The 227,831-nt window shown below is 45.8% G+C and overlaps 3 protein-coding genes across 6 annotated transcripts; 2 read left to right on the top strand and 1 right to left on the bottom strand.

Annotated features, from left to right (window-relative positions):
• Positions 1 to 2,286: 2,286 nt before the first annotated feature.
• LOC121551867 (coronin-7-like) lies at positions 2,287 to 216,260 on the bottom strand. The gene is made up of 27 exons (XM_045221050.1): positions 215,886 to 216,260; positions 212,352 to 212,448; positions 211,824 to 211,904; positions 210,354 to 210,424; positions 205,120 to 205,306; positions 202,472 to 202,548; positions 191,727 to 191,777; positions 137,419 to 137,505; positions 137,152 to 137,234; positions 17,635 to 17,689; positions 17,456 to 17,513; positions 17,178 to 17,323; positions 16,850 to 16,945; positions 14,060 to 14,167; positions 13,195 to 13,351; positions 11,754 to 11,929; positions 11,192 to 11,387; positions 10,575 to 10,717; positions 8,618 to 8,722; positions 8,426 to 8,511; positions 7,984 to 8,125; positions 7,565 to 7,654; positions 7,195 to 7,311; positions 6,828 to 6,963; positions 5,994 to 6,085; positions 4,583 to 4,672; positions 2,287 to 4,450 (listed from the first exon to the last, which is right to left on the bottom strand). Exons 1-27 carry the CDS (start codon positions 215,943 to 215,945, stop codon positions 4,442 to 4,444), a joined length of 2,796 nt encoding a protein of 931 aa, XP_045076985.1. The 5' UTR covers positions 215,946 to 216,260; the 3' UTR covers positions 2,287 to 4,441.
• LOC121568734 (vasorin-like) lies at positions 56,263 to 96,503 on the top strand. 2 transcript variants are annotated; one of them, XM_045221051.1, is made up of 4 exons: positions 56,263 to 56,384; positions 56,482 to 56,566; positions 70,322 to 70,390; positions 91,742 to 96,503. In XM_045221051.1, exon 4 carries the CDS (start codon positions 91,777 to 91,779, stop codon positions 93,853 to 93,855), a length of 2,079 nt encoding a protein of 692 aa, XP_045076986.1. In that variant the 5' UTR covers positions 56,263 to 56,384; positions 56,482 to 56,566; positions 70,322 to 70,390; positions 91,742 to 91,776; the 3' UTR covers positions 93,856 to 96,503. The 2 variants fall into 2 exon arrangements, with proteins under 2 accessions (XP_045076986.1, XP_041735070.2); XM_041879136.2 differs by having other exon boundaries at positions 56,263 to 56,566.
• A 133-nt stretch (positions 216,261 to 216,393) lies between the features above and the next one.
• On the top strand, positions 216,394 to 226,785 carry LOC121551538 (dnaJ homolog subfamily A member 3, mitochondrial-like). Of its 3 annotated transcripts, none has more exons than XM_041864234.2 (10): positions 216,394 to 216,615; positions 217,274 to 217,416; positions 217,514 to 217,597; positions 217,883 to 218,095; positions 218,378 to 218,530; positions 218,611 to 218,758; positions 219,958 to 220,151; positions 223,837 to 223,952; positions 224,085 to 224,182; positions 226,028 to 226,785. In XM_041864234.2, exons 1-10 carry the CDS (start codon positions 216,408 to 216,410, stop codon positions 226,048 to 226,050), a joined length of 1,380 nt encoding a protein of 459 aa, XP_041720168.1. In that variant the 5' UTR covers positions 216,394 to 216,407; the 3' UTR covers positions 226,051 to 226,785. The 3 variants fall into 3 exon arrangements, with proteins under 3 accessions (XP_041720168.1, XP_041720169.1, XP_041720167.1); XM_041864235.2 differs by having other exon boundaries at positions 226,024 to 226,785; XM_041864233.2 differs by lacking the exon at positions 226,028 to 226,785 and adding an exon at positions 224,353 to 224,623.
• Positions 226,786 to 227,831: the final 1,046 nt, after the last annotated feature.

Here is a 227,831-nt window from a genome sequence, read left to right as displayed (position 1 = left end):
GGGGGAGCTTGTTCCACCATTGGGGTGCCAGAGCAGCGAATAGTTTTGAGTGGGCTGAGCGGGAACTGTGCTTCCGTAGAGGTAGGGGGGCTATCAGGCCAGAGGTGGATGAACGTAGTGCCCTCGTTTGGGTGTAGGGTCTGATCAGAGCCTGAAGGTAAGGAGGTGCCGTTCCCCTCACAGCTCCGTAGGCAAGCACCATGGTTTTGTAGCAGAAGTTAGCTTCAACTGGAAGCCAGTGGAGTGTGCGGAGGAGCGGGGTGACATGAGAGAACTTGGGAAGGTTGAACACCAGACGGGCTGCAGCGTTCATAATGTCTTTACATTTACATTTAAGTCATTTAGCAGACGCTCTTACCCAGAGCGACTTACAAATTGGTGCATGTCTTGCCAGCAGATCTGACTAGCTTCCTTACAACTAGCTGCACTAGGGTCGGACAGCATGACCTCAATCCAGGGATGAGAAATGTGTTGTACTACGAATTGTCCCATTGTTACACCGGGAAGATTTTCCAGAAAGCTGCCCTTTTCGTCCTCATGCTAGGTAGAAAGTGTTTTGAACAACAAAGGATAGTCAGCCAATCAGGCTCCCGTGCGGGCTATGTCGTTGCACTGTGGAAATGTCAGTGACAAATTCATAACATTGCCTGTTTTTGCAGTAAGCAGGTCTCCTGTACCTGCGCCCATGAGGGGAGTAGGTAGGTAGGGCGGCAGGTAGCTTAGTGGTTAAGAGCGTTGTGCCAGTAACCGAAAGGTCGCTGGTTCTAATCCCCGAGCCGACTAGGTGGAAAATCTGTCGATGTGCCCTTGAGCAAGGCACTTAACCCTAATTGCTCCTGTAAGTCGCTCTGGATAAGAGCGTCTGCTAAAATGACTAAAATGTAAATGTAAAATGAGTAGGTTAAGTCAAGGTGCCGGGGGTGAGCTTTGCTGAGGGCCCTAAAGTGATTAGAAGTGATTTTAGTTGAGATTTCCTATTTAAATACGCCATACCTCGTATCCTCCAAGGATATGTTTTATTTTCTCATGTGCAAGAGATTATTACTATGTTACTTTGTTTCAAAAAGTACCTGGTATCCTCCAAGGAGATGTTTGATTTAAACCATTAGCTTCTGAGTTAAACAATAAGCTTTTGAGTACTCAGAAGGCAGTAATGTGTCACTAATCACAGTGGGTGCAGTCCACCGTACTATGCCATCAACCTACATACCACCAGGCTTGCCATCCGCCATGCAGTCATTCATCAGTCCTGTTTGGCAATAGGTGAACATAATGTAATTCACATTATTGTTCCTTTCCCATTGTTTTCATTCAAGTTTTCATTTCTCCAGATACCCCTATTACAAGTGTTGACGTTATATTCTAAAATGGTACCTACCACCAGTGGAACATCTATTATTGCTCTGTACATGATTTTCATGAATTAAGCCTATACGTGAAAGTGTTTTTCTCTTGTCTCTGTGAAAGCAGTAGGATTAATAATTGCTATATTAGCTTACATTAGAATTCACTCTGGAACTAGTGGGTGGGAATTCTAATGCCACTGAATAATTTTGAATGAATATGGGGGCCTTTGCTGAGGATAGGGCCCTCAGCAAAGCTCATCCCCGGCACCTTGACTTGAACTACTCCCCTCATGGGTGCAGGTACAGGGGACCTGCTTACTTCCCAAACAGGATTCAGTCTGGTCTTCATACTGTACTGTATAGCAATGTTATGAATTTGTCATTGTGAATTAATTTGCTATTGTATGTACTGTTTTTGTCCCTAGAAATGCCTTTTAAACATGAATGACGTTATTGATTGGGATTCAACATATTTGCTAAGACAGTGTCCAGCAGTTATGTTTTTGAAGCTCGAACAATAAATAAACTATTCAAAGACAACAACAACGTTCTAGTGTGTGGCTGTTTATTGCCTTTGTTAATGCACCCTTGACAACAATGACATGCATTACCAATTAATTATTGTACTTCAGACGAGCATCCATAGATTAGGGAGAGTTTGACATATACTAAGCCATTCCCCACACATGACTTTTATTTGGACATTTCCACAGCGTAGTCCGCACACAGCCTGTTCAACACAAGTTCTAGTGCCATGCTGTCAGACCCCAGTGGAGCTCAGTGTAAACAAGCGTAACAGTAGGGTCGGAATCTTCTGGCAACATCATGACATAAGTAGATTTACTAATTTAGCCCTTTTTATTTGAGATTAGCATATGTTTTCCCCTTTAAACATACTTTTGTTTTAAGCAACAAATTGAATGACAAAGAATGGCATGTGTACAAGGTTGAAAAAGTTGTTTATTGCAAGGCAACATGAACATTCCCACAAAACCGTTATTCATAAGATGGACAGAGAAATAATGCATTATTCAAAGTATAAAAAAAAGAACAGATTTTTATTTTTGTTAATATCCCAAAGAACAATGTAAGACATTTGAGAGATTGCAGGCACAAAACACATGACACACACAGTCACTGACACCAACAATATCTAGGCCCTACAGTCAATGCATGGATGTGTGTTCACTTTTCAAGTACTACACAATGGCTGCGTTTACACAGGCAGCCCAATTCTGTTATTTTGCCCAAGTATTGGCAAAAAGCTCTGATCTGATTGGTTTAAAGACCAATTAGTGGCAAAATAATCATAATTGGACTGCCTGTGTAAACTCAGTGAGTCTGACTACCATTCAAGGTTGGTTGGTTGGTTCCAGTCTTTCTGTCATTGTAAACAACATGATTGGTTCGATCAGACTTGGATTAGCCTATTACAATTATTGCCTTGTGCTGTACTAGCCTTGATCATGGCTGCTGTGATTGCATCATATAGTATTAATACTGTAAGTTTTCAAGAAAAATAAACAGAATGATTGTTTACTACAGTATAATAAAAGAATGAGCTCCTTTAGCGAGGAATACTTAAATAACAGTCTTAAGACCAAGTGTTAACATATGAGGTACAGGAATTCCAGTTATATAGTCTATCGATCTAGAAAGAAACGTACAGATACATACTGCTCTCCACCATATTACAACCTCAGAGATGCACAGACACACTCCTGTAGAACTCCCACAGAAGGTGTTTTGGCTTTTCAATACATGACACCCACATGTAAGAACGTCACATACATTTAAGAGTCCCCCAAAACAGAGCACAGCCCCAATGCTATACACTATCTCCCAAGATCAGCTGGCGGAACTAAGATATGCACCTGGGTCGCATTCATTAGGGGAAGCAATGGAAAACGTTTTGAAACGCTTTGCAACGGAAAACGAAAATAAGCGTTTCTTATTGGACAAGTCCAAGTAATCCCTCCCTGTTTGAGGTTGTTTTCTTCCGTTTGGTGACTAATGAACACGACCCTGGAGTGGTACTGGACTGCTAGTAGTTCTTTATCACTGGCCAGAGAATGAAGCTACCTAAACAACAAAATAATATTATATTTCTATCAATAGAAATCAAAGTCATGCTTTAACCTGAAGCCTATTTACCCTGTTGTACCCTGTCTGTGTTTTTTTGCTGTGTGCTTGTTGAGACTGTATGGGGATATCACTGACCATCTAACATCCACGGACTACAGGAGCTGGAGGTGCAGATGGGATATCCAGGTGCAGAGGTGGAGAGTGAGTGAGTGAGTGTGAGTCTATGTGTGTGTGTGTGTTTGTGTCTGTCAATATATAGTGATGCATAGGTGGTGGTAAATCCGGAAGACCATAGATACTGTATTCAAGAGCATGCGTTTGAGTTTTTCTATAGTTACTGTGTTTCAAAGATTATGGAGTTCGGTTCATATTGTCCCAAAAAAGCAAGCAGTGGTCTAGTCATTATTATTATTATTATTATGACACAGGTGTAAGGTTAGGAGTGGTAACATACAGACAGACACACAGGTGTCCATCCAGTGTGGAGGTAAGGGCTGGGTTGTAAGGAAGTGTTGGGAGTCATTTAACTATCTAGCCTAGTAGGAATGTTAGCTATTTACAGTACAAGGCAGCTGCAAGTCAAAGGTCGAATTGAGGTAAGGTTGCCTTTAACCACAGATCTAGGATCAGATTCCAAACCTCCAATCCTAACTTAACCATTATGGAGAGGAAAACATATCTGATCCTAGATCAGCCAATGGTTAAAGGCAACGTCTACTTATTCAGAGTATTAGAGGATGATATGGGGATATGGGCGGTAGGGTTGCACAAGTCTGGTAACATTCCCCAAAAGTCCCAGGAAAATAAGCAGGAAATCCACACACACAATTCTCCAACTGGGATTTCTGGAAGGTTTAATGTTAGGTGTTTGGGAGATGTTTTATTATTATTATTATTATTATTATTTTTGACATAGGATGCATCAGTGGCACGCAGGAATGGCAAGTTTCAGTCCAGCAGGCCCCTTGGTTACTGCTGGCACCGCAAGCAGGTCCGCAAGGCAACACACACTAGTCACCCTGAAAGACACAAGAGCATGGTTAAATGTGAGTGTGTACATCTGTGTACATCTGTGTCTGTGTGTGTGTGTGTGTGTGTGTGTGTGTGTGTGTGTGTGTGTGTGTGTGTGTGTGTGTGTGTTTGTCACTCACCCACTCATCGTCTTCTACTCCCTGGAAGGACTCCTGTGGTAAAGGGTTGTCATCCATGTTCCCTAGCTTGCCTATCATGGCACTCAACAGCTGTAGCACAGGCACATGATTAACACACTATAGTCACACTACTAACTAGTGGTGTTTCTATACTACCCATTACCCATCTCATATGTATATACTCTATTCTATACTACCCATTACCCATCTCATATGTATATACTCTATTCTATACTATCTATTTACATTTTAGTCATTTAGCAGACACTCTTATCCAGAGCGACTTACAGTTAGTGAGTGCATACATGAAATATATATATATATATTTTTTTCATACTGGCCCCCAGTGGGAATCGAACCCACAACCCTGGCGTTGCAAACGCCATGCTCTACCAACTGAGCTACATCCCTGCCGGCCATTCCCTCCCCTACCCTGGACGACGCTGGGCCAATTGTGCGCCACCCCATGGGTCTCCCGGTCGCAGCCGGCTACGACTGGATTCGAACCAGGATCTCTAGTGGCACAGAGATGCAGTGCCTTAGACTACTGCGCCACTCGGGAGGTTACAATGACATTGCTCATCCATATATTTATATATTCTTATTCAATTCCTTTACTTAGATTTACTTAGTGTGTATTAGGTATTTGTTGTGGAACTGTTAGATATTACTTGCTAGATATTGCTGCACTGTCGGAACTAGAAGCACAAGCATTTTGCTACACTCGCAATAACATCTTCTAACTATGTGTATGTGACCAATACATTTTATTTTATTTGATTTTGATTTGGTGGGTACCAATATCCATCATTTAACATGATTTCGATATTGTTTGATATCGATATGAGCAAGACATATTGTGATATCGGTTTATCATTGCTATTAACCTACACTATTAGGTAAAAGAGCATTCATGAGTCTTGCAGGCACAAAACCCTCTCACAGGCTCTTAATTTAGCAAAGTTAACTGCCTGCTGATGGGCCATCAACTGGCTTCCCATTGTATTCAAACTGGTTAGGTAGGTAGGCCTATATGCTACCAGAATATTCACGTCTGGCCCAATAGAAAATCCGCAAGCAGTTGTCTGGACTTCACAAAGCCGTGGAAATGAACAGAAAATGAAACATTCATACATGATATTGGTTAAAACGGATATCAAAATAGATTTTTCCATCCCTACTAATAACTATTCATACTATTACTGTGACAAAACATGACAAATAACAAAACAGTCACCAAGCTTCCATATAGCTAGCTGCACTCAAAGAGAAATACTCACTAAGATAAGATGCTTTACATTCAGATAGTAGCAACACACACATACATATACGCACACAGACACACACAAACAGGTGCACACAGACAGACAGACACACAGGTGCACACAGACAGACAGGCAGACAGACAGACCTCATCTTTCTTCTGCTCGTCAGTCTTCTCCTCCAGGTAGTGAGAGGATGGCAGGTACTTTCTCACTTGGACCTCCTTGGGTGCCTCACTCACTGAGAGGACAGACGGACAGACAGACAGACAGAAACAGTGAAAGTGAGACAAGAGAGTTGGGAGAGGTTTGTATCAGAATGGCGGTGGACCACTGTATATATACTGTGTGTTCTAAAGACAGCAGCCCTAACCTAACCGCTAGACCACAGCAGGCCACCTGCAGAGACACTGAGCAAGTCTTCTCTGGCTTGATCGGTCTCAATCAGTCAGGTCTGGAAGGACATGGATCTTCACACATGCTAATCAAAATCAAATCACATTTTATTGTTCACATACATGTGTTTAGCAGATGTTATTGCGGGTGTAGTGAAATGCTTGTGCTTCTAGCTCCGACAGTGCAGTAATATCTAACGTTTGCACTTCTTAGCATGTAGGGGGTATGTCTCAGACTGGACACACTGGGAGTCCAGATCTTTAGTCACCACTGAGTGTTAACATTATTAAACAGTCACCAGATAACGCTCCTTTGGAGTCAACACAGATAAAAGATCTTAGATCCTCTGTGTGGCACCTCTTCAGTGTATGAATAACTAGGAGTATAAATGTAGGGCATTTGGTGCAGTGAGAGCATTTCAGGGAATTCTGCTATAGGTTGGCCCTTATAAACTGTACATGCTTTGCTTCTCATCTGAAATTCAAAATGCTGATCTAACAGTAATGCTGTAATGCTGTTGACTTCAGTCCACTGTTTGTACTATATGTGCCCGGGCCGAGCAGAGCAGAGCTGAGGTTAGCCCCTACCTGGGGTCATGTCTTTGGGCTTGAGGCTGATGGAGCGATGCTTCCCATCAGAACCAGCCAGCCAGGCTGAGGCTGTCAGAGAGGACTCCCACCACACTGCTGTGTCTGGGTACACATCGTCCTGGAAGAACTCTTTCTGTGGACGGACGGAGAGAAGGAGGGAGGGAGACGAGACATGACAGGGTTAGTTCAGAACTCACAACTCAAACTCAAAGTCCATAGACAAAGAACAAACAGGGGTTCACATACTAAACCCTTTTTACTGCTAGTCCTTTGAGGCCATGGTCTGAAAAGTCATCAAATAACTGCAGGTTTTTCCTATTTCCCCCAAATATACACTAGATGGAGGTGTTCAGCCATGACTCACTCTGACGCGGGGGACTCTGAAGGCCACTGGCTCTATGGAGGTCTTACTGAGCCTCAGACCCCTGGCCACCTCCACCTCTTGCACCACACACTCAGTCTTCGGCAGGAAGGCCAAGCCCTAAACACAGGAAACAGGAAGTTCATGCAGAGAGATTCTACAGGTCTACAGCAGCCAGCGTAATTGATTGACTGATCGTCAATTAGTCAGTCAGTCAATCAATTCACAGACATTTTATACAAGTCACAAATTCAGGGAAATGTTTTCATCCATTGACTACAAAACATGTAATAAAAAGGAGAGGGATATATGAAAAGGAGAAAAGAAAGAGTGAAAAGGAGGAATGTAAATGCAGTAAACATAAAGACTATACCTTGTGGGGCTCTGAGGAGTTGAAGCTGGCACATTCCAGGAAATAGGGAGCCTCTGGCACTATCTCAAAGATGTACACTCGCGTGTCACCCTGGTAAACAACAACAACAACAAACAATGGCTGTATAGGTTTACTCGTGTCAAAGTCTGGGTATGGGGAGTCAGTATGAATCTACCAATCCACCAATGGCCGACATTTGCCAGGTCCCAGATCGTTTTTTGTTGTCTACTACTGAAATGCCATAGGAGTTGGCAAGACAGCACAAACAGATCTGGAACCAGGCTAGGCAGACATTATTATCATTAAGCACAAGAGTCTGTAACAGACTTTCAACACAACATCAAGTCAATATGGCTCCTATTTTCATCCATTCAAAATAAATGCTCTGTTTGTTTATTAGTTTGTTTGCTGTTGTTTACCTTTCCGGTGAGGATGACGACGCTGGTGTCGGGGTCGTAGAAGGGAATGAGGGTGGAGGGCGAGACATCGGTGGGGGCGCTGGCGATGGCCCCGGAGGACAGGGACTCAGCGGAGTGCAGGTACAGGGTTCTCTCACTGCGACTGCAGAAGGGGAAAACACATCAGGGGTCAAAGGTGAGGTGAACTGTGGTGACATCATCAATGAGGTCTAGGGTCAGAAAGGTTGTATTCCTCTTCACTAGGACCATAAAGTAATTGGTCTCCAACAAAGGTGAACAGTTTTTTTAATGTGAACCAAGATTATGGGTGAACTACATGTCAGACTGTCTGAATGGTCATAGACAGACAATGAACTGAATGAATGAATGAAATTAAGGTAAATTGATTGTTATGCACAAATTGAAGCTCAACTACCAAACAGAAATACAGAGAAATATTCACCTGTCGAAACCCGACACCATCAGGTATTTGCCGTCACACACCCACACCACACGAGCCCCCCTGTGGCCCTCAGGACCTGCACCCTCCTGCAGAGAGAGAGAGAGAAGGAGAAGGAGAGAAAGAGAGCGATTTGTAAATACTCTGTTTCCACACAAAAAGGTTCAAAACTCCTCAGGTCTCCCGTACACACACCTGTACTGGGTCAGCAGACTTGCGAGGGTCGTAGATGCGCAATTTCCCATCCTTACACACCGTGGCCAGGAGTTTACCATCTGGACTCCACGCCATCCCAAATATCTACATACACACCAGGAAGGAGAGAGGGAACAGAGAAAGGAAAAAGTTGAAATGAAGCGAAGGAGACACATGCACATTCCTTCTACAGTGAGGGAAAAAATTATTTGATCCCCTGCTGATTTTGTACGTTTGCCCAATGACAAAGAAATGATCAGTCTATAATTTTAATGGGAGGTTTATTTGAACAGTGAGAGACAGAATAACAACAAAGAAATCTAGAAAAAACGCATGTCAAAAATGTTATTAATTGATTTGCATTTTAATGAGGGAAATAAGTATTTGACCCCTCTGCAAAACACGACTTAGTACTTGGTGGCAAAACCCTTGTTGGCAATCACAGAGGTCAGACGTGTCTTGTAGTTGGCCACCAGGTTTGCACACATCTCAGGAGGGATTTTGTCCCACTCCTCTTTGAAGATCTTCTCCAGGTCATTAAGGTTTCGAGGCTGACGTTTGGCAACTCGAACCTTCAGCTCCCTCCACAGATTTTCTATGGGATTAAGGTCTGGAGACTGGCTAGGCCACTCCAGGACCTTAATGTGCTTCTTCTTGAGCCACTCCTTTGTTGCCTTGGCCGTGTGTTTTGGGTCATTGTTATGCTGGAATACCCATCCACGACCAATTTTCAATGCTCTGGCTGAGGGAAGGAGGTTCTCACCCAAGATTTGACGGTACATGGCCCCATCCATCGTCCCTTTGATGCGGTGAAGTTGTCCTGTCCCCTTAGCAGAAAAACACCCCCAAAGCATAATGTTTCCACCTCCATGTTTGACGGTGGGGATGGATTCTTGGGGTCATAGGCATCATTCCTCCTCCAAACACGGCGAGTTGAGTTGATGCCAAAGAGCTCCATTTTGGTCTCATCTGACCACAACACTTTCACCCAGTTCTCCTCTGAATCATTCAGATGTTCATTGGCAAACTTCAGACGGGCATGTATATGTGCTTTCTTGAGCAGGGGGACCTTGCGGGCACTGCAGTATTTCAGTCCTTCACGGCGTTGTGTGTTACCAATTGTTTTCTTGGTGACTATGGTCCCAGCTGCCTTGAGATCATTGACAAGATCCTCCCATGTAGTTCTGGGCTGATTCCTCACCGTTTTCATGATCATTGCAACTCCAAGAGGTGAGATCTTGCATGGAGCCCCAGGCCGAGGGAGATTGACAGTTATTTTGTGTTTCTTCCATTTGCGAATAATCGCACCAACTGTTGTCACCTTCTCACCAAGCTGCTTGGCGATGGTCTTGTAGCCCATTCCAGCCTTGTGTAGGTCTACAATCTTGTCCCTGACATCCTTGGAGAGCTTTTTGGTCTTGGCCATGGTGGAGAGTTTGGAATCTGATTGATTGCTTCTGTGGACAGGTGTATTTTATACAGGTAACAAGCTGAGTTTAGAAGCACTCCCTTTAAGAGTGTGCTCCTAATCTCAGCTCTTTACCTGTATAAAATACACCTGGGAGCCAGAAATCTTTCTGATTGAGAGGGGGTCAAATACTTATTTCCCACATTAAAATGCAAATCAATTTATAACATTTTTGACATGCGTTTTTCTGGATTTTTTTGTTGTTATTCTGTCTCTCACTGTTCAAATAAACCTACCATTAAAATTATAGACGGATCATTTCTTTGTCAGTGGGCAAACGTACAAAATCAGCAGGGGATCAAATACTTTTTTCCCTCACTGTACATACTGTAGGTAGTCTCAATCAATCAATATCCATCCATCCATCTATCATTATTATTATCCCAGATCAATTCTACCACGCCCTATTCTCTAACAAAACCAGTGGTTCCGCCCTCTGCCAATGCCACATTCCTTATGTCCCGCCTCCTTTCCCTCCTCCCCCGTCACCTGATCCTGGTGTCCCCGGAGCACTTTGACCTCGTCCCCAGACTCCAGGACCCACAGGCGCACAGTCTGGTCGTAGGAGGAGGATGCCAGCAGGCCCGACGCCAGGGGGTGGAACTTGACTGAGTAGATCTTCTCAGTGTGGCCTGTGATTGGTCAAAACCCCTGTCACTCACTCACATTCTATCAATCGATCAATATATTATTTATTTCTATTGATCATGTTATGATCTACTCAGTAAATCACACAGTATAAGGCTATATAAGGATAATATGAGACACTGTAGCAAATTGCATACCGGTATCCTGTACATTTAGTTTCTGTCACTCATTGAATGAAGGATAGTGCACTGATATGTGACTACATTCACTCACACATCTAAATGTTCACATATTTCACATTGGACCCATCTAAATGTTCACATATTTCATATTGGACCCATCTAAATGTTCACATATTTCACATTGGACCCATCTAAATGTTCATATATTTCACATTGGACCCATCTAAATGTTCATATATTTCACATTGGACCCCAAAAGCCCCTGCTCTGAGTCCAATTTAATTCAACTTTAACTGAACTTAATTGGGCTCAAGTTCCCTGCGGAGTGTGTCTTACCCTGCAGGATGGCCTCTGGCTCGGTCAGGGTCTCTGTCAGACCCCCCTCAGGCACCTGCCACACACGGATCTTAGCATCGTCGCCCGCCACCACCAGCCTGTGACTGTTGAAGGGGTCCCAGGAGAAGTCAGCCACGTTGACAGAGTTCTGGATGGTGGGCAGGCCTGTGTCCGCTAGCTTCCCAGCCTGAGACAACTGAGGAGGGGAGCAGGGGGGCAATGAAATACATCCCTCTTTCTTCAGTGTGTGAACCAATAAAGCCACATCTTTGTTCTATATGGTGGCACCTGCAGAGATCCTATTAAATTACTATTTACACTATTAATTATTACATTCTACAGTATATGTAATTCTGTAGCGGCCGCTTATTTCATGTTGGTTGAAGCGCTGTCTACTCCCCTCCAACTAATAAGATGACACAGCCATAAAACACCCTAATTTTTTCTTGGCCAGGGCTCACTTAAAAAAGATCAATATAAGGACAAATAAAAATAACTAAAAGAATACTACAACATTTCGAATAAAGAAATATTATCTTCCATTTCCTTAGTATGGAAGTACCTCAAATATGGCGATCTGACCCCCGGCGGTGGCGAGGGGCACGGCCACGCGATGGAGGTTGGCACAGAAGCCATCACACTCCCCGGGTGTGGTGAGGTTGAGCCCCTTCAGGTTGGTGAAGTGGGTGTCTCTGTGGAGCACCACACCCTGCAGGTGACGGAACTTACTGCTGGGACCTGGGGGAGGAAGTGAGGGAGGAGGAGAGGGAGGGAGGGAGGAGAGGAGAGGAGAGGAGAGGAGAGGAGAGGAGAGGAGAGGAGAGGAGAGGAGAGGAGAGGAGAGGAGAGGAGAGGAGAGGAGAGGGAGAGGAGAGGGAGAGGAGAGGAGAGGAGAGAGAGGAGAGGGAGAGGGAGGGAGGGAGGGAGGGAGGAGAGGAGAGGGAGGGGGAGGGGAGGGAGGGAGGAGGAGGAGAGGGAGGGGAGGGAGGGAGGGAGGAGGAGGGGAGGAGAGGGAGGGAGGGAGGAGGAGGGGAAGAGGAGGAGAGGGAGGGGGAGGGAGGAGGAGGAGAGGGAGGGGAGGGAGGAGGGAGGAGGAGGAGAGGGAGGGGGAGGGAGGGAGGAGAGGGAGGGGGAGGGAGGGAGGGAGGGAGGAGGAGGAGAGGGAGGGGAGGGAGGGAGGGAGGAGGAGGAGAGGGAGGGGGAGGGAGGGAGGGAGGGAGGGAGGAGGAGAGCAGGGTGATTTTAGACCTTAGCTACATTATTTGTAACCTGGGTCTTGTTCATTAAGCACCAAACTGAAGAAATTAAACAGGGAGGGAGTGCCTGGACTTACAATGATGTACCTGGTCCAATAAGAAACGCTTGTTTTAGTTTTCCGTTGCAAAACGTTTCGTTACGGAGTGCCCAATGAACACAACCCAGGTACATCATTAGTAACCTAGTCCCATACTATATGTGCTGTGGGAAACTCTTCTATGGTTAACAAACGAGTTGGTTACAGCACATTCAGAATGGTACCAGGCTACATCAGACAGGGGATACTGGCAGTGCGCCTGGTCCCAGATCTTGATATGCTAGCAGTGTGTAGGATTGGATCATCAAACAGATTCAGATTAAAAAACAAGGTTCTCTCCAGTCTAGTGCAAACCACCAACTCTCTCTCTCTCACAGTTCAGTTCTAAATACAGCTCAAACCAATAGTCAGCATGACATTATAATAAGATAATGACAAGATAAGGTAATGAGAGGAGAGGAGATGAGAGAGAGAAATTTTACATAACACACTTCCTAATGACATAACCGGATATGTAACACATAGCATTATGGGTAATGTAGTACCACTACAGTTTCCCAAAACTGCCTTACCCAGCATGTTGCTGATGGGTAAGGATATGTGTGTGTGTGTTGTGTGTCTGTGTTTGATTGTGTGTGTGTGTGTGTGTGTGTGTGTGTGTGTGAGAGAGAGAGATGTAGTACTGCTACAGTTTCCAAAACAGCCTTACCCAACATACTGCTGATGGCTTTGGCACTCTGGCTGGGGCTGGGGAGGAATCCTGAGGAGAGGCCAGAGGTGGAGGAGGGGGAGCGGGACAGGGCAGCACTGCTGCTGGGGGAGCTCAGGGGACTGCTGGAGGTAGAGCAGCCTCGCACTGGAGCCTCCTGGAGAGGAAGAACAATACAGTAATACATATACAATATATAATCATATAATTACACAATAAGGCACGAGGCGGTGTGGTATATGGCCAATATACCACTGCTAAGGGCTGTTCTTAAGCACGACGCAACGTGGAGTGCCTGGATACAGCCCTTAGCGGTGGTATATTGGCAATATACTACAAACCCCCGAGGTGCCTTATTGCTATTATAAACTGGTTACCAAGGTACTGTAATTAGAGCAGTAAAAATATATGTTTTGTCATACCCCGTGGTATATGGTCTGATATACCACAGCTTTCAGCCAATCAGCATTCAGGGCTCGAACCACCCAGTTTATAATATTAAATATACTGTATATGGTCTGATTAATATAAACAAACTTTCTAGAGAGGAGGAATAATAACAATATGGTCACTAAACAGACGTCTTTATCCAAAGCTACTCACAGCTTTTATGGATTACTTTTATCTACAGATTTGAGATACTCACAGGTTTATCCAAGATATTCAATCAATACTGTATGTGTAGCCCAATGCAGTAATTTAACAACAATTTGTGAGAAAATAAACAAAATCCAAATTCCATTTGTCTTAAAAATGAAATAAAACGTAGTTGCTAGCAGAGGGAATGTAGGGAACGGAGGGAACCAAAAGAGAAATGAAAGCGACCCATAGAGGACGAGGAGAATGGATGATGCTGGACTCTCACCTCTTTGCTCCTCCCACTGGGCAGCTCTTTCTTAGCAGGCGTCTGATTGGCTGGCTTAGCGTTGTTAGGCTTCCGACGATTGGCTGGGTTGACACTGACCTTCTCAACCTGAGAAGACACACATGATTGGATGTTTAAGAGAACAGCAGGCTGTTGATTGAAGTACAAACCGCGTCAAAAACCAAGCACTTCTATTGGTACTGTATGCACATTGTATCCAAGTTAGAATACAAAGGATAGTTATATTGTGTAGAGTGGTGGTGGTACATTAATCGTACTACACGGGCTCTGACGCTCGTCGGATGTGGCAGGGCTTGAAAACTATTACAGACTACAAAGGGAAGCACAGCCGCGAGCTGCCCAGTGACACAAGCCTACCAGACGAGCTAAATCACTTCTATGCTCGCCAAGAGGCAAGCAACAATGAAGCATGCATGAGAGCACCAGCTGTTCCGGATGACTATGTGATCACGCTCTCCGTAGCCGATGTGAGTAAGACTTTTAAGCAGGTCAACATTCACAAGGCCGCAGGGCCAGACGGATTACCAGGACGTGTACTCCGAGCATGTGCTGACCAACTGGCAAGTGTCTTCACTGACATTTTCAACATGTCCCTGACTGAGTCTGTAATACCAACATGTTTCAAGCAGACCACCATAGTCCCTGTGCCCAAGGACACTAAGATAACCTGCCTAAATGACTACCGACCCGTAGCACTCACGTCTGTAGCCATCAAGTGCTTTGAAAGGCTGGTCATGGCTCACATCAACACCATTATCACAGAAACCCTAGACCCCACTCCAATTTGCATACCGCCCCAACAGATCCACAGATGATGCAATCTCTATTGCACTCCACACTGCCCTTTCCCACCTGGACAAGAGGAACACCTACGTGAGAATGCTATTCATTGACTACAGCTCAGCGTTCAACACCATAGTGCCCTCAAAGCTCATCACTAAGCTAAGGATCCTGGGACTAAACACCTCCCTCTGCAACTGGATCCTGGACTTCCTGACGGGCCGCCCCCAGGTGGTAAGAGTAGGTAACAACACATCTGCCACGCTGATCCTCAACACGGGGGCCCCTCAGGGGTGCGTGCTCAGTCCCCTCCTGTACTCCCTGTTCACCCATGACTGCATGGCCAGGCACGACTCCAACACCTTCATTAAGTTTGCAGACGACACAACAGTGGTAGGCCTGATCACCGACAACGATGAGACAGCCTATAGGGAGGAGGTCCGAGACCTGGCCATGTGATGCCAGGATAACAACCTCTCAAAAACGTGATCAAGACAAAGGAGATGATTGTGGACTACAGGAAAAAAAAATAGGACTGAGCACGCCCCCATTCTCATCGACGGGGCTGTAGTGGAACAGGTTGAGAGCTTCAAGTTCCTTGGTGTCCACATCACCAACAAACTATCATGGTCCAAACACACCAAGATAGTCGTGAAGAGGGCACGACAAAGCCTATTTCCCCTCAGGAGTCTGAAAAGATTTGGCATGGGTCCTCAGATCCTCAAAAAGTTATACAGCTGCACCATTGAGAGCATCCTGACTGGTTGCATCACCGCCTGGTATGGCAACTGCTCGGCCTCCGACCGCAAGGCACTACAGAGAGTAGTGCGTACGGCCCAGTACATCACTGGGGACAAGCTTCCTGCCATCCAGGACCTCTATACCAGGCGGTGTCAGAGGAAGGCCCTCAAAATTGTCAAAGACTCCAGCCACCCTAGTCATAGACTGTTCTCTCTGCTACCGCACGGCAAGCGGTACCGGAGCGCCAAGTCTAGGTCCAAAAGGCTTCTCAACAGCTTCTACCCCCAAGCCATAAGACTCCTGAACAGCTAATCATGGCTAACCGGACTATTTGCATTGCCCCCCCACCCCCACCCCACCCCCAACCCCCTCTTTTACTCTGCTGCTACTCTGTTTATTATTTATGCATAGTCACTTTAACTCTACCCACATGTACATATTACCTCAATTACCGACTAGCCGGTGCCCCCGCACATTGACTCTGCACCGGTACCCCCCTGTATATAGCCTCCCTACGGTTATTTAATTTTACTGCTGCCTTTTAGTTATTTGCTTAAATTTTTTTGCTTAACACTTTTTTTATTTGTTTTACTTTGCATTGTTGGTTAAGGGCTTGTAAGTAAGCATTTCACTGTAATGTCTACACCTGTTGTATTCGGCGCATGTGTCAAATAAAATTTGATTTGAAGTTACAATACAGAGGACAGTTATATTGTGTAGAGTGGTGGTGGTACATCCAAGTTAGAATACAGAGGATAGTTATATTGTGTAGAGTGGTGGTGGTACATCCAAGTTAGAATACAGAGGATAGTTATATTGTGTAGAGTGGTGGTGGTACATCCAAGTTAGAATACAGAGGATAGTTATATTGTGTAGAGTGATGGTGGTACATCCAAGTTAGAATACAGAGGATAGTTATATTGTGTAGAGTGATGGTGGTACATCCAAGTTAGAATACAGAAGATAGTTATATTATGTAGAGTGATGGTGGTACATCCAAGTTAGAATACAGAAGATAGTTATATTATGTAGAGTGATGGTGGTACATCCAAGTTAGAATACAGAGGATAGTTATATTGTGTTGAGTGATGGTGGTACATCCAAGTTAGAATACAGATTTTAGTTATATTGTGTAGTGATGGTGGTACATCCAAGTTAGAATACATATTTTAGTTATATTGTGTAGTGATGGTGGTACATCCAAGTTAGAATACATATTTTAGTTATATTGTGTAGTGATGGTGGTACCTGTTTCTCGCCACCTTTCCACCACTCCTCAGCTGACATGGCTGCCGTCCGGCCCAAGGTGTCTGGGTACAGGTCTGCATGGAACTCCTGTCCTGACTGAATTAGATACACACAAAAACACAAACATACTCTAAAATGGAAGCCATAAAGGCTTGCTGCCTGTTGAGTGGTTGCTCATTCCATAACTTTATTTTCCTCAGTGACTACAAAATACACTATTGCCAAGTCCCCCCCATCAGTTTAGAAAAAAGTACAGGGGAAGAACTGTTGCCATGGCATCAAAATGACAGATCGATCTGCTGTTACAGTAGCATGAGAGATATTGGACCTTGCGGGGCACGTGGTAGTTGATTGGCACGATGAAGCTGTCTGTCAGCTGCAGGACCCGCATGACCTCACAGGACAGGACGTCCAACGCCAGCTTGGGTACCATGGCAACACCTCGCGTTGGGGCGTCCGTCAGACAGTGGCTTACTGGAGAGAAAGACAGGAGGGAGTAGAGGACAGGCGTGGTGTGTGAGTGAGGGAGTGGGAAAGGTAGGAGGACAGTATTGGAAAATGTGTTTTATTTTGGAAAATGAACAACCACTGATGATCTGTCCTTACCTTGGGAAAGGAATGGTTCACTGGCAGACACCTCGAAGCAGTCAATGACACTGTCTCCCTATGGAAGAGAGAAAGAAGCAGACAGGAGTGTATTTACTGAGGAAGATAATAGTAAAAGATTAAATGAGGCTAGCTGCCTTCATCCTCTCTGTTAAGGGAGACAACAAACTACGTCTTACCATCCCTGATACTATGAGGAGACCTGAGTCAGGGTCAAACAAAGGCATCAGAGTCCTGAGAATGGAGAAGAGTTGGGGGAAGAGGGAGGAGAGAGAGGAGAGGGAGAGAGAGAGTAGAGGGAAGAGAGAGAGAGTAGAGGGGAGAGAGAGTAGAGAGATGAGAGAGAGAGGAGAGAGAGAGTAGAGGGAGGAGAGAGAGGAAAGAGGAGAGAGAAGGAGGAGAGAGAGGAGGGTTAACTTGCACTACAGATATCCTACCTCAGCAATATTTTACTACATAATGAGAATACATTTGGCTATTTAGCTGGTCATTATAAAGAATAACAACATATCAATCAAAGCGAGCACAAAAACATTTCTGCCACTAAATTACAAATTGATCCCAAAAATTAAACGCACACATTCTTCAGCTGTATTGTAGACTAACAGAAATAGTTAGGAGAGATTCAAATAGATAGGGGAAAGTCCATGACAGTCAGACCACAGGGCTCTGGAGCCACAGTGTTACCACAACATACTACTATAACACAGGCCAGACTAAAGGAGAACCAGGGCCCAGCCTCCCCAGCTCCCCAGCCCCAGAACACAGGCCCAAATGAGGCTATGGTCACCTGCCTCCTCCCTCCCCTGGCATACTCTAAGCAGATTCATGGATAAAGGAGTTGTAGGAGCTTTCAGCTCAAAAGGGGAAAACATGCTGTAGTGTACAAACAAACAGGAAATTATGGCCTAAATGTGCGTGCACGCACACACACACACACACACACACACACACACACACACACACACACACACACACACACACACACACACACACACACACACACACACACACACACATCAACCAGAGTGAGTGGTGATGTCATGTCAGGATCTATAAATATGGATATAATGACAGACTGGAGTAGACTGACTGTCCTCCCTGCTACCGCTGACTCTATAGGGACACGGAACTGTGTGTGTGTCTCTATGTGTGTGTGTGTGTGTGTGTGTGTGTAACCCAAAGCACACAGCAAATAGACAGCCAGTGTTGAACTCTGAGAAGCTGAATAAGAACAAGGACATGCTGTACAGACTGACTTCTGGAAAAGTGTTGTGATTGGTCCTTTGTTTAAAAACCAAGGTGTTTTGGTCAGGTTGTTTCTGATGTAAGTGGAACTGACTAGGGCCCCGCAACCCCTTATTTCCCTCTCCCTCTCTCTCCCACCCTCCCTCTCACACTCACCTCTCTTTCTCTCACACTCTTGCAGATTGGACTGAACCCCTCCATCCCTCTTTCCCTCCCTCTACCCACCCCTCCACCTCAGCCCTGTGAAGTCAGTGAGGGGCGGCCACGCTTCGTTAGTGTCACTGTGTTCCCATGTCCAAGTTAGTCCACAGGGAGCCCCTCCATTCCCACACCCCCTTGTTCCTTCCAATCCTCCTCCTCTCTCTCTCTCTTTCATTCCCTCAACTTCTCTCTCCCCTTTCTTTCTCTCCCTTTATTCCTCATTTCTCTTCCTCTCCTCTTCTCTCTCTCTACTTCCCTCTAAACTATCACTACCTTACCCTCCTCTATGTCTCTGATAGGTCTAATACCAGTTATGTCCCCAAATGGCCCTTTCTCTCATTCCCTTATCTCTGTATGATTATCTTGTGTTTTCTCACACTATCCCAAAGGAGAAACGTTCACCAATCAAACAGCCAAATAATGGAGTTCTGGCTTTATCACAGATCATGGATTGTGTTTACTACAGTGGTCACGCTCCATAGCACCGGGACTGGAGTGCATTTTCCCACACAACTAAGCACACAGACGCACACACACACACACACCAACACACACACACACACACACACACACACACACACACACACACACACACACACACACACACACACACACACACACACACACACACACACACACACACACACACACACACACACACACACACACACACACACACACGTCCACCAAGACCAATGACTGTATATATGAATGAACAAAGCCATCGATCATGTGACACCATTCATATATAAATAGGAATAAAGCTACTAGGCAACAGGATAGTTCATAAACAGTCACAGCAGTGTATGTGATGAGTCAAAAGGGTCAATGCAGATAGTCCGGGTAGCTATTTAACAGTCTTATGGCTTGTGGGTAGAAGCTGTTCAGGGTCCTTTTGGTTCCAGACTTGGTGCATCGCAACTGCTTGCCATGTGGTAGCAGACAGAACAGTCTGTGTCTGTGTGTGTGTGTGTGTGTGTCTGTCTGTGTGTGTGTGTGTCTGTGTGTGTGTGTGTGAGAGAGAGAGAGAGAGAGAGAGAGAGAGTATATGCATGTGTGTTTGACTACACACCGTGTGTGTGCATGTGTGTGTGCATGGTACTCCTGTGGTGGAGCGCGGCGCGGTACTGCCACCCCAGATCAGACCTAAGACAGTAATCCAGAGGTAAGCCCCTTCTCAGCCTAACGTGGGGGGAGACACTTCAGCAGGGTAGCATGCTGCCAACACACACACACACACACACACCATTACAAAATACAAATCACTCGTCTTTTTCATACTATTTGAACTGGATGAACTTTGAGACATGGCATACTTCAACCTAACTGGATGTTGTGTTCATGTTGTGTTCACAGTGCTTTGAGACATGGCATACTTCAACCTAACTGGATGTTGTGTTCATGTTGTGTTCACAGTGCTTTGAGACATGGCATACTTCAACATTACATTCAAACATTAGGGAGAAAACTATGATTCACAAATGGATCCGTGATTCCAACTCAACGGCCAAAGAATTCCCCCACAGGAAAGTATGAGAGGGCTCACCAAGACAAATAAAGAAAGAGAGAGAGAGATATGGTTTAGCAGGTGCTGGGCAATGAGCCACAGAGCACATTTTCACCACAACAGAAAGACCAATTCTGAGGCAAAAGGCATCTGCTTCCATCATGGGCCTAATGTTTATCTTTCTGTACTACAATCACACACGCTCACAATCCCCCCCACCCCCTCCCAAACACACACCACACACTCCCCCCTCACACAAACACACAATCCCCCCCACCCCCTCCCAAACACACACCACACACTCCCCCTCACACAAACACACGCTCACAATCCCCCCCACCACCTCCCAAACACACACTACACACTCCCCCCTCACACAAACACACACCACACACTCCCCCCTCCCCCCTCACACACTAGTTCAACAGATTCACTGGTGTTAGAGAGAAATCCCCATGGCTTCAGTCTGTCAGCACTGCTTCCAGTTTATCAGAGATGACAGAAAACAGAGGAAGAAAGGAGGAGAAAACCCTCTTCAGCTCATCAATCCTCCTGAGAGCTGGAACAACCTTACTACAGCCCTTCAAATGACCTTCCACACATGACAGGAAACTTCAGCACCACTAGATAGGACTACGTTATGTGTGGAGAGAGAGAGAGTTTGTGTGAGTGTGTGTGTGTGTGTGTGTGTGTGTGTGTGTGTGTGTGTGTGTGTGTGTGTGTGTGTGTGTGTGTGTGTGTTGGTACTGCAAATATGTGTGTGTTCATACTGCCAGTGAGTGTGTTTAGTCTCAGCCCAGATAGATAGTGACATGATGTCTGCACTCTGATAGTACAGTAGATAGAGTCTGAATGAGGATAGTACAGTAGACAGTCTGAATGAGGATAGTACAGTAGATAGAGTCTGAATGAGGATAGTACAGTAGACAGTCTGAATGAGGATAGTACAGTAGATAGAGTCTGCACTCTGATAGTACAGTAGATAGAGTCTGAATGAGGATAGTACAGTAGACAGTCTGAATGATGATAGTACAGTAGACAGTCTGAATGAGGATAGTACAGTAGATAGTCTGAATGAGGATAGTACAGTAGACAGTCTGAATGAGGATAGTACAGTAGATATAGTCTGAATGAGGATAGCACAGTAGATATTGTCTGAATGAGGATAGTACAGTAGTTATTGTCTGAATGAGGATAGTACAGTAGATAGTCTGAATGAGGATAGTACAGTAGATAGTCTGAATGAGGATAGTACAGTAGATAGTTTGAATGAGGATAGTACAGTAGACAGTCTGAATGAGGATATTACAGTAGACAGTCTGAATGAGGATAGTACAGTAGATAGTCTGAATGAGGATAGTACAGTAGATATAGTCTGAATGAGGATAGTATAGTAGATAGAGTCTGAATGAGGATAGTACAGTAGACAGTCTGAATGAGGATAGTACAGTAGACAGTCTGAATGAGGATAGTACAGTATATAGTCTGAATGAGGATAGTACAGTAGACAGTCTGAATGAGGATAGTACAATAGATAGTCTGAATGGGGATAGTACAGTAGATAGAGTCTGAATGGGGATAGTACAGTAGATAGAGTCTGCACTCTGATAGTACAGTATATATAGTCTGAATGAGGATAGTACAGTAGATAGTCTGAATGAGGATAGTACAGTAGACAGTCTGAATGAGGATAGTACAGTAGATAGAGTCTGAATGAGGATAGTACAGTAGATAGAGTCTGAATGGGGATAGTACAGTAGATAGAGTCTGAATGAGGATAGTACAGTAGATACGAGTCTGAATGAGGATAGTACAGTAGATAGTCTGAATGAGGATAGTACAGTAGACAGTCTGAATGAGGATAGTACAGTAGACAGTCTGAATGAGGATAGTACAGTAGATATAGTGTGAATGAGGATAGTACAGTAGATAGAGTCTGAATGAGGATAGTACAGTAGATAAGAGTCTGAATGAGGATAGTACAGTAGACAGTCTGAATGAGGATAGTACAGTAGACAGTCTGAATGAGGATAGTACAGTAGATAGAGGTGAGGGCCATCAGCAGCTGTGATCTGAGGCAGATTTGGAGGGGAAAAAGAGACCATCTGAAAATGAACAGAAACTGGAGCGGACCCAACCGAAAGGAGGCAGTCATGAACACACACAGCTATACAATAAACACACACACACACACACACACACACACACACATACCCTGACATTTAGGCAAAAAATTATCAGGTGTTTATTTAAGCTGAGAGGTGAGGTACACTGTGTGTGTGTGTGTGTGTGTGTGTGTGTGTGTGTGTGTGTGTGTGTGTGTGTGTGTGTGTGTGTGTGTGTGTGTGTGTGTGTGTGTAGTGTGTAGTGTGTAGTGTGTAGTGAGTAGTGAGTAGTGAGTAGTGAGTAGTGTGTAGTGTGTAGTGAGTAGTGTGTAGTGTGTAGTGAGTAGTGTGTAGTGGGTAGTGAGTAGTGAGTAGTGTGTAGTGTGTAGTGAGTAGTGTGTAGTGTGTACTCAGTTGGCCTGTCCAATGGAACATACAGTACAGGAGTGGTCCAGAGGACACACTAGTCATTCAGTACACAAAGTACCAGTGAATATACATAGGCCATATACAAAGGTCATACAGGTCAGTCATAGAGTCATACAGAAAGTCAAGCCCTATGAGCTGTCTACACTGAACACAAATATACATACAACGATTTTACTAAGTTATAGTTCATATAAGGAAATCAGTCAATTGAAATAAATTCATTAGGCCCTAATCTATGGATTTCACATCACTGGGCAGGGGCGCAGCCATGGGTGGACCTGGGAGGGCATAGGCCCACCCACTGGGGAGCCAGGCCCAGCCAATCAGAATGAGTTTTTCCTCACAAAAGGGCTTTATTACAGACAGAAATACTCCTCAGTTTCATCAGCTGTCTGTCCGGGTGGCTGGTCTCAGACGATCCCGCAGGTGAAGAAGCTGGATGTGGAGGTCCTGGGCTGGCATGGTTACACGTGGTCTGCGGTTGTGAGGACGGTTGGACGCACTGCCAAATTCTCTAAAACGACGTTGGCGGCGGCTTAAGGTAGAGAGGTAGAGAGGTTAAGGTGAACATTCAATTCTCTGGCAACAGCTCTGGTGCACATTTCTGCAGTCAGCATGCCAACTGCACACTCCCTCAAAACTTGAGACATCTGTGCACATTTTAGAGTGGCCTTTTATTGTCCCCAGCACAAGGTGCACCAGTGTAATCTGCTTCTTGATAATCCATCCACCTGACAGGTGTGGCATATCTTGGCAAAGGAGCAATGCTCACTAACAGGGATGTAAACAAATTTGTGCACCAAATTTGAGAAAAATAAGCTTTTTGTGCGTATGGAACATTTCTGGGATCTTTTATTTCAGCTCATGAAACATGGGACCAACACTTTACAGGTTACGTTTATATTTTTGTTCAGTATATAAGGCTGGATCAAAGGTCATTCCTATTGTTCTATGTTCATAGTGTGGGATAAAAACACATCATCTCTATTCATCACTCAGCCTTCTAGCATCTTGTGATGTACCTTATCTGACCCTTTCACTCACTCATACAGCTTTTGCCTCTGTTTCTCTCTGTGCCCTCATGTATCTTCCTGTACCCCTCTCTTTCTCTCTCTTCTCTCTGTGCCTCCCTGGTCTCTCTCGCTCTCCCTGTCCACCTCCCTCCCTCTCTTTCAGGGTATCGGGTTCCAGTCTATACCCAGTCTATCTCGGTGACTGGGTGAGGGTGAGGTATAGGAGTGCAATCGGTGAGGTGAAGAGACCTCTGAACTGTGACCTCTACAAACCACTTTATCACTTCATCTCCCCTCTGCTATCAACAGGCTCCAAATCTCACAGGACCCTTCTGTGTCTGCGTCTCTAATCACCCCCTATTCACCATGTAGTCAAAGCAGTGCTACTAGTGCAGTACATAAGGAATAGATAGGGTGCCATTTGAGATTTGTCCAGTGGGTCACAAAGACAATGTGGGGCCCACTGCAATAGGGTTAGGGTTGTGGGGGCCCACTGCAATAGGGTTAGGGTTGTGGGAGCCAATACGGGGAAAAGTGTGAGAATCAGTGTTAAGGTCAACTATGACTGGAGTAAACCAAAGTAATCCAGCCATATCAAACTTCCCTCTCTAATAGGAGCATGATAGGAGTATGATAGGTGGAGGACTATGGTCAGGTGGATGATGGCTTTATGTGGACATTGAGGATACTAAGACAGTCAGGTTGGCTTTATGAGGCCATTGAGGATACAAAGACAGTCAGGTTGGCTTTATGAGGACATTGAGGATACAAAGACAGTCAGGTTAGCTTTATGAGGACATTGAGGATACTAAAACAGTCAGGTTGGCTTTATGAGGACATTGATACAAAGACAGTCAGGTTGGCTTTATGAGGACATTGATACAAAGACAGTCAGGTTGGATTTATGAGGACATTGAGGATACTAAGACAGTCAGGTTGACTTTATGAGGATATTGAGGATACTAAGACAGTCAGGTTGGCTTTATGAGGACATTGAGGATACTAAGCCAGTCAGGTTGGCTTTATGAGGACATTGAGGATACAAAGACAGTCAGGTTGGCTTTATGAGGACATTGAGGATACTAAGTCAGGTTGGCTTTATGAGGACATTGAGGACACTAAAACAGTCAGGTTGGCTTTATGAGGACATTGAGGATACTAAGACAGTCAGGTTGACTTTATGAGGATATTGAGGATACTAAGACAGTCAGGTTGGCTTTATGAGGACATTGAGGATACTAAGCCAGTCAGGTTGGCTTTATGAGGACATTGAGGATAGAAAGACAGTCAGGTTGGCTTTATGAGGACATTGAGGATCCTAAGTCAGGTTGGCTTTATGAGGACATTGAGGACACTAAAACAGTCAGGTTGGCTTTTATGAGGACATTGAGGATACTAAGACAGTCAGGTTGACTTTATGAGGATATTGAGGATACTAAGACAGTCAGGTTGGCTTTATGAGGACATTGAGGACACTAAAACAGTCAGGTTGGCTTTATGAGGACATTGAGGATACTAAAACAGTCAGGTTAGCTTTATGAGGACATTGAGGATACTAAGACAGTCAGGTTGGCTTTATGAGGACATTGAGGATACTAAGACAGTCAGGTTGGCTTTATGAGGACATTGAGGATAAAGACAGTCAGGTTGGCTTTATGAGGACATTGAGGATACTAAGTCAGGTTGGCTTTATGAGGACATTGAGGACACTAAAACAGTCAGGTTGGCTTTATGAGGACATTGAGGATACTAAAACAGTCAGGTTGGCTTTATGAGGACATTGAGGATACTAAGACAGTCAGGTTGGCTTTATGAGGACATTGAGGATACAAAGACAGTCAGGTTGGCTTTATGAGGACATTGAGGATACTAAGTCAGGTTGGCTTTATGAGGACATTGAGGACACTAAAACAGTCAGGTTGGCTTTATGAGGACATTGAGGATACTAAAACAGTCAGGTTGGCTTTATGAGGACATTGAGGATACTAAAACAGTCAGGTTGGCTTTATGAGGACATTGAGGATAAAGACAGTCAGGTTGGCTTTATGAGGACATTGAGGATACTAAGTCAGGTTGGCTTTATGAGGACATTGAGGACACTAAAACAGTCAGGTTGGCTTTATGAGGACATTGAGGATACTAAGACAGTCAGGTTGGCTTTATGAGGACATTGAGGATACAAAGACAGTCAGGTTGGCTTTATGAGGACATTGAGGATACTAAGTCAGGTTGGCTTTATGAGGACATTGAGGACACTAAAACAGTCAGGTTGGCTTTATGAGGACATTGAGGATAAAAAGACAGTCAGGTTGGCTTTATGAGGACATTGAGGATACTAAGTCAGGTTGGCTTTATGAGGACATTGAGGACACTAAAACAGTCAGGTTGGCTTTATGAGGACATTGAGGATACTAAGACAGTCAGGTTGGCTTTATGAGGACATTGAGGATACAAAGACAGTCAGGTTGGCTTTATGAGGACATTGAGGATACTAAGTCAGGTTGGCTTTATGAGGACATTGAGGACACTAAAACAGTCAGGTTGGCTTTATGAGGACATTGAGGATAAAAAGACAGTCAGGTTGGCTTTATGAGGACATTGAGGATACTAAAACAGTCAGGTTGGCTTTATGAGGACATTGAGGATACTAAGACAGTCAGGTTGGCTTTATGAGGACATTGAGGATACTAAGTCAGGTTGGCTTTATGAGGACATTGAGGATACAAAGACAGTCAGGTTAGCTTTATGAGGACATTGAGGATACTAAAACAGTCAGGTTGGCTTTATGAGGACATTGATACAAAGACAGTCAGGTTGGCTTTATGAGGACATTGATACAAAGACAGTCAGGTTGGATTTATGAGGACATTGAGGATACTAAGACAGTCAGGTTGACTTTATGAGGATATTGAGGATACTAAGACAGTCAGGTTGGCTTTATGAGGACATTGAGGATACTAAGCCAGTCAGGTTGGCTTTATGAGGACATTGAGGATACAAAGACAGTCAGGTTGGCTTTATGAGGACATTGAGGATACTAAGTCAGGTTGGCTTTATGAGGACATTGAGGACACTAAAACAGTCAGGTTGGCTTTATGAGGACATTGAGGATACTAAGACAGTCAGGTTGACTTTATGAGGACATTGAGGATACTAAGACAGTCAGGTTGGCTTTATGAGGACATTGAGGATACTAAGCCAGTCAGGTTGGCTTTATGAGGACATTGAGGATAGAAAGACAGTCAGGTTGGCTTTATGAGGACATTGAGGATCCTAAGTCAGGTTGGCTTTATGAGGACATTGAGGACACTAAAACAGTCAGGTTGGCTTTATGAGGACATTGAGGATACTAAGACAGTCAGGTTGACTTTATGAGGATATTGAGGATACTAAGACAGTCAGGTTGGCTTTATGAGGACATTGAGGACACTAAAACAGTCAGGTTGGCTTTATGAGGACATTGAGGATACTAAAACAGTCAGGTTAGCTTTATGAGGACATTGAGGATACTAAGACAGTCAGGTTGGCTTTATGAGGACATTGAGGATACTAAGACAGTCAGGTTGGCTTTATGAGGACATTGAGGATAAAGACAGTCAGGTTGGCTTTATGAGGACATTGAGGATACTAAGTCAGGTTGGCTTTATGAGGACATTGAGGACACTAAAACAGTCAGGTTGGCTTTATGAGGACATTGAGGATACTAAAACAGTCAGGTTGGCTTTATGAGGACATTGAGGATACTAAGACAGTCAGGTTGGCTTTATGAGGACATTGAGGATACAAAGACAGTCAGGTTGGCTTTATGAGGACATTGAGGATACTAACGTCAGGTTGGCTTTATGAGGACATTGAGGATACTAAAACAGTCAGGTTGGCTTTATGAGGACATTGAGGATACTAAAACAGTCAGGTTGGCTTTATGAGGACATTGAGGATAAAGACAGTCAGGTTGGCTTTATGAGGACATTGAGGATACTAAGTCAGGTTGGCTTTATGAGGACATTGAGGACACTAAAACAGTCAGGTTGGCTTTATGAGGACATTGAGGATACTAAGACAGTCAGGTTGGCTTTATGAGGACATTGAGGATACAAAGACAGTCAGGTTGGCTTTATGAGGACATTGAGGATACTAAGTCAGGTTGGCTTTATGAGGACATTGAGGACACTAAAACAGTCAGGTTGGCTTTATGAGGACATTGAGGATAAAAAGACAGTCAGGTTGGCTTTATGAGGACATTGAGGATACTAAGTCAGGTTGGCTTTATGAGGACATTGAGGACACTAAAACAGTCAGGTTGGCTTTATGAGGACATTGAGGATACTAAGACAGTCAGGTTGGCTTTATGAGGACATTGAGGATACAAAGACAGTCAGGTTGGCTTTATGAGGACATTGAGGATACTAAGTCAGGTTGGCTTTATGAGGACATTGAGGACACTAAAACAGTCAGGTTGGCTTTATGAGGACATTGAGGATAAAAAGACAGTCAGGTTGGCTTTATGAGGACATTGAGGATACTAAAACAGTCAGGTTGGCTTTATGAGGACATTGAGGATACTAAGACAGTCAGGTTGGCTTTATGAGGACATTGAGGATACTAAGTCAGGTTGGCTTTATGAGGACATTGAGGACACTAAAACAGTCAGGTTGGCTTTATGAGGACATTGAGGATACTAAAACAGTCAGGTTGGCTTTATGAGGACATTGAGGATACTAAGACAGTCAGGTTGGCTTTATGACATTGAGGATACTAAGACAGTCAGGTTGGCTTTATGAGGACATTGAGGATACTAAGACAGTCAGGTTGGCTTTATGAGGACATTGAGGATACAAAGACAGTCAGGTTGGCTTTATGAGGACATTGAGGATACTAAGTCAGGTTGGCTTTATGAGGACATTGAGGACACTAAAACAGTCAGGTTGGCTTTATGAGGACATTGAGGATACTAAAACAGTCAGGTTGGCTTTATGAGGACATTGAGGATACTAAAACAGTCAGGTTGGCTTTATGAGTGAGTGTGTCAGAGATGCCCATGTCTGTGTGTGGCCCTGGTCGATAGTGGTAATCACAAAACAGACACGTACATGATGAATAGTGACACTATGAACACATCATTCCTATTATAAGTATGTTACTTCCATAAATGTGTTTATGGATGGGCAGATATGGACTTCCCTCGGTCTGAATTAGGACCAGCTTTATCCCATGGCCCACCATATTAACCAGTTTTCTCCAGTCCCACGGACGGGCTATCAGGGCTATGACAGGTTATCTATTATCTGTTTTGGCTTGCCACCACAATGGAGGGATTTGAGGGAGAAATAATCCACAAGTGATTGATCAGGATTTTAGAATATTAAAACGGAACAGCGACGGACCTGGCAACCCCACTCGGTTCCGGAATCTCAGTGTATGGCTTCCATTGTTCTGTGGTTACGGTTAAATTCTGCTCAAGTTCTGCTCCACGGAGTAGGACCGAGTGAAATACAGTTTAATACACTGGCAGCCATTTAGAAAAAAGCCCACACTCCGTGGTGTGATGAGGATTTATGTTATAAGTGCTTCTAATTAGCCTATACGATGATGTCATGAAGCCAAACATTCTAAACAGTTCTTCTTTGGGTTTGGCAGTGTTGGAGAGTTATGGTTCAACAGATGTGAAAACATGAATGAGATTGGTCTGGAATGTAAAAAAGAGCTGTGAAAACATGAACCAGAATGGTCTGGAATGTTAAAAAGAGCTGTGAACACATGAACCAGAATGGTCTGGAATGTTAAAAAGAGCTGTGAACACATGAACCAGAATAGTCTGGAATGTTAAAAAGAGTTGAAAAAACAGGAACCAGACTAGTCTAGAATGTTATAAATGTTATATAATATTGAGCTACTTCTTCCACCATTCTGAACGGGTTGTGGGCTTGTCCCTTAGGCTGTGGGGCGGCACGGACCCAGGGTCGTGTTCATGTTAAAAAGAGCTGTGAAAACATGAACGTGCCCCCCCTTTTTTGTTTCCTGTTGCAAAACAACAACAAAAAATATTGTTGCGTGCCCTAATGAACACAGCCTAGTTCTCATGGTTGTTGTTGTGAGAGTAATACAGCTCTCTTCAAACACATCCATTCAGGGGCTCGTTAACGTGTCAGTGGTGGGGGTGTAATATCGACATGCTGTTTCCTTACATTCCACCACAAAGCCCTAAACCCTGGGTCACACACAGGCTAGCCAGGGCCTGACACCAAGGACAACGCTATCAACACTATCCCAACGCAGTATCCCAACCCAACAACTTCAACTAACACCAGTCTGGAGTTAACTAACGCTATTTTCACAAGGCAACAATGTAGTTCTCTAATACAGAAACAGTCAGGTGCCAAGGCTAGTATATCAGTACTAGCATATCCTGGCTTTGTGGAGCTGAGGTAGCTGCCTAGCTGGATAGGAATACTCAGCCCTGCTAAAATCCCAGTGAAGTGTGTGTGTGTGTGTGTGATAAGTCTGCCGCTACTCTCCTTCTACTCTGTAGCCAGTTCATTAGAAGGGAATTAGCAGTGATGCGTCACGTTCCTAAGCAGGGGGAAAAAGAGCAGGATTGTTGGCCTGGTGGAGGTGGAGAGGCCAGCTGTGGCAGCGTCTGAGTCCGGCTGACGAGGCCCTCAGATGGGGTGCCAAGCGGCCTGTCTCCCCCTCTCTTCTCCATGCTCCACCAGGCCCTGTTGGCCCTGTCGTCTGGCTCCTCAGACAGCAGCAGCACACGCAGGCTTTAATTAGACTGAGCACACATTCCCATGTCAACAGGTTGGTGTGTGATGCGGCCCCTGTGCAGACACACACACCAATGACACACACAGACACGGATGCACACACACACACACACACAGACGACGCACACATAGGCGCACACACACACTCACAGAACCGATGGCGCACACACTCGCCAACTGATATACACAACCACTGATGGACACAGACAGAGGCATGCCAGCACACACACACCATAACCTCAGGTACAGATGCCAACACAGACCCAGTGTACTGTCCTATTTAACATGTTTCTCCCTCTCCTTTTTATGATGTTTTCCTCAGAACTGGCTCCTCCATGTAAACCTGTCATCACTACCCCTTCCTTCAGACTGACACCATCACACCACATTCTACTACAAACCCCTCTCACTGACGTCTATTACACAGAGAAGCTGTGTACGCCACATATCAACTGTCACCACAACGCCAAACATGCATAAAACATTATTCTTTATAGTATAATACGAGCTCAACCTTGTGAAAGCTCTATAATATCACAACACTTCTCAGTACAACCCAGCACACTCCTCCTACCTCTGCCCGGCGGAGTGGCCGCATCAGATGACAAAGGGTCTGGTTTAAACAACGTTGACCGCATCAGATGACAAAGGGTCTGGTTTAAACAACGTTGACCGCATCAGATGACAAAGGGTCTGGTTTAAACAACGTTGACCGCATCAAATGACAAAGGGCCTGGTTTAAACAACGTTGACTGCATCAGATGACAAAGGGTCTGGTTTAAACAACGTTGACCGCATCAGATGACAAAGGGTCTGGTTTAAACAACGTTGACCGCATCAGATGACAAAGGGCCTGGTTTAAACAACGTTGACCGCATCAGATGACAAAGGGTCTGGTTTAAACAACGTTGACCGCATCAAATGACAAAGGGCCTGGTTTAAACAACGTTGACCGCATCAAATGACAAAGGGCCTGGTTTAAACAAAACTGACCATTCTTTCCCCTCTTTGTATCGCTTTTTATCCCCTCCCTTTTATCTCCCTGTCCTTCCCTCTTCCCTACCTCACCCTGTTAGTCTCTCTCTCCCTCCCTCAATCCCCTAGGCCTCTCTCCCAGACACACTCACACAGAGGGCAGACCTATAAACGTCTGGTTATCTGTGCCAGACTGCCTCCTAATCGTAAAGCCATAAAGCCATTTCACTGGCCATTAACAAGCAGGGAGGATTCTCCTCTCCCCCTCAGCACTGAGCTGGCCTACAGTAGGGTAGGATGGACTGGGGAGGGCCAGGGCTGGGAGGGCCTAAAGTAGGGTAGGGTGGACTGGGGAGCACCAGGTCTGGGAGGGCATGGGGTAGGGTAGGGTGGACTGGGGAGCACCAGGGCTGGGAGGGCCTGAAGTAGGGTAGGGTGGACAGGGGAGCACCAGGTCTGGGAGGGCATGGGGTAGGGTAGGGTGGACTGGGGAGCACCAGGGCTGGGAGGGCCTGAAGTAGGGTAGGGTGGACAGGGGAGCACCAGGTCTGGGAGGGCATGGGAGGTTCTGTGGGCGGATGGAAGAGATCATATCTAGCAGAGAGGAAAAGGCAGAGAAAGTTGAGCATCTCACAGATCACAGATGGGATCGTTTTTTACATGAGGGCACGTGAAGTTGTGTCTCTTGCATGTGTGTTTGTTTGTCATCAATGTGTGTGTGTGTCTGTTAGTGTGTCTGTGTGTATGTTTCAGTGTGTGTGTTGATGGTGGTGTTGTTTAGAGGGCAGCTCATGACCCCCAAAGGTCTCGGAAGAGAGGTGTTTCATGTTAACCCCCAGACAAGCGGATCCAGCCAGCATCAATGTGTGTGTGTGTTTCTGTGAGTGTTTGTTCGGTTGTGTGTCTGTACCTGTGTGTGTGTGTGTGTGTGTGTGTGTGTGTGTGTGTGTGTGTGTGTCTGTGAGTATCGTGGTGGCAATGGGTGTCGTTTAGAAATAAGTTAATGACCTCTGCGAGCCCCGGAAGAGAGGTGTTTCATGTTAACCCCTAAACTACCCCAAACTGCAGCATCAAGGGTTAAAACAGACAGCATCAGGGGGCTGCAGCAGACATGACTGACAGGAGTTAAAGGACCTGTCACCAGAGCCTGGGAACCGCCAGACGGACAGACCAGAGAGGAGGAGAGAAAAGAGAGAGAGGGATGGATGGAGGGGAGGAGAGGAGAGAGTGAGGGTCGAGACCGGAACGACCCCCTCCGCTGACAGGTCACGGGAGGTCACAGAGAGCTGACCTCTCGTCATGGCTACAAACACATGTACACATACACATACGCACCCAGACACACACACACACACACACACACACACACACAAATGCACCATACTTACTTAATGATTCAGACTATACTGGAGTTGGTAGTGCGGTTGATGAACCAGTGAACTTCCAGTGAAATGTATTTGCCTTGGGTTGGTGAGCTTCCAGTGAAATCCTCCCGTGTGTGTGTGTATGTATGTGTGTGTTTTAGGAACAATTTACAGAGGTGAAGTCACTAAGTCTAAGCTAAGATTTAAAACTCCGGAAAAACCATCCATACAAGCTACTGGCTTGGTCAGCTTTGCCAGTTTTCGCCCAATAAAATCCACCTTCACAAAATTCCACCAATAACAAAGATGATAAATGATTAATTAATTACCGTCCTAATAAATCACGGTCCAGCTAGCTAAACCGAGCATAGTCGCCTTCTAAACCGAGCGTGGTCGCCTCCTGACACTATTCAGTTTCAGACCACTGACTAGACTGACGCCTGGAGCGATGACATCAGATGACCTGTGCCGGAACATTCCCGTAACATTCTGTGAATGCTCCGTAAATGTTTCTAGAACCTTCCCGCTCTCTAGCTAGCATGGAGGCTTGCATTATATGTTCTGCCAGTGTTCCTGGAACATTGCTGCTCCCTACCTGGCATTGAGGACAGGGTTTTCAAGAGGTCCAGGCCAAATGGTAAAAAAAAGAGGTCAACCCAGTGTGTATTTGTCTAGAGACTTTCCTGAATGGGGAGCCAAGGGAAGGCTCTCTGGAAAAGGCTTGAGCCGTAAAAGTGAGGATTTTAATGAGACAAAACATTACCGTTTAGTGTTTGTTTTCCCTATAACTCTGAGTCTGTGTGTGTGTGTTTGGAGTGTCTGTGTGTGACAAATGAGAAAAGCGGATAGGGAAAGATATATAAATAAAGAGAGAAACCTAAAACCTTCATCCAACCTGACATTTCTTTATTTAATTTTTTACGGTTATGCTGTAAAAACAACAGTTATTGGGGAACTCAACAGAGCATCATTGTGCTGTGAGTAAGTGTTTCTCAGATGACTGATAGCACAATTTAGACACCACGGTATCATCTCTATCTTTAATCAGAGAGTTACCGATGACACTATACCACTATATCACTCTCTGTCTGTCTGTCTGTGGCCGTCTCTCCTAGCACAGTGTGTGTGGCTCTGCACGCGCTGCCACACGTCTCAGAGGGCCAAGGAATGTAGCATCTGATGAAAGACAGACCCCCCCCCCCCCACGAACCATCCTAAATCCACACACATACATACTTCCTTCCCCAGCTGGGACCTCTCAACCTCTACCACCATGTCTGTGCTCGTCCTCTCTAAAACAGTATCAGGTTCATGTCTCCCTCTACCTCACACATACATACACACACACACACACACACACACACACACCACACACACACACACACAAACACAAACACACACACACACACACACACACACACACACACACACACACGACAACACTGAATAACACAGCACACTCCAAAAAGTCATAAAACTACAAGTTCTCAGTCTCTCGACCCAGTGAAGAAATTCATGTTCATGTCATATCAATATCAATATGCTACCCTCACCCTTGTCCTCTCCCCAGCCCCAGGACTACCTCTAACCCCAGCCCCAGCCCCAGTACTACCTCTAACCCCAGCCCCAGTACTACCTCTAACCCCAGCCCCAGTACTACCTCTAACCCCAGCCCCAGTACTACCTCTAACCCCAGCCCCAGTACTACCTCTAACCCCAGCCCCAGCCCCAGTACTACCTCTAACCACAGTCCCAGTACTACCTCTAACCCCAGCCCCAGTACTACCTCTAACCCCAGCCCCAGTACTACCTCTAACCCCAGCCCCAGTACTACCTCTAACCCCAGCCCCAGTACTACCTCTAACTCAGCCCCAGCCCCAGTACTACCTCTAACCCCAGCCCCAGTACTACCTCTAACCCCAGCCCCAGTACTACCTCTAACCCCAGCCCCAGTACTACTACTGGGGCTGGGGTTAGAGGTAGTACTGGGGCTGGGGCTGAGTTAGAGGTAGTACTGGGGCTAGAGTTAGAGGTAGTACTGGGGCTGGGCTGGGGTTAGAGGTAGTACTGGGGCTGGGGTTAGAGGTAGTACTGGGGCTGGGGCTGGGGTTAGAGGTAGTACTGGGGCTGGGGCTAGAGTTAGAGGTAGTACTGGGGCTGGGGCTAGGGTTAGAGGTAGTACTGGGGCTTGGGTTAGAGGTAGTACTGGGGCTGGGGTTAGAGGTAGTACTGGGGCTGGGGTTAGAGGTAGTACTGGGGCTGGGGTTAGAGGTAGTACTGGGGCTGGGGCTGGGGTTAGAGGTAGTACTGGGGCTGGGGTTAGAGGTAGTACTGGGGCTGGGGTTAGAGGTAGTACTGGGGCTGGGGTTAGAGGTAGTACTGGGGCTGGGGTTAGAGGTAGTACTGGGGCTGGGGTTAGAGGTAGTACTGGGGCTGGGGCTGGGGTTAGAGGTAGTACTGGGGCTGGGGTTAGAGGTAGTACAGGGACTGGGGTTAGAGGTAGTACTGGGGCTGGGGTTAGAGGTAGTACTGGGGCTGGGGTTAGAGGTAGTACTGGGGCTGGGGTTAGAGGTAGTACTGGGGCTGGGGTTAGAGGTAGTACTGGGGCTGGGGTTAGAGGTAGTACTGGGGCTGGGGTTAGAGGTAGTACTGGGGCTGGGGCTGGGGCTGGGGTTGGAGGTAGTACTGGGGCTGGGGTTAGAGGTAGTACAGGGGCTGGGGCTGGGGTTAGAGGTAGTACTGGGGCTTGGGTTAGAGGTAGTACTGGGGCTGGGGTTAGAGGTAGTACTGGGGCTGGGGTTAGAGGTAGTACTGGGGCTGGGGTTAGAGGTAGTACAGGGGCTGGGGCTGGGGTTAGAGGTAGTACTGGGGCTGGGGTTAGAGGTAGTACTGGGGCTGGGGTTAGAGGTAGTACTGGGGCTGGGGTTAGAGGTAGTACTGGGGCTGGGGTTAGAGGTAGTACTGGGGCTGGGGTTACAGGAAGAGGGAAGATAAAAGAGAGAGTCAGGAGTGGAGGAGTGTGGCAGCTCTTAACAGATGAAACTCATCAGACAGACAGACACAGTGAGTCCACCACAGCCTTGACTCATGGAATGAGCTGGAACTGGCAATAGGAGATATACCAGTTACTGACAGTACTGTCCAGCCCCCGCATGCACGCTCACACACACACACACATTCACGCATCCCCACATGCACGCAAGCACACACACACTCCTCCATTTTGTTCTCATTTCCCCAGTGCAGGGTAGGAGGAGAGACCACTGTTGACCACTGACCCCCCATATAGGGAAGGAGTGAAAGGGGAAGAGAGAAGGAAAGAGAGCGAGTGATAGAGTGAGGGGACTTGACGAGTGTGGGTTCTTGTCAGCCATCATATTCTACTGTTCCCACTAGCATGTAGCCTCCAGTCCAGTTTAGCATCAGTGGTCTTGGATTATTACAGACCGAGAGAGAGAGAGAAAGGAGGGTGAAAGAGAGAGCAGCACTTCACTGCCAGAGAGAGATAAAGTGAGAGAGCGAGAGAGAGAGACAGAGAGAACAGAAGAGAGAGAAAGAGAGAGAGGGGGGGGCAGCGCTACACTGCCAGAGAGCAAGGCGGTGAACCACCACCTCTTACAAATGAACAGCCTGACCAGACTCTCCAACCCCACATCACATCCAGCCACAGGCTTCAATGGCTGCAGGAATCCAGCTTTCAGCAATTTGTTATGGCAGCAGATGTGAGTCTGTAGCCTTAATAACGTTCAAACACCGGGTTTTACTCGTAACTTGCATGACAAACGTTGTTGGTAGAGCGTTGACTATTAAACAGAGAATTAAAACGGAAAATTACAACCATAATAAAGTATAAAAAAACAATAACAACAATATTACGTTTTTTTTCTCCAGTTCTTAACCATTCTTTCCCCTCTTTGTATAGCTTTTATCTCTCTCTCTCTCTCTCTCATTTCAATTTAGGGGCTTTATTGGCATGGGAAACGTATGTTAACATTGCCAAAGCAAGTGAAGTAGATAGTAAACAAAAGTGAAATAAACAATAAATATTAACAGTAAACATTACACTCAGAAGTTCCAAAAGAATAAAGACATTTCAAATGTCATATTATGTATATATACAGTGTTGTCACAATGTGCAGATAGGAAACAAGTACAAATGGGAAAATAAATAAACAAAGGGTAGAAAGGGAGGGAGGAGGGTATGAATAAAGGGGGGGGGAGTTTAAGCAAGAATGACTGTGACTGAGGGTTGTATGAGTGTGGGGGGATAAGGTGGCCAGTAGCTAGGGGTGGAGTGGGGTGTATGAGTGTACAGGGTGGGATCGAGGATAGGCGACAGGCGGCTGAAGGGAAGAGGGCTTTTATTTGGGTGTCCGTGCAGCGCGGCACACTCCAATCTCCACCACATGACCGGCTAAATGATAACACGTACTCTACTCTCTCTCTATCTATCTCTCTCTCTCTCCTCTACTCTCTGGCCTGCTGGCTGTTGTGTGCTGTGTGGGGCTTGGGTTAGAGGTAGTACTGGGGCTGGGGTTAGAGGTAGTACTGGGGCTGGGGCTAGAGGTAGTACTGGGGCTGGGGCTAGAGGTAGTACTGGGGCTGGGGTTAGAGGTAGTACTGGGGCTGGGGTTAGAGGTAGTACTGGGGCTGGGGCTAGAGGTAGTACTGGGGCTGGGGTTAGAGGTAGTACTGGGGCTGGGGTTAGAGGTAGTACTGGGGCTGGGGTTAGAGGTAGTACTGGGGCTGGGGTTAGAGGTAGTACTGGGGCTGGGGTTAGAGGTAGTACTGGGGCTGGGGTTAGAGGTAGTACTGGGGCTGGGGTTAGAGGTAGTACTGGGGCTGGGGTTAGAGGTAGTACTGGGGCTGGGGCTAGAGGTAGTACTGGGGCTGGGGCTAGAGGTAGTACTGGGGCTGGGGTTAGAGGTAGTCCTGGGGCTGGGGTTAGAGGTAGTACTGGGGCTGGGGCTGGGGTTAGAGGTAGTACTGGGGCTGGGGTTAGAGGTAGTACTGGGACTGGGGTTAGAGGTAATACTGGGGCTGGGGTTAGAGGTAGTACTGGGGCTGGGGCTAGAGGTAGTACTGGGGCTGGGGTTAGAGGTAGTACTGGGGCTGGGGTTAGAGGTAGTCCTGGGGCTGGGGTTAGAGGTAGTACTGGGGCTGGGGCTAGGGTTAGAGGTAGTACTGGGGCGGCTGGGGTTAGAGGTAGTACTGGGGCTGGGGTTAGAGGTAGTACTGGGGCTGGGGTTAGAGGTAGTACTGGGGCTGGGGTTAGAGGTAATACTGGGGCTGGGGTTAGAGGTAGTACTGGGGCTGGGGTTAGAGGTAATACTGGGGCTGGGGTTAGAGGTAGTACTGGGGCTGGGGTTAGAGGTAGTACTGGGGCGGCTGGGGTTAGAGGTAGTACTGGGGCGGCTGGGGTTAGAGGTAGTACTGGGGCGGCTGGGGTTAGAGGTAATACTGGGGCTGGGGTTAGAGGTAGTACTGGGGCTGGGGTTAGAGGTAATACTGGGGCTGGGGTTAGAGGTAGTACTGGGGCTGGGGTTAGAGGTAGTACTGGGGCGGCTGGGGTTAGAGGTAGTACTGGGGCGGCTGGGGTTAGAGGTAATACTGGGGCTGGGGTTAGAGGTAATACTGGGGCTGGGGTTAGAGGTAGTACTGGGGCGGCTGGGGTTAGAGGTAGTACTGGGGCTGGGGTTAGAGGTAATAATGGGGCTGGGGTTAGAGGTAGTACTGGGGCTGGGGTTAGAGGTAGTACTGGGGCTGGGGTTAGAGGTAGTACTGGGGCGGCTGGGGTTAGAGGTAGTACTGGGGCGGCTGGGGTTAGAGGTAGTACTGGGGCTGGGGCTGGGGTTAGAGGTAGTACTGGGGCTGGGGTTAGAGGTAGTACTGGGGCTGGGGTTAGAGGTAGTACTGGGGCGGCTGGGGTTAGAGGTAGTACTGGGGCGGCTGGGGTTAGAGGTAGTACTGGGGCTGGGGATAGAGGTAGTACTGGGGCTGGGGTTAGAGGTAGTACTGGGGCTGGGGTTAGAGGTAGTACTGGGGCTGGGGTTAGAGGTAGTACTGGGGCTGGGGTTAGAGGTAGTACTGGGGCTGGGGTTAGAGGTAATACTGGGGCTGGGGTTAGAGGTAGTACTGGGGCTGGGGTTAGAGGTAGTACTGGGGCTGGGGTTAGAGGTAGTACTGGGGCTGGGGTTAGAGGTAATACTGGGGCTGGGGTTAGAGGTAATACTGGGGCTGGGGTTAGAGGTAGTACTGGGGCTGGGGTTAGAGGTAATACTGGGGCTGGGGTTAGAGGTAGTACTGGGGCTGGGGTTAGAGGTAGTACTGGGGCGGCTGGGGTTAGAGGTAGTACTGGGGCGGCTGGGGTTAGAGGTAATACTGGGGCTGGGGTTAGAGGTAATACTGGGGCTGGGGTTAGAGGTAGTACTGGGGCGGCTGGGGTTAGAGGTAGTACTGGGGCTGGGGTTAGAGGTAATACTGGGGCTGGGGTTAGAGGTAGTACTGGGGCTGGGGTTAGAGGTAGTACTGGGGCGGCTGGGGTTAGAGGTAGTACTGGGGCGGCTGGGGTTAGAGGTAGTACTGGGGCTGGGGATAGAGGTAGTACTGGGGCTGGGGTTAGAGGTAGTACTGGGGCTGGGGTTAGAGGTAGTACTGGGGCTGGGGTTAGAGGTAGTACTGGGGCTGGGGTTAGAGGTAGTACTGGGGCTGGGGTTAGAGGTAGTACTGGGGCTGGGGTTAGAGGTAGTACTGGGGCTGGGGTTAGAGGTAGTACTGGGGCTGGGGTTAGAGGTAGTACTGGGGCTGGGGCTGGGGTTAGAGGTAGTACTGGGGCTGGGGTTAGAGGTAGTACTGGGGCTGGGGGTAGAGGTAGTACTGGGGCTGGGGTTAGAGGTAGTACTGGGGCTGGGGCTGGGGTTAGAGGTAGTACTGGGGCTGGGGTTAGAGGTAGTACTGGGGCTGGGGTTAGAGGTAATACTGGGGCTGGGGTTAGAGGTAGTACTGGGGCTGGGGTTAGAGGTAGTACTGGGGCTGGGGTTAGAGGTAGTACTGGGACTGGGGTTAGAGGTAGTACTGGGGCTGGGGCTGGGGTTAGAGGTAGTACTGGGGCTGGGGTTGGAGGTAGTACTGGGGCTGGGGTTAGAGGTAGTACTGGGACTGGGGTTAGAGGTAGTACTGGGGCGGCTGGGGTTAGAGGTAGTACTGGGGCTGGGGTTAGAGGTAGTACTGGGGCTGGGGCTGGGGTTAGAGGTAGTACTGGGGCTGGGGTTAGAGGTAGTACTGGGGCTGGGGTTAGAGGTAGTACTGGGGCTGGGGCTGGGGTTAGAGGTAGTACTGGGGCTGGGGTTAGAGGTAGTACTGGGGCTGGGGCTGGGGTTAGAGGTAGTACTGGGGCTGGGGTTAGAGGTAGTACTGGGGCTGGGGTTAGAGGTAGTACTGGGACTGGGGTTAGAGGTAGTACTGGGGCTGGGGCTGGGGTTAGAGGTAGTACTGGGACTGGGGTTAGAGGTAGTACTGGGACTGGGGTTAGAGGTAGTACTGGGGCTGGGGTTAGAGGTAGTCCTGGGGCTGGGGTTAGAGGTAGTACTGGGGCTGGGGTTAGAGGTAGTACTGGGGCTGGGGTTAGAGGTAATACTGGGGCTGGGGTTAGAGGGGCTTTCCTGGACATCCAGACAGGGTGGGAAACGGAGGGAGGGAGAGGAAGAGAGTAATGCTTCTCTCTGTCTGTGTGTGTCTGTGTGTGTCTGTGTGTGTGTGTGTGTGTCTGTGTGTGTGAGAGAGAGAGAGAGAGACAGTGAGATGAGAGGAGAGGTAACAACACATACAGGTGTTTGAGATTTCAGATGACCTCTTGTGAGGTCTTGCATTACTTTTATAAGGATAACACTCTAAAAACATTCCAGGCTTCAATCTTGACAGACGGTAGCGTGACTACGGGACAGTTAGTAATTAACCAGGGGTGGTGTCATAAATAAAATGCACCCCCCTCACCAACGTTACAAATATTTTCACATGACCCTCCCCTTGTACTGTAAAATAAATTACACAACCTCCCCCTCATAGAATTCATTCAAAATAATGTTTATGACCACAAATAATAATAACTGCAGTGACCCTGTGTTTATAAACGTGGATATTGACTTTGCCACTTCAGCATGCTTTTGTGGCACAGTCGATGCCACGCAGGACTACGGCCAAAAGGATGAGGGTTCGCTGACCACCATGGACAAGCTCACTCTCCCTGCGTGTTTCACTAGGCCTACACTACGATCAAAGCCGGCTGCAGATCAGCTAGGGGGAAATCAGATTTTCTACATTTTGATGCCATATTTCTAAATCTATCAAATATATGCAACAAATTTTCCACCAACAGGTTTCTGTGCCAATGCACCACACAACCAATAAACAAAGCATACCAACTTCAGGTGCTTCAATATCATGGTTTCCGTTTTCAACACCATAATAAATAGACTATGTCAATCTCTACAAAAAGGAAGTACATCCCTCCCTACCCAGTATCAAAGGCTTGGCTTGACAATCTCTGAATGTCATTAAACTTTTTGTGTTTTGTAACAGATGTCTCTTTCCATTCATCAAATGGCTGCTGCACAGTTTGAATTGATAGATTTTATTTGTCAGTAAAAAAAATACATATAGTGCCTTCAGAAAGTATTCATACCCCTTGACTTATTCCACATGTTGTTGTGTTACAGCCTGAATTCAAAAATGGATTAAATAGATTTATTGAACATTCACACCCCTTTGCTATGACATTCCAATTTGAGCTCAGGTGCATCCAATTTCCTTTGATCATCCTTGAGATGTCACTACAACTTGATTGGAGTCCACCTGTGGTCAAATCAATTGTTTGGACATGATTTAGCTAAAAACACACCTGTCTATATAAGGTCCCACAGTTGACAGCGCATGTCAGAGCAGAGTTGCAATTCAACAGCTCAGACACGAGACGTATGTGGCAGGGACTCCAGACAATCACGGATTACAAAGGGAAAACCAGCCATGTCACGGATACCGACGTCTTGCTCCCGGACAAGCTAAACCTCTTCTTCGCCCGCTTTGAGGATAACACAGTGCCACCAACACGGGCCGCTCCCGAGGACTGTGGGCTCTCTTTCTCCGTGGCCAATATGAATTAAGACATTTAAGCGTGTTAACCCTCGCAAGGCTGCCGGCCCAGACGGCCATCCCTAGCCGCTCCCTAGTGCTATGAGAGGCTAGTTAAGGGTCATATCACCTCCACCTTACCTGACACCCTAGACCCACTTCAATTTGCATACCGCCCCAATACATCCACAGACGATGCAATCGCCATCACACTTCACACTGCCCAAGCCCATCTGGACAAGAGGAATACCTATGTAAGAAGGCTGTTCATTGACTACAGCTCAGCCTTCAACACCATAGTACCCTCCAAGCTCATCATTAAGCTCGGGGCCCTGGGTCTGAACACCGCCCTGTGCAACTGGGTCCTGGACTTCCTGACAGGCTGCCCCCAGGTCGTGAAGGTAGGCAACAACACCTCCACTACGCTGATCCTCAACACAGGGGCCCCACAAGGCTGCGTGCTCAGCCCCCTCCTGTACTCCCTGTTCACCCATGACTGCGTGGCCACGCATGCTTCCAACTCAATCATCAAGTTTGCAGACAACACAACAGTAGTAGGCCTGATTACCAACAATGACGGGACAGCCTACAGTGAGGTGGTGAGGGCCCAGACGGAGTGGTGCCAGGAAAATAACCTCTCCCTCAATGACAACAAAACGAAGAAGCTGATCGTAGACTTCAGGAGACAGCAGAGGGAGCACTCCCCTATCCACATTGACGGGGCTGCAGTGGAGAAGGTGAAAAGCTTCAAGTTCCTCTGCATACTCATCACTGACAATCTGAAATGGTCCACCCACATACACAATGTGGTGAAGAAGGCGCAACAGCGCCTCTTCAACCTCAGGAGGCTGAAGAAATGTTGCTTGGCCCCTAAGACCCTCACAAACTTTTACAGATGCACCATTGAGAGCATCCTGTCGGGCTGTATCACCGCCTGGTACGGCAACTGCACCGCCCACAGCTGCAAGGCTCTCCAGAGGGTGGTGCGGTCTCCCCAACGCATCACCAGGGGCACACTGCCTGCCCTCCCGGACACCTACAGCACCCGATGTCACAGGAAGGCCAAAAAGATCATCAAGGACATCAACCACCGGAGCCACGGCCTGTTCACCCCGCTATCATCCAGAAGGGGAGGTCAGTACAGGTGCATCAAAGCTGGGACCGAGAGAATGAAAAACAGCTTCTATCTCAAGGCCATCAGACTGTTAAATAGCCATCACTAGCCGGCCTCCACCCAGTACCCTGCCCTGAACTTAGTCACTGTCACTAGCCGGCTACCACCCGGTTACTCAACCCTGCACCTTAGAGGCTGCAGCCCTATGTACATAGACATGGAATCACTGGTCACTTTAACAATGTTTACATAATGTTTTACTCATTTCATATGTATATACTGTATTGTAGGGAATGCCTTCCTATTCAACTATTGCTGTATATATACACTATTCTATCCTACGTATTCTAAAGATATACTAAATATCCTATCCACATACTGTCCATCATGTCTATACATCCCATCACATACAGTGGGGAGAACAAGTATTTGATACACTGCCGATTTTGCAGGTTTTCCTACTTACAAAGCATGTAGAGGTCTGTAATTTTTATCATAGGTACACTTCAACTGTGAGAGACGGAATCTAAAACAAAAATCCAGAAAATCACATTGTATGATTTTTAAGTAATTAATTTGCATTTTATTGCATGACATAAGTATTTGATCACCTACCAACCAGTAAGCATTCCGTCTCTCACAGACCTGTTAGTTTTCTTTAAGAAGCCCTCCTGTTCTCCACTCATTACCTGTATTAACTGCACCTGTTTGAACTCGTTACCTGTATAAAAGACACCTGTCCACACACTCAATCAAACAGACTCCAACCTCTCCACAATGGCCAAGACCAGAGAGCTGTGTAAGGACATCAGGGATAAAATTGTAGACCTGCACAAGGCTGGGATGGGCTACAGGACAATAGGCAAGCAGCTTGGTGAGAAGGCAACAACTGTTGGCGCAATTATTAGAAAATGGAAGAAGTTCAAGATGACGGTCAATCACCCTCGGTCTGGGGCTCCATGCAAGATCTCACCTCGTGGGGCATCAATGATCATGAGGAAGGTGAGGGATCAGCCCAGAACTACACGGCAGGACCTGGTCAATGACCTGAAGAGAGCTGGGACCACAGTCTCAAAGAAAACCATTAGTAACGCACTACGCCGTCATGGATTAAAATCCTGCAGCGCACGCAAGGTCCCCCTGCTCAAGCCAGCGCATGTCCAGGCCCGTCTGAAGTTTGCCAATGACCATCTGGATGATCCAGAGGAGGAATGGGAGAAGGTCATGTGGTCTGATGAGACAAAAATAGAGCTTTTTGGTCTAAACTCCACTCGCCGTGTTTGGAGGCAGAAGAAGGTTGAGTACAACCCCAAGAACACCATCCCAACCGTGAAGCATGGAGGTGGAAACATCATTCTTTGGGGATGCTTTTCTGCAAAGGGGACAGGACGACTGCACCGTATTGAGGGGAGGATGGATGGGGCCATGTATCACGAGATCTTGGCCAACAACCTCCTTCCCTCAGTAAGAGCATTGAAGATGGGTCGTGGCTGGGTCTTCCAGCATGACAACGACCCGAAACACACAGCCAGGGCAACTAAGGAGTGGCTCCGTAAGAAGCATCTCAAGGTCCTGGAGTGGCCTAGCCAGTCTCCAGACCTGAACCCAATAGAAAATCTTTGGAGGGAGCTGAAAGTCCGTATTTCCCAGCGACAGCCCCGAAACCTGAAGGATCTGGAGAAGGTCTGTATGGAGGAGTGGGCCAAAATCCCTGCTGCAGTGTGTTCAAACCTGGTCAAGACCTACAGGAAACGTATGATATCTGTAATTGCAAACAAAGGTTTCTGTACCAAATATTAAGTTCTGCTTTTCTGATGTATCAAATACTTATGTCATGCAATAAAATGCAAATTAATTACTTAAAAATCATACAATGTGATTTTCTGGATTTTTGTTTTAGATTCCGGAGAAAGCCAGGCACAACTCATCACCCGTCTAACACCATCCCTACCGTGAAGCATGGTGGTGGAAGCATCAATCTATGAGGATGCTTTTCAGCGGCAGGGACTGGGAGACTGGTAAGGATAGAGGGAACAATGAATGGTACCAAATAAAAAGGCAAATCCTTGATGAGAACCTACTTCAGAGTGCAAACGCCCTTAGACTGGGGCGAAGGTTTACGTTCCAACAGGACAATGACCACAAGCATACAGCCAAAGCAATAATCGAATGGCTTCAGAACAAGATTGTGAAAGTCCTTGAGTGGCCCAGCCAAAGCACAGACTTAAGTCCCTATGAAAATCTGTGGAAAGAATCTGCAAGGAAGAATGGGAGAAAAGCCCCAAATCCAGATGTGCAAAGCTGATACAGACATAGCGCCAAAGGTGCTTCTACAAAGTATTGACTCAGGGGGTGAATACTTATGTAAATTAGATATTTTTGTATTTAATTTTCAATAAATGTGCAAACATTCCAAAAAACAAATGTTCACTTTGTCATTATGAAGAATTGTGTAGAGGGTGAGAATTTTTTTTTGTGGAGTCATGGGGTATGAATACTTTCTGAAGGCACAGTACAAAGACTTTTTAAAGTGACCGGGGACGTATTTCCATTGCGGTCCCTATTGTTTGTGTAAATAGATATACAATATAGACAGATATACAACCTCCCGAGTGGCGCAGTGGTCTAAGGCACTAGCTGTGCCACTAGAGATCCTGGTTCGAATCCAGGCTCTGTCGTAGCCGGCCGCGACCGGGAGACCCATGGGGCGGCGCACAATTGGCCCAGCATCGTCCAGGGTTGGGGAGGGAATGGCCGGCAGGGATGTAGCTCAGTTGGTAGAGCATGGCGTTTGCAACGCCAGGGTTGTGGGTTCGATTCCCACGGGGGGCCAGTATGAAAAAATTAAAAATAATGTATGCACTAACTGTAAGTCGCTCTGGATAAGATTGTCTGCTAAATGACGTAAATGTAAATGTACAATTACAGAGATACAGACACATTACAGAGATACAGACACATTACATAGATACAGACACATTACAGAGATACAGACACATTACATAGATACAGACACATTACAGAGATACAGACACATTACATAGATACAGACACATTACATAGATACAGACAAAAAAAAGGATCTACTGTTCACACATTAGCCAGCTTTTGACATTCTTTTAAAAAGTGTTTATGGTTAGTATGGCTTTGAGTTACTGTGGTAGTTTGTTCCACTCAACAGCGCCGGTATATAGAAATGTGTTCTTACCAGATAGACTTATATTTAAAAAAGTGAATATAAGAGTCTCTGGCTCTGGTCTTATGCTGGTGGACATCTTTAATAAATGAAAAATAGTTGGATAGGTACCTGAGGACTGAGTCCGTGATAATTCTGTGGGCCAGAACAAGTTGAATTAATATTAGACACTGAGATCCATCTGACATATTATGCCAATTACCCCCCTTATTAAACCACAGGCATTCTGCTTAATACCTGACATACCATACCACACACACAATAGACAGACACACACACATACAATTTAAGACACAGGAGAGAGAGAGAGAGAGAGAGAGAGAGAGAGAGAGAGAGAGAGAGAGAGAGAGAGAGGAGAAACAGTAGAGACATAGAGAGCGAGCAGCAGAGAAAGAGAGAAAGAGAGAGACAGAGAAAAGAGAGAAAGAGAGATAGAGCAACATGACACCACTATCTTTCATCTCAGTCACTCATTCATGCTGTGCATGTATGCTCCTTGTGCATCATGGGAAACATCCACTTCTGGCTGACCTCCAGAGTGACCCCTAGTGGCCCCCACCCCTCCTCTCCTCCTCCTCCCCCTCTCCATACTCTTCCCTCTGTTTTTATCAGTGCCAGAGTGATAAGGAAAATCCCTCTCTTACAGACAGAGAGAGTAGAGATAGCAAGCTCTCACTGCTGCTCGGACTGTGTGCTTCCATAACTAATGCCTAGGCTTCAGCTCAGTGGGCTAACACATCGTCGGGTCTCAGGCATAGTCATGTGAATCACCTCAGATACACTAAGGCTGGGTTTCTGACTGGGTCCTCTCTTCTTTTAACTAGTCTCTTTAAAAAAAACATTATTAACTGTCTTTGGGTCTTTGAAAAGCACTATATAAATCCCACGTTTTATTATTATTATTATTAAATAATTCTGATTGAAAACATCATTTTGACATACGTCTATTGCTGAGCAGATGTCATCACTGAAATCATTCTGAATGATTTGAGTTCCCATGAAGTTTGTTCATGGGGTTTGTACCACATCAACCAATAGAGAGCAGTGTGTTTGTCCCACTCAGAAGCATCGCTTCAGCTCAGCTGTGGTGTTTCTCTCATAAACAAGGGCTGCATGGAGTCAACATGGAGTCAACAGACTAGTAAACCTCTGAGTGCACTCATGCTTGACCTCTCCCTCTCTTTTTCTTTCTCTTGTCACTTTCTCTCGCTTCTCTCTCACTCTTTGACTTTGCCCCCCCCTTTTCTTTTTCTAGTTCTCTCTTGTTCTTTCTCTTTCTCACTCTTCCCCCTCTCTCTGACTGTTTCCCCCTCTCTACCCTTTCTCTCCCTCTATTTGCTCCCTTCATCTTTCTTACAAACACAAACACAAACACAGCACCAAAACAACCATTCTTCCTAAATGTTCATTGTTTCAATGAAAATATTTCTGAGGTCTGAATCTGGGCCTAATTTCTTTTGCTCATTGACACGAATCTTAAGGCACAGCACGCATCTCTCCCCGACACTGTGACCGTAGTGCTGCACTCAACAGTGGCTGTCATGGAAAGTGGCGGATACTTTATCTAGAGTTCATCAGCACCAACATGACAGAAAATCGGAATCTCTCTCTTGCACACTGGCTCACATGCACACGTAAAAGAGGACCTGTAAATCACAAGCCTTAATGGTGTATCCCAGAACGTCTATTTCCATTCTTATAACAACAACAACAACAGATTAAAATAAGGCAACAAAGAGGAAGAAGAGAAGATAACATATTTGGAGAAGTCCTATCTTGGACTCCAAGGTTAGGTTCAATAACCTCCTCCATAGCTAACCCATGACAGACTGATGGTGAGAAAGGGCAAAAGGAGATGGTCAGGGGGAGCAACCAGACCTTTCCACTTTAACTCTGGCTTAGTTCCCACTCTCAGAGGGTCATAGGGCCCTGGCCACCTCTCTCTCAATTAACACATATAAAACCCTAAACAATCCTTAAATAAACATCCACTTATATTAATAACACCATACAAACATATAATCAACGCATATAAAACCTTAAACTAACCTTCCAAAAACGTCTATACAAACCCATCATTAACACATAAAACCCTAAATAAAGCTTAAATAGAATGTCCATTTATAACACCATTATAACATTATACAAACACACAGAGAACCGTGGGTCCTGGTCCTGCTAGGTTTCCACAGGAGAGAGAGACAGCTTTATCACTGTGTAAGTGTGATTTAATGGGCCAGTGTCAACCACCACAACAGGTGGGAAGAGTCAATATTGGAGGCCAATGTTTAGCGTCACACAGGCCTTTATCTAATGCTTTATTTTCACACCAATGGCCAGTACTTCCTACTTTTGCTTTAGTCACCTCAGCTGCTATCCTAGCATCTATTTACTCTGTATAATTTTTTTATACAATACAAATCATTCTATATAACTTTATTGTCCCCCGTGTCCTCCTTCATAGTGACTGCTTTAACTCACTTCAGCTTCAACCCCAGGAACCACATATATTTTCTATATATTTTTTAATTCAATATGATTCAATTCCCCTATGGTATGTTGCTCCTTTAACTCGATTGCGATTGTTACCGTTCAGCCACCCAGGAACCATATTTCCTTTCTTACATTTTTCAAGTAAATTTAACACAGTACAGTTCAATTGAATACAACTTTATTGTCCCCTATAGGGTATCCTACTTCTTACTTCCCAAACTACTACCGTATTATTCCTATCTATCACTTTCAGTGTTCCCAAAACATCCCCCAGAGAACCCTCTCCCTCTCCTTCTCTCCCTCCCTCCCTCCTCTCTCTCCCTCCCCTTCTCTCCCTCCCTCCTTCCCTCCCCTTCTCTCTCACCCTCCCCTTCTCTCCCTCCCTCCCTCCCCTTCTCTCCCTCCCTCCCCTTCTCTCCCTCCCTCCCTCCCTCCCTCCCCTTCTCTCTCTCTCCCCCTCTCTCTCTCTCCCTCCCTCTCTCTCCCTCCCCTTCTCTCCCTCCCTCCCTTCCCTCTCACCCTCCCCTTCTCTCCCTCCCTCCCTCCCTCCCCTCCCTCTTCTCTCCCTCCCTCCCTCCCCTTCTCTCTCTCTCTCCCTCCCCTTCTCTCCCTCCCTGTGACTTCCCAGAGTGCCAAGGACCAGGTCTCTCCCACTCTCCTCTCGGCTGCTTCCCACGGACACATAGCGGCTACTGGGCTGGAGAAGGACTGTGGGAAGGCAGGGAGCCAAGGAAGGCAGGGAGTAGTCACGTCTGTCAAGAACCCACAAACACATATGTGCATGGACAAAATGTGCGCACAAACGCAAACTCCCGTGCACATGTGCAGATGCTCTGTGTGGGTGCTCACGAGTGCAGCCCTCTGCACCGCTCTATTCTAAAATATATTTCATGCTGTTCATGGTCACGTCATAGAGCTCAGTTTAAGGTAAGGATTGGGGGTAGGGTAATCTGATCCTAGATCTGCGGTTAGGGACAACATCTACCTCGAGAGAATGAGGAGGGGTTTTACAGTGTTGTGAGTCTATCAGAAAATAACCATGTTGCTAGTTCCCAGGCTGTCCCTATGGGAGGGGGGATAGGGTTCCCAGAACCACCCCCACTCAACCTCATTCATTATTATATTACTATCTACCTATCTGTATGTGTGTGTGTGTGTGTGTGTCTGTTTCTCTCTCTCTATGTGTATGTGTGTGTGTGTGTGTGTTAATGTCTCCCTCTCTCTTCTCTCTCTGTGTATGTGTGAGTGTGAGTGTCTCTCTCTCTCATTCAGGAGCCATGGAGATTCAAGTCTTCCTCGGTTGAGGCCCAGGTGGAAAGTCCATTATCTGAGCAGGTTCTATAAATAGCAACTCAGTGAGTCCAGTGAGAGACTGGGGGAGAGCAGACACTGGACCACTAACACTGTCCACAACTAACATGACGTCATGTTTATTATGGAATTATAGGTATTATATCCTCTTCTGGATCATCCAAATGCACTCTAGCAAACTTCAGACGGGCCTGGACATGTACTGGCTTAAGCAGGGGGACACGTCTGGCACTGCAGGATTTGAGTCCCTGGCGGCATAGTGTGTTACTGATGGTAGGCTTTGTTACTTTGGTCCCAGCTCTCTGCAGGTCATTCACTAGGTCCCCCCGTGTGGTTCTGGGATTTTTGCTCACCGTTCTTGTGATCATTTTGACCCCACGGGGTGAGATCTTGCGTGGAGCCCCAGATCGAGGGAGATTATCAGTGGTCTTGTATGTCTTCCATTTCCTAATAATTGCTCCCACAGTTGATTTCTTCAAACCAAGCTGCTTACCTATTGCAGAATCAGTCTTCCCAGCCTGGTGCAGGTCTACAATTTTGTTTCTGGTGTCCTTTGACAGCTCTTTGGTCTTGGCCATAGTGGAGTTTGGAGTGTGACTGTTTGAGGTTGTGGACAGGTGTCTTTTATACTGATAACAAGTTCAAACAGGTGCCATTAATACAGGTAACGAGTGGAGGACAGAGGAGCCTCTTAAAGAAGAAGTTACAGGTCTGTGAGAGCCAGAAATATTGCTTGTTTGTAGGTGACCAAATACTTATTTTCCACCATAATTTGCAAATAAATTCATTAAAAATCCTACAATGTGATTTTCTGGATTTTTTTCTCTCAATATGTCTGTCATAGTTGACGTGTACCTGTGATGAAAATGACAGGCCTCTCTCATCTTTTTAAGTGGGAGAACTTGCACAATTGGTGGCTGACTAAATACTTTTTTCCCCCACTGTATGTAATGTATGCTTTATGGACATACAGTCAATGTAAATTGATAGCCACTGGTCTTTATCACAGAGGTCCTAAACTACCCTAAACACAGTACCAACCCAACTTCTACAAGACCTCAGCTCTTCCATTGAGCTGTGACATATGGTGGACCACTGGGCTAGCCAGTCCTGATCATACGATTCTGACTCAATGTTCTATATCCGATAAGAATGGGCTGACTCTAATAGAATGAGGGCAGGTGAGTAGGCCTACAATGTAAAAAATAAAGAGGAACAAGAAAGAGAGAGAGAAATAGAAAGAGAGAGAGAAATAGAAAGAGAGAGAATGGTAGAGCACGGCGCTTGTAACACCAAGGTAGTGGGTTCGATCCCCGGGACCACCCATACACAAAAAGAATGTATGCACGCATGACTGTAAGTCGCTTTGGATAAAAGCGTCTGCTAAATGGCATATTATTATTATTATTATAGAAATGGAAAGAGAGAGAGAAATAAAAAGAGAGAGTACAGAAGACTGAGAAAGAGAAGGGAAGGAGTTCAGAACCAGAGAGGAAAAACAGAGGAAAAGTAAGAGAAGAAATCATAAAAACTCAGGATAATAAAATAAATAAGAATACAAGATATCAGAAAGGGGGGGGATGAAAGGGTAGAGGGAAAGAAAAAGCAGAAAATAAGAGAAAGAAGAACAGCTAAGCAGCGAAAAGGTAAAAAAGCCAAATAATTTGAGAGGAAGTACATAAGAGAGAGAAAAGAGAGAAAAAGCATGGAAAGGAGGATGTTGCTGTGTGGATAAGTAGTGCTTCAGTCTGGAGCCTTTAGCTGGCAGGGCCAGGGCTCCTGGACCGACCCCAACCAGCTCACTGTTGTACTGGTTCCCCTGGGCAACATTACAGTGGTCCGGATTCCGCGTCGCCATCTTTAACTGGGCCATAATGATTAGGGAGCTCAACGCACTGACGGCACCGGGCTCATGTTATTACAGCAACCCTGATTTACACTACACCACCACCACCACCACTCATAATGCATATGGTCCAGACCTTTCAACATCACTGCATGCATAGCACACCATAGTCCACTGTCTAAATATATATGGTTTGTGTGCTAAAGGAAAAATAACTGGATGGACAAAAAAAGTTTTAATCCTTTTCTATTCTATTATTTTCTATTTTATGGGTGATGGTGAGGAGGACTATGCTTCCATCTAAGGGACTGAAAAACTAAGGAAAATAAATGTCCCTGCTACAGTGAGGGAAAAAGTATTTGATCCCTTTCTGATTTTGTATGTTTGCCCATTGACAAAGACATGATCAGTCTATAATTTTAATGGTAGGTTTATTTGAACAGTGAGAGACAGAATAACAACAAAAATAATCAAGAAAAACACATGTCAAAAATGTTATAAATTGATTTGCATTTTAATGAGGGAAATAAGTATTTGACCCCTCTGCAAAACATGACTTAGTACTTGGTGGCAAAACCCTTGTTGGCAATCACAGAGGTCAGACGTTTCTTGTAGTTGGCCACCAGGTTTGCACACATCTTAGGAGGGATTTTGTCCCACTCCTCTTTGCAGATCTTCTCCAAGTCATTAAGGTTTTGAGGCTGACGTTTGGCAACTCCAACCTTCAGCTCCCTCCACAGATTTTCTATGGGATTAAGGTCTGGAGACTGGCTAGGCCACTCCAGGACCTTAATGTGCCTCTTCTTGAGCCACTCCTTTGTTGCCTTGGCCGTGTGTTTTGGGTCATTGTCATGCTGGAATACCCATCCACGACCCATTTTCAATGCCCTGGCTGAGGGAAGGAGGTTCTCACCCAAGATTTGATGGTACATGGCCCCGTCCATCGTCCCTTTGATGCGGTGAAGTTGTCCTGTCTCCTTAGCAGAAAAACACCCCCAAAGCATAATGTTTCCACCTCCATGTTTGACGGTGGGGATGGTGTTCTTGGGGTCATAGGCAGCATTCCTCCTCCTCCAAACACGGCGAGTTGAGTTGATGCCAAAGAGCTCCATTTTGGTCTCATCTGACCACAACACTTTCACCCAGTTCTCCTCTGAATCATTCAGATGTTAATTGGCAAACTTCAGACGGGCCTGTATATGTGCTTTCTGAGCAGGGGGACCTTGCGGGCGCTGCAGGATTTCAGTTCTTCACGGCGTAGTGTGTTACCAATTGTTTTCTTGGTGACTATGGTCCCAGCTGCCTTGAGATCATTGACAAGATCCTCCCGTGTAGTTCTGGGCTGATTCCTCACCGTTCTCATGATCATTGCAACTCCACGATGTGAGATCTTGCATGGAGCCCCAGGCCGAGGGAGATTGACAGTTATTTTGTGTTTCTTCCATTTGCGAATAATTGCACCAACTGTTGTCACCTTCTCACCAAGCTGCTTGGCGATGGTCTTGTAGCCCATTCCAGCCTTGTGTAGGTCTATAATCTTGTCCCTGACATCCTTGGAGAGCTCTTTGGTCTTGGCCATGGTGGAGAGTTTGGAATCTGATTGATTGATTGCTTCTGTGGACAGGTGTCTTTTATACAGGTAACAAGCTGAGATTAGGAGCACTCCCTTTAAGAGTGTGCTCCTAATCTCAGCTCGTTACCTGTATAAAAGACACCTGGGAGCCAGAAATCTTTCTGATTGAGAGGGGGTCAAATACTTATTTCCCTCATTAAAATTCAAATCAATTTATAACATTTTTGACATGCGTTTTTCTGGATTTTTTTGTTGTTATTCTGTCTCTCACTGTTCAAATAAACCTACCATTAAAATTATAGACTGATCATTTTTTGTCAGCGGGCAAACGTACAAAATCAGCAGGGGATCAAATACTTTTTTCCCTCACTGTATCTCATGCCATCTGGGAGTTTAGTCATCCAATTAGATTCTACTGATGATTACTGGAGGTAAACAGAACAGAGCAGGGGTAGTCTGGGTGGTGTGTGTCTGTGCATGTATGTGTGTGTGTGTGTGTGTGTGTGTGCGCGCGCACGTTTGTGTGTGCATGCCTGTGTGACGCCATTGGAGGTGAATGGTGTGTGTGTGTGTGTGTGTGTGTGTGTGTGTGTTAAGTTCCTTGGCTCTGGAGACTGTGGTCTTACCACTGCTTCCAAGATACACAGCACTGATGACTATGATAAATAACTAACGTAGCCTGTACCTGTATGACCTTAGCACAGTCATCAGTTCAACTCTGGGACTAAGAGAGCGAGAGAGAGAGCGAGAGAGAGAGCGAGAGAGAGAGCGAAAGAGAGAGAAGAGTGGGGGGGAGTTAGAGATACGGGTGGAGGAAGAAGGGAGGTAGGGAAACAGCAGGGAGAAATAGTGAGAAAGAGAGAGAGAAAGAGAGATATCGAGAAAGAGAGAGAGACCCAGTAGAGGCAGAAAGAGGCACTGCTGTGTGATTTGTATGTGTGAATCACTGTGGTTGTGATAAACTGCTACAGAGAATTCAGGATTGATGTTCTTTGAAAACATAAAACTCAGCTGCAGCATGGACTATATGGGACTAGTGGTGAACATGCATGAAATCGTCTGTCTATTCCTGCAATTTACAGTAATGTGTTACAGATGTGTGTGTGTGTGTGTGTGTGTGTGTGTGTTATATGGATCATAACTGTGGGTGAACTATGGAACTATGGAAGAAGTGGAAGAAGAACGAGCCACAGTGGCATAAATTAGGAATGACAGTTACAGTTTAACATCCTCTAAATAGAGCATGGTTCACCCATTCTGAAGAATGGAACAAAAGCGTTCCTTATTCCACACAGAATAGGGTCCAGAACATTTCCAGAGACACACGCTTGCACCGGCCCAGGAGCCAAAGCCCTGTGGTGTGTTTGTTGAATCTTGCCCTTGATAGGGGGCCGGACCTAGCCAGGGTACACCTACAGAGCCGGGGGAGTGACGCCACCCACATATATGCAGGAGGCGAGTTGACCTCGGCCCAATTATTTTCACAGTCTTGTGTCAACAAGCATAGTCATAGAATCGCCCTATGGCTGCGCTGCTATGGATGCCCAAATCGAGTCATTAACACATCATAAGAGAGAGCTCTGTGTAAATTGTATTATTTTAACATTTTTGAGTTATCCTTTATAGGCCTTGATTGAGATTCCTGTAGATATAAAAATATTATATAAGGAATTAGGCTACTTACAACAAACAGAATTGCATGCAATATTTTGAAATGAATAGCTCCTTGTGGTTCACTCCTGTCCTGTTTCCTACTATATTATGGACAATTCTGAGACATAATATGTTTCTAAAAGTATATATCTGAGTATGTGACATGGTTACACCATTACTGATAGATATCCCGTTACTTCACCTCGTTGGAAACCGATTCCAAGACACTTTAAAATAGGGTGCCAGCTGCGATTGGGCTGTGAGGCTACTCAGCAGTCGGAAGTATTCAATGCCTACAAATCTCCCAGCTTAACGGTGCAACAACATTCATGAATTAAGCCACCATATGTGCGAATGAGATATTTGACACTTGACTTGTGCTTTTCTCAAATGTCAAGTGATTGACAGTCAAAATACAAGGCTGCTTGCTTTTCCATTTCATACACCAAGCCCATTTGAACAAATATCCAAGAATAAAAAATATAGACTAATAGGCTAAAATGCTAAGAAATCAAAATGGGCCTAATTGTAGATGTTGAAACTGGTTCACTGTCGTTTGAGTGCAAACCATTCCATATTCAAAATGTGCTTTAAAAAATGTCAACACAGAATTGCACAAAATAAGTTTGCAAGTAAATCATTCTCATAAGCGTCTTAATGAAACAGGTCCTGCAGGTTTACATTGTGAAACTAAAAGAAAAATGTGGCAACTTTTTTTGCGTTGCCCCAACTTTATCTGTCAAGGAGGAGAGCGCGCAGCATATGAGCGCTGCTTTCCAACCCCCTGCAGCCGAGAGTAGTGTGGAGCTTTGAGCGCTCTGGTTTGCGTTCTAGCTCGCCTCGAGTCGCCCCTCCCATTCTCGTTAAAACTCTCCGTTCCATTCGCCAATAAAGCGCTTTTGTCTATTGGTCGGGAAGCTTGTGGGCTCTCGCCGGACACTTGAAGCGCATTCCTCGACGTGGAGCTTTCAACCACTCGCTAGACACCGGTGGCTGAAGAGTTTTTATGTATTTTAATAACTTTATGCTGTTTCACAGTTTCGGGGCCTTTTGACAGAGTGCACCACGGACGACTAAATGATTTTGAACTGTTTACTTGTTCTAGGTGGGTCCTCTTGGATAAAAATATTAGGTAGCACACATTTCTGAGTGCGCCCGCAACTCAACCTTTACCGCAGGGAACAGAACCGGTAAGCTTGAATGATTTTATGAATAAACTGCAACGTTTCCATTACATTGTCTGTGAGATATGCAAAGTTGTGTGACACAGATTGATCATTGAGCAGGAGACATGTTGCAGAATGCGTAAAGTAGTGCAGTTTGGGAAAACAAGCCCTATAGCTGAGAAATATTTGGGGCTATGATTTTGGATAACGCTTGTGTTTATCAACTCTGCATGAATAACTTAAGGAATGATTTGAAAAGGAATAACATCATTAAATTGAAAATTAATTTTTATTATTTATATATATTTTTCTCATAAAGGGATATTCGTTTTTAAGAAACATATATGCCTACTGGTACACACCACCCTTCTACAGACTCCACACTCCCACCCCATGATATGCTATGTTTGAACGTTCTATGACAGGAGTTGGCTAGAGGTGAAACGTTCACCCATTCCAGACACAGGCACAGCTTCTCACCGCACCGAATGAGAGCCCTACTACGTCTACAACATTCTGTAAACAACAGGTTGTCAGCTTCGAATTTGTACCATGCAAACCGAGGGTAATTTATGCCGAAACATACAAAATCACTTAAAAACATTCAATAATTTACACATAATTTACAAATATTAAAAATCACTCATATAGCCTAAAGAGCGATAACACATGAGTCTAGGAAAGTCAAACGCCGCAGCATTGCTCTAATCTGTGCGTAACAACAGCTGGAAACACTTCAATCGTAACTTTATCACTAACTAGTAGGCTGCTAAAGTGTTTGACCACAGGACGCTGTGCAGGGCAGAGCTGGCGTCTAGACCGCGCCGGTCCTTTTTTACCACCGGGAGAAGCTGTTTTCTACGTGCGGCTGGTGCGGATACCGGCCCACATGAGAACACACACGGCATAGGTTATAGGATAGGGACGTTCAACAAACAAATGGTTTCAAAAAACAAAAACTAAGCGTCTCATTTTCTCTGCTCGCCACGAGTTCAAAGGTAGGCTAATAGTATAGGCTTGTATAGTTTTGGAGGCAAATATGTTTGGTCACACCGGGTAAAACGAGCTGAACTGTTTTTATCCATGGGTTTGCTGTGAATTTGCAGCAGAACAGCCAGCAAGGACCTCAAATTGATTTGTATAACCTACAGTCCCATGACAAAATAACCAATAATTTAAATGTAAAGATAAAGTGTTCGAATGAGTCGCCAGTTTTGGTTCCGTATTAGCGCAATCGAATTAGGCTATGTTTATTTCAACATGAGAGGAGCCATACATTGTCTTGCTTCGGCATGGTGTGTATGTCCCTCTGGATAAGAGCGTCTGCTAAATGACTAAAATGTAAATGTAAATGTTATTGCAGCGCGGCATTACAAATTGTATCTACCTCCCCACCTGTAGGGTAGGTACTCAGTTATTAACGTGTCCATTACCACCTGGAACATCTGGAAAACACTTGTTCTTGTTTCAAACAGCTATTGATCTTCAGCCTAATGATTAATGTGCGTCGGAGTTTCCTAAAGGCATCACTAAAGGCATCAATAAAATCATGCGAGTCGCCTTTCAACTTACTCAGACACTGAATAATGTCGGAGAAAACTCTAGGAAAACAGTTGTTAAAACGAATGTAGGGTAATTATATAAATAAATCACCAACAGCTATCCTCTCATTACTACAAGCCTACATCCCATGCGTAATTGAAATGCTTAACAGACATACGCATGATACTTTACTAAAATCTATAGGTTATATCTCACAATTCCTCCCAATAAACTACATGGACATAAACCTGAGGCTATCATAAACCATGTAATAAATCATGAATAGGCCTATTATTTTTGCCAACAAACTTGAATTAACAGTGATCATCATAAACGTATCCAGTCCAACCTTCCCAAACAACATCCAGATGAGCGCATAGTAGGCTGTTCATGTTATCTCGCCAAGGAGAACCGCTACATCGCATACGCTATCTTTGCATCTTCGCCACTGAGGCCAATTTTCCAACCCTTGGAATATTGAGGATGTAGCAACAGTCTTCTTTCTGAGCGAGATCCATCCGCGGGCTCTGCACGCCCGCACACAGGCACGGAAAATCGCTTAATCTTTCCCTGCGGGCCCAACAGATGGCTGGGTAAACTACTCCAAAAGCCCTCTGTTAACCCTTCTAGCTAAAATCATCTTCACGGGGGGACTATTTCCGCCCCATGTGTTTTGAAAGGAGAGATGAAGCTGTTATTACACAGTCAAGTACTGTATGTAGCCTATAGCTGCGGACCTCTCACCCAGTCTACATATTAGACAGACAGACTGACATTGGCTTGAACAGAAGTGTGGCTATTCATAAATAATTAACATGTGTATGTGCTATACAGTACACACATTTTAATGTTTAATTTTGACCACCAAGATCCATATATACAAAACGTTGTCCCTGGCATGGATAGGTAATGAGAAGTCAGGGGAAAGTGTGTCACTATAACAACAGACACATTAACTGAGACACAGTTCAGACAGGACCCTTATGGTCTGTCTCCTTCCTATCTGTGTTTCATGGGTACCACAGGTGGCTGGTGGCACATTATTTGGGGAGGACGGGCTCATAGTAATGGCTGCAATGGAATAAATGGAATGCTATCAAATACATCAAACGCATAGTTTCCATGTGTTTGATACCATTTCCATTCACTACTTCACTTCATTCCAGCCATTATTATGAGCCATCCTCCCCTCAGCAGCCTCCTGTGGTGGGTTCTACTATCTCCGCTGCTGTGTGTCTCAGTATTTGAGCACCGACTTCTTGGCACAGGAGAACACCCTGTCACTTCTCAGTGCTAAGAGACAGGCTTTCTGGAGGGGACAGAGACGGTGGCTGGGAGATTGAAATAATTCTCAGGCGATGAACAGCGGATGAGAAAGGAAAGTAGAGAGCGAGAAAGGGAGAGAGAGAGAGAGAGATGGAGACGTGGAAAGAGAGAAAAACAAGGGATAAGCAAACATTCCTTTGTCTAGTATAGTGTGATACTTGACTGAGATCACATAGAAGAAGGAATCACTGGGATTGTCTAACCTCAGCAACTGCCAAGACCCTAGATTTAGACTAGGAGCACGTGTGTATAGATGTGTGTGTGTCTGTATGCACGTGTGTATAGATGTGTGTGTGTCTGTATGCACGTGTGTATAGATGTGTGTGTGTGTGTGTCTATGTGTGCAAGCTTGTGTCCGTGTGTCTGTGTGTGTTGAGGGTATTAATGTAAAACACATACACACACTGACTGGGTGGATAATCCGGTGGCCCTTGGACCCCTCTTGTGACTGGGACCTCGTGGAGGTGAGGCCTGGTCAGGGTCAGTGGGGATCGGCTGTTTAACACCATTCAAATAATTAAAACACAGGCCTCCTGTCAGAGAGAGAGGCAGGCCCCCTCCTCTCCTGCTCAGACTCACACACATTATGTGCATACTCACGCAAGCACGCACACAACCAAGCATGTTCGCAAACAAGCACACGCACGCACACACACATACACACACAAATCTAAAAACTTGACCCACCAAAAATGTATCAATGATCATCATAAAAAACTCAAAATGAATGAAGACCATGTCCCGGTTGCAAATATGAATACATCTCACTACTAAGATTATATTTAACAATAAGACAGGTGTGAGAGATTACTACACACATTACCCCTGGAGGGACAGACAGACAGCCACACACATTACCCCTGGAGGGACAGACAGACAGCCACACACATTACCCCTGGAGGGACAGACAGACAGCCACACACATTACCCCTGGAGGGACAGACAGACAGCCACACACATTACCCCTGGAGGGACAGACAGACAGCCACACACATTACCCCTGGAGGGACAGACATACAGCCACACACATTACCCCTGGAGGGACAGACAGATAGCCACACACATTACCCCTGGAGGGACAGACAGACAGTCACACGCATTACCCCTGGAGGGACAGGCAGACAGCCACACACATTACCCCTGGAAGGACAGACAGATAGCCACACACATTACCCCTGGAGGGACAGACAGATAGCCACACACATTACCCCTGGAGGGACAGACAGACAGCCCCTCTTGGCATTTGTTTCAGACATGTGACCACACCAGGGTTTAATCTCTGCTTCGGGGTCATTCTAAAACTGCCATTCATCTTTTTGGGAGAAGTGTGCATGTAGGAGACTGTGTGATGACAAGTCCCAGTCTACCAGTGTCAGAATAACATAATAACATCCCACCAGCATTTTCCTGCTGCACTGTCCAAACTCACACGTGTACACCTCTCTCTCTTACACACACACACACACACACAGACACACACAGGTCTACCCCGTGTCCCCCTATCCTGCCAAGGCAAACACAGCCAGCCTAGTGCCACTGGCCTGCAGTCCTCCCTCCACAGACTCACCAAGCACCCAGCATTACAGCCCATTTCTCCCCTTAACTGACACCTAAAGACCAGTCTAACGTCCCAACCCCTCACGTCCCTGAACACAACGTCTGCGTCCCAAATGGCACCCTATTCCCTATATTGCGCACCATTTTCTACCGGGGCCCACAGGGCTCTGGTCAAAAGCAGCGCACTATGTAGAGAACAGGGTGCCATTTGGGACGCAGCATTAAAACAGGCAGTGTCACCCTTCTATTCTCTGAACTCTGTCTGGAGGGTCTTGTCTTCTGTTTGGTTTGGCATTGACAAGAGTACAACACAGACGTTCCATGTTGAAACCGACCGTGCTGCCCATTTGGGATTAGCCTGGTTAAACCAGACTGAATGATGCGCTCACCACTGCTTCCATTTGAAACGTAGCAAAATCAACTATGGGTGCCAGGCTAGTTTGGGATACCAAAAGCCATATCCAATGTGGCAGGAGTTATTCTGAGAAGTCATGTTCATTATGTGTGTCAGAGGTTTGAGTCAGAGAGAGAGAGAGAGAGAGAGAGAGAGAGAGAGAGAGAGAGAGAGAGAGAGAGAGAGAGAGAGCGAGAGAGAGGGAGAGAAAGAGATAGAGAGGGAGAGATAGAAAGAGCGAGATAGAAAGATAGAGAGGGAGAGAGAGAGAGAGAGAAAGAGTGAGCGAGAGGGAGAGAAAGAGAGAGAGAGATAGAAAGATAGAGAGAGAGAGAGAGAGAGAGAGAGAGAGGGAGAGAAAGAGATAGAGAGGGAGAGATAGAAAGAGAGAGATAGAAAGATAGAGAGGGAGAGAGAGAGAGAGAGGAGTGTGCTACTTTTGTCAGATTTAAAAGAACATATGACACTCTGCTAACATTACACTGAGCACAGCACGGTACAGTAAGGCTCTTCAGACGTGGTCATATATCTGAAACTAACTGTACATGCCTTAGCACCAATCATTGTCATGGAACAGGACTGAACATTCAGAGTTCAACTGTCCTCTGCCATCTAACTGTATCTAATGAACTTGAATTAGGACTACGTGCATATTTATGGCACCACAACGCTTGTCAGAAAGAGGTATTAAAATCACACACACACACACACACACACACACACACACACACACACACACACACACACGGACCAGGCTACTGCTCTGCTCCTCTCGTCTCTAAGAGCAAAGATGTTCATATCCCACAGTGTACTCCAGCCAGTAGCCCCCCTTTTATACCCAGTTAGGAGTGGTCGTCTGAGGCCCTCCACCCTCTGCAACGAGGGATTAGGTTGAGGCCCTCCACCCTCTACAACGAGGGATTATGGTTAAAAGTCAGGTGGCGAGGCGAGGAGGCCTTGGGAGGAGGGGGGACGGGGAGGGGGGAGGGGGGAGAGGGGAGGGAGCAGGGCATTCACACAGCAGGCAGGGAGATGGAGCTGGCAAGGCAGAAGAAACCTGTGTGTGTTTTGTATTAGCGAAACCACATGAAAGCGAGCGTACATCCCAATTAGCAAGGGGGTGTGTGTCAGAATGTATGTGTTACAATCAGCGTGTTTGGAGTATGTTTGTGCCTACACACACATTTGTTTGTGTGTGTTTATTTGGGTCTTAGCTACAGTCACAGTGTCATCATGAGTTGAACGTAGGCCTCCATCCCACCACCACCAGAATCAGGTATTCCACAATCCACAGGGCATGCCACTGTTTACGTCCCAGAGTCAGAGCAGCTTTCCTGGGCAGAGCGCTAAAAGAAAGCCCCTGGCTTCAATCACTTCAAAAGGCCTCGCACATCAATGCTGACCCGGCGGTATGCGAAAAGCAAACCGATCCCCTCACGGTGTTTGCCTGCCAAGCCAAATTGAAAAGACTCAAGCAGTTCGAGCCAAATGATGCGTTCCAAAGAACCACTTCAAAACCTCTGCATAAATATACACGTGCACGCAAAGGCTACAAGTGGAGCCCGGCTTGAGCCGAACGCCAACCACAAATAACTCCTGTCTCGCACACTCCCTCTCGCCAACGTTCAGAACCCCACATTTGAAGAAGAGAGATGGGCCTCCGAGACAGACGTTCCCCCTGAAAGACTGATGTACGGTTGGAAAGACAGACGTTCAGATTCAGAAACTGCCCTCTCAGCCTTTTGACTGGAATCAACCTATTTTTTTCTCCATGGAAAATGCCAAAAATCTGTAAAATGGCAAAACGGCCACTAACCAAAAGGGAAAGCTGGGGCCAGAGAGAAAAGAAGCGAGAGAGAGAGAGAGAGAGAGAGAGAGAGAGAGAGAGAGAGAGAGAGAGAGCACATCCCAGAGAGCCACCGCAAATTGCAGTGTTTCAGTGAGGCCGTAAAAAAAGATAAACGACTCTTAATCTAAGGTTGTAATTACCTTGGGCCAACACTGTCATTAGGAAATGAGCCTTGAACCAGAGAGATGGGAAGAGAGAGAGAGAGAGATGGAGAGGGGGGGGTGAGGGGGGTAGAGGTAGGAGAGAGAGAGTCAGAACGATTTGGATGGTCAAAGAGCGAAGGAGAGTAGTAGCCTTGTCCCAGATCTTTTTGTGCTATCATTCTAACTCCTTGTCATGTTTGGCATGATGACACAAACATCTGGTACCCACCCAGGCTAGAATGGTAGTGGCTGGAGAAACTTAAAGGTGGGGGAATTCAGGGAGAGAGGGAAGGATAGAGAGGGGGAGACAGGAGGGGGGGAGAGAGAGAGAGAGAGAGAGAGAGAGAGAGAGAGAGAGAGAGAGAGAGAAGGAACTGCAACGGTCATTGTAAACAGTGGCTGGGCCCGCACACGCAAAGAACCTAAACACTCATACTTAGTTTTGTTTGACCACAGCCTTGAACCCTGGGTCAGATATTTAACCATTTGCTATTAATGACTAATGGAAATTAAACTAAAGAAACAAATGCTCAGATGAACACTAACTCTTAACGTTTACCCACATATAGATTTAATGATCAGTCAACAGAGTTTCTAGATAGGGTAATGGTTAGCTGATGTGCTGCTGCTACTGTGTGTGAGTGTCTGCCTTAGGGTCAGTAGGCCCAACTGAAATCACAGCAAGTGCTGATGAGTACGCTCGCTCGAGTACACACACACACAAACACTCTGACGTAGGCATGTTTACCATACACACATACAGTGGGGAGAACAAGTATTTGATACACTGCCGATTTTGCAGGTTTTCCTACTTACAAAGCATGTAGAGGTCTGTAATTTTTGGTCTGATGAGACAAAAATATAGCTTTTTGGTCTAAACTCCACTCGCCGTGTTTGGAGGAAGAAGAAGGATGAGTACAACCCCAAGAACACCATCCCAACCGTGAAGCATGGAGGTGGAAACATCATTCTTTGTGGATGCTTTTCTGCAAAGGGGACAGGACGACTGCACCGTATTGAGGGGAGGATGGATGGGGCCATGTATCGCGAGATCTTGGCCAACAACCTCCTTCCCTCAGTAAGAGCATTGAAGATGGGTCGTGGCTGGGTCTTCCAGCATGACAACGACCCGAAACACACAGCCAGGGCAACTAAGGAGTGGCTCCGTAAGAAGCATCTCAAGGTCCTGGAGTGGCCTAGCCAGTCTCCAGACCTGAACCCAATAGAAAATCTTTGGAGGGAGCTGAAAGTCCGTATTGCCCAGCGACAGCCCCGAAACCTGAAGCATCTGGAGGTCTGTATGGAGGAGTGGGCCAAAATTCCTGCTGCAGTGTGTGCAAACCTGGTCAAGACCTACAGGAAACGTATGATCTCTGTAATTGCAAAAAAAGGTTTCTATACCAAATATTAAGTTCTGCTTTTCTGATGTATCAAATACTTATGTCATGCAATAAAATGCAAATTAATTACTTAAAAATCATACAATGTGATTTTCTGGATTTTTGTTTTAGATTCCGTCTCTCACAGTTGAAGTGTACCTATGATAAAAATTACAGACCTCTACATGCTTTGTAAGTAGGAAAACCTGCAAAATCGGCAGTGTATCAAATACTTGTTCTCCCCACTGTACATGTACACACACACACTCTGACGTATGCATGTTTACCACACACACACACACACACACACACACACACGTATACTACCAGTCAAAAGTTTGGACACACCTACTCATTCAAGGGTTTTTCTTTATTTTTACTATTTTTTACATTGTAGAATAATAGTGAAGACATCAAAACTATGAAATAACACATATGGAATCATGTAGTAATCAAAAAAGTGTTAAACAAATCAAAACATATTTTATATTTGAGATTCTTCAAATAGCCACCCTTTGCCTTGATGACAGCTTTGCACACTCTTGGCATTCTCTCAACCAGCTTCATGAGGTAGTCACCTGGAATGCATTTCAATTAACAGGTGTGCCTTCTAAAAAGTTAATTTGGGGAATTTCTTTCCTTCTTAATGCGTTTGAGCCAATATGTTGCGTTGTGACAGAAGATGGTCTTTTACCAAATATGGCTAAGTCCATATTATGGCAAGAACACTTCAAATAAGCAAATAAAAACGACAGTCCATCCTTACTTTAAGACATGAAGGTCAGTCAATACGGAAAATGTCAAGAACTTTGAACGTTTCTTCAAGTGCAGTCGCAAAAACCATTAAGCGCTATGATGAAACTGGCTCTCATGAGGACCGTCACAGCAATGGAAGACCCAGAGTTACCTCTGCTGCAGAGGATAAGTTCATTAGAGTTACCAGCCTCAGAAATTGCAGACCAAATAAATGCTTCAGAGTTCAAGTCACAGACACATCTCAACATCAACTGTTCAGAGGGGACTGTGTGAATCAGGCCTTCATGGTCAAATTGCTGAAAAGAAACCATTACTAAAGGACACCAATAAGAAGAAGAGACCTGCTTGGGTCAAGAAACACAAGCAATGCACATTAGACCGGTAGAAATGTGTCCTTTGGTCTGGAGTCCAAATTTGAGATTTTTGGTTCCAACCGCCGTGTCTTTGTGAGACACGGTGTGGTGAACGGATGATCTTTGCATGTGTAGTTCCCACCGTAAAGCATGGAGGAGGAGTTGTTATGGTGTGGGTGTGCTTTGCTGGTGACACTGTCTGTGATTTATTTAGAATTCAAGGCACACTTAACCAGCATGGCTACCACAGCATTCTGCAGCGATACACCATACCATCTGGTTTGGGCTTAGTTGGACTATAATTTGCTTTCAACAGGACAATGACCCAACACACCTCCAGGCTGTGTAAGGGCTATTTTACCAAGAAGGAGAGTGATGGAGTGCTGCATCAGATGACCTGGCCTCCACATTCCCCCTACCTCAACCCAATTGAGATGGTTTGGGATGAGTCGGACGGCGAAGGAAAAGCAGCCAACAAGTGCTCAGCATATGTGGGAACTCCTTCAAGACTGTTGGAAAAGCATTCCAGGTGAAGCTGGTTGAGAGAATGCCAAGAGTGTGCAAAGCTGTTATCAAGGCAAAGGGAGGCTATTTGAAGAATCTCAAATATAAAATATATTTTGATTTGTTTAACACTTTGTTGGTTACTACATGATTCCATATGTGTTATTTCATAGTTCTGATGTCTTCACTATTATTCTACAATATAGAAAATAGTAAAAAATAAAGAAAAACCCTTGAATGAGTAGGTGTGTCCAAACTTTTGACTGGTACTGTACACACACACCAGCTCCGGTTGAGTCACTGTATGTTTGAGGTCCTTGGCCCCTCCGTTTCTCCCCTGGGTCTATTTCAGTCACCACTAATAGTACTGTTATCGGCTACCATACGAGCTGCCATACGCACAGAGAAGTGGTTGTGTGTGTGTGTGTGTGTGTGTGCGCGTGCGTGCAAATCCAAACTTCAACCTTATTACACGATCAACGTTAGTAAAACCGTGATCGTATTCACATGGTACGAAACCAAATAAAAAACTGGGAAGTTCTATGTGAGCTTGTCCATTAAGAAACACTTGTTTCCGTTCTCCATTACAAAACATTTGACTATGCTATGCCCTAACGAACATGACCCAGTTGTGATTGTGATACAAGTCAGGACTAGTCAGGTTACCTATTAAATCAGCAGAAGACTCTTTCCAAGAATCTTAGAAGCCCCAAAGGCGACTTAAAAAGTCAACCGTCAACATCGGAAAACATCTAGCGTTTCCTCAATTTTTCTCCCTCCCTCCATGTATCCCACACAGGCCATCTTCAATATCGGCTGGTTTATAGTGATCTTGCTATTTCTAATATGGACATGTTGTAAACAGATGAGTGGCTGCCACTACAAAGTGAGGCTGTGGTTCAACCATTAACACCACACTGCTTTGCTCTCAACAGCCTGGGGAGGACTGAAGTCATAAGTCACACAGACTGGAAGAGAGAACTGGGACAGTCGACAGTCAGAGAGGGAGAGATGGAGCGAGAGAGACAGAGAGAGGGAGAGATGGAGAGAGGAGAGATGGAGAGAGAGATAGTGGTGGAGGACTAAGGAGAGAGAAACAGAGAGAGAAAGACAGAGAGGGAGTAGGAGGAAATGGGAGATCCGACAGTCGAGAGATGGAGAGAAAAAGAGATGGGAGAGAGAGGGAGTGATGGGGAGATAGTGGTGGAGGACTAAGGAGACAGAATCAGAGAGAACATTAGAGAACGAGAAAGAGGATATAGAGGTGAACAGGACCCGTTTGTGAAAGAATGAAGGGATGAAGTGGTGATGGGGTAGAGATGGACAGAAAGAGTGAAGTGGTGATGGGTTAGAGATGGACAGAAAGAGTGAAGTGGTGATGGGTTAGAGATGGACAGAAAGAGTGAAGTGGTGATGGGTTAGAGATGGACAGAAAGAGTGAAGTGGTGATGGGTTAGAGATGGACAGAAAGAGTGAAGTGGTGATGGGTTAGAGATGGACAGAAAGAGTGAAGTGGTGATGGGTTAGAGATGGACAGAAAGAGTGAAGTGGAGACCCCATGTTCAATGACCCTGCGCCTGCCGACCCTCCGTCCAGAAATAAGTTCTGGCCACACACACACAGATGCAGGAAAGGACACACACACACTCAAACACACAGGGATGGACAGATGCGCGCGCACACACACACAGCTGAATCTCCATTGCCTCAGTCAGTCCCATAGATAAATAAACACATGCACATAGCCATGTCTGAAGAGGCCCACTAACACCAAGCCAAAGAGCCAAACCCTGCGACCGGAGGACTATTTTCAGATGCAAACTGTGTGTTCTCCACCATGTTTGTGAGTGTGTATTTATCTGTGTGACTGTCAGCCAGAGGATGAGTCAGTGTTGGTGTATACAGTCTAGTCTCTGGTGTTGCTGAACTGTTCTCTGGTTAGACTGTGTGCTTTTGGAGACATCTTATTCTTTCACACCTTTATGAACGCTTGGCTGAATGACAAGGTTTCTGAATGACAAGGTTTCTGAATGACAAGGTTTCTACATGACAAGGTTTCTGAATGATAAGGTTTCTACATGACAAGCTTTCTGAATGACAAGGTTTCTACATGACAAGGTTTCTGGATGACACGATTTCTGGGTGACAAGGTTTCTGGGTGACTGTGATGCAAGGATACTGGAGAAAAACAACTTTTAGAGTGGAAAGATAAGAGATTTGTCTGTGTGTAGGTATGCCTATGTGGGTGGGTTGAAAGGTGCGTGTAAATGCTAGTATCTGTGTTTGTTTGTTCTGTGTGTACGCGTTTGTGCAAAAATATACTTATTTCTCTCTCTGTGTGTGCCCAAATGTGTGTGTGTGTGAATGTATGCATACATATGTTTGTATGGTTAGGTTTAATCAAGTGGAGGAAAACAGTGACTCAGACATAGAGTTTGTCTCTAGGCAATTACGTTAGAACTCAACATGAAAGACTTAGACACACACAAACACAGTGCCTTTCCATCAGTGCTGTGTCGCCTGAGGCGCATAATGATTCAAATGTGTTATCATCTCCTCTTGATGCTGTCTGCAATGTTGTTGTCAGCAGTCTAGAGAGGTTACATTCTCTGGTGTCACACACACATACACACACACACACACACACACACACAGACAGACAGACAGACAGACACACACACACACCAGCTGAGACTGTAAAGTGTGTTACCTGTGAGTGAAACACAGGTACACTCATAAATTGCACAAACCGGTTTATAGCGTCTTTCTGTCAAAGTGTCACTTTACCTGTTTGACTTTGGAAGAGTATCAAAACATCTGTTTGTATGAAATAGAGTTACACTGTTTACTTTGAGAGGGCTCAAGCAGGGGGCCAAATCTACTGTTACTCAAAGTCACTCATCAGTAAAGTCACACATCAGCAGAGTCACTGCACAACCATCTAAATACATAAGCCATGGGTTATCACCTGGTACACACAGAGCCCTGTAAAGAACACACACACATTGAACCACAGACAGACACAGCTCTGTTAACACACACACACACACACCTGTAGCACTTCCTTAACCTTGGTCTTCTGATGCTACAGGTGCAGTATGTGATTAGAGAGCCTAAGTACTGTAGCCATGTTAAACTCCTGTCCTGCTATGATACCATGCCTTCACTCACTAAGTACTGTAGTGATGTTAAACTCCTGTCCTGCTATGATACCCTGCCTTCTCTCACTAAGTACTGTAGTGATGTTAAACTACTGTCATGCTATGATACCCTACCACTCATAAACACAGCACCACACTCATATACATACACTTTAATGCCGGCTTAGGCACCCGTCACCTCTTCGAGAGAGAGAGAGAGAGAGAGAGAGAGAGAGAGAGAGAGAGAGAGAGAGAGAGAGAGAGAGAGAGAGAGAGAGAGAGAGAGAGAGAGAGAGAGACACACACACACGGCCCAATAAGATGGCCAGCAGTTCAGGGAGCTGACAGCCTGCATTCTTACTCTCCTTTTCCTCCCTCCCTCCATCCCTCGCTTTCTCTGTCATTCTATAATTCTCTGGTTCTGTCGTTCATTCTCTCGCCCCCCCGTGCCAGAACGCCTCCTACGCCACACGACCTGCTGCTGCTCAGCACGCTCCCTCCCTCCCTCCTCGCCACCCTCCCACACGCCGCTGGAATGCACCACGTTAAAACAACACCACTTCCTGCTCAGCGTGTGGGGTAATGGGGAGAGCAGGGTTGGACTGGAGCTGGGAGGGCAGGAGATGGGGGTTGTTGTGGGTTGATGGGAAGAGAAAAGGCCTGGTCAACCATAACTAAAACAATCCCCAAAACAGAGTTGAGTTAAAACTACTGTAACAACCCTAACTACAAGTGCTAGTCTGTGTGTGCTGACCACACCTCAACAGTCAAGATGATCTGTCAATCACAAATACAATGTGTGTGTTAATGTGTTTCTCCTGTTGTGTTGTCTACAGATAGAGGGGACACCACCACCGGCCCCAGTCAAAGTGAAGTGAAACAGGAGGAGACATCTTGTTTAGTGGGTAAGTTAAGGGTTAATTGTTTGACTGTCCATTTCACTCCTCTTCAATGTTTATATGACAGAGTAGTTAATTTGCTATACTACAAAAAATAATTAACAACTACTAGTACTTTATCCATATGAAACAAGATGATACAAGATTATTGTCAACAGACACGTTTTAGTTCACTTCAGAAGTAGCATAGGGTTACATTTTTGGCACATTTCTGAATGAGGAAACAGTCCTGTTGAATGATTGCGTTCAGAGTTTCCAGAAAGCACACTTGGCTATTGACAGTGTTAACCTCAACACATTCCTTCCTCATGAGTCCCCTTCACATTTGACTGAGTCCCTCAATGACAAGTTGTCTACCTACCTACAACATGGGTCAGACTGAGAGCACACACACACATGCTATTTACTGAGCGGAGAGAGCTGTTGAAGAAGTATGGAGGGGGTGTGTTGGGGGCGGGAACACGGCTGGCTGGTTTGGAAGTTATAAAGTCTAAGAGCAGTGGTAGTAAGGCAACAGGATGGTGTGTGTGTGTGTGTATATCAGTATGTGTGTGATGGTCTATAAAACTGCAGGCAGGCTTATTCAATCACTGGTGATAATTGCCCCTCTCCACGCCCCTGGGCCGGTCCATTATAGATGGAGGGGGGTGTCTGGTCCTGCTGGGATGGTCCATTATCTGAGGGAGGCGGAGTGTGTCTGGGTCAAGCTGTGGTCTGGTCCAGCAGTCAGGCCCTGGGGCAGCAGGGGCGCTCTGTCCGCCCACCTGACCCCCTCCGCCCTCCATCCCTATTGTCCTCCCCTGTTGTTGAGGTCTGACAGGGACTGTGCAGGCTTGTAAAGTCTGCTTTTCTCACCCCCTCCTCTCCTTTCTGACCCAGAACACAGCCCACTGCTCAAGGCCTGTGGAGTCTGGAACCATTACTACACTCACTGATTGCCTTACAACCGCCTCCACCTTTCCCACCACCCCACTCCTCAGACCTCAGAGAGAGAGCTCTGTGAGGCATGCAGTAAGTTCCTCTCTGGGGCAGACTGCACACAGACACACACACAGACAGAGAGAGAGGCTGTATCTGTGTGTGTCTCCTAACCATAGTGTGTGAAAACAGCTCTGAAGTGCAGTTAAAGTATGGGGCTATGACAGGGTTGAGCTCATAGGGACTAGGGAGGGTCTGTCTTTTCCATTACTGAGGATATATATCTGCTCCTGGATGGGTCTGATAAGAGGCCCTCTCTATAGGCTGTACAACAGAGTGACAACCAACATGAACACAGTGTTTGGAAGGCTACGTTCATAAACACCTTGACACTGTGTGAAGGGACGTGGAGTTCTCCTCTCTCTGTGGGTTTTATATTTCAATATAAAGCAAACAAATACAGGAATGAGCAAATAAGGATGTACCATGGTCGGTCTGTCTGTCTGTCTGTCTTTCTCCCTACCTTCTTCCCCATCTCTCTCTCTCTCTCTCTCTCTCTCTCTCTCTCTCTCTCTCTCTCTCTCTCTCTCTCTCTCTCTCTCTCTCTCTCTCTCTCTCTCTCTCTCTCTCTCTCTCTCTCTCTCTCTCTCTCTCTCTCTCTCTCTCTCTCTCTCTCTCTCTCTCTCTCTCTCTCTCTCTCTCTCTCTCTCTCTCTCTCTCTCTCTCTCTCTCTCTCTCTCTCTCTCTCTCTCTCTCTCTCTCTCTCTCTCTCTCTCTCTCTCTCTCTCTCTCTCACACACATATCTCTAAAACCGAGCGCACGGCACACCTGTTGCACGTTCATTGCAGTGTTCCAGGGTCACAGTGATATAACCTTGCTGACAGATCTCTCAGCCTCAGAGTAGGAGGCAGCAGAAGCAGATAGCAGTGAGCTCAGGAGGCAGTCAAGGTTGTGCATGGTTGGTTGTGCTATGAGGCCCTGGCAAGTGACCAATACAGCGAGATGTGTTCTCACAATGCATTCTTTTGTGACATTTTAATCAGCCAAAGAGATCTTCTTGTCATATTTATCAGTGTGTGTGTATGCGTTTTATGGGATAAAGCCCCTAGGCTAGAATGACTTGAAAAATCACAAACAGTCATTTCTACAGTACAGTAAACTACAGACCTGTAAAACAGGTAGGTCGGTCTGTGAACACAGGCCTATTGTCAAAGAATGAGGAAAGAAAAGTGTAAATCTGTATTTGTGAGTAAACACTACACTGTTCTCTACTGACCCAATGGCACAGACACTACTGGCTACAACCCAAAGCCCTCTCTGACCCTCCAGATCAGTCTACATACAGCATGGGACTTCATGACTACCTAGGTCCTAGACAGACGTGGAGAGAGATAATTAGGTTACGATGACTGATGTAGTCAATGCCACCACCTAGACCTACACAAATCAAATCAGAGTTTATTGGTCGCGTACACACATTTGCATCTACTCCACAGATTGATAAGTAAGACACTGTGACAATTAAGTTAGCAACAACAACCAATTAAATTATCAATAGCCACACCCAAAGGTGTGGTTACCCTAACACTAACACACTTGGTTCAACGAATCATCTCATCATCAAGGCTTTTATTACTAGCACGAACACACTTGATTCAACTAATCATCTCATCATCAAGGCTTTCATTACTTGAATCAGGTGTGTTAGTGCTAGGGCAAAAACTAAAGAGTGCCCCCCCTATGGGTCCCCAGGGCCAGGATAGGAAAACACTGACCTAGATAAACTCCACAGATTGATATAAATTGGAAACAGTGACGATGAGTCTAACAAATGATATTGTCAATCGCCAGGTCCACAGCCAAGTGACTAAACAATTTACTCCTCCTCTCATCGACACTGTCCCCATTGTGTCCCTAGTGTCACACATTGTCCCATTGCCGGCATCTCTGACATTCTTTACTGTCACGGTGACCTTTCCGTTCAAACACCTTCAAGACAAGAACAAGAACTACATCATCTAAAGCTGATTGACACAAATCCCTTCACTGTTCTAAGAAGAGGTCATCTGTGACATTTATCCTTTCAAGTCAATTTAAACATCATTGTCCAATTTGTAAGTCGCTCTGGATAAGAGCGTCTGCTAAATGACGTAAATGTAAAATGTAAATGTCCCCTGGAGGGAAATCCAGTGTAATTGTGCAACCAGGAGTACATAAGATGCAATACATACTTTTAAGTCTTTGGCTTTCTGTCCCTCCCTCCCTCCCTCCCTCCCTCCCTCCCTCCGTAACTGCTACTACACGGCTCATTGGTAGAGAGAGACATGTACGTGTGTGTCTGTGTGTGTGAGAGCGAGAGTTGGTTCTCTTCCTACGTGGATGTTTTTAAGTCGTTCCATCCCTTGTCTATACCTCTACAACCACCCTGACAGCTACTAGAGATAGATGGAGGAGAGGTTACTGGTGTCCTGAAGAAGACCTTTAGAAAATAGGGGAAGAGGGGATGATCAGGTGTGAGAACAGATGTGCTATGAGGCTGATGATGCCCCCGAGTTCAACAGCTTCAGACATTTGTGTCTCAGGATATGTTGATGGGGTATGTGTGACTGTGTATTTCTTCAGAATAGCCTTTCCAGGTTACTCAGGACATCTTGCCATGTCCACTAAGTTTCACATTAGTCAAGTTGTAGTGCCAAGTATCACATCCGCTGGTACGTATAGAGTCCATCATCTGATCATTATCAGCTCACTGGAAATCCTGATTTCTCCACAGCCTGTATATTTGTTAACATTCCTCCTGTACTCGCCCTCCACATGAACAGACCTGATGAGGGGATGGGAGGAGAGGAGGAGGAAAGAAGGAGGTGGAGAGGTGATGGGCGAGGTGAATTTACAGATGTATTTTACAGACATATTTTGTGATGTCGTGGTGAAAGAATGCTACTGCTTGTTAGTTACCTGCCTGCTCCTTGATTAACTGCAGGTTAATTGCGAGACGGCTGTGTGTGTGTGTGTATGTGCTGCGGTGACATCAGTGCTATGACAGAAATGTAGTTGGCACATTCTGCAGGGTATTGGCTAAACCCCCTCTGGAGACATGGGGTGCCAGAGGTATTTGGTAGGAGGTGACATGATAGGGCAGGGGGACAGTGGCGCGTGTAGCCAGAGGGAAGGACAGCCAGACAGAGGGACACTGTGACAGAATCACTCCGAGAGTGTGTGTTTGTTTATCCTCAGTGATGTGTGTGTATTTCCCCCAGACAGACATCAGTCTGTCCGGCCACGGACTGCATGTGTCATAAACACTTCAATTTTGTTGATTTTACCTTTGAACTTTGTTGCAACAGTAGAAGTTCAGGGTTCAGAGGGAGAAAGGTCAAACTGAATGTGACCATACATATTCAGTTATAGGTACCTACAATCTACATTTGACTGTTGAACAGAGGGACTAGGGTAGGACTGAATGTGAACATACATGTACATATTCAGTATCTGAATATGCTCTGATTCTTAAAAAATAAACAAGCCTCTATTTGACCAGGAGATAAATCTTGAGGTTCAGACCCTCTTTTTCAAGAAACACCAGGCAAGAGGGCCCCAAATAATAAATACAATTCTCTGCTAAGAGAGAGAAAGCAGAATTGTGAGTCAGGTAAATCACTGATCAAAACAATGTTTGATCTCCTGGATAGCCTTTAAAGTTAAAAATAAGTTGAACTTATGTCAAGATAAATAGTTAATCATACCAGTAATATCAGGTGGTGATGATGAATCAGTGTTCCATTCAAAGACATGTAGCAATAAAACAGAGGTAAATACAGGATGATGAAAACAAGGTATGGAGAGAGAGAGAGAGAGAGAGAGAGAGAGAGAGAGAGAGAGAGAGAGAGAGAGAGAGAGAGAGAGAGAGAGAGAGAGAGAGAGAGAGAGAGAGAGAGAGAGAGAGAGAGAGAGAGAGAGAGAGAGAGAGAGAGAGAGAGAGAGAGAGAGAGAGAGAGAGAGAGAGAGAGAGAGAGAGAGAGAGAGAGAGAGAGAGAGAGAGAGAGAGAGAGAGAGAGAGAGAGAGAGAGAGAGAGAGACTGGAGTGTGCATATCACACCTGCCTTGTGTGTCAGCACACGGCTACGGAACAGGTCGAGCCGCCTCTAAACACTCCCTGACACACACAATCACTCACACACACACACACACACACACACAAACACGTGCGTGTCTCCAATACTTAAACGCACACATCATGAAGACAAGTACACACCGTCCTCTGATACTCACACCCAGCAAACACACACACGCACAAAACACATACTCACTCACGCCACAAGAATGTACACCTTCTTGATTGAGTTATTGAAAACCGACAACTGACACAAGTCACGCGCTACTGTTTTCCCTGTACCCATTCACTTACATCATATTCATTAGATAGTTATTAGTTAGTTATATTATATGATTAAATCAAATAAAAGTGTATTGGTCGCGTACACAGTTTAACAGATGTTATAGCGAATGTAGGGAAATGCTTTTGTTACTAGCTCCTAACAATACAGTAAAATGTAGTAAGATGTCAACAAGTACGCAAATGATCCCCAAAAAATATTTAACAAATCTTGAAACGTCAGAACGAATCTAATTAACCCACATAGCATAATCCAAATGCAATCTATACGTATCTACACCGGATGAATATACACAAGATATACTAAGAATGATATTGTCACGCCCTGGCTCTGGGACTCTGTTATGTTGAGCCAGGGTGGGTTGTTTCTATGCTCTATGCTCCCCGCACCAAGCCAGTGGTGCACGTCGTCAGCCCGTTTTGGTCCGTTCCTGCTCCCCGCACCAAGCCAGTGGTGCGCTTCGTCAGCCCGGTTCGGCCCGTCCCTGCTCCCCGCACCAAGCCTGTGGTGCGCGTCGTCAGCCCGGTTCGGCCCGTCCCTGCTCCCCGCACCAAGCCAATGGTGCGCGTCGTCAGCCCGGTCCGGCCTGTTCCTGCTCCCCGCACCAAGCCTGTGGTGCGCGTCGTCAGTCCGGCACAGCCCGTGCCTGGGTCACCGGTGCCTGGTCAGGTACCGGTTAGCTGCTCCACATCGGAGCCTGAGCGATCCGCTCCACCGATGTCCAGTCCAGATCCAGCCAGCAGGGCCAGACCGGACCAGGGGCGCTATGGGGGGTTTGTTGGAGGGTGGGGGTCAAGCCCGGAGCTGGAACCGCCTCCGAGGAGGAATGCCCACCCGGCCCTCCCCTGTTCGGTTTATGTTTGTGTTTTGTGTGCTAGGTTGTTTATCTAGTTCATTTGTTTCTATGTTGGCCGGTGTGGTTCTCAATCAGAGGCAACGTGAATCAGCTGTTGCTTGTTGTCTCTGATTGGGAACCATACTTAGGTAGCCTGTTTTGCCACAGTGTTTGTGGGATCTTGTTCCGTGTATGGTTTGTGTAACCGTAGGACTTCACGTTTCGTATCGTTTGTTGTTTTGTTCGTTGTGTTGTACATTCAATAAATATTATGTACGCATATCACGCTGTGCCTTGGCCCGCTTCTTCTCAGGACGATCATGACAGATATGTACAGCAGTAGATATATTAGAGTGAGCTATTTCAAGAATCCAGTATATAAATAAATATGCGGTGTGTATAAACAGTGTAACTAAAATTCAATGTACAATAGTAGAAATATTAGAAAGAGCTATGTGAAGAATACAGTATTTAAATACACAGTACAAAACCCCATGACAAAATGGATAGAATTGCAGAAATGTTGCGGAATATAAATATATATGTACAGTATGTGAATGGTGTGTATAGACAGTATGGACAGTACGTGAATGGTGTGTATAGACAGTATGGACAGTACGTGAATGGTGTGTATAGACAGTATGGACAGTACGTGAATGGTGTGTATAGACAGTATGGACAGTACGTGAATGGTGTGTATAGACAGTATGGACAGTACGTGAATGGTGTGTATAGACAGTATGGACAGTACGTGAATAGAAAAGGTATGTACAGCAGTAGTTATATAGGATGAACTTTGACTATACAGTATATACATATAAAGTGGGTAAAACAGTATGTAAACGTTATTAAAGTGACCAGTGTTCAATGACTCTATGACCTACTGTTTGTCTGTTGTTTTCCCTCAATCCTTCCCATTTCCAGCAGTACCAGCTGCTAACCCCAGCCTCCTGCATCCCAGCCCAGGTCAGACTACAGGGCTGTATAGTAGTGGCCCTTGTGGACATATATCTCCTTCATGACCTGAAGACTATAGAGTTCAGGGTTCACCTTAACACTGTGGCGCCTTCCTGCTCCCCAACACCCCAACAAGCCATCACATCCTCACTCCTCCTCTTCCTCCTCTCCCCTCAACCCCTTACCACCAGAAAGGAAGAGTCGTCAGTGAGTGGGAGAGAGAGAGAAAAAGGGAGAGAGAGAGAGAAAGATGACGAGAGAGGGGGAGAAAGAGAGTTCTCACACAGAGAGAGGCGTGCGTCTACGTCGGTTTGCTTTTTATGACACATTGGCGTGTGACGGATGCTGGGTCAAGCAGAGTGGTCTCCAAGGCTTGGGGTCACCCTGTATGGGTCAGTTGTGAACTTAGTAAAGAGATAGGGTAGGGGGCTAGTATTGTTTAAAGCTGACTGACCTGGGAACAGGGGCAAACCAACGTTCTATGACCAGAGCCAATCTCTAAAGAATAGTCACAATCTAAATCTGATCCAGAGTCAGAAAACCAAGCGTATCAGTTGTAACTTGAGCACAGAGGGGCTAGTGGTGTACTGTATAGTAGCTGTCCCTAACTGACCTCAGACCTGCGTGTTAGCATTCTAATTTCATTGTGTTCATTATCTAGTAATTCTATGTCTATGTCCCTGACTCACATACAGTGTATGACTGGAACAGGACAGTGTTCTATAACCAGAGACAGTCTCTATCTGAAGAATAGTCACAGTTTAAATCTAATCCAGAATCAGATCAGGAAACCAGGTTTTTTCACTAAACAGAGACAGGAGTTAGGGTATGGGATCAAACGTTAGTTCAAAACCCATCATAAATGAAAGGAGGATGCAGACCTATCCATTGTTCATTGTCTCTGCACGCTTTGTATGAATGAGATATTCTTGTATGGTAAAGTACAGACGCCTAATGGGCTAGTCTCTCACCACGTCTTTGTATAAAGAGCTGTGATTGGATAATCAGCCAATTGACCACAGAGATGGTAGGTGTGTAACAGAGGGCTGCTTTGTGTCCATGTGAGTGGGTTGTGACCTCCCTGACTTTATCAGTCAGAAAGTTCAAGGGTCACAGGGCTGGGTCACCTCATCACTGCTGACGGAAGATTTAACAGTGCTGACTGAGGAAGGCGACGGCAGCTATGTGTCAATACCTATACGACCTACAAAGAGCCAGACAGAGGGTTAGTGTGTGTGTGTGTGTGAATCTCATCCAAAGGGATCTTGTCCGGCATCTAGAATCCCTTATTCTGCAGTATCTCTTTAGAGAAAGAAAGGATTTAAACTGACCCTCAGAACTAAAAGCTCAGAGGAGGTATAGACAACATTTCCTTTAGGATTTAAACTGACCCTCCGACCTAAAAGCGGAGTTAAAGACATCTGCTAACACAGACCATTGTCTGGCCTGGCCATCGTCCGCCGCTCTTCTCCTCCTTCCGTTCCCCCTCTCCCAGCCTTTCTCCCTGGGGATGAAGCAGCCAAGGTAGCTCTGAAGCTTGGAGGATTTAGCCTGGGTCGCATGAGTTGTAAAGACACACTTTGGAGGTTTTGGGTTTCTAAATGCCCCGGAGGAGAAAGGGCACCTGTTGTGGTGGTGGGGCCGGTAGGTGGGCAGGAGGCTCATGTATGTGTGTGTTTCTGTCTCTGCATGTGTGCGTGTGTGTTTGTGCATGTGATGGGTGTGTGCCTGCTTCAAACAGGCCCTGTTATCTCTCTTGTTTCGGTGGAGGGTTACACAAAGGACACAGTCGCTTTAGCAGCAGTGGAAACAGCCGCTGACCTCTATGACTAGTGATTTGGCTCATTGCTCTCAGTGTTTTGTTTTCCTCGCAGGTGATGGTTATCTAATGAGATGCATTAGTTAGGGCAGTGTTTTCCAAACCTCTCCTCAAGCACCCCTAGCCGTTCCATCTATTTAATGTTTTTCAGTACAAGCACACCTGATTGGTCAACCAATCACCAAGCCCTTCATTAGTTGAATCAGGTGTGCTAGCTCTTCTAATACATAAAATAAGTGGAAATGTTGAGCGTCTGCAAGGAGAGGTTTAGAAAACACTTCATTAGGGAGAAGAGATGAGTGGCTATGAAGGGTTTCACCAACTGCAATGCTATGAGAAGCAATTGCAGAAACCAATGTGTTGCAGATGCTATCTCAACCATTGTGTGTTCATTGGTGTGTAGCCATCTCTGGATGTGCTGGTGACCAGTGTTTACTGGTGTGTCGCCATCTCTGGTGGTGCTGGTAACCACTGTTTACTGGTGTGTCGCCATCTCTGGTGGTGCTGGTGACCGGTGGTGCTGGTGACCAGTGTTTACTGGCGAGCCAGAGACTAACCCAGTTAGGGAGTCTGAAGGAACACACAATGCTGAGTTACTAGGGAGAGAGATAGTATGCTGAGTTACTAGGGAAAGAGATAGTATGCTGCATTACTAGGGAGAGAGATAGTATGCTGAGTTACTAGGGAGAGAGATAGTATGCTGAGTTACTAGGGAGAGAGATAGTATGCTGAGTTACTAGGGAGAGAGATAGTATGCTGAGTTACTAGGGAGAGAGATAGTATGCTGCATTACTAGGGAGAGAGATAGTATGCTGAGTTACTAGGGAGAGAGATAGTATGCTGAGTTACTAGGGAGAGAGATAGTATGCTGAGTGCCTAGCTACTAGAGTCCTTTTATGCTGGGACCTTGTCTTCTAAGGGAACAATGCTAGTAGTCTAGAGCATTAATAACAATCTGATCTCCAATACTACAGAGCGAGAGCTCAGTCCTCTAGGATATAATACTTTTACCCCTGTTAGATTCAATGCAGCAGTGCAGCGTCCCCCTAACATTGGGCTCAAGCAGTTTCTATGGATTTACTGCAGTGTACAGCACTAGGGACGTGTATACATAACAATCCTAAAATATCACCTCAGCAGCCATGGGAACATTGGTGTTGAGGTCTATCTGCCCCCTGTGACCCCCTCCTCTTACCCCCATCTCCAAGCTGCTCTCCTGTGAGGTGAAACAGGAGTGCCCCCACCCCCACGCGCCGCCCATCCTAACTGCACTGTCAGTGCCCCCCCCTCCCTCTGACCACAGCTGGACCCTGTTACCCACAATGCACAGAGGAAGGGTCGTCCCTCAACATGTCAGCGCCGTCCCATAAACCAGAGCCCCCCCGTGACATGGAGAAAGGGAGCGAGGGAGCAGCAGATGATAAATGGGTAAAAGGAGATTATTGAGATAAAATGGAGGGAGTGAAGTAGGACAGAAGAAAAGAGAGACGTGTTCTGGAGGAGTTTCTGAATTCTGACGTGTGAATCCATGAAGACACTGTTGTCGATGCCCTCGGATAGTTTGGTAAACTGAAACTCCACCTTTAAGTGTGGTGTACAGTCAATGAAAACAACAGCTAGGTTAGTGAAGTATGTAGTATAATAATGTCAGTTATGCTAACCACCGTGTTGTGCTACATGTGTAATGCAATACACAGTATTTTTACTTGTGTAAGAAATGTGCTGAAGTATTTCTAACATTGTGCACCGTTGGCCATACTTGTTTAACTTGCCGTTGAATCTATAAGGGTTGAGGAGGGAGGGAGGAAGGAAGTGTTGATGGAGAGAAGGAGGTAGAGAAAAATATGAAAGAGATGGAGGGAGGAAGAGAAAGAAATAGAATAACTTGTTTTCCCTCTTCTGCAACACGATCAAGGCTTCAGGTCACCAAGCCAAGTACACCTGCAGCTTGTTATCCAGTGAATGATAATAACAAAAGTAAGTTATAAACCGCTTTTCTCTCCCAAGGTGCTATACAACCTAGTAGAAAGCAGAGAAGGATCTTGACATTGTAGAAAGCACAGTCGGCGAAGAATCTTCAGTCTGACACAAATAACTTTCTGTCCTTTCTGACTTTACTAGAACAAGCCTTACAGAGAGTTCAGTCAAAGATTAATCTGGCAATACAGAGAAGAGAGAGAAGAGGAAGGAGGAGTAATGATTTTACAATGTCTGTCAGGGACAATGATCCTCTGGTAGCCACAGTATCTTTGTAGTGGTGTGAAGGGGGGGGTTGCGGGGGCAATACCGTCAAACGAACTTCGCAAGCTGCTGCACACAACTCTCTCTCTCTGGTATTATTTCAGGCCCACCACAAGAAAAGGGCCTGTTCAGGCCACATCCCAACATGCTATCCCAGCTCTCACTACCAGCCTGATGGATGTCAGGATTTTTCGTTCCTTCAAACGGGCGCTTAACGAATGGCAGGTCTGCTTCGCCTCCACATCCTGCCTTTCTCACTAGGCTCTGATGTTTTCTCTTCCTCTCTCCCTCCATCTCCCTCTCTTTTCTCTTTCTCTCATTGGCCCCTGTTGTCTGAGATTGATGGTTTTGACTGGGACTGTCCTGCTAGGACAGCATGACGGCCGTACCATTAGAGACCCACAGCCAGGGGAATGTGGGAAAGGTGACACAGTGTTAAGATCTTAGAAGTGAGGCTGGGTTACTGCTCTGTTCTGTGGGGAGATCAAGGGGAGATAGGTGTGATTTAGTAGACGTCTGCTCCCCCACGCACACGCACACACACACAAACACGCACACACACAGGTTCACAATACAGCCTCTCCACATGGCCCTGGCTCCTGTCCTTTCGCTGGAGATAAGGGCTCTTGACGTTGGGCCCTGGGCCTGGGAGGCCCTGGGAAGCTGTAATTGCTGAGGCTCCACTTTTTTCTCCCATGCAGGCTAGACCTTTAAACCCACCACTTCCCTGACTACTGACAGGACTGACCCTTCTTTCTGTTTCTCCTGGACCTTTAAACCCACCTCAGCCCACCACTTCCCTGACTACTGACAGGACTGACCCTTCTTTCTGTTTCTCCTGGACCTTTAAACCCACCTCAGCCCTCCACGTCCCTGACTACTGACAGGACTGACCCTTCTTTCTGTTTCTCCTGGACCTTTAAACCCACCTCAGCCTTCCACTTCCCTGACTACTAAGGACCGACCCTTCTTTCATCTCCTTCTTTCTGTTTCTCCTGGCTTGTTGGACCTTTCTTTTATATCCCTCTCTCCCTTTGGTTCCCCCTGTTTTGTTGCAGAGAGAAAGAGAGAGAGCAGGGAGAGAGAGAAAGAGAGAACAGGAAGAGAGAGAAAGAGAGAACAGGAAGAGAGAGAGAGAGAGAGAGAGAGAGAGAGAGAGAGATAGAGAGAGAGATAGAGAGAGAGAGAGAACAGGGAGAGAGTGAGAGAGAGAGAACAGGGAGAGAGAGAGAACAGGGAGAGAGAGAGAGAACAGGGAGAGAGAGAGAGAGAGAGAACAGGGAGAGAGAGAGAGAGAACAGGGAGAGCGAGAGAGAGCAGAGAGAGAGAGAGAGCAGGGAGAGAGAGAGAGAACCGAGAGAGAGAGAGAGAGCAGGGAGAGAGAGAGAGCAGGGAGATAGAGAGAGCAGGGAGATAGAGAGAGCAGGGAGAGAGAGAGAGAGAGAGAGAGAGAGAGAGAGAGAGAGAGAGCAGGGAGAGAGAGCAGGGAGAGAGAGAGAACAGGGGAAGAGAGAGAGAGAGAGAACAGGGAGAGAGAGAGAACAGGGAGAGAGAGAGAGAGAGCGAGCGAGCGAGAGAGAGAGAGAGAGAGAGAGAGAGAGAGAGAGAGCAGGGAGAGAGAGAGAACAGGGGAAGAGAGAACAGGGGAAGAGAGAGAGAGAGAGAGAGCAGGGAGAGAGAGAGAGCAGGGAGATAGAGAGAGCAGGGAGAGAGAGAGAGAGCAGGGAGAGAGAGAGAGCAGGGAGAGAGAGAGAGAGAACAGGGGAAGAGAGAGAGAGAGAGAACAGGGAGAGAGAGAGAACAGGGAGAGAGAGAGAGAGCGAGCGAGAGAGAGAGAGAGAGAGCGAGAGAGAGAGCAGGGAGAGAGAGAGAGAACAGGGAGAGAGAGAGAGAGAGAGCAGGGAGAGAGAGAGAGAACAGGGAGAGAGAGAGAGAGAGAGAGAGAGAGCAGGGAGCGAGAGAGAGAGAGAGCGAGAGAGAACAGGGAGAGAGAGAGAGCAGGGAGAGAGAGAGAGAGAGAGAGAGAACAGGGAGAGAGAGAGAGAGAACAGGGAGAGAGAGAGCAGGGAGAGAGAGAGAGAGAGAGAGAGAGAGAGAGAACAGGGAGAGAGAGAGAGAACAGGGAGAGAGAGAGAGAGAGAGAGAGAGAGAGAGAGAGAGAGAGAGAGAGAGAGAGAGAGAGAGAGAGAGAGAACAGGGAGAGAGAGAAAGTCCTTTAATTTCTCTGCTCCTCTTCCCTTTATTTTTCTGTTCAGCTCTCAGCTGCATGTTTTTCTTGCACAGTGTTACGCAAAGATGTTCCCATGCATACTCTCCTCTACCACAACCTAGTTAGGCTAGCTCCTGGCCTGAAGCACCAGCAGTACAGCACATTCATCAGCTTTTTCTAATAACTACGGTCAAATTCAAACCCAGAGAGCACAGATGTTATAACTATAGTTGAGTAATGAGAGTAGGAACAAAGAAAGCCTTACTCCCATAGACACATATTGCTATGCATGTCCACTCTAGTGTTCTATTTAATTCTGTGCTTACTCCATCCACACATACAGTCAGTCAAGTCCCTAGTCTGTTTAGGTTTTCCCAGTTTTTCTTGGGAAATATATAGTTTTCCTAAAGGGAAAACGTCCTCTTAGTCTAACGTTGCAAGGGCCGAGTGTGTGTTTGTAGACAGATGAGATTCGGAGGAAGCTCCCTTTCAAACTCAGCTGCTGCACATCTCAGGAATGTTTCAAGTTTAAACAGAGGGGAGGGGCGATGAGCGGTGGAGACAGCAGAGAGGAAATTACAAGCCCGAGGAGGAGAGAGGCTGACGTTCAACGGCTGCATTCCTCCCAGGATGACAGCAGACCTGGGTTCAACCACTGTCCGAAATCTTCCAAATACTTTGAGCGTTTGCTTTAGCCTGCCTGGAGTGTCAGGTGGGCGTGGTTTGCACTTTTAGGACTTTTGTATTGGCTAAAGTATTTGAAATACTATTTGAACCCAGGTCTGGAACAGACATGATTATACGTCAGGTCGGGATAGCTGTATTCCGTACATTTCTATCTGCAACGTTCTGAACATTTCACCTCACTGTCTGTCTGTCCATTTCCTGTCTGTGTCCTCTTCCTCATCTAACGCTCCGACCCTTGACTTAATGCCACAGCGTCACCTGTCACTCAATGCAGAGGGATCAACGACAGCTCATAGTCTATAGACACAGTATTCACTGTATTATGTATTCATGCCAGGTTTAAGATAAGACCTGTAGTAGACACTCTGGTTAGAATGATAATACCTGTAGAAGACACTCTGGTTCGAGAGATAAGACCTGTAGAAGACACTCTGGTTAGAGTGATAAGACCTGTAGAAGACACTCTGGTTCGAGAGATAAGACCTGTAGAAGACACTCTGGTTAGAGTGATAATACCTGTAGAAGACACTCTGGTTCGAGTGATAAGACCTGTAGAAGACACTCTGGTTCGAGAGATAAGACCTGTAGAAGACACTCTGGTTAGAGTGATCAGACCTGTAGAAGACACTCTGGTTAGAGTGATAAGACCTGTAGAAGACACTCTGGTTAGAGTGATAAGACCTGTAGAAGACACTCTGGTTCGAGAGATAAGACCTGTAGAAGACACTCTGGTTAGAGTGATAAGACCTGTAGAAGACACTCTGGTTAGAGTGATAAGACCTGTAGAAGACACTCTGGTTAGAGTGATAAGACCTGTAGAAGACACTCTGGTTAGAGTGATAAGGCCTGTAGAAGACACTCTGGTTAGAGTGATAAGACCTGTAGAAGACACTCTGGTTAGAGTGATAAGACCTGTAGAAGACACTCTGGTTAGAGTGATAAGGCCTGTAGAAGACACTCTGGTTAGAGTGATAAGACCTGTAGAAGACACTCTGGTTAGAGTGATAAGACCTGTAGAAGACACTCTGGTTAGAGTGATAAGACCTGTAGAAGACTCTCTGGTTGCCAAAAAGAAAGAGTGAAAGAAAAAAAAAGAACAGGCAGTCTAAACTATCTATCCAGGTTGTTGTTTTTTATCTGAGATCAGGGCCCGTATTAAAAAAAGAGACTCAGAGTAGAAGTAAGAAACTCGGATCAGTTTTTCCTTTTAGATGATAATGAATAAGAATATATGGACAGGGTCTCAGAGTAGGAGTGCTGTCAGAGTAGGGTGAGACTCTTTATGAATACTGGTCCTGGCGGTGTGTAGATAACTCCCTCTATCTCCCTCTCTGTCTGCCCCAGCCTCATGGCTCCCACTGGGTTATCAGATTCTCTGGACCCGCGTTGGACTGAGGCACAGTCAAATAAACACAGACCCCAGAGAGCAAGAATCCCAACATTGGGTTTCTTAGGAAAATATTCAAAACTTCATCTATTTAGCTCCCCTCCTTATGTCTCTCTCTCTCACACTTTCTTTCATGTCGGCCTCCCCTCTCTCTCCTCCTCTCCCGACACACATACCGCCATCTATACTGCATGGCTCCCTTGATCTTGTGTATTCTGGCCCTGCTCTCCTATACCCGTCCCCGGCCTGTATCCTCTAGCGCCTGGTTGGCTCCCTCTGTTCAGGGCGAGGTGTGATTGGTTGATGTTTGTTCTGTACCGCTTCTCACAAATACATCCATACCGTATGTGTGTATGTTGTGACAGACCTGGGTTCAAATAGTATTTGCTTTCTTTTAAATACTTTGGGTGTTCGATTGAGTCTGCCTGGAGTGCCAGATGAGCGGGGCTTGCACTTTAGGGACTATTCCATTGGTTCCATTGCGCCAGGCAAGCTTGCAAAACGTCTGTTTTACCATCCTCCAACTGTTGCTTGAGTCCCCCTTTCCCCAGCCTTCATCCCCTGTTATTCTTCCCCAATCCCTTTGTTTTCTCTTTTTCTCTCCTCACAGCACAGCAGATCCATCCAGCCACACTCTCTCCCCTTTCTGTCCTTCGCTCTGTCCTTCCATCTACCTCTTCATCATTTCCCAACCCTGTAATGCTACCAGTCCTCCTGCTTTTTGTTATGGACTGTATTTTCCTTCTGTTGACTTTATGGCTGAAGCAAAGGAAATACTCAAGCCACGTTTTAGAAGCTTCAGCAAAGGCACACATAAGCCGAACAAAGCCATAGTTAAGAACCTGCTCTGGTAGAAAACTCCTATTAATTTAGAATAACTTTATTTTCCTGTGAGGGAAGATCTATACACATGCAATGTTGAAGTGCAGTTCAGACGGACCACCAGTTACATGAGCATGGGCAGAAATCCATTACAATCCACTGAATAACATTATCAGTCCATTTAAATGTATTCCCCCAGGCGTTGTGTTTAAACCCATGGGATAACTATGACGCCTCACCCCTACTACCCATTACACTGTGGTCAAATGGCAGACTGCACCTCCATCAGATGCTATCTTCACTGTCTGAACAAGATTTTCCATAAACAATTACTAGGCCTATACCTAATGCTGATTGGGTCCAACACAGTACTTTTTACATTGTTGGCAAAAATAAAAGCTAAGTTAGTACTTTTTGCACTGTTGGCAGAAGTTAAGAGGTATTTTTCGCGGAGTTAGCAGGTGTTGGCTGTTGATAGCAGTTATTGAGTTAACTGCTGGCTACTTTGTTAACCTGACCCAATGGCACTATACTAAAGCTACTTTATTGGTATTTGGCTGTATAACAACACATCTCTGCCCAGCCTTGGCTTTAACATGTAATGACTTGGAACATAACAATAGGAATGTGTAGCTAAGGGAATGCATCCAAGATATTCCCACTACACCTCTCTTCTTTAACGCGATCCAGTTTCAAGGAACTGCAGGTGAAAAAAACATGGCCAGGAACTTTTTCATATCAATGGTTGTGATTTCAAGGAAGAGTGGAAAGAGAAAAGAGAGGTATGTTGAAAGAGGAGGAAAATAAATGCCATAGTGGTGCCGTGATGTGAAGGGATGATACTGTGCTAGAAATCAACTTTCATGGCCTTTGTGTGTGTGTGTGTGTGTCCCCGCTTTCCTCTTTCCCCTGCCTCCCAGCCCTTACATCTCCTCTCCAACTCTTGACATTCGAGGCTGTGTTTTTCGGTAAAGAAAATGTACAATCAAAATAAAGAACAGTAAAAGAGCACAGGGAAACTCCAGAGGGGGAAAAACAAATTGCAGATATGCAGTGGAAGTGTACTCCGTGGCTCCGTTTCAACCGTAATATCTACTTGGCACAAGCCCTGTGCATTTTTTGTAGTTTTATATGGCCGCAACTAAAACCAGCTTTTGAAGGAAGAGGTCGCATGCCTGCCAGTGAATTAATGAGACGCTAGCCGCAAAAATGCTAAAAACCTGCTCTGTTCCATTCTGCAAAGTTCATATGTCATGGCCATCATCAGTGGGGTTAAATGATAACAGTGTTATTACACACAGGCGCCTACTGCTTGTGTTGTCTGCTGAGAGTAGGAGCTAGAATGAGAGACGGAACAGAGATAGAGAGAGTGATAAAGGTGAAGATGATGATAGTCCATTCATCGTTAGAGAGGCAAGGAAGCAGAGCCAACTTTTTGGACAGACAAACTTGGACAAAAGATTTCCAGACTTTGGGAACAACGTAGCAATGGCCACAACAAAACAACCAGATTATTATTCAATGTGACACAGAAGCAACTAGACCAGGTTTAATCAATTCAATCAGTAATGAACTAGAACAGTGTGATTAGCTATAAGCTAATGACTTGTTGTGGGCAGGCGGCTACAGTATGACCTAATGCAGGACGTGATAATGTGTCTCTCTGCAGGCAAAATACTCATATATCAAAGAGTTAGCAGAGAGAGGGGACCTTGAGACTGACTGGCAATGTTTGGTAAAAGTGGAAGGGTAAGGGCGGAAGTTACCGTAACCATGGTGGCACTATCTCTGTAGATCAGGGTTGTGTTTTCAGAGGGGAGAGTGTGATCTCTGCCTCACAATGTTGCTACAAGGTTGCAGCAAAGTTCTGCATTGGCTGAAAGGGTGGGTCAGTGCTACAAGTGAGGAAAGACAGAGGGAAAGAAAGGAAGAGCGCGATAGAAAGGAAAATGAATATGGGAAAGTTTCAGTCATTGTCTAGGACGTTTTTAGTGTTGCACCCTTTCAACCCATCAAGCAACTCAGAACAGAGAGTTATCTGGGAGTATTATGGGTAAATTTGTCAGGACAATCACTCCTATACAATAAGAATCCAGGTAGTACCCCCAAACAGCAACTAAAGTACCATTAAAATGGCGCTTAAGAAACTCCCTTAAGTGAACAAATTCAACCTGAAGCTACTTGAGGGTGTCTAGATTTTCCACTCACACAGCGAGCAGGGCTCCCTCCTCCCACCCACAATCCAATTAAATCATGAAATGTTTTCTAAATGTTGAAACCTGCTTTACCAAATAAAAGCAGCATTAAAAAGAAAAAGTGAAATCACTGCAGGTCGGAAAAAGGAATACTTGAATATAAATCAGATGATTGTGTCTCCGTGGCTCAGGTTTAAAGGGAGAGAAAATAATGGGCACCGTCGCAGTCTCCCTGCAGTGTCCAATAAAACCAAGCTTGGCGTATTTCACCCCGACATGAACTGCGGATATTAAACCCCCCCCACACTGTCCTTATAAGCCCAGAGAGTGAGAGAGAGAAAGGTAGGGAGGGAGAGAAAGAGAGAGGTAGAGCGAGAGAGAGAAGGGGAGGACAGAAGGAAAAATAGCACAAAAAAAAGATTTTCACTCTCCTCGCTCTACCTCAAGGCCACTAACCCGTGCGATTAATCCATCGGAACAAAGGATGATAAACGTCTTCAATGACTCACTTGAGCGGCTCGTCTTCCCTTTATCTACCATCCATTCCCTCCTTTTTCTTTCCTCCTTTCCCTCGTTCTCTTTCAACTCAAGTCTAAGTTATGTGATCTTACAGGTGTTCTGTCTCGGGCCTGAATAGGCTGGGTCTCAGGTGAATCCGGGGTGTAAATTACTTGACATGCCCATCTGACACTATCCTCCCTTTGGATACAAAAGCGCCTCTCTCAGCATCTCTGAGTTTCTACTGTATTTCACAGACGTGTTTAGTAAGGAGCGTTGGCCGTAGTTTCGAGTAATGACAACATTCGAATGTTAGGTTATTTATACTGAGCGTTTTGGTCAGGAAAGCAGCTCAAGGATATTGATAAGGACCCAAGTTTAGAGCACCACAAGCTAAATCACACACAGATGCATGCACACATGCACTATATCGTATATCACGTACTTACAGTCACAAAACAGAGACTTGGTACAGTTATAAAACTGGAGAAATGAGAGGGAGACTTGTCAACCCTCCACATCAAATGAAATGTTATTCGTCACAGTTAACAGTATGTATAAAAGGTACAGTGAAATGCTAACACGCTAGCTCCCTCAACAATGCAGTACAATATCGATATCAATAATAATAAAAAAGTTGAATTGAAAATAATAAGTCAGAGGAAGGTAGTATCCATAGTAATAAAACTGATCTAATAAGATATACAGTATAGATTATGAATGTGCAATGATCAAGTATAACTGTGTTACAAATATAAAGTGGGTAGTGTCTTGGTCGCGCAGTTGAATCAAAGTATAAAATAGAACAGCAGTGTTGACTGTGTGTGTGTGTGTGTGTGTGTGTGTGTGTGTGTGTGTGTGTGTGTGGTTGTGTGTTGGTGTGTAGTTGTGTGTGTGTGGTAATGTGCAAGGGTTGGACGTGTGGAGAGTCAGTGCAAACAGTCTCTAAGGTGCAGGTGGTCTCTAAGGTGCAGGTCTGAGCAGGTAAACAGCTAGGGTTAGTTGTTCAACAGTCTGATGGCCTGGTGGTAGAAGCTGTCTCGGAGCCTGTTGGTCCGAGACCTGATGCTCCGATACCGTTTGCCAGATGGTAACAGTCCGTGGCTCGGGTGACTGGAGTTCTTGACGGTCTTCCTGGCCTTCCTCAGACATCGTAATCTGAACAATTTGTGTGTGCGTGTGTCTGTAACATGGTTTCACAGGCTAAAGAGTTTGTTGTAAACATGGAGAAAATTGTTAAATGTGCTTCCCGTTCAACCACAGTGCCTGGAGATCTGTAAATGGTAGTGGGTAGGCTGTCCAGACCCTGAGACAGACAGACAGACAGACAGACAGACAGACAGACAGACAGACAGACAGACAGACAGACAGACAGACAGACAGACAGACAGACAGACAGACAGACAGACAGACAGACAGACAGACAGAGAGAGAGAGAGAGAACACAGAGACACACATAAATGTGTTTACCAGTCCACAGCACCAAGTACTACCAGGACCTTTCGCAAGGTTTATGTTAATGAAGCAGCTACTGAACCTGCTACAACAGTAACTAACCATCTGCTCTAGAAAAACACCTTAGAAAGGAAAACAACATCCATGAACCACATCCATTGTTCCGTGTCTGATACAATACTGTCAAGTTCAAGTCACCTTGGTCAGAGTGTGGCTACATTAGATAGATGGAGAGTAGCAAAGGGGAACTTTCTTTCCCCTGAGTCGAGTGGAAAATTACTCAAGGTCAATGCCGTACCACGGCCCATTGTTTGAAGAGCCCTGTGTCAAGAGACCACGTCTTTGATCCTTCATGTGTGCTCAGTCAAGATTACGATAATAATCCCACATATTGTACTAACCACATTAAAAAAAGAGAAACTAATACATCATAAAGACCTATACAGATTTGTGCAGCATTATACAGATCTGAAGGGTAGTTATTGTACAGAAATGCTGTATATCTCAATATAGCACTTCTACACCTCTATGTCCTATACTTCTAGGTTGTCTCTATATCCTATATTTCTAGGTTATCTATGTCCTACACCTCTAGGTTGTCTCTATGTCCTATATTTCTAGGTTGTCTCCATGTCCTATACTTCTAGGTTGTCTCTATGTCCTATATTTCTAGGTTATCTATGTCCTACACCTCTAGGTTGTCTCTATGTCCTATATTTCTAGGTTGTCTCCATGTCCTATACTTCTAGGTTGTCGCTATGCCCTATATTTCTAGGTTGTCTCTATGTCCTTCACAGTTTCCAGCAAGACATGACAAAGATATGACTTGACTGTTTTTATCAGTGCGTACTCTGTCTGTGTATTCTATCAATCAGTGGCCCAGTGTTTCAAGTATCTCTCTCTATAGCTGACCTTGTCCTTGATCTGTCGTTTCAGGCTGAGAGAGGAGAGAGAGTGACTCCAGCGGCACCATGAAGACCTTCTTCCTCCTTCCGCTGACACCCTTCCTCCTTTTCCTCCTCCTTCGGCTACCCGGCAGGACTCTGGCCAGCGACTGTCCCCAGGACTGCACCTGCTCCACCCCAGAATCCATCTTCTGTTTCCAGCGCCGCTCCGCCACCATGCCCCACGGTGTCCCGGCACCCACCAAGAACCTCTACCTCTTCGCCAACGGCATCGAGACCCTGGCGGAGGAGGACTTGGTGGGGATGGAGAGCCTGGAGATGCTGGATCTGAGTCAGAACAAACTCACCAAATTGCCCGACCGGGTGTTTGAGCCTCTGACTTCCCTGAGGAACTTGGACCTCTCAGCCAACCAGATCACCCATCTGTCAGAGGAGAGCTTTGCGGGCATGGCCTTGCTGGAGAGGCTGTACCTCTACAGCAACCACATCCGGACTATTCACCCCGCCGCCTTCCAAGGCCTGGAGCAGCTGCTGGAGCTCAAGCTGCAGGGCAACCAGCTCACCTCGCTCCCTGCCCTAGCCATGCCTAGGCTGCTGCTGCTGGACATCCGCTTCAACACCCTCCCATCCCCGGGGTCAGCCGACCTCCAGATGCCCAACCTGGAGTCTCTGAAGCTGGCTGGCCTGGGCCTCAAAAGCCTGGACGAGGACCTGATGGCCAGCCTGGGGAACCTCCATGAACTGGACATCTCCGGCAACCAGTTAGGCTCCTTCCCCCTGGCGCTGAGGGAGGCCCGGGGCCTGATCCACCTGAGCCTGGCCGGGAACCCCATGGGCCCACTGACGCTGGAGGACCTGCAGAACTTGGGCGAGCTCCAGGAGCTGGACATCAGCAACCTGAGTCTGCAGGGCTTACCCGATGGGTTCGCACAGCTTTTCCCTCACCTGACTAAGCTGACGGTGGCCGAGAACCCCTTCAACTGCCTGTGCACCCTGGCCTGGTTCCCCGGGTGGCTCAGGAACCAGGGGGTGACTCTGGGCAGGACGGAGGAGACCCGCTGCCACTTCCCTCCCCTCAACGCTGGGAAGGTGCTGGAGAGGCTGGAGCACAGGGAGTTTGGCTGCCCCACCACCACTACTGTCACCGCTAGCACAGTCAGAACCAGCACCACCATGCCCCCTCCGGTCACCACCCTGCCCAGCACCACCCCAGCCATCCCTGCACCCGGGCCCAGTGAGGAGGACACCTCAACTGGGACAGACAGCCAGCCCCTGCCCCCCATCCGTGCCTCTCCCAGCAGCAGCAGCCAAGACCCAGAGGTGGACTTCTTCTGCCCCTCCCAGACCTGCTTGAACGGGGGCACCTGTCGGCTGGACGGGCAAGGCCACCTGGAGTGCACCTGCCCTCGTGGCTTCTACGGCACCTACTGCGAGAACCGCCATTACCCCCACGCCCCTCCCGATCAGGATCACAATGACAACAACAACGACATTTCCACGGCAACCGTCACCGCCGACGCCCCCGACATCAGCTCGCGCCTGGTGACCAGCTCCTCCATCCTGTTGGACCTGCACCGCTACATCGAGGCACGGCCCTACATCCGCGGCATCCGTCTAACCTACCGCAACCTGTCGGGGCCCGACCGGCGTCCCATGCAGCTCAGCGTGCCCGCTTCCTACCCGGAGTACACCCTGAGGGGGCTGAGGCCCAACTCCACCTACACGGTGTGCGCCAGCCCACTGGGCGACCTCAACGGTGGGGACAGCGTCTGCACGGAGGCCCACACAGCGGCCCAGCAGCACACTGCCACGGGGAGGCAGGTGGAGGACAAGAGGCTGACCACCATGCTGCTGCCGGCTCTGGCCATCCTGCTGCTCCTAGTCCTGGTGGCAGCTGCCGTGGGGGTGGTGTGCTACATAAGGAGGAAACGGGCCAAGGGGCAAATGGATTTGGACTGTGAGCCAGCCCAGCTGGAGCTGGAGGGAGTCAAGGCTGGTTTGGACATTGGAGGGGCGATGTCCCAAAAGCAGCCGGAGCCGGCTGTGGTTCAAAATGGCGGCCTGGAGTACGAGGTGCTGCTAATACAGGATCATTGCACGGCGAACAACAACATGGCTCTCTCTCATAAGCCCTCTTATTTCTGACGCCTATCTCTGTTGCTACTCAGACCCAGAGGGTAAGACTATGTTCCTCTAGCTACTCCTTCCCTCACGAACTAGACACCAGCTTGAGTTGTTGGTGACAGTGGAGGAGAAAGAGAGAGGACCAGCCAGCCACGTGTCAGCAATTGAGAAACTGAACAAATATTTCACTTACCATGCTATGTAATGTTTGTGCAGATATTAAAATAAGGGAGCTTTTTAAAAAAGTGCCTTTATTCTTATTTACACACCTCCTGCTTTGTTTCTGCAATCACATTGCTGGACTGGCGCCCCGCGGCTCGCTACTGAACGCGCCCACTCTCCACAGCAGGTCAAAGGTCAAGCGAGGCTGGGCCAGGCAGAGACACACCATCGGCTGGAGCCAAGGGTCAAAGTGACCTAATCCCTGCTGTGTGTACTCTAAAAAGGGGTCTGCACTGAAATGGGGGTGTATTGCTGTGCCCCCCTTGTGATGACTGAACTATGTAAAAACAGAATAAGCAATTACTTTGCTACGTAGCACCTCAGCACTACCCCAGTGGTGCTTGCTGTGAATGACATCAGAGTCACCAAATGAAGATAACTTTTTTCAGTAATTGAAAAGCAAGGTGCCTGACGTTTACCATGCTTTGTTTAGGCTCTATTGCTTAGTGAAGTTGTCATTTTTTTGTTGTGTTTGTAAATGTTTTTATACTCTTGCTGTTGTTGTTTTTCTGTACATACGTGACTGTTACCACCCTTCCATCCCCCCCTAACTGCTTGTGATTTAACGGACAGACAAAACCCCAGATTAAAATCTTTGAAGATTAAAACTTGTTTGTACCAGCGAAGTCAATCAAAGGCTTTACCCTACGAATGTCAGACAGTCTAAGTAGCTGTAAGACTGGGCAGACTTTGAAACTAAATCCCCTCTCCATTCTCTGGCCCTCAACCCCATCCCCCCTACACAAAAATCAATGATAAACAAGATTACAAGAATTACAAAGGGAAGCAGTTGGCTGAAACCCTAACATTTGTTTCTGTGCTGCAGCGAACTTCAAACATCCCCCGAGCCTGCCTCAGTTAAACCACACACACATGATTACCACAGAGAGAAGAAAGGGGAAAAAGAAACACTTAATTTCCAAAGGCTTTATTTATTGTTTATGTCCCCAAGAGGGAACACAGTTATTTCAGTAAACCGCAATTCACAAGAACGCACTTGCTAGCCTAGCGTAGTCTAGCTTAGCCTAGCCTCAGAGATAGATGCTTGTGGATTTCCCTCAGGCAGAATTAGTCTCTACGGTGCTTTGTTGTGCACCATTAACCGGTCTTTGGCAAAAGAGGGTCCCACGTCTTGCTCACTTGCAGCCAAGCAGACTATGAAAAGTCCAAGCGTAGCATATAGTTTGAAGGTTTTATATGGGCTCTGTCTGGGACGAGGGACATTGAGGACTTGTATTTGGAAAAAAGTTGTACACCAAACTAGAATATGCTGAAACACCAGTGTTGAGATTCAAATCTCAGAATGTGAAAACAGTCTAAGTAACTTTTATGTGTCTGGCGCTAACCTCCCTGCCCCTGATGAGGATCTCAGTGCCGACTACAGTATGAAGATCTCTATCGGTAAACAGCTCAGTGATAATGTGGCAGCATGTCCCGTCTTGTGCACAGAGGGGCAGACATCAAGTCACTGTCATGCTTCAGTAGTACTGTATCCCCCACTAAACACACAGAGATACATACACATACACACCGCACACAAACATGCTCACCTACTCTGTCCACTAAATTTAAAGAGATTCTCCAGTACTTTGTATAGTTTTTAGCCAGTAGTTCTGAAAGTAGCATTCACGAGACAAAAGTGGTCCCTACGTACTATGTGCAGATATGTGCCCCGCGTAATTTCTCTTTCACGCTCTGCTGTGTGTGCATCTTGCTAGCTGTCGCTCAAATTGCAAGGAGCTGAAGCTCATTGGCTAGAACTTGAATTGCTAGGGGCTGGCCCATGTGGGGGAAAATGTAGGGAAAATGGCGCAGCACAGCGTCGAGAAAAAGTTCCTTTTAAACTAGGGATTAAATGGCTAATTGAGGTAAGACAGTAATTCTGTGAATAGAGTATGCATGTATGAACTACACATTGACACATCCAGCCCAAAGCGGGAGGTTTAAAATATCCTTAGTAGTCACCAAAGGATGACGTAAATGTAATGTAAATGTTAAAACCTCATGAAATGGGCATGGCAAGGCAAGGGGTCCCTCTTCTAACATGCTTAGTGACCAGGCAGTGTACATGATTACTATTATTTTAGTGAAAACAACACAGGAGATTAAGATTGGGAAGGCAGGAAGGGTTGGTGGATGCTGTATACCACTAAATCTTATACAATCTTAACAAATACTTAGGACTCAATATTTAACACTTAGAATTAAATCTGTTTAAACTGTGTAAAACTACCAAAACAACCTAACTGGAATACTTGGTTTTACAATACAAAAAACATTGAAAATATCCAGACATATTTTCGATATTATTCCTATTTTTCCCTGTTTATTTTGGGAAGCTTTTCATTGTTATTGTTCATCTCTTTCCATTTCCTTTTGAATTAAGTGAACATATTTTTATGAGCGAAAAAGTTAAAATAAATAACAATAAAAATGGAAAACAAACAGTTGAGGTTTCGTCTGTTTTCTTCTTCTAAGTCAGGGCACTCCAACCCTGTTCCTGGAAAGCTACAGTCCAGTATGTTTTAACTCCAACCCTGTTCCTGGAGAGCTACCGTCCTGTAGGTTTTCACTCCAACCCCAGTTCTAACTAACTTGGTTCAGTTTATCAACCAGCTAATCATTCAAATCAGGTGTGGTAGATTAGGGTTGGAGTGAAAACCTACAGGATGGTAGCTCTCCAGGAACAGGGTTGGAGAGCCCTGTTCTAAGTTGTCTGTTTTTCTCTGTCTAAGTAGAACATTTGACTGGCAGTGGAGCAACAGATTAAGTCTACCATCAACTTCACCTCCTTCATTCAGCCATCACTCCGGGAAGCAAGGGAAGAAGGGACCAGCGGAAGAGAGGGAGGCATGATTTAGCCGGTTATTAAACCTGTCAGGATGTCAAGTCTGGCAGCCAGTTTGCAAACTCCCCCCCATACACACACACACACCGATGTGTGTGAGCCTGAGAGAGAACACATTGTTTTTATGTATCCGTATCTGTTAGCTCTTCCAGGTCCTGGGCTCTTACTACCACCACCCCCAAGATGTGCTTCATTAATAATCCAATGTGTCCAAGAGAGTGTTACATTCCCCCATCCAGCAGAGCACCACCCAACACAAACTTTTTACAAGATTGTTTAGATTTTTAGAGTCGGGGGGTCTAGGTATTTTTGTCTTAATAGCGAAATGCAGAAAGCTGGAGGCAAAGGTAAAAAATATGATTGAAACCACACTGAGGCTAAATATTATAAGTGATTTGTACCGCCTGACCCTGAGCTAATGGGTTAGCATTGTTTGTTAGCGTACATAATATATTAACCGCTGACCACACACGAGTTTACAGGTAAAGGCTTGGCAGGGGCTGACTGTATGTAGACACACGGCTTGGCTCAGCTACAGCTGTCCAGCTGCTAGCTGTTGTGCTCAGTCCCAGCACTAACAACACAAACAAATAAAACAGCTCCACTGCTATCATGAAGGCCCCTATTATTTCAATTTGTTCTGAGCTAAAACATCCAAGTATACCCAACCAGTAACCAGTAACACACACCCTGCAGGTTAAGCCACTATTTTTCAAAAATTTTCTTCTTCTCTTGTCTCTCGCCGTCTCTCTCTCAGTCTCTCTCTCTCTCTCCCTCCCCCTCTCTGTCACCTCATATGTTTTGCTAACTTTTAGCACTCATAGTATATAGTTGGAAAATAGATACAGAATTCTGCCTCACAGAGTTAACCCAGGTTCAACTGGAGTCTGAAACAATCATGTAGGTGACAGTGACAGCCAGTACCTGAGACTGCTAAAGAGGACCCTGTGTGGATATGAGACAAAGAACGTAAGAAAGGGAGAGAGAGACCGGGAAAGAAAAAGAGAGAGGGAGAGAGAGAGAAAGAAAGAAAGAGATAGAAACACATAGAGAGAGAGAAACACAGGGAGAGCATGTCTGTTTCTCTCTTTTCCTTCTGTAAAACAGGCCTCTTTTCTTTCCCTTGGCTTTAACAGAGACCTGGCCTCTGGCGAGGGGCCAACCCTGACGCTGCTCAAGCTGCATGCGCCACTCAAAGGAGCCATTGTAGCAGTGAAAGAGGCCTTTTTCAAATTATCATCCAGAAAAATTCCACACAAAATTATTGCTGAGTAAATGTTGTTGCACTTTTTTTCCTCTCTTTTGTTTTTTGTTTCAGCTTCTATTCCAAAACCAGGGCTGGGATGGAGTCTGCCAAGGACAATGTGTTAAAACACGGGTCGTTGTGTGGCTCCAAATGCGCTCTCTCTCTCTCTCTCTCTCTCTCTCTCTCTCTCTCTCTCTCTCTCTCTCTCTCTCTCTCTCTCTCTCTCTCTCTCTCTCTCTCTCTCTCTCTCTCTCTCTCTCTCTCTCTCTCTCTCTCTCTCTCTCTCTCTCTCTCTCTCTCTCTCTCTCTCTCTCTCTCTCTCTCTCTCTCTCTCCTCTCTCTCTCTCTCTCTCTCTCTCTCTCTCTCTCTCTCTCTCTCTCTCTCTCTCTCTCTCTCTCTCTCTCTCTCTCTCTCTCTCTCTCTCTCTCTCTCTCTCTCTCTCTCTCTCTCTCTCTCTCTCTCTCTCTCTCTCTCTCTCTCTCTCTCTCTCATAATAGCAGGGATGTGAGAGCTGAAGGGTGGTGTACTACTGTACAGCTGGCAGTAAGTGAGCCCTGTGCGTTCCCTCTAGTGCCAAAGCCAACGGATGGATCAAAGGGCATGAGAGGGCAGCGGATGCCCGCCTGAAAGTGAGGGATGACAGGAGAGGAAAGAGGAGAGGAGAGGAGAGGGAAGGAGAGGAGGCTAGGGGGGAAGCTTTGGTTTGGTTTTATATGCTTTTCACGTCAACAAATTGTGGCGAACACATGCAGTGCATTTCACATGCTGTTCAGATGTGGTACATTATATTTATGGTAAAAGCAGGGTAAAGGCTGTGTATATATGGGTGTAAGGCAGTTAAGCTAGGGGGCAGGAACCAGAGGACACCATGAGTAAGGAAAACCAGAGGCTGAACTACAGCAAAGTATAGCATGACAGAATCCAAAGAGAGAGAGAAAAAACAGTGAGATAAAAAGATGGAGAGAGAAATGGAGAGAGAGAGACGGAGGGAGAGATGGAGGGAGAGATGGAGAGAGAGATGGAGGGAGAGATGGAGAGAGAGATGGAGAGAGAGATGGAGGGAGAGATGGAGGGAGAGATGGAGGAAGAGATGGAGGGAGAGATGGAGAGAGAGATGGAGGGAGAGAAGGGGGAAGCTGTGTAAAATAATTACAAGGGTGCATGCAGGGCCACGTGCAGTGAAATCCCACGACTCTGCAGAGACGAGTTGCTGACTTGTAAAGAATTGTTCTCTGAGAGGGCTGGTGGGTGTGGGGGTGCGTTCAACAGAGCTGGCTTCCAAAAGTGAGCCTGAAATTAAAGAGCATGCATCTAATCTGAACAGCCTGTCATTCTGGAACGCACCACAAATGTGCTTCTCATTTCATAGGAATGAGAGGGGGGAGCTGGGGTGGGAACGAGAATTGTATTTATTCCGAAAAAAAAGTGGGGGGTAAATCTGGCATTAATGAAATAGGGAGGTGGTTGGGAGAAAAACACACGTGTGTGTGTGTGTGCGTTTGTAATAGGATGCTTGGTCCACTGATAACAACAGTTTGACTGATCTGGTGAATGGATAGCGATTCCAGAGACGAGATGAGCTCAATTAGACTCTATTGGCCAAGGAAAACAAGATTGGTTCTCTAAGTGACCAATGACCACGTGTAAGTCGCTCTGGATAAGAGCGTCTGCTAAATGACGTAAATGTAATGTTATTACAGCTGTTTCTGGTGTTGTTAGTCTATCTGACTTGTGTGAAAAAGTATGTATCCTATGGGAGATGTCCTTGAGATATTAAGGCTACTTGAGGCTTTTGTTTGACTTTGGATGGAATATGGAGAGAGGATGATAGCCTGTTGCTTTGTAAGGTCTTCTGAGAAACTTGTTCTGTATGGAGGAGTCAGGAGACTGTCTCTGTGTTGACTTTTCAGAGCTGTTGTAGCCTTGAGCCATACTCTTACCTCGGACGTATAAGAGCTGTTGTAGCCTTAAGCGAGGCTCTTTACCTCAGATGCCTCTACTTGAGCCCAGCTGTAATGGGTCAGAGCGCTGGGCTGGTTATAACAGATAGCTGTCTGGGACTGGTAGTAATATAATAAATCCCAAATCGACCCCTAGCCCCTAGTCCCTAGTCCCTAGACCCTACCCATTAGCTACTCGTATTATAGATCTGATTGGATAGGTGTAAGCAACATGGTGGAAGTAATTTTACTTTAAAGGGGCAGTGCAGTCAAAACTTGATTTTTCCAGTGTTTTATATATATTTCCACACTATGAGGTCGGAATAATACTGTGAAATTGTTAAAATTCTGATAATGCACTTTTAGTGTAGGAGCTGTATGAAAAGACCGCCTGGGTGGGTTTTTTGGACCACCTGATGACATCACCAAGCCTTATAAGTTAATAGACCAATAAAAAAAGAGAGTTTGCCCTCCTCTCTGTCAAAAACAGCTCGATTTCAGGTAACATATCCCTCCTATTAGGCTTCTCCAATTAGGGCCCTCCCTCAGACCACTCCAAGACAGTCCTAACAAAATGATTGCTTGAGAAATTGCATTTTACTAAGATATTTTTGTTTCTTTTTGACAATTTTAATTTAAAACAATCACAGTAAGGTAGAAATGATTTGATATTGAGATAAAAAGGGCTGCATTGGACCTTTAAACAAATTAGATTATTTAAGTGTCTAGGGGTTAGAGGTTAGGGCAGGACCAATCCTGGTCCTGGGGACCCAAAGGAGTGCACATTTTAGTTTTTGCCCTAGCACTACACAGCTGATCCCCAGGACCAGGATTGAGAACCACTGGGTTAGGGGATAAGATTTGATTTGGGATTGGGCCTAAAACACACTGTGATATGGGGCTATGTACATACTTCAATACTGGCCTTCAGTCTGTCTGTCTGTCACTAGCCATTCCCATCACACTGATGTTCAGTCACCAGTCCTGCCTGGAGGGTTCAGACAGACAGACAGAGAGACAGACAGTGTCACTGTTACCTCCTCTAGAGCAGTGTTTCCCAACTCCGGTCCTCCAGTACCCCCAACAAGGGCTGCTGCTGTCGTAGTTCATGTTGGATCAAATGACATCAAAAAGGGTCAATCAGAGCTAATCAAACAGGATTTTATTGAGCTGATCAACACCCTAAAAGCATCCAATTATCTCTGGTCCCGTGCTGTCGCTGAGTCGCGGCTCCGAAAGGTTCAGCAGGCTCTTAGCACTTCATATCTGGCTTAAAGACTACTGTCTTAAAGTTGGCATAACTTTCATTAAAAATGTCGACACTTTTTGGAAACAAAAAAATGCTCTACAGGGATGATGGACTCTGCCCAAACCATCTAGGAGCCATTTTCCAAGGCTGCATTAAGATATTGACTCAGCAACAGACCAAGCCCTGCTCAGGTAATACCTCCCATCCTCTCTAAGCGTTATCATCGTACTGTTGTCTATACTACCAGGGGTGTTGTCAGTTGTAATCTTGTACCCATTCGTTTGAACTCCACTCTTAGATCTTCTATTGTTAGCTCAAAAGAGGAACCCACAGTGGTCTGCTCACCCAGTGCTTTTAGTTCAAATGTGAATTCCATAAACTTGAATACCCCCTCGGTTTTCAAATCACGTAGAGGGCTTGGGATGCTGCACGATAGCAACCAAAGCCCATGTAGGTCAGTTTATAACATTCCATCATTGGTTACTCTGATAGTTCCTCATATTAACATTGGTTGCGGCCTCAGGCCCTATGGTGCTAACCTTGGAAAAGTAATTCCAATTTCTTCTCCTTCCTCTATTACTAATAGGGATAGACAAAATGGTGCAGTTCTATGCAATCTTATAGCCATACCAACTATATTAATATCAACCATCAGACAGGGCCTGCAACCGCCTATTGAACGTAGCTTGTTTGAGTTTGAGTTTCCATGTGACTTAAAAAATTGTAAAGGTCTTGGGTTGATGCATCTGAACATTAGGAGCTTACTTCCTAAACTGGATTACATCAAGATCTGGGTTATGCAGACAAATCCGGATATTCTGGTATTGACTGAAACTTGGATCTCTGGGGACATTCTGGAATCTGATATTAATACAGACAGGGTAGAGGTGGTGGAGTGGCCATTTTTATTAAAAATAATTTCTCTGTCACTTTACTGAAATCCATTTCCCTTGCCCCAAAATGTGAACTACTATCGTTTAGCCTTGGTCTGGGGAAAAATGTATCCATAACTGTTATAGGGGTCTACCGTCCTCCCTCAGCTAACCTTTGTGCACTCGAGGAGTTAACTAGTTTGTTTACTAATTCAGAAGTTATTATCCTGGGTGACCTAAATTATGATTGGGAAATGCAGACTTCAGACAATCTAAAAAGCATGTGTAATGATCTAAACCTAACCCAGCTGGTGACTAAGCCTACACGGCCCAATCCTAGAGATCCTTCAAAGTCATCTCTGATTGATCTTATTTTAACGAATACACCAGAGAATGTGAAATGTGAGAATACACAAATCTAAGCTTTGTGCCATCCCAAAGAGGAACTTAAAAAACTTCAGTGAAGTCTTTTTTACATGATCTTTATTTTAGTGACCTTGATTGTATTTCAGCTTTCCCTGAACCTGATTTAGCTTGGAGCCTCTTAGCAGATGTCTTCAATGCTATTGTGGATAATCATGTACCCTTCAAAAAATGTAAGGGTTAAAGGTAAATCGAATGCCTGGTACACTCCGCAATTATCAGAAATCATTCATAAAAGAGATGATGCTTGGGTCAAGGCCAGGAACACAGGCTTAGGCCCGGCTGACAAGCTTTTAAGCAACTGAGGAATGATTGTTTAAGACAAATCAGAAAGGCTAAATCTGATTATAATGTAACCACTCTTTAGGACTGTAATGGGAACACGGCTAAATTATGGAAAACTGTCAAATCCCCAAAGGGTTCTACTTCCTCCTCTCTGCCACAACAAATTAATTCAGACACTGGCCTCATTACAGAAAAAAATGCCATCATTGATGCATTTAATCACAATTTTATTTCAGCAGCCTCTCTCTTTGAAAGAACATCTAAGCCTATTCACAATGATGTTGGGCTGGATGCTGATAGGGGAAACTTGCTAAATGATCAGAGAAATTATAGTCAAAGCTTTTCTTTTAGGCTATTTACAGAAAAATAAGTCCTGGATACTTTGCTAGCAATAGACAACAAGAAATCCACAGGGGCTGACCAATTGGATACTGGTCTGTTTAAGTGTGCAGCAACCATCATTGTTGGCTCAATTACCCACATGTTTTATTTAACATCGTTATCAATAAATATTCAAAAATAATGGAAATCAGCTCTTGTACTGCCACTCCATAAGGGCGGGGATAGTAGTGATCTTAATAATGATCGCCCCATTTCAAGGCTTCCTTGTCTAGCTAAGATTCTCGAATCCTTGGTAAATGTACAACTTTGCTATTTTTTATGTGAGAAATGTATTTTGAATGTAAACCAATCAGGGTTTAGGCCTGGGCATAGCACTATTACAGCAACCACTTCAGTTGTTAATGATCTTGTCAATGCTTTAGACACTAAAATTAAATGTGCTGCTTTGTTTGTGGACCTGTCAAAAGCTTTTGATACTGTTGATCATGCTATTTTATTGAATAAGTTGTCCTCGATAGGCCTGAGCTCTGACGCCTGTTCTTGGTTTCATGATTATCTTAGTGACAGAACTCAGGCCCTCGTGATGGATGGGGTTAAATCTGAATTTCTTGAAGTACATAAAGGTGTACCACAGGGGTCGATTTAGGGACCTGTTCTCTTCACTATTTATGTAACACCATTAGTCAATCTGTAAAAAATTGTAAACTTCATCTATATGCAGATGATACTATTATGTATGCTATTGTCCAGACTGTTGATCTGGCTGTGTCAAAACTACAGCCAGATTGTATAGCTATGCTGATCAAAAACTTGTGCTTAATACGGGCAAAACTAAATACATGTTGTTTTTCAACTCTAGTAAGAACGTTTCAGATGAGCTACATGTTCACTCATTAGATGGTTCTCTAATCAAAGATGTTCCCACATATACAGTGGGGAGAACAAGTATTTGATACACTGCTGAATTTGCAGGTTTTCCTACTTACAAAGCATGTAGAGGTCTGTAATTTTTTATCATAGGTACACTTCAACTGTGAGAGACGGAATCTAAAACAAAAATCCTAGAAAATCACATTGTATGATTTTTAAGTAATTAATTTGCATTTTATTGCATGACATGCAGTGGGGAGAACAAGTATTTGATACACTGCAGATTTTGCAGGTTTTCCTACTTACAAAGCATGTAGAGGTCTGTAATTTTTATCATAGGTACACTTCAACTGTGAGAGACAGAATCTAAAACAAAAATCCAGAAAATCACATTGTATGATTTTTAAGTAATTAATTTGCATTTTATTGCATGACATAAGTATTTGATCACCTACCAACCAGTAAGAATTCCGGCTCTCACAGACCTGTTAGTTTTTCTTTAAGAAGCTCTCCTGTTCTCCACTCATTACCTGTATTAACTGCACCTGTTTGAACTCGTTACCTGTATAAAAGACACCTATCCACACACTCAATCAAACAGACTCCAACCTCTCCACAATGGCCAAGACCAGAGAGCTGTGTAAGGACATCAGGGATAAAATTGTAGACCTGCACAAGGCTGGGATGGGCTACAGGACAATAGGCAAGCAGCTTGGTGAGAAGGCAACAACTGTTGGCGCAATTATTAGAAAATGGAAGTAGTTCAAGATGACAGTCAATCACCCTCGGTCTGGGGCTCCATGCAAGATCTCACCTCGTGGGGCATCAATGATCATGAGGAAGGTGAGGGATCAGCCCAGAACTACACGGCAGGACCTGGTCAATGACCTGAAGAGAGCTGGGACCACAGTCTCAAAGAAAACCATTAGTAACACACTACGCCGTCATAGATTAAAATCCTGCAGCGCACGCAAGGTCCCCCTGCTCAAGCCAGCGCATGTCCAGGCCCGTCTGAAGTTTGCCAATGACCATCTGGATGATTCAGAGGAGGAATGGGAGAAGGTCATGTGGTCTGATGAGAGAAAAATAGAGCTTTTTGGTCTAAACTCCACTCGCCGTGTTTGGAGGAAGAAGAAGGATGAGTACAACCCCAAGAACACCATCCCAACCGTGTAGCATGGAGGTGGAAACATCATTCTTTGGGGATGCTTTTCTGCAAAGGGGACAGGACGACTGCACCGTATTGAGGGGAGGATAGATGGGGCCATGTATCGCGAGATCTTGGCCAACAACCTCCTTCCCTCAGTAAGAGCATTGAAGATGGGTCGTGGCTGGGTCTTCCAGCATGACAACGACCCGAAACACACAGCCAGGGCAACTAAGGAGTGGCTCCGTAAGAAGCATCTCAAGGTCCTGGAGTGGCCTAGCCAGTCTCCAGACCTGAACCTAATAGAACATATTTGGAGGGAGCTGAAAGTCCGTATTGCCCAGCGACAGCCCCGAAACCTGAAGGATCTGGAGAAGGTCTGTATGGAGGAGTGGGCCAAAATCCCTGCTGCAGTGTGTGCAAACCTGGTCAAGACCTACAGGAAACGTATGATCTCTGTAATTGCAAACAAAGGTTTCTGTACCAAATATTAAGTTCTGCTTTTCTGATGTATTTAGTGACGTCCAGCCAACCTTTTGATACATGATACAGTGATGAGTATCAAAACTGTCACCTGTAACAAAACTAAGGGCGCTATGGTAGATGGCATCCAAAGGTTTAAGAGTAGTAGCAGCTGCACTTTGATAAATAATAAAGGGAAATGGAAAGGAGGATACCAATTCAGTTGTACAACTGAATGCATTCAACTGAAATGTGTCTTCCGCATTTAACCCTCTGAATCAGAGCGGTGCGGGGGGCTGCCTTAATCGACATCCACGTCATCGGTGCCCGGGGAACAGTGGGTTACCTGCCTTGCTCAGGGGTAGAACGACAGATTTTTACCTTGTCAGCTCTATATCACCATAATCAAGAACAGATACAAAGGTTGACTGAATAATCTGCTTCCTACTGCTTAGAGAAAGGCACGATCTGTTTCTGTAGAAAAAGCCAACTTTAAATCTTAGCTCATCTATGTGTTTTTTAAACGCCAAATCAATATCAATCCAAATGCCTAAGTATTTACAGTGGGGAGAACAAGTATTTGATACACTGCCGATTTTGCAGGTTTTCCTACTTACAAAGCATGTAGAGGTCTGTAATTTTTATCATAGGTACACTTCAACGGTGAGAGACGGAATCTAAAACAAAAATCCAGAAAATCACATTGTATGATTTTTAAGTAATTAATTTGCATTTTATTGCATGACATAAGTATTTGATCACCTACCAACCAGTAAGAATTCCGGCTCTCACAGACCTGTTAGTTTTTCTTTAAGAAGCCCTCCTGTTCTTCACTCATTACCTGTATTAACTGCACCTGTTTGAACTCGTTACCTGTATAAAAGACACCTGTCCACACACTCAATCAAACAGACTCCAACCTCTCCACAATGGCCAAAACCAGAGAGCTGTGTAAGGACATCAGGGATAAAATTGTAGACCTGCACAAGGCTGGGATGGGCTACAGGACAATAGGCAAGCAGCTTGGTGAGAAGGCAACAACTGTTGGCGCAATTATTAGAAAATGGAAGAAGTTCAAGATGACGGTCAATCACCCTCGGTCTGGGGCTGCATGCAAGATCTCACCTCTTGGGGCATCAATGATCATGAGGAAGGTGAGGGATCAGCCCAGAACTACACGGCAGGACCTGGTCAATGACCTGAAGAGAGCTGGGACCACAGTCTCAAAGAAAACCATTAGTAACACACTACGCCGTCATGGATTAAAATCCTGCAGCGCACGCAAGGTCCCCCTGCTCAAGCCAGCGCATGTCCAGGCCCGTCTAAAGTTTGCGAATGACATCTCTACATTACTCCCTTTTTGTTTACACGGCTCTACTTCATAAACTTCCGTCTTATCTAACTTTGCTGTTGAAGTATAGACACCTGAGTTGCCTAACCCATTCACAGGATTGGTTAACTCTTGAGGTTCCTAGGGTCTCCACCGAGCTAGGTAAATCTGCTTTAATTTTTAATGCACCGTATTGCTGTAACAAAATTCAAAATACATTTCATCTTGATGTTCTGGTGCCGTTTGGGCAATTTAAAGTATTGATTGGGGATTTATTTGCCACAAGAGCATTAGTGAGGTCGGGCACTGATGTTGGGTGATTAGGCCTGGCTCACAGTCAGTGTTCCAATTCATCCCAAAGGTGTTAGATGTGGTTGAGGTCAGAGCTCTGTGCAGAACAGTCAAGTTCTTCCACACAGTTCTCAACAAACAATTTCTGTATGGAACTCGCTTTGTGCACGGGGGCATTGTTATGCTGAAACAGGAAAGGGTCTTCCCCAAACTGTTGCAACAAAGTTGGAAGCACAGAATCGTCTAGAATGTCATTATATGCCGTAGCGTTATGATTTCCCTTCACTGGAACTAAGGGGCCTAACCCGAACCACGAAAAACAGCCTCAGACCATTATTCTTCCTCCACCAAACTTTACAGTTGGCACTATGCATTGGGGCAGGTAGCGTTCTCCTGTTATCCGCCAAACCCAGATTTGTCCATCGGACTGCCAGATGGTGAAACGTGATTCATCACTCCAAATAATGTGTTTCCACTGCTCCAGAGTCCAATGGCGGCGAGCTTTACACCACTCCAGCCGACGCTTGGCATTGCGCATGATCTTAGACTTGTGTGCAGCTGCTCGGCCATGGAAACCCATTTCATGAAGCTCCCGACGAACAGTTATTGAGCTGACGTTGCTTCCAGAGGCAGTTTGGAACTCGGTAGTGAGCGTTGCAACCGAGGACAGCACTCGGTGGTCCCGTTTTGTGAGCTTGTGTGGCCTACCACTTTGCGGCTGAGCCGTTGTTGTTCCTAGACGTTTCCACCACACAATAACAGCACTTACAGTTGACCGGGGCAGCTCTTGCAGTGTTTAATGTGTATTTTATATTGTATTATACAGGTTGTATTTGGAAAAGAGATCTATAGGTCTCAATATGTCTTAAGGTTAAATACAACTAAAATGTGTGCTTTTGGGGGTACTGTTGGGGTACTGGAGGACTGGAGTTGAGAAACACTGCTGTAGTGATTCCAAACCTCAACACTTCCTCTCCAATTTTCTACACACACACACCCACCCTTAACAGTGAATGGTCGCTCCTCCTGAGTTGACCCCAGTCTCATCCCAACCAGAGGGTAAAAGGCCTATTCATCTGCAGAGGAAGGAGCAACTGTAGGACCACATTCTTATACAGTAGACAGACTGAGGTACTGTACAGAGGCAGGGCTACGTCCCAAATGGCACCCTATTCCCTACATATTGCACTATGGGCCCTGGTCAAAATTTGTGCCCTATGTAGGGAATAGGGTGCCATTTGGGACACATCTTGTGTCAGGATGGAAGTAATCTGGCCTGCTGGGTCTGCCGCTCTCTTCCTGACTGGGCCGGGCTCAGGAATGTAGAGCTGGCTAAGAGAGTGTGGGGGGGGGGTCTTTCCCAATGCCAGGTTTACGCTCTCTCAGGCTAATCACCAAACCCCAGCCTGATTTCAGGTAGATGCTTTTGGACAATCAAATGCACAGGCAATGGTTTGTAAACAATGCTAATGAAAATGTATCCACTCACTACTGTAAGTCGCTCTGGATAAGAGCATCTGCTAAATGACTAAAATGTAAAAATAAATATTTCTCAGTCGGGTTTGTTTGAATTTGACAACTCACTCAGTCTCCCTTTCCCTTCGCTACACTCTTAAATGTCCTTCTTGGTTGAGATGTGCAGTATTACCAAACATCTGCATCAGCTGGGAACAATGATGTAGCCTATTGGTTACATTAGGAGTAGTGCATGCAATCAGCAACACTTCTTCAGTGGCATTATCTTGCCATTACAATAGAGACACATGCTATCATTCAACCAAATCATTTCACCATAGTGTGTCATCTAATAAGATTGACTGCCACAAACTCATGGACAATTAGAGAGGGATTATTATGCTGCATGTCTCTAGATCTCCTCTCCACTGACTATTGACATCTTTCAGAGAGAGAGAGAGAGAAAGCACACACTAGACAGCAGGCCATGCAACAGACAACCAAACCAATAAAGTGTGGATGACAGCGGATGAGGAGGGATGATGAACATCACCCAAGAGGGTTACTGCACAAGCAAAAACAACCAGCGCCAAGACTTGGTGCTGAAAGATTAATACACATCCTATTACAGTGATGATGCTATCTGGAGCAGACCTGCGTCAAACACACACACACACACACACACACACACACACACACACACACACACACAGAAAGGGCGAGAGACAGACACAGTGTGTTTGAGGGTTATAGGGTTGGTGGGACACAGTTTGAGACTACAGAGCAGCTGTACTGATTTACTCTGCTCTGGATTAAGACAACATACTGAATCCAGCCAACCGCTCGTGCTTCACCAAGCCCCCTTTCAACAAGAGACTAGCCAGCCGGTGAACATTGGGGCTGCCATAACCCCTCTAGCTCTCTCTCTCTCCTTCCCTCTTACCTCCCTCCTTCCCTCCCTCTCTCCCAGCTGATGAACATGGGGGCCATAATCTTTCTATCTCCCTCCCTCTTTACTCCATCCTTGTCTTGTAAATGTTCATCTTCAACATGGCAATAGCAGCTCTGCAGCCGCATGCTGCAGCACAACCAGAAAAACACATCACCGTAACCTCTCTCTGTACCCTCTCCCTCCCTCCCCCTCTCCCTCTCCCTCCCTCCCTCCCTCCCCCTCTCCCTACCTCCCTCCCTCCCTCCTCCCTCTTAAACAGTAACTCTCCACTCACACCATACAGCACAAACAGAAAAACACATCGCCGGCATAGCTTCCATAACTTGCTGGCAGCACGCCGGCCTGGGGTCAAGCTGCGAGGGCCCTGATTCGTCCCCATGAGACGACGGCCGCCATCTATCACATACCGCTGTATACACAGTCCGAACGGGCTTTCAAACTAGCAGTGCATCATGAACGCCGGTTCTGTATACACATCTGTAGATTCCACAGCAGAAAACAGCTTTGATGCTGTACAGAGATTTGCTTGGCTTGTTCTCGGCTGTGACTGTCTGTGAGTGATACAATAAACTGGTACATGTCTGAGATGTAGGCCTAGTTGTTGAGCTGTTCCCTGCATGGTTTGGGGCTGATACTATAAACCTATAGCTTAACTCAGATGTAAAGTTGTTGAGTTAGCTCTGTAGTGTGTGCAGCAACGCTGGGTTCAAATAGTATTGTTTTCCTTCAAATACTTTGAGTGATTGATCAAACCTGCATGGAGCAATAGGTGTCAGATGGGAGGGGTTTGAACGTTTGTGACAACTCAATGTGTTCCATTGCGTCCGGCAAGCTCAATCGTGCACAGTTAAAGTATTTGGAAAGAAAACAAATACTATTTAAACCCATGTCTATGTTAGTGTGGGTGCTCAGAGCAGAGCTGGGTTTGTGTGTGTTTACTTATGTTTACACTGAGCAGAGGGTGGTGACAGGCACGGATTAGTACCCATAATCCTTTTTATCACAATACTGCTCTCACGATGTGTCGAAGCTGGCCAGCTGGTTTTATAGCCATCCGTTACACTGCCAAGTGCCAACAGCGGACATGGCATACCTCTGAAAATGGAAGTCTGTCTGCAAACAGTGGTGCTAAAACAAATGGATATGTAATATAGAATGAGTGGTCTTACTCTTAGCCTGTCTAAGATGTATATGTGGGACGTTCGTATGTGTGTGTGTCTGTGTGCAGTCCAGTGTGTCAGTGTGTGTGTGTGTGTGTGTGCATGTCTGATGCGCCTTTCCAAAGAGGCCTGGCTGGCACACAGCTTGCTTAGGAATGGTCCTTGATCATAGATCAGACTTACATCCCTCTGTCCTCATTAGTCATTTTAACTCCAAACACACACATCTACTCACACTCAAACACACACTCACCCTAATCTCTGAGAATAAAGAGTGTTTCAAACATCCTGTTGCTATAGGGCTCATTCCCCCTGACCTCTGACCCCTGGCTGTGAACCCTGACCCTGCAGGAATGAGACGACCGCCTCGTCCAACAAACACCTGTTTATTCCCTCCTTCAATTTACCCAAAAGAGAAAAGAGGAGGGTGGACGGGGTAACAAGGAGAGCAAGTCATTACATGGAGGTTAGCCCTAAACACCAGACACACACACAGTCAGACAAAGCTGGCACACACACACACACACACACACACACACACACACACAAAGAGCGCATACGTGAACTCAGTCACACACATACTCACACAGACCCCCCCACCACCACACTTCAAATCGTCTAATCCAGGCCCACAGGAAAAGCCTGGCAATCCACACGTCTGCAGTGTGATTACTTCTGAGCTTCTGAAAGAGTGGCAGATTTAGGATGTGTGTATGTGTGTCCGTCCGTGTGTGTGTGTGTCAGACTCAGGATGTGGGTAATTTTTATGGCTTGTCGTCAGGCCAATTAGGGCCGGTTTACATGACCAGTCAGCCCAGAGAGAGAGAGAGACAAGATTGTTTGTTTTTAGTACTGTGGAGGGACTGGGGAAGGGGAGTTAGAGGCTTGTATAATTCTCATGGTGGTCTAATCTGGGATAGAATGATTCAACCATTTATTTCAAATCAGAATTCATTTTTTAAAACTATAATTTGAGAACATTTACATATATCTTTCATCGGGTCACAAAAATGTTGATGATGCTGACTAAAATACCTCAGCAATACCCTTTTCACACTGTTGAGCTGACCTGAGCCCAACTGTGCTGTCTCTGATAGTTGGTTCCAACAACTATGGTGGATGTGTAACCAAACTCATGTAAAAAACCCTATACAGTGTCCCTTCAGTGGGCAATGATGTTGCTTTGACCAGAGCCCTGCTGTTGTTCTTCTTACCACAACATGGAACCAACCACACAGTGGGACTACAGTTGAAAATGAGTGAGCTGGATGAATCTGGTGTGATGAGGTGGTGTTGAAGGAGTCAGGCGCAGGAGGGTAAATCACAGAATAACAGGCTTTAATCCGCAAAATACAGGTATACGCAGAAATGCGTCAAACACACTCCAGGGCACAAAACAGGTGCACTGGAAAATACAAGGCACATGGGAAAATACTCCCGTCGATGCAAAATACACGAGCTCCACCGAGCTTCACTAACCTCCACAATAAACAATCACCCACAAGGACAAAGGGGCAGAGGGAACACTTATACACTGACTAATTAGGGGATTAGAACCAGGTGTGTGTGATTGACAAGACAAGACAATTGTGATGATGATTGGGACGGCAGTGGTTAGTACTCCGGTGACGACGAACGCCGAAGCTTGCCCGAACAAGGAGGGGAGGCAGCCTCGGCCGAGGTCGTGACATCTGGCACATTGACAGAGATGTTGATTTAGCATTTCCGCTGTCAGATAAATCGAAAAAAAGAAAGTGAAGTAACTTGGCGTGACTGATATGAGCGGGTTGGACAGGGCTCGCTCTCTGACCAGTGACATGACGGTGACTCCTCTGTACTGGACTGGGCTAGTCTGGTCTAGTCTGGACTAGTCTGAACTAGTCTGACTGGATGCCCCAAACTGCCCATGCAGGGTGGTGCTCTGTTGAGCCACGGGGCACAGCCAGGCATGGCCTGCACTTAACATCACCGCACAACACAAACAAAAACATTGCCTGCTGGGGCCGCTTGACGCCACATGTGCGTGTGCCCGCCATCCTTTCTGGGCTGTGGCTGTGGCCAGGACTGCTGATGTTCAGTTGAGCTCCAGGGCCAGTTATGGTCCAGCCCAGTGGAAAGTGCACATCGGCCCGATTTGGGCTCACTGCGGCTGGAGAAGGTAGGAGCCAGGCCACCCCTCCCTCACTCTCATTTATCCATGACTTCCCCCATCAACCACAGACCCAGGATAAATGCATCCACCATCCACCCACAGCAGAGAGCAGAGCATAGCACGGCATAGCACCCTGGGCTGAGGGGAGAGAGGACTGATACAGAGATAGAGGGAGAAGACAGAAAGATTAGGGGAGTGAGAGGGAGGGATAAATGATGAATAGAATAGAAAGGAAAATGGAGAGCGAGATAAAGAGAGCAGAAGAGAGAGTGAGAAATATAGAGAAAATGGATTGAGAAAGAGAGAGAGAGAGTAACAGAACAAGAGAGAGAGCAAAAGACAAAGAGAGAGAGAGGGGGGGGGGGTCTCCAACTCTGAGTTCAGCTCAACCACCACATATTTTCCCCCATGAGAGATATAATTTAGAGCAAACCACTAAAGGGCAGGAGCCGAGCAACCGGTGCCAACTCCTAACTCCAGCTAACTCCAGCCGCCAACGCTCCCTCTCCTCCCCTCCCTGACAAGGGTATAGCTATCTATTTATTCGGGGACGTCCCCAAAAAGGTGGTTGGTTGAGATGTATGGTTTGATGGTTTGAGATGCTTGTGTGTGTGTGTGTGTATGCGTTATTCGAGGGCTTGGATCCGTCTTTTAAAGGAGAGAGTTTTTTTTGCCATGAGTGGTTGGGGAAGCAGTGGAGTTCAATGCCACAACTGTTCTAGCTTCCAGATTCAGGCTGGTTTCCTTTTTCTCTCCCTCCATCTCCTTTTCTCTCCCTCCATCTCCTTTTCTCTCCCTCCATCTCCTTTTCTCTCCCTCCATCTCCTTTTCTCTCCCTCCATCTCATTTTCTCTCCCTCCATCATTTCCAGATGAGAACAAAAAGAGGAGGAGAGAGGAAAGGAGAGAGAGATAAAGATGGTGAGAGAGAGAGAGTGAGAGGAGAGGGAGAAACAGAGCGAGAGAGGCAGAGGAGGGAGTAAAAGAGAGTGAGCCAAGAAACGTTTGAGCAGAGCAGAGCGGAGCGGCGGGAGGGAGGGATCATTTTAGATGACAAAAGGCAGGCAGGCAGGCAGAGGCAGCAGCATGGTCTGTGGATGACCCGTGGACCAGGACTGGAACTGAACAGACTTCCATGAAATTACAATAGACTTCAAGAGCATCCTCACCTCTCTCAGAGTCCAGTGAGTTGGACAGTGAGGTCAGTGTGTCCACCCACACATTATCAAACCCTGTGAGGCAGGCAGGCAGCGTACAGTAGACCATGACTACAACTGACCAGCACTGACTTCCAGGAAACTGTAGTAGCATCGTCACCGTCTCAGAGACTGACAGTGAAACCACTGTGTCCACCCAAACACTGGACACAGTTAACACAAACTCTGTGAGGTAGAGTACTAACCATAGAGCCTGTAGAGATTCCTACAGGACACTCACACAAGAGCAGTGTATGTTTGTATTTGCTGCTACTGTGTCTCTGCATGTATTTGAGTGTAAACAGAAAAATGGGGGGGGGGGCTGAGTGAGTGTGTCTGTATGTGAGAGGGAGGGAGGAGTTTTTTTTTCATCTCCCTGACAATTTAGCCAGCAAAATGTTATTGATGGTTTTATTTTATTTTTGCTGGCTACTACCGGCTAACGGAAACCCTGGTCCAGCCACGCTACACTGCGGAAGTCACCGCTGTTCAGGGGTCTCTCTCTCTCTCTCTCTCTCTCTCTCTCTCTCTCTCTCTCTCTCTCTCTCTCTCTCTCTCTCTCTCTCTCTCTCTCTCTCTCTCTCTCTCTCTCTCTCTCTCTCTCTCTCTCTCTCTCTCTCTCTCTCTCTCTCTCTCTCTCTCTCTCTCTCTCTCTCTCTCTCTCTCTCTCTCTCTCTCTCTCTCTCTCTCTCTCTCTCTCTCTCTCTCTCTCTCTCTCTCTCTCTCTCTCTCTCTCTCTCTCTCTCTCTCTCTCTCTCTCTCTCTCTCTCTCTCTCTCTCTCTCTCTCTCTCTCTCTCTCTCTCTCTCTCTCTCTCTCTCTCTCTCTCTCTCTCTCTCTCTCTCTCTCTCTCTCTCTCTCTCTCTCTCTCTCTCTCTCTCTCTCTCTCTCTCTCTCTCTCTCTCTCTCTCTCTCTCTCTCTCTCTCTCTCTCTCTCTCTCTCTCTCTCTCTCTCTCTCTCTCTCTCTCTCTCTCTCTCTCTCTCTCTCTCTCTCTCTCTCTCTCTCTCTCTCTCTCTCTCTCTCTCTCTCTCTCTCTCTCTCTCTCTCTCTCTCTCTCTCTCTCTCTCTCTCTCTCTCTCTCTCTCTCTCTCTCTCTCTCTCTCTCTCGAAAGGCCCAACAGCACACCAGCTTTGTCCCTCTGAGAACAAACTGGCCCCTCAAACATGTTCCTGAACCGGGGCCCTTTTCTCTCTAGGTGTTCCTCTGGTCAAAACATGTTTGTCTAAGTCTCTTTGTCTAAGCTGTTGGTCTTTTCATGCCGTCTGCCCTCTATGTTGTTAAGGTCCCATTCACATAGAGGACGGAGAGAGAGACAGGAGATGAGAGAGGCAGGTTCAGGTATATGCAGAATAAATATATTTTTTTCAATAACCAATGAAGTCCCAATGAGATAGACATAACCTTTTTAAGTGAGCCATGAAAACAATAGAATAGCACTGAGCAGAGCATGTTTTCCCACGACAGAGAGACACAGAGAAACCACTATTATAAGCATAGAGCAGTGAGCCACAACACAGCAATACAGAGCCTTAACAAGGGAATCAAATTAATCAGCGACACTGGGAGAAGAAATGGATGAGAAAATCTTGTCTCCTACAGAGACACATACCTCACTGGCTGAGTGATTTAGCGGTCCCTGGCCCCGGCAGAGCCCGCCAGATAAAATACAAGTAGAGAGGGAGAGGGGATGAGACAGGGATGTCCTGTTTGGCTGTATGAAATATGGTAGTAGAGACACTTGTGGAAGTCGTGAGAGTTGTGAGACTATTCCAGTGGGGTGACAACCTGTCAAATACAGCCTGTCCATACTGTCAAATACAGCCTGTCCATACTGTCAAATACAGCCTGTCTATACTGTCAAATACAGCCTGTCTATACTGTCAAATACAGCCTGTCTATACTGTCAAATACAGCCTGTCCATACTGTCAAAAACAGCCCATCAAATACAGCCTGTCAAATACAGCCTGTCCATACTGTCAAATACAGCCCGTCAATACTGTCAAATACAGCCTGTCCATACTGTCAAATACAGCCTGTCCATACTGTCAAATACAGCATGTCTATACTGTCAAATACAGCCCGTCAAATACAGCCTGTCAAATACAGCCTGTCCATACTGTCAAATACAGCATGTCTATACTGTCAAATACAGCCTGTCAAATACAGCCTGTACATACTGTCAAATACAGCCTGTCAAATACAGCCTGTCAAATACAGCCTGTACATACTGTCAAATACAGCCTGTCAAATACAGCCTGTCCAATACAGCCTGTCCAATACAGTCTGGAGGACATATGTGGGGAGTCTAATGCAGGAGAGTGTGCACACATTCGCACACACACCATAAACCACTTAGTCATTATGAGGAAATCCATGGTAGAAATGGAGGACATTCTTGTTAGCTCATCTCATACAAGGACACATACAGTAGTGTACACACACACACACACACACACCACTGGATGAGTAAACTTCAGATGCCCTGTATAGGGTTGCACAATTCTGTGAACTTCCAATAAATTCCCTGGTTTTCCAGAAATCCTGGTTGGAGATACCAGATTTCCTGCTTATTCCCTTTATTTATTGAAAGTTCCTGGAATTTTGCAACTCCTAGCCGTGTAACCCATCCTTCTACTGTTATAAGATGATGTATGTTGTTGTGACATGGTCTGTGTGTTCTGAATTGTGTGTTCTGCAACACTGACAGAGACGACAGACCGGTTGAGACACGTTGACATTGTTAGTGTGTCTGTGGGTACACTGTTTGATGAGTGTGTGTGTGTGTGTGTGTGTGCGTGCGTGCATGACAGCAATATGCGTGTGTATGCTGGTCGCTCTTCCAGTGTGTGTGGACAGTGAGTGAACCATCATAGCTTGCCTGCAGGAATGCGGCCCCTCCAGCTGAGCCACGCTTGGGCTGCTTTGTGAGGGACACCTGTGCCCTATGTGCCCTCTTCTCACACACACTCTCTCTCTCACAAACACGCACCCTCAGATAGAGAGGTCTCAGCCTGGGCCACACAGACAATGTACTGGAAGAGTGACCCCAGTTAGTTTGAAAGCGCTGCAAAATCTGGACCCCTACAAATCAGCTGGGCTAGACAATCTGGACCCTTTCTTTCTAAAACTAGCCGCCGAAATTGTCGCAACCCCTATTACTAGTCTGTTCAATCTCTCTTTCATAACGTCTGAGATCCCCAGAGATTGGAAAGCTGCCGCGGTCATCCCCCTCTTCAAAGGGGGTGACACTCTAGATCCAAACTGCTACAGACCTATATCCATCCTGCCCTGCCTTTCGAAAGTATTTGAAAGCCAAGTTAACAAACAGATCACCGACCATTTCGAATACCACCGTACCTTCTCCGCTATGCAATCCGGTTTCCGAGCTGGTCATGGGTGCACTTCAGCCACGCTCAAGGTCCTAAACGATATTATAACCGCGATTGATAATAGACAGTACTGTGCAGCCGTCTTCATCGACCTGGCCAAGGCTTTCGACTCTGTCAACCACCGCATTCTTATTGGCAGACTAAATAGCCTTGGTTTCTCAAATGACTGCCTCGCCTGGTTCACTAACTACTTCTCAGATAGAGTTCAGTGTGTCAAATCGGAGGGCCTGTTGTCTGGACCTATGGCAGTCTCTATGGGGGTGCCACAGGGTTCAATTCTTGGGCCGACACTTTTCTCCGTGTATATCAATGATGTCGCTCTTGCTGCTGGTGACTCTCAGATCCACCTCTACGCAGACGACACCATTTTGTATACATCTGGCCCTTCATTGGACACTGTGTTAACAAACCTCCAAACGAGCTTCAATGCCATACAACACTCCTTCAGTAGCCTCCAACTTAAACACTAGTAAAACTAAATGCATGCTTTTCAATCGAACGCTGCTGGCACCCGCCCACCCGACTAGAATCACCACTCTCGACGGGTCTGACCTAGAGTATGTGGACAACTACAAATACCTAGGTGTCTGGTTAGACTGTAAACTCTCCTTCCAGACTCACATAAAGAATCTCCAATCCAAAGTTAAATCTAGAATCGGCTTCCTATTTCGCAACAAAGCCTCCTTCACTCATGCTGCCAAACATGCCCTCGTAAAACTGACTATCCTACCGATCCTTGACTTCGGCGATGTCATTTACAAAATAGCCTCCAACACTCTACTCAGCAAAATTGGATGTAGTCTATCACAGTGCCATCCGTTTTGTCTCCAAAGCCCCATACACTACCCACCACTGTGACCTGTACGCTCTTGTTGGCTGGTCCTCACTACATGTTCGTCGTCAAACCCACTGGCTCCAGGCCATCTATAAATCACTGCTAGGCAAATCCCCGCCTTATCTTAGCTCATTGGTCACCATAGCAGTACCCACCCGTAGTCTGCGCTCCAGCAGGTATATCTCACTGGTCATTCCCAAAGCCAACACCTCCTTTGGCCGCCATTCCTTCCAGTTCTCTGCTGCCAATGACTGGAACGAATTGCAAAAATCTCTGAAGCTGGAGACTCTTATCTCCCTCACTAACTTTAAGCATCAGTTGTCAGAGCACCTTACCGATCACTGCACCTGTACACAGCCCATCTGAAATTAGCCCACCCAACTACCTCATCCCTATATTGTTATTTATTTTGCTCTTTTGCACCCCAGTATCTCTATTTGCACATCATCTCTTGCACATCTAGCATTCCAGTGTTAATACTATTGTAATTATTTTTGCACTATAGCCTATTTATTGCCTTACCTCCATAACTTGCTACATTTGCACACACTGTATATATATTTTCTGTTGTATTTTTGACTTTATGTTTTTTTTACCCCATATGTAACTCTGTGTTGTTTTTATTGCACTGCTTTGCTTTATCTTGGCCAGGTCGCAGTTGTAAATGAGAACCTGTTCTCAACTGGCTTACCTGGTTAAATAAAGGTGAAATAAAATAAAATAAAAAAATAAAAAAATAAAAAATAAAAATAGTGTGGAGGGCTGAGAAAGGAGAATGGGATGAGATGGGCTGGGAGGTAAGGGTCCAGTTAACAGGCTTCATGGGAGAGGATAAACCACCCCTGCAGGTCTGTTGGACTGCAGTCAAGCTGGTCGCTCTTTTTCATGTTTGTGTGTGTGTGGACAGTAAGTGAACCATCATAGCTTGCCTGCAGGAATGCGGCCCCTCCAGCTGAGCCACGCTTGGGCTGCTTTGTGAGGGACACCTGTGCCCTATGCGCCCTCTGGGTCTATTTACCATTGGTCTGTGCCATGTCAAAGTGGATGCTAATTTGGGTGCTAATTTGCTCCCCAAATTGAGTTTTAAAAGGGTAGGAAGCATGAGTTTTTACTCACCAAAGTAACAACAAAGTGTGGTCAAAGACTTAGTCACTTAGTTGTACGATCTGGTTACCTATAAGTACAAACATAGTTATGTTTTGGGTTATTACATATTTATTACATTATTTCCGAATATCTTCTAATCTACCCATAATGCACTATTTCTCAAAGTCTACTCTGTGCTACCGAGTTCGTATGCTAGCTCAGTAGCTAGCTCAAGCTGACTTTTTAATTCATTTTTATTTTGTATTTATATAACCTTTATTTAACTAGGCAAATTCTTATTTACAATGACGGCCTACTAACGTTAGCATCCTCATGCTCTTCACTGACTTTGTGGCAGTGTTATCTATTGGGAACCCATTAGCATGGCAGGCTTCTTGCTGTGGGCTCATAACGAAAGGTAAAATCATACCTGCTTGCTCTAATTGTGTAGTACCTCATCTGTTCTCCTTTTTGTTTTGTCAACTTTTCAGCATGTTATCTGTGAAGTAGGCTACAGGAGTTTTGTAACTTTTTCCACCTTGGCTTAGTGCTAGCGCGCTAGCTGACTGACATCTGGAATCGATCTATTTGGTATTTTTCTCGCTACATAGCTATTGGATTTCTCTCACTGACTCTCCTTCGGCCCGGTGAAAACTCCCGCCTAAAAATATAATTAAACCAGTAATCATGAGTGCAAGCGATTTGGTTTAATTTAGAAGTTATACATTTTAAGTTATTTTTGTTGGAGTTTACATTATAGGGAATAGGCTGGCTTGCTGGGTCCTCCATATTACATCACACCCCGGAAAAACTTTTTCAGACATGACTTTGGCATTCTTCAGAATGATCGGTTTAATGTAATAACTCGAAAAATAGAAAAGTGAGGTGTATACTATCCATATGTTACATGTGGTTACGTTTATGCTACCTAACTTATTTAAAATGGTAAATTAGTGTTCTAAATGAGTGTTTAGTGTACTTTGTGTTGAAAATAAAAAGTAATGTGCTAAAATTTAACATTTTACTCTGAATCAACAACCATTACTGTTTCCATTCTGCTTTCCTCATCTTTTATTCACCTTTGGTAATGTCTCAAACCTAATGACATTTGGAGGTTAAAAGGGACCCCAGTGCATTCTATTACCTGACTGGCTGCTGTAATAACCTGACTAGTGCTGTAATAAGGGTTGAATGAGGCATGTTCAACCCCCCAGGCTGACACAGTGACCCTAACAACAACACTGACTAACTGACCTTCCTGAATGCAAACAGCCATGCAGGGGACTTCATTTAAATCCATTTGAAGCAACAGGAAAGCCCCTTGAGATCCTCAAGCTGCCTCAAGTGCAGGCCAGACCCAAAGCGGCTGTTGGTTGTTCCTCTACCTTTTCTTCCCTTTCATTCTCTTCCTTTCTTCCCACAATGAGGGAATTATTTCCTATCCCCCTCCAGCTCCTGACAATTACATTTTGATGAAGATTTTCGTCCTGGTCTAAGCCAACCTGTGACCCCCTCCCCGGCTGCAGTGCAATAAGGAGCCAGAGTAGGTGCAGAGCTGCTTTGTTGTCATAACATTTCCATGGAGACCAACTAGACAGGAACTGTTGTCTTCCTATTGCTTTTTGCCTTTCTCTTCTAAACCATCACACACACACACACACACACACACACACACACACACACACACACACACACACACACACAAACACATCTCTCAGAGACAGAAGTCTGAGAGGGGCACCTGCAGGGCATAGATAAGACAGCAGGGTGCTGGAGCATCCAGTCAAATGACCAATTACACAGTGGGCAGACACACACACACCTCATCGCACACGCACTCCGACACACACACACACACACACACACACACACACACACACACACACACACACACACTCTCCCCCCACACATACACACCACTTTTCCCATTTAACTAAGCATAGCATATTACCCCTGCCTCACTGACACGGACATGTTTCCAGTCGAGACGCTGATTCCTGATTCGCTGGAGAAATATGGCCCACATGGGACGTGACATCACCATGACCCGCAGGCAGCCCACCTGTCAACAGCGAATCACGTGGGCTCGTTAATGAACAGTTTCCCTTACGGCATGTTGAGCAACGGATAGATGAAGAGACCAGCTCTGGGTCAATAGTTTGGAAAAGATGAGGAGAGGGATAAAAGAGAGAAACAGAGGGATGAGGCAGTCGGTCTATCTGTGTGTCTGTGCTCTTTATTAAAAGAGCCAGTCGGAAAACTGTGCTCAGCCTCTTCACTTAGAAAGAGGGGAAAGTTGGGCCGTTCTAACAGGAGTTAGAAGGAAACCTGATGTGGATGAGTGCTCTGGACGTTACACAGACCGTGCATGGGTCCCAAATGGCCCCTGGTCAAAAGTAGTGCACTATATAGGGGATAGGGTGCCATTTGGGACAGCCACCGATTATACTCACAGGAGAAAAGCAGACCTTGGAACGGTTATAGTAGTAATAATATGGCAACACTATTGGCACTGGATCTAAAGGACAGAGGATGGTTACCACATTATCAAATGTCATATCAAGCTGCATCTAAAGGACAGAGGTGTATAGATATATAGAAGGGAAGGGGGAGGGGGAGAGGGAGAGGGAGAGGGGAGGGAGGTGTATAGATATATAGAAGGGAAGGGGGAGGGGGAGAGGGGAGGGAGGTGTAGAGATATATAGAAGGGAAGGGAAGGGGGAGGGGGAGAGGGGAGGGAGGTGTATAGATATATAGAAGGGAAGGGGAGGGGGAGAGGGAGAGGGAAGGGAGGTGTATAGATATATAGAAGGGAAGGGGAGGGGGAGAGGGAGAGGGAGGGAGGTGTATAGATATATAGAAGGGAAGGGGGAGGGGAGAGGAGAGGGAGAGGGGAGGGAGGTGTATAGATATATAGAAGGGAAGGGGGAGAGGGAGAGGGAGGTGTATAGATAGATAGAAGGGGAGGGGGAGAGGGAGAGGGAGGGAGGTGTATAGATATATAGAAGGGAAGGGGGAGGGGGAGAGGGAGAGGGAGAGGGGAGGGAGGTGTATAGATATATAGAAGGGAAGGGGAGGGGGAGAGAGGGAGAGGGGAGAGAGGGGGAGGGAGGTGTATAGATATATAGAAGGGAAGGGGGAGAGGGGAGAGGGGAGGGAGGTGTAGAGATATATAGAAGGGAAGGGGGAGGGGAGAGAGGGAGAGGGGAGGGAGGTGTATAGATATATAGAAGGGAAGGGGGAGGGAGAGAGGGAGAGGGGAGGGAGGTGTATAGATAGATAGAAGGGAAGGGGGAGGGAGAGGGGAGGGTGGTGTATAGATAGATAGAAGGGAAGGGGGAGGGGGAGAGGGAGAGGGGAGGGAGGTGTATAGATATATAGAAGGGAAGGGGGAGGGAGAGGGGCGGGAGGTGTATAGATAGATAGAAGGGAAGGGGGAGGGGAGGGGAGGGTGGTGTATAGATAGATAGAAGGGAAGGGGGGGAAGGGAGAGGGAAGGGAGGTGTATAGATATAAGAAGGGAAGGGGGAGGGAGAGGGGCGGGAGGTGTATAGATAGATAGAAGGGAAGGGGGAGGGGGAGGGGAGGGAGGTGTATAGATATATAGAAGGGAAGGGGAGGGGGAGGGGGAGAGGGGAGGGAGGTGTATAGATATATAGAAGGGAAGGGGGGGAGAGGGAGAGGGAAGGGAGGAGTATAGATATATAGAAGGGAAGGGGGAGGGGGAGAGGGAGAGGGGAGGGAGGTGTAGAGATATATAGAAGGGAAGGGGGAGGGGGAGAGGGAGAGGGAGGTGTATAGATATATAGAAGGGAAGGGGGGAGGGAGAGGGGCGGGAGGTGTATAGATAGATAGAAGGGAAGGGGGAGGGGGAGGGGGAGAGGGGAGGGAGGTGTATAGATAGATAGAAGGGAAGGGGGAGGGAGAGGGGAGGGTGGTGTATAGATAGATAGAAGGGAAGGGGGAGGGGAGGGAGAGGGGAGGGAGGTGTATAGATATATAGAAGGGAAAGGGGGAGGGAGAGGGAGGTGTATAGATAGATAGAAGGGAAGGGGGAGGGGGAGAGGGAGAGGGAGAGGGGAGGGAGGTGTATAGATATATAGAAGGGAAGGGGGAGGGGGAGAGGGGAGGGAGGTGTATAGATAGATAGAAGGGAAGGGGGAGGGGGAGGGGGAGAGGGGAGGGAGGTGTATAGATAGATAGAAGGGAAAGGGGGAGGGGGAGAGGGGAGGGAGGTGTATAGATAGGTGAAAGGAGGAGGAGTGAAAGAGGATCTACTTTGGTACAGATGTACAATTATACTTTTGACTTCTAAAACTAGGTTTTTAATGCCTTGGCAACACTTACCCAATGTACCTGTGGCTGTCTTACATACACTACCTAAGTTAAATGAACTGACTAAGTCGCTCTGAATAAGAGTGTCTGCTAAATGACCAAATGTAAAAAATGTCCAAATTCAATTGAGAGAGTATAGAGAGAGGGGAAGAAACAGAAACAGCTTCATCTTTAGAGGAAGGAAAGATAAAGAGAGAGAAATATAGAGAGAGAGAGGGAAGGAAAGAGAGATTGAATGATGATAAGGTAGGGAAGAAAAAGATACAGGCCTCCACCAGCTCACACACAAACTGTTCATACTTTCATATCACCTCTACCTTACCTGTCACCCTAGACCCACTTCAATTTGCTTTCCGCCCCAATAGATCCACAGACGATGCAATTGCCATCACACTGCCCTATCCTACCTGGACAAGAGGAATACCTATGTAAGAATGTTGTTCATTGACTATAGCTCAGCATTCAACACCATAGTACCCTCCAAGCTCATCATTAAGCTCGAGGCCCTGGGTCTGAACCCCGCCCTGTGCAACTGTGTCCTGGACTTCCTGACGGGCCGCCCCCAGGTGGTGCAGGTAGGAAACAACATCTCCACTTCGCTGATCCTCAACACTGGGGCCCCACAAGGGTGCGTGCTCAGCCCCCTCCTGTACTCCCTGTTCACCTATGACTGCGTGGCCAAGCACGCCTCCAACTCAATCATCAAGTTTGCAGACGACACAACAGTAGTAGGCTTGATTACCAACAATGATGGGACCGCCTACAGGGAGGAGGTGAGGGCTCTGGGAGTGTGGTGCCAGGAAAATAACCTCTCAATCAACATCAACAAAACAAAGGAGATGATCATGGACTTCAGGAAACAGCAGAGGGTGCACCCCCCTATCCACATCGACGGGACCGCAGTGGAGAAGGTGGAAAGCTTCAAGTTCCTTGGCGTACACATCACCGACAAACTGAAATGGTCCACCCACGCAGACAGTGTGGTGAAGAAGGCGCAACAGAGCCTCTTCAACCTCAGAAGGCTGAAGAAATTTGGCTTATCACCTAAAACCCTCACAAACTTTTACAGATGCACAATTGAGAGCATCCTATCGGGCTGTATCACCGCCTGGTACGGCAGCTGCACCGCCCACAACCGCAGGGCTCTCCAGAGGGTGGTGCGGTCTGCCGAACGCATTACCGGGGGCAAACTACCCGCCCTCCAAGACACCTACAGCACCCGATGTCACAGGAAGGCCAAAAAGATCATTACGGACATCAACCACCCGAGCCACTGCCTGTTCACCCCGCTATCATCCAGAAGGCGAGGTCAGTACAGGTGCATCAAAGCTGGGACCGAGAGAATGAAAAACAGCTTCTATCTCAAGGCCATCAGACTGTTAAATAGCCATCACTAGCACATTAGAGGCTCCTGCTGCCTATTGAAATCACTGGCCACTTTAAGAAATGGGACACTAGTCACTTTAATAATGTTTACATATCTTGCACTACTCATCTCATATGTATATACTGCATTATATTCTATAATATCATTCTGTATCTTAGTCCATGCCGCTCTGTCATTGCTGTCATTGCTTGTCCATATACAGTGGGGAGAACAAGTATTTGATACACTGCCGATTTTGCAGGTTTTCCTACTTACAAAGCATGTAGAGGTCTGTAATTTTTATCATAGGTACACTTCAACAGTGAAATCCAGAAAATCACATTGTATGATTTTTAAGTAATGAATTAGCATTTTATTGCATGACATAAGTATTTGATACATCAGAAAAGCAGAACTTAATATTTAATACAGAAACCTTTGTTTGCAATTACAGAGATCATACGTTTCCTGTAGGTCTTGACCAGGTTTGCACACACTGCAGCAGGGGTTTTGGCCCACTCCTCCATACAGACCTTCTCCAGATCCTTCAGGTTTCGGGGCTGTTGCTGGGCAATACGGACTTTCAGCTCCCTCCAAAGATTTTCTATTGGGTTCAGGTCTGGAGACTGGCTAGGCCACTCCAAGACCTTAAGATGCTTCTTACGGAGCCACTCCTTAGTTGCCCTGGCTGTGTGTTTCGGGTCGTTGTCATGCTGGAAGACCCAGCTACGACCCATCTTCAATGCTCTTACTGAGGGAAGGAGGTTGTTGGCCAAGATCTCGCGATACATGGCCCCATCCATCCTCCCCTCAATACGGTGCAGTCGTCCTGTCCCCTTTGCAGAAAAGCATCCCCAAAGAATGATGTTTCCACCTCCATGCTTCACGGTTGGGATGGTGTTCTTGGGGTTGTACTCATCCTTCTTCTTCCTCCAAACACAGCGAGTGGAGTTTAGACCAAAAAGCTCTATTTTTGTCTCATCAGACCACATGACCTTCTCCCATTCCTCCTTTGGATCATCCAGATGGTCATTGGCAAACTTCAGACGGGCCTGGACATGCGCTGGCTTGAGCAGGGGGACCTTGCGTGCGCTGCAGGATTTTAATCCATGACGGCGTAGTGTGTTACTAATGGTTTTCTTTGAGACTGTGGTCCCAGCTCTCTTCAGGTCATTGACCAGGTCTTGCTGTGTAGTTCTGGGCTGATCCCTCACCTTCCTCATGATCATTGATGCCCCACGAGGTGAGATCTTGCATGGAGCACCAGACCGAGGGTGATTGACCATCATCTTGAACTTCTTCCATTTTCTAATAATTGCAGCAACAGTTGTTGCCTTCTCACCAAGCTGCTTGCCTATTGTCCTGTAGCCCATCCCAGCCTTCTGCAGGTCTACAATGTTATCCCTGATGTCCTTACACAGCTCTCTGGTCTTGGCCATTGTGGAGAGGTTGGAGTCTGTTTGATTGAGTGTGTGGACAGGTGTCTTTTATACAGGTAACGAGTTCAAACAGGTGCAGTTAATACAGGTAATGAGTGGAGAACAGGAGGGCTTCTTAAAGAAAAACTAACAGGTCTGTGAGAGCCGGAATTCTTACTGGTTAATAGGTGATCAAATACTTATGTCATGCAATAAAATGCAAATTAATTACTTAAAAATCATACAATTTGATTTTCAGGATTTTTTTTTAAGATTCCGTCTCTCACAGTTGAAGTGTACCTATGATAAAAATTACAGACCTCTACATGATTTGTAAGTAGGAAAACCTGCAAAATCGGCAGTGTATCAAATACTTGTTCTCCCCACTGTACAGTGAGGGAAAAAAGTATTTGATCCCCTGCTGATTTTGTACGTTTGCCCACTGACAAAGAAATGATCAGTCTATAATTTTAATGGTAGGTTTATTTGAACAGTGAGAGACAGAATAACAACAAAAATCCAGAAAAACGCATGTCAAAAATGTTATAAATTGATTTGCATTTTAATGAGGGAAATACGTTTTTGACTAAAATTATGATCTGATCATTTCTTTGTCAGTGGGCAAACGTACAAAATCAGCAGGGGATCAATTACTTTTTTCCCCCACTGTATGTATATATTCTTAAATCCCATTCCTTACTTTTCTGTGTGTATTGGGTATATGTTGTGAAATTGTTAGATATTACTACACTGTCGGAGCTAGAAGCACAAGCATTTCGCTACACCCGCTATAACATCTGCTAAACACGTGTATGTGACAAATAAAATGTGATTTGATTTGACCCCATCACCCCTGCAGTCAGGGCCGTATAAACTATAAAGTCTCCCCTTGCACTGATACATAATTGGGCTGGCCTGTTAAGTCTGTGTGTGTGTGTGTGTCTGTGTTTTGTCCATGTGTTGTGAAGAAGGACCTGGTGCTGTTCTCACTTTAAACCTGTGTTCTCTGTCAACCCTCCTCTTCACATCTATCTCACAGATCAGCTACTGAATAGTGAATACACACCCAGGGGAGAGAAGAGGAGAGAGGGAGGAAGGAAAGAGTAGAGGAGAGAGGGAGGAAGGAAAGAGTAGAGGAGAGTGCTGAAATGGACTTGGGATAGAGGAGAGGATGGAAAATAACTATTCCATTAGTATGGCACGGTGCCTGAAAGTGATTGTGAGTTTAAAGGTTCATTTATATTGGAGAGACGTGGGATGACTAAGTACAATCGCTTATATGTGAATTAGAGTTTGGAGCAGTCTGACTGCTTTTATCCGATTCCCCCGGTGAATTGTGGCGTGCCACGGTGACCATCATTAATTGTGTCAGCCATGTTGGGGAAACTCTGAGGAGTCGGGAGCTAGAAATACAATCACCAGATAATCTAATAGAGAAATATATTATTTTCTACTGTATGAGTTCAACCAGGCCCCAGCCAGTAAGAAAGACACTGACCTGCTAGGAGAGGCCAGAGCAGCCTCCCAGATCCAGACAGTAAGAAACAGACACAGACCTGCTAGGAGAGCCCAGAGCAGCCTCCCAGATCCAGCCAGTGTGTGAGTCATTTATAACCAATTACCTTCACGGCATTAAGCCATTTTAAACTGCCACGTCAGGATATTAGCTGCCATGAGACCAATGCTTCCAACTGCACCATCTGTGAGGAATCATAATCCAAACCATAAAAGAAAATATAGCCTCAAAGGTAAAGGAGGGATGGAGGGATGGAGGGATGTGGGTAGGGATGGAGGGATGGAGGGAGGGATGTGGGGAGGGAGGGAGGGATGGGGGGAGGGAGGGATGTGGGGAGGGGGGGGATGTGGGGAGGGAGGGAGGGATGTGGGGAGGGAGGGATGTGGGGAGGGAGGGATGGAGGGATGGAGGGAGGGAGGGATAGAGGGATGGAGGGAGGGAGGGATGTGGGGAGGGATGGAGGCAGGGAGGGAGGAGGGGCATTTTCTTATTTTTCCTTCTGTGGCAAGTTCACACAAAAGAGCTCCTTCTTTATCCTAGGGACGCTGTGCAAATACCTGCGGGATGAAATCAAACCCCTCCGAGAATTATATTAGCGATTTAACCCTGCCAGCCGCCCGGTCGCATATTTCCTCTTTATTTTTATAACGGCGGTGAAACTCCATTACTCTGGTTCTCTAAAAGAGACTTAATTTAAATCCCAGAAAGAACCTGAATTCAGGAGGAGGGAGGGAGTTAGGGAGGAAGGGAGTTAGAGAGGGAGGGAGGGAGTTAGGGAGGAAGGGAGGGGGGGAGGGAGAGGTGGCCAGGTAAAAGAGAAGGTGTGCATGTTGAAGGCTTACTCAAGCTCTGGAATAATAATTGACTTTTCACTCTCTTGGTCTAGCACATGGGGAGAGGAGGAAGGTTGAGGGGGGTGGACACTGCAGTGGGGAGGTTGGGGGAAGGAGGGGGTAGTTTGGGGTAGTTCGAGGATCAGCACACGAGTTTCCACTGAAAAGCCCATAAACGTCTTTAAAAAATGAGGGGGATTTCAGAACCCCCTAACCTCCCTCCCTCTCCTCTATTCCTGTCCTAAACCCCCCACCCACCCCTCCAGCCGAGCGTATGCTAAAATCCCAAATGACTAGCAGACTCCACAGACCGCATTTCAACTGTCAGAATGCCTGGACCACGTTCGAGTTCAGGTTCCTCTGACGGAGCGAGTGGTCACGTCTCCCACCCCTCCTCCCGCAACCCCCCACCTGGGATTTATAAAACCTAACCTTGAGCTCACCGGCCCCGGTCTGCTCACCAACCTTTTGACCACAACCGTGAGTTTTGGACCGTGATTTTCTGAGTAAACCCCTCTCCACTAGCCAGAACTCAAACAAATATAAAACTACTGTTGGGCCAACACAGGCCTAACATAAACACAACCTTTTCTCAACTTCTTGCCTGCTCTTGTTTGGAGCATCTGTCCCTAATCCTCAGAGCAGCACATCTGTGTTTGATTTTAGCATTCGAGCCGAGGGGGAAGAAGGGTGGACTGTTCTCTCCTTTATGGTAGAGAGAGGACTGTTCTCTCCTTTATGGTAGAGAGAGGACTGTTCTCTCCTTTATGGTAGAGAGAGGACTGTTCTCTCCTTTATGGTAGAGAGAGGACTGTTCTCTCCTTTATGGTAGAGAGAGGACTGTTCTCTCCTTTATGGTAGAGAGAGGACTGTTCTCTCCTTTATGGTAGAGAGAGAGGACTGTTCTCTCCTTTATGGTAGAGAGAGAGGGTCTCCTTTATGGTAGAGAGAGGACTGTTCTCTCCTTTATGGTAGAGAGAGATGGTCTCCTTTATGGTAGAGAGAGATGGACTCCTTTATGGTAGAGAGAGAGATGATCTCCTTTATGGTAGAGAGAGAGGGTCTCCTTTATGGTAGAGAGAGATGGTCTCCTTTATGGTAGAGAGAGAGAGGGTCTCCTTTATGGTAAAGAGAGAGGGTCTCCTTTATGGTAGAGAGAGAAATGGTCTCCTTTATGGTAGAGAGAGAGAGGGTCTCCTTTATGGTAGAGAGAGAGCGGGTCTCCTTTATGGTAGAGAGAGAGATGATCTCCTTTATGGTAGAGAGAGATGGTCTCCTTTATGGTAGAGAGAGAGAGGGTCTCCTTTATGGTAAAGAGAGATGGGCTCCTTTATGGTAGAGAGAGAGAGGGTATCCTTTATTGTAGAGAGAGAGAGGGTCTCTGAGTTTGGATCGATTACACCGGGTGCCCGACCCCGGATAACACACGATGCTCACACAAACACACTGTAGACAGAGTCACACAGTCTCAGGCACGACACCGGCCAACATACATTAGACACACAGCGACTAGGGCCATGGTCTCAGGAATGACCCCGGCACACACACACAGAGCAAGGAAGAGGGGAAAGGTGCAAACCGGAGGAGGGCTAGTCCCATTGTTGTCACCTCAAAGCTGGCCAGGATAGGTCTGGCATCCCCGCCCAAAATACCACCACTCCAACTTCTCCCACCCCCAACAATGACTTCTATAATACCCCCTTCATCCAAGCCACAACTAGACCCATAATCAAACCCAAACCTTCAACCAACCACCGACCCTCACTTCTATAAGACCCCTTCATCTATCACACTTAGACCAACTAAACCAAAGCCCAGCCTGAGACCCCCACCCCCAAATCCAGACTTAAACCCCCCACCACACACACATACAGCTCTGACAGAGAAGTCTCTCAGCACTGCTGCCTCGGAGGAAGAGGCCTTTAAATAACCTGTGACTTGGTTAAGAAAACACTTAGGTCAGCTCTCCAGGTACAGCCTCTGTCTCTCTCTGTGTGTGTGTGTCTGTGGCCCTGTCGCCGTCTGTGTGTGTGTGTGTGTGTGTGTGTGTGTGTGTCTGTGCCCCTGTCTCCGTCTGTGTGTGTGTGTGTGTGTGTGTGTGTGTGTGTGTGTGTGCATATGTGTAGGCAAGATAATGTGTGTGTGCCGAGAGGAGCAGAACATTCCCAGTGACTGCAGACAATGAAGAAATCTAAAACCCTGGCTGTGTTTAGTCAGTTCAGTCATGCTGCATCCATACCAAATGACCCTCGCTGATCACCCTGTCAGCTGAATGGCACATTTACCAGTTCATATATAGTGCAGGCACTACGCATCATTACAGCACTACCCTAGTTAACCCTGTACCAACAATCCCCTAACCCAGCTTGTGGGTGTGTGTGTGTAACAGGAAGCTGACAGGAAACGCAGCTAGCCCAGGTAATCGCCATGACGTCGCCATGCAGTTTTTACTGAACAAGCTGGTTGTAATTGAGTCCAATTGTAAAATTCACTGATTGCAACCGGGCCAGAAGGTCCTATTAAAGTCCTTATAATTACCTTTATGGAAAGAGAGAGAGAGAGAGAGAGAGAGAGAGAGAGAGAGAGAGAGAGAGAGAGAGAGAGAGAGAGAGAGAGAGAGAGAGAGAGAGAGAGAGAGAGAGAGAGAGAGCAAGAGAGAGATGGACAAAGAGAGAGAGAGAGAGATGGACAAAGAGAGTGAAAAAGAGAAAGAGAGAGAGAAACTTTAGGGGAAAAGAAAGGGGGACAAGAAGAGAGCAAGAGCACGATGCTAAACGCTCCACTCCTGATAGAAATCTGATCACTGACTTGAAAATGGCTCTAATGGCTGCCTTCTTCTAGCAGTAAAAACACCCAGAACCCTCTCATGCTCATCACCCACAAACCAACCCCAGTTTCTCCAATCTCCTTTTTCTCCAACTAATTTCCCTACATCATTCCTCGTCCAAGTTCTATTCCCCAAAATCTAGCTTAAATGGAGTAGCAAGAGAGAGAGAGAAAGAGAAGTGAAAGAGAGAAAGAGATAGAAGTGAAAGAGAGAAAGAGAGAGAAGTGAAAGAGAGAAAGAGAGAAAGAGAAAGAGCGAGAAAGAGAAAGAGAGAGAGAGAAAGAGAGAGAGAGAGAGAGAGAAAGAGAGAGAGAAAGAGAGAGAGAGAGAGAGGGAGAGAGAAAGAGAGAGAGAGAGAGAGAGAGAGAGAGAGAGAGAGAGAGAGAGAGAGAGAGAGAGAGAGAGAGAGAGAGAGAGAAAGAGAGAGAGAAAGAGAGAGAAAGCGAAGTGAAAGAGAGGGAGAGGGAGAGAGAGAGAGAGCGAGAGAAAGAGAGAGCGAGAGAAAGAGAGAGAGAGAGAGAGAGAGAGAGAGAGAGAGAGAGAGAGAGAGTGTCTACACTCTACCGAACTGTGACACAACACAGCCAACCTGATAGTAGCCAGCGCGATGCTTGGATTACACCCATTAAGCACAGTACATTGAATGAAAAGCAGTCGTGGTAAAAATAAATAAAGGACAAATCCCTCTTTATCTGAATCTCAGGCCCAAAAAATACACAATTAGGATATTTGACTCTGGTTTCCAGGATTGGTTTCAGAATCAACACAGTAGTGTGGTTGGGTAGAGTACGTTCATCATCCTACAGACTCAGGGTTGTGTTCATTAAGGCAAATGTACCAAAACGTTTTGCAACATGAAAAAGAAAATGCATTTCTTATTGGACATGCTCACATAGTACCTCCCCTTTTCATTCTGTTTTGTACCGTTTTCTTCCATTTGGTGCCTACTGAACATGACCCAGAGCTGTGCCCTTAAGTGTCATGTTGGAGAGTTAGACCTGAAGTGATGCCATGTTGGGGAGTTAGATCCAGAAAACTATACACCATGAGAACAGAAAAGAGAGAGGACTGGTAGCGATCAAGCTACAACTCATTTAAACAGTCATGAAGGCCATAGGGCAGGGGTATTCAACTCTTACCCTATGAGGTCAGGAGCCTGCTGGTTTTCTGTTCTACCTGATAATTAATTACACCCACCTGGTGTGCCAGGTCTAAATCAGTCCCTGATTAGAGGGGAACAATGAAAAAACGCAGCGGAACTGGCTTCCAGGTCCAGAATTGAGTTTGAGGGTCATAGGGGATGTTTGTGCATGCGTGTGTCGCATCATGCGCAACAGTACAGCCCCACACTAGGTTTCCCCTCTGGCTAGTGGTGTATATCACAGCCAACAGCCTGCATAGAGATTTATAATAACAGACAAACAATGACCCATCTCCCCCACAGCCCTGTTATCAACCATCTATAAACAGATCATAACAATCAATAAACAATGAATAACAATGAATAATGATGACGCACTCAATGTGTTGCGCTTGGAGCCAAAACAGACTGAAGTCACCACATACACCATGGTTGTATTCATTAGTGCACACTGTAGCGAAACCTTGTGCAACGGAAAACTAAAAGAAGTGTGTTATTGGATAGGTTCACATAGTACCTTCCCGTTTTGCCCCGTTTTCTTCCATTTCTGAAGTAATGCCATGTTGGGGAGTTAGACCCAGAAAACTATACACCATGAGAACAGAAAAGAGAGAGGACTGGTAGCGATCAAGCTACAACTCATTTAAACAGTCATGAAGGCCATAGGGCAGGGGTATGCAACTCTTACCCTATGAGGTCAGGAGCCTGCTGGTTTTCTGTTCTACCTGATAATTAATTACACCCACCTGGTGTGCCAGGTCTAAATCAGTCCCTGATTAGAGGGGAACAATGAAAAAACGCAGCGGAACTGGCTTCCAGGTCCAGAATTGAGTTTGAGGGTCATAGGGGATGTTTGTAGGAGATTAGCTTGAGAGAGAAACGGAGACTTGGGTTTGAAAGAGAAGTTTGGACAGGGAGCACAGAGAGGCCTGGAATAGGAGGATGGAGGGTGAGATGTATGGAGAAAGGGAAGGGGGGGTTGAGAGAGGGAAAGAGAGGGAGAAGGCAGAGGGAGAGAGAAAGAGCGAGACAGACAGACAGACAGACAGACAGACAGACAGACAGACAGACAGACAGACAGACAGACAGAGGGAGAACGAGAGAAAGAACGAGAGAAAGAGAGAGACAGACAGAGAGAAAGAGAGACAGACAGAGAGAAAGAGAGAGACAGACAGAGAGAAAGAGAGACAGACAGAGAGAAAGCGAGAGAAACAAGACATCTAAGCCAGTCTGTCCAGTCTACTGATTGGCTATATGGGTATCTGTTTTCTATCAGGTGTGGGCTAGTAGCATCTGGAGGGGAAGTGGCCTTGGGAATGACAGCCAACTGACTGAGACAGCAACTGGACCCCTCCCACAAACGAGAGCACTCAACCATGACCATCAGTCAAATCACTGGGAAGCTATTGGGCTAGCTGCTAGGCTATAAATGGACATGTTGAAGCAATAAGAGTGGGGCTTTTCCAAGATGGCAGGTCAGTTGAGCTAAAGGTCAAGGGTCAAGGGATGCTACAATTATGTCCATTCCAAATGTCTGACTTAAGTCCATTATGTTCAATTATGTTCAATCAAAAGTATTAGCAACAGTTATAGACATATTTTTCCTATGGACAAAAACAAAAATAAAGAGATGGTGTTTCTGATGTCTGTCAGATAGACAGTGAGCATGTGTTGACAAAGAGAGAGAGAGAGAGAGAGAGAGAGAGAGAGAACTGTAATGCTTACTGTTAATATTTATTGTTTATTTCACTTTTGTTTACTATCTACTTCACTTGCTTTGGCAATGTTAACATACGTTTCCCATGCCAATAAAGCCCTTAAATTGAAATTGAATTGAATTGAGAACAGACAGGGAGAATGTGCAGTGGCAGCTTGTAACCAGATGAGAAGGAGTAGAGCTCCTCACACCAATGACTGATTCTACACACAGGTGGTTGCTCTCCTAGTCTCCTAGGCCCACCACACCCACACAGTCAGTTGACAGAGGCTGAGCAAACAGACATTTCTCGCCCTAAAGAAGAAAATAAGAGACTAGGAGACAAACACACATACCTCATAACAAGCTCCCAGTTAATGATTGTGTGTTCAGTACCTCCGGGAAACAGCGTTTTAGTGGAAAAAAACACATTCCTAACAGGTTTTTGACACCTCAATAAAGACAAATGTGCTTATACCAAAATAACTTCTGAAATAGTATTTGATTGTGATATTTAGAAGCCCAGGAAAAATTGTAAAAGAGCTGACGTCCACCACTTGTGGTCACTGTAGGCTGCTACAGGCCCTCAAAACAGCTTTGGAAAAAAAGGGCTACATTTTACTTACCAAAACACATTTAGCATACCACTTTATGAAATTTGAGTGTTCACTATAGAGCTGATTTGGAGAGCCGAAAATATATTTGAAAATATATACTTCTACAGTCAATACCTGAGGAGACCATCAGACCACCACAAGGAGATTCCAGACATCCAGAGGCTTACAGGAAGGCTGATATCTTTTTCATTCAAACTGACAGCAAATGGAGGAGAACTGGAGATGAGTTGCTAAGTGGGAATGGCAGGAGGAGGGAGGTAGGGAGAGAGGGAGGGAGAGAGGTGGATGGAAGAATGGATGGAGGGAGGAACGGAGAGAGGGAGAGCGCAAAGGAGGGAGGGAGGGACGGAGGGAGGGAGACGGAAAGAGAGGGGCTGGAAAGATGGATAGACCTCTTGCTGTGTAAACTCCCAAACGACTCTCACAAAAACACAGATCAGGAATATTCCGATCAGTGGCATTCTGAGGAGAATGGAGAACGTCTCTCTGTGTTGTGTGCTAGCCCTCTGAACCAGTAAAAAAACTGTAACAATGTCACAGCTATAACTGTCCCTGTAAAAGTGCTTCACAGTTCACACATCTCAAACTCACCCCATCCATAAACACCCACCCGCACGCTTGCGCACACACCCCTCATCCACCTCCACAGTACAGTTACTTTGTGACAGGTTGGGCCTGGGTAACCAGACAAACTCCAGTCCTGAAGAACTGACCCAAGGATCAGAACCAATACCCTTGCTACCATAGCAGTGGCACAACACAGCAACGAAGCAGCACAAACACCTCTCTCTGTCCCCCTCTCTGTCCCCCTCACAAAACTATCTCTCTCTCTCTCTCTCTCTCTCTCTCACACACACACACAGAGAAGAACACTGTGACAGAGGTACTCTAGCACCCCTCCTCCTTCCTCCCTCGTTCCCTCTCTCCCTCCGGAGCCTCGACACGCTCCCTCTCTCCTCCGGTCCTCAGCATCGGCATTTGGAAAAATAAACGCAGGGAGCAGAGGATTTGGAGAGGTCAGAGGAGGGATTGAGGGAGGCTGGGGGCCAATGTGTGTGTGTTTATCACACCATGGGGAACAGTTCATTCCTATTCTGGCTTTCCCTGCTCCTCCAGCGAGTGACATATCATACTAGTGTGTGTGTGTGCTTTCTTGCAGACACGTGAGCATGCGTGCGTGTGCGCGCACTGCTACTATGACCTATAACCCCTCACCCCGTCCCCTGCCCAGACAGACATACTTGTCTCTGAGAGGACAGAGGAAAGGAAGAGGGGCTCCTCTGTTTGGGACAGGAACCAGGAAATGCTCGGAATGTAGAGAGGTACCGTCATAAGTCTGGGGGGTCCGACATCTCAGCATTCTAAGGGTGTGTCCTAAATGGCACTCTATTCCATATAGAGCCCTATGGGCCCTGGTCAAAAATAGTGTACTACATAGGGAATATAGGGTGCCATTTGGGACGCACCCTTAAACAAGTAGGGGCCTAGATCCAAGCCACACGCATCCGGCATAGGCTAAAGTGCAGTTTGTGCACATACCACAACAGGCTGGACAGTAAATGTACACTGAACATGAAGACTCACACACACTGTGAACACACTACATATCATAGATGTCCAGCTCTCATCCGTGGCAAATTGGGTGGGGTGCCTGCTTCTGCACACTCCAACACATACTTATATATGCATGTGCCTGTGCGCACGCAAACACACGCACACAGAGCAGGCCTATGGCAAGGCCCACACACACACACACTCCCAACACACACAGACACATACAGCCAGACAAACAGCAGGGTCACTGTGTACTCACCCGTTGGAGGTGCCCAGGTTGGCAGAGCCCAGAGAGGATCCCAGCTTCCTGCTGTCCCACAGTCTCACCTCCCGACCACGCATCTGAACATACAATCATGTAGAATTTAATAAATCCACTTTATAACACACACACATGGGCAAACACAAGCCCACACGCACGTACACGCGCACACACACACAACTATGCATCTGAACATACAATCATGTCAAAACACACAAACAAAATCACACACACACTTAAAACTGTGTGTAGTAATGTTGTCACCTGATCGAAGCCGGTGGTCAGTATGTGGTCAGAGTCCTTGACCCAGAGGATTCGAGAGTCCTTGTTACTCTGAAGTCCCTGGGCACTCTGTAGAGACACACAGGAGGACACAGAGTTAGACTGAATACCTGGGTTAGGTTAAGGTCACAGACAGAGAGGCTATGAGGGAGAGACACATTGAGCAACATGTTATGGTTAAGAGTCATGATGTTTTATAGCAATATGACTCAGAAACCTCATGGACATCATAGTTAAAGTAGTAGAGATGAATACATCATAGTGACAGTATTAGAGGTAAAGACATCATAGTAACAGTATTAGAGGTAAAGACATCATAGTTACAGTATTAGAGGTAAAGACATCATAGTTACAGTATTAGAGGTAAAGACATCATAGTTACAGTATTAGAGGTAAAGACATCATAGTGACAGTATTAGAGGTAAAGACATCATAGTTACAGTATTAGAGGTAAAGACATCATAGTGACAGTATTAGAGGTAAAGACATCATAGTGACAGTATTAGAGGTAAAGACATCATAGTGACAGTATTAGAGGTAAAGACATCATAGTTACAGTATTAGAGGTAAAGACATCATAGTTACAGTATTAGAGGTAAAGATAATAGTTGTTACCATTATGCTGTTGTGCATTTACCGCTATACGTCTTGCACATATACAGTACCATTCAAAAGTTTGGACACACCTACTCATTCAAGGGTTTTTCTTTATTTTTACTATGTTCTACATTGTAGAATAATAGTGAAGACATCAACACTATGAAATAACCAAAAAAAGTGTTAAACAAATCAAAATATATTTTAGATTCTTCAAAGTAGCCACATTTTGTCTTGATGACAGCTTTGCACACTCTTGGCATTCTCTCAACCAGCTTCACGAGGAATTGCCTTTCCAACAGTCTTGAAGGAGTTCCCACATATGCTGAGCACTTGTTGGCTGCTTTTCCTTCACTCTGCGGTCTAACTCATCCCAAACCATCTCAATTGAGTTGAGGTCGGGTGATTGTAGAGGCCAGGTCATCTGATGCAGCACGCCATCACTCTCCTTGGTCAAATAGCCCTTACACAGCCTGGAGGTGTGTTTTGGGTCATTGTCCGGTTGAAAAACAAATTATATTCCCACTAAGCGCAAACCAGATGGGATGGCGTATTGCTGCAGAATGCTGTGGTAGCCATGCTGGTTAAGTGTGCCTTGAATTCTAAATAAATCACAGACAGTGTCACCAGCAAAGCACCCCCACACCATCACACCTCCTCCTCCATGCTTCACGATGGGAACCACACATGCGGAGATCATCCGTTCACCTACTCTACGTAGGACAGATTATCACCGGTCTAATGTCCATTGCTCTTGTTTCTTGGCCCAAGCAAGTCTCTTCTTCTTATTGGTGTCCTTTAGTAGTTTCTTTGCAGCAATTTGACCATTAAGGCCTGATTCACACAGTGTCTGTTACTTGTTACTCTGTGAAGCATTTATTAGGGCTGCAATCTGAGGTGCAGTTAACTCTAATGAACTTATCCTCTGCTGCAGAGGTAACACTGGGTCTTCCTTTCCTGTGGCGGTCCTCATGAGAGCCAGTTTCATCATAGCGCTTGATGGTATTTGCGACCACACTTGAAGAAACTTTCAAAGTTCTTGATGTCTTAAAATAATGATGGACTGTCATTTCTCTTTGCTTATTTGAGCTGTTCTTGCCATAATATGGACTTGGTATTTTACCAAATAGGGCTATCTTCTTTATACCACCCCTACCTTGTTTAACACTTTTTTGGTTACTACATGATTCCATTTGTGTTATTTCATAGTTTTAATATCTTCACTATTATTCTACATTGTAGAAAATAGTACAAATAAAGAAAAACCCTGGAGTGAGTAGGTGTGTCCAAACTTTTGAATGGTACTGTACGTGTTGTTGACAGGGAAGGATGGTGTGTGAGATCAACATAAAGATAATGACTAACAATGAGACATCATCTCAAAGTGATGAGACGTCATCTCAGAGTGATGAGACGTCATCTCAAAGGAGGACAGCCTGGAGTGGACAGTGACGACAGAGTGACTGACAGATTGACTCATCCAAAGTGGAGGGGAAAACAAGAGACTGTTCTCTAGTCCTGCTTGTGAGAGATCCACAGAGGACAAACCGGGTGTTGTCCCAATGAAATAATGAATGAATGAATGGCTTGTTATTGTTGATAAACCAGACTAGGTGACTTCTGCCCCCGAGACCAGGTTCTATTACTGCTATGACTGTCTCTATGTTACTGAAACACTTCTACCATGGAAATTGGTGTCAAAACAACCTTGTTAGAACGTTAAAACAACATTGTTGCAACAATAGACAATGTTAGACAGGGGTGCTGCTGCCCTGAAACTGATACAGGGTCAGGGAAGAGGAAGGATGACTAACAACTGAGGTTAGCTTTTGCTTAACGGTACAGTAGCTTAGGTGTCACAACAATGTTGTGAAAATGTTAGACATGGTTCCTGCTCCCTTGACACTGATACAGTGAAGAGGAAGGGTGACTAACAACGGAGGTTAGTTTAACGTTACAGTAGGTGTCACAACATATATGCCTAAAGAACTTCAGTTGAAACATTGTTAGAATGTTATTCAGGGTTGCTGCTCCCCTGATATGGGGTCAGGGAAATGGAAGGGTGACTAACAACTGAGGTTAGGTTGGCCTAACGATACAGAAGCTATAGTTGTCACAACATATACAGTGGGGAGAACAAGTATTTGATACACTGCCGATTTTGCAGGTTTTCCTACTTACAAAGCATGTAGAGGTCTGTAATTTTTTATCATTTGGTACACTTCAACAGTGAGAGACGGAATCTAAAACAAAAATTAAGAAAATCACATTGTATGATTTTTAAGTAATTAATTTGCATTTTATTGCATGACATACGTATTTGATACATCAGAAAAGCAGAACTTAATATTTGGTACAGAAACCTTTTTTTGCAATTACAGAGATCATACGTTTCCTGTAGGTCTTGACCAGGTTTGCACACACTGCAGCAGGGATTTTGGCCCACTCCTCCATACAGACCTTCTCCAGATCCTTCAGGTTTCAGGGCTGTCGCTGGGCAATACGGACTTTCAGCTCCCTCCAAAGATTTTCTATTGGGTTCAGGTCTGGAGACTGGCTAGGCCACTCCAGGACCTTGAGATGCTTCTTACTCCTTAGTTGCCCTGGCTGTGTGTTTCGGGTCGTTGTCATGCTGGAAGACCCAGCCACGACCCATCTTCAATGCTCTTACTGAGGGAAGGAGGATGTTGACCAAGATCTCGCGATACATGGCCCCATCCATCCTCCCCTCAATACGGTGCAGTCGTCCTGTCCCCTTTGCAGAAAAGCATCCCCAAAGAATGATGTTTCCACCTCCATGCTTCACGGTTGGGATGGTGTTCTTGGGGTTGTACTCATCCTTCTTCTTGCTCCAAACACGGCGAGTGGAGTTTAGCCCAAAAAGCTATATTTTCTGTCTCATCAGACCACATGACCTTCTCCCATTCCTCCTCTGGATCATCCAGATGGTCATTGGCAAACTTCAGACGGGCCTGGACATGCGCTGGCTTGAGCAGGGGGACCTTGTGTGCGCTGCAGGATTTTAATCTATGACGGCGTAGTGTGTTACTAATGGTTTTCTTTGAGACTGTGGTCCCAGCTCTCTTCAGGTCATTGACCAGGTCCTGCCGTGTAGTTCTGGGCTGATCCCTCACCTTCCTCATGATCATTGATGCCCCACAAGGTGAGATCTTGCATGGAGCCCCAGACCGAGGGTGATTGACCGTCATCTTGAACTTCTTCCATTTTCTAATAATTGCGCCAACAGTTGTTGCCTTCTCACCAAGCTGCTTGCCTATTGTCCTGTAGCCCATCTCAGCCTTGTGCAGGTCTACAATTTTATCCCTGATGTCCTTACACAGCTCTCTGGTCTTGGCCTTTGTGGAGAGGTTGGAGTCTGTTTGATTGAGTGTGTGGACAGGTGTCTTTTATACAGGTAACGAGTTCAAACAGGTGCAGTTAATACAGGTAATGAGTGGAGAACAGGAGTGCTTCTTAAAGAAAAACTAACAGGTCTGTGAGAGCCGGAATTCTTACTGGTTGGTAGGTGATCAAATACTTACAGTGGGGAAAAAAAGTATTTAGTCAGCCACCAATTGTGCAAGTTCTCCCACTCAAAAAGATGAGAGAGGCCTGTAATTTTCATCATAGGTACACGTCAACTATGACAGACAAATTGAGAAAAAAATCCAGAAAAATCCCATTGTAGGATTTTTAATGAATTTATTTGCAAATTATGGTGGAAAATAAGTATTTGGTCACCTACAAACAAGCAAGATTTCTGTCTCTCACAGACCTGTAACAACTTCTTTAAGAGGCTCCTCTGTCCTCCACTCGTTACCTGTATTAATGGCACCTGTTTGAACTTGTTATCAGTATAAAAGACACCTGTCCACAACCTCAAACAGTCACACTCCAAACTTCACAATGGCCAAGACCAAAGAGCTGTCAAAGGACACCAAAAACAAAATTGTAGACCTGCACCAGGCTGGGAAGACTGAATCTGCAATAGGTAAGCAGCTTGGTTTGAAGAAATCAACTGTGGGAGCAATTATTAGGAAATGGAAGACATACAAGACCACTGATAATCTCCCTCGATCTGGGGCTCCACGCAAGATCTCACCCCGTGGGGAAAAAATGATCACAAGAACGGTGAGCAAAAATCCCAGAACCACACGGGGGACCTAGTGAATGACCTGCTGAGAGCTGGGACCAAAGTAACAAAGCCAACCATCAGTAACACACTACGCCGCCAGGGGACTCAAATCCTGCAGTGCGAGACGTGTCCCCCTGCTTAAGCCAGTACATGTCCAGGCCCGTCTGAAGTGCATTTGGATGATCCAGAAGAGGATTGGGAGAATGTCATATGGTCAGATGAAACCAAAATATAACTTTTTGGTAAAAACTCAACTCGTCATGTTTGGAGGACAAAGAATGCTGAGTTGCATCCAAAGAACACCATACCTACTGTGAAGCATGGGGTTGGAAACATCATGCTTTGGGGGGCTGTTTTTCTGCAAAGGGACCAGGACGACTGATCCGTGTAAAGGAAAGAATGAATGGGGCCATGTATCGTGAGATTTTGAGTGAAACCCTCCTTCCATCAGCAAGGGCATTGATGATGAAACGTGGCTGGGTCTTTCAGCATGACAATGATCCCAAACACACCGCCCGGGCAACGAAGGAGTGGCTTCGTAAGAAGAAGCATTTCAAGGTCCTGGAGTGGCCTAGCCAGTCTCCAGATCTCAACCCCATAGAAAATCTTTGGAGGGAGTTGAAAGTCTGTGTTGCCCAGCGACAGCCCCAAAACATCACTGCTCTAGAGGAGATCTGCATGGAGGAATGGGCCAAAATACCAGCAACAGTGTGTGAAAACCTTGTGAAGACTTACAGAAAATGTTTGACCTGTGTCATTGCCAACAAAGGGTATATAACAAAGTATTGAGAAACTTTTGTTATTGACCAAATACTTATTTTCCACCATCATATGCCAATAAATTCATTAAAAATTCTACAATGTGATTTTCTGGATTTTTTTTTCTCATTTTGTCTGTCATAGTTGACGTGTACCTATGATGAAAATTACAGGCCTCTCTCATCTTTTTAAGTGGGAGAACTTGCACAATTGGTGGCTGACTAAATACTTTTTTCCCCACTGTATGTCATGCAATAAAATGCTAATTAATTACTTAAAAATCATACAATGTGATTTTCTGGATTTTTGTTTTAGATTCCGTCTCTCACAGTTGAAGTGTACCTATGATAAAAATTACAGACCTCTACATGCTTTGTAAGTAGGAAAACCTGCAAAATCGGCAGTGTATCAAATACTTGTTCTCCCCACTGTACGTCTACAGATCTTTAAGGCTGAAAAACACAGACCTCCTCAGAGGCCCCTGTGCATGAATGCAGGCCTTTGTCTGTGCGTGTGTGTGCTCATCCATGTATGTGTGTGTCTTCCCATATCTGCCTGCGTGTGTGTGTTTGTGTGTGTACTGTACTCCAGTTACATTGAGAGCCTCCTCTGGGCTTTGAGTTAACAGGCTCAGTGGAACAGGCACAGTTTCCACAGAGCAGGCCGCCGGCCTTGTCCCCCCAAATTACTGTTGTCATTTCTACCACCCGTCTGTCGCTGTGCCAACCCTTGGAGGAGCGTGACACCACAGCTGTGCAACAATAAGGAGAGGGTTTACACGTGTGTGTGCTGTGTGTGGTGACGTCTCTAAACAGGGTAGTCACCGCTCGGCGCTTGCACAGCGACATTAAATCGGCTCGTTGCAGGCAGAGGAAAAACAAACACGGGGAAAACCCGAGCTGCCGTGTAGTTAGAGTGACAAGGCCTCTCACTGTGAACTGCGGGAACCCCCCATCCAAGAAAATGGTCGAATCCCAAGGCTATTTGTCATGTATGAGACTGAACCAACAGGTTGAAGAAAACAGGGGGTGCAAATGGAGGAGAGAAAAAACAAACCTGGGGGAAAATCCGACCAGCCGTGTAGTGCAGAGCTTCTAGATTAAAGTTAGAGTGGCAGGCCAGGCCAGGCCTCACTGTGGGAAATGGCAAGTGGGAACATCCCCATTTTAAAATGTGAGGCAGTCCCCAAGGCCATCCATCACATATGAGACTGAACCAACAGGTTAAAGAAAATGGGCGTGAAAATGAGCTCAAAGAGCTCTCCACATGTGCAGGGTGGGACCCATCACAAATATGGGCCCTATCAGGTCTAATTACAAGCCCACTTCCCCTCCTCTCTTCCCCTCATCTCTTCCCCTCATCTCTTCCCCCTCTCCGCTCTTCCCCCTCTCCGCTCTTCCTCTCTGACGTCTTCCTCACCACACTCCCAGCCTCGTGGTTTGGGGATGAAGAGCTGAGGGGATAGAAACAGGTCTGGTTCATCTTTACTTCTTCATCTAAACGCTTCATTTCTTTCTTTTCTCCATGGCTCTTCCTCCACTGGTTACATATGGAGGACAAATGACACACACACTCAAAGAGAGAAGTACACACACACACACCCAATCAAATAGCCAAAACACACTAATGTGCACACACAATCCTTCAACCATTTATAGATCTGGTTGGTTGCAGAGTAATTCAACATGTAAAGAAATGTCATAATTGACCGATTCTAGAAGCTCAAGGCCTTGCGAGGGGATAGGTCGGTACAGGGAGGTGGATGTTAATTAGACTTTGGAAATGTGTTCTCTATTGATTTCAATGGAAAGGAATCCTAGTCGGGCCTCTCCCTCTCCCCTGGGCCATCACACCACTCAACACACTGTATACAACCAAACCAAAACAAAGGACTTGAGCCAGTTCAACACACCAGGCCAAGGCTGTGTGTGTGTGTGTGTGTGTGTGTGTGTGTGTGTGTAGCTGCTTCTGCTCCTACTATCTTCCTGTCCAAATCAATGTAGCATGGTGCATAGATCATCATCATGGTTACAGGTTTGACTGTGTGTTTGGGCCACACTCGAGGTTAAAGTTAAATTTATTACACCTGACTGTGAAGCGTGTAGAATTTGCTACATATGCTTCACACATGAAAACACACACACACTTCAATAAAGTGTTCTTTAAAGGAAATCCTCAGATGTATTGTACTGTAAGAGATCTCTGGGAGGGGAAATATATCTCGGAGCAGCATACCAGGCCTTGTATCCAACACCATCTGTGAGATACAGTGGGGAAAAAAAGTATTTAGTCAGCCACCAATTGTGCAAGTTCTCCCACTTAAAAAGATGAGAGAGGCCTGTAATTTTCATCATAGGTACACGTCAACTATGACAGACAAAATGAGAAAGAAAATCCAGAAAATCACATTGTAGGATTTTTAATGAATTTATTTGCAAATTATGGTGGAAAATAAGTATTTGGTCAATAACAAAAGTTTCTCAATACTTTGTTATATACCCTTTGTTGGCAATGACACAGGTCAAACGTTTTCTGTAAGTCTTCACAAGGTTTTCACACACTGTTGCTGGTATTTTGGCCCATTCCTCCATGCAGATCTCCTCTAGAGCAGTGATGTTTTGGGGCTGTCGCTGGGCAACACAGACTTTCAACTCCCTCCAAAGATTTTCTATGGGGTTGAGATCTGGAGACTGGCTAGGCCACTCCAGGACCTTGAAATGCTTCTTACGAAGCCACTCCTTCGTTGCCCGGGCAGTGTGTTTGGGATCATTGTCATGCTGAAAGACCCAGCCACGTTTCATCTTCAATGCCCTTGCTGATGGAAGGAGGTTTTCACTCAAAATCTCACGATACATGACCCCATTCATTCTTTCCTTTACACGGTTCAGTTGTCCTGGTCCCTTTGCAGAAAAACAGCCCCAAAGCATGATGTTTCCACCCCCATGCTTCACAGTAGGTATGGTGTTCTTTGGATGCAACTCAGCATTCTTTGTCCTCCAAACACGACGAGTTGAGTTTTTACCAAAAAGTTCTATTTTGGTTTCATCTGACCATTTGACATTCTCCCAATCCTCTTCTGGATCATCCAAATGCACTCTAGCAAACTTCAGACGGGCCTGGACATGTACTGGCTTAAGCAGGGGGACACGTCTGGCACTGCAGGATTTGAGTCCCTGGCGGCGTAGTGTGTTACTGATGGTAGGCTTTGTTACTTTGGTCCCAGCTCTCTGCAGGTCATTCACTAGGTCCCCCGTGTGGTTCTGGGATTTTTGCTCACCGTTCTTGTGATCATTTTGACCCCACGGGGTGAGATCTTGCGTGGAGCCCCAGATCGAGGGAGATTATCAGTGGTCTTGTATGTCTTCCATTTCCTAATAATTGCTCCCACAGTTGATTTCTTCAAACCAAGCTGCTTACCTATTGCAGATTCAGTCTTCCCAGCCTGGTGCAGGTCTACAATTTTGTTTCTGGTGTCCTTTGACAGCTCTTTGGTCTTGGCCATAGTGGAGTTTGGAGTGTGACTGTTTGAGGTTGTGGACAGGTGTCTTTTATACTGATAACAAGTTCAAACAGGTGCCATTAATACAGGTAACGAGTGGAGGACAGAGGAGCCTCTTAAAGAATAAGTTACAGGTCTGTGAGAGCCAGAAATCTTGCTTGTTTGTAGGTGACCAAATACTTATTTTCCACCATAATTTGCAAATAAATTCATAAAAAATCCTAAAATGTGATTTTCTGGAGAAAAAAAATCTCAATTTGTCTGTCATAGTTGACGTGTACCTATGATGAAAATTACAGGCCTCTCTCATCTTTTTAAGTGGGAGAACTTGCACAATTGGTGGCTGACTAAATACTTTTTTCCCCCACTGTATATGGAGAACTTAGCAGTGTTGGGCTCTTGGTAGGGGTCCAAATAACTCCATTCACTGGAGGATTATTGAACATATACCAAGCCAGATATTTCTTAAGCAACGTGGACACCAAACAAAGACAGAGTTGATAATAACTCCTTACTAAGATAAACACCACAGCCACAATGAAAGGGGGATTTTTCAGATGGTACAGTACCTTGGCAATGCCTTATTTAGGTACAGTACTTGTACTTATAAGGTGTGTGTGGAGGGGCTGGTGGGTACGGTGTGTGTGGAAGGGCTGGTGGGTACGGTGTGTGGAGGGGCTGGTGGGTACGGTGTGTGTGGAGGGGTTGGTGGGTACGGTGTGTGTGGAGGGGCTGGTGGGTACGGTGTGTGTGGAGGGGCTGGTGGGTACGGTGTGTGTGGAGGGGCTGGTGGGTACGGTGTGTGTGGAAGGGCTGGTGGGTACGGTGTGTGTGGAGGGGCTGGTGGGTACGGTGTGTGTGGAGGGGCTGGTGGGTACGGTGTGTGTGGAGGGGCTGGTGGGTACGGTGTGTGTGGAGGGGCTGGTGGGTACGGTGTGTGTGGAGGGGCTGGTGGGTACGGTGTGTGTGGAGGGGCTGGTGGGTACGGTGTGTGTGGAGGGGCTGGTGGGTACGGTGTGTGTGGAGGGGCTGGTGGGTACGGTGTGTGTGGAGGGGCTGGTGGGTACGGTGTGTGTGGAGGGGCTGGTGGGTACGGTGTGTGTGGAGGGGGCTGGTGGGTACGGTGTGTGTGGAGGGGCTGGTGGGTACGGTGTGTGTGGAGGGGCTGGTGGGTACGGTGTGTGTGGAGGGGCTGGTGGGTATGGTGTGTGTGGAGGGGCTGGTGGGTACGGTGTGTGTGGAGGGGCTGGTGGGTACGGTGTGTGTGGAGGGGCTGGTGGGTACGGTGTGTGTGGAGGGGGTTGGTGGGTACGGTGTGTGTGGAGGGGCTGGTGGGTACGGTGTGTGTGGAGGGGCTGGTGGGTACGGTGTGTGTGGAGGGGCTGGTGGGTACGGTGTGTGTGGAGGGGCTGGTGGGTACAGTGTGTGTGGAGGGGCTGGTGGGTACGGTGTGTGTGGAGGGGCTGGTGGGTACGGTGTGTGTGGAGGGGTTGGTGGGTACGGTGTGTGTGGAGGGGCTGGTGGGTACGTTGTGTGTGGAGGGGCTGGTGGGTACGTTGTGTGTGGAGGGGCTGGTGGGTACGGTGTGTGTGGAGGGGCTGGTGGGTACGGTGTGTGTGGAGGGGCTGGTGGGTACGGTGTGTGTGGAGGGGCTGGTGGGTACGGTGTGTGTGGAGGGGCTGGTGGGTACGGTGTGTGTGGAAGGGCTGGTGGGTACGGTGTGTGGAGGGGCTGGTGGGTACGGTGTGTGTGGAGGGGCTGGTGGGTATGGTGTGTGTGTGTGTGTGTCTCATACGCTTCTTCTGGGTGAATATTATGACAGATAGGAATGGCTGTACGGGGAGGGGCTCAGAACGAATGGAGAGATCATAGAAGCAATGGATCAAAAAAGGAGAGGGAAGGAGAGATCGAGCCAAGCATGGAATAAACAGACGAGGGGGAGAATCCTTTGTGTTCTATAGCCATCTCTTCTACTCTGTGGATGACAGGGTCAATAAAACATGAAGTTGGGACTCTGGCCAAACTCAGAACGACTTGTACAGTACCTTCCCTTGGTTGGTGTTGAATGTTGCCATAACCTTAGGGCAGTGTTGTCTGAAAGCAGCAGTGTTGGCCCTCATTCTTACTGGCAGCCATTGTGCACCAGAGGAAGATACAAGTTGCTTTAATATGGCACAGGAGAACAGTCAACAGAATTAACGTATTATCTATCAGCACTATCAGTTGTTGTTGTAATAACTGACGCACAGCCACTCCATGTCAAAGTCCCACAGTAACTAAATGACTTAGTAATAACTGATGCACAGCCACTCCATGTCAAAGTCCCACAGTAACTAAATGACTTAGTAATAACTGATGCACAGCCACTCCATGTCAAAGTCCCACAGCAACTAAATGACTTAGTAATTGAAAATGAAAGTGCTCAGGGGTGGATGGCTTTGCCTCCCTCTTCGCTAACTACTACTGCTTGTTTTTCACTCAGTGTAGTTTAGGATCCTCCCAGGCCTGAGCTGGGGAACAGGCCCAATGGAGCATGGTCGGACAATGACGCACTGCCAAGAGGACACACACACACACAGGCACACGAGCATGCACACAGATACACACCCACACACACACGGCACTGTCATGATCTCTTTTCTCATTTTCCTCGGTTAAAGTCACAAACTGCTAAAAAGAGAATAGGCCTAAAGATATCGCCTTGGCAACATATGCCTTACATCAAATCTAAAAAGACGTCCCTTGACCTAAATGACCGATGGAGTTTGTCCATCAATCTCACCCAGCTATCACCCTGTGTCTAGGCTCTCGTGAAAGAGCTACGTACACGCAAGATTCCATTCTAGGTGCCGAAATTACCCTCCGTCTGACCTGTAGAAAATATCTGCATCCCAAATGGCACCCTATTCCTTACGTAGTGCACTACTTTTGACCAGAGGCCCTTGGGCTCTGGTCAAAAGCAGTGCAGAGAACAGTGTGCAATTTGAGACACAGCCAATGTGATTTACCATTACAGCAGCTTTCAACAGACAGCTCTAGGATTGAAAGCAAATTAACGGCAGTAATATCAAACAGAACACTGTGCATACACACACACGCTAGCCATAGATGTAACGGTCTGACGTTGATGATGTCACTGTGCCCATAGTCCATACTAGATCCGATGGCACGCATGCCTCGTAGCGTCTCAGAGACATGGTGATGATGTCATAATTCAGCAGCGGTGGTGGTGGTGCAGCTGTGTGTGTGTGTAGGGAGGGGGACACTCAGAGGCCAGGGGTGCCAGGGTATCCATCAGACTATGGAGCTCCCCCCTTTCTCCCCAGTCTCCCTCCTCTCTCCCCTCTCCCAAATAAACAGTGTTTCAGATGGAGGGTAGGGGGCCTGGCGGTCACTCAGCTCAGCCTACAGAGAGCAGGTCTACTGCTGACACCACAGGGCCTACAGAGAGCAGGTCTACTGCTGACACCACAGGGCCTACAGAGAGCAGGTCTACTGCTGACACCACAGGGCCTACAGAGAGCAGGTCTACTGCTGACACCACAGGGCCTACAGAGAGCAGGTCTACTGCTGACACCACAGGGCCTACAGAGAGCAGGTCTACTGCTGACACCACAGGGCCTACAGAGAACAGGTCTACTGCTGACACCACAGGGCCTACAGAGAGCAGGTCTACGGCTGACACCACAGGGCCTACAGAGAGCAGGTCTACTGCTGACACCACAGGGCCTACAGAGAGCAGGTCTACGGCTGACACCACAGGGCCTACAGAGAGCAGGTCTACTGCTGACACCACAGGGCCTACAGAGAGCAGGTCTACTGCTGACACCACAGGGTCTACAGAGAGCAGGTCTACTGCTGACACCACAGGGCCTACAGAGAGCAGGTCTACTGCTGACACCACAGGGCCTACAGAGAGCAGGTCTACTGCTGACACCACAGGGCCTACAGAGAGCAGGTCTACTGCTGACACCACAGGGCCTACAGAGAGCAGGTCTACTGCTGACACCACAGGGCCTACAGAGAGCAGGTCTACTGCTGACACCACAGGGCCTACAGAGAGCAGGTCTACTGCTGACACCACAGGGCCTACAGAGAGCAGGTCTACTGCTGACACCACAGGGCCTACAGAGAGCAGGTCTACTGCTGACACCACAGGGCCTACAGAGAGCAGGTCTACTGCTGACACCACAGGGTCTACAGAGAGCAGGTCTACTGCTGACACCACAGGGCCTACAGAGAGCAGGTCTACTGCTGACACCACAGGGCCTACAGAGAGCAGGTCTACTGCTGACACCACAGGGCCTACAGAGAGCAGGTCTACTGCTGACACCACAGGGCCTACAGAGAGCAGGTCTACTGCTGACACCACAGGGTCTACAGAGAGCAGGTCTACTGCTGACACCACAGGGCCTACAGAGAGCAGGTCTACATTTACATTTACGTCATTTAGCAGACGCTCTTATCCAGAGCGACTTACAAATTGGTGCATTCACCCTATAACCAGTGGGATAACCACTTTACACATTTTTTTTTTAAGGGGGGGGGGTGGGGTAGAAGGATTACTTTATCCTATCCCAGGTATTCCTTAAAGAGGTGGGGTTTCAAATGTCTCCGGAAGGTGGTGAGTGACTCTACTGCTGACACCACAGGGCCTACACAGAGCAGGTCTACTGCTGACACCACAGGGTCTACAGAGAGCAGGTCTACTGCTGACACCACAGGGCCTACAGAGAGCAGGTCTACTGCTGACACCACAGGGCCTACAGAGAGCAGGTCTACTGCTGACACCACAGGGTCTACAGAGAGCAGGTCTACTGCTGACACCACAGGGCCTACAGAGAGCAGGTCTACTGCTGACACCACAGGGCCTACAGAGGACACAGCATCTGGGCCTCGGGCTGTGTGCGTGTGTGTGTGCGTGTGTGTGTCCTCCGCCCTCTCCCACTGCTCACGATCGCCCATCCACACTCCCAACACCTGGGCCCAGCCTGCTACCCCACACACACCACACAATTTTCTTTCACACGTACATACATGAGGAATGAGTGGTATGTTTTCCTTAGCAGCAGAACAAAGAGAAACACAGAGCTCTGGGTTTTAGGAATCAACTCTCAGGAAGAGAGGGAGAAAAGAAGGAGAGAGTGATGGTGCGTGACTTGGAGGGTCTGAAGGGGGACGTAGAGAGGAAGAGAGGAAGACAGGGCACACCTGCCTCAACGATGGGGTCATTTGGGGTCACAGATGGACCAATCCAACAGGAGAGGCACTTTGGAAGTGACAGGAAATGACATCATTAAATTGTGAGGTGAATAATAATAATAATACAGGTGTTGGTGACAAAATGTAGAATTATGAAAAGAGAGGAAAGACTGGTCTCTACAGGTAGGACAACAGTAAGAACTCTCAGTCAGAGTGTGTGTGTGTGTGTGTGTGGGTGTGTGTGTGTGTGTCTGTGTGTGTGTGTGTGTGTGGCCTATTTCTCTCTAAGTGAGGGAGGGAAAGTGGAGATAACCCCCCCAAAATGGATGATACTGTAATAACAAGACAGGAATAAAAACTGAGGTGATTTACAATGACGAGTGGTAGTCCTATTAGACACTGAGACCAGACAGAAGACGTCTCCCAAAAAGACCCAGTCAGCATCTAGCTCAGAATATTATGGATTTATGGATCTATTTAATGTCCCTCTCCCAATAAAAACACAGGAGCCTTCTCACTCCCATTCTCCTTATGTATCAACGAGCCCAGCTTAACCAGACGGAGAGCACATCTGTGTCACTCAGAGAGAATGTTGTCTCACCCACCAGGACAGTGTATCAGGTGTCTGTGCGCACATATGGGAACGATTGCATTCTCCCTCCCTCCCTCCCCCTCTCCCGTTCCCTCTCTATTTCCATGTGCTCACTGGGGCCATAAGTATGTTATCATGAGTACCAGTCCTGTAGAAATTGTTTAACCTGGCTTTCTCCTGGTGCTTATTTTTCCTATAGATCATATGACTTTGATATAATGTATAGATCATATAACTTTAATGTCACATTGCCGTGATGGTTGTAGAACTAATGATAACGAGGGAAGTCGATCATTGATAGAAATCTCCCCTTTGTTCCTTCATCAAGCTCTATTAAAATAAATGTATTAATTAATCTTGTTATTCATTTATCCTCTCCATACATTTTTTCTCTCCAATAAATAAAATTACAGTTTAAAAAAATCTCTCTAAAACCTCATGACCCCTTTGAGTGGTTAATAATGGTTGTCACTAGTTACCACAGCCACGAAGTTATAATTATGTCTAAACCCTGAGTATTTCTAAAAATCTGAATTTTAAACCTAACCTTAAGCATAACCTTAACCACACTGCTAACCTTATGCCTAACCTTAAATTAAATGTTTGTTATCAATAATTTTCACGATAAAGCCAATTTTGACTTTGTGGCTGTGGTAACAAGTGACAACCGTTAAAAATGCCTCCTGCAGTGCTGACAGACCAGGCATTCCTTCCAGACCTAGCTAATCAAACTGCCCAGTGTTCTGATTAAAGGGACTCTGTGTCCCCCTGCCTGGTCTGGTTTGCTGCACAGAGCTGATGCTGTGGTGGAATTGGAGCCTGATTACTGCCTCTGCCTATAGACAGACCAGCGACCAGAACTACTGAATTCCAGACCTGGGTTCAAATACTATTTGTTTTCTTTCAAATACTATTGAACATTTTATTGAGCCTACATGGAGTTGGACAGGGTTTGCAGATGGGTGGGGTTTGCTCCTTTGGGACTATTCCCATTGCTCCCTTGTGCCATAGTCTCTATGGGGGTGCCACAGGGATCAATTCTTGGGCCGACTCTTTTCTCTGTGTATATCAATGATGTCGCTCTTGCTGCTGGTGACTCTCAGATCCACCTCTACGCAGACGACACCATTTTGTATACATCTGGCCCTTCATTGGACACTGTGTTAACAAACCTCCAAACGAGCTTCAATGCCATACAACACTCCTTCAGTAGCCTCCAACTGCTCTTAAACACTAGTAAAACTAAATGCATGCTCTTCAATCGAACGCTGCTGGCACCCGCCCACCCGACTAGAATCACTACTCTCGACGGGTCTGACCTAGAGTATGTGGACAACTACAAATACCTAGGTGTCTGGTTAGACTGTAAACTCTCCTTCCAGACTCACATTAAGAATCTCCAATCCAAAGTTACATCTAGAATCGGCTTCCTATTTCGCAACAAAGCCTCCTTCACTCATGCTGCCAAACATGCCCTCGTAAAACTGACTATCCTACCGATCCTTGACTTCGGCGATGTCATTTACAAAATAGCCTCCAACACTCTACTCAGCAAATTGGATGTAGTCTATCACAGTGCCATCCGTTTTGTCACCAAAGCCCCATATACTACCCACCACTGTGCCCTGTACGCTCTTGTTGGCTGGTCCTCACTACATATTCGTCGCCAAACCCACTGGCTCCAGGCCATCTATAAATCACTGCTAGGCAAATCCCCGCCTTATCTTAGCTCATTGGTCACCATAGCAACACCCACCCGTAGTATGCGCTCCAGCAGGTATATCTCACTGGTCATCCCCAAAGCCAACACCTTCTTTGGCCGCCATTCCTTCCAGTTCTCTGCTGCCAATGACTGGAACGAAATTGCAAAAATCTCTGAAGCTGGAGACACTTATCTCCCTCACTAACTTTAAGCATCAGTTGTCAGAGCACCTTACCGATCACTGCACCTGTACACAGCCCATCTGAAATTAGCCCACCCAATTACCTCATCCCCATATTGTTATTTATTTTGCTAATTTGCACCCCAGTATCTCTATTTGCACATCATCTTCTGCACATCTATCACTCCAGTGTTAATACTAAATTGTAATTATTTTGCACTATAGCCTATTTATTGCCTTACCTCCATAACTTGCTATATTTGCACACACTGTATATATATTTTCTGTTGTATTTTTGACTTTATGTTTTGTTTTACCCCATATGTAACTCTGTGTTGTTGTTTTTATCGCACTGCTTTGCTTTATCTTGGCCAGGTCGCAGTTGTAAATGAGAACTTGTTCTCAACTGGCTTACCTGGTTAAATAAAGGTGGAAAAAAAAGCAAGCTCAGCCAAAGTATTTGAAAGAAAACAAATACTACTTGAACCCATGTCAGCTGTACTGTCAAGAGTCAGACATACCATACCCCAGCTGCACTACTTCATCCCTCCAACCGTCAACCTGCTCCTCATTTCCCCCCTCTTCCCCTCCTCTAATGGAGCCATCCTTCATCCCTCCAACCGTCAACCTGCTCCTCATTTCCCCTCTCTTCCCCTCCTCTAATGGAGCCATCCTTCATCCCTCCAACCGTCAACCTGCTCCTCATTTCCCCTCTCCTCCCCTCCTCTAATGGAGCCATCCCTCATCCCTCTAACCGTCAACCTGCTCCTCATTTCCCCTCCTCTAATGGAGCCATCCTTCATCCCTCCAACCGTCAACCTGCTCCTCATTTCCCCTCTCCTCCCCTCCTCTAATGGAGCCATCCCTCATCCCTCCAACCGTCAACCTGCTCCTCATTTCCCCTCCTCTAATGGAGCCATCCTTCATCCCTCCAACCGTCAACCTGCTCCTCATTTCCCCTCTCCTCCCCTCCTCTAATGGAGCCATCCCTCTTTTCCTTCATTCTCCCTCTCCTTTAATCAATAACCTTCAACCGCTTTTCTTTTCATCATCTATCCTTAAACAGACTCATTCCACTTTTTTTCTTTTCATGTACAGGCAATTAGTTATTTCACTAACTATTTGACTTTCTTGTACCCCATTTCCCCAAGAAACTGGGGAAAATAGGACAGGAGGGACAGAGCGAGGGAAACTGGGGAAAATAGGACAGGAGGGACAGAGCGAGGGAAACTGGGGAAAATAGGACAGGAGGGACAGAGCGAGGGAAACTGGGGAAAATAGGACAGGAGGGACAGAGCGAGGAAACTGGGGAAAATAGGACAGGAGGGACAGAGCGAGGGAAACTGGGGAAAATAGGACAGGAGGGACAGAGCGAGGGAAACTGGGGAAAATAGGACAGGAGGGACAGAGCGAGGGAAACTGGGGAAAATAGGACAGGAGGGACAGAGCGAGGGAAACTGGGGAAAATAGGACAGGAGGGACAGAGCGAGGGAAACTGGGGAAAATAGGACAGGAGGGACAGAGCGAGGGAAACTGGGGAAAATGAGAGGAAGAAAAAACATGAAAATCAAACCAGCCATTTTATCCTTTCATTTCCTTTCCTGCTTACCACCACTTTTTCAACCATTAATTGGAAACATCTTCCAGTTCCCTCCCTCACTTTGTCTCTCCTCAAACTCTAGAACCCATAGATCCTTCTTTCCTTCTTCTTCTCTACCTCTCATTCCCTTCTTTTCTCTGCCTTTCCTTCTTCTTCTGAAATTAAAATCAGCGGTAAGCATCAGAACAACGATACATATCTATTACAAGCCTAAATCCTAGATGATTGCGGGGTGCAGCTGAAACAGCAGTGACTTGAGTTTTGACCTCGTCGTACACAGTTGGGTCAAACCACCCTGACATACTAATACACATGTGAGTGTTTGGTTACACAAACTTGAGCTTCAAATCTCAGCTTCAAATCTTTTAAGAAATTTACCTCAGAAAAAGACCTCACAAAATACCCTTTATCTTACTGCTTAAAATATCTAGACAGTGTTTCCCCTATATGCATTTAAATCGTGGCCGCCATTGCAAAACTAAACAGTCAGGGAGAATCTGAAATTCCAAAAATGGCATGGCATGGGGCCCCCATTGATTTTGTTATAATGTTTGAGTCACTCAGAAAGCATAAGAACAAGGCATAAACCGTGGCAAAAAGTGTATAACTGCAGGATATTTGCTTTAAAACTGAATATATTCTCTCTGCCCCATGGGAAAATGTGTATAACTGCAGAACATTTGCTTTAAAATAGAAAAATGTTGTCTCTGCGGCCAAGGAGCCCATCTAAAACCCAGCCAGTGACACCCCTCCCCCCACCTTTTAGTCACTACATTTGTCTGCCCTTGTCTTCAGGACATTCTCTCCACCTCTCTCTCCCCTGTCTTTCTAGGAGTGAAAGTTACAAATACTAAAGAGATGGAAAAAACCCAGTTGATATGAACCATAGAGACAGTACGAGGGCTGTGGGCCATGGCTGTAGGCTGCCATCAGGGGAATAGTGATATGGCCCTGAATGATGCAATGTGTGTGTGTGTGTGTGTGTGTGTGTGTGTGTGTTTGTGTGTGTGTTGCTAGGATAAATATAGTATCCAGCGTGAATGGGATATCCAGAAGGGTTTTCCCTCCCAGTTGTTTGTTACCCCCGGACTGCATTCCCACAGCCTTCCTGGGAAAAAGTATGTGGAGGAGAGGAGAGGAAGAGAGGATGGATGGAACACAGAGAGGGGGATTGGGGAGAAGAGGAATGATAGTGATAGAAAGTCCTTGGTAGCCTACTCATGATGTAAGCAGAGGATATCCCAGTGTCATCCCACACACACACTTTATATCTGCCATATAAAAATTGTTGTGAACCCGAAAGAAGAAAATCTATTATAGGGTGGTCCTCTGTAGCTCAGCTGGTAGAGCACGGCGCTTGTAACGCCAAGGTAGTGGGTTCGATCCCCGGGACCACCCATACACAAAAATGTATGCACGCATGACTGTAAGTCGCTTTGGATAAAAGCGTCTGCTAAATGGCATATTATTATTATTATTAACACCTTTATACCGGCCCATGGGATGCAAGTGCAGATGTGCCCCAGATATTACCACGATTCACTCATTCACACCGGCGCCAAACCACTGACTAAATAAAAACCCTGCGTTGGTCAATAACAAAAGTTTCTCAATACTTTGTTATATACCCTTTGTTGGCAATGACACAGGTCAAACGTTTTCTGTAAGTCTTCACAAGGTTTTCACACACTGTTGCTGGTATTTTGGCCCATTCCTCCATGCAGATCTCCTCTAGAGCAGTGATGTTTTGGGGCTGTCGCTGGGCAACACGGACTTTCAACTCCCTCCAAAGATTTTCTATGGGGTTGAGATCTGGAGACTGGCTAGGACACTCCAGGACCTTGAAATGCTTCTTACGAAGCCACTCCTTCTTGGTAGGCTTTGTTACTTTGGTCCCAGCTCTCACAGCAATTATTAGGAAATGGAAGACATACAAGACCACTGATAATCTCCCTCGATCTGGGGCTCCACGCAAGATCTCACCCCGTGGGGTCAAAATGATCACAAGAACGGTGAGCAAAAATCCCAGAACCACACGGGGGGGACCTAGTGAATGACCTGCAGAGAGCTGGGACCAAAGTAACAAAGCCTACCATCAGTAACACACTACGCCGCCAGGGACTCAAATCCTGCAGTGCAAGACGTGTCCCCCTGCTTAAGCCAGTACATGTCCAGGCCCGTCTGAAGTTTGCTAGAGTGCATTTGGATGATCCAGAAGAGGATTGGGAGAATGTCATATGGTCAGATGAAACCAAAATATAACTTTTTGGTAAAAACTCAACTCGTCGTGTTTGGAGGACAAAGAATGCTGAGTTGCATCCAAAGAACACCATACCTACTGTGAAGCATGGGGGTGGAAACATCATGCTTTGGGGCTGTTTTTCTGCAAAGGGACCAGGACGACTGATCCGTGTAAAGGAAAGAATGAATGGGGTCATGTATCGTGAGATTTTGAGTGAAAACCTCCTTCCATCAGCAAGGGCATTGAAGATGAAATGTGGCTGGGTCTTTCAGCATGACAATGATCCCAAACACACCGCCCGGGCAACGAAGGAGTGGCTTCGTAAAATAAGCATTTCAAGGTCCTGGAGTGGCCTAGCCAGTCTCCAGATCTCAACCCCATAGAAAATCTTTGGAGGGAGTTGAAAGTCCGTGTTGCCCAGCGACAGCCCCAAAACATCACTGCTCTAGAGGAGATCTGCATGGAGGAATGGGCCAAAATACCAGCAACAGTGTGTGAAAACCTTGTGAAGACTTACAGAAAACGTTTGACCTGTGTCATTGCCAACAAAGGGTATATAACAAAGTATTGAGAAACTTTTGTTATTGACCAAATACTTATTTTCCACCATAATTTGCAAATAAATTCATAAAAAATCCTACAATGTGATTTTCTGGATTTTTTTTCTCGCATTTTGTCTGTCATAGTTGACGTGTACCTATGATGAAAATTACAGGCCTCTCTCATCTTTTTAAGTGGGAGAACGTGCACAATTGGTGGCTGACTAAATACTTTTTTCCCCCACTGTACATGGCAGGTCATAAGGTCTGTTCAATAAGGACAGATTCAGGGAAGGTCATAAGGTCTGCTGAATGTGTAATGTGCAGGCTGGGGCTGTATAGGCCCTGTGGTTTGTCCACAAACCCGTGGCTAAAAATACAGACAGCAAAATGGAGGTTACATAGACAGACGGTCCAACTGCCTCCGTGCTGAACTGCAGCAGGCGCTCTGAGCCCCGGCTTTCTCACCGGTGTAGGCTTTCAGTAGCTGGCACTCGTCTTCAAAACCCTCCTTCGCTACTCTCTTTTATTTCCTGGAGGATATCATCCCCCTCTTCCTCATCTGTTTACCCACGATCTTTAAAGAAGGTAAATAAACAATGAAGTTCTATGTGAGTTCCATTAAATGTCAAGTACTGCCGATTCCAATTCAGGTGTTTTGTTTATTTCCTATAAGTCTACATCACTGTGAGTACATTCTTGCTTTTCAGTACATGCATCCTCCCAGATACACAAACCAAACACCCCCTCCTCCTACCCCTCATCCCCCCCTGGATAACCTATACTGGTGGGATAGGGTGCTTAACGCGTGACCCTCCCCTCTTCAAATTGGTGCCACGTGATTTTTCTCGACGCAGATGAGGCAACTTTCAGAAATAGTCTCAGAGGCCAGGTCGCTCTGTGTGTCTGCAGGTCCCTCCATCAGACAGACACACAGACACGTCTAGAAAGCCTGGCTAAAGGGCAGCCGATTTAGGTTGTCGCCAATGTCCTTTTATGGTAAACTGGCCTTGTCCCGTGGGTTTCCGGGACAAGCGTCAGGTGACAATGGCCCGCGCACGACCACTGCCAAGAAGAACATATCGTCCCAGTCGGTGTGCTAGGAAAGGAACGTCCGGTCGTGGTGCGCTGATAAAGTATTTGACGGAGCGGAGGGTAATCTAATACGGTACGAGCTGTTTGCTGAGGAAATCACACAGGGTGCAAAAACCATTAGTGAGTCTGATAGCCAGGCCTTTCTGAGTTCTGTTCTAATGACTCATGGTGACTCAGGAATAAAAGACTTTGACGGACTCAGAAACGGAGCACTTGTTTTCATTTGCTTATTTTGGACGGCTACTTTAGGAGGGGTAGTTACAGTCAGCACATCTGCTAAGCGGATATAAATACCTTTGAGAAAGATAAGGAAAAATACGTTTTCATATTCTCAAATCATCCTGCACCTGTGAGATGAAGCCAAGCGGTCACAAGGGGAATGGTGGGAAATGGACAAACCACCAATCTCACAGGTTATATTATGACTCTGGCAGGAGATATGAAACCCACTTTTAGAGACTTTCTCCAATCCATTCCACTAGAGGTCCAAACTCTAGTGCTGTTCCTTCCCAAACTCCCTTGGGCTCTTTCCAAATTCCTCTCTCCTCGCCTCCTTCTCAAAACGCATTGGAGTAGAAGATCCAAGGTCCAATACCTTTTGAGAAAAAGTCTAGAAGAGAGGATGTGAGGAATCGAGTAAAGACTAATGAGAAAGAGTCTAGGGCTAACAGCCCCATGTGGCTCAGTTGGTAGAGCATGGTGCTTGCAACGACAGGGTTGTGGGTTCGTTTCCCACGGGGGACCAGTACCAAGAAGTACTGTGGCTCTGGATAAGAGTGTCTGCTAAATTACTAAAATGTAAAATGCAACAGCATTGCCCCAGTGGAGCTGGTGAAATCAACGTCTCTTTGTGATATTTGCCCAGGCCTACAAATCACTTTAACTGCAGTGTGAAGTGATATAAAACACAGAAGTGGGGAGGAAGGCTGTGATTATTTAGCCACGGTGCTAATTGTGCCTGAGTGCCCACAGCAGTTGGCGAACCAGCCAGTCAGCTAGGAGTCTGACCAGGAAGTACTGTGATGTGGTCAGCCTGGGGCCTGGGGACACAGCATGGCTCACTACACCCCCAGCTGGCTCGCTTCTCCCTCTGGGACAGTTCTCCAGGGAATACTGGACATCACAGCTCAGCAACAGAAAATCACCTAACATCACGACAGAGCCCACTGGAGAGAGATATCACCTAACACCAAGACAGAGCCCACTGGTGGGAGATATCACCTAACACCAAGACAGAGCCCACTGGCGGGAGATATCACCTAACACCAAGACAGAGCCCACTGGCGGGAGATAACACCTAACACCAAGACAGAGCCCACTGGCGGGAGATAACACCTAACACCAAGACAGAACCCACTGGAGGGAGATAACACCTAATACCAAGACAGAGCCCACTGGCGGGAGATAACACCTAACACCAAGACAGAGCCCACTGGCGGGAGATATCACCTAACACCAAGACAGAGCCCACTGGCGGGAGATATCACCCAACACCAAGACAGAGCCCACTGGCGGGAGATAACACCTAACACCAAGACAGAACCCACTGGAGGGAGATATCACCTAACACCAAGACAGAGCCTACTGGAGGGGGATTTTTCGACAACATCCTGTATATGTTTCACAAAGAGAAAAATAGTTGTAGTCCAGTCACTGGACAGTTCTAGAAGGTTTTTCATGTATTGAACACTTAAGTTGACATTGCACACAGATACACACACACATACACTCCACAATGGATGACGAAACGTCAACTGTTATAAGATGATGTATGTTGTTGTGAAATGGTCTGTGTGTTCTGTATGTCTGTTCTGAAAAACTGACAGAGATGACAGACCGGTTGAGACACGTTGACATTGTTAGTGTCTGTCTGTGTGTTCTGTATGTCTGTTCTGAAACACTGACAGAGATAACAGACCGGTTGAGACACGTTGACATTGTTAGTGTCTGTCTGTGTGTTCTGTATGTTTGTTCTGAAACACTGACAGAGATAACAGACCGGTTGAGACACGTTGACATTGTTAGTGTCTGTCTGTTTTACAGTAAGAGTAAGCATAGGATACATGCATCTAACAACAATGAGAGAAAGACAAATACTTTAGAAGCCAGGGGATGGATCTGCACACTGAGAACACACAGAGAGAGAGAGAGACAGAAAAAACATACGACATCATAAAATCCATGTACACAACAACAACAAGTGTGCAGTTAAAATTGGCAAAATTCCCCTACCTCTCTAACTCACTAAGCACTAGTCTACTACCCCTCTAACTCACTAAGCACTAGTCTACTACCCCTCTAACTCACTAAGCACTAGTCTACTACCCCTCTAACTCACTAAGCACTAGTCTACTACCCCTCTAACTCACTAAGCACTAGTCTACTATCCTTCTAACTCACTAAGCACTAGTCTACTACCCCTCTAACTCACTAAGCACTAGTCTACTATCCTTCTAACTCACTAAGCACTAGTCTACTATCCCTCTAACTCACTAAGCACTAGTCTACTATCCTTCTAACTCACTAAGCACTAGTCTACTACCCCTCTAACTCACTAAGCACTAGTCTACTACCCCTCTAACTCACTAAGCACTAGTCTACTACCCCTCTAACTCACTAAGCACTAGTCTACTACCCCTCTAACTCACTAAGCACTAGTCTACTACCCCTCTAACTCACTAAGCACTAGTCTACTATCCTTCTAACTCACTAAGCACTAGTCTACTACCCCTCTAACTCACTAAGCACTAGTCTACTACCCCTCTAACTCACTAAGCTCTAGTCTACTATCCTTCTAACTCACTAAGCACTAGTCTACTATCCTTCTAACTCACTAAGCACTAGTCTACTACCCCTCTAACTCACTAAGCACTAGTCTACTACCCCTCTAACTCACTAAGCACTAGTCTACTACCCCTCTAACTCACTAAGCACTAGTTTACTATCCTTCTAACTCACTAAGCACTAGTCTACTACCCCTCTAACTCACTAAGCACTAGTCTACTATCCTTCTAACTCACTAAGCACTAGTCTACTACCCCTCTAACTCACTAAGCACTAGTCTACTATCCTTCTAACTCACTAAGCACTAGTCTACTACCCCTCTAACTCACTAAGCACTAGTCTACTACCCCTCTAACTCACTAAGCACTAGTCTACTACCCCTCTAACTCACTAAGCACTAGTCTACTACCCCTCTAACTCACTAAGCACTAGTCTACTACCCCTCTAACTCACTAAGCACAAGTTTCTTTCCACAGGGCCGTGGGGTGAGACAGGGATGCAGCTTAAGCCCCACCCTCTTCAACATATATCAATGAATTGGCGAGGGCACTAGTCTGCAGCACCCAGCCTCACCCTACTAGAATCTGAAGTCAAATGTCTACTGTTTGCTGATGATCTGGTGCTTCTGTCCTCAACCAAGTAGGGCCTACAGCAGCACCTAGATCTTCTGCACAGATTATGTCAGACCTGGGCCCTGACAGTAAATCTCAGTAAGACAAAAATAATGGTGTACCAAAAAAGGTCCAGTTTCCAGGACCACAAATACAAATTCCACCTAGACATCGTTGCCTTAGAGGACACAATAAACTATACATACCTCAGCCTAAACATCAGCGGCACAGGTAACTTCCACAAAGCTGTGAACGATCTGAGAGACAAGGCAAGAAGGGCCTTCTATGCCATCAAAAGGAACATAAGATTCGACATACCAATTAGGATCTGGCAAAAAATACTTGAATCAGTTATAGAACCCATTGCCCTTTATGGTTGTGAGGTCTGGGCTCCGCTCACCAACCAAGAATTCACAAAATGGGACAAACACCAAATTGAGACTGCATGCAAAATTCTGCAAAAATATCCTCTGCGTACAATGTAAAACACAAAATAATGCATTGTGATGTCACGAGAGGCTGTGTCCTGGAGGGACGTTACATCCCCCTGAGATGGCTGCAAACCCAGACAGCTATGGCTCCATCTGCTGGTATGGTCGGGAACTCCACCCCTCTATGGCCAATCTTCCCACGCAGCTGAAACAAATGAGGAGCTGATGAGCTGAAGGTTTGGGAAGGGAAGAGACACAGTCTCCAACCTGGGCTCTCTGGAGGACAAGAGTGCTGCACGTCCACTTCCATGAGGAATATAAGGATTTGGAGATACTTACCTTTGGGGAAATACTCACCTTTGGATATATGCACCTGTGGAAATACGTGTGGGACATTTGGAAGGACGTTTTGCTGGGTTGGCCACTAGCTGCAACGTGGAATACAGTAAGACTGGGGAAAAGTTATTTGAGCGAGGGAGAGTTATGATTTTGGATGTGGAAGAGACATCCCTGAACTGTTAACCCTTAAGAGCCACAAGAGAACAGAATTGTGTTATACTTTCGTTAGTTTCCCAAGACCTTTAATAAAATCCTTGTTTTGATTGAACCTGGTCTCCTTGCACTACTTGAGCAATCCCGCTGAAAGCTGTGTAGCCTCTCGTGACGTCACAGCATGCAGAGCAGAATTAGGCTGATACCCGCTAATTATCAAAATCCAGAAAATTCTACAACCACCTAAAAGGAAGCGATTCCCAAACCTTCCATAACAAAGCCATCACCTACAGAGAGATGAACCTGGAGAAGAGTCCCCTAAGTAAGCTGGTGCTGGGGCTCTGTTCAGAAACATAAACAGAGCCCCAGGACAGAAACACAATTAGACCCAACCAAATCATGAGAAAACAAAAAGATAATTACTTGACACATTGGAAAGAATTAACAAAAAAACAGAGCAAACTAGAATGCCATTTGGCCCTAAACAGAGATTACACAGTGGCAGAATACCTAACCACTGTGACTGACCCAAAATTAAGGAAGGCTTTGACTATGTACAGACTCAGTGAGCATAGCCTTGCTATTGAGAGAGGCCGCCGTAGGCAGACCTAGCTCTCAAGAGAAGACAGGCTGTGTGCCCACTGCCCACAAAATGAGGTGGAAACTGAGCTGCACTTCCTAACCTCCTGCCAAATGTATGACCATATTAGAGACACATATTTCCCTCAGATTACACAGACCCACAAAGAATTTGAAAACAAATCCAATTTTGATAAACAGCAGCAAGATTTGTGACCTGTTGCCACAAGAAAAGGGCAACCAGTGAAGAACAAACACCATTGTAAATACAACCCATATTTATGTTTATTTATTTTCCCTTTGTAGTTTAACTACTTGCACATCCTTACAACACTGTATATAGCCATAATATCACATCTGAAATGTCTCCATTCCTTTCGAACTTTTGTGAGAGTAAAGTTTACTGTTCATTTTTTATTGTTTATTTCACTTTTGTTTATTATCTATTTCACTTGCTTTGGCAATGTAAACATATGTTTCCCATGCCAATAAAGCCCTTTGAATTGAGAATTGAGAGAGAGAGAGAGAGAGGTTATGGTAACTTAAGACAAAAACAAGCCCGTCCCTGGCCTGCACTCCTAATGCCTTTTGTCATTTACAGCTCTGTCATAATTGCGATGGTTACAGTTAGCTGGCATTAGTTCCCCCGTAACAACATAAAGAAAGTCTTTATCTTCAAAAGTCACATTGTACTGTATAGGGGCCTGCAGCATCTGCACTGGGAGCTTCCCTTGTGAACAGACCTGGGTTCAAATACTATTTGAAATCATGTAAAATACTGTATCTGGGCTTGATTGAGATCGCCTGGCCTAATGAAACCAATAGAAAAGTCCCAAAAGTGTAAACCCCGCCCAATTGGCACTTCGGGGTGACTAGAGCAAATGCTGAAAGTATTTGAAAGATTTCAACAAGCATTTGAACCCAGGTCTACATTGTACTGTATAGGGGCCAGCTGCATGTACAATGGGAGCTCTGCTTCTGAAACACGGATGCACCAGGCCGAGGTATTGTAGCCTACATGTATGTATAAACATATAGTGGGTCACATCTATAAAAAGATAGTGCAGGGGTGTCAAACTCATTCCATGGAGGGCCTAGTGTCTGCTGGTTTTTGGTTTTTTATCCAACTTTTAACCTAAATCCAATGTCACAGTGAAATGTTTTGTTGATTTCAAGTTGAATTCACGTTAGTTGACAACTCAAACAAATGTAAATAAAAAATAGACTTTGAATTGACGTCTGTGTCCACTGAGATGTGTGTCCACTCCTCCACAAGCAGACCCTACACTACACTACATTGAGATGTGTGTCCGCTCCTCTACTGTAATACATTGGGTATCACGATCACTCCACGGACCCCACAGTGTTGACCCATGGCGGGCGTTCACCAGTTCACTGACAGACACAGTGATTAATAGCCTGAATCCCACTACACCAACAAACAGCTCAATCTCCAGCATGGAAACCACCCTACCAAGCTCCAGAACACCATCAGGGTGTCAACTATGATGGAACCCTTTGAACGCCAAATTACCCTAACTCTCAACTTGAAAGGGGAAGTGAGAAGGGACTTTTCCTCAGCTCTCGGAGTGATGAACCGCAAATTGTCACAGGACTCCTCGTCTTCACAGACTCAATTAGCGTGAGATGATCTAATTTGGCGTTGGTTTGAGAGGGAATCAGTGGTGTTGTTGACTTGCCCGCCATGTGTCAGCCAGATTTCACAAACCACCCTCCTCCGTTCCAATCTTTCCCTCCATTCCTGTACATAGGAATAAAGCATTCTGGGATTCTTGTCCTCTCTTGAACTCTTCACACCTGTACTCGTATACGGATTAAAAAGAGCAGATCTGGACACTGATAAGCACCTAAATTGGAACGCAGTGGCTGTACAGTAACATGCTATACATGACGTTAGAGCTCAAGGTCTCCACTTCACAGCGCAGTATTCGTTTTGACTGACAGCAGTTCTGAACTTGAACACCGCGAGCGACAAGAAGTTGCCCCCATCCCTCCCGCTAATTAGACAACTTTTGCACATTTTTTGTTGTCTGAGTGAGAGAAATCCTGTAAATCGATGTATTTTGAAAGATGAGACATTGAGGATTATAATGAATACCGCTTTGATGTCATACAAGCAAGCCAAGCACCTGTTAGTCCAAATGTACACTTCACATCTCCATATCATAAAACTCATATAATATACTGTACAGTGTCAACGTTTATGATCACTATGCTTGATGTACAGTTACAAGATGACATGGCGTCATACCCTGGCTTATTCTGAACAGAATGAGCCTGTTTGTCTATTGTGAAGACATTTGGTGGAGAACATGCATCTGAATTCACTCCAAAATTACGATCTGCTTCTCTGAATTGCCCTGTGAAAGCCTAACATTGTAAGATAGTATTTTGTAACTTAGCTAGCCATGTTGGCAATAGAACATGCTTTCAAATGATGCCCACCTGACCAGATTGCGATTTATAATGGACAGTTTTTGGAATGCGTAAACAACAACAGTAATTGTGTGATGGCTGGGATGCAGGGCTGTGTTCCAAACAAAACAACTACAAGTCTGCTTGCTCTAATTCCTCAACGGCACAGCTAGGAGAGCTAAAAATAGTACCTTATAGTTGAAGACTCTTCTTTGAGTCATAAAAGTGCATTGAAATTACGTAGGAACTGTGCACACTTTGGAGAGGTCTGGAGGCAGGTAGCCTGGCGGGTAGGAGCATTGGGCCAGTAACCAGAAGGTTGCTGGATCGAATCCCCGAGCCGACAAGGTAAAAACCTGCCGTTCTGCCCTTGAGCAAGAGAGTTAACCCCAACAACAACTGCTCCCTGGGCGCCGATGATGTTGATTAAGGCAGCCTCCCTCACCTCTCTGATTTAGAGGGGTTGGGTTAAATGTGGAAGACACATTTCAGTTGAATGCAACTGACTAGGTATCGACCTTTCCACTTGGAGACACCAGTTAGACCTCTTACTCAAACCCTTGTCATTGCTTTGTCTTATGTTGAACCTACCCCAAATGTTCCATGAATATTCTTATCATGTTACTGAATGTATCCAAAGTATTTTCAGATTTCGTTATCAACAAATGCAGCAAATAGTACAGTAAATGTAAAATGCACATAAAATCAACAGTGTAATGTTTGGATTCAGTCTTGTGTCAGATTAACTGTTTTGACCTCGCCTTTAGTCTAATAATTTGCCCATAATCTCCAAATTGTTCCCTTTTGATTACTACCATGGTTATGCATTCCATATTTCTTCCATAAGAAAATGTACAATTAAGCACTATCCATATAGGCCAATTCCCACGAGTGTAAAGTGATTGGATGACAGGCCCAGTGGTTAGAGCAAGGGCGTAGGTTTTACTTCATCATTGGGGGGGCATGTTATATGGGGGACATATTATTGAGGGGGACAATTTTGTTTCTTTCTAATATTCAGGGGGACAAGTTAGGTGCTTGGGTTAGAGCATCCACCATTGACACCAATATAGGTAGGCCTACTGTCTGTATACACGTTACACACCTGTGTCCAACTCCAGTAACAGCAATGTAATATCTACCAGCTGCATCACATTCTTCTAAAATGGCCAATCAAAGCCACTACATTAACTGTTATTTATATAAGGCTGAGGATCTGCGAGCTCCGCGGAACTCACCACCGTTACGTGATGAGTGGCGCTGAAACGAATCCCCCAAACCCCCGGACAGTGTTACACAGATGGCAACACCGCACCACAGAAGACGAAAAATAAATCATTAGTGTGTGTGTGTGTGCTGAGTCTGGATAACTCACCACTTCAGACACACACACACACACACACACACCACCCCCTCACACACACGTAGGGGAGAACAGAGGCCCAATAATCAAGACAAAGGGTCAGCATTGTGTGGGCTGAAGGCTGGAGGCTAAAGGCTGCTGTGGCTGGAGGCTGGTGTCTGCTGTGGCTGTGTCACTCTGAATTTCACAGGCCTGTCCTGGCCATGCTGGTAGGTAGTTAACCACCAGGACTGTTATTATTACACTAGCACGTGTTATACACTCACTGACTAGCGTGTGTTATGTAGAAAACAGCAGGCTGATGAGGAAGGAATACAGGCTAGCTTCATTGAAACACCACCATTGGTTGGTCCATAGAAGGTCAGGGTCATATTCATTAGGGCATATTGTAGCACAACTCAAATAATTGCATTTATTAAATGGACAAATTCAGGTAGTCCCTCCCTCTTTCAGTCCGTTTGTGCTTAATGAATACGACCCGGCTAGCTAACATACTCGGTGAGCATTGAGCAACCTCGCTCTACGGTTCATTTCCTTAAGGTCCACTAAGGTCGATCTCAGCTGCGTCCTGGGGCCTGCTCTTAGCACGCCGCGGGGCCCTGCTCCTAGCTCCACCATGGGGTCGGCTCCCAGCTCCTCTCTGAGGCCCAGTGACTTAGATCTCTTATGTCAGTTTAACTCTCTGAGGTGCTCGGTATTCCACTTGCCTGTCAGTATCGGTTTACCATCACCGTGATTTAGATCAACTTCCAATCCTAAGAAAAGCAAGGGTCACCAATGGTGTGTATGTTTGTGTGTGTGTGTGTGCTCGCATGTTAGAGTGTGTTTAACTCTGTGATGAGCTAAAACGTTGACACAAGACAAAAAACACCTACCTAAACCATAAAAGTCAGAACTCACAAACACACACACCAGTTCACACACACAGAGAGACGGCTACCACCGGCTCCATGCATTCCCCAAACCCACACACTTCACAAATAAACCACCAGTGTAATGCCTCATTACTGACAAAACACAGGGGAGAGAAGATCAACAAGGAACCCAGTCCCAGACACACCTAGTCCTACCCAGTACACACAACCTGGTCTGGTCTCACTGTTGATGGAAAGACTGACAGAGGCTAAATGGTTTCTGGGCCAGTATTCATACAGCATCTCAGAGTAGGAGTGCTGATCTAGGATCAGGTTCTCCCTGTCCAGATGATGACAAAACTGATTCTAGATCAGCACCACTAGGCCGCTCTGTGTTGTCTCAACAGCTCCAGTAACAACAGGGTCAATATTATAAAACAGCATCAGATGTGATCTGTAGTTTGGATATGAAGGATGAAGCAATGACTTTAACACAAATGTTTCAAAAACACATTCAGGAAGACCAATTATGAGGAATGTGGTTAAATCACAGATGAAGCAAAAGTGAAACCAAGGTTAATGTTGACATTAGGTGATGTTGAACACATACATTACCACATTAATAAGACATAATGACAAGAAAGAAATTCCCCTCCAAAACAACAGCAACATCCCATGTGAGCTGAGTTCTTTCAACACAAGGATCACACCATCCACCTCTCCCCAGCATCCCTTCAGAGAGGGAATAGAGAGAGAAGTGCCATCTCCCCAGAACTACCCAGGATACACCATGGGTATGTCCTAAACGGCAACCTATTCTCCATCTAGGAAAAGGGGTCTAATTTCAGACCCAACCCAGTAAAGCATGGCTCAGTGTGGCTCTGCCTCTGCCATCTTGGCTCCAGGTGTCGCTCACGTGTTGCGCGCTGGGCTTAATTAGCTGGAAACTGACGGTCCCGGGGCTGCAAGCGCATTAATGAGCTCTCCGCTCCCAAACAACACACACATGTTGTAGTCAGAATCGAGCTGCGAACGCTCTCTCCGTCTTTCTGTGCCAGCTGGCTAACACACACATGCACACACTTCCACTTGCCTCACTGCTCCAAAAAAGAAAACTTCACTACCATAAGCTCACTGAAAAACACACACACACACACACACACACACACCTCTGTTCATTAGCTTAACCAGCTGGAAACCCTTCAACCCTCTCCTGGCACTCCATTCTGTTACAGTGGCCTGCGAAAGTATTCACCCCCCTTGGCATTTTTTCTATTTTGTTGCCTTACAACCTGGAATTAAAATGGATTTTATGGGGGTTTGTATCATTTGATTTACACAACAAGCCTACCACTTTTGGCTCTACAAAATATTTTTTATTGTGAAACAAACAAGAAATAAGACGAAAAAACAGAAAACTTGAGCATGCATAACTATTCACCCCCCCAAAGTCAATATTTTGTAGAGCCAAAGCTGCAAGTCTCTTGGGGTATGTCTCTATAAGCTTGGCACATCTTGCCACTGGGATTTTTGCCCATTCTTCAAGACAAAACTGCTCCAGCTCCTTCAAGACGGATGGGTTCTGCTGGTGTAGAGCAATCTTATAGTCACAACACAGATTCTCAATTGGATTGAGGTCTGGGCTTTGACTAGGCCATTCCAAGACATTTTAATGTTTTCCCTTTAAAACACTCACGTGTAAGGTGAAGCTCCGTCCCAGTCTCAAATCTCTGGAAGACTGAAACAGGTTTCCCTCAAGAATTTCCCTGTATTTAGTGCCATCCATCATTCCTTCAATTCTGACCAGTTTCCCAGTCCCTGCCGATGAAAAACATTCCCACATGATGCTGCCACCCCCATGCTTAGCTGTGGGGATGGTGTTCTCGGGGTGATGAGAGGTGTTGGATTTGCACCAGACATAGCGTTTTCCTTGATGGCCAAAAAGCTCAATTATAGTCTCATCTGACCAGAGTACCTTCTTCCATATGTTTGGGGAGTCTTCCACATACCTTTTGGCGAACATTTTACATTTACATTTTACATTTTTAGTCATTTAGCAGACGCTCTTATCCAGAGCGACTTACAGTTAGTGAGTGCATACATTATTACATTTTTTTCATACTGGCCCCCCGTGGGAATCAAACCCACAACCCTGGCGTTGCAAACGCCATGCTCTACCAACTGAGCTACAACCCTGCCGGCCATTCCCTCCCCTACCTGGACGACGCTGGGCCAATTGGGCCAATTGTGCGCCGCCCCATGGGTCTCCCGGTCACGGCCGGCTACGACAGAGTCTGGATTCGAACCAGGATCTCTAGTGGCACAGCTAGCACTGCGATACAGTGCCTTAGACCACTGCGCCACTAAACGTGTTTGCTTATTTATTTCTTTAAGCAATGGCTTTTTCTGGCCACTCTTCCGTAAAGCCCAGCTCTGTGGAGTGTACGGCTTAAAGTGGTCCTATGGACAGATACTCCAATCTCCGCTGTGGAGCTTTGCAGCTCCTTCAGGGTTATTTAACATTTTAACATTTAAGTCATTTAGCAGACGCTCTTATCCAGAGCGACTTACAAATTGATGCATTCAACTTAGGATAGCCAGTGGGACAACCACTCCCTTTATTTTATGGGGGGGGGAGGGGGTGCGGGGTAGAAGGATTACTGTTATACTATTCCAGGTATTCCTTAAAGAGGTAGGGTTTCAAGTGTCTCCGGAAGGTGGTCAGTGACTCCGCTGTCCTGGCGTCGTGGGGAGCTTGTTCCACCATTGGGGTGCCAGAGCAGCGAATAGCTTTGACTGGGCTGAGCTTCCGTAGATGTAGGGGGGCTAGCAGGCCAGAGGTGGATGAACGTAGTGCCCTCGTTTGGGTGTAGGGTCTGATCAGAGCCTGAAGGTAAGGAGGTGCCGTTCCCCTCACAGCTCCGTAGGCAAGTACCATGGTTTTGTAGTAGATGCGAGCTTCAACTGGAAGCCAGTGGAGTGTGCGGAGGAGCGGGGTGACATCAGAGGTTATCTTTGGTCTCTTTGTTGCCTCTCTGATTAATGCCCTCCTTCCCTGGTCCGTGAGTTTTGGTGGGCGGCCCTCTCTTGGCAGGTTTGTTGTGGTGCCATATTCTTTCAATCATTTTAAATAATGGATTTAATGTTGCTCCGTGGGATGTTCAAAGTTTCAGATAGTTTTTTATTACCCAACCCTGATCTGTACTTCTCCACAACTTTGTCCCTGACCTGTTTGGAGAGCTCTTTGGTCTTCATGGTGCCGCTTGCTTAGTGGTGCCCCTTGCTTAGTGGTGTTGCAGACTCTGGGGACTTTCAGAACAGGTGTATATATACTGAGATCATGTGACAGATCATATGACACTTAAATAAAGTCCACCTGTGTGCAATCTAACTAATTATGTGACTTCTGAAGGTAATTGGTTGCACCAGATCTTATTTAGGGGCATCATAGCAAAGGGGGTGAATACAGTTTAAGTCGGAAGTTTACATACACCTTAGCCAAATACATTTAAACTCTGTTTTTCACAATTCCTGACATTTAATCCTAGTAAAACCTCCCTGTCTTAGGTCAGTTAGGATCACCACTTTATTTTAAGAATGTGAAATGTCAGAATAATAGTAGAGAAAATGATTTATTTCAGCTTTTATTTCTTTCATCACATTCCCAGTTGGTCAGAAGTTTACATACACTCAATTAGTATTTGGTAACATTGCCTTTAAATTGTCTAACTTGGGTCAAACGTTTCGGGTAGCCTTCCACAAGCTTCCCACAATAAGATGGGTGAATTTTGGCCTATTCCTCCTGACAGAGCTGGTTTAACTGAGTCAGGTTTGTAGGCCTCCTTGCTCGCACAAGTTTTTTCAGTTCTGCCCACACATTTTCTATAGGATTGAGGTCAGGGCTTTGTGATGGCCACTCCAATACCTTGACTTTGAAAGTATGCTTGTGGTCATTGTCCATTTGGAAGACCCATTTGTGACCAAGCTTTAACTTCCTGACTGATGTCTTGAGATGTTGCTTCAATATATCCATATCATTTTCGTTCCTCATGATGCCATCTATTTTGTGAAATGCACCAGTCCCTCCTGCAGCAAAGCACCCCCACAGCATGATGCTGCCACCCCCGTGCTTCACGGTTGGGATGGTGTTCTTCGGCTTGCAAGCAACTCCCTTTCTCCTCCCAACATAACAATGGTCATTATGGCCAAACAGTTCTATTTTTGTTTCATCAGACCAGAGGACATTTCTCCAAAAAGTACGATCTTTGTCCCCATGTGCAGTTACAAACCGTAGTCTGGCTTTTTTATGGCGGTTTTGGAGCAGTGGCTTCTTCTTTGCTGAGCGGCCTTTCAGGTTATGTTGATATAGGACTCGTTTTACTGTTGATATAGATACTTTTGTACCTGTTTCCTCCAGCATCCTCACAAGGTCCTTTGCTGTTGTTCTGGGATTGATTTGCACTTTTCGCACCAAAGTACGTTCATCTCTAGGAGACAGAACGCGTCTCCTTCCTGAGCGGTATGACGGCTGCATGGTCCCATGGTGTTTATACTTGCGTACTATTGTTTGTACAAATGAACGCGGTACCTTCAGGCATTTGGAAATTGCTCCCAAGGATGAACCAGACTTGTGGAGGTCTACAATATTTTTTCTGAGGTCTTGGCTGATTTCTTTTGATTTTCCCATGATGTCAAGCAAAGAGGCACTGAGTTTGAAGGTAGGCCTTGAAATACATCCACAGGTACACCTCCAATTGACTCAAATGATGTCAATTAGCCTATCAGAAGCTTCTAAAGCCATGACAACATTTTCTGGAATTTTCCAAGCTGTTTAAAGGCACAGTCAACTTAGTGTATGTAAACTTCTGACCCACTGGAATTGTGATACAGTGAATTATAAGTGAAATAATCTGTCTAAACAATTGTTGGAAAAATTACTTGTGTCATGCACAAAGTAGATGTCCTAACCGACTTGCCAAAACTATAGTTTGTTAACAAGACATTTGTGGAGTGGTTGAAAAAACAAGTTTTAATGACTCCAACCTAAGTGTACGTAAACTTCCGACTTCAACTGTATGTTCCAAACGCCTGAAGGTACCACGTTCATCTGTACAAACAATAGTACGCAAGTATAATCACCATGGGACCACGCAACCGTCATACCGCTCAGGAAGGAGACGCGTTCTGTCTCCTAGAGATGAACGTACTTTGGTGCGAAAAGTGCAAATAAATCCCAGAACAACAGCAAAGGACCTTGTGAAGATGCTGTAGGAAACAGGTACAAAAGTATCTATATCCACAGTAAAACGAGTCCTATATCGACGTAACCTGAAAGGCCGCTCAGCAAGGAAGAAGCCACTGCTCCAAAACCGCCATAAAAAAGCCAGACTACGGTTTGCAACTGCACATGGGGACAAAGATCGTACTTTTTGGAGAAATGTCCTCTGGTCTGATGAAACAAAAATAGAACTGTTTGGCCATAATGACCATCGTTATGTTGGGAGGAGCAAGGGAGTTGCTTGCAAGCCGAAGAACACCATCCCAACCGTGAAGCATGCTGTGGGGGTTCTTTGCTGCAGGAGGGACTGGTGCACTTCACAAAATAGATGGCATCATGAGGAAGGAAAATTATGTGGATATATTGAAGCAATATCTCAAGACGTCAGTCAGGAAGTTAAAGCTTGGTCGCAAATGGGTCTTCCAAATGGACAATGACCCCAAGCATACTTCCAAAGTTGTGGCAAAATGGCTTAAGGACAACAAAGTCAAGGTATTGGAGTGGCCATCACAAAGCCCTGACCTCAATCCTATAGAACATTTGAGGGCAGAACTGAAAAAGCGTGTGCGAGCAAGGAGGCCTACAAACCTGACTCAGTTACACTAGCTCTGTCGGGAGGAATGGGCCAAAATTCACCCAACTTATTGTGGGAAGCTTGTGGAAGGCTACCCGAAACGTTTGACCCAAGTTAAACAATTTAAAGGCAATGCTACCAAATACTAATTGAGTGTATGTAAACTTCTGACCCACTGGGAATGTGATGAAAGAAATGAAAGCTGAAATAAATCATTCTCTCTACTATAATTCTGACATTTCACAACCTTAAAATAAAGTGGTGATCCTAACTGACCTAAGACAGAGAATCTTTACTAGGATTAAATGTCAGGAATTGTGAAAAACTGAGTTTAAATGTATTTGGCGAAGGTGTATGTAAACTTCCGACTTCAACTGTATGCACGCACCACTTTTCCGTTATTTATTTTTTTGAATTTTGTGAAACAAGTTATTTTTTCATTTCACTTCACCAATTTGGACTATTTTGTGTATCTCCATTACATAAAATCCAAATAAAAATCAATTTAAATTACAGGTTGTAATGCAACAAAATAGGAAAAACACCAAGGGGGATGAATACTTTTGCAAGGCACTGTCCTCCCTCTCCAACAGAGCTCCTCTCTGTTGGGACCAGGATCCTCCCATATTCATTAGCTGATTAGCTCACCCCCCTGCAAATACACTAACTGACACACAAACACAATCTCATAGACACACACCCACACACAGGTCATGATCTCATAGAAACAAACAAAACAAAACACATACACACTCTCAGAAAATTAACAAGTCTAACAGGTGGGTGAGATTCACCACACCCAAGTTTCCAAACTTTCCAAAATGTCTTGCACACAAAGCACAGTAGTGAACATTCTGTATTTAATTCCAGGGGGAGGAACCTGTCATAGAATCTAGAAATAATAGCAGGCTTCAGCACAGGGATAAATGGAATAACCATATGATATTATTATATGACTCTGTCCAGGAACTATTTAGGACAGTAAAATCCCATCCTCGTTAGACGTCATTTCTTCCATACAAGCTAGATCCTTTAAAACCAGAACTGACACTGGAGGAAAGGCAGTAGGGAAGACTGTGTCCCAAATGGCACCCTATTCCCTATATAGTGCACACATTTTGACCAGAGTACCGCCCCCGGTCAAAAGTAGTGCACTATATAGGGAATAGGGTGCCATTTGTGACGCGGGCCAGGCAGTAATACAGGGAGCTACAGTAGGCAGTAAAAAAAAAAATGGAGGGAGGGAGAGGGGGAATGAATGGGGCAACATCTGGGTAGAGTTAGCCGCTAGCCATTAGCAGGCCCTGCTGGACCCAGTCTGGAGCCCCATGGGGGGAGAGAGAGTGAGTAAGGGTGAGAGGTAAGGGGGGAACAGGACGGCATGGAGAGACAGCGAGAGACAGGGCAAAGGACAGGGGGTGAAGGAGGGCATGGAGAGACAAAGAGAGACAGGGCAAAGGGGGACAGGTAGTTATGAGTTATGACTGCACACACATTAAAACTAAACGCTACAAATGCTTCAAACACTCAAAAGGTGACCTCACAAAATAAGATGTGCTTTTTGTCCAGAATGCAGCATGGTTAAAATGTCAGTATAAACCATGTCATATAGGATTACATGGAGGGAAGAGGGAGGTGAAGTGTGGGGTCGGGAGCATCAATCATAAGGGTCACATGTACAGGTGCTAGTTCAGATTCAAGGACAGAAAAAGTAAAGTGAAATGCGCATCTCTTTCGATTTCGATTTCACTCTTCAGGACGAGCGTGGTAGCCTGGTCCCAGATCTGTTAGTGCAGCACAGCCAACTCCCTTGGCAGCATTAACAGATCTGGGTCCAGGTCATGAGTGCGGAGGATGTAGCAATAAAACAATGGTTCACAAGGACACACACACAAACGCGCACACACACATCCATGTTAATTTGAATAGCATTATAATTGTTATAGTTCAGGTTCTTTAGAGGGTTCTGATTCCTTAAAAAGGTCAAAATATTTTTACACAGGTTTTCCTTTTTTTCTTCACCCAAATAATTTATTCTCACACAAACCCTCTTTCAGCACTGCCAAAGAATGAGATGTTGATACTTCCTGGAGAATAAAAAGTGTTTAGTGTCAGAGAACGTCTAACACCAACACATCATGTGATATTACGTCAACATTGTGAAACACCAAATAAAACATCCATAAAGTACAGAATGCAAACTATCCAAGAAAATGTCATAGCTCGTACTCAGAGCTTACACACATTCCCCATTACACAAGGAATCAATCTAACCATGTTTCTAACAGTGGTCTTTAATATACCCAATCACGCTGTCCGCTGGACTTGGGCCATCGCTGTTAAATTTCAATTCAGAAGTGGCTAGATGGTTACTATAGCAACCTTGTTAACTGTGAACTTTGTCTGAAAACAAACAGGTTTTAATAAGTGGACTGAGTGTCCAAGACTGATTCCTCTTCTCCCATTGTAAACGTGTGCGTTGTAAATATGTCATGGCTGAACTATCCCACAGTCTACCTACCCAGAGATCGGCTTCTCCTCAATAGCACTTTGACCTCAGGTTTTCCATTTCTGGATTATAGGCTCATAGATAGTACAGTTCAACAAGATAACACAGACAGCAATCAATAAACATGTAGTACAGTACAATGTGGGAGAATGGAGCCACAGAGATAAGACTTAATGCTGGCCTGGCACTCTATAGTAGGGTTTAATGCTGGTCTGGCACTCTATAGTAGGGTTTAATGCTGGCCTGGCACTCTATAGTAGGGTTTAATGCTGGCCTGGCACTCTATAGTAGGGTTTAATGCAGGCTGGCACTCTATAGTAGGGTTTAATGCAGGCTGGCACTCTATAGTAGGGTTTAATGCTGGTCTGGCACTCTATAGTAGGGTTTAATGCTGGCTAGCACTCTATAGTAGGGTTTAATGCTGGCTGGCACTCTATAGTAGGGTTTAATGCTGGCCTGGCACTCTATAGTAGGGTTTAACGCTGGTCTGGCACTCTATAGTAGGGTTTAATGCTGGTCTGGCACTCTATAGTAGGGTTTAATGCTGGCCTGGCACTCTATAGTAGGGTTTAATGCTGGCTGGCACTCTATAGTAGGGTTTAATGCTGGCTGGCACTCTATAGTAGGGTTTAATGCTGGCCTGGCACTCTATAGTAGGGTTTAATGCTAATTATTTTCTTAATTCTTTCTTGAACTGCATTGTTGGTTAAGGGCTTGTAAGTAAGCATTTAACGGTAAGGTTTTCACCTGTTGTATTCGGCGCATGTGACAAATAAAGTTTGATTTGATGTGTATGCTGATGATTCAACCATATACAGTGCATTCAGAAAGTATTACGACCCCTTCACTTCCTCCACATTTTGTTATGTTACAGCCTTATTCTAAAATGTATTACATAGTTTTTTCCCCTCATCAACCTACACACAATACCCCATAATGACAAAGCAAAAACTGGTTTTTAGACATTTTTGCAAATTTATAAAAAAATTATTAACTTAAATATCACATTCACATAAGCATTCAGACCCTTCACTCAGTACTTTGTTAAAGCACCTTTGGCAGCGATGACAGCCTCGAGTCTTCTTTGGTATGACGCTACAAGCTTGGCACACCTGTATTTGGGGAGTTTCTCCCATTCTTCTCTGCAGATCCTTTCAAGCTCTGTCAGGTTGGATGGGGAGCGTCGCTGCAAAGCTATTTTCAGGTCTCTCCAGAGATGTTCGATGGTGTTCAAGTCCGGGCTCTGGCTGGGCCACTCAAGGACATTCAGAGACTTGTCCCGAAGCCACTCCTGCATTGTCTTGGCTGTGTGCTTAGGGTTGTTCAAATCGAATCAAATTTTATTTGCCACATGCGCCGAATACAACAGGTGTAGATATTACAGTGAAATGCTTACTTACAAGCCCTTAACCAACAACGCAGTTAAAAAAATATATTAGTCAAAAATAAAAGAACAGTAGGGAGGCTATATACAGGGGGTACCGGTACAGAGTCAATGTGAGGGGGCACCAGTTAGTCGAGGTAATTGAGGTAATATGTACATCTGGGTAGAGTTAAAGTGACTATGCATAAATAATAAACAGAGTAGCGGCAGCGTAAAAGAGGGGGATGGGGTGGGGTGAGGTGGGGGGGGGCAATGCAAATAGTCCGGGTAGCCATGATTTGCTGTTCAGGAGTCTTATGGCTTGGGGGTAGAAGCTGTTCAGAAGCCTTTTGAACCTAGACTTGGCACTCCGGTACCGCTTACCGTGCAGAAGCAGAGAGAACAGTCTATGACTAGGGTGGCTGGAGTCTTTGACAAATTTTAGGGCCTTCCTCTGACACCGCCTGGTATAAAGGTCCTGGATGGCTGGAAGCTTGGCCCCAGTGATGTACTGGGCCGTACGCACTACCCTCTGTAGTGCCTTGCGGTCGGAGGCCGAGCAGTTGCCATTCCAGGCAGTGATGAAACCAGTCAGGATGCTCTCGATGTTGCCAAATATTTTCAGTCTCCAGAGGGGGAATAGGCTTTGTCGTGCCCTCTTCACAACGGTGTGGTTGGACCATGATAGTTTGTTGGTGATGTGGACACCAAGGAACCTGAAGCTCTCAACCTGTTCCACTACAGCCCCGTTGATGAGAATGGGGGCGTGCTCAGTCCTCTTTCTTTTCCCTGTAGTCCACAATCATCTCCTTTGTCTTGATCATGTTGAGGGAGAGGTTGTTATCCTGGCACCACACGGCCAGGTCTCTGACCTCCTCCCTATAGGCTGTCTCATCATTGTCGGTGATCAGGCCTACCACTGTTGTGTCGTCTGCAAACTTAATGATAGTGTTGGAGTCGTGCCTGGCCATGCAGTCATGGGTGAACAGGGAGTACAGGAGGGGACTGAGCACGCACACCTGAGGGGCCCCCGTGTTGAGGATCAGCGTGGAAGATGTGTTGTTTCCTACCCTTACCACCTGGGGCAGCCCGTTAGGAAGTCCAGGATCCAGTTGCAGAAGGAGGTGTTTAGTCCCAGGGTCCTTAGCTTAGTGATGAGCTTTGAGGGCACTATGGTGTTGAACGCTGAGCTGTAGTCAATGAATAACATTCTCACAAAGGTGTTCCTCTTGTCCAGGTGGGAAAGGGCAGTGTGGAGTGCAATAGAGATTGCATCATCTGTGGATCTGTTGGGCGGTATGCAAATTAGGGTGGGTCTAGGGTTTCTGGGATAATGGTGTTGATGTGAGCCATGACCAGCCTTTCAAAGCACTTCATGGCTACAGACGTGAGTGCTACGGGTTGGTAGTCATTTAGGCAGGTTATCTTAGTGTTCTTGGGCACAGGGACTATGGTGGTCTGCTTGAAACATGTTGGTATTACAGACTCAGTTAGGGACATGTTGAAAATGTCAGTGAAGACACTTGCCAGTTGGTCAGCGCATGCTCGGAGTACACGTCCTGGTAATCCGTCTGGCCCTGCGGCCTTGTGAATGTTGACCTGCTTAACAGTCTTACTCACATCGGCTACGGAGAGCGTGATCACATAGTCATCCGGAACAGCTGATGCTCTCATGCATGCTTCAGTGTTGCTTGTCTTGAAGCGAGCATAGAAGTGATTTAGCTCGTCTGGTAGGCTTGTGTCACTGGGCAACTCGCGGCTGTGCTTCCCTTTGTAGTCTGTAATAGTTTTTAAGCCCTGCCACATCCGACGAGCGTCAGAGCCGGTGTAGTACGATTCAATCTTAGTCCTGTATTGACTCTTTGCCTGTTTGATGGTTCGTCTGAGTGCATAGCGGGATTTCTTATAAGCGTCCGGGTTAGAGTCCTGCTCCTTGAAAGCGGCAGCTCTACCCTTTAGCTCAGTGCGGATGTTGCCTGTAATCCATGGCTTCTGGTTGGGGTATGTACGTACGGTCACTGTGGGGACGACGTCATCGATGCACTTATTGATGAAGCCAGTGACTGATGTGGTGTACTCCTCAATGTTATCTGAAGAATCCCGGAACATGTTCCAGTCTGTCCTAGCACCTGTAGCTTAGCATCTGCGTCATCTGACCACTTTTTTATTAACTGAGTCACTGGTGCTTTCTGCTTTAGTTTTTGCTTATAAGCAGGAATCAGGAGGATAGGGTTATGGTCAGATTTGCCAAATGGAGGGCGAGGGAGAGCTTTGTATGTGTCTCTGTGTGTGGCGTAAAGGTGGTCTAGAGTTTTTTTTCCTCTGGTTGCACATTTAATATGCTGGTAGAAATTAGGTAGAACGGATTTAAGTTTCCCTGCATTAAAGTCCCCAGCCACTAGGAGCGCTGCCTCTGAATGAGCATTTTCCTGTTTACTAATGGCCTTATACAGCTCATTGAGTGCAATCTTAATGCCAGCATTGGTTTGTGGTGGTAAATAAACAGCTATGAAAAATATAGATGAAAACTCTCTTGGTAAATAGTGTGGTCTACAGCTTATCATAAGATACTCTACCTCAGGCGAGCAAAACCTCAAGACTTCCTTAGTATTTGATTTTGTGCACCAGCTGTTGTTTAAAAATATACACAGACCGCCACCCCTTGTCTTACTGGAGTCAGCCGTTCTATCCTGCCGATGTAGCCTATATCCCGTCAGCTGGTCGTTCAGCCACGACTCGGTGAAACATAAGATATTACAGTTTTTAATGTCCTGTTGGTAGGATAACCGTAATCTTAGGTCATCTAATTTATTTTCAAATGATTGAACATTGGCTAATAGGATTGATGGAAGAGGCAGTTTACTCGCTCGCCGTCGGATCCTTACAAGGCACTCCGAGCTACACCCACGATATCTCTGTCTCTTTCTCATGCGAATGACAGAGATTTGGGCCTGTCTGTAGGATACCCTTCACGCGAAGAAAAAAAGATGAAGAAAAAAGATTTGTCCAATACGCTGTCCTGATATCCAGAAGCTCTTTTTGGTTGTAAGAGATGATGGCAGAAATATTATGTACATAATAAATTACAAATAACGCGAAAAAACACACATAATAATACAATTGGTTAGAGGGCTGTAAAACGGCAACCATCTTCTCCGGCACCACATTCTGAGGTCCTGAGCGCTCTGGAGCAGGTTTTCATCAAGGATCTCTCTGTACTTTGCTCCATTAATCTTTCCCTCGATCCTGACTAGTCTCCCAATTCCTGCCGCTGAAAAACATCCCCACAGCATGATGCTGCCACCACCATGCTTCACCGTAGGGATGGTGCCAGGTTTCCTCCAGACGTGACGCTTGGCATTCAGGCCAAAGAGTTCAATCTTGGTTTCATCAGACCAGAGAATCTTGTTTCTCATGGTCTGAGAGTCCTTTAGGTGCCTTTTGGCAAACTCCAAGCGGGCTGTCATGTGCTTTTTACTGAGGAGTGGCTTCCGTCTGGCCAGTCTTCCATAAAGGCCTGGAGTACTGCAGAGATGGTTGTCCTTCAGGAAAGGTTCTCCCATCTCCACAGAGGAACTCTGGAGCTCTGTCAGAGTGACCATCGGGTTCTTGGTCACCTCCCTGACCAAGGCCCTTCTCCCCCTATTGCTCGGTTTGGCTGGGCGGCCAGCTCTAGGAAGAGTCTTGGTGGTTCCAAACTTCTTCAATTTAAGAATGATGGAGGCCACTCTGTTCTCGGGGACCTTCAATGCTGCAGGAATGTTTTGGTACCCCTTCCCCAGATCTGTGCCTCGACACAATCCTGTCTCAGAGCTCTACGGACAATTCCTTCGACCTCATGGCTTGGTTTTTCTTGAATAATTTCCAAATGCACTGTACATGTCAGCAACCACAGCTAATGAAGTCACTGAAACCCTTAACAAGGAATTGCAGTCAGTTTTGGAATGGTTGGCCAGTAATAAACTGGTCCTGAACATCTCTAAAATCAAGAGCATTGTATTTGGTACAAATCATTCCCTAAGCTCTAGACCTCAGCTGAATCTGATAATTAATGGTGTGGCTGTTGAACAAGTTGAGGAGACTAAATTACTTGGTGTTACCTTAGATTGTAAACTGTCATGGTCAAAACATATAGATTTAATGGTTGTAAAGATGGGGAGATGTCTATCCATAATAAAGAGATGCTCTGCTTTTTTGACACCACACTCCAAAAAGCAAGCCCTGAAGGCTCTAGTTGTCTTATCTTGATTATTGTCCAGTCATGTGGTCAAGTGCTGCAAAGAATGACCTAGTTAAGCTGCAGCTGTCCCAGAACAGAGCGACACGTCTTGCTCGTCATTGTAATCAGAGCGCTAATATAAATACTATGCATGCCAGTCTCTCTTGCTAAGAGTTGAGGAGAGACTGACCGAATCACTTATTTTTTTAAAATAAGAAACAATGTGTTGAAAATTCCAAATTGTTTGCATAGCCAACTTACACACAGCTCTGACACACACACTTACCCCACCAGACATGCCGCCAGGAGTCTTTTCACAGTCCCCAAATCCAGAACAAATTCATGAAAATATATAGTATTATAGAGTCATTATTGCATGGAACTCCCATCTCATATTGCTCAAATAAACATCAAACCTGGTTTAAAAAAACCCAGATAAAGCAACACCTCACGGCACAACACCCTCCCCTATTTGACCTAGATATCTTGTGTGTATGCAGGCTACGTGTGCCATATTTTTATTTATGTAGTTCTGTCCTTGAGCTGTTCTTGTCTATGAATGTTCTGTATTATGTCATGTTTCATGCTTTGTGTGGACCCCAGGAAGAGTAGCTGCTGCTTTCGCAACAGCTAATGGGGATCCTAATAAAATACCAAATACATCATAATCAAAGGACAACAACAATGGAAGGAGGACAAAAGCAGTGGTGAAATCTCTTGGTTAGCCTCTAGGTCTCCCTCCCTCCCTCCCTATACCCGACGTCTTCTATTTCACAGCTCTTCCCTCTGGCCCAACTACTGTATAAGTTACTCTTGCACCAGTCAGCCACAGAGCCTCATTGTCATGGCTGCCAGAGTCCACACTGCCTGGAAGCTAGCTCACCGTGCCCACTGCTAGTTTAGACTTACTGTAATGATAAATACCACTGCCTGGAAGCTAGCTCACCGTGCCCACTGCTAGTTTAGACTTACTGTAATGATAAATACCACTGCCTGGAAGCTAGCTCACCGTGCCCACCGCTAGTTTAGACTTACTGTAATGATAAATACCACTGCCTGGAAGCTAGCTCACCGTGCCCACTGCTAGTTTAGACTTACTGTAATGATAAATACCACTGCCTGGAAGCTAGCTCACCATATCCACTGCTAGTTTAGACTTACTGTAATGATAAATACCACTGCCTGGAAGCTAGCTCACCGTGCCCACTGCTAGTTTAGACTTACTGTAATGATAAATACCACTGCCTGGAAGCTAGCTCACCGTGCCCACTGCTAGTTTAGACTTACTGTAATGATAAATACCACTGCCTGGAAGCTAGCTCACCATATCCACTGCTAGTTTAGACTTACTGTCATGACAAACGCGAGTCTGAATGACCACGAGATCCACATGCACACAGACACACACACACCTCCTATAATGAAAAATTATAGTCTGAGCAGTCACACACACACACACACACAAAGCCTGTATATTTAAAATAACAGGGGAGAGAGGGTAGAGAGAGGGGAGCGTCCAGTCTCAGTAATGCAATAGACTGGTGTGTTTTCACTCCTTTGCCCTGCCCGCGCTCTCCTCCAAAACCCATTCTAGGCCCTCTCTAATTTCACCCAAAGCAGCAGAAGCCCAAATGGAGGAATCTGGCCCCCAAGAATCCAGAGAAACTATTCCCTTTCCTGTCTCCCTCTCTCCTCTTCCCTGCCAGGGACCACAGACACTGTGTCTGCAGCCAGCACCGGCCCAAAAGTATGAGGAGTATTTTCAGCTCAGTAATTTCAAAACACACACACACGCACGCACACACGCACGCACGCACACCTTGTAACTAAGTATGGACAGGGAAGAGGCCTCGCTAGGGAGGTCAGTAGATGCCTCTAGGAAGGGAGACTAGGCGTACATTTTGGGGATGATTAGGGAAAGTACAGAGCCATGGGGAGATGGAGACATACAGACAGAGCCAGATAAGTATCAAGCAGGGAAAGGTAGTCAAATGTAAAATAAGGGTGTTTTCACATATAATCCTCTTTAAAAGAACCAATCTCAGTCCTCTTTAAAGTGAACTCTGGGTTAAAAAAAACTAAATAACTCAGTCCACTTTGCATTCACATTGCTATGTTTAGAAAGGAACCAAGATCTTTTTCCAACATTCAATCAATACACTCTGGGTTTTTACAAAGTGCAGGACAAGCCATTTAAATCAGAACATGTCATCGGACTTACATTTTGGAAGCTAATGAATTGCAATTATGAGACATAATAATTGTAATCAGACGATACTATTAACATGTAAATATTATCGGTAACAGAATTAATAGCAGAAGAATAACTGCAGATTAAATAATGCTGTAATTGAAAATTGTACACCCAATGTAGGCTACTGCCCTTTAATAAGAGCTAGAATTGATATTGGTGATTCTCACCAAATATGTTGTGGTCTTCTCACACTAGTCAAACCCCCACAATAGAATTAACAGCTTATGATGCTCTCTTAGCCTATAGGACCGAGTTTGGAAAACCCTGATCTAGTGTGTGGTGCGAGAATAATTAACAACTGAACCTGGGGAGCTTTGTGTTCACACTGCCCTAAAAAAGGGAACCGGATCGTGGAATTCAAGCGAACCGAACTCAGACCACATCTCGAGATGGTCTCAGTTCGGTTCGCTTCGGTGGGGCTCTTTTGAGGGGTCTGAGTTCCTTTGGAGTCTTCGTCACTGCACAAAAAATGAAGTGAACAACACTGAGTTCACAAAAATTGTCTGAAAGGGACTATGTGGAAAACAACCTAAGATCAAAACGGCACGTTTCAGCTGGGAGAGATTCTGAGAACAACACACAAACACAACCCGTACCAGCTATCTAAATGTACACTATGCATGCGCGCATGCACACACACACACACACAGTTTGAATACGTCTCCTCCTGTCCAAAGCCTAAATTACCCAGCTCGCTCTCTTTCCCCGTAAGTACAGCAAAAATCACAGCTACAATTACTGCCTATATATTTACTCCACCTGCCTATAAGGGAACTTAATCATGTCCATCCTAAACTTAACCCTGAACCTTATGCCTAAACCACCCCTAAATTAAGAGCAAAACACACGTTTTTGATTTCATACATTTTCACGAATAAAGCCCATTTTGACTTGGCAGCTTGGCCATAGTGGGAACCAGAGAGATGGTGGGCCAGCTTTGAGGTATACTGTAGCTACAAGCTGGGTAGAAGCTACATGTAGCATGGTCTCCCCATATGGTTATGCTTAAGCAAGCAAACTGCCGTAACGAAGGTTAAGGCTATAGAAAGAGTAGGCTAAAGCACACCCAAGTTTGGCATCAGGGCTAAGGTGGAAGTAGCCTGGTCCCAGATCTGTTTCAGCCATCTTGCAAACTCATATGGTCATTGTAATGCCAAATGAACATAGGAGTTGGCTAAAGCAACAGGTTTGGCGTCCAGGCTAGGGTTGAACAGGACACGGTCAAAAATCTGCTCCATATGCCCCTGGATGGTACTGCACTGAATGAATGCTAGCCCGGTCAACAGTGCTTTAGCAAGCAAACTCCTCTAACAACCACTTCACCCAGATTTGGCTAGGGGTGGAATCAGGACACAGTCCAAAATCCTCTCCAAGATATAGCCCTGGATGGTACTGCTGCACTGAACGCCTGTTGAACGATGACATGATTTGTTTAGTGAAGTCAAAACACTTCATCACTTCTCACCTCCTTTAGAGGAGATCCTCCCTTTAATAGTTACCAGCTTTCCTCCAGACCTGGGATCAAACACTATTGGAAATCATTTCAAATACTAGATTATGTGCTAGATTGAGCTTGTCTGGACCAATAGACTTATACAAAGATTTGTATATAGCCTCGTTATTGTTATTTATTGTGTTAGTATTTTCTATTTGCTAATTTTCTTACTTTTTTAACTTTGCATTGTTGGGAAAGGGCTCGTAAGTAAGCATTTCATGGTAAAGTCTACACCTGTTGTATTCGGTGCATGTGACAAATACAATTTTATTTTATTTTAAATAGTGTTTGAACCCAGGGCGGCTTTCCTCCGATATCCAACAGCGGATTGTGGTGCAGTGCTCTGTGGCCTCACTTGATGAGGGAACAACGGTTCAGTCTCGCGTGAAGATAAAAACCTAGTTATCTATGAGGTTCGAGACATAAACTGTGCGGCAAAGTTGAGACAGTTTTGACACCAGTACTGTTTATATTGTGGCCTCGCCGGCAATACGCTGCCATCAAATCAAGACAGAGTTGTTACAATGCATTGTGGGGGCAGAAGACAAGCCAGACACCCTGGTGGAATGCATCTTAAAGGCCCACTGTGTAATTTAAAAACAACAAAACAGTAGCCCCACCACTTGATTTGCTATAAACCTCAGATGGGGCTGGAGAAATGTTACCACTTAAAATCAGCTTTGGATAGCATTCATAAGGGATATCCTGCAACAATAAATGAGTATCATTCATTTAAAATATAAAAACTGTCTGCTAATATCACACTGGCCCTTTAAGTTGACATAAACAAACAATCTGGGGGCATCACAATGACATCGAAGACCAAACCGTCGTCGGAAACCATGTCTGTCAGATTCCAAGTGTTAACTGTAATGTAATGCTGTGTTTAACAGTACTCTGAGACCCATGTATACATTAAATGGATTCACACCCTCGATCCGGCCCAATAAACAGCCTCATCGGGTTCCTGCCAAATGGCCCCCTTTCTCCTATATAGTGCACTACTTCTGACCTGAGCACTATGGGCCCTGGTCAAAAGTAGTGCACTATAAAGAGAATAGGGTGCCATTTGGGACACCACCTGTATGATAGGATGTTAGGATGAACCACCGCTCCGCTCGTTAAAGTCTACTCTACCACCCAACATGGTGTTAATGGGTGTGGCGCTCCTTCTCACGTTCTCCAGAGAGACATCCGAAAGCTGTCAAGGGGGCTGAGATGATGGGGCTGGGGCTTTCTGGTTTAACTATAGCACACTTAGCAGGTCCTCTTGATGAATATGAGAGTGTAAGAGTGTGTGTGTGTGTGTGTTCCGAAGCCCTGGGTCCGGAGTTCTAGACATGTGGACCCTTCACAAAGTCTTACTCCGATCCAAGCTAACGAGCAAGAACCCTTAAAAGAGCAAACTGAAAACATTCCAACAGGTTTTGCTTGGGTTTCACAATGGTTTTTATCCAAACGCAGGAATTCTGAGTCATTTGAATAGCAGTTCATTTCTAACAATGGTTCCATTGCCAAACGCATCAACAAACAGAGGGGAATTGAAGTAGTCCATTGGAGTGCTGTCCTGTTGTTTAAAAGCTGGAGATGTTGTCAGAAAGGTTATCCAGTCTCTGACTGACTGACACACCTAAGGTAAATACTGTATTGGAGGGTTCAAACATTTGGACTGGAGCCAGTTATCCTCTCTCACATTGATTCAGCAAACACACTCACAGTAAAAACTACACACAGAGAGACAGACAGAGACAGAGAGAGACAGAGAGACAGAGAGACAGACAGAGAGACAGACAGAGAGACAGAGACAGAGAGACAGAGAGACAGAGACAGAGAGAGAGACAGAGAGACAGAGAGACAGAGAGAGAGAGAGAGAGAGAGAGAGAGAGAGAGAGAGAGAGAGAGAGAGAGAGAGAGAGAGACAGAGAGAGAGAGAGAGAGACAGAGAGAGACAGAGAGAGACAGAGAGAGAGACAGAGACAGAGACAGAGACAGAGAGAGAGAGAGAGAGAGAGAGAGAGAGAGAGAGAGACTCATGTACACACAGCCCAAGGCCACGTCCAGAATAATCCATATGTAACTTTTTTCAACTTCCTTTCTGACAAGGTGTCTGACGTAAGTCGGCACAGAGGCATCGGAAACAGTAATCCTTTCACAAAGGTGTCAGAGCTACACACACACACACACACACACAAACCCTCTTTGGCAGTGAGCTGTCCTCCAGGTATTTACATCAGGGCGGTGGGCGCTGAGCGGTGTGTAATATTTAATCTGCTGGCATCGGCATTTATTGTTTTTCCAGCCAGTCTCTGTTTACAGATGACAGACGGAGCCTAACACAGGGACTAGATCACTAATGACATCTCTCTGGGAGGTCCCTTTGACGTCCGCCGCCGAAAAGTGTGAGAATAATTTCTCAATGTTGCTAACCCTCCTCTGTGTGTGTGTGTGTGAGAGAGAGTGCCCCCTCCTCAATTCCACTCAGTTCCCCATTCCTGCTGGTTGTGATGGAGTACCATTGGTTGGCCAAAAGCTGGGACAGGATTGCCATCGTCAACAACTCCAATAAATCCCAGTAAGGAAGTAACCAGTGGTCACAAAGGTTCACGGTCGCACCAACTCCAACAACACCATTCATAATGTTTCCCTTGGTTCCCACGGGTAACCAGCTTGTGTACAGTTCTAATGAATCAATACTTAAATAAATCAGGAAGAAGGGACAGTGGTGAGAGCTTTGGGCCAAAGCCACCATGTTTTTCAGTGGGACTAGGACATCCCACCACGCTCCATGGTGAAGTTTCCCCTACGTACAGATCTGGGATCAGCTTGTAGGGGCAACTTCACCCTTCACCATCCCACCACAGCACAGTGTGGGGCGAGGCCTACAGACTAACAGGGCAGCTTCCAGAGGGAAGGGTATGGTGGTCTGGAGGTCGGCCATTTTAAATCGACACAGAGAAGAAAGAGATGGAGAGCTGACCATGCCTGTAGTTCTCCATCTAGTGAAGTGTCACACAGAGACACACAGAGTAACACACTTTAACCCTCTGATCCCTGGTCCGGCAGTTCTCAGAGGGTCAGGCTGACCGCTGACCTCCAAGACAAAGTCACAGAGAGCCAGGTCCTACTCCCACTGCAGGTCACAGTCATACAGAATGTACAGTGGGGAGAACAAGTATTTGATACACTGCCGATTTTGCAGGTTTTCCTACTTACAAAGCATGTAGAGGTCTGTAATTTTTATCATAGGTACCCTTCAACTGTGAGAGACGGAATCTAAAACAAAAATCCAGAAAATCACATTGTATGATTTTTAAGTAATTAATTTGCATTTTATTGCATGACATAAGTATTTGATCACCTACCAACCAGTAAGAATTCCGGCTCTCACAGACCTGTTAGTTTTTTCTTTAAGAAGCCCTCCTGTTCTCCACTCATTACCTGTATTAACTGCACCTGTTTGAACTCGTTACCTGTATAAAAGACACCTGTCCACACACTCAATCAAACAGACTCCAACCTCTCCACAATGGCCAAGACCAGAGAGCTGTGTAAGGACATCAGGGATAAAATTGTAGACCTGCACAAGGCTGGGATGGGCTACAGGACAATAGGCAAGCAGCTTGGTGAGAAGGCAACAACTGTTGGCGCAATTATTAGAAAATGGAAGAAGTTCAAGATGACGGTCAATCACCCTTGGTCTGGGGCTCCATGCAAGATCTCACCTCGTGGGGCATCAATGATCATGAGGAAGGTGAGGGATCAGCCCAGAACTACACGGCAGGACCTGGGCAATGACCTGAAGAGAGCTGGGACCACAGTCTCAAAGAAAACCATTAGTAACACACTACGCCGTCATGGATTAAAATCCTGCAGCGCACGCAAGGTCCCCCTGCTCAAGCCAGCGCATGTCCAGGCCCGTCTGAAGTTTGCCAATGACCATCTGGATGATCCAGAGGAGGAATGGGAGAAGGTCATGTGGTCTGATGAGACCAAAATAGAGCTTTTTGGTCTAAACTCCACTTGCCGTGTTTGGTGGAAGAAGAAGGATGAGTACAACCCCAAGAACACCATCCCAACCATGAAGCATGGAGGTGGAAACATCATTCTTTGGGGATGCTTTTCTGCAAAGGGGACAGGACGACTGCACCGTATTGAGGGGAGGAGGGATGGGGCCATGTATCGCGAGATCTTGGCCAACAACCTCCTTCCCTCAGTAAGAGCATTGAAGATGGGTCGTGGCTGGGTCTTCCAGCATGACAACGACCCGAAACACACAGCCAGGGCAACTAAGGAGTGGCTCCGTAAGAAGCATCTCAAGGTTCCTGGAGTGGCCTAGCCAGTCTCCAGACCTGAACCCAAAAGAAAATCTTTGGAGGGAGCTGAAAGTCCGTATTGCCCAGCAACAGCCCCGAAACCTGAAGGATCTGGAGAAGGTCTGTGGGACAAAATCCCTGCTGCAGTGTGTGTAAACCTGGTCAAGACCTACAGGAAACGTATGATCTCTGTAATTGCAAACAAAGGTTTCTGTACCAAATATTAAGTTCTGCTTTTCTGATGTATCAAATACTTATGTAATGCAATAAAATGCAAATTAATTACTTAAAAATCATACAATGTGATTTTCTGGATTTTTGTTTTAGATACAGTCTCTCACAGTTGAAGTGTACCTATGATAAAAATTACAGACCTCTACTTGCTTTGTAAGTAGGAAAACCTGCAAAATCAGCAGTGTATCAAATACTTGTTCTCCCCACTGTATCACCCCTGTTCACTGTTAATCTACTCATTCATTCTATGAGCCCTGACAAGCAGCAGCCTCCATTCACTGGATGGATGGAAATGAATGATGGCTCTGGTTTGTTGGTGTGGGTTAGGGGAGATGTGGAGTCCAGTAGAGTGACTTACCTGAACAGGTGTCAGCTGGGCTCTTGGGTCAAAGACTCGCAGCTTTTTGTCCTAGAAAAGAGGAGAGGAAAGATGCATATTGAGGTAACTTGGAAAATGACACAGAAGCACTCACAATCAACGCCACAAATATTTTTTCAACAGTTCTTTAGATTTGAATCAGAAGCCCAAACTGATTGGTCCTCTTCTTACTCTTCTAAATCTTCAAAAAATGTTTATGGCCTTAAATAGTGCAATTACTGCATTATCCTGGTATTTGTAGAAGCCATGCATGATTACAGTGAACCACTATAACATCTTGAAATAACTTCCCATAGTCCATGAAATGACTGACAATTTCATTTCAGCAGACAAAAATACACTCACTGGCCAGTTTATTAGGTACACCACCCCGTTCACGAAAATGGTTCGCTCCTACAGACAATGAGTCACGTGACCGTGGCTTGCTATATAAAACAGGCAGACAGGCATCGAGGCATTCAGTGGGCAAAACAAATGACCTAAGCGACTTTGAGCGTGGTATGATCGTCGGTGCAAGGCGCGCACCGGTTCCAGTATCTCAGAAACAGCCGGCCTCCTGGGCTTTTCACGGTGCAGTACAATAATAACGGCGCAGTACAACAGTGGTGTGCAGAACGGCGTCTCGGAACGCACAACTCGTCGGTCACAGATGGGCTATTGCAGCAGACAACCACAAACAAGAAGAAGCTGCTCCAGTGGGGATGCGATCACCAACACTGGACAATTGAGGAGTGGAAAAACATTGCCTGGTCCGACGAATCCTGGTTCCTGTTGCGTCATGCTGATGGCATAGTCAGGATTTTGCGTAAAGCAGCATGAGTCCATGGCCCCATTCTGCCTGGTGTCAACGGTACAGGCTGGTGGCGGTGGTGTAGGGAATGTTTTCCTGGCACATGTTAGGTCCCTTGATACCAATTCAACAATGTTTCCATGCCCCAAAGAATTCAGGCTGGAGGCAAAGGGAAGTCCAAACCCATACTAGATGGGTGTACCTAATAAAATTAAGGAAATTCACATGAGCACCACAATGCCTACTCCATCCATGCTCTACCAAGGTTTTCCAGCACACAGCTTTGACCTACTACAGTAGCTATGTTGGTCTATTGTACTTCAAACAATGTGTATGCAGGTTGCTTAGGATTCAAACCTTCTCGGACTATATTACTGGAGCCAGGAGTTACAGCAGACTATGTAACTGGAGCCAGAAGGTGTTCCTGACCATGTGGTCTGAACTGGTAAAACTCTGGGCCCTGTATATGTATCAGATCTGACTGATCCTCTGAGCCCTTTTCCATAGAACATCTCAGAGTAGGAGATGCTGATCTAGGATCAGGTCCTACCTGTCCATATAAATGGTATTTATTATGATCTAAAATGAAAAACTGATCCTAAATCAGCACTCCTACTCGGAGATGCTTTATGAATAGCGGCCCTGATCATAGAGCAGTATTCCAGTGACCCCTCCTTGCCCTATTGCGTCCCCCCCAACCCCCCTTTACCCTACCCCCACTTCACTTCACCCCCACTGACCATCAGCACACAGCAGTAATCAGGCCAACCAATCAGAGTGGGGATTCTCTGTGATTGAGAGGAAATGGGGTGTAATGGGAACAGGCTGTGGCCGGGGACATTCCTGTCCTGGTGTGTGTGTGTGTGTGTGCCACTCACGACAGAGGGCTCAGATATCACAGTTAACAACCACTGACAGAAACACACAGCATAATAACAGGTAATAACTATAATAACCCTTAGACCCAACAAAAACCCCACTAAGACATCATTACATGTCAGAAATAATCACGGCAATGACACTGACTGATACAAGGACTCAGGTTTCTGTGCACTTACACACACATATAGCCAACAGACACACATAACCAGAAAACAGGAAGACAGGCAGGCAGACAGGCAGGCAGACAGGCAGGCAGACCAGCATTAACCTTTCTGTGAGACACACACACACACACACCCCAGCTGAAATCAAAGTTGAAGAAAGGGATTGTTGAGAGGAAGGGGTTCCCCTGGCCTTGCCTTCAAAGACCGAGTTCAAAGTGTGTGTGTGTGTGTGTGTGTGTTTTCCCCCAGCAGTCGCCACTTTGGATGATGGATTTATTTGCTGTTTACTGCTTGGAATAACAAACAGGGCTTTTCCTAATCCTACAGCTCTGTTTGTGTGTGTGTGTGTGTGTGTGTGTGTGTGTGTGTGGTGGAAGCCCACCCAGAGGTTAGTGTAGCCTAAGGCTGTGGCTTTGGGTCTCTGTGACCCAGGCTTCAGCCAGGGCTCAGAGACCACAGTGCCAGGCCCAGTCCGAGCGACACACACACACAGACACAGACGGGAAAACACAGCAGACTAGGCAGGGTGGACAGATCATCAACCGTCGCCCCTAGAGACTGGCTGCCCTTACTGACCTTAACACATTACAAACACACAGACACACACCCGTGTCAACACACCCGCACACACACACTACCCTTGCCAACAGAGAACTATTCAGTGTACTCACAACAAACAAAATCATCTGCCGGAGGGGAAACTATCTGGCTGCAAACACCTAGATGAGAGTCAGTCACATGCAGATGTGTCCACCATTGGAAACAGACACACTCAAACAGTCAAACAGACCCTCATAACCTCCTGACAATAACCTATTGGCTTTAAACACGCACAGGCACGCACGCACAGGCACGCACGCACACACGCACGCACGATCCACCCTTTCTCATAAATGCACAGATGGGGTGCCCACTCTCCCTAACACAAACACAAGTGTGTGTGTGTGCAGAGAGTGCAGCTGTTTAATCAAAGCAGCATTGAGCTCACCTCATTCTCAGGCTGCTGTTAATGAGTTCTACCCTGCTGTAGAGCTTTCACACACACACACACACACAAACAACCTCCCCTTTCCAGTCGTCCATGGCAACTCCCCACAAAAAAAACAGTGTCAATCACTAGTGACTGACAGTCCAGACTGTGTGACATCAGGAGGAGTTGGTTCACACACTGATAATAACTAATAACTTTTCTTAAATCATGGGAGTGTGTGTGTGTGTGTCTATTAAACAGAGCTGGATAAAAAGTATATCCAATATGAAGAGAAAAGGGGAATATCTGCTCACTGTGAAAAACCCATTTTAACAGAAGCTATAGGAGTTCATGCCTGCTGCTGCAGACAACAGCATGGGGTGAAAGTGAAAGGAGCTGCTCAGTACATGAAGACAAACAGCGAGGTAGTGAGAGAGGAATGGTATAGGAACTGTTTTTGTTTTGGTGTAGGATTGATGGAACAGGATAGAGATGGTGAACTGCAGTGTTTAAAATCTGTCTGTTACAGCCCTTGATGGAATATGCGTCTCTAGGCCCCTAAATCTGGGTAGTATGTATTAGAGCACACCATAGCAAAACATTTTGAAACAGAAAACGAAAATGAGCGTTTCTTATTGGTAGTTTCTTCCATTTAGCGCCTAATGAACACACCCCAGGCCTGTCATGATGAGTGCTGCTCACTCGTTGACGGATGGATGGCCACAGTCTCCCTTCATCTGACGTAGCACACCCCTACGTTCACCCACTTGGTTGAGCCCGGCCCCAATTGAACACACATGTTGGCAGGGCCTATTCGCTTTAATGAAGGGGATTGGAGAGATTGAAGGGCCCATTGAGTTAAACTACACCCCTGGTCTCAGTCAACCTAGAGAGGGCAGAACCTCTGGAACCCAGACACTCTAATCTAGTGTCACATTTCTCCTCCACTCTGTTTCTCCCTTTCTTTTTCTGTCTTTCGCTTTTTCTCTTTCTTCTCTGTCCATCTCTCTGCCTCTCTCGCTCGGTCCCTTTCTCTCTCACTCACTCTCTCCCGCTTTATACCCCCCTCCACTCTCTCAGGCCAGCAGCAGCCCTCCTAAGGACTATCATCATGTCAAGAGTATTGCTGGTCTGAGCACGGGCCATTACTGACTGACTGATGGGCCAACTCCTTTCTGGTCACTGGGAATACAAACATGGGAAAATGACACCCAGTCTGTTAAACACACAGAGTCATATGACAGCCTGTCTTCTCTGTAGGTTTTGATCCTGCTTGGTCTACTAAAAGGTAATGTTCCTTATGGAAACATTTTTAAATGTTTTGCAACAGAAATCTAAAATTAGCGTTTCTTATTGCACAAGTTCAGGTAGTCCCTCCCTGTTTCAATCAAAGATATACATTTTTATGTTTGGTGCCTAATGAACACAAGCCACCCAAGGCTCTCTCTCTGTCTCAGCGAATCCAACCAGATTATCTATGAATGTCTGTATGTGACACATCTACCTTACCTGTCACCCTAGACCCACTTCAATTTGCTTACCACCCCAATAGATCCACAGACGATGCAATCGCCATCACACTGCACACTGCCCTATCCCACCTGGACAAGAGGAATACCTATGTAAGAATGCTGTTCATTGACTATAGCTCAGCATTCAACACCATAGTACCCTCCAAGCTCATCATTAAGCTTGAGGCCCTGGGTCTGAACCCCGCCCTGTGCAACTGTGTCCTGGACTTCCTGACGGGCCGCCCCCAGGTGGTGAAGGTAGGAAACAACATCTCCACTTCGCTGATCCTCAACACTGGGGCCCCTCAGGGGTGCGTGCTCAGCCCCCTCCTGTACTACCTGTTCACCTATGACTGCGTGGCCAAGCACGCCTCCAATTCAATCATCAAGTTTGCAGACGAAACAACAGTAGTAGGCTTGATTACCAACAATGACGAGACCGCCTACAGGGAGGAGGTGAGGGCTCTGGGAGTGTGGTGCCAGGAAAATAACCTCTCACTCAACGTCAACAAAACAAAGGAGATAATCGTGGACTTCAGGAAACAGCAGAGGGTGCACCCCACTATCCACATTGACGGGACCGCAGTGGAGAAGGTAGAAAGCTTCAAGTTCCTTGGCGTACACATCATCGACAAACTGAAATGGTCCACCCACGCAGACAGTGTGGTGAAGAAGGCGCAACAGAGCCTCTTCAACCTCAGGAAGCTGAAGAAATGTGGCTTGGCACCTAAAACCCTCACAAACCTTTACAGATGCACAATTGAGAGCATCCTGTCGGGCTGTATCACAGCCTGGTACGGCAGCTGCACCGCCCGCAACCACAGGGCTCTCCAGAGGGTGGTGCGGTCTGCCGAACGCATTACCGGGGGCAAACTACCCGCCACAAGACACATACAGCACCCGATGTCACAGGAAGGCCAAAAAGATCATCAAGGACATCAACCACCCGAGCCACTGCCTGTTCACCCCGCTATCATCCAGAAGGCGAGGTCAGTACAGGTGCATCAAAGCTGGGACCGAGAGAATGAAAAACAGCTTCTATCTCAAGGCCATCAGACTGTTAAATAGCCATCTCTAGCACATTAGAGGCTGCTGCTGCCTATTGAAATCACTGGCCACTTTAAGAAATGGAACACTAGTCACTTTAATAATGTTTACATATCTTGCACTACTCATCTCATATGTATAGACTGTATTCTATTCTATAATATTCTATTGTATCTTAGTCCATGCCGCTCTGTCATTGCTTGTCCATATATGTATTCTTAAATTCCATTCCTTACAAGTTTTGTGTGTATTGGGTATATGTTGTGAAATTGTTAGATATTACTTGTTAGATATTACTGCACTGTTGGAGCTAGAAGCACAAGCATTTCGCTACACCCGCTATAACATCTGCTAAACACGTGTATGTGACAAATAACATTTGATTTGATTTGAAGTGTGCAAGAGAGAGGGAGAGGACAAGGAAAGTACACTGAAATTTGCCACAGCACATACCTCAAAGGCAGGAACTGTTAAAAAATGAGTTATGTTAACCCCCGCTGATGAAAAGGCCCCTGCCTACTCTTCAAGTTCAACTACAACTATTCATGAAACAATTCCACTTCTACTCATAAACTCCCCTCTCTCTCTCTCTCCCTCTGCCCCCCTTCCCATAAACCCCTAGCTACCGCCACTCTGGCACGCCCTACTCAACCACACACACACACACACATGATGGAAATCCCTTCCAGCATGGTTATTATTTCCTTTACAACAGGAGGGGGCACCACGCATGCCTCCATGCCCAGGTCCTCTCTCCTGGGGTGCTAAATCACCCGCTCTTGAGGCCTTGCGACGGGCCTCTGTGGCCAGGTGAGGATTGACGTCCCCTCCTGCGTGTGTTTTTCACCTCCACTCTTTACTTTGCTTTAAAAATGCTGTAACTCCCAGAGCCTGTCAGGGAGTTGGGGGTGGAGGTAAGGCCCTTACTATAGCTCCCTTCTCCCCAGGAGAGGCAGGGGTCGGGCGGGGAGAGGCAGGGGCAGTGGGGGAGAAGAGGCCTGGGTCGTTTCCATTAGGGAACAACATAGCGAAACATTTTGCAATGGAAAACAAAAACAAGGGTTTTTTATTGGACAAGTCCAGGTAGTCCCTCCCTGTTTCAGCCTATTTTCTTCCATTTGGTGCATAATGAACATGATCCTGGATGTATGCATTGTTGGGGTTAGGGGTCACTTGGGTTTTCTGCATGCGGGGGCCTGATGGATGCCGTCCTACACGAAACAGTTACGTACCCTGCCTCCACTGCCTCGTTAAGGCCTAATTAATGACACATCCAATGTTCCGTTCTGTTTTCAGAACGAAAGAAAGAAAGAAAGAAACTTGCCAGACAACTAACACACTAACTAATCTTAATAGGAAGGCTTGGCTGCTCAGTGCGGATCACGCACCCTTGCATTAGTTCATGCCTCTGTCAACACGATCAAACTATTATAACGCTAAAATAATTAGACAAACTGGCTATTACAGTATATCACGGATTTTTCCAAATCTCATCTCTCTTTCTCAATCCCTGAGTTTAGAACCCAGTAAAAAAAGCGGGACACGGTCAGTCAGAGTGCAATATCTACACCCTGGTTAATGAGTGTCATCCCTGTTGACTCGTTGATGGAATGATCGGCTCAAAAACAGATGCTGTTTAATGTCTGGTAGCGCCAACCAGGCAAACTGGGGGATAAGATGTTCCGTTGGCGGCATCTACAGGTGAGACGCGGCTACTACAGCTACAACAGTATTGCATCCCAGGTTGACAGTGCTTTTAGAAACACTCTTGGGGACCTCCCGAGTGGCGCAGCTGTCTAAGGCACTGCATCGCAGTGCTTGAGGCATCACTACAGACCTGGGTTCGATCCCAGGCGGCCATGGCCGGGAGACCCATGAGGCGGCGCACAATTGGCCCAGCGTCGTCCGGGTTAGGGGAGGGTTTGGCCGGACGGTATTTCCTTGTCCCATCGCCCTCTAGCGACTCCTTGTGGCGGGCCGGGCGCCTGCAAGCTGACTTCAGTCGCCAGCTGGACGGTGTTTGCTCAGACACATTGGTGCGGCTGGCTTCTGGGTTAAGCGAGCAGTGTGTCAAAAAGCAGTGCGGCTTGGCAGGGTCGTGTTTTGGAGAACGCATGGCTCTCGACCTTCGCCTCTCCCGAGTCCGTAGGGGAGTTGCAGCGATGGGACAAGACTGTAAATACCAATTGGATATCACGAAATTGGGGAGAAAAAGGGGTAAAAGTACAAAAAAATTAAACGAATAACAAAAAACACTCTTGGAAGCAATAGGCAAGAGCCATTCAGCAACTGACTGTTCAGTGTGTTTGAGGGGATCAGCCTGAGCAAGTCTAGGTGCAGAATCCCTAATCTTGATCACATAGTGAGTAGTTATTTAGTATGCAAGGTGATTTAATAATGTTTACATACTGTTTTACCACTTCATATGTATATACTGTATTCTAGTCAAGGCTCATCCTAGATAACTACCGCTGTACACATCTTTTATATTCATATACTGACCATACACATCATATACTGTCCATACACACCATATACTGTCCATATTGTCTATACACATCATATACTGTCCATACTGCCTATACACATCATATACTGTCCATACTGTCCATACACATCATATACTGTCCATACTGCCTATACACATCATATACTGTCCATACTGTCCATACACATCATATACTGTCCATATTGTCTATACACATCATATACTGTCCATATTGTCTATACACATCATATACTGTCCATATTGTCTATACACATCATATACTGTCCATATTGTCTATACACATCATATAATGTCCATACACATCATATACTGTCCATATTGTCTATACACATCATATACTGTCCATATTGTCTATACACATCATATACTGTCCATACACATCATATACTGTCCATATTGTCTATACACATCATATACTGTCCATACTGCATATACACATCATATACCTGTCCATACACATCATATACTGTCAATACTGCCTATACACATCATATACTGTCCATATTGTTTATATACATCATATACTGTCCATACACATCATATACTGTCCATATTGTCCATACACATTATATACTGTCCATATTGTCTATACACATCATATACTGTCCATATTGTCCATACACATCATATACTGTCCATATGGTCTATACACATCATATACTGTCCATATTGTCCATACACATCATATACTGTCCATATGGTCTATACACATCATATACTGTCCATACACATCATATACTGTCCATATTGTCCATACACATCATATACTGTCCATATTGTCTATACACATCATATACTGTCCATATTGTCTATACACATCATATACTGTCCATATTGTCTATACACATCATATACTGTCCATACACATCATATACTGTCCATATGGTCTATACACATCATATACTGTCCATATTGTCCATACACATCATATACTGTCCATATGGTCTATACACATCATATACTGTCCATACACATCATATACTGTCCATATTGTCCATACACATCATATACTGTCCATATTGTCTATACAAATCATATACTGTCCATATTGTCTATACACATCATATACTGTCCATATTGTCCATACACATCATATACTGTCCATATTGTCCATACACATCATATACTGTCCATATTGTCCATACACATCATATACTGTCCATATTGTCCATACACATCATATACTGTCCATATTGTCTATACACATCATATACTGTCCATATTGTCTATACACATCATATACTGTCCATACACATCATACTGTCCATATTGTCCATACACATCATATACTGTCCATATTGTCCATACACATCATATACTGTCCATATTGTCTATACACATCATATACTGTCCATATTGTCTATACACATCATATACTGTCCATACACATCATACTGTCCATATTGTCCATACACATCATATACTGTCCATATTGTCTATACACATCATATACTGTCCATATTGTCCATACACATCATATACTGTCCATATTGTCCATACACATCATACTGTCCATATTGTCTATACACATCATATACTGTCCATATTGTCTATACACATAATATACTGTCCATACACATCATATACTGTCCATACACATCATATACTGTCCATATTGTCCATACACATCATATACTGTCCATATGGTCTATACACATCATATACTGTCCATACACATCATATACTGTCCATATTGTCCATACACATCATATACTGTCCATATTGTCCATACACATCATATACTGTCCATATTGTCTATACACATCATATACTGTCCATATTGTCCATACACATCATATACTGTCCATATTGTCTATACAAATCATATACTGTCCATATTGTCTATACACATCATATACTGTCCATATTGTCTATACACATCATATACTGTCCATATTGTCTATACACATCATATACTGTCCATATTGTCTATACACATCATATACTGTCCATACACATTATACTTTCCATATTGTCCATACACATCATATACTGTCCATATTGTCTATACACATCATATACTGTCCATATTGTCTATACACATCATATACTGTCCATATTGTCTATACACATCATATACTGTCCATACTGCCTATACACATCATATACTGTCCATATTGTCTATACACATCATATACTGTCCATACTGCCTATACACATCATATACTGTCCATATTGTCTATACACACCATATACTGTCCATATTGTCCATACACATCATATACTGTCCATACTGCCTATACACATCATATACTGTCCATATTGTCTATACACATCATATACTGTCCATATTGTCTATACACATCATATACTGTCCATATTGTCTATACACATCATTGCTCTTCCTGGTATTTCTTCATTCCTTTCTTTTTATTTGTTGTATTTGTGTGCATTGTTCGGTATTAATGTACTGTTGGACCTAGGAACATAAGCATTTCACTGCACCTGCAATAACGTCTGCTAAATATATGTACGCAACCAATACAATTTGATTTGATTTGTAGATCAGTGATTCCGCACAGTACGACGGCAATGTAGTAGATGTCAAACACACACATTATGTGAACCTCAGCTGCTGTTGTTTACCACTGGAGAGTTAGGAAGTATTTAAGATACAACACATATGATAGATAGCAACCTCTCTATGTGACAAACCTTCATTGATAGATACAGAGGTTGCTATTTGACAAACCTTCATTGTAGGATCCCATTGAAAAGCAGATCACAATGTGTGAACATGCACTTTCTGCTGTCTTTTCTATCCAACTCCTGTGCTCCTATATTTAGATGTACTGTACATGATAATAATAGTTCCTGTCTAGTCTCAGTATGGAATGTAGAACTGACTCACCTTGCAGGAGGAAGCCAGCAGGGAGCCATCCTCTTTCCAGCTCAGACTCTGCAGCTGATCACCGTGCGGCTCCAGAGCTGCAGACAGACACACACAGGTCAGAGGTCAAGAGACTGGTCAGCTCAGCCCACAGGTTATCACAGGGGAGACCAAGTCAAGGAGAGGTCACAGAGAGGTCAACAGCACAGGTAAACACAAGACAGGGAACAACAGCACAGGTAAACAACAACAGCCCAGGACAGGTCAACAACACAGGACAACACAGAAGGCTAGGTCAGAGGAGAACAACTAAAGCACACAAAGAACAGATTCAGGATGAATAGACAGAAAGAAAAGAAAGCACAGGTAGAAACAACACTGGGAGGCACATAAGTCAACACAGGACAGGTGAAGCCAAGACACAGGACAGGTGAGGCCAAGACACAGGACAGGTGAGGCCAAGACACAGGACAGGTGAAGCCAAGACACAGGACAGGTGAAGCCAAACCACAGGACACAGAGGGAAACACAGGATGAAACAACAGTACATAGACTGTAGAAACCCCAAAGCAGACCCAGTTGACCCAGTTAAGACCACCTGGATCAATGGTACACAGGACATAATGAGGTTATGGTGCTATGGCTGGTTATGGCTACAGCATAGCATTGATGGGTCATGATGACACGACAGTAGATGGCAGAGATGACAACAGCATTTGTCAATGGTGAAGAAAGTCGTCACACGGGGGACACACACTCTCCCCAAGTGTTGAGGTTCACCCTGATGAACCCAGACCACATTAACAGCAGGGTCAGGGGTCAGAGAGGGGTGGTGAGGGAGTAATGGAAGGGCAGGGCACAGCCTGTGGGGGGCAGCAGTGAGCAGCATCAGCCATCATGGTGGGGCCTGTCTGTCAGGACTGGGTGGAAGGCCAGCGGATAAGCAAACTGCCCCAGGCCACCCAGACCAGACCAGACCAGACCAGAGAACCACGGAGACTGAGAAGAGGCAGACGTTACCTCAACCGCTCTTCAGCAGCAGAGACAGCATAGACTGCCTGTCTGTCAGTGAGACAGTCACCCTGAGGAAACCGCCTCGCATGACCCCAACATAGAGAGACGTGATACACCAATAACACAGAGACGTGATACACCAATAACACAGAGACGTGATACACCAATAACACAGAGACGTGATACACCAATAACAGAGAGGTTATACACCAATAACAGGGAGGTTATACAGCAATAACAGAGAGGTTATACACCAATAACAGAGAGGTTATACACCAATAACAGAGAGGTTATACACCAATAACAGAGAGGTTATACACCAATAACAGAGACGTGATACACCAATAACAGAGACGTGATACACCAATAACAGAGACGTGATACACCAATAACAGAGACGTGATACACCAATAACAGAGACATGATATCCCAATAACAGAGACGTGATACACCAATAACAGAGACGTGATACACCAATAACAGAGACGTGATACACCAATAACAGAGACGTGATACACCAATAACAGAGACGTGATACACCAATAACAGAGACGTGATACACCAATAACAGAGACGTGATACACCAATAACAGAGAGGTTAAACAACAATAACAGAGAGGTTATACACCAATAACAGAGACGTGATACACCAATAACAGAGACGTGATACACCAATAACAGAGACGTGATACACCAATAACAGAGACGTGATGCACCAATAACAGACGTGATACACCAATAACAGAGGCGTGATACACCAATAACAGAGGCGTGATATACCAATAACAGAGACGTGATACACCAATAACAGAGACGTGATACACCAATAACAGAGAGGTTATACACCAATAACAGAGAAACGTTATACACCAATAACAGAGAAACGTTATACACCAATAACAGAGAGGTTATACACCAATAACAGAGAGGTTATACACCAATAACAGAGATGTTATACACCAATAACAGAAAAACGTTTTACACCAATAACAGAGAGGTTATACACCAATAACAGAGAAACGTTATACACCAATAACATAGAGACCTGATACACCAATAACAGAGACGTTATACACCAATAACATAGAGACGTTATACACCAATAACAGAGACGTTATACACCAATAACATAGAGACGTTATACACCAATAACATAGAGACGTTATACACCAATAACATAGAGACCTGATACACCATTAACAGAGATGTGATACACCAATAACAGAGACTTTATACACCAATAACATAGAGATGTTATACACCAATAACAGAGATGTTATACACATAGAAAACAATGCAGAACTAAAGATGGACAGACAGTGTTGCTCGCTCACATGTTCAACATTACAGTGACACAGAGCACAAGGAAACTAAATAAATGTGAAAGGATCAAACTGACTGATTGTGTATGGTCTGTTTGCTGGTATATTTGTGTGAAGATGTGGGTTTGTACTGTATGGATCTATTTGTGTGTGAGTGAGTGATTGTGAGTGTGTGTGTTCATCGTTCATGCATTTGTTTGTGTGTGTTCATGCTTTCCTTCAATCATGTGTCAGTGTCTATAAGAGAGTGTGTGTTCATGTATTCGTCCATTCTTTCATGCCTGCATGGTGTATAGCTCATCTGCTCTCCTCCACTCCTCCAGTGTATCCTACCTGCTAGCGGTGAGTTTTGGCGGCTGGCATCCCAGAGCTGGGCTGTCTTGGTGGAGCCTACAGCCAGCAGGCCAGAGGAGGTGGGGTGGAAGGAGACCAGCTCCAGACGACCCTCTCCGGGACACAGGGTCACCTCTGCCCCCCCGGGCTGCTCCTGTTCTGGTTCACACACACGCCACAGCTTCACCTGGATGGACCAAGAAAGCATGTTTTTAGTGACCTTGTTGTGCTGAGTATAAGAGAGACACACACTCACGCACACACGTGCACACACACAAGTGTCAGGTGAATGGGCTCTCAATCAGACATGAAGAGAGTGGCCAAAGGACATACAAAAGTATGTGGACACCCCTTCAAATTAGTGGATTCGGCTATTTCAGCCAAACCCGTTGCTGACAGGTGTATACAATTGAGCACACAGCCACGCAATCTCCATAGACAAACATTGGCAGAAGAATGGCCTTTAAGTGCTGTTATTGTGAAGTGGAAACGTCTAGGAGCAACAACGGCTCAGCCGCGAAGGGGTAGGCCACACAAGCTCACAGAATGGGACTGCCGAGTGCTGAAGCGCGTAGCGTGTAAAAATCGTCTGTCCTCGTTTGCAACATTCACTACCGAGTTCCAAACTGCCTCGAAGAAACGTCAGCACAAGAACTGTTCATCGGGAGCTTCAAGAAATGGGTTTCCATGGTCGAGCAGCTGCACACAAGCCTAAGATCACCATCTGCAATGCCAAGCGTCGGCTGGAGTGGTGTTAAGCTCGCCGCCATTGGACTCTGGAGCAGTGGAAACGCGTTCTCTGGAGTGATGAATCACGCTTCACCATCTGGCAGTCTGACGGACAAATCCGGGTTTGGCGGATGCCAGGAGAACGCTACATGCCCCAATGCATAGTGCCAACTGTAAAGTTTGGTGGAGGAGGAATAATGGTCTGGGGCTGTTTTTCATGGTTCGGGCTAGGCCCCTTAGTTCCAGTGAAGGGAAATCTTAATGCTACAGCATACAATTACATTCTAGACAATTATGTGCTTCCAACTTTGTGGCAACAGTTTGGGGAAGGCCGTTTCCTGTTTCAGCATGACAATGCCCCCGTACACAAAGCGAGGTCCATACAGAAATGGTTTGTCGAGATCGGTGTGGAACTTCAATGGCCTGCACAGAGCCCTGACCTCAACCCCATCGAACACCTTTGGGAGGAATTGGAACACCGACTGCGAGCCAGGCCTAATAATCCAACATCAGTGCCCGACCTCACTAATGCTCTTGTGGCTGAATGGAAGCAAGTGTATGTTACATATGCATATAAATACAGTATTATACACATGTAAATGTTACATATGCATACATCTATCTAATGTTAGAGAGAAGCTTTTGAGGTTTGTATCTTGCTCCATGTCAGTAGGTCATTGAAGGAAATGACCTAAACTAATCCCTTCACCCCAGCTACACCGAATGAACGTTCAAACCCCAGCTACACTCAATGAACGTTCAAACCCCAGCTACACTCAATGAACGTTCAAACCCCAGCTACACTCAATGAACGTTCAAACCCCAGCTACACTGAACATTCAAAGGCAGAGTATAGACATGCTATTAGCCCCAACCCCATTGTTTATGAACAGTGAGTTCATTTCAAACAGCTGGCCTTGCCCTAAAACCCACCGCAGCCGACTCAGTATGCCCATACCCAACCACCTACTGTTAAACATTGGAGCTTTCACTACTAGGACTATGGACACCTGGACCATGTTCTCACTACTAGGACCACTGACACCTGGACCATGTTCTCACTACTAGGACCACTGACACCTGGACCATGTTCTCACTACTAGGACCACTGACACCTGGACCATGTTCTCACTACTAGGACCACTGACACCTGGACCATGTTCTCACTACTAGGACCACTGACACCTGGACCATGTTCTCACTACTAGGACAATGGACACCTGGACCATGTTCTCACTACTAGGACTACTGACACCTGGACCATGTTCTCACCACTAGGACTCCTGACACCTGGACCATGTTCTCACTACTAGGACTACGGACACCTGGACCATGTTCTCACTACTAGGACTACTGACACCTGGACCATGTTCTCACTACTAGGACCACTGACACCTGGACCATGTTCTCACTACTAGGACTACTGACACCTGGACCATGTTCTCACTACTAGGACTACTGACACCTGGACCATGTTCTCACCACTAGGACTCCTGACACCTGGACCATGTTCTCACTACTAGGACTACGGACACCTGGACCATGTTCTCACTACTAGGACTACTGACACCTGGACCATGTTCTCACTACTAGGACTACTGACACCTGGACCATGTTCTCACTACTAGGACCACTGACACCTGGACCATGTTCTCACTACTAGGACTACTGACACCTGGACCATGTTCTCACTACTAGGACTACGGACACCTGGACCATGTTCTCACTACTAGGACTACTGACACCTGGACCATGTTCTCACTACTAGGACTACGGACACCTGGGCCATGTTCTCACTACTAGGACTACTGACACATGGACCATGTTCTCACTACTAGGACTACTGACACCTGGACCATGTTCTCACTACTAGGACTATGGACACCTGGACCATGTTCTTACTACTAGGACTCCTGACACCTGGACCATGTTCTCACTACTAGGACTACTGACACCTGGACCATGTTCTCACTACTAGGACTACTGACACCTGGACCATGTTCTCACTACTAGGACTACTGACACCTGGACCATGTTCTCACTACTAGGACTACGGACACCTGGACCATGTTCTCACTACTAGGACCACTGACACCTGGACCATGTTCTCACTACTAGGACTATGGACACCTGGACCATGTTCTCACTACTAGGACTACTGACACCTGGACCATGTTCTCACTACTAGGACTATGGACATCTGGACCATGTTCTCACTACTAGGACTACTGACACCTGGACCATGTTCTCACTACTAGGACTACTGACACCTGGACCATGTTCTCACTACTAGGACTACTGACACCTGGACCATGTTCTCACTACTAGGACTACTGACACCTGGACCATGTTCTCACTACTAGGACTACGGACACCTGGACCATGTTCTCACTACTAGGACCACTGACACCTGGACCATGTTCTCACTACTAGGACTATGGACACCTGGACCATGTTCTCACTACTAGGACTACTGACACCTGGACCATGTTCTCACTACTAGGACTACGGACACCTGGACCATGTTCTCACTACTAGGACTACTGACACCTGGACCATGTTCTCACCACTAGGACTACTGACACCTGGACCATGTTCTCACTACTAGGACTACGGACACCTGGACCATGTTCTCACTACTAGGACTACGGACACCTGGACCATGTTCTCACTACTAGGACTACTGACACCTGGACCATGTTCTCACTACTAGGACTACTGACACCTGGACCATGTTCTCACTACTAGGACTACTGACACATGGACCATGTTCTCACTACTAGGACTACTGACACCTGGACCATGTTCTCACTACTAGGACTACGGACACCTGGACCATGTTCTCACTACTAGGACTACTGACACCTGGACCATGTTCTCACTACTAGGACTACGGGACACCTGGACCATGTTCTCACTACTAGGACTACTGACACCTGGACCATGTTCTCACTACTAGGACTACTGACACCTGGACCATGTTCTCACTACTAGGACTACTGACACATGGACCATGTTCTCACTACTAGGACTACTGACACCTGGACCATGTTCTCACTACTAGGACTACTGACACCTGGACCATGTTCTCACTACTAGGACTACTGACACATGGACCATGTTCTCACTACTAGGACTACTGACACCTGGACCATGTTCTCACTACTAGGACTACTGACACCTGGACCATGTTCTCACTACTGGGACTACGGACACCTGGACCATGTTCTCACTACTAGGACTACTGGACACCTGGACCATGTTCTCACTACTAGGACTACTGACACCTGGACCATGTTCTCACTACTAGGACTACTGGACACCTGGACCATGTTCTCACTACTAGGACTACTGACACCTGGACCATGTTCTCACTACTAGGACTATGGACATCTGGACCAACTGGACTGGAGAACCAGGTGGTATACAGCTGCAGATCCAGAATTTAATCCAGCAATAAGGTGGTAAAATGGCGGCTTTGAAATGCCACCTGGGGCCTGTTAGTGGGATAAATAATATGCTGTTGTTTCAGGGCTGTGCTGTGCTGAGCCTTCAAATCCTGGGTGTCTGTGTGTGTGTGTGTATTTGCATGCGTGTTCATCAAACTGAAAGTCAGCATCTGCCACAGAGAGTGCGTCTGTTTCTGTCTCTATGGCTAAAGCAGAGCGATGCCACTTTAGCTATGATTTATCTAAAGCGATGACAAAGTCTTAAAACAGCGTGTGTGCGCATACATGTGTGTTTGTGGGTGTGGATATCTGTGTGTGTTATTCAGCACAACAAGGTGACTAAAACAATATGTCTTCTTGGCAGCAGATGAAAGCTGGGAATATAAAGTATCCTAGCTGAGCTCAGGGCTCCTCTACAGATGTTGGGTACTTTACTGTGGACTGAGGCTTACGGCCCAGTGCGGCTGTACATGTGTTTATTCAGCCCTCTGAGGCAGACCCTGCTGCTGAGTCTGCACACACACACACTCACACACTCAGCACATTCTTAAGGCTGAGCACCTGTGGGGAAGCAGCTCTGAGGTAAGATGGACTCTGAGTGACTTCAAAGGTTTCTTTCCACATAATAACAACAGTCAATGCAATTAATTTTTTCATCCAGATCTGTCATAGCCCTCGTTCCCGGCCTAAAGACACAAACAACTGTTCATGTGCATGTACCATGGAAAAATACAACAGACGGTCTGCAAGAGAGTGTGAGACCATAACAAGATCTCTTTCCTTCCAGAAAGCAATCACTCATCTTATAGTTAGGTGAAGGGCCAAGAGGAAGGAAGGAAAGAATGAAGGACGTTTTAAAAAAATGAAGACAGGGCCTTAGAGGAATGAGGACAGAGAGACAGGGCCTTAGAGGAATGAGGACAGAGAGACAGGGCCTTAGAGGAATGAGGACAGAGAGACAGGGCCTCAGAGGAATGAGGACAGAGAGACAGGGCCTTAGAGGAATGAGGACAGAGAGACAGGGCCTTAGAGGAATGAGGTTGGAGAGGGCCTCACCGTTTCATCTGCAGAACAGGTAACCAGGAGATTATCATCAAACGGAGAGAAGTCCAAATCAGTTATCAGATCTGAGAGAGAGTGAGAGAGACAGAGACAGAGAGAGAGGAGGACAAACAAGAGATTTAGGTCACAAGTGTAAGGGTTTATTTCAGAACAATGGCATTTGCATTCCTCTTGTGATCACTTAGGAACAAGGAGTATAATTTGTAAGTTAAAAGGTCCAATGCAGCAGTATTTATCTCAATATCAAATCATTTCTGGGGAACAATTAAGTACCTTACTGTGATTGTGTTCAATTAAAATGGACAAAAAACAACAACAATAGCTTCTAAACAAATAGCAATTTCTCAAGCAATAATTTTGCTAGGAATGTCTGGGAGTGGTCTATGTGAGGAGGGGAAAACTGAAAACTAGTGGTTATTGGCAGAGATGTTTGGAACCCTTTTTCTAATTGGTCAATTAACTAATTTACCGCCTGGTGATGTCACCAGGCAGGACAAAACTCCATCCCACCAAAACAGGCTGAAATTTCAGGTGGTCTTTCCAAACAGCTCTTACACTAAAAACTAAATTTTCATAATTTCACAGTATTATTCCAACCTCATAGTGTGGAAATATATATAAAACACAGGAAAATCACATTTTTGACTGCACTGTGCTTTTAAGAAACTGTTCTTGTAAAAAAACGGACAAAAGGGAGTGAGTTAGAAAAAGGTTGAGGTTGAAACATAGCCTGTGTCACGGGAGGAATCTGAACCCTGGTCTCTCACGTTAGAAACCACGTTAAACCCTTTTGGGACAATGATTTCTGAAGTCGCAGGCAGGGCTAGCTCATCAGGAGACCATGAGCAACCATGTACCCGACTCATGTTCGCTACACCTAGTTCCATATCTGGTTGTACTGTCTATCTAACTCCTTCGGTCGGAAGTCGTGACATAGCAGTTGGCAAGACAGACAGCACATTCATTGATCTGGGACTGGACTATGTGAAACGTACTCATGGTAAGAATTTGAAACATTAAAGATGCACTATGCAGAAATCGCTCTGCCATTTCCTGGTGGCTAAAATACTAATAGTTTGCTTAATTGCAGATTATGTGACAAAACAAACAAGTGTAGTGTACAGAGTCATTGTACCATCTAAACCACTGTGAAATATATTTTACATAACCAAAAATATTGTATTTTCAGCTGTTTGAAGCAAAAGACGCAAAAACAAAACTTAACGGGAAGCATAGAAATAGTGCACATAGAACAGATCTACCGCTTCTTAAGACTTGCTTTCGATGCAGATGACAGATCTATAACACACATTTCTATATGGATTTGGTCAGGTCGCCCAAAAAGTTACATATTGCAGCTTTAAGAAATGTAAAACAACAGAGAGAGAAATGAGAGAGTTGTGATGAGTGGATAGTGTCTGGCGCTTGTGAAGGAGGGATGAAAAGTGGATAGAGGGATCTTACCAGCATGACATGGGATCAGAGTCACTGTCCACTTGCCATCAGACCCTGGTTCCACAGAGGTGAGGCCGAGCATTCCTCCACCTGGTGACAGAGAAAGAGACACACACACACAAACACACACAGAGAGACACAGACAGTGTGATCTATACAGTCTCTCTTTCATACTGATATGGCCTGCTCATACAAAACAGATGGAGAATCAAGATATGGGAGATATCTGCTCTGTGATGGTAATACCTGCTCACACACGCTTCAACAGACAGGTAAACTTACCAGAGAGACAGACAAGTAAACATACCAGAGAGACAGACAGCATGACTCCTCATAAGAGACCAGACAGAACATTCTTAGTTGAACCCCAACCGCATACCACTGTTGCCTGAATCACACTATAGGGCCAACGGATACCACATCCACCATAGTTGCTAGAACCATGCATGAACGGACATTTTGAAAAGAAAATGTCCAAGCCAGCACAGTACGGTTCCGGTCGGCCCTATAGTTGTCCCGACTGAGTCTCATCCTTACCGGCCTGGTCAGTGTTGAAGGCCACAAGCCTGGGGCTGGATTTGATGTGGTTCCCCTGAGAGGTGAAGGATCCTGCCCGGATATTACTGATCCAGCCCTGGACACAGAGGGGTAATTAACAGTGCATTAGGGGTACGTGTGGTGGGACACTGGAGCTATCATTAGGAAGCTGACTGATGGAACTGGCCATCAGATAAAACAAAGGTGATCACTGTGGTCTAAAAGATGACTGTCTAACGGACATTATGAGTAGGCTATTTCTGACCTATGCTAATACAATAGAGTAGGGCCGAACATAATTGTTGTTATACATGACAAGAAAACCATTAGAATGTTTCAGTTGTTGTCTGTTCACTTAAAATGCAAGTCTGTCCAACTGAGTGGGATCCTAAGCGTTCCCTTGACAAGTCCACACAAGAGAACAGCAGCTCACACTCTTTCAGACACACACTGCTGAAGTGCAATGCAGTTCATAGTCATCCCAAAATAAACTGTGGATACCTTAAAACGCAGAGGCAGAGCACACACACACTGCTTCTCCAAACACCCAAGATTAAGACTAACTGTCATAATAAGGAAGTCGGTATCAGAGGGTGTGTTTTTATACACACACCCTCTGCCGTGCCTGTTGAATCAGCAGAATGTTAAGGAAGTGGAAGCGACTCCCTGCGATGTGTATTCTAAAACCTATTTTCACAACAGTAACAACAGGGCAGAGGCAGGAGGGCTGTGTGTTTGAATACCACTGCTGCCAAAACCGTTATGGACTAACCATGTCAGACAATAGGCCTAAACACAGTTGCGGGCACCGGCAGGGAAGGTACAGAGAGCACTTTCTAGCCCAGACAGCGTCTGACAGCCCAGCAAAACAGCTAGTTTCTCTCTCTCAGGAAACACACATTACTGCTCCACAGGCAGCCAGGCATAAAGAGAACCAGGTGCCCATTCACACTCACTCACTCCTTGGAGTTCTCCCTCCCTCTCTACCCCTCTCTCTCCCTCTAGCTCTCTCACTCTCGCTTTCTCTCTCTCCCCATTTGAAGTGGTGCTTTGAGCGTTGCTTTTCTGAGGCAGTCCTCGTAACAGGATCAGAGATCCACTCTGCAGCTGAAACTCACTCACACTGTGAGACTGTGTGGAGGCTTGCTACATTGAGAATAATCATCCAAGTAATGGTCTTTTTCATAACCTATTTATAAGAGCACCCTTTTCAAGCTGTATTTTAGCCAGAGAGGGGTCACTCATGATGTAGGCCTGTTATAAAAGGGAACTTAACTCTCATCAATGCCAAACCAGTCATGAACTTCAGCTATTGCTTGACCGTGCAGCAGTGTACTGTAGTTTACACTGTAGGCCTAACCACTGTAGGTCATCATGCACATACAGCTCTGAGGAGACTGCAGTTGGGTGTCACACATGCTCTGAGCACCTGGTAGCAGCGGTGTGTGGCTTCACCATCAGATACATCTAAGGGCCTCTGGGGCTTTAGCAGAGGACTGAACAGCTGACTGGACTAATCCCCAGTCCTGCTGTGACTGCACTTGAGTCCCAGGACCTGCCACAGCCAAGGCCCCGGCCCCAGTAGCCTTGCCCAAGCCCTTGGGTATTTCCCATTTTCCTCTTTCTCTCTATCCCCCCACACAATAATGTGTGACAAAGCCCAGGCTAAACCTGAATAAATATATACATATAAAGAGACAAAGCCCAGGCTAAAAAAGGCAAGCCATGGTTCTAAATAAGAGGGATTGTTCAGGTGTTAGCCTACATCTGACAGCATGTACGAGGTGACTAGCTGGCATCATGAGAAGTCCTCAAGGCTGTTCAGGTGGTAGCCTACATCTGACAGCATGTACGAGGTGACTAGCTGGCATCATGAGAAGTCCTCAAGGCTGTTCAGGTGGTAGCCTATATCTGACAGCATGTAGGAGGTGACTGGCTGATATCATGAGAAGCCCTCAAGGCAGAACTATTTTTCATCAAGGGGCTTAGCTACATCAAGTCCAGAGATCAACTTGCATCATCAGGATCTACTAGGTTATAAAATGAAATCCTCCACAATGCCTAAATCATGCACTTGATATTAAGAATGTCAGACATTTCCACTGTCTCAGCCAGTCATCACAAGACAGCAGTGGGGAGAGTACGACCCTGCCGTACTCGGAGAGTACGACCCTGCCTTACACAGGAAGCGGCACAGGTCCTAATCCAGGCACTTGTCATCTCCCGTCTGGATTACTGCAACTCGCTGTTGGCTGGGCTCCCTGCCTGTGCCATTAAACCCCTACAACTCATCCAGAATGCCGCAGCCCGTCTGGTGTTCAACCTTCCCAAGTTCTCTCACGTCACCCCGCTCCTCCACACACTCCACTGGCTTCCAGTTGAAGCTCGCATCTGTTACAAGACCATGGTGCTTGCCTATGGAGCTGTGAGGGGAACGGCACCTCCGTACCTTCAGGCTCTGATCAGTCCCTACACCCAAACAAGGGCATTGCGTTCATCCACCTCTGGCCTGCTGGCTCCCCTTCCTCTGCGGAAGCATAGTTCCCGCTCAGCCCAGTCAAAACTGTTCGCTGCTCTGGCACCCCAATGGTGGAACAAGCTCCCTCACGACGCCAGGACAGCGGAGTCACTCACCACCTTCCGGAGACATTTGAAACCCCACCTCTTTAAGGAATACCTGGGATATGATAAAGTAATCCTTCTACCCCCCAAAAAAAAAAAAAAAGATTTGTTTTTTTGTAAAGTGGTTATCCCACTGGCTATAATGTGAATGCACCAATTTGTAAATCGCTCTGGATAAGAGCGTCTGCTAAATGACGTAAATGTAAATGTAAATGGGAGGTTACATAATCGTCCACAGGAAGAGTAGTAATGGTTACCTGGTTAAATAAAGGTGAAATAAAATAAAATAAAAAATGGCTGTCTGTGCAAATTGGAGCACAGCCCAAACGTGTGTAACTCAATCTACCTGTTTTTTAAAACCGGTATGCGAGGCACTCCCAGGTATCGAACACCAGGACTGACGGCATGACACCAGCACGGTGTATCTTATTCACAGCCTACAGTCATTGGTTGACAGAGAGGAGCTTTGTTAAATGGCGTAGGGATACGTATTGTATGTACAGCGCACTTTACATCTCAAATCTGAGCATTGCTGCTACATTGTAGAATGGTGACCGGTTACAATGAGAGCAAGAATTCGCAACAATGTGGCCATTCAGTGATGATGAGCATCACAGCCTATCTGTAACATCCGACAATCCTGCCCAATACTAACCACTGTCAATTTCAAACGTGGAATTTGCATAGACTGCTGAAAGCTAGCTAGATAACAATAACCACATGGTTAACACTGTAGCAGCCTTCGCGGTTTGCGCTTGATTTTCGTAGACTATTGTTTAGCCTTCTGCAGATATGCAGGAAGTTCAATTTCCTCCATACATTTTCAGACGTTCCCCAAAACACCACTCCGTCTTCTTCACCGTTGCTAAGAACCAATGCTGGCGAGGCTTTCTTTCAACGCTCATTACTTACATCTTTCTTGACGATCTTCGGGGTGGTGTTTTTGAATTTGGAGGTCTTGAAACGATTCATTCTAGTCACCTAAATTAACTTTCGTGCCTTCCGGGTATCTCTGTCTTGTTGATACTCTCCTAACAGCGCGAGCACTCAGCAGCACGCTCCTTTTCAGATGACAGTTCTCGAGTTCAGCACTGTCACAACTCGCTGTACTATGTGAGCGACTATCGACGATCGACTCAGATCCCTGTTTAGCTACATCAATTGTGATTGACCACGGTAAAATACAAATATTTCTGTTTTAAATGTTTAATCGTGAGTAAGAAGCGGACTGCATGGGATACAAATGTTTAAATACTCATCCACAGTTTCTCAAGTGCAGATATTGCAACAGAGTGAAAGTTAGTTTGCTCTCAAATTGGCAATCATCAATCTTGAAACAAAAATATATTTATTGCAGTCAACGCTTCTGCGCATGTCCGTGACACCGCTTCACTTGCACATGCGCAGTCCCTGCTGAGTAACAGCAGTGGAGTAATGATGGCGTCCTCAGCGGCTCGGTGCTCCACACGCTGGATAACAGTTGCTGTGTTCTCCGGTCACCGTCGTGCTTGCTGTGCTCTGGTCCCTTCTTCTAATGGAGGTGCCAGAAGTCTGTCGACTTTAGGAGCACAGAAGATGTGGCCGGGAGACAATGCAATGCGCGGGGGCACGGGGAATGCGTTGACATTGAGAGGGCTGTCAGGTAGGGGGTGCACATAGACGGCCTAGCTAGCAAGCTAGGCTAGCTTGATGCTAGCGTTTCTCGTAGTTTCCATGCACCTTTTTGGACACAACTGACAGTCTGCAATCAGTTTTTTTGACACCACGGTAACATTCCTAACGATGCAACTGAAAGACAGACTAACGTTAGCTCATGGATGATGATGACATACCATGGAAGAGGGATGTAATCCCATAGCTAGCTAGCAGTTAGCTTGTACGCATTCAAATTACTGGGGGTGTTTGGTACTGTAGCTAGCCTGCAGCTGCATAGCCATTGCATTGAAAGTCATGTCAGGTCACAGCACTAATGATCTTGAACGGACTGTCAGGAATGGCTACTGTACTGTACAGTCAAACACAGTGCGTTGAACTAGCTGTATCTGCATGGTCCCTGATTAGGTAGTTACAGATGCCAACTGGCGTTAACTAGAAACTTCTTGGCCCAAGAGCTGATCATAACAGACAGCAGCTATCTTTGTAATGTATTTAGTTTGAGTCCCCAGATATATCGATAGAGGCCTGCATAGTGTTATAGATGAATTGTGTGAGTGTACAGGCCTGTAGATACCTTGAAAATAGATATATAATCCACAATCAAGTCACCAGGTGTAATCTACTCACATGCCCTTTCTTTGTAGTTCCAGGTGTCAAATCTCCCCATGTCATCTGCACACTGTCCTTCCACACAAGTGCCCCGGCCTCCAACAAACAGGACTTCTACACGGTGCTGGGGGTACCACGCACTGCCACCCAAAAAGAGATCAAGAAAGCATATTACCAGGTGTGTGTGACCACTTCCTGTGTAGTGTTGACTTACTGTATTGATCCTTTGTCACCACAGTTGTTGAAGGAGAATGTTTGTTGTTGTCTCTCTTCAGATGGCCAAGAAGTATCACCCTGACACCAACAAGGAAGACCCTAAGGCCAAGGAGAAATTTGCTCAGCTGGCTGAAGCTTATGAGGTTTGGCTCAAGTTCTTCTTCAAAACCGGCTTCCCCTTTAAGAAACTAAAATGAGATTAAAGGGATAGCGGTGAAAGGGATAGCAATATTTCTGTGACTTGTGTAGCTGATGTGGAATCACTAGTTAGTTACTTGCCTAACTGGTTTCTTGGTACTATTTGATGTCACTCTTGAAGTGTCTGTTAATCAAATAAACAAAACATCAGAACCACTTGACTTCATGATGGAACTACCTGATCTTACTGGAGGACTGTGCATCTTTTTTCCTGCTTTGTCCTCCCCCAGGTGCTGAGTGACGAGGTGAAGAGGAAGCAGTACGACACGTACGGGGCGGCAGGGTTCGACGCCAGCCAGGCGGGTGGTGGTGGACACCAGCAGTACTGGAGCGGACAGACCAGCAGCGTGGACCCAGAGGAACTGTTCCGCAAGATCTTTGGGGAGTTCTCCGGAAGCCGTGGCTTCGGTGACTTCAACGCCATATTTGATCAGCCCCAGGAGGTACGTTGTTGGGACGCCTTACTGCTTTTAGAACCAGGGGGTTTGGAGAGGGGGTTACGACTAGCCTAATCCCAGATCTGTCTGTGCATGACAACGACCATATGAGTTGGCTATACAGCACAAACAGAAGTTATGACTCCTCAATCAAGTCAATGTTCAGTGAGGCCATATTGAGTGAGCCCATGCCAGGAAGTAAAAGCAGGAAGTAATTCTTTTTTTAGGAGTGTAAACCTTTTGTTAAGGACATCCAAAATTCATCTCTTGTTCCTGCTTTCCTCCCAGTTTATCATGGAGCTGACATTCACCCAAGCTGCCAAGGGGGTCAACAAAGAGATGGCGTTCAACACTGAGGCCAGCTGCCAGCGCTGTGAAGGCAAAGGGAGCGAGCCGGGCACCAAGGTTGTGCACTGCCACTACTGCAACGGCTCTGGCATGGTAGGTGACATGATGTGTGACGTGATGTGTTCGTGTCTCACGCGCTTGTCTCACGTGCTTGTGTGTTTTGCGCTGTGCAGGAGACGGTGAACACGGGCCCCTTTGTGATGCGGTCGACATGCCGTCGCTGTAGTGGGAAAGGCACTGTGATCTCCACCCCTTGTAACTCCTGTCACGGGACAGGACAGACCAGACAGAAAAAGACAGTTACGGTGCCTGTGCCAGCAGGTGAGAGACACGTACACCCACACACTGACTCTCACTCACTCCTATACCTACCCAGTCGTATGTTGAATCTTTCAAAACAATACTTGATCTAAAAATAGTATGCCTTTTCTTACACACACAGAGAGACCCAGCAGCAGCCTTCTCATCCTGAATCTCTCACATGAACACTTCCTTTTCTCAATAAGATCACTGACCTTTTGTATAATGCTCTTATACTGTTTGAAAGTTCTATAAAACTCTATAATGCTGCATGAAGCAGTCCCTACTGTTTGAAACTTCTATAAAACTCTAATGCTGCATGAAGCAGTCCCTACTGTTTGAAACTTCTATAAAACTCTATAATGCTGCATGAAGCAGTCCCTACTGGTTGAACCTTCTATAAAACTCTATAATGCTGGATGAAGCAGTCTCTGAAACCGGGTGTACACTACACAATTTTGGCCTTGATTTAGCTGTCCCAGACAAGTTTTTGAGATCCGAGACAAAATCCCCATGTCGTTGACTACTCGGGGCGCGCGGCCATCACCTACGCACGTTTAATGTGAGCGGGTCAGAGACTCAATATGAGAGCTACCGATCCCGTCTTTAAGCAGTCCCAGACGTCCTGATATTTTCAAACATGTTTGATTTTATCGGCAACACTCTTCTAGTGTTAGATGTGCAACGACATGTTTTGAGAACGGTGATCAGCAATAGCCAATGTGAGCTCGCCAGATAAGAAGCCAGTGAGGAGATGATGATGATGATGTTTCGCATCATCCAGAATGTGTGTGGACTCTCAAGCAGGAGCGATGACTACTACTAGTATATGTTTGTACTTGCCTTTAACCAAAGTGTCAAATCGTTACAGCTCTGAAGTTCACAAGCAATGTTATTCAATTCAAAATGTTGGCTAGATATTTCAACTCTGTGTGGCAGGTGTGAATGTCTGACTGAAAATGTTTGAGGCTGATTTGTTCTAGCTACGTTAACAATCTAATTGCATCATTTTCTGGGGTGAGACAGCGTGGTGGTATGAAGAATCCTCACGACCAAGTGAAGAATCTTGTAGTGTGTGACCCCGTCTGTGCCACATCGTGTAGTGTGTGCACCACTACGTAAGAAAGACGGTGGTTTAATGTGAGAGGCTCAGCGATGTTAGGATATTGAAAGTCGTGTAGTGCACGCCCGGCTTAACTGGCTGTGTTGTCTCTTTGCAGGTGTTGAGGACGGTCAGACGGTCAGGATGCCTGTGGGGAAGAAGGAGGTGTTCATCACGTTCCGGGTCCAGAAGAGCCCAGTGTTCAGACGGGACGGAGCAGACATCCACTCTGATGTGATGGTCTCTGTGGCCCAGGCTGTACTGGGGGGCACGGCCCGGGCACAGGGCCTCTACGAGACAGTCAACCTCTCGGTGAGAGACACACAGACATACCAACCTTTCTGTGACACACACACATACAGTGGGGAGAACAAGTATTTGATACACTGCCGATTTCGACTTACAAAGCATGTAGAGGTCTGTAATTTTTATCATAGGTACACTTCAACTGTGAGAGACGGAATCTAAAACAAAAATCCAGAAAATCACATTGCATGATTTTTAAGTAATTAATTTGCATTTTATTGCATGACATAAGTATTTGATCACCTACCAACCAGTAAGAATTCCGGCTCTCACAGACCTGTTTGTTTTTCTTTAAGAAGCCCTCCTGTTCTCTACTCATTACCTGTATTAACTGCACCTGTCCACACACTCAATCAAACAGACTCCAATCTCTCCACAATGGCCAAGACCAGAGAGCTGTGTAAGGACATCAGGGATACAATTGTAGACCTGCACAAGGCTGGGATGGGCTACAGGACAATAGGCAAGCAGCTTGGTGAGAAGGCAACAACTGTTGGCGCAATTATTAGAAAATGGAAGAAGTTCAAGATGACGGTCAATCACCCTCGGTCTGGGGCTCCATGCAAGATCTCACCTCGTGGGGCATCAATGATCATGAGGAAGGTGAGGGATCAGCCCAGAACTACACGGCAGGACCTGGTCAATGACCTGAAGAGAGCTGGGACCACAGTCTCAAAGAAAACCATTAGTAACACACTACGCCGTCATGGATTAAAATCCTGCAGCGCACGCAAGGTCCCCCTGCTCAAGCCAGCGCATGTCCAGGCCCGTCTGAAGTTTGCCAATGACTATCTGGATGATCCAGAGGAGGAATGGGAGAAGGTCATGTGGTCTGATGAGACAATATAGAGCTTTTTAGTCTAAACTCCACTCGCCGTGTTTGGAGGAAGAAGAAGGATGAGTGCAACCCCAAGAACACCATCCCAACCGTGAAGCATGGAGGTGGAAACATCATTCTTTGGGGATGCTTTTCTGCAAAGTGGGCAGGACGACTGCACCGTATTGAGGGGAGGATGGATGGGGCCATGTATCGCGAGATCTTGGCCAACAACCTCCTTCCCTCAGTAAGAGCATTGAAGATGGGTCGTGGCTGGGTCTTCCAGCATGACAACGACCCGAAACACACAGCCAGGGCAACTAAGGAGTGGCTCCGTAAGAAGCATCTCAAGGTCCTGGAGTGGCCTAGCCAGTCTCCAGACCTGAACCCAATAGAAAATCTTTGGAGGGAGCTGAAAGTCCGTATTGCCCAGCGACAGCCCCCGAAACCTGAAGGATCTGGAGATGGTCTGTATGGAGGAGTGGGCCAAAATCCCTGCTGCAGTGTGTGCAAACCTGGTCAAGACCTACAGGAAACGTATGATCTCTGTAATTGCAAACAAAGGTTTCTGTACCAAATATTAAGTTCTGCTTTTCTGATGTATCAAATACTTATGTCATGCAATAAAATGCAAATTAATTACTTAAAAATCATACAATGTGATTTTCTGGATTTTTGTTTTAGATTCCGTCTCTCACAGTTGAAGTGTACCTATGATAAAAATTACAGACCTCTACATGCTTTGTAAGTAGAAAAACCTGCAAAGTCGGCAGTGTATCAAATACTTGTTCTCCCCACTGTACATACATACATACATACAGTTGAAGTCGGAAGTTTACATACACTAAGGTTGGAGTCATTAAAACTTGTTTTCAACCGCTCCACAAATTTCTTGTTAAACTATAGTTTTGGCAAGTCGGTTAGAACATCTACTTTGTGCATGACACAAGTAATTTTTCCAACAATTGTTTACAGACAGATTATTTCACTTATAATTCACTGTATCACAATTCTAGTGGGTCAGAAGTTTACATACACTAAGTCGACTGTGCCTTTAAACAGCTTGGAAAATTCCAGAAAATGATGTCATGGCTTTAGAAGCTTCTGATAGGCTAATTGACATCATTTGAGTCAATTGGAGGTGTACCTGTGGATGTATTTCAAGGCCTACCTTCAAACTCAGTGCCTCTTTGCTTGACATCATGGGAAAATCAAAAGAAATCATCCAAGACCTCAGAAATAAAATTGTAGACCTACACAAGTCTGGTTCATGCTTGGGAGCAATTTCCAAATGCCTGAAGGTACCACGTGCATCTGTACAAACAATAGTACGCAAGTATAAACACCATGGGACCACGCAGCCATCATACCGCTCAGGAAGGAGACGCGTTCTGTCTCCTAGAGATGAACGTACTTTGGTGCGAAAAGTGCAAATCAATCCCAGAACAACAGCAAAGGACCTTGTGAAGATGCTGGAGGAAACAGGTACAAAAGTCTATATCCACAGTAAAACATTTACATTACATTTACGTCATTTAGCAGACGCTCTTATCCAGAGCGACTTACAGTTAGTGAGTGCATACATTTTTCATACTGGCCCCCCGTGGGAATTGAACCCACAACCCTGGGTTCAATTCCCACGGGGGGCCAGTATGAAAAATGTATGCACTCACTAACTGTAAGTCGCTCTGGATAAGAGCCCTATAAAACGAGTCCTATATCGACATAACCTGAAAGGTCGCTCAGCAAGGAAGAAGTCACCGCTCCAAAACCGCCATAAAAAAGCCAGACTACGATTTGCAACTGCACATGGGGACAAAGATCGTACTTTTTGGAGAAACGTCCTCTGGTCTGATGAAACAAAAATAGAACTGTTTGGCCATAATGACCATCGTTATGTTTGGAGGAAAAAGGGGGGTGCTTGAAAGCCGAAGAACACCATCCCAACCGTGAAGCACGGGGGTGGCAGCATCATGCTGTGGGGGTGCTTTGCTGCAGGAGGGACTGGTGCACTTCACAAAATAGATGGCATCATGAGGAAGGAAAATTATGTGGATATATTGAAGCAACATAACATTTACACTTTAGTCATTTAGCAGACGCTCTTATCCAGAGCGACTTACAGTTAGTGAGTGCATACATTTTTTTTCATACTGGCCCCCCGTGGGAATCGAACCCACAACCCTGGCGTTGCAAGCGCCATGCTCTACCAACTGAGCTACACGGGGCCCTACATCTCAAGACATCAGTCAGGAAGTTAAAGCTTGGTCGCAAATGGGTCTTCCAAATTGACAATGACCCCAAGCATACTTCCAAAGTTGTGGCAAAATGGCTTAAGGACAACAAAGTCAAGGTATTGGAGTGGCCATCACAAAGCCCTGACCTCAATCCTATAGAACATTTTTGGGCAGAACTGAAAAGGCGTGTGCGAGCAAGGAGGCCTACAAACCTAACTCAGTTACACCAGCTCTGTCAGGAGGAATGGGCCAAAATTTACCCAACTTATTGTGGGAAGCTTGTGGAAGGCTACCCGAAATGTTTGACCCATGTTAAACAATTTAAAGGCAATGCTACCAAATACTAAATGAGTGAATGTAAACTCCTGACCCACTGGGAATGTGATGAAAGAAATAAAAGCTGAAATAAATCACTCTCCACTATTATTCTGACATTTCACGTTCTTAAAATAAAGTGGTGATCCTAACTGACCTAAGACAGGGAATTTTTACTAGGATTAAATGTCAGGAATTGTGAAAAACTGAGTTTAAATGTATTTGGCTAAGGTGGATGGAAACTTCTGACTTCAACTGTACATACATAGGAGTGATGGATCGATGGCCAGTAACTAACTGTGATTGGTGGATCCTCTTGTAGATCCCTGCTGGGATCCAGACCGACCAGAGGATCCTCCTCTCTGGGAAGGGCATCGCACGGATCAGTGGCTATGGTTACGGAGATCACTACGTCCACGTCAAAGTCCGAGTCCCCAAGTAAGCTATTGACAATACACCTTTAGATAACATCTCTGTAGTAAGTTACTGACAATACACCTTCAGATAACATGTCTGTAGTAAGTTACTGACAAATGTTAGATGCTCATCTCCACTCTTGTGTGTGTGCAGGACCCTGACAGACAGACAGAAAGCTCTGCTCATGAGCTACGCAGAGGACGAGACTGAAGTGGAGGGGACTGTCAATGGTGTCACCAGCACCACTGCAGGTAGTGGCACACACACACTTTTCTGCGCTAGGTTCCTACACACTGACTGCACACTTACCTGCGTCACTTCATTTGGTTTACAATTAGTTGAGGTCCCAGCTCTGCTGATCAAGGCTGATAATGCTTTTATTAGTGAAATCTTGGCTCACGCAGTACATGTTTCTGACCAGGTGGGGGCAGCAGTGGTAAGCAGTCTGGGGCGGGGCAGGACAGGCAAGAGGAGGGAGGAGACAGCTAGTAGGGCTTCTTCACCAAGTAAAAAAAAAATGGTTTAGCTCCACCTGACAGTCACAAACCAGGTAGGACACTCTAGTCATGATGTCTCCTTTGCCACTTGTGGACATGCATATGTGAGATACACAGTTTGTTTCTGGAACACACTGGTTCGTGGCACACCATTTGTCAGTCAGCTGATTTGTGGCTGTCATCTGTATAAAGGTGCATGCATACATACATACAAAAGTATGTGGACACCCCTTCAAATTAGTGGATTCGGTTATTTCAGCCACACCCGTTGCTGACAGCTGTATAAAATAGAGCGCACAGCCATGCGATCTCCATAGACAAACATTGGCAGTAGAATGGCCTTACTGAAGAGCTCAGTGACTTTCAACGTGGCACCGTCATAGGATGCCACCTTTCCAACAAGTCAGTTAGTCAAATCTCTGCCCTGCCAGAGCTGCCCCGGTCAACTGTAAGTGCTGTTATTGTGAAGTGGAAAACGTCTAGGAGCAACAACGGCTCAGCCGCGAAGGGGTAGGCCACACAAGCTCACAGAATGGGACTGCCGAGTGCTGAAGCGCGTAGCGTGTAAAAATCGTCTGTCCTCGGTTGCAACATTCACTACTGAGTTCCAAACTGCCTCTGGAAGCAACGTCAGCACAAGAACTGTTCGTCAGGAGCTTCATGAAATGAGTTTCCATGGCCGAGCAGCTGCACACAAGCCTAAGATCACCATGCGCAATGCCAAGCGTCGGCTGGAGTGGTGTAAAGCTCGCCACGATTGAACTCTGGAGCAGTGGAAACGCGTTCTCTGGAGTGATGAATCACGCTTCACCATCTGGCAGTCCAACGGACGAATCTGGATTTGGCGGATGCCAGGAGAACGCTCCCTACCCGACTGCATAGTGTCAACTATAAAGTTTGGTGGAGGAGGAATAATGGTCTGGGGCTGTTTTTAGTTTCAGTGAAGGGAAATCTTAACGCTACAGCATACAATTACATTCTAGATGATTCTGTGCTTCCAACTTTGTGGCAACAGTTTGGGGAAGGCCCAGTCCTGTTTCAGAATGACAATGCCCCCGTGCAGGCGTGCACAAAGCGAGGTCCATACAGAAATGGTTTGTTGAGATCGTTGTGGAAGAACTTGACTGGCTTGCACAGAGCCCTGACCTCAACCCCATCGAACACCTTTGGGATGAATTGGAACGCCGACTGCGAGCCAGGCCTAATCGCCCAACATCAGTTGCCGACCTTATTAATGCTCTTGTGGGTGAATGGAAGCAAGTCCCCGCAGCAATGTTCCAACATCTAGTGGAAAGCTTTCCCAGAAGACTGGAGGCTGTTATAGCAGCAAAGGGGGGACCAACTCCATATTAATGCCCATGATTTTGAGATGAGATGTTCCACGAACAGGTGTCCACATACTTTGTCATGTAGTGTACATGCCTACACACAATGGTTTAACCATAGAAATATAATTACTAGAAAAGACATCCCCAGTCAAATCAATGTTCTGCTGTGACTATATTTCAATGGGTGGAGGTACAGTAGTTTGTCCTATGCTTGTTTTGCAAACACATGCAGTAATTCTGTTTTGTCTTTTTTATTTAATTTTACTGAAAGGTAAAAGGTCCACTGGGAACTGAGAGGAGATATTGGAGAGGCGAGTGGCCAATGTAGAGAGAGGATGCCCTAAGAAGACCGCTACATGGCCATAAGGAGAGACCAGATATGGGGGAGTGTTGGAGGGATGATGTCTACTGTATCCTACTCTGGCACTGGACTAGACTGGTTACCCCAGATCTACTTTCACAGATCTACCTTCACAGATCTACCTTCGTCCTTGATCAGTTCCCTAGCAGTGGAAGACAATGGAATGAAACAGACTCAAACAGAATGTGGTCCTAACTCACTCCTGCTGCCTACGCTATGAAAGTTACCAGGAAGTGATTGCCCCTTAGCCTTGTAGTTTTTTGTGCAAAAATGTTGCGCAATGGTCTTCAAGCACAAATATTTCATAAAAGGCATTTGTTAGAAGTAAATTAATCCACAAACGCAAATATAATTATACATGTATCTTAAATGACCGCCTGTTAACAAATGTGCCGATATAATCATGAAGCCCATTCAAAAGATTAGGGGACATGATCCGGAAGTAAAGCGAAAGGGGCGGCTACTTTCACAGGGTATTCCATAGATTTTTGTCCATCAGATTCCTAACCGTGTGATAGCAGCAGCAGTCACTCATAAAGTATGGTCTTTCTGCTGTCTTCTCTGAGGAATGCACTGTTGCCAGTGATTGCCAAAAAAACATGGATATACAAAACATTAGGAACACCTGCCTAATATTGAATTGCACCCACTTTTGCCCTCAGAACATCCTCAATTCGTCGGGCATGGACTCTACAATGTGTCACGCATTCCACAGGGATGCTGGCCCATGTTGACTCCAATGCTTCCCACAGTTGTGTCAAGTTGGCTGGATGTCCTTTGGATGGTGGACCATTCTTGATATACACGGGAAACTGTTGAGCGTGAAAAACCCAGCAGTGCTGCAGTTCTTGACACACTCAAACTGGTGTGCCTGGCACCTACTACCATACACCGTTCAAAGGCACTTAAATCTTTTGTCTTGTCCATTCACCCTCTGAATGGCACACATACACAATCCATGTCTCAATTGTCTCAATGCTTAAAAATCCTTCTTTAACCTGTCTCCTCCCCTTCATCTACACTGATTGGAGTGGATTTAAGTGTCATTAATTAATAGCTTTCACCTGGTCAGTCTGTCATGGAAAGAGCAGTTATTCCTAATGTTTTGTACACTTAGTGTATACGAATCCTAAAGCATAGAAAATCAATATTTTATTTAAAAGGCCTCGGATGCAATAAGGAACTTTGTTTTGGTTGAAATCCTCCTGATTTTTTGAAATGTGTAGTAACTCAGCTGTTTGTTCGAATTCCTCTATGATCTGTATGCTTCCTGTCTAGCGAACCACAGCAGCGAGTTGTACCAACCTCATAACCGCATTAGTACTGTGAAACAGCTAAGGTGAGAAAAAGAGGAAGTTGTCTGGCTGATAGCCTTCTCCATTACATTTTAAGGTAAAAAAAATGTGTAATATGTGTGGAGATGCATTTCGGTGTGTGAGAACCCAGACATCCAGGATAGGTATGACTGGACCAGTTGGATCAGATGTGGCTGGACCTCTGCTCTGTCCTCCTACTCTGCCCCTCGTCAACCCCCTCTCTTGAATCTGAGTATTCACTCGAAGCAGCACACACTTTCATGTACCCCCATTCTGCCTCGTTACATATGTAAATAGACAGCTGTTGATATTGCAACCATACCAATGTGTCACATGTTAGAGAAAATAATAACATACTATAATAAAAGTGAAATCTTAATGACTTGATGTTAGTGTCT

Source organism: Coregonus clupeaformis, chromosome 7 (genome assembly GCF_020615455.1).
Source record: "Coregonus clupeaformis isolate EN_2021a chromosome 7, ASM2061545v1, whole genome shotgun sequence".
Classification (NCBI taxonomy): domain Eukaryota; kingdom Metazoa; phylum Chordata; class Actinopteri; order Salmoniformes; family Salmonidae; genus Coregonus; species Coregonus clupeaformis.
Note: the sequence above shows the minus strand (reverse complement) of the source record. Positions and strands in the feature narration are given on the sequence as shown.

What these genes read in the sequence shown, in the direction of transcription:
- LOC121568734 (XM_045221051.1), top strand. Translation starts at nt 91,777, where the DNA reads ATGAAGACCTTCTTCCTCCTTCCGCTGACACCCTTCCTCCTTTTCCTC.
- LOC121551867 (XM_045221050.1), bottom strand. Translation starts at nt 215,945, where the DNA reads ATGAATCGTTTCAAGACCTCCAAATTCAAAAACACCACCCCGAAGATC. An exon ending in CTTCAACACTGACCAGGCCG is followed by an intron (nt 211,905 to 212,351) that starts GTAAGGATGAGA and finishes CTCTGTCACCAG; the next exon opens with GTGGAGGAATGCTCGGCCTC. An exon ending in GGAAAGGTGGCGAGAAACAG is followed by an intron (nt 14,168 to 16,849) that starts GTACCACCATCA and finishes GTGTCTTCTCAG; the next exon opens with GTTGAGAAGGTCAGTGTCAA.
- LOC121551538 (XM_041864233.2), top strand. Translation starts at nt 216,408, where the DNA reads ATGATGGCGTCCTCAGCGGCTCGGTGCTCCACACGCTGGATAACAGTT. An exon ending in TATTTGATCAGCCCCAGGAG is followed by an intron (nt 218,096 to 218,377) that starts GTACGTTGTTGG and finishes CTTTCCTCCCAG; the next exon opens with TTTATCATGGAGCTGACATT. An exon ending in ACGAGACAGTCAACCTCTCG is followed by an intron (nt 220,152 to 223,836) that starts GTGAGAGACACA and finishes ATCCTCTTGTAG; the next exon opens with ATCCCTGCTGGGATCCAGAC.